This window comes from Trachinotus anak, unplaced genomic scaffold, assembly GCF_046630095.1.
Source record: "Trachinotus anak isolate AG129_WGS33_773 ecotype Australia unplaced genomic scaffold, CSIRO_AGI_Tana_v1 ptg000024l, whole genome shotgun sequence".
Taxonomy (NCBI): Eukaryota; Metazoa; Chordata; class Actinopteri; order Carangiformes; family Carangidae; genus Trachinotus; species Trachinotus anak.
Window position 1 is genome coordinate 16988192 of NW_027273875.1, and position 288358 is coordinate 17276549.

A 288358-nucleotide genomic window follows, 5' to 3' on the forward strand; every position below is an offset into this window, starting at 1 on the left:
GAGCTGTATGGCTTCTCATAAGACCATAAAAAGGACAATTTTAAAAATAGCCGGTGGTTTACAGTCTGAAAAAGCAGCAGCAGCTGTTTATAGGCCCTCTGAAGGTGCTACAGACAGAGTCCTGATTGCGTTGTTGAGTTGTGTGAGGTACTGAAATCCAGTCTGATAGAGTACAGCCGGTGTGGCCAGGCTTTGTCTGTAGTGTGGATGGAGCGGGTTTCTATAGAGAAATATGGCCACCAGCTGAGCCACTTAGATCCTGCCAGGACCAAAACCTCATTACAGATGGAGGTTCTGGTCATTGTGTAACCGCAAGGGATGTGGACAAGATGTTCATGCCTCTTGTGTTTTTGTATCTGCTTGTGTTTGTGTCTTTTTTTTTCTTTGTGTGTGTGTGTGTGTGTGTGTGTGTGTGTGTGTGTGTGTGTGTGTGTGTGTGTGTGTGTGTGTGTGGTGTTTTCACTCTCTTACACTAGCAGAATAGGAGAACTGGGGGAAATGTGCTTGCTGGCCGGGATCCTCACAGTCCAGACTATTATCTGTAAGAAAAAGACAGCAGAGGTCAGTTGTCACATTCAAGACATGAAACCAGAACTTGATGCTGGACAGTGGTAGATTAGGCTGTGTCAGTGTCGCCTACCAAACCTGAGGGTCTACCACAGTCAGAGGATACTTACACTTGTCTGGAGGAGTGAGAGTGATGGTCTGCGCTGTGAACTCTTCATCAAAGTACCGGGTGTCTGTCTCTGATGTCACTTGTGGTCTGAAGAGTGGGGTGAGCTGAGGCAGGGGCAGGAAGGAGAAAAGGTTGGTAAAACACACACACACACACACACACACACACACACACACACACACACACGGCCCAGTACATTCAAGAAGTCTCCAGTCTCTCACCTTATTCACATTGATATGTTGCAATCTCATGCTAAAATAAAATAAAAAATATCCACATTAATCTACACTTAATACCCCATAATGACAAAGTCAAAGGAGAATTTTAGATTTTTTGGTAATTTATTAAACAGGAAAAACTTGACATTGACATAAGTATTCAGACACTTTTTAAGCTCAAGTTCTTCCATTTCTCTTGATTATCTTTGAGATTTTTCTTCTCCTTGATTGGAGTCCACCTGTGGTAAATTCAACTGATATGACACACACCTGTCTATATAAGATCTCACAGCTGACAATGCAGATCACAGCAGAAACTGAGAGGGGGAAGGAACTGCCTGCAGAGCTCAGAGACAGGATTGTGTCGAGACACAAAAAATTTTCTTCCGCATTGAACTGCATTTTCTTCCGCATTCACTCTGAAATGAAGAAGTCTGGAACAACCAGGACTCTTCTAGAGCTGGCCCTGGACTAACTGAGACATCAGGGGAGAAGGGTCTTGATAAGAGAGGAGACCAAGAACCTGATGGTCCCTCTGAGCTGAAGAGATCCTGTGTTGCAATGGAGAACCTTCCAGAAGAACGACCATCACTGCAGCTCTCGGCTGATCTCTTCATACAGCATATATTTTATTGGTTGGACAATTTGTTTTCTAAATTGAGTGTACGTATTTAGGTTAACATTCTGTCCTTAACAGTCCTTTTTACTCGCTTTAATTATGGATTACCTTTTTCTTTTGTTGCATGGATCTGGAAAGACCTCCCCTGGCCAAAAGGTAGCACCGCTGGAAAAGAAGTGGCCCTCCACTTCCTGCCTGCCAGTCTATCTCTTATACAGTGGCAGGCAGGAAGTGGAGGATGCCAACTGGTTGGGCCAGAAGGGGAGTCTGCCTTTTTTTTTTTTTTGGGGGGGCATTTTTTGCCTTTATTGACAGGATAGTAGAGAGTGACAGGAAGGGGGCAGAGAGAGAGGGGGAATGACACACAGGAAAGAGTCGGGCTGGTCGAGAGTCGAACCTGGTAAGAGCATCAGCTCATGTGGTATGCACCCCAACCACTCCGCCATTGGGCTGCCCCAGGGGAGTCTGCCTTTTGAGATCCATTTACACAAGATACTTTGGAATATTACGTTTTTTTTTCTTTTCTTGATAGTTTTTTTTTTTTGTTTTTACACACCCGGTTTCCTAAGCCTTACTACTCTGGTCCCTGACAAGAGCCCTGAATTGAACCCAGTCGAACATCTCCAGATAGACCTGAATGTCGTCCACCAACAGTCTCCATCTAACCTCACAGAGCCTGAGAGGATCTGCAGAGAGGAACGGCAGAAAATTCCCAAGTCCAGATGTGCAAGAAGACTTGAGGCCATAATCACTGTTAAATGTGCTTCAACTGAGTCCTGAGGAAAGGGTCTAAATGCTTGCATTAACATGATATTTCAGTTTTTTCTTTTTAATAACATTTCTAAAATTCAGTTTTGGCTTTGTCATTATGGGGTATTGAGTGATTTGACTGCAACATAATAAAACCTGAAAAAGGTAAAGGAGTCTTAAAACTGTATCCACCAGCTAAACTGAACAGGTCTAGATCACTGTAGGGAACAGTGTACAAGCTCTATTAGTTACTACTGCCAAGTTTATTTTCACGTGTCTGTTTGTCAGCAGGATCATGCAAAAAGCACTGAAGTGATTTGCATCACACTTGTGGGTTGGGGCAGGGGCCAGGGAAGAACCTATTACATTTTGGATCTAGAATCCAAGATGTCCAAGGATCTAGATCCAGAAACACAGCGGCAACAACCTTCTGCTGAGAGTCAGTAAGTTTGAAAAACACACAATCACCAACTGAAGCGTCTCACATGGAGGGCTCCGACACTAAAGAGCACCAAACGGGGGATGAGAGGTGACAGATCCATTTTACCAGTCTGCATGACAGCTAGCAGCTCACTGATTGAATCTGCCTCTGTGTGCTCTAACTGCATGTGATGAAGTTCCTCCATGCAGTTGTGTGTGTCCTCTTGAACAGAAAGGCAAACTCATCTGGTAGTCTGAACGGAGTCAATCGCCCTTTTTTTTTTAACCCGTGTATAAAAAGATCTATGTGCCAATTTTTGATTAAAAAGATTAATGAGTGCATTTCTTTGTTTAGGTATTCATAAAGCCTGAAATATTGCTTACTCACTGAGAATTTGGAGAAAAAATAATTTTTGGTAGACACGTTCAATGTAATTGAGATTAGCACATTTCACAACCCTGAGAGCATCTTTCAAGATGTAGGCATTTGATCTGCATGTGAAAGTATGAAATCATGAAAAGAGTCTGAAATCAAAGATATGAAAGCAGTTAGCCAAGACCCCCCCTTCACCTTACCTGTCTGAGTTTCACCTCAGAATGTCTTACCTTCTTCTGTACCACATCTTGCCAGTTGATGACAATGAAAAATTTGTGACTCATTACTTCTTTGGCATCATTGGGCCCTCCGCCTAACCTGTAAGTACAAACAAGATCATGTAAGAAAATAGTAGGTATTTCCAAAAGGAATACACACACCAAGGGTGAGTCTGCTCAAACACCTCTGTTTGGGATCCTTCTTGAGCAGGCCAGCCAGCAGGGACTTGGCCTCCGGTGACAGGTTCCTGGGGAAGCGGATCTCCTCCATGAGGATGAGCTCAAACAAACGCTCATGGTCCTGATTGTAGAAAGGTAGACGGCCACACATCATCTCATACATGACTACACCCAGACCCCACCAGTCCACTGCCCGGCCATAGTCATTATCTTCTAGGACCTGAGAAAGAAACAAACAGACATTTGCCTAATTAATGGCAACACTGGGACTGGGAAGTCAGACATCACTTAACTGCACACTTCTGATTACATCTGTATTTTTCTTTTCAGTTTTGCATGGCAACTTCCAGAGAGCAAACAAATTTCCCACCAGACATTATGTCCAACACCAGGGCCCGTATGTATACAGCTGAATAAACTGTTGGTCTTAAGCGTGTCAAAATTATAAGAATAAAACAATTTTTCTCTTATTCCCAAGTGCCATTCAGGAACCTTGTTATTTTGGTCCAACACAACAGTGTTTTAATGGGTTACAGGTAATACACAATGAAGCAGCCTGCATGTCCCTTCACTGCCCACACAGAACAAGAGGAGGTACAATAAACAACTGACCAACAGTTAAGTGCTTTAACAAGCAATGCAGCCTGTGTTTTTACATTTAACAAGTCACTGAAAGTGTCAAACGGAGAATAGTTAATTATCAGCGTGTCCAAAGGATAGTCTGTAGAAAAAAAAAAACATGCCTACTCTCAAGAAAGCAAGGAGGAGCAAAGGAAGATGGGGGAGCAGACGACTGTGCTGCTGTAAACTAGCCTGAATTTGAAATCGCAAGAGTTATATTTAGTGCTTCAAAATTGGTGCAAATGTTACACAGCAGAGTTAATATGTTGGGGGTTGTGTCGCTTATCAGAAGTTTGGTCCCTTCTCTCAATCCTTCTTTGGATGTTTATTTTTTATGGCTGTCCCTTTAAGAGAAAACTATGGCTTAGTTTTGGTGAGAGAATATCCGACTACCACTACTGCGGTCTCAGTTCAAGGACCACTCAGAGAGCTGGACCAGCTGGATCCTTCACCTAGATTCTCTCCTTTGGACTACAGATAAGCCTAACTTAAGTGATCTAACTGAATTAAGAAAAAAATCCATGGAGCTGAAAAAAAAAAAGAGACTGAACTGAACTGAATTTTATTTAAATATAATTAATTTAAAGCAAATATAATTGAACAAAACTAATGTGCACTAAAGAGAGTTAAGAGAGCTTTCATGCATTTTTTCTTTTTTTGACCTCTTCACCCTGAAAAGCATCTTTGTTGCTCGGACTGTACATAAAGGATCATTGTCCTGCTGAATGATTAAATGTTGTCCAGTGAGTTTTGATGCTTTTCATTGAATCTGAGCCACAGACTGCTCCTGTATATCTCTACATTCATCCCGAAGTCATCAATAAATACCAGTGTGCTACTTTCACTGAAGCCATACATGCCTGTGCCATAACAGAACCACCATGTTTGACAGATGAGGGGGTGGCTTCAGGTCATGAGCTGTTCCTTTATTTCTTGACACTTCCCTCTTTCCATCATTTTCATTGAGGCTGATTTTGTTTCATCAGTTCATAGAACTTTATTGCACAACTCTTTCTCTTTGTGTGTTTTAGTGAACTGTACCCTGGCCTTTCTGTTCTTGAAGTTTACCAGGGGTTTGAAATTTTGTGGCAAATCCTCTGAGGTTTTGGTCATGAAGTCTTGTCTTCACCACTGAGGGCTATCACTTCTCAATCACCTCTGAGGCATGAGTCAGCTCTTCAGTAGCCACATGTCCAGTTACTTTTACACCCTTGTAATTAGGGCATTATGTGTTGAAGGAGCTACAAACAGGTGACAAATGAAAAACCAACATAAAGTGTCTCAGTAAGGAGTCGGTCCAACACTTGCTGCCAAAACAGCTTCAGTGCTCCTTGCGATTGATTCCCCAAGTCTCTGGCATTGTAATCCTGTTTCTCCACTCATTTTTCAGGTTTTCCTTTAACTTGTCACCTGTTTGTTTATCTCCCACACAGTTCTCTCTGGATTGATGTAAACCTCCTGAAATTACAGCTGAGACTTTGCACTTTACAGTAGTATCCATCATTTTATTTGACATTGTGCTGAAGCACAGGGACTGAAGAACAACAACTTTGAACTGTCCGAATATGTGAGGACCTGACTGCTCTACTTGCAATGAGCAGAAAGTTTTATAAATACCTCTTCAATCTCTTTTCTTTGAGGGACGTACCTGTAGCTCCAGCTTAATGTGCAGTGTGGCTTTGAGATGCTTAATAAATAGACACTGGTCAACACCTCATCTGTTTAGATGCTCCAATAATCTCTCACTCACTCACTCACTCACTCTCTTGTAAATGTTCTATTATATCTTTTCATGGGACAACACTGAAGATATGACACTTTGATACAATGTAAAGTAGTCAGTGTACAGCTTGTATAACAGTGTAAATTTGCTGTCCCCTCAAAATAACTCACACAGCCATTACAATACACATTACATATTATCTAAACCGCTGGCAACAAAAGTGAGTACACCCCAAAGTGAAAATGTCCAAATTGTGCCCAGAGTCTCAATATTTTGTGTGGCCACCATTATTTTCCAGCACTGCCTTAACTCTCGAGCATGGAGTTCACTAGAGCTTCACAGGTTGCCACTGGAACCGTCTTCCACTCCTCCATGACGACATCACAGCGCTGGTGGATGTTAGAGACCCCGCACTCCTCCACCTTCCGTTTGAGGATGCCCCACAGATGCTCAATAGGGTTTAGGTCTGGAGACATGCTTGGCCAGTCCATCACCTTTACCCTCAGTTTCTTTAGTAAGGCAGTGGTCGTCTTGGAGGTGTGTTTGGGGTCGTTATCATGTTGGAATACTGCCCTGTGGCCCAGTTTCCAAAGGGAGGGGGATCATGCTCCGCTTCAGTATGCCACAGTACATGTTGGCATTCATGGTTCCCTCAATGAACTGTAGCTTCCCAGTGCCGGCAGCACCCATGCAGCCCCAAACATGACACCACCATGCTTGACTGTAGGCAAGACACACTTGTCTTTGTACTCCTCACCTGGTTGCCGCCACACACACACACTTGTCACCATTTGAACCAAATAAGTTTATCTTGGTCTCATCAGACCACAGGACATGGTTCCAGTAATCCATGTCCTTAGTCTGCTTGTCTTCAGCAAACTGTTTGCGGGCTTTCTTGTGCATCATCTTTAGAAGAGGCTTCCTTCTAGGACAACAGCCATGCAGACCAATTTGATGCATATGGTCTGAGCACTGACAGGCTGACCCCCCCCCCCGTCCTGTTAAACCGCTGTTTAACAGGACAGGTCTTGGCCATCATGCTGCAGCTCAGTTTCAGGGTGTTGGCAATCTTCTTATGGCCTAGGCCATCTTTATGTAGAGCAACAATTCTTTTTTTCAGATCCTGCCATGCCAGAGTTCTTTGCCATGAGGTGCCATGTTGAACTTCCAGTGACCAGTATGAGAGAGTGTGAGAGCGATAACACCAAATTTAACACACCTGCTCCCCATTCACATCTGAGACCTTGTAACACTAACGAGTCATGACACAGGGGAGGGAAAATGGTTAATTGGGCACAATTTGGACAATTTCACTTTGGGGTGTACTCACTTTTGTTGCCAGCGGTTTAGACATTAACAGCTGTGTGTTATTGTGTGCTATATGTTCCAATTGCCATGGCGCCGCGGATGGCTGCCTCGGTGTGTTGGTGCGCACTCTATTGCCTTATTTTCTTTGTAAATTCAGTTTTCTGCCTTGGTTTCTGGAGCTCTTTCACCAGAGAAGAGCTCATTAACATCAGAGAAACAACTCCAGAGGATTTTTTCCACCTTTCTCGACTCACCTGTGGACTTATTGGACATTTTGGTCAAAGGTGCACTGACCGTTGCTCTCACATTGAAACGCCGGAGGGGAGGAAAACATGCTCTCTGCCGGCGTGGACTTTGTACACCGCTCCCAGGTATATTTCTCTCCAACGTGCGTTCACTGCCCAACAAGCTGGATGAACTTCAGCTACTGGTGCAGAAGAACAGAGACTTTTCTTCATCTTCCGTGCTGTGCTTCACGGAGACGTGGCTGTGTGGATCGATTCCGGACTCTGCGCTGGAGCTGGCCGGCTTCCAACTCTTCAGAGCGGATCGCGACACAGAGCTGTCCGGCAAAGTGAAAGGTGGAGGATCTGTTTTTATGCTAACAGTGGCTGGTGCAACGACGTGACAGTGATCCTGCAGCACTGTTCTCCTGACCTCCTGACCTACCTTTCATCATAAACTGCAGGCCCTTCTACTCCCCCCGTGAGTTCACTTCATTCATCCTGGTCGGTGTTTACATCCCACCACAGGCCACAGCAGATATTGTGTGTGGAGCGGACCAACCCGGACTCCTTAGTTATTGTCCTTGGTGACTTTAACAAAGATAACCTCAGTCACGAACTGCCCAAATACAGACAGTTTGTTAATTGTCCGACCAGAGAGGGGAACACTCTGGACCACTGTTACACCACAATCAGTGGTGCTTATCACGCCGTCCCCCGGGCTGCACTGGGCCACTCTGACCATGTCATGGTCCACCTGATTCCCACATACAGGCAGAAACTAAAACTGTGTAAACCTGTTGTTTACAAGAACCTCCAATTGCATCAATCACCAGCACAAATTCCTTGTATGTGGAAACATACTTGGCAATAAAACTGATTCCGATTCTGATTTTGAGGGGACAGCAAATTTACACTGTTATACAAGCTGTACACTGACTACTTTACATTGTATCAAAGTGTGATATCTTCAGCGTTGTCCCATGAAAAGATATAATAAAATATTTACAAAAATGTGAGGGGTGTACTCACGTTCGTGAGATACTGTATGTGGACACATTAAGTGTGGGGGAAATGGGAGTGCTTGTGTAGAGGTCAGCTGTGTTTAAAATCCAGTCCATCCAGACAGTTTCAGTACCTTACCTCAGGTGCTAGATATTCAGGAGTTCCACAGAAGGTTTTCATGGTAGCGTCTGGAGTAATACCCTCCTTACAGAGGCCAAAATCAGTGATTTTGATGTGGCCGTCTTTGTCCAGCATAAGATTCTCCAGCTGACACAGAAAAAACATAAAATGGAAATCAAATCTGATTATGATGATCATGAATACAACGACAGATTCAGGGCTTAGCATTAGGTCAGGAGAACATAATAGATCCCTTGACTGTGTTGCTCATCATTACTCATTAGTCAAGAATTCACTGACCGGGTGCTGAGATTTGCTGCTTTCAAAACCTTTTTTCAACGGCCGATTTCAAAGCCACTGGTCTTTGGTGTCAGACTAGTCTTAATTTTGCTCTTACAACAGTCTAACGCAAGCATGACAGTTTCACAAAAATAAATATTGACTTATTTTAAGCCCAAAAAGTTGGCCACCTGACTCCATGGTGCTGCAGTGGAGAGAGTGAGCTGCACCAAGTTCCTGGGTGTGCACATCTCTGAAGATCTGACTTGGAGCAAGAACACTGCATCACTGGCCAAAAAAGCCCAACAACGCCTGTACTTCCTCCACAAACTAAAAAGAGGCAGGCAGCTTCATTCACCAGGCTGTCAGAAGGCTAAACCTGGGTTGTATTGCTGTAGAGTTTGATGTATTGATGTAGAGTTGTAATGCTAATAAGTTTAATACTATATACACACAGTATATCATGCTTCAAAACCAGTACCATTCCTTCTTCCTGTCCTAATGTAAATATTTGAGCTAAGCTAGCTGTAATCAGCTACTGTATATGTGGAAGTAAGTTGAGGATGTCACCTTGATGACAACCATCATCACACGAGCCAATTAGAATCCATAGATGACAGCACATGTACATAGGTACTTATCTTAAGTCTTCATTCCAGCCATGGGGTTGTTAAAGATGTGGCTCAAATGACAAATAAATCTGAATCAGACATGGGAGAGGTACAGGCCGGACATACATGTCAATTTCTTTATCTTTCTCCATATCTGTGGTTGAAAGGATGTCACTCATATCTGTACGTACTTTTGCACTCTAAAGCAAGCAGTTATATCTATAACTACTTTCACTCGTACTTGAGTACTTGCTGTTATGAAGTAACAGTACTTTTACTTTAGTACAGTTTTTGACTCACTACCCACAAGGGGCTTCACGAGAACTGATACTTCTGTACCAAAATGTGGTGGTACTTGCTGTTCTACACAACCATAGTTCCCAGGGGTACTGTAGATGTTTGTAGGAACTTGTGATGTGATTCTTCTTGGATTGACAGAGGAAGCATAATAACCTTCCAAGCATTCTAGTCTGAAAGTCTCAAACTCAAAGAGAAGAAGGAGACAGGCATGGTAAACAATAACAACACAGAGTGGCAGCAGCAAGTGTGGGTGCAGCAACAGGTCTACCACAACTTTTGAAAAAAATAAAAAAATATGCCAAGAGTGGTGTATGGAGATATTTTGTTGTTCACATGGATCATCAGGGACAAGTTACAGACACCTGAGAGCTATTATACAAATGGTGCCACAGAGCATTTTAAATGAAAGGAGAAAACACCTCAGGCATATCTAAGCAGCTTAAAGACAGACGTCCAGATCTGTGCACAGAATTCAGGCTGAGAGAATTATATATTAAGCAACATGCCATCAACATGCTCATGCCCTGTAATGTTACTGTTACGCTCAAAGGCTAATGTTCGCGTGTTTAGGCTCACAACAGCTCACAACGTTAGCAGGCTAGAGTCAAGACCGTTAAGTCTGTCAGAATAAAACACTGACTGTTTAAATATTTTAATGGATTGTTGTCAGCTGAAATTCTGCGCACTACAGCGCAGGATCTGCTTCATAAACCAGTGAAAATTAGCCAGTTCACCAAGATGGCACCACGGATGGCTGCCTCGGTGTGTTGATGTGCACTATTTTGCCTTCATGTTACTGTTTTACACCAAACACAAGCACAAATTCATTGTATGTGGAAACATACTTGGCAATAAAACTGATTCTGATTCTGAAATATTATTTGGGAGCAATAGTGTGTTACAATGAGTTCAGACACTTACACGAACACAGAGAAACACACACAGATTCACTGAGCTCTAATCGTTAGCAAAGCTGTGTAGAAAACATTAAGCTGCAGCTTCTCATTTTAGCCAAGAGCTGTTAGGGTCAGTTTCACCGGTTAAAATGACAAACTTCACCGGTGGTACGTCATGTCAGCTGTCGCTAATTCTGTGAGTAACTTGCTGAAAGGCCTAAATTACACTTGGCTGTTGTCTGGCTGTGTGTGCTCTGCAGACCACTGTTAGCACTTGTCACTCTGTAATATCACTGAGTGAAACAAAGTGAGACATCTTACCTCTGGTGGATTGCATCATGTCACTATCAGGCATGGCATTCTCCAAACATAATTTTGACTCATATCGTAGCAATAACTAAGATTATAAATTTGACCTTTTTTTGACCATGACCTTCAATATTTGGATCAAAAAGCTGGGTGTGAGATGAAATAGTCTAAAGCTGGTACAGGCTTTTCACTCTACATTTAAAATAATGTAAATATAAGCATCAGATCGGACTCCGTATCGGCAGATAATAAAGAGCTCAGATTGGGATTAGGGCCTAAAAAACCTGATTGAGAACTCCCTAGTCCTGGTAAAATGTAAAATTGACAATTATCAAACAATCATCTTCACTGAATTCATAATTTACACCCGTATGGTTATTATATTTCATATAGTTTCAGAGCTCATGGATATAATAAGTATTCACCTTCAGATCACGGTAAACAACGTCACGTGAATGCAGGTACTCAAGCGCTGACACAATCTCAGCACCGTAAAAGCGTGCTCGGTCTTCTGTGAACACTCGTTCCCGTGACAGGTGAAAGAAGAGCTGAAAGAGGCAAGAGCAGGTGGAGAAAACTGACACATTACAAGAAATGTGTGTGTGCACTGCAAACTGTTGACACCATGTGACATTAGTATTTCTCCATGTGACTGGGATGCGTGTATGTGGGGTCTCACCTCGCCTCCATTTGCATATTCCATTACAAAACAGAGCCGATCATGGGTTTGGAAAGCATACTTAAGTGTCTACAGGAAGAAAATCAAGACATTAGGAAAAAAAATATCAGAGTGCCCAAAAGCTGGTGAATCTGTGCACACGTTACATTCTCCCAATGTAACTAATGGGTCCCAACATCATATGGGGGGATCAAGAGCTTCACTAGAGGCACATCATCAAGCCTGGTGCCTCCAATCTCACTTAACTGATTTCAGTTGGATAACAAGGCTTTAAAAATTTTAAACACTTTTGCAAACTGGCAACTAAATTCCAGCTGTAAAACTACATTGTTTTTCTTACTGGAGGACTGAACATTTCAGATTTAGAGATACTGAGCTGATTACTGGCTGCTTACATCCAGGTAAAGAAAATAATAGGGCTGCCCTCTAATTTTCAATAATTCGAACCATCCGTCAAGGAACTGCACGTAAAACCTAATGCTATCAGTGAAATCACTTTTCTAGAGACATCATCATATACAGAGCAACACAGGAAAACAGCTTGACAGGTTACAAAGCTTCGCAAAGGTAAAAATGAACTATCTGCAATTAAAATAGAGAAAAGGTCACAGAAAAAGTCAATGGAATATTCGGTTGAATCATACATTTAGCTTTAAATGATCCAAATTTAAAATATGATCAACGGATTTGTATCAGGACTCTGTAGCCAACTCTGTGAGTATAACATCAGCATACTAACATGCTCACAACAACAACATCCTGATGTTTAGCAGGTATAATGATCGCTGGATAAAATGTCAGGATCACTAAAGTTACAATTACAATTCATCCAGAGGGGTGAATGGCTGAACCAAATTTCATGGCAACCTATCAAACAGTTGAGATACGCTCACCAAGCACTTTATTAGGAACACCATACTAATAGTGGCGTAGGGCTTCCCTTTGCTCTCAAACAGCCGTGACAGTATCACACCATTTCTGCAGATTTGTCAGCTGCACATTCATGCTGCCAATCTCCTGTTCTACCACATCCCAAAGGTGTCAATGGTATTGAAATGGTATTAAGGGCCCAAAAAAAAAACTAGAAAAAAGTCTGCTGCCTTAGCAGAAATCCAGATCCATCAGACCAGGCTACGTTTTTCCAGTCTTCAACTGTCCAGGGTTGGTGAGTTTGTGTCCCCTGCAGTTTCTGTTCCTTGGCGACAGGAAGTGGAACCTGATGTGGTCTTCTGCCATTGTAGTCCATCCACCTAAGGGTTGGACGTGCTGTTCATTCTGAGGCTTTTCTGCTCACCACAGTTATAAAGAGTGGTTATCTGAGTGACTGTAGCCTTTCTGTCAACTGCAGGATTTTATGCGTTGTGTTGCTGCCATGTGATTGGCTGACTGGATAATCACACGAATAAGAAGGCATTCCTTATAAAGCACTCTGAGTGCATTTCAGATTGGATCAAAGTGGTGGACCTCCCGAGACTGGCTTCCTTAGAGCTACTGTGGCTAAAGTGGCTAAACCGCACTGTATGCAAACAATGGGCTATTTGTGCTGCATTCAGTGGTGAGCCAGGTGGTGAAATCATCCAAAAGAGATCAGCACTGAGAGCTTTCAGACTGACCTGAGGACCATTTGGCTCATGACAATGAATGTGTGAAGTGAGTGCAAGCAGCCCTACATGAGACAGAGCTGTAACAAACACACTATCAAGTGGATCATTTGTAAGTGTTCTTACCGTGAGGAAGGGATGTCGTGTGTTTTGTAACACTCTGCTCTCTGTAACTGTGTGGGCCACCTCATCCTGCCAACAAACATATTGTTGTCACAAAGACTGATAACATGTGATAAAAAAAGTAAAGCTTTACAGAATCAGCAGCATGCCTTAAGATGGCAACATTAATCTGAGAACAGCAAAGTTTCCAAATGTTTAAGCAGCTTGGGTACAAGAATGTAGATGGTACATACAATGGTCTCTCGTTTTATTCTGTCACTCTGTCCCTGAGGCAATTAATGGTAATTAATGGTAGCCCAACAGCGCTAATGGTAGGTAATTAATTCTAACACCCCTGTGCACCAACAACCTGCAGCTGGCATCTGTGAGGTGGAACTCACAACAGCTCTGGGATGCCCACCTACATCTACAACAGTCGTCATAATCCCAAAATATAATGCTCTTCACAGTAGAATTCTGATTTAAAAGAGGAAGTACTGTAACATGCCAGGACAAACTGACAATGGATACCAAGAAATATGGAGTAACATGCAAAAGACAAAAAATGTAGTGAACTATCATGCTACAAAACAGCAGGTTAAGAATAAATGTTTTTTACGTAAAGACAGTTGGAACTTAATGTATTTATTGTTTAAGTTTTTCCTCAAAAAAAAAAATAAATAAATAAAATAAATGCATGGTTTTTGAAGAGTCTGTTGACTTTGTCCCTGGGCAACAAAGGGTGTGTTGTAGTTACTGTTTACTGTATTTATGCAAGTTGACATTTTTACCATCAAGAAAATTTTGGAAATGGGAGTATGTTTGCCTTCTCTCGTATCATATATGTGTTTTAATTTAAATCTAATGAAATGGGTTACATTTAAATGAAAACACTACAATCTTAATTGAAGCCAACAACAACAACCGAAATGTGTCTGACAGACAGACAGCAGACAGCTGATGTGTAGACTTGTGATACCAGCAACTGGCACTTGTGCACTGGCGCTGCTGGTTTTAGTCGTGCAAACTATCTATATATGAAGGCTAATTAATCTTAATAGTCTTAATGTGCTGTACTTTGTGTACTGTCATTCTTGTGGTTAGTCTGCAGGGCCTTGTGGCTTGTTAGGAAATCTCACTGATGGCCTATTTAGTGCCAACCAAAGAATGCTCTCTAGTCCTAATGATATTTGGATTCTACAGCAGCATAGTGTGACATCTGGAGGAGGAGAGAGTGGTGGTGGGTGATCTGACTAAAAGATAATATTACAATCTTTTTAAGTAGAATCATAGTTCACGATCTGAATCGTGGATACATCCACAGATTTAGGCCCTGTTCAGAACTCGTGTTATCATCCGTCCTGAGTGATCCAAGCACATGTTTTCAGCTCTCTGTTCAGGTGTGAACCCACCCTGGACGCATTCAGGACACATTTGAGATCCAATCACTCAGACCACATTCAGAGGTGGTCTGGGCCACATGTGGCCCCGCTCTTAGCAGTGTGAAAGCAAATGCGTCCTGGCCACACTGAAGGACTGCCTACTCTACTGGCACTCTAACAGAGTCTAATTAGTCCCAACACAGTTTCATGATGAACTGAACTATTTCTTATAGATAGACCCTTATTAGCTGTGTGCAATGCATTGATTTGCTCAACCCCTCGTACCGCTCTCTCTCTCTCTCTCTCTCTCTCTCTCACACACTAACCATACACACACATACACTGACAACAGACACAGTCCCTTGGATTGGCTAAAAACAACAGCACATACCTGTTTATTTGCATATGGTGTGGGGAAGTGATTCATGATCTCAAGTGGTCACTGGAGACGCATGTGGAGACGCATTTTAGAGCCGGGTGTGAACAGACGAACTTAGAGCTGACCAACTGTGAATGGATCACTGAAGATGCATGTTAATACCAGGTCTGAACAGAGCCTTAGTTGAACTCTTGATCACATGACCAGTTGTGCATATGGTTGAATGACCAGTTGTGCTTATGGCAAGCCTGTCACTTCAACTCAAAGGTCAAACCCACAAATCTCACCATCCTGTTTCTGCTCTGATTTTATTCTGAAAGTCCTAAACAAGTTGTTATGATTTGCATCTTCCTGCTGCTTTTAAGATTCTTTCAGATGTTGTTGTTTAATACCTGCAGGTAAATTCTGTTATAGTGACATCCAAAAAAGATGTTCAACAAGGTGAACTGTAAACAATATGATCACATGACAAGAATAACCATTACTATATAATTTACAATCATTAAAGTCAGGCTAAGGATATACTGTAAGTAAGTACAGTAAGTTTCTAAGTGAGTGAGGTCTGATGATGAACAAACTATTTATGTGATGCAGATAAAAATAATGTCAGACTATTTCTGCTGCCAAAGCAGAGAGGAGAGAAAGAAAATAAGTAGTTCATGTCTGATGAGGTCAATCTGACTGAAATGGTCATTCATAATCATGGAAAATATATAACTGTGTGTGGATATTTTTTCTAATCAAAGACATCAGAAAGTTTAATTTTTATTTCCCATCTCAGAGTGTCCTCATGTTATTTTGAAGCAGAAGAGGAACAGAGTAAACATTTCTGGCAGAAACGCTTTGGGAAGTCAGGTGCGATAAGTATAACAACAAACAAAGCTGACACAAGTATTAAGTTGTGCTGGGAGAATGGATCCCATGTAGGTCTTTTATCTGAGAGACTGGGGTTCGAAGCTCCTATCTTGTGGGGGAGTTTTATTCCAATTTAGACTGGGGTAGTGGTGCACTTCACCCTCTTGTGGCCGAAATCAGTATTACAAAAGCAAACGCTGACAAAAAAAAATTCTTTGTTGAAAAATCTTCTAAAAAGAAATTTTCAGTTTTCTTTTTCATCCATATAAACACACCCAAGAAGCAACTGATTTTTTTCCTGTGAGTTATAATCACCCTCCAAAAATAATATTTTTTCACTTGCCTCTCAGGGTTTTTTTTTCACAGATAAAAAAAATTCTAAAAACTTAAAAAAAAACAAACAACATATTTAAAAATTTAATTCATAAAAAAAAATTAAGAAGACATTAAAAAGAAAACTTTAAAAAAAACAACAACAAAAAAAAAACATTTTCAAAAGATTTTAAAAACATTTTCCTCTAAACAAATTACACATACAGTATTCACACAGGATTTTACACCTACACCCGGTCTGCCTTCTCTTCCTGTCAATGATCTCATGGACAATTTCAGTTCTAAAGTTATGAATGTTATTGATGCCATTTCCCCCCATGAAGACCAAAGTTCTTTCTGGCAAGAAAAAAGCACAGTGGATAAACGCCACACTTGTAAAAGCTCAAAAAAGAGATTGCAGACTTGCAGAACGCAGGTGGCGAAAAACTAAACTTCAGGTTCACTATGACATCTACAAACAGTAATAATGCACGCACCCTTTTGACTGTCATTCACAAACTGACAAACACCTCAGGATCAGTCCCTGCTGAACTGCTTCCACCAATTCATGCAATGACTTTCAGCTTTTTTCAGATAATCTGAGGAAAAGACAAACTGTGTGTAACTCCATCTCAGGCAAAATTACTATGTCACCTGTGCCTCCACAAAAGACTACTCTATCTATTATGGCATGCTTCCACCTCCTAGATTATGCAGGCTTGACAGATATTGTTCAAAGCCTTAGGCCTAATACCTGCTGTGGTGACACTCAGCTCACAAGATTTGTGGATCACTGGATCACTGGAGATCACTGGATCTCAATGCTGCATTTGACACAGTTGACCTGAGACACTGCTTGACAGACAAATGGAAAATTGGGTATGACTCTCTGGCACAATGCCAAATTGGTTCAAATCTTATTTACAAGACAGGAACTACTTTGGGTCAATTGGTAATTATGAGTTTGAAGGAATAAAAATCACATGTGGAAGCCCTCAAGGGTTTTCTATTCAACATTTACATTTTCCACCTTGCTACTCTACATAACAGTGTCACCAGGCGACCACAATCTCCTACATTCGCTGAATAACTGCAGTAAACAAATCACTGAATGGATGTGCCAGAATTTTATAAAACTGAACACAGAAAATAACTTTTTTGGCCCCAAAGAAGAAAGATTAAAAGTCAGTGGTCATATTGGATCCATGACACCTGAAAATCAAGCCAGAAATCTTTGTGTAGTTATAGACACAGACCTAAATTTTAACAGCCACATAAAGTAAATTACAAAATTACAAAATCAGCCTACGACCATCTGAAAAACACTGCTAGAATTAAAGGATTTCTGTCTTAACAGGACAGAAAAACTTGTGCATTTATTTTCAGTAGGCCTGACTATTGTAATGGTGTTTTCAAAAGCCTTAGTGAAGAAATACTGCAGCTCATCCAGAAAACTGCTACTAGAGTCCTCACAAACATCAAGATAGTGGAGCACGTCACTCCGGTCACTGCACTGGTTTCCTGTGTGTAAAAGGATGTATTTTTAAATCTTGTCTATAAACAACTTAATGGCCTTTGGCCCAAATGCATCTCCAATCTTCTTGTACAAATTGAAGAATCCAGACCCCTCAGGTCATCTGGGACAGGTTTACTCAGTTTTCCTAGAATCAGAACTAAGCAAGGTGGAGCAGCTTTTAGTTTCTATGCTCCCAATCTGCGGAACAAGCATTCCGATCACCTGGATCCCCTGAAAATGTCAGCTCATTTAAATCAGAACTTAAAACAATACTATTTGCTGCAGCTTGCCAATAAATCACATCATTCTATGTTTTTAATGCCTTTTATCACTGCAGCACTTCTTTTAAAATTACTTATGCAAATAATTTTATTTATTTATTCAAATTCGTTTATATTGTTTTTCATGTTCTATTTTTAATGTATTTATATGCCTCTGTAAGGTACTTTGAATTGCCTTGAGCCTAAATGGGACTATATAAATAAACTTGCCTTGCTCTTTGTCGGATCTCACCAAGTTTGCCTCCCTGACACTAACTATCGGTCATAATGATAATTGTAACTGATGGAGAGAGATGTAGGAGAGGGAGGAAGGACAGCAGCCAACATGCTGCTGTGGCGGCCCATCTATGGCAGAAGCAACAGGTGAGACTGATGGCAAACAGAGATGGACCTGTATATGCAGATGTTTAAGTTAAACAAAACTGTTGAAATTTGTTACCGGACTGTGATAAAAATAGGACTTTTTTTTAACTAACAGATGTTTAATTCAACATCAAACAAAGATGAGGGATTTGATAAACGCATTAATTCAGATTTGATAAAATGCCACAGACCCCATCTCTACAATGTTTATAGGTTAAGGCAACAAGAACCACTTTGTTAAAGAGTGTGGTCATGATAAAAAGTAAAAATACTGTAAATACTATTTTCTAGTCTTAGGCAATATCACCATACTGGAAACCTGGCCACTGGCCTCTAGTGTTGCTGCCTCTGTGGGTATGGAGGTACCTTATGAGAGCAAAGTGCAGAATGAGAGAGTGACTGCTGTAGCTTAAACAAATTGTCCACGTCCACGTACACACACACTTCTATCTTTGTGAGGACACTCATTGACATAATGCATTCCCTAGCCCCTTACCCTAACCTTAACCATCACAACTGAGTGCCTAACCCTAACCTTAACCTAAACCTAATTCTAACCATAACTCTAAAACCAAGTCTTAACCCTCAAAATGTGATTTTAAGGTGTCTCAAAAAGTGAGGACCAGCAAAAATGTCAAATGTCCTCACTCTGTTAGTAAAATGCTTTTTTTGGTCCTTACTATGTAGCAAGTACACACACATATACACACACCTTACTTACCTTGGCTATTATGACCTCTTTCCGCAGTATTTTCATGGCATAATGTACTCCAGTGGACTTCTCTTTGACCAGAATCACCTTCCCAAATGTCCCCTTGCCAAGCAGCTTCAGGTACTCAAAGTCACTCATTGTCTGTAAAGTACACAATGCTGGGGTGTGAGGATTAATCAGGAATGTGGATTTTAACTATGTAAAACTATGTACAAGTAATTTACACAATTCAGAAAATAAATCTCCAGACAGAAATGAGCTTTTCTCACCAGAATACTGTGCATGTTGTGGCTGGTTTGTTGTTATTTTACAAGTAATATAGTAAAGATGTTTTTCTCATCTTTCTAACTTTCCAGAAAAGCTTGTCTGATGCTGAAATGTGCAAAAACAAGTTGTTTGCACATCATACAGTAGCAAGAAAGAGTCAGTGAGCATCTGATCTTGATCCAAGTCATTAATGTGGAAAAAATCACAGTGTCCCTAAGATAATATCATACAAGCTATTACAATCTTTTGTGTCTTTATTGAACAAAACTATTAAACATTCACAGTCCTGGCGGAAAAAGTAAGTGAACCCTTGGATTTAATAACTGATCGAACCTCTGTTGGCTCCAATAACCTGAAACCAGCTGTTCCAGTAGCTGCTGATCAGACCTGCTCAATGTTCAGGAGGAAGTTTGGACCTTTCTACCTCATAGAGCAGCTTCAGCTCAGATCTCAGGATGTCTGGTATGGGGAGGTAGCACCCAGAGGCAGCAAAGCCCCAGATCATGATGTTCCTTCTATCCACTTCACCTTTGGGATGATGTAATTGTTTTGGTATGCAGAGCCCTTTACCACCATATATACAACATGTTCTTCCCAAACTATTTAACCAAAGTGTTATGATTCAAAAACATTTTCTCAGTAGTGCTGTGGAAAGTCATGCTGCTCTTTGGCAAATTTCTGGTACAGTGATGGTTTTTTTGAGAGCAGCAGCTTCCTCCACGGTGCCCTGCCGTGGAGATCATGCTCTATGGTTTATGCATGAGACTCATGAACAGAGATGTGAACCAGCTCCAATAATTCCTTTAAGCCTTTAGCTGTTATTTTGAACTTCTTTGTTACATCACTGATCATCTCTGTTGAGCTTTTAGATTCATCTTAGCTGGATGTCCATCTCTAGGGAGAGCAGCCACAGAACAGCACTGAATAATCTCCATCTATAGACAGTTTGTCTGACTGTGGACTGATGAAGATCTAAACTCTTAGGCTCCATCTACACTACTATCTTTTCATTTTAAAACATATTTCTTTTGCTATGTTATCAACTCCCATCCACACTACTCCAGAGTTTTTGAGCCTTGTTTTGGAAACACTGCTGGCTGCATTTTAGTTTGAAAACTCCAGGTTTGCGTTGTAGTCTGGACAGGCAAAAACTGAGACCTTTGGAAATGATGACGTAGAAACATCCGGTTGCTCCCTGATTGGGTCTTATCAGCCTCGGATCCCAGTAGTGAAAATATGAATTAAAAGTGTTACTAACCTTGTTGTCTTTGCTAGCAGCTGTTGTTCATTGAAATCCTGCATGTTAATGCAATAACTGCCTTCCTTTCCTCATTCGTAGTGTTTTGTGCAACTAATCAGCCTAGTAAACCTGAGAGTAGAGAATCAGCTTCCTGTTTACACCAGCTTGCATCAGTGTCTGTGAATGGTCACATATGTATGCGTTTTCAGGTGTGTAAGTGTTCCTTATCTGGAACACTTACACACTGCAAACTTGCTTATGGCGCTGGAGCTGTGGAATACAGTAACAGGTGAATAAGGAGTAAAGGAGAGGATTGAGAACACAACCTTGGGGACCACCAGAGTTGAGGATGATGGTAGGAGAAGTGTGTTTGCCTAATGTGACAGGCTGGGGTCTACTGGTGACAAAGTCCTTGATAAGAGAAAGGTATTTAGTCCAGTTTGTGTGGGTTGATGGGACTGACAGCTGCCCTGAAGTAAAAAAAAAAGTACCTTAACACAGGTGTTGGGATTTTCAAGGTGAGTGAGAGCAGTGTGAAGTGCTAGTGAAATGGTATCATCTATTGGCCTTGTAGGCAAAGTGGTGTTGGTCAGTATTGGGGGGGCTGCAAGTCTTGATGTTGGATAGCACCAATCTCTTAAAGCATTTCATGATTATTTGCGTGAGGTAATTTGAGGCTTGTGACTGCTTAAGTGTTGGGCAGTGGGATGAAGGTGGCAGTTTATAGACAAACCGTGGTCTGTTGTAGTGACTGCAGCAAGCTGGTCACCATGTGCTTTCAGGACTCATCCAGTAATAAAATGAGGACCAGCTGCCTTCCTACTGGTTAAGGTTTGTGGAAGTGCTAGTTACCATTCGCCTTGTGGAGGGAGTTTGCCTTGTGGAGTTTGCCTTAACAGAAAATAATTGAGCTCTGTGGGGACACGTACAGCACTATAGTCTATAATCCCCAAAAGTTCAGTCCAGGTCTAATAGACACAGAGCTGCTAAGTGTTGGAGAAAGCCAGGCCACTGCGTCTACACGCACTGCCAAACTTCCTCTTATTTGGGTGTACCATTCCTAATAATCAAGCCTCATGAACATGTACTTCCTCATGTACAAATGGTATTTATCAGGTTGAAACAAGCAAAGTTTGTCGGAACACTCCTCTAAACCAACCTCATAGAAAAAGTAAGGGGTTTAGGAGAAACATACAAAATTGGTTTGCCTGACATCTGGCCAACTTTCTAATAGTCTCCCTATAAGACAATACGAAGCAGTCAATGGACCCACTGTTCTGCTTAGCTAGCTACACAGGACAGAAGTGAAAAACTGTCTGTAGGTAAAATGCTTATTTTGTCTTGGAGGCAGACTGCTAATCAATGAAATATTACTACTGTAGAAACTATATAGTAAAAAAAAAATGTAAACAATAAATATTGTGCTCTATGTAGTGCACCTCAAAAATCAATACTGTTCGTTTGTCTTATCACATGCCTTAAAAGGAAAAAGCTAAACATTGCCAACATTTCATTTTCCGGCCTGGAATGAAGTCATTTTAGGGCAAGGCCACTTTGGCCTTTGATAAATACAAATTTAAAGGGGTATAGCCAAAATGTAGGGCACCAAGACCAAAACCAATGGTGCAATAACAATAAGTGATAATAACAATGTATAAAGACAAAACTGTATACAATCAACAATTAGTACACTGAATATTTGATCCTGTCTGATGGATTTTTAAAAATATGAACCATTATACCATTATATACCATTATATATGTTATTTTTAATGTTATTATTTCAATTATAAAATAAAGTCTGTAAACGGACTAAGGGTGATAATAGATACTTCACTTGATTGACTTTGACAGAGTTAATTTGACACTCCACATTCATTTTTTCACATTTAAAAAACCTAATTTTAGTGTAACTATCTGAAATCCTATGCTCAAAAACACATTGAAAAAGAAGAGTGTTTTGCTCTCTGTTGAAAAGTTTGCTGTAAGAAATATTGAGAGATTCATCAAGGAAACTTTGCAAATTTCAGTCCAATAGTATCAAGGAAATGCTACTACTACTACTGAGTCTAATAAAACATTGATGACTCTAAACATTCAAAAACTATAGACTTCAGAAAACTTCATCATTGACAAACCATTAACGAACCTGACAAAGAGGATTACTGTTTTCAAACAGTGTTTTCTTTATCGTGAGTATGTCAGTCAGCCCTAAAAGTATTTGATAAGTCCAGTTTAACCTGCAGAAGTTTCTGAAGACTTGTGTAACATGTTTTTCTGCCATGGAGGAAATAATTCATGACGAGTGAAAACAAGTCAAAAGCATCTTCAGACATCTCTACTGCAGAATAGGATTATGTCAAACTGCCATACAGCACTGTGACATATGATGAACATTATTTTTCTTGACACATTATGTTTTTATGGCGGTTACCGTGAAGGTTTGAATGGCTTCGCTCACTTGTGCAGAAAGGAAAACTCAATACTGCGGCACCTCTAACTGAATGCTACTGAATGCTGTAACATTATATAGATTGGGCACAACTTAATGAGTTAAAGAGGTTTCGAGTTTATGATATTTACTCACAATTTGGCTCCTTCCCTATCCATGTCACACTTTGTGAGCTCCCTTCATGGAATCCCATGGAAAAAGTAGCAACCTGTCAGCTCTCACAGCATGTTATAGCAGCAATATCATAGTAGACTTTAAAACATATGTATTAATACTTGTACTGTACAGTGTTTAGCTGCTTGTGCTTATCACATAATGTTGAGTTAGCGTAGCTAGCATAGCTAGCGGGTTTGCTGTTTATGTTTATATTAACGTTACACATATTTGCGGGAGCAGGAGAAATTTTGCGCTACTGTCAGCTCGATGATGGTGAGACTGTGAAACGTGAGTTTGTTTATTTGCTGCATTGCATGTAGTTTTAAATGAGGAAGTCTGCAACTCTCTTCAAAACAGGGCAAGCAACTGGCCATGTGGGTAGTTAATTTTAGAAGGGGCATTATGGCCACACCCCAGGGCATCCACGGCACTGGCCGTTTGGCCGTGGTATAATTCCTGCCGTGCATTATATTCATTCAGTCATTTGGATCAGATCATACTAGAGCTCTCTATCTTCTACATCCGCAACAACTAATCCTCTCACCACTTTGGTGCGGCACTTGGACATAGCCACCTCCATCTCCTCCAGGCTGCTTTCACTGGGTGAGCCAAACACATCCATTGGCTCCTCCTCCTCTTGTTCTCGCATCTTCAGACTATTTGCCACAGACTGGATTGCCCGCATCCACTCCTCCCTGAGGAGCAAAAATCCCAGAAATTGTAAGGCATTACAAGACTGAGGCGTCAAACAAATACACCAAGTATCAGAGAGGATCTTACATACAGAGGCCACTCAGTGCTGTGTTCTTACCTCTCCTCATTGCTGTCCACATGAAAGGTGCGTTCAATGACAGTGGTCCACTGCAGGCAACGGATGACAAATGTGTTGGGCCGAGGTCTTTCTGTCTTCATTAACTGGCATTCTGTGAAATACAGAATTTAGCAGATGTTTACAGGAAGCTGTATGCAACTCAAAACATCCAACTGACAGTTTTGGAGCATAGAAAATAAGGGTTACCAAGATAAAATCATGTTCTGAGTTATATTTGACTATCTGCAAAACAAACCTGCTACTGAGAAGTTGTTGAGTGGTGGCGAAGTCTGGTCGTTTAGATCAGGCTTCTCCTTGTAGCCAATGAAGGAACCGTCACTCTTCAGGATGAAATACCTGGGCCGCCATGTTTTGATATATTCACCTGGGTCAGAAAGAGAGATGAAATTTGAGAACAAATTTCAAACATTACTGGCATTTTAACATGAACCCATTAGGTCAATCTATTTGATATCAAGAGGTAATAATTCTAGATGTTTACCAAATTAAGCCTAAGAGTTTATATTTATAATGCTTGTACACCAAGCCTTTCTCAGCATGATAATACCTTACCTCTTTTGTGGAGCCAACCCTCTCTGACGACATTAACTTCATTCATGGTGAGAGATGTGTTTCAAAGAGGTTCAGGAACAAGAGGTCGGGGGGAGGGGGGCAGTGGATTTCTCTTTTGGCCTGTTTGAGTCTCAGTCACAGCTTCAAATTTGAACAGTACCTGATGAATGAAATGAGCAGTTCAAATTAAATATAGCCATCTTTAAATATTTTACCCTGTAAAGTGCCTTGAGATAATGTATATTATGATTAGGTGCTATACAAATAAAACTGAAATAAATACTTTCCAAACAGAAGTACAGTAGTTTGGACAGTGAAGAGTGGTTCCAGAGGCTAAATTCAGTTCACTATAATTCCAGCCCAATTTTTAGTTTTGTTGAGTTAAATTTAACATTTAAGAAACTTAAATAAATGATAGGTACACATGCAATATCAGGATACACTTTAATGGCTGCTCTGATTTCAACAAATGGCCCACGAAAAAGACCAGATTTTAAACACAAGCCCAGTCGTACTACTGCAACATTTTCAGCTTTGGTTTGATATTATTTCACACTATGTTTGAGTATATTTTGAATTAATCCAATAACTGCTGTTTAGCTCTATGATTGTTTCAATCATCATATTATAATATGGTTCTGAAATGTCTGTTCTGTGTCATTTTGTGAATGTATACTAAAAATGTGACATCAGTAGATGACAAGTTCTTAACTTTACCCAGGCAAATGAAATCAGATGATTATGTAGCCAGGTTTTTATCAGCCACTGATATTAATTGTGTGATTAAATGTTATAGATCACACCTCCACTTAAAGGTCTGAATTTCAAACACCAAAGCCTTAACAGAGACATTACAAACAGGAATATTATCATGTCAAGCAGGGATATAAAACACATACTGTGAAGTACTAAAACGTTTTAACAATTTCAGAAAGCCAATTTTATATGGGTTATGCTATGGGTCACATTTTGTTTCGGCACACATAAAACGCTTTATAAACCAGAAAAGAAATCAACATTTGTCTAGCATCGGTGCACATTCCTGGTGTCTTCCACCAATAAACACACTTGACGGCAATGCCAAACAATGTGAGCCGTAACTAGAATTTTAGTTATTACCGAAATAAATGGATACAGAATTGAGCAGAAAACACTAAGTAAAATGACCTTTGCAAAAATGTAACTTCATTTCTTCATTTCCTTTCGGGGAAGCATGAGTGATCTGACTATCGAACACTGAGGGCTACTGGAGCGGAGAAATGCAACATTTACAACTAATAACGCCAACGTTAAATTAATACTTGCTAGAAATGTATGGCTCAAGTAAGTTAGAGATAAAGAAAACGTAGAATTGTTGGTTATTGCAGTTCAATATTTGCTCTTACCGTGTTAAGCTAACTTAAGATAGTCTAGCTGTTGTGGTTGGCTGTCGTTCAAAGTTACGTAGCTAACGCTAACGCTAACACTAGCACTTAAACGCTGAGAGAACTTAGCGTTAGCTGTATACTACTAGAGATAAGTTAACTTTCCACGGGCTGTACGGGAGATTTCACAACTGCACATCTAGTTAGCTAATAACGCACCAACATTTGACGATTAATCTATATTTACTGTGCTCGTGAACCATCATATCATCAAATAACGCTTTCTGAATTTCAAATACATGTCATCTAAGTTAGACCTAACTTTGCTAATTAAAGCTTAATATCACGTTAAAGTTGGTATTTTAACGCTAAAAACACTCTTTCGCGCTTTCCATACGAAACTTTTACAGGAGTTTAGCAATTTATTGTAATGCGACTAACGACTGTTTGACTACTATAACTTGGAAATGTTTGTTTATTGTTTGTAAACGCTGTCTTACATTAGCGATCATATGCCTTCTTGTAGGTTACTGATGTAGCCTTGCTGATAGCGGTAGGTGGTCGAACAACTATTCTTATCAGTTGTGATTTACAGCCCCCTCGGCCAATCAAATAATCCGATATATTTTACACTTAATGAAACAACGACAAGTTTTAACACACATTTCACTGACTTTATCCCACGTTGCTCTCGGCTCAGTGCAGTTTTGACAAGCTAGATCCAGAGCAGGCCATCCACCCAGGAAAACACCATGGACTCTCTTCTTCTAGGCATTACAGAGATATTCCCTGCTCTCTGTACACCGCCACCTGCAGGCAAGATGGCGCAAAATCTTAGAAAGCACAATAAAACCTGGAAATATTTCCCTTCATGGAAAACTCATGGAAAACGAGAAAAAGTAAAATATGAATGAAAAATATTGTGTGGGATCTGGAAGAATTACCATGACGGTGATATACAGGGCCACAATATACTCAATATTTGATTAGGGATGTTTGGCTTATGGGTGTGCAGCACCATCAGTGCTAGAAAAATTGGACATAATGCAAGCTAAGGCTCTAAGAATATTTGGTGGATCATTCCACACTACCACAATATCACCTGCTCTAGTAGTTACAGGACAAAATCTGCCTGATCTGAGAAGGATGAAGTTAACCCTCCATTACTGGGTAAAAAATGAAGCAAGTGGAGCAGATGATATAGCAAAATGCTTTCTTGACAAAAACTGGGAATTAACAACTAATAAAGAGAGGAACAATTTTGTTAATTCCATGGGACAAAAGGCAGAGGAGGCAAACATAAGGAACTTTAATGTAATGCCTGTGGTATACTGTCTATCTATTTCACAATGGCTGCTGCCACAGCCTGATTTAGATAGATTTACATATACATTTGTCTTTGGGACATTCAGTGAACACGGTCATAGTGTATGAAAAATACATGTGCGGCTTGTGGCTACAGATCTAAACCAATGGTTCCAGAGAACCTGTCCTGGTAAAGCAGCATTTGGAGTATATATCCTGGATCACCAAATAGGACATCAGTGCTCATTCTAGGCCCTTTCAGGATGCTAAACCAAGGATTATAGTAACTTGCAGTGACTTTGGGGCAACAAATCAAGGAAACTCTCAGGCCAGACCCTGACAATTGTTTTTTACACACTGCAAAAACAGCCATGCTAAAAAGAAGCCAAATATGCCTAAATTTAATCAAAACGTCTTGTATTGAGCGGTCTTCCATTACACCAGTGGTCGGCAACTGGTGGCCCGCGGGCCAAAACTGTCCCCCCAGCAATAATACCAGATTATTTTGATGAATTTGATAATATTAAAAAAATCAGATTATTATATATTTTTAAATTAATTTAATTACATTTTTTAAATCTTAAAATATCGAACTGATAGTCTCACGTCAAGCTTTCGCTAATGTCGAAATAGAGAATTTACCCCCACCTGAAGATGCTTATTACTTTTATCCACGTTGAGAGTATATGACAGACACAACCGTGTCACATCAGGAGCAGCGAACAACGCCTGGTTGTACAGTATATCTCCGTCATAGCAGTTACAGTTACCCACAGAATCACTTCCTCTTTAGCGATTTTCTACAGAATAAAAGCGCAAGAATTTTCGTTTTTTTCCTGCAATTTTATTTTCAAACAAGCTTTTAGCTATTATTATGAAACGTTCTATCAGGAAGTTCTAAAGATTCTGTCGCTTGCTTGATAGACCTCTGAAATAGCGAACATGTGATGTGATATGAAAAAATAACACAAGTTCAATGAATCAGTCGAACCTATATATGCGACTGTGGCCACACAATGAAGTAAATTGAAGTTGCATTGTTATCAATCAGTTTCTTAAAATTAGCCTTTGATTATGTTCTGGCCCGCCATATAATGGGTTAGGAAATAATTGGCCTGAAGCCAAACTGACTTGCCGACCCCTGTATTCCACCATAGACCACGGAACATGAACATGTTGAGTACTGTACTATATTACCATCTTAGTAACCACTTATTGCTGTACTGTAAAGCTTATTTTCAAGTCATATTTTTTTGTGTTCTTGCTAAATTATCCAGAATAACCATTTGACTTAATTTATTATCCATAGAGCATTCAAATACAGTGTACTCCAGATAATATGAACACACATAATGTTATCACACTATAAACAACAGGTCACTACAGATTCAAAAGTAGCTGTTTTTTTTGGAAAAATGTGCTGCTTAAAGCATTAACATACCAAGTTATTTCAGTGTATTTTAGTTAAGTTTAGTAAAGAAGACACAATTATAAATATAGATAAGCATGTTGGGATTGCCTGTTTTGAGCTTGTAAAAATAACGCTTTCTGTTGGGTAAAAACATGAAACTGCCTGAGCATTGGGTGAAAAAAATCTTCATATGTATTCATGATTTATTCTTCAGTACATCAGGAATCTTCACCTTTGGGTTGTGCACTTTGTAGCTCATTGATCAGTGCTGGAAAAGAAAAACAATAATATATAGGTTAAACACAAAATCATTCTTCAAATATTAATAGAGTTGCACAAGCTGGACCTCACCTGTGATAATCTCCTCCTTAACTTTGTGAAGTTCTTTTTTCACTTCCTCAAGAATTTCCTACAAACACACAGATACAGGCAATAACACAAGACCTCGCTATCAAAAAGTTCTTTCTTGACAAATCCTTCATCGTAATTAAAATCACAATAGGGAGCCCAGACAGAAAATTCTGTCTCTCACTACAGTCTGTGGTTTGATGTCAATACTCCTTTGTGCTTGCAGAACGATGCAGAACCTTATGACATAACATTGTTTTTACCATCTATGTTCATCACAAGCAAAAGCCACACCATTTCCAGGGCATACAGGATATTATATGGGGTTTTGAATGAATTTAAAAGTTAATATTCTGTTATGAAAAAGTCACAACACATAATTTTCACTGTTATTAGAGTTGTTCAAATGCAGATAGAGGAACCAACCTGTTTGATTTGTTCCATATCCATATCACTTCCTGCACCCTCTGAGTTCTTTTTCACCACCTTCATCCTGAGACGGAAAAATACATGTTGACCAAAACAGACTCCTTGAGATCAAGGAGGCCTTCTCTTAGAGAGAGCTGGCCAGCAGAGGCAGCATACTTTGTTTTAGACTGATACAAAGAATATTATAAAGTGAAACAGAACAGCAGCAGTCAAACAATAAATGTAATCAGTTTTACAATGGATCATCTGCCATCATCCCAACAGCTGCTTGTGTTTTAGTAAGAGCAACCACTTCCTCAAGTCTTTACAAAGCCATTTGAGCAAAGTTCCTGTGGCGAGTATAATTTAACTGCCTTCAAAATGTCCACTTCTGCTTATTGACTAGAGTTTATAGAAACATATCAATACTCATTAATGCTCTGATACTCAGATTTCACAAGCTAAAACTCATGCTCATGCTGTAAAGACAGAAATATAATTCATTTGCAGGGCATTGTTGTGGCAACAAGTTGCAGTGAAACAGGAGACTGAAGGTCACCTCAGCAGCTCAAAAGTCTGTCACTATAATTACAGGCTCAGAGAGAAACCACTAAATGTCAAGTGCTTTATTTCTTGTAGTGAGTCATTTGCAAGCAGCACGCCACTAATGAAAACAGCAGAGCTCATTTCACTGGTTCATACTGTGGGTAGCATACAAAGCAGAGCACATTGAAGAAGTAGCAACTCAGGACAGCATACGGATACAGTGGCTCCAGAAAGTCGACTGTAGGGACTGGTACCTGGACACTGGGGTAGTAGAGGAGTTTGAAGAGGGAGAAGCAGATGAGCTTGGACTTGGGCTGGTGTCTTTTTGACTGTTGGTTAAAGATTTGGGCCTCAAAAAAAACACATATAGATCTTTCAGAACAGTGCTGATGGAGTTTTAAAAAGTGTCAGTTTAACAGTCACAGTGAAAGCTTGATGGAGCAGTATCTTACCTTGACATAGTGGCAGACTTTTCCTTGGGCTTTTCATTGATTTCTAGTGAAATACGATTATTTGTATTATTATAGGACATGGCCATTAGATAGAATCTTGGTCTCTTTTTACCCTAAAATGTATTTCTTCATACCATGCAATGTTAAGGTGTAAGGAAACATTGTGGTTGATGACAAAGAATAAATAATTAAAGTAGCACATTTTATTTGGTTTCTTTGTGAAATACATTTTCACAGTAGTATGTTGTTTAACAATGAGGATATACTAATAATTTATTTGTTTTTATTACAGTCCTGTAGAGAGGGTGACAGTGCTGTTACTCACCTCTTGGTCCAGAAGATGCTGAGGAGTTGGACTTGTCCTGTAGTCATTATGGACAAACCAAAGTTATCATGCACTCATATTTTAAATCTTACTTGTCATTCGACAAATACTACAGAATAATGAGAGAAAAATCCAGTAAACCATGAGATCAATGACACAACACTTACATTGCGATGTTCTTCCTTTTTAGCAGCTGGACTGTCAGCAGCTTTCCTCCTATGTAATATAGTTGAATTATGGGCATTCAGAAGTTGGTAATATCAAATCATCACAGACATCTGTCTTAATAATATAACTTGCCTCCGAGCAAGGATGGCACTCATTTCTCCCATTAGACCACCTCCTCCACCTCCACCTCCACCAGATGATGCTGCTGGTTTGGGGTCTGGGGCCGCTGCTCCTCCCTCATCCTTGATACACAAAAACACGTCAACTCAGGATTTGGCCCATTGGACAGCTTATTCAGTCTGTCACTTACAAGAACATGGACCCCAAAATCATGCATTACATATATACATACAGAATTTGCATCTACCTTGACTGTTTTACGCAGTTTTGCTCCTGCCAGAGCTGCAGCCAGATTGTTTCCCCCTCCACCTCCAGTTCCTCCTGCAGGGAGTGGGGGCGGTGCAGGTGGGGCCATGCCCCCACTAGGGGGTGGTGGAGGTGCAGGTGGGCAAGGTCCAGAGGGAGGTGGTGGGCCTGGAGGTGGTGGGGGTGCTGGTGGGGCAGGTGGGGCAGGAGGAGCAGGAGGAGCAGGAGGGGTGGAGGCGGCAGCGGAGGCCTGCCTCTCTCTCTCCATATGCTCCTTCTCTTGTTCTTCCTGCCTCTGACGCTCTAGTCTGGCCAGTGATCAACAGATAATTCATAACTTAATGTTCTGGAACAGCTGATGAATCATCAACTTATTTATGTGTCATCAAAGCCAAACACAGGTTCCAATTTCTCAAATGTGAGGATTTTCTGTAAACTAAATTTCATTGCGTTGCATTGCATTGCATTGCATATGTGTAGCATTTTTCACCACATTATGAAAATTGTACCATTACCATTAGTTGAAAGAGACTAAGAAAGCCATTAGTGATTAAACTACATGAGTTGCAGTTTTAATATCTTTTATAATGAACAGTACCTTCTCTGTTGTTCCAGTTCCTGTGCAGAGGGTTCATTCTGAGCTGGGCCTGAGCAAAAACATTATTTCTGTGTATAATTGGCAAGTGCGCTGAACTCAGAGTTATCCTATTGATTAAATCTTATGTGTGCTGCTATATTATAATATAAGAATAATTTTCTGAAAACATATTTGACTTTGGTTTACAGTGACACTATGGATAAATGACATTTTTCACTCACTGGAAATAATAGTAAGCACTTTTTTTTTTTTACTGAACACAACACATGTTGCTGGATAAAGTATGTTTTTTCAAACAACATGTCATTGTCATGGCACATATCACTATTTTACAAAATAGAAATAGAATTCTTGTAGTAGGACTAAGTTCACACAGAAACACTTCAGACTGTCTGAAATAGATCTAATGTGTCCTCCTTCATTGCTGTGTTTACCTGTGCCTGCTGGTGCATTGAGAGCCTCTAACGCATGCATCATGGACTTGGCAAATAGAGCAGCATCCTCTTTACTGCCAAAGTTAAGTCCCCACACCTGTTTGGGATCACGCCACTGGTGAAAGTTTGGTGTGGCCTGATTATACTTCATCCCTTTGATAATGGAACAGTTGATCACCACCTAGCATGAACAGGAATAGTAACTCTACTGAAGATTTACGACTCATAGGTTAGGGCATAGGATATATATTTGAAGGTGAGTGTCTGTTTGGCTGTGTGTGAGCACTTTTCTTGTCTTCTTGTACCTGCTGGTCGGCCTGCAGTTTGCGGCCCACAACTCTGAAGGTGTTGGCCACAGGGTTGTGGTAGATCTGGACACGACTGAATGAGGGACTGTCAGACCCTGCAGGCACCCAGCGCTTACTGCTGTCGTCGTACAGCATGACTGTTGCCCTCACCTGACAAATACTGGACTCACTGTTGAAGGGAGAAATGATGAGAAAAACGTGATAAGATGCAGAGTAGAAGAAAAGACCACATGGTAGCAGGAAGTGGATAGCAACAAAAGAAATGTGTAGTGTTATGTAGTGTAGTAGTAGTGCACAGCTGGTTGTAAAAAGGTAATCCATGAATATGTATTAAGGTTGCATGAGAGGAAAAGGTTTGGTTTTTGATACCAATTAATACTGATATCAACATGTTTTATTGTTAAAAGAAGCCTATCATGTTAAGGCAGAGAAATGTTATGATAAAGTAAATGCATTATGAATAGGCTTCCTCTTTAAAAGAAATTAATTACCACCAAAGAATTTTACAAACATTTTTTTGCTATTTTACTCTGTTAACATCCATGTTTAAATGCAAGACAATTTTTTGTTGTAAATATGAAATTTTCATTATGTGAATTCTCAGTGGCAGACATGGAAATATTGCAGAACTAAGAAAAGCGTTCGTGTACCCAGGATGTGATCTAACATGTGATGGATCCATTTTTATTCTTTTGTTCAATGAAAAGGGTTTTTGTATAAAAATATATTAGCAAGGTATGGAGAAAGGTATTGTATGGTAAACTGAGTGAAAAGTCTTACATGATATGATGTAATTATTTTTGTTGTACCAGACACAGCAAAGCACTGTAGTATTCAGATCCTTTACTTGAGAAAGAGTTGTAACACCATAAGCTAACCATGCTCCATTAACCACTCAAAGTTACACATAATTAAAAATAAAGATTATCTGGAAAGTGTAATTAAAGCATCAACAGTATAATTTGTTGGCAGGAACGTTTTATTCTTTTTTTGAGTTTAACTGTGCACACATGTGCATAATCATGAACACTGCATCATATCTTCATCACATGTTTTGTATGAATATGAATCTGCAAAATAACTGCACTCATATAGAGCTTTTTAGTCTTATTGACCAATGAAAGCGATTTACACCAGGCCACATTTATCCAGTCACTCAGACATTCATACAGCACTTTTTATGCATGCTTTTCAATCACACACACTCACATGATGATACAAGATCGGAAAGGCCTGTATTTGAATTGTATTAGTTTGAAGGTTTTAGGCAAATGTATGAAAACAGAACGAAAACGTCTGCAGCAGTACATCAAATACTTATTTTTTAACTCTATGAGTCACTGTTAAATTGAATTATTTTCAGTCTGCTTGTTGTTGCAAAATCTGCAGCCTGTGGGAAATCTTTACTTCCTGCAAAAAAGGTTTTCATATTTTGACCACTTCCTGTGCTCGATGCAGTGCTGCCTTATATGGACTACAATGTTTCACCTGTCATTGATATGATACTTTACTTGTTTAACTTTTCAAAATCATGTTCCCGCTCAAAATTTTTCTTAGGGTTGTCCACAGGGGAAACAAATCATCCAACACTTATATTTTTATTTTTTGTGTGACAACTATTAGAACAGAACACCTGCGATGAGCTCCAGACGCTTGCAGACAGCAGGAAATGTAGTCAGAGCTACAGATCTTGTCAGGCAAACACAAATGTAAAGTTGATAGGAAAAAGTACCGTTCTGCATGATTTCAGTTATCCATGCATGAGCCATTCAAAATGATTTGGGAGAAAAAAGTTTTAAGTGAATTATCATTGCCTGTGATTAGAAAAATTACTCACCCCATATTTCAGCTGTAAGTTTCACTTGCTTGTTAACAGTGGACTTCTTCTCATCAGCCTAAATCACTTCCTCTTCCCTCAGTATATTCGTTGTCTACTGAGTCAAACCTGCTGTCATTTCTTCCTGCACACCTCCATTGCTCTCTCTCATGACATTGTTTAACACGAACCACTTGCACTTCTGCCTTTGTATTCTCATTTCCTAGACACTTTTTTTCTCTCTTCCTGTTCTTGTCTCCTTCACTCGTTCTTTAAAATTCTCACTTTCAAACCTCCCCTATTTTCCATCTCCCTCTGATTTCTGTCTGCTCTTTCCCTTATAAAGAGCACAATTATGTTTTACTGGGGAGGGGGTTGTTGTTTTTTGTAAACATGTGCTGTCTGGCTATATGTCTATGTCTTTGTGTATTTGTGTTGGGGGATGAAAGATGACAAGATTCACGACACCTGCAGTGGCCATGAGTCCTCTTCGCATATTTATTTAGACAATTTCATATAAAGAGCCTGAAGCGTCACATTCAGTTATCATTGCAACTGCCTGTGCTTGCAAGCAAGAGGAAGAAAGAAGGCAGGGAAAGTAGCTCTAAACCACAGCTGTCACAATGCTATTTTATTTCATGGCTAAAAGCAAACAGTTATTACTATTGTGCATTAAGTACTGTATTTAGTTGTATTATTCAATAACAGCAGTGTAGGGTGATGTTTAACTCTGTAAAAAAAGCAAAAAAAAACAATCGAAGCTAGATCAGCAATAGTATTAGCAGAACCACAGTAAATGTAGAAGTAGCAGTGCTGGCAGTAAAAGTAGCAGGTACAGTAGTAGTATGTTGTAAATGTACATTTTACTGTATCTGGGTCAAGGATAGTGAAGGGAAACTGAAGCCACATCAAAATGTTCTGAGTCATCCCACAAAGATTAAGTTGCCAAACTATTTGAACTAAGAGTTAACTTGTACTGATTCTTATGAATATAGCAAATATGTTCAATCAAAGTGAAATCACAGATGTGGTTAAATGTACTGGAGATGGTGTTTTTGTATAATGTGCTACACCCCAGACTCTGTCACAGCACCACTAAGTAGTACTTCACTTTCACTATGCTGTGGTAGCAGTGAAAGGAGAACTGCTCAAAAACAATGAGTGCATTGTTTTTGCTGCTCAGGGACTGAATAAATATTTGTTCTGGAAAAAAATAGGAACACATTTTTATAAAATATGCAAATTGTTATCTTGCCGTGTATATTTTCTTTTCACTAACTCTATGGGTTTTTTGTCAGTGATAGAATTTACATACACTTGGCCTCTGGGGCCAGTGCATTTCAGAATATTGTTTTCTCCCAATTTAGGAACTGCTAAATGCTGTTTGACCTTCTATGGAAACAAATGAGATATCACAAGACAAATGTGCTTTGTGTGTTTTGAAAATTAACTGTCTCGGTTTTGAGCATCTCTTTGATGCATCTCTTTAGATTCCCCAGACTTCATTCAATTATATCAGCAACATAAAATGAAATTATGTGTAGAACAGATAAGCTCCCTCCTTCATTGGGTTATTCCTTTCCTCCACAAACACAGCTACAAACACAGAATACAAACACAATTTAGTACACAAGTTATCTGCTAATATATTTTTATCTATATTTATCTATGTCATAACCACCTATGAGTCTTTAATAACCACCTAGATGCACCCTAGAAACCACAACCACTTCGATACTCTTTCCAGTTATGCTAAGCTACAGTTTATGCTACTATTACCGTTATATCACTGCTATTACACTCCTTTCACACAGAAGAAAGAAAGGTCAAACTATACTAAACTATTCTTGAATTTAACTATAGCGTGCCATTCTACTTTTTAAAAAAATCACTACTAAGACACAGTTATGGTATGGTACACTTTTTACAAAGCTTTCACTAAATACTCTTGACTGGAAAAAACTGTGTGTGTAATACAAATTTTATTATTATTACACTTGCTTGTCCGTGTATGAATCCACTCCGGGTTCCAAGCCTGTAAATTAGTACAAATCGTAACACTAGTAGTATGAATATAATGCATAACTACATGTCATTTATTCATAGTCATGAACCTCTTTTATTCGTATTTTCTTCAAGTATTACTGCAGTTCTGATGTTCATTTTCTCTGTTTAGGTGGAACATCTGACATTTAGGAGGGGCCTTAATGGGACCCTCATTATGAAGAACAAAATAAAAAAACAGGAGTTGGATGCTGAGACCTGGGCCCATGCCACCTCCGAGGGTGGTGACATTGGGAGCGCCACCCTCATCCTGAGTTGGTGGAAGGTTCAGTCCACTCAGTACCAAGGCAAGACCTTGCACTGGATCCTTGAGAATGATGTGGGCTACACCGTTAACCTGGTTGTCTCCCACTAGAATTAGCAAGAGAGGACATGGACTCAGTGAGGGCCAACTGATAGCCAACAAGGTAAAGTCCTTCAGTCTGATTCATACCATACCAAGTCTGATGAATGGCTGGGCTGTACAGGACCAAGTGGAGGGTCCTGGACTTTGACAGCTGGTATCTCATGGCCAGTGAGTACCTAGAGTGTCACTGATGTAAGAAGAAGGTTTATTATGTTCTTATAGTTGCTTTTACACTACAGCATTAAATTCACACACAAATATCAACATTATCAACCTCTCTCTGTCTCTCTCTCTCTCTTTCTGTCCAGGTGATGAAGAAGCTCACTGGTGCCGTTTCTGACAATGGCCATCTGGGTTACCAGTGTTGATAATAAGTATGGGCAGGTGCCCTGCTCTGAGGGCTCTGTGGGCCTGTCCAGGATGGCGACAGGACTGATGAGGCTACATCTTCAATGCCATCATGCTTGCCATCTCATTGGGGCTTAGCTGGAAGGGAAGCATAGGATGGTCCGCCTGACTGACACAGAAGTGATCTCCAGGGAGGAGTGGAGGCTCCACTGTCAGAGGAGGAGGACACATGGGACAGACAACCTTCCACATCCCAGATCTTCACCTTTGGTGGTGCACAGCAGACATGACACACTGGACATCCTGTTGCTAGATGCTCTTGATGCAGGGTTGTGTGAGGTACTTACTTTCATATATATATATATATATATATATATATATATATATGAAAATGATAAATGAGATATATAAATGATGAAAGTTGATAATAAATGAAATGTTCACTTAAATGCTTAATTCCTGTGAGCTTTACAGAAAATATAACCACTGAGCTTTTCATCTACTTTTACAAAGTGTGTCTGACTGGACTGTGAAACATACTGTATATGAAACCAGGCTGTTGTCCTTCTCTGTTGGTGGCTCCTCTTGTGTAGATGCAGACTGTAGTTAAATCAGCTCATATGAGGGAATGTCACCACCTGCTGGTATAGCTGGTAACTGAACCTCATATTTCTGCCTTTCAGTTCGCTGTGGGACATATGGTATAAAATTATGCAAATAAACTGTTGGGAGGGGGGGGGGGGGGGTCATTTTCTTTTATGTGTGTTTCTTTGTCTGTATGTGTGTGCATGTATGCATATATGCCTGTGCACACAGTATATGGTGCACACTGCAGAATTGCTCCAGAGAGAGTAAAGAATGCGGCAGACTAATTTATTTGACTATAACTGTGCAGACAGACAACTAAATATATTTTACCTGCACCTCTCCACCTCTCTCCAAGACTTTGCTCTGCATTTCCAACTGTGAATAGAGCTGCTGACAAAAAGTTGTAATCATAGAATCTAGCTCTCTAACACAGGGGTGGATTGAAACAATAATTTAGGCCAAAGTGGATGCTTGTTATATTATCAAGATGGCCCAGGAACTGGTGCTCCTGATGGGATCCACCACTAATCTAGACACAGATTATCTATCTTCATCTTTTAACTAATACAACGCAGACACGTGTCCTATCTCCTTAAACCTTTGCTGCAGAAGAGGTATCTTATCACTGGTTAAGGGGCAGTTGGGGCACTAGCTGGGGCTCAGGAAAGGACTTTTCATCTTGCTCCACTCACATGGTCTTTTCAGCCTCTCCTCACAGCTGCCATTTCTCTTTATGCTTTGTTTGTTCATCTGATGTCCTGAAGCTAGAGTCAGTGTGGCAGCCCATAAAAACTGAAAAAGATCATCTTCTTTGCTGTATCTGGTCAATAGCTTTATTGTAGAAAACTGCAATGTGCTATACTTATTGTTTCCTAGGGTGGCCTTGGGGGTTATTTCACAAAACACAACATTTCAAATTACGAAAGGGTGGGACAACATTTCTTGTTTGTAATTGGAAACAACCTGAAGTGAATAGTTTGTTTGCATATGACATCATGTCAGTGCAGATGGAGAGAAGGAAGTGATTTTCTATTTAGGAAACACTATCACTAGTTCTCAAAATGTTTATGGTTTGCATTGTTTGTGGTTGCTCAAATTCATCAAACTGATAAACAGTGTGGTCCCTCTCACTGATATATTATTATATATTATTTGTTAGATGATTAATACTGAAGCATCAGTGCATAAGCAGCATGTTACTGTTGTAGTCGGAGCTAGTCTGTACTACTTAATATATAGTTAGTATATTTCAAATCTGAAGGGGTCGTCAGTTGATTAATGGGAGAGGAAAGAAGAAAAAACAAAGTTGTGATAAATAAATTTGTTTTCAGTTTTGTACTTTTTCTCTAATCGGACTTTTTGGTGAGATATGGGCTCACATGAAAATTTATTGATATGAAATCATGTGGGAAGTTTAGAGGGAAAATCACTGTTTGGTGGAGTTGTTATCAATTCATAGTCATCTGATATGTCACCCTGATTTACACACTGGTGTCTATAAGACATCAGAGGCTAAAAAGGTTGGAAACTACAGGTTTAATATTGAACAATGTCTTGTAGTTTAAGAGATAGTTGACAAATACTTATCTTAAATGTAACTAAATCTGTCAAATAAATGAGGTGGAGTAGAAAGTACAGTATTTCCCTCTGAAACGGAAGTGTGAAGTAGCATAAACTGGAAATATGAAGTACCTCAAAACTGTACTTAAGTACAGTGGACTACTTGAGTAAATGTTACTTTCCATCAGTGGTTCTGAATGAACTCACCTGTTTAGATAAGGGTTATACCCTTTTTAAATAAGAAGCTGAAAAAAACTTCCATTCTTATCTAAGCACACAGAAAGGGCAGTCTTTAAGCAGGTCTATGAATTCCTGTCACAGAACAATCTCCTCGATTCAAACCAGTGGCCACTCCACTGAAATGGTCTTGTTCTCTGAGACAGAAGTCCTAAGGACAGCCAGAGCTGCAGGTCAGTCCTCAGTTCTTATCTTGTTGGATCTCTCAGCAGCCTTCAATACAGTGGACCACCACAGTCTCTGCATGAATCTCAGCTTGTCTCTCTGACCTATCTGCATAAATGAAGGAACACCACCTTCAGTCTCAAAGACTGAATCATGATATTGATATCAAAATTGCCTCTTCATCCCTTACCCCATCTAAGGTTGCAAGAAACCTGGATGTCACTAACACTTGCCTTCAGAGTGACTTCTGGGTCTGCACCCATGTACTTGAACACAATCATACCAACTTCTATCAGAGGAGGGGCGTCGCTATCTATTATCAAGAATCTCTTGAAAACTCATCTCTTCAGAGAGCGCCTCCTTTCCTAAAAACCTTAACATGTCTAACTAGCACTTTTTGACACACATCCTTATGAATCTCCCAGCACTTATTAAATAGATGTATTACTTAATACTTACATGAAGGTTTCTCACTGCACTGTTGCTTTATTATTGTCCTCAACCTCCCCTCCCGTAGACACGTTGCTACTGATGTTGGCTCACATTTCTGATCTCCAACATTACATGTAGAAGCTCTACAGACTCAACATTGTTTACATTCAGCAATCTGAAATGTTATTGTGTTTTCTGAAATGTTGTTAAGTAAGTACCCAGAATTAATCACAGTTCCTCTACCCTACCAGTTAAATCATTAGATTAACATGTAAGACAGATGCATTTCACCCTCAGTTGTCTGCTGAGTCAAAAGTATGTAAATGAGTGAATGCTGGTCTAGACTGGGTGGTGATTTCTTTTAACACAGTGGCATTTTACCATTTACATTGAGGCATAACAATATGTGTACCTGTGTATGCTGCTTTTCTCCATTCTCGATACAATTCAGAAGGGAGTCACAACTAAACCATTAGATAGAAAATAAACACACACACACACACACACACACATACACACACACACACACACACACACACACACACACACACACAAGGAATGACTCTTTTTTCTGACTCTTCATTGGTCAAGAACCTGTTATGTGATATTAAAGGAAATGTGAAATGTGAAAAGATTTTATCTGTCAGTGTAATCATCAGATGTATTTTTCATTCTCTCTTGGTAATTTACCCAAAGGCACATCTCACTCTGCTCAGCGAGGAAACTAAAGTCAGTGACAGATGTCACTTGAAGGGCCATTTATGTCTTTTACCATTTCATTTTCATGCTGCAGCACACTGACTGGTGTTTTGCATACAGTTAGAGAGCAGCTCTGAAGGGCAACAACACACTGTACAGTCAACAGTCTCCTACAGGCTCTTTAGGAAACACTGCATATCAGCCCATATCATCTTACAGTATTAAGAGATTGCAAACTTGAGCAGCACTTTAAAGGCCCAATGGTATTTACCTTCTCTACTATTTAACCATTTGAATTTTCTAGCAACACATTGTTTCCACTGTCATCAACCCACTAACAACCACTGACAGACAACTGTACAAAGTGTGCAGCTGTTTGATTTCAACATGTATAAAAACTGTTAAAGTTCTAATAATAAGTTTTTCAGTGAAACAACAGCAGCACGATTTTGATGTTTAGAAGGTTCTGTTGAAATGTGGGGTATAATTGACCATATAAATGGCTAAATGTAGTTATGAGGCAAGGCTTCAGTGTACTTAAACTGCTGTACAGTTCAAACTACATTATCCTCCTGATGTTCTTGGAGTGACCTCTATTGCTATTTGCATGATGGGGTTTAGTCTCAGGCTAAATTTGTATTTGCTATGCAGAGTCCAGTGAAATAAGATGAAGATGGACGCAATTCATTTTCCTCTTAAGTATACACTGACTGTGCAGACAATTACACAAAGTTGAGCAGTTTACTTTCACAATTTATTGTTTCTCATTAGCCGAATTTCTCAACATAAAAGTATTACATAAATAAGTAATATATTGGTAAACATGCTGGAGATTTGATTGTTTTGGACATTTAAATCATTAATTCAGTCTCTGTAATCACATTTTTCTGTTCAGCATGCACTGGACAAGTGGTAGACAACAACACAATATAATAGAAAGTGCCATCAGGTTTGTGCAATTATGTAAACAAGACAAGTCAATTGTCAGTGGACAAGCGCTTGACATCTTTTCAGAGTGTGTGAATGGCCTTTGTATGAATTTTTAGAATCTCTGTAATCCTACCATACAAATGCAGCTGAAAGAAAGGGAAAAAAAGAAAGCAAAAGGGCTGATTTACCTAGCAGTTAAAGCTGTGGCTCTTCTCTTCTTGCTCCTGTTACTCAGACCATGCCTTTGTCTGGGGCCAAACTTTGCATGTCAAGGGCCACTTGAATGCGAAGCTCCCCGGATTCTCACTACCTGACATGCAAAACCAGTGGGGGACCAGTTAAAATGGCACACACGCACAGTCAACACAGGTGTACTTCAGTCAAAACACTGAGTGCCTCTGACCTCCCTCCAGAGCTGATGACAGATCAAGTAGATCACTAGCAGAAAAGGAAGAACAAGGTTGAGAGAAGGAATTCAAAGGATGCCAAGGTCTTTCCTTGTTAAAAAGAAACATGGGGCATGTGGAGCTTGGCAATGGAAAGAACCAGAACAGCATGAGTGGAAAGAAGATAATACAGTAGGTAAGAATGTCAAGTACCTTTAAATCTGTTTTTATGTGTCAAAATTGAGCAGTAACATACAAGTTGGTTTAGCCCTGTAAAGCTGCATCATTTAGTGACTTTTACTTAATTTACTCAAAGTAAACAAATGTTTTATCCCTTTTTAGTGAGTGAAAATGCTAAGGAGCAGATATCCTTTAGTCCTGACACCCAACAGTCTGCCACTGCACCTCAGCCAGAAGCCACTTTAGGATATGGGACAACAGCAAGAATGAGATTGCCAGTGCCTTTGGCAGGCTCAGGGGGACACGGGACTGATGCCAGGGTGGACTGGTCCACACTGATGCTCCAGGGCTCCTTCTACCATCCCAGTACACTGGCCCTGGTCAGCAGAGCAAAGGTAAGATTCTTATAATATAGTTATCCAAAAACAAGTTCATCCTGACAACAAAGCCTACATAATGAAAGAAATAAAGGACTGAGGTAAGAAATGGCATTAAGGACCGAGGACTGAGAGTAGGCAGAAAAAGACAAAAAGACAAGACATCTTAGGAGAAAATTTTAATAGTTCAAATTGAAAAGGTTGTTGAACACTATGGGGGCTATCACTAACATGAGTCCAGCAAAGATGTATTTCCTCAATTCTGACCTCTGACCTACAGAAGACTAATCTAAGCAAGTTTTATCTGAGAGTTGAGACTTGTTTTTTACTGTCAGACGAAATCTGACACCATCTCCTCCAGTGAAAATGCTGAGGATAAATTGTTGATTGACTTACTTCATGTTCATGTTTAAATGTCTGTTTAAAGAAACAGGACCTGATGAATGCATTTTACCCTCATTTAAAGTGCAGAGGAGTTAACACTAGCATGGAGCCCCTTTTTTCAGCAGTCCTTAGACACTTAAACTGTACCTTCCATGGAAAAATGCCATAGTTGCCCCATATACATTTGCAGTGGTGGCCTGCAGCTAAATCAGTGGGCCAAGACACGAAAAGCTTGGTCACCACAGGTCCTGAACTTTCAAAGGGCACAACCACCTTCTAAAAGTTGGTCTGGCCTGAGAGTTCTTGTGGGGTTAGTAATTTATATGGTTGCTGTGCCAAGTTGTTTAAGGAATTAAAAGTAATTAGGAAGATTTTGAAATTCATTACTGTAGTGAGGCCAGCACCAGTGTGACACATGTATGCCATGAAGACTTAGTTAGCAGCTGTACAGCTGAGTTTTAACTAACTGTAAATGCGTCTGGGTTTAAACAATTAATTATTGTCTGAATATTAATTAAGATCATGGTTTGGCAATGTTTTTTAACTAAAGATAACCAGACTGGATAATTGACTTTATATATTTATCAGACTTCATCTGAGAGTCAAAAATGACTGAAGAGCTCTCCAATAGTGTCACAACTGTACAAGGACGATACATTGTTCTGAAATGTAAGGAGAGATATCACTTCCACTTCCATATTGTTCTAATTGAGGTCTATTTTTAGCTTTAACTGGTCAAGGACTGCTTGCCTTGCTTGTCCTGATGGCACTGTCCACTGGTCAACTGACTGTTCTTGTTGACACAGTCTGAATGAACCCTTTTTCAAAGTCACTTAGATCTTTTCTTCTTGTCATGTGGATACAAATTAATTCATTTTTAGCATGATTGAATATTTATTGCTTAATTGTACAATGCCTTTCACCTGTTAGGAAGCATCTGTATTTGTTATGTTTCTCTTCTCAGTTATTCAAGTGACAAATTAAAATTAAAAGTAAAAAGCAAAATAAGTGTCTTAGTAAGGTGTTGGGCCACCACATTCCACCAAAACATCTCCAACGTCCTTGGTATTGATTCTATAAGTCCCTGGACTCTACTGGAGGGAGGATCTGCATTCTTCCTAAAGATATTCCCTCATTTGGTGTTTTGCTGATGGAGAGCACTGTCTGACATGACCAAAATTTCCCATGGGTGTTTAACTGAGTTGAGATCTGGTGACTGTGAAGACTGTAACATATACTTCACATCTATTTCATGGCCATCAAAACCAAGTTGACATTTGCTTGTGAATAGTTTTAAATCTGTTTTAACACCATATAATTTCTCCAGCCCCATCCCCATACTTCCCCAGGCTCTTCCCCAGGTGATTTTGTGTGCTCAGTGTGCCATAAGATATTCCCTCTACAGCGCATGTTGACCCGCCATCTGAAATGCCACAGCCTGGTGAAGAGACATCCTTGTCGATTCTGTGGAAAAGGATTCAATGATACCTTTGACCTCAAAAGGCATATGCGGACACATACAGGTCTGGAATGAACTTTACACACACACACATACAAACACACACTGTCTGCTGCACCCTGTAGACCAAATAAGAACCACAATAAATAAGAACCAAATCTGCAAATTAACTTAAACTATTCCTGTAAAATAAATATAGTGCATAAAAAGTCTAGTATTATATATACAAGTGCTTCAAATTTGTAGTAATGTATAGTAGCAAAGCTACTTTATACCACAGCTTATGAAATCATGGATGGAATTAAGAACTTAACCAAAAAAATATTGGTAAGATTTGTCACACAACTGCAAGGCCACTAATGGCAATCTGAATGCACTACTGCATCCAAATAAACCATCTTCTGTCTTCCCTGCTGCAGGTATCCGTCCCTACAAATGTGAGCTGTGTGAGAAAGCCTTCACACAGCGTTGCTCTCTGGAGTCCCACATGAGGAAGATTCATGGCATTCACCAGCAATATGCCTACCGCCAGAGACGCTCTAAGATCTTTGTGTGTGAGGATTGTGGTTACACTTCAAGCCGCCCTGATGAATATTTCCTTCATGTGAGACAGTGCCATCCTGGCAGTCCTGCCCTACGCAGGTACTACCGCCGCCAGGCCCATGAGAACAGCAGCTTTGCATCAGCAGACCGTAAACTCAATCCCTATTTGCTGTACTCAAACCCTGCATACTATATGTAGGGCTCTTTTTAATCACTAACTATACTTTATTGAAGTTGTACCATAAGCCATTCATAAATGAAAATGAAGTTTATTCATTTAATTAGGTAAACAACAATGTAATCCAAAGGCAAAGTATATATGCATCCCTGAGCTTCTACCCTTTGTGCTCATTCTTAGTAAGTGTTTCCAGCAATTGTTTTTAATTATTATTAATTCTTAAATCTGTTTGTTATCTGTTTGTGTAACTGTTATGTTTTCTTGTTTTCGTGCCTATTTTTAAAATAAAAATGAAGGATCAAAAAGGATTCTTTAAATTTTTATTGCTTCATAATATTTATTCTCATTCTCAAAAAAGCAGCCTTTAAAAACACAAATTACAACAGTAATAATAATAATAATAATGATAATGATGAAACATTGAAAGAATAGAAAAAAAACATTAAAAATGAACCGTTCCTTTGATGTTGACAAATCGTAATCCATATTTTCAAGTATAGCAGAAAAAACATACTATTAGGGTTCTAACCCCACAGGGATAGTATTATTATTATCTAGGAATTATTACTTATTCACTCCACCCATACATTATCTATACCACTTATCAGTCACGGGAGGCTGGAGCCAATCCCAGCTGACATTGGGCGAGGGTGGACTGACATATTAACTCCAATTAACCTGATGTGCATGTCATTGGACTGCAGGGGGAAGCCAGAGTACCCGGGGGGGGGGGGGGACCCATGGGGAGAACATGCAAACTCCACACAGAAAGGCCACAGGCCCAGGGTTCGAACCTGGAACCTTCTTGCTGAGGCAGCAGTGCACCATCGTGCCACCCATTTTTACATTACTAAAAAAAAACATTATTTTAAATAGATTTTTAAGCTCAAATAGCTCTAAGATATGAACAACTACATAGCATTTATGCAAAAACAAAATTAATGTACTGCTACAACCTTGAATGATTGTAATCAAAGATTATAAGATAACTTTGTTTCCTCCCAAAAATTCATTCTTAAATTAATTATTAAGTAATATAATATAAGGTGATACACTGCAAATATTTTAATATTTTAACTCAATTTGTAGTTTTCTGTCCACTGCTGTGGCAGGATTTCTTTCTGTGTGTGTGTGTGTGTGTGTGAGAGAGAGAGAAAGAGAGAGAGAGAGAGAGAGAGAGAGTGAGAGGTGGTCAGCTCTACAATGAAATAAGATTTCACCCATTTGAAATTCTCCCTGGGGTAGCTTTGCTGTAGTTCAACTTCTTCCAGTGTAAAGTAATTGAGACCAGGACATAGGAAATGAGATCACAGCTCTCTTGTGTTAGCTTCTCTGCATTGGCTTCCTATAAAATCCAGAATAGAATTTAAAATCCTCCTCACCTACAAAGCTGTTAATGGTCAGGCACCATCATATTTTAAACAGTTTATAGTTCCCTAATATCCTAACAGGACAATTTGCTCTCTAAACGCAGGTCTACTTGTGGTTCCTAGAGTTTCTAGGAGTAGAATGGGGGACAGAGCCTTCAGCTATCAGGCTCCTTCAGGTATCAGGTGTTTTGTAAACAACAAGTAACAATCAAATACCAATGCAGAGATAAAGTTCTATTGTTACAAAATGGAGATTGTTTATTACCATTTTGCCTGTGTCCATTTAGTTGGTCAAACAGAATGACCATTTGACCAATAAACTGGTTACACATCTCTCTGACATGCTAAAAGCTCTGATTTTGAAAATAGAGAACCCTTTGTTTCCTATCCATGAGATATTTTGATGGTGGGGAGACACTAATAGACTCTTGGGTCCATGAACTCTGAATGTCCTTACAATGAGCTCTAAGCTTGTGACCGGTGACAGGCCAGCGATGTCCACTATATCTTGGTTGGATCCAATAAATTGAAAGATTTTTGTTACAATTACAGTCGGAGAGCTGAAGATGCAGGTACTATAAATGTTACCAATGGTGTGCTAGTGAAATCTCTCATTGCTTTTGAATAGCTGCAGCCAGATCTGAGTAGAATCTCACATGTTGATTACTGTCCTTCACCAAGGCAGTGTGTGTTACCTTTAATTCATCATTCCACCTGAGGAACTTCATTATTAGCATTCTCGGTGGGGTATTATCACCATTCTTTTGTCTGACTCAGGGTGCCCCATCCAAAGTAATTTAGTTTTCCACCTCCAGTATTTCTGGGATCCATTTTTCCAAAAATGGGCATGGGTCTGGTCCTTGTTCACTGTTCAGCAGGTTTACCTGCCTAAAGTTGTTCATCACTCATGATCTCATCTCCAAATCCACAACTGTATCCTTCAAAGTTTTGTTCATTATCTCCAATGCATGTACCTTAGCCTGCAATGTTACCACTTCATTATCAGCTATAGATATTTGTGGCTCTGTTTGTGATACCTATTCAGTGCAGTCACTATCTATATCTTATTATGGCTGCCATAATTCATCCAGTTTGGAGAGAAACTCAGACTTCATGGCATTAATTGCAACCAGTATGATGCCACTTTTGCAACTCCGGGCATACCTGCAGTCCACATACTTGGGGTTCAGTGCCTTGCTCAAGAATACCTTTATATATCAACAGGAGGAGCCTGGGATTGAACTCCAATACTGTGACTAATGATGCTTTTCCTCCCGAACTACAATTATCAAATAAGTTTAAGTTGATGTATTTCCCCATACAAAAACTGATACTGATAATCTGACCAATTTTTGGACACCAGGGTGGCGGTGGAATTAAGTTGTGAACAATACTTTCAAGTTGATATGATGAACTGGCAAATAATTTCCTACTGGCTTATTATCAGTGTCGAGGACTAACCAAGCTGGAGAAGCTGCTGGCATATCTGTGGCTACATATTCAGAGAAATGAAATTCTCAGCTGCTCTCAGTTCACATTCTGCAAAAGATACATCTTCCAAATGTGTACATCATGGATGTAATGTTCAGGGGGTGTGTGGGCCAAGGCCAGCTTTTTGTGGACAGTAAAAAATGCACAATTAATTAATGGAATGATGTGATGCACCACCAGTGTTTCTTTACTGCTGGATCTGGGTGTTTCCGAGAGAAATTACTTTTGGGGTGTATGGCTAATTTAGTCAGTTTCACTCTCTGACCCCTGAACCCATAACTACAATCTCAGTTTTATGCTGGCAAAAAAGTTTTGTTATATTCAGGTACTAATATCTAAAATACAGTACATCTAAAAAAGAATAGATATGGCCACATAAAGCTGTGTGTCATTAGCACATCCATGGAAAGAGATGCCATGTCCACACCAAGTGGTATTATTCTGCCCTTGCTTTGTACATGTTAGCTTAGCAGATAGCTGACAGTAGATCCTTGAAATAAAGACCCAGGAAACTGGAGTAGAGTGTAGGGTTCTCTCTCACATCCCTCTCATATTAAAACTGTGAAAACATAATATGAAATAAAATATGGCATTACAAACCGCCCATACACATACAGAAGATATGCAAATACATGAATACACAACTCAAATTAAGCATATAGCATCACATAAAAGAAAATGAAAAGCCATTGTCATGAGGCTCACTGGAGTAGTTGGTATTTAAGCTAATTTTAACACTGATACCAATGGAGAAAGGCTATTAGCGATTAGCATCTATTGCTACAATTTATCTATTACACTAAGAAGATTCCAAAAGGAAAATACACAAAGACTAAGTGGAAATTTACGTCAAACATACAGACATATACTATACTTACAAACTGAGATCTTCAAAAGCTACCAAAGGTGAAAAGTGAACAGTAACTCTCTCTGAGCAGAGTCAGCAACAAAAAGAAATAATTACGGTAAGAGAGGAGGGTTAAATGAAAGACATACACAAATGCAGAAACATTTTGCACCACTAGGTGTCTCTAATGCAACACAAACAATGTGGGGACAGAACAGGTATAAAGTAGTGGACCTAAAACTGATCCTTGGGTAAAAAGGCCATTGAACTCAGTCCCCCAGGATCCTTCACCTTTTCACACCTGGGTGTGAAACCCACTGGCCTCCACCTACCACTGGTCACTCTCTTTCTCTCTCTGTCACCCCAGCTGCAGGGGCAGAAACAGCAACAACTCTTGCACTCTTTCTCAATGGCAGCAACGTTTTAGTTTTGAAACTTCTCTTTTTCAATGTTTATTCCTGGTGTCAACACTACTGGAACCCGCTGGACCCATTTTAGTGTCAAAACTCCTGGGTTGTGTTGTCATCTGGATGGGTGGAAGCAGAGACCTTTGGAAACAATGAAGTAGAATCCCACTGTCGCCCACTGTCACTCCCTGATCACAACTACCAGTGGTGAATGTAACATGGATAACAAATTACAAGCAATTACTAACCTTGTTGCCCTTGAAAGTGCACAACAGCTGCTAGACCTGTTGTGCAGTTTAATTCTGCATTTTATTCCTGCAACTGCCTTTGCAGTTACTTGTAGGTAGTATTTTTTACAACTGACACAGTAGATAATATGCTTCCTGTTTACACCAGCACATGCATTCCCATGTGATATATATTTTCAGGTGCGATAGCATGAATGGATAATATTTCTGATATGGTGCTAGAACCATTGGCTTGACAGAGACAGTTTTAAAAGAAAACGTAGTAGTGTGGACCTAGCCTTTTTTTACGTAAAATAGAGTAAAAGGCCTACATTTAGCATACAGAGTCAGCTCATTTTTCCAAGTCCAGGAGCCACAAAGTAAAATTAGTGTTAAGCAGTTAACTCTGTAAGGAGAACAAAGGAGCGGCCAGGGACCTACTCAGAGACATAGAAGCCACACAGCCAAGCTGGCCTATGCCCAGGAGTGAAAGTAAGCTGGTACTGTGTACCACTAAAAGATTCAGTGGCGGTACACAGTACCAGGAAGAGGGGAGAGCGGCTGCCTGCTAAAGCCCAAATTCAGAACCAGTCACATCTGAACTTTAAGCCAGAAAATAGATCTGCTAGCAATATGCAGTCTTGAACATCACTTTGTCTGTTTATAAATTGCTTTTAACTCATTCCGAATTGCTTCGGAACCGTCCGTGCTGTGTTTTGGTCCATGTTGGAGGGAGCCTTGTCCTGACATCTCCCTCTCTTCCTCAGGGCTCTTGCCCTGCTTCTCTCCCCCTGCCCTGGGAGAGAGTCCGGTGGTCTCCTATGACGACGTGCAACACTATGTTTAATGTCATTCCATTCATTGCAAAATGTCCCAAATAGCAGTTGCGTTTCATGTTATTTCGTTCAATTTCAACAACACGGAGAACAGCTTGAACAAGCTGTGTGTGAGCTAACAATCTGGGATTTCACTCTCTGCAGTACGGGACTGCACACGCACGTCTACATCCGAAACCTATGTCTGAAACACAGCGAGGGGATCGGTGCGTTTAATTTATTGTACTGGGACGTTTGATTTTTCAACAAAGTACCGGAAAGAATCTCAAACTACTTTCACCCCTGCCTATGCCCTACCAGGAAGCTGCACAAGCCTGTAGCTCACTGGATTTAAACAAAGTAGAAGGAAAGGACTGAAAGGAAAGGACTCTCTTTCCATGGACTAGATCCTGTTAATTGGGCCTAACCCAGTGGTTAATCTGGCAGACCACGCACTTTCCCGCTGGGCCGACATGCTTTTTGGGCCGATACATCTTTTTTTATTTGTCTGACTGGCCAATAAAACTCGTAGATTGGCAGCCCATTGGGCTCAGGCTGGCTCAGTCACATATTTTAAACACCTTCCCCTTTGGTCTCAGTGCTGGTGTAATCCCCCCCCCCCCCCCCCCCCCACCCCCCCCACCCCCAGTGCTCTGTACCCACGTGTAGTGTATGTCTGACCAAACAAACAGTGAATGAAAGATGGAGAAAAAGTGCAAGGGAGGCACGGAGAAATTGCGTGAGAAAAAGAAACAGGCACTTCAGGCAGATGCTGCCAAATGTACCAAAACTGCTTTCAAAGCACGTCATGAGTCAAGGAACCCATTAATGCATTGATAAAGTCAAAAACACAAGTGGTGTACAAGCTGTTTGCAAAGTTATAGTGATTACACTGCAATAAAAATTGTTCTGCATGCTTTGATATACGGCTATGTCTGTTTTGCTTGTTATGGGTGTAGATAGCTACCAAGATATAGTCCTAGCCTACTGTAAGGAGGTCAGAACAGCTACTTAACACATTGTGCACACTGTCTAAGACAATTAGTAGGCCTTTTATGTCTTGCCAACCCCTGCTGAGCTAAAAGTAATTTTTTTTTATGTGTCTCTGATATTAACGGAACTGAACATTATTTTGTTAACCACCATTCATCAAGGTTAATAGTGAAGGCTAATAGTAATTAGCTGACAGGATTCTTGTTTTGTTAATATTTATCACGTCCATTTTTTCTCTCTCTCTTCTCTTTCTCCCTCAAACACACGGGCACCCACAGGATGGATTCCATAGCTTATTTTAGGATTCATCACTGTGGAGTATACAATTTTGTTGTATTAATAAATGCCAAGTTTGAAAGTATTTAATGCGTCTACTGTCAATGATTCCTAATTACACCTAATTACCTAATTACATGACTTTGGTGGTTTTAAGGAGTAGAAGTTGGTACATATATTAAAGGGAGTGCAAAGATGGTGGTGCGTGTGATTGTATGTGGTGGGCCGGTCAAGACCAAAATGCCAGGGCCAATTTTTTGTCCCAGTCTGGCCCTGGCCTAACCTAGAGCAGAGAATCAGGGATCACAATTCATGGTGACGATCTGATGCAATCAGCTACTTTAAAAAACATCAAAACAAGATTATAATTGTATATTTTTTAAATAAATGACATTTACACATAAAAAAGTGTGTATCTGTGCACTTTACTAATGATGCAATTCTGCTGGCTTGTTGACACCTGGCAGTTTTTTTGTAGCCAAGTGTGAAACTGCTGGGTGAAGAACTTAAAGTCTGAGATTGCTCCCTCTTGGTTTGGAGTTACTTCCAAGGGAGGAAGTTGAACTGTCTTTGTGTCTGGGCAAGTACGATAGAGGGTGCGATTGTCAGCTTTTATTAGACAGAGCTGAGAAGGGGATGGAAGAAAGGATCTTCTGACTAATTTGGGTCATAAAACATTTATTGTTCCCACTTAATTATTCAGAAAGTGTTTGTCTCTCACCTGCAAAAAAGGGATTTGCACCACACTGGTTTACTGTTATAATAATGCAAGTCACTCTTTACACTCTGACTGGACCTGTACATTTGCAGCATCTGTCTTCTTGCTGATGTCACGGAATTAAAGTCTTTTCTTTCAACTATTGAGACCACTAAGTCAAAATTTAAAAGCCTTTTTTATTTTACACTTACTGGAATTGATGTCTTACATTTCTGACAATAATAATAGTTTTACAATAAATAGAGCAAAAGGAGCTGATTTAGTTTGATTGATTAAGATTGAGTACAGCACATCAGTGCAATGTGCACTTTTCACAATGTTTAATCTAAACCAATAATCAGAATCTTTTGATGACGTCACAAAACCAGATTTTTGTTAGTTGATACCGAAAATAATTATTATTCCATGATAATAATAATAATTCAATGATTCTCAATACCATGCCAAAAAACAGAGAACAACAGAGGCTGCTGTACACACAGTGTGCTAACACACACACACACACACACACACACACACACACACACACACTCACCTCTGCATTAGTTTAAATTGACTAACATATTGACAGACCAATGGTGTGAAAATAATTTTTAAAAAGTCAGTGTTATATTCTGACAGGCTGAACACGAATGACTGTAGCCTACTGATGTTGTGAGCACAAGTGTTGCTATGTTAGCCTTTGTGAACGATGTGTGTGGAGCGATGTTACTCCAACAGATGTTTGTTGCAGTTCACAAACAGTTAAAGTGACATTTTATAGGACATGAACATTTTGATGACAAGTCACTAATATAAAGATCTAACCCTGAATTCTGTGTACAGATCTGGATGTCTGTCTTTGAGCTGCATCTTTGAGGTGTTTCCTTCTTTCATTTGAAATGCTCTGCGACAGTCTTTGTGCATAGCTTTTGGTCATCTATAACTTGTTGGTGATGATTCATGTCAAATGAAATTGTCTCCAAACACCAGTCTTGACAAGGCTTTTTTTCACAGTGGACCTGTAGCTGCACCTGCACTTGCAGCCGCCATTCTGTGACCATCCTCCTATATAAAACTAGCCCACAGTGGTTTGTGCAGCAGGTTATTATGACCCACAGTTCAATTGGACTGGGTGACTTTGGACTGACTTTAATATTTATGAAACCACAACATTGGCTATAATGCTATAATGGCTCTACTGTACACCTGTGTGAATATGAATGGATGTTACAGGACAGCTAGTGGCCACACAGTCATGAATGAGCTGGTTATTAAACATGAATGTCAGTCAGCTCATACAAGCGTGACTGTAGTGTTCATCCTGAATTATCACCAATACTAAAACAGGCACAACAAAAACATGCCTACAGTTGTGCAACACAACTACAAACCACCCCTTGGTGTGGATACATGATACAGAAAACTAATTAGATTATTATATATTACAAAATTAGATTTTAACAACTACAGGGCCTTCAGAAAGTATTCAGACCCCCTCACTTTTCCACATTTTTTGTGGTGTAGATTACCATTACAATTTTAAATTACCATTTTTCCCATCAATCCAAACTGAATAACCCACAATGACAAAGTGAAAACAGGTTTTTAGAACTTGTATTAACAATCAAAAGCAGAAATCTCTAAGGCTTGATGGCCACTATAGGATTTTCCAATCTTAACCAATTTTAAAAACAAGGGAACGCACAGACATAATGACAGATTTAACCTATTTTTAATATTCAAATAAGAATGCACGCACTGCTACAAGCAAACATTATTGTTATTTGTACACATGTGGAATGGAGAGTGAAACCTGTGATCATTAGATATGTCCTCATTTTTATACATTCTTAGACCTTTCAATAGAGGTGGGCAATTTGATGATCTTATGGACGATTTTACTTTGGCATATGATCTACCTTTTAAATTAATTTAACCATTAAAAGGTGATATATACAGATATTCAATTTTAAAAGTTCCGTTGCTGCAAACCAGTCCATTTTTAACTGTTAAACAACTAGCCTAGTAACTGGAGTTCGGGACAGCAGCCTTTGCTCTGCTCTGCTACCTCTGCAAGCTTGGTGTAGCGCCACATGTACACTTGAACAGAACAAGAACTTCCGTCGCCAGCTGCAGTACAAGATGGTGGAGTTACAGTCTGTCCATGGGGCGAAAGATCTGCCTGCAGGTAGTGAAACACGAAATCGGGCAAGCCAGGGAAGCCACTGAACCTTCTAAATAAAGTACATATAGTACCTCATAAATAAATAACAGCACTGTCTGAACAAATACTCCATATGACCACACACTGGCGTGCTGTCAGGGCAAGCAAGGCAAGCAGTGCTTGCCCAGTTAAAGCTAAAAATAGACCTCAATAAGAACAATACTGAAGTTGAAGTGATATCTCTATTTACATATGATCTCAGAACAGCTTTCTGTCCCATAAATGATTCATCATGTAATTTACTTTAATTTAGAGTATTGTCCCTTCATGCTAGCTTGCCTTCCAGCTATTGTACCTACTTTTTCTGTGATTTTTATAGGTGTGACCATGTCCTGTTGCCTAAGGCTGAAGTTTGGCAAGCAGAGAGGACAGCAGCTTAATTTGGAGGTTTGTGCATGCGCATGGGATCTTTGACTGGTGATTAGCTACAGCCAGTGTGCTAGGCAAGCTGTCGTTGGCTGAGCTTCTACTCTACTGAGGTCAGTTAGAATAATGCACACATCATGTGCATGTGCGTCTGTGGAAAGTAAACCTGCGCATCAAATATAAACTGCAGCAGCAGCAAGAAAATGAACAAATTACACAAATTTATCATCTTTGTGCAAGATTTGCAGTATGTTTGAGAAGTTTGAGAAAGAATATTGTTACAGGAGTAGAGCAGATCCTCTCAGGGATAGATCAATACATAGGTTGTGTGTGTAGCGAGAGAGACACAGAGAGAGAGCTCTGATGCTGGTGACCTGAGCAGAGAGTTTGCTAGTTAGTTAACAGTTAGTATTATATTGCTGTGAACATAGCAGTGCAATGTATGTGCACTTTAAGCTGTTTGTCAGTAAATAAATGCTATGACTGCTGGAGTAGTTTGCTCTGCTTGGTGCTGCTATCTATAAAGGCACCACACGCCACTGCTAAGAAAGTACCATGGATGCATTGAAAACCACTAAGAATCATGAATTAGACAAGATGCAGATTGTGATTCAGAAAGTGGACTGTGATTCAGTCCAAAAAGATTGTCATTTGATATTTTTGCCAGACCTCCACCCCTACCTTCCACTGCCATGGCAATGCTGTTCTATTAATATTATTGTGCTTGTACAAAGTTACTATTAATTGCTGAGTAGGAAAACATCATATATAGTGACACTTTCTGACAAACTAACGTTAAGATCGTGTACACCAATTATCATTTCGGCAGATAATTGGTTCAGACTTGCCTTTAATCTGTAACGCCCTGCTGTTGTTCTGAGGGGCATTCAGATCCAAAATCTATCCTATCATCCAGTGTGGGTCCAGCATTACTTACAGAAGTCCTCAGACCCTTAAGTTTCACAATGCAAATTGTGGTGTGGCGCATCCTGTTTGCTTTAATTATCTATTTGTTTTTATTTTATATGAGAAGTATCTAGACCATGATGGAGTCCACCTATGGCAAATTGAACAGACTGGACATAGTTTAGAAAGTTGGCTGTCTGGTCAAATTGAGTAACTGGACAAGAACGGCCCTGGTCCGGGAGCTGAATGAGAACCCTCTAAAAGAGCTTCAGAAATCTTGTGCAGAGATGGCAACACCTGCCAGAAGGACAGCCACCTCAGCAGCGCTCCATCAGTTCTTTATGCTGGAGTGGTTAGATGCTAAATGGACTGCACTTAATATACTGTAGCACTTTTCCAGTTTACTACTTAAAACACCTTACACTACAAGCCACATTCACAAATTCATTCACACATTCAAGCAGTGCTTCTTCTATTCTTCTATCAGTATTTTACCCATTTTGGACATGCGGACCAACATTCTGATGAGTGGATAACCCACTCCACCTCCTGAACCACAGCTGACCACAGATGTAAGCAAATTTGAGTAAAAGGCATTTGACAGCACACTTGGAGTTTCACAAATGGGGTGGCTGTGGCTCAATACAGCAGGTCGTCCACTGATCAGAGTATTGTAAAGTGCTTTGAGTGATCAATAAGACTAGGAAAGCACTATATAAGTGCAGAGCATTTACCATTACCTAGCTAATACATCACTGCAAGATCAATTAGAGAAGAGTGAATACCGTCAAATACAGGAAACTGGGGAAAACCTGCTCCAAAGAGCACATGACCTGAGACAAAGGTAACAGTTAAGATCCAGTCAAGATCACAATAAAGTTTACAAAAAGGGAAGGTATTTGAATACTTTCTGAAACCATTGTAGTTTAAAATGCCTGACGGTAGTATACTCATGGAGTGAACGCTACTTTAGGTTTGTTTCAGTGTTTACACAACATTGACAAATTGCACATTATTTGAAAGTTGTAAGTCCCCTGATTCTATCTTTACCATGTTTGTGCCTAAGTAACTTTGGTTCAGTTACTCTCCTACTCATTCTGACTTTTGGGGTGTAGAATTTGATGTGATACCCTTCAAACGAGACGAGAGTTATGACTGTAATCAAAAGGGTTTAAAAACAGTAAACATCTAACTTTAGGTACATCATTCTGAAAACAGGTTAAAGTAAGATGAGTCTTTTTCTCTCTTGTAATCTTAACTTAGTGCATCTCTATTGTAACTTTCAGTCTGGTAAGCAGGCAAGGTAGGTCAGAAAATGCCCTCATCATTTCTTTCTTATTAGCTCCCAGCAGTCTGTATTGCCTTTCTCATCATATCAGTTGGAAAACTTTGAAATTTTGAAATGATCCTGCAGTAATGACATGCTCAGAAGTTCTCATTAGAAGCATTTTTATCCTGCTTTTCCTTCTTTCAAGGAGGAGTTTAGGAGGCTGAGGAGTGGGGCAGGGAGGGAGCATAGAGCAGGGGCTCAGTCCTTTGTGCTGTTGTTGTGGGAGAAGTCAGCATGTGCCACCTCAACATGCACTCATGAGAGCTCAGTATAACAGTGTCTCTCCCAGGCTTGGACCTCCCCCCCTTCTGCACACACCAGCAGGTATAACTCACTCATCACCCGTGGCAGGTGAACCTAGAGGGCACAACAAAAAAGACCATAAGAATATTTCTTTGGATTAGTTTGAAATTAAATCACATTATATACCAGGTTCATTTTGGCATTTGATTTGATACATTAATGGTAACCGTAGACCTGAAATAATAATAATGCTGGTAATGATGGAGAATCCCATGATCTAAACAAAATTTCAGATAATTTCCTACCATAATGACTAAAATTTCACATTTTAATTCTTAGACATTTTTTACATAAATGTGGTCAAATTAAAAGATACTACTATAAAAAAATCTGTTTCACCTTCAATAAAAGCGCAACACCTCAACTCAGGTGTTTTCGTCACTGTGGCTGATTAGACCTCTGCTCAGTTAGTAGTAGGGGTGAGTTTTTCTAGGAACTCCCTGGTCCAAAGATTTTATTAAAAGCAGAGTTAGTGATTCTAATCCAATACACTTTTTGTCTAATTCAGTGACTATCTCCTCACAGTCTGCCAGCTGTATATTGTACGTGTGTGCTGAAAAAACATGTTCCTACACAGCCCTGGATCTGTAAATGGCAACACACGAAGTGGTTCAGACTGAGAACACAGCGCTAACACAACCAATCCGGACAAGGTAAAGAAGAAGAGAGGAGGGGAGATGGACACCTGTGTGCAGTGGGAACGGGAAGTGGTAAATCTCACAGATGCTAACAGATAGTGCCAATTTAAGGATTACCAGGGGAAGGAGAATGCGCCTTCCATAGCTGACAGACTGTGTTGAATTTTGGGACTGCAGCCGAGAGACTGGTGACAACAATAACGTGAGAGAATGGAAGGAATATCTACAGGCAGCAGCATGACAGCAGTGTATATTCCACACCATAACTGCATTGTCAAGAAGTAGAGATGGCAGAGGAACAGCCAAGGAGGCAACAGTTAGAAGAACAAACATTTAAAAATAAGTGCTATGATCAGGCCAAGACGAAGAGCTCTAACATTGTTGAGGCTTGGTCGGACTGTGAGAGAAAGAAATTCATGCCCTGGACTTATCGACTAGGATCAGCCTGCACCCTGAATGATAGGCACACAGAGAGGGCTGATGGAGAGACTGATGTGGCCAGTAAAGAGTTTCAAAATTTTATGGATGCCATAATGTCTCACTATTTTACTTCATTTATTTCATTAATTTCACTCACTAGTTTTTACAATTTCTTATGACAATTATTTTCCACAATGTAAGTAATTCAGTTCATGTAAGCCAACATTCATACACACTCCTCTTTATGGAAAGCAACAATAACAGCCAACACTACTAAGTACCTAGAGACAGAACTTTAGACATAGAACATAAACCCTGAATTTAAAAACAACTCACTGGCATTGTTTGAGAAACCTTAAAGTGCTCTTTATGCAGAACATCTGCAGCTCCTCTGAGAACAACTTTTACTTAACTTAGTATTAATACTTCTTCTGCCACTGATGATGAAGTAATCTCTCACATGCAACCACAAAACATGTCAGTGTCAGAATTGCATTCAAAACCCTAAATCTGTTGAATCTTAAATGGGTGATTATAGTTCTGGATTTTGTCTGTACCCTGTGGAAGAGCAGCAGGTGACGGTGGAGAGGAATCACCAGTGGGTAATGGCAGGCTGGGGGCGCTCTCCTCCTCTGTAAAACATGCAAGTTAGACCAGTGAACAGAGCAGCTATGTAGAAACATAAACAGAGCTTGGTTAGTTGTAAACATTTCATATAGACACTCTCTTGTTTGCCCATTATCAAGCCTGGTCTTAGTTCAAATGCAAAGCTTCTGCAAATTAATTAGACAATCACACAGGTTACATGCTGTTTAAAAAAAAGTTTGTTTTCCATGTCAGGCGCAGAAAGAGAATATAAAAGTGGATTAAAGATAGGCTTACATCCCCTGGTACGTCCACACAGTGGGCAGGCAGAGCAAGAGTGGCTGGGCAGATACTTAGCTCTGTGACTGGAGGAGAAAGAGGAACATCAGAGGCCATAATGTGTAGCAACGCTGTTGCAGGCATTTAGTCTTGGGATGTACTGCTGCTTGTCAAAATTGTAGCAAGACAAAGAAACAGAACAGAACAAAAACACTAGATTTTTGTGGTGATGACAGTGTGAGTGTGAAATGAAGGAGAAAAGGAGTGATGGAGAAGGTAGTGAATTTAGTGAAAGGAGCCACTGACTTATTAACACACATGGAGTAAGGTACAGTACATGCTTTTTGTCCATATGCAGGAGTCATGGTCATTATTCGTAACACCTTCATCTGTCAGTCAAAGAACAGAAGGCCCTCATCCCTGTATCTTTAAAAAGTGCATGACACTGTATTGATTTATGGAAATGGGCATCCAAGTTCCTGCATACCAAGGCTATTCTTAGAGTGGGTATTTATCACTATGTTCTGACTGAGGCCTCCAGTATAAGCAGATGCTGCTGGGACTGTGCAGCAATGTGTTTATTCAGAGTGGCTCATATTGTCTGGAACTCATTCCACCTAACATTTATGTTGTTCTTAAGAGACTCGGGACTGTGAAGAAGTACTTGGGTTGTGTGGATGTCTGTGTGATTAGGTAATGTTACTGAAATACCTGGCATTTGGGAACAGCCTTAGAGATTTTTCAACCAACTGGACTAAATTTAAAGTCACCACTCTTCCTCTATGTGGCCATGGCTTTTAATGTTGTCCTGTGAATTTTATTGGTTTTCTGTTGCATGGATATTTGCTGGTTGTAAAAACAAACCTGTGTTTAGCAACACAATGATATTAAAATAAACCTTATTCATGTAATTCCATGGCTGTTGCTCTCTTCACGTTGTCAAAATGATATTGGTTCCTATGTATGACGCCATGTTATAGCTGCATACTATATAAGGTGAAAGAGAGATGAACAGCCCATGCTGTATAGAGGGGTGATTATAATGATGATGAAGATAATTCTATGATAAGGAAGCAGGTGTGTTAATTGCTTGCCTGTTTCTTTGGGCGCTCTCCAGTCCTGCATCTCCCCCTTCAATCTCTCCATTTCTTTCTCCAGCTCACAATATCTCCTCTCTGCTTCTTCTAACCTGCTAGTGGAGAAAGAACAAAAGACTGTGAGTTCATATCATATCTTCTTACAATTATTATATTTCACCAAGCAAGTCTAGTGAAGCTGGGATTATGTATTGTCATTGCAATAAATGCTTGTCTTTATTTGAGGGGTAAATCCATTCCATATAATTCCATACTTGTAATTACTCCAGTTGATAAAGGTTTTAAACACAGATCCAGTCAATGTGATTTTTTTTGTCTTTTGTCCAGTGTTTTTAAACTATACTATATATATTAAAATGAATTAAAAGATAGATTGGCTAAAGATGGAATTTGTGTAAATTGATACCGCTGCAAGTCTTCACTGAGTCCTGATATTTCATCAGTCTCCTCCTCCTCAGTGGTGGTGTGGGTGGATGAAGCACAGCCTTGCTCCAGAGTCAATGGGACCTCCAACAATGCAGGCAGATCCTCTGGTAGAGTATCTGTGAGATGCAACAGCTGGCTCTGAATTTGAGCCACAAAAAAAGAACAGATTAGGTCCTGCATAACGGGTAAAACAAGCTGAGCAATATTTGTAATCATTACATGAGAAAAAAACATAGCTGTAACTGTCTTTTAAATGCTGCACATGAGGTTATGGGGTAACTGATGCAACCTGACAAATGGACAAGTTCTGACATGTGTGCAGTGTTTAGGATGATGTCTCACCAGTTTCTCCGGTGTGTACAAACTCTCAAACTCCCTGAGCCTTGTATGGTCAATCTGCATCATTATGTCTTGACTGCGGTCGACAGCACCAGTCTGACTATAAAAGAGAGACCAATTAAACAATACCCAGGAACACTCCATATAGAGGCCAGTAAGAGTTCTTCAACGCACATAAAACATTAATCATATATTCATTTCACCTGGTAGCGGTGTAAGAATATCCAACAAAAGCCAAGTGTACTCCTATTGGTGCTCTGTCCATTAGATCAGACAGTGTCTCCTGCAGAACACAACAGATGCCAGTTTTCATGCCAGCAACCACCAGCTGGTGTTATCTTGTTATCCATGCATTTTACTTGGAGCCATACTAGGAGCCAGGTTGATGGCACAAAATTTATAGGGCTGATTTTTTCCATGATTGATACTCCTTTTAAGATATGTTACTGAAGACAACAAAAAAGACATTTTCCTGATAAGTGCATGACATGGAGAGTAACATTCTCTATTGACAATACCATTTCACTGAGACAGTCATCCAGAATGTCAAAGTTGGAGGTGTCAGTTGGATTAGATACTTCAGGTAAGAAGGGGGCAGAGAGTTTATGCAGGGAACTCCAATCTAGTCCACAGAAGAACGGATGGCTCCTGAAGTCACTCGTGCCTTTCCTCCCCAGACGAATTTCCTTCTCACAGATGAGTCCAGTGATGAAGGAACGAGCCTTGTCTGAAATCTCAGGGCCAGTAGGAGGGAACTCAAAATACTCCTTGTGGTTAAAAAAATTGACACAAGAATTAAATATGGATAGATAGATAGATAGATAGATAGATAGATAGATAGATAGATAGATAGATAGATAGATAGATAGATAGATAGATAGATGTAGGTAGCTAAACGTGTGTTTATGTACCTGAAAGTGGATGATCTTAGCATATGTTTCAGAGATGCATTTTCAGTGTGTTTATGTACCTGAAAGTGGATGATCTTAGCATATGTTTCAGAGATGGACTCTGCATAGAAGGGTGTGGTCCCCAGCAGCATTTCATAGGCACAGATACCCAAAGCCCACCAGTCACACTCAGGACCATAACCTCCACCTCCCTCTACTGCTCTTAAAATCTCTGGAGACAAATAGTCAGGGGTCCCGACTGCTAGGGACGAGTGAACCTGCAATGAAATCAATAGGATGATGGATTTCCAAAAACAAAAACGTATCTAATGGTCAAAACCTGTGTGCTAGCATCACATGGGGGATCATAACATTATAAATGAAAGATTGAGAACATGGGTTGGTATCTCTGGGACTGCCCTCTATTGTTTCTCCTCATACCTTTCTATAGAAGAGTTTATTGTGTCTGTTGATGGCTTTACTTCCTCTCAAGCACTGTCTAGGAGTGGGTGCCACAGGGCTCTGTTCTAGGACCAATTTCATTTTCTGTTAATTTACTCCCATTAGGCTGTCTCTTAAAACTAATTTTAACAGTATGGCTTTAAGTGTAACTTATTTTATCTGTCATTTCTATGTTTTTATATTTTCTTTATCATTACTTTTAACTGTTTTATGTATTATTTTATTTTTTGACATTTGTCATTTTTTTTTGATTGAACTGATTGAAGTCGGTTCTCACCATCCCATCCTCTAGGAGCCTCAGACAAGAACCAAAGTCCCCTAGTCTGATGTGTCCATCAGCAGTCAGCAGGATGTTGTCAGGTTTGATGTCTCTGTGTAAAGAACAGGGTAGAGGGGTCTCTGTTATTAAAGGTTAGATTTCATTAATCAAAAACAACACATTACAGGATGTCTGCAGTGTTTTTATCCACTTCATGTTACAGTTCCAGGAGAGAGTTTATACAAATGTTTGGCTTGATGTACATTTGGCTTATATGAGTGCCATTCTTTAACCCTTGTGCACCCCTTTAAACAATTACACTGAGGTCCTTAGAGAAGAAAAATGTCAGAGTCAAATATTGGCCAAAAAAATTATTATTATTATATATTATTACTTTCCACTTTCACTGAATTATTTTTATTTTTTAGACATGCGCACATCCTAGTAGCCTACTTTACTCACATACAGAAATGTACTGCACCTATGAGCTATAATTTATTATATTCTATTGGGTTTGAAGACCCGTGCATGCAGAGTGTGTGTGAGTGGATGAAAGTATGTATATGGGTGTGTGAGAGAACATACCACTATGACATCCATACCAACACACCCACACCATTTTAGTTGCATGCATTTATTCCACTGGCCTACAGTAGTCCATGATAGAGCAGCAATGCCCCTAGTGAACACCAGGAAAATATCATGAATTTGCTCCATACATTGTAATGAATTGCTGTAAATATACTGTGGTTGTATATATTTCATAGTAATTGTAAAATACTATTGAATCTTCATTCCGCACATGTAAATTAAGAGTTATTGTGGTCGGCTAACCAATAACAGTATATAACTGTAATTTGTCAGATTAAAACAGTATTTTTCACGCTTTGGAAATACATGCTTTCATTGCTTTGGAATTCCAGTCACTTTCCATCATCGTTGTACTGATTATTGGAGACTAATGTTTCTACTTTTGTGATAACATTTTTTAAATAATTGGAAATTCTCATAAAAACTCATTTTTGAGCAACAGGATGTGTTGGGCTATTTCTGAGCTTGACTTTGGAGAGCACAGCTTTGGTGGAGAGCAGTCCACATAGACTTCAACCAAGAATGTAACATTATCTTTATCATGCCAAAATGGCATTGTTTTTTCTGCATGATAATTTACTGTTGACATGTCAGATTCAGTTTCATTATGTCTGTTTCATCAGGCTAGATTGCTAAAATTGGCAAAGAAAGCTCCTTCGTTCAAGCTCCAGCCGTTTTATTAAACAGTTCTGTAAATACAGTACAGTATCCTTAAATACTCAACTGAAGCCAGCCAACAGCCAGTAAAGTTAACTTTATTAAAGTTACTCGCATATCGCAGGGTGAAGAAGTAGCTAACTTGCGTTTACTTGTGCTACTATAGAGCCGACTGGACAACCGCAAAGTGGAAGGATGGGAAGATTTTCATCAGCAAGTGGGGGCCTGGAATTACCAAGTGTCTCTCTCAGCAGATGGAGACATGAGGTAAGTCAGTGTGTTATTCCCATGAGCAACATTATAACCACATCAAACAATTGTGTCAGTTCATTTAAACTGAATGATATTGTCATATTAGCCTAGCATTGCTGCATTTGGCTAACATACAGTACTTTGCTGTTCCTTTTCCTTGTATCACACTTAACCTGAAAATACATCTTTGTTGTCAACTACAGACATTAAACTAGAGCAAATTGATATTGTGTGACATGTGTGCAAAGACTTGCACTGATATCTTAACATAATCAGGCACATGTGGACCCACAGTTGTACACCCAATGCGTCTTTTAAGTGTCTTTATCCTGCATGTCATGTCTTAATCCTGCATGGCACTCATCATTGGTGATTGAGGATAACAGCCAAACTCTGCAGTCATGCAGTTCACATTTACTTGTGCACAAGACTTGTTTCCAAGTTAGACTGTGATACAGTTCTCTTCCTCTGTTCTTGTACTGAGGATATGTAATAAACTACAGATACATGTTATTAAATGTGTATTATCTTTTTTACCTATTTTTTAAAAAAAAAAAGAAAAAAGGGATTTATAGGAATTAAATGTAAGAGATTGTATTAACCTTTGTAAGTAAACAGTAACATGCTGGCACATACTGTGAAATTACAGGAAAGGCCAGTTATCCTTCTGTGATATACTGTAAAACAATATACAGTAATGTACTGTTAATAAATTATACATTTATTATTATTATTATAAATTATAGTACATGCACTGTAAAATGCTGCCGTCTGCGCTGCCAGTAATTTACTGTTATTTTACAGTGAAATTCTTTGCAGTGTAGGTCAAATATGACTTAATATGGCTGAAAAAAGTCAAAACTTTTGGAGCCAATACCCCTGAATAAAAACCTAATAAGATAGAATGTGTTTCCACTGTAATGGCAGTGGAACTATTTTTTTTGAGTCTATTATAGAAATCTTAAAAACGAACACCCTTGGCAAAATGTATGCCATATGCATTAACACAGCCAAAATGACCAAAAGATTAAAATGAAAACAGCAAAAATGTCCTTATGGATGCAAAAGGGTTAAGAGGAGAGTTCTCCTACCTTACCTGTGTACATAACCCAGTCTGTGGACAGAGTCAATGGCCATGACCATCTCGGCCAGGTAGAACTGAGCCATGTCCTCAGGGATCCGGTCTCCAAATTTACTGAGCAGAGTCAGCAGGTCCCCCCCAACATAGTAATCCATCACCAGGTACTGAGAGAGGGTGGATGAGTGAGAAAATGGCACTGGGATTTAAGTTAGATATAGTATGCGCTATAAACTCATAGGACATACAAAGAGCATTTGTTCATCGATACAATATATTTACTGACCCATAACTGATTGGTGACTGGTGTTTCTTACATACCAGATAGTTGTCATCCTGGAAGGCATAGTGCAATTCTGTAATCCAGCATCTGTCACCCCTCAGTAAAACCTCCCTCTCCTCCTGGTAACAGGCCGACTGAACAAGACAAAAATACCAAGACAGCTGGATAAAAGCTGTAGTGGAAAGACATCCATCTTAAATCAAAGTGAATGTGCCTCCATCTGACTTTCCTTCCTTTTTTCTTCCCTCTCAATCCAGCATGTACAGTAAGAGAGCTGTCCTGTGTTTGTCCTGTGAATGTGAGAACAGATTTGTTTGTATGTACCTCTCCTCGCCGTAGCATGTCCCACTTATTCATAATCTTTAGAGCATACACTTGTTGCGTGCGTCGCATCCTCGCCACAGCAACCTGCAGTGGCAAGACAGAATAACCACAAACACTGCATTGAAATGAACATGCACAAAATGGATGCTTGCATCCATTCACGTCTCACAGTTAGTGATAGTGAGTCATCACTAAGTGTAAATGTGTAAATGCAAATATGTCAAATTCATCTGGAAACAATTCTAATCAATACTTAGTTAGACCATGCTGATTCTAAATATTTTACCAAGTTTAATTCCAGACCTGCTCACCTCACTGAATGTGCCTCTGCCAATCACCTTCAAGATATGAAAGTCTTCCCTTTTGATGCGAGTCTTCTTCACCTGCCTTACCAGGGGCTCAGCTGTGAATGGAGGAGAGAAGAGAGAGATTGATTGAGATTGCCAAGAATATTATGTGTGTGCTATAATGTAGTCTTATCCTGAATATTAGTGAGGAAATGGGAATGGAGGTTTGGTGGTGTCATTTTCAGAGCCAAGAAAATGCAAAATGGCAATGCAGCAATAAATATTGATTTTAAGATGGAATGATTTGAACCTCATAAGCAACTGAACACCCGAGTGTTTAAACTGACATCCTTAAAGTGAAAATTACCACCAAACTTATAGTATTGAAATATTCACCTTAAAATTCGGTCTGGATTTGTGTGAGTTGAGTTTCCATCTTTCACATTTCCACTTGATAATGTATGGTAAATTTTACATAAATATGAAATGCCTCACCGCTGTTCCCTTTTCACATGTGGTCATTTTATGCTGGGTCTTAAATAACAGGCCTCCTTTAAACCATTAACATGTTTGCTGCTCTCTGTGTCCTTGCAGTTGGACAGAAGATTCCATTTGCCATAAAGGGAGTTCCTCTTCAGAACAGCAACCATCTGAATTGGAGTCACTCTTTGCAGCTAAAAATAGCAGCTATCACTTATGAATCCAGGCAAGTTTTCCAGTCCTTTATTTTTATTTTCATTCCCCTCCACCTCACACACTGGGAGGAATGCAAGTGAGGCAAACGCAGAGTGTAAACGGTTTTTGATGAGGAACAATAGCAACTTCATTAACACACTTACTGTAGCCTCAGAACTAAAAGTTTCCTGAAGCAGCTGGACAACTGTGAAAAGGATCCTCAATCCTATCCACTACCCTGGGTTAGTAGACTGGCTCAGTCATGTGACCTGTGCTGCATCACTGCCTTGTGATTTTGTGATGCTGCATTTTACATAGAAACAGACTGATGAACAGCATTCATTTTTATATCATACAGATCACTGACCTTTGTACTGTCACAGTACCTGGCCTTATAACACTATTAGTCTCATTTGAAGCTGGTTAAATTGCAATTTTCTGCCAACATGATGAAATAATAACTCCAGTGCTCTTTTACACAGCTTCACTGAGGATTGTCCAAGAAAGTCTTAGTATCTTAACACAAGGAAGAACAGAGCAAAACAGTCCTCAAGTGTCATAAAAATCTTCTTTTCTTGTGACATGTTGCTGTGTATTTGAATTAGTAAATATATAGTATCTCACAACATCTTTATTATTAATTATTAATTCAGGTTAAAAACATTTTTTAAAAAAAGGTGTGATTGACTATGAAGTGAACAAATAAATGTATGATGTCTGATCTGAGGTATATCATGTATGTTCACTAACTGAACATTTTGATCTTTATGTCGACCCAGTTCATGCATCAACATTTAAAGGCCAAGAAGAAGCTTTTGATTTGGAGTAGAGGTGTTTAATTCTTATGTGAACAAATTTCATTGATCATTGACAAATTCTCAAAGTGAACTGACTTTACTGAATTATCAGTGTCAATGACCAAATCAGTCATCAACACTGATAATAGCCCATGTGTAATTCAAAGTTTGTTTCTTCTTCATTAAAAGCATGAAATGACTGTGAAAGCTACAGAAACAATCATAGTCTAATCAGAATCAGAATCAGAATCAGAATCAGTTTTATTGCCAAGTATGTTTTCACATACAAGGAATTTTTTTGGGTGATTGGTGCAATTGAGGATCAGGGGGATCAGCAACAGTGGGGCTCTCTAGCCTTGTTGATAAGGCTAATAGCAGATGGGAAGAAGCTATTTTTGTGGCGAGAGGTTTTGGTCCTGAAGGACCGCAGCCTCCTGCCAGAGGGGAGTGTCACAAAAAGTTTGTGTCCAGGGTGGGAGGAGTCAGCTACAATCTTCCTTGCACGCCTCAAAGTCCTTGAGGCGTACAGGTCCTGGAGGGATGGAAGATTGCAGCCAATCACCTTCTCTGCAGAGTGGATGATACGCTGCACTCTGTTATTGTCCCTCTCCGTGGCAGCAGTGTACCAGATGGTGATGGAGGAGGTGAGGATGGACTCAATGATGGAGGTGTAGAAGTTCACCATCATAGTCCTTGGCAGGTTGAACATCTTCAACTGCCTCAGGAAATACATCCTCTGCTGAGCTTTTTTGATGAGGGAGCTGATGTTCAGCTCCCATTTGAGATCCTCTGTGATGGTGGTACCCAAGAAGCGGAAATGCTCCACGGTAGCCACGGGGGAGTCACACAGGGTGATGGGGGTGGGTGGGGCTGGGCTCTTCCTGAAGTCCACTATCATTTCCACTGTCTTCAGAGCGTTTAGCTCTAGGTTGTTCTGCCTGCACCAGGTCACCAGACAGTCAGTCTCCCACCTGTAGGCAGACTCATCGCCATCAGAGATGAGTCCAATGAGAGTGGTGTCGTCTGCAAACTTCAGGAGCTTGACAGACTGATGGCTGGAGGTGCAGGTGTTGGTGTAATAACTCAGATGTAAATGATGGCCTGCTGTGCTATTAATCTTATAAAGCTTTTTGTATTGAACTGAACATGGCAGAGTAAGAGCTGAATGTCCAGCTATATAAATGGTGATGTGTTCACCTACTTCCATACATACTGACCTGCATTTGGGTGGTAATGATAGCTAATGGAAAAATGAACCCCACATAGTCAGTGAATCTTTCACCTGAACTGAACAAAGCGATGGTGTGATTTCCACCTCTACTTTGTAGTCTTGAAAGTCAATTAACTGACTTAAAAATACAATTGAAGTCATGATGAAAGCTAATCAGACCATTCTATGCCATTCATCCATTTCTGGGCTGCATTTGCAGCAGACTATGCAAGGTGTCCTAGACATTCTTCTGCCTAAACAAATCCACAGGTCTTTAGAGACATTCAGCTAGATCATACATCTAATTCCCCCAGTGTGTCCTGGGTTCAGTTAAAATATCATGCACAACAGCACAAAAATATGTAGCTAAATGTATGGTTACTCAGATTCTCTTGAGACTGTAAGTCAGATTTTCGACTTCATGATTGTTAGTCAAAGAAAATATATCCATTGGACACCTTGATGAGTTACACTTTTGGGCAAAGTTTGAAATTCTGAGCCTGCTCATTCTCAGGTAAAAATCCAAACATTCGTAGTAAATCATTCTGTTTGTTTCTGCGCAGGAAATGGACATTGCTGTTCATCCTGTTCCCTGTGCTTCCTACAGCTGTATCCTCCCAGAAAAAAGGAAGGACTGTGGAACAGATGGTGCATGCAATGTGTGTACTTAAAGTGGCTTCACAAAGTATTTAGACCCCTTCACTGTGTATACTTTCAAATTTACATTTGATAACCAATAATAACAAAATAAATATTTAAAAAAAAAATGTTTTTCAAATGTATCAAAAAAAAAAAAAAAAATTAAATCTCTCATTTACAAAGGTAATCAGAACCTTGATTCAATACTTTGTAAAAGCCCCTTTGGCAGCAGTTACAGCTTGGATTCTTGGATGGTAAGTGAACAGGTGTCCACAGATGTTCTTTGGGGTTTCAGTCTGAGCTTTGGTGGGGCCACTCAAGGACAGTCAGAGGTGTCACTGGTGTGTTCTTGGCCTTTAGTTTCAGGCCATTGTTGTGCTGAATGGTGAACTGTGGGCCCAGCCTGAGGTCATGTGCACTCAGTTTTTGGCTAGTGTCCCTGTCCCATGCTTTACTGTAGGGATAGTGTTAGCCAGGTGATTAGTGTCTGGTTTTCTGCCCTAAGGGTTCAGTATTTGTCTCATCAGATCAGAGAATCTTTTTGCTGCTGCTCCCAGAGTCCTTTAAATGCTGTCTGTCAAACTCCAAGTAGGATGTTAAGTAAAAGCGGCTTCTGTCCAGCCTCTCTACTGTGCTGCTGATTGTCCTTCTGTTATTCTAGCTCTGCAGAGGAGTTCTGAAGCTCTGTTAAAGTGACTGTTTGGTTCTTCAGCTCCTCTCTGACTAAAGGCCTTTCTTTCCCAGTTACTAATTTTGGGTGGACAACCTACTCTAGGAAGAGTCCTGGTGAGATCACTATGCTCCTGAGAACACTCAGTGTTTTAATGCTGTAAGACAGTGAGACTTGGTTCATCATGGGACACACAACAGTGAGAAACATATGAATAGCTGAGGATGTCCTGTGATCGTATCACATGTTGATGTCTAAAGGCCATTCATAGATCTCATCACACAAGACATTGTCTTCAGTCGGTTTTGTATCAGGCTGAAAAGATGCCTACTCAGATTGCTGTTTTGCATTTGTAATTCTCACATTTTTCAAATTCATGCACACTGTACAAATGATACTGTCTCAATCCACCTTATTTACACAATTTAAGGTTAATTCTTAAGTTAGTTCCTTCTGTGTAAATAGTTTAATTGATAGGTTATTTATGCTTAGATTCCTTGGTGTTTAATGTTGGTAGTTTTGTTGAATGTTCCCCTTTCAATTTGTTTAGGACCCTGTTGTGTGTCATTTGGGAGGTCAGGTCTGTTTAATTATGTTATGTTAGGTTGAAATGTTTCTTTCCCTTTTGGCTCAGTTGACCTCTCTTCAGTCTGGGCCCTAATTTTTGTATCAAATTTTTCTAGTTTTTATTTTAGGGTCCATTGACCTTTGGTATTTGGTCTCAGTTTTTTAACTTGATTGAAGCAATTCTCCTTTTTTACACCTTTGTCATTTTTTAACCTTTTCTGCAAGGTCCCTGACAAAGGCCTTTGTGTAGGGTTTTCTTTAGGTACTGAAGGGGCAGTGTACCTTGGTATTTTCAAGAAAGGCGCGCAAAGTGGAGAAGCCCTCACATGGTCACATTAGCATTAGCTATCTTTTGCTGCAATAAAGTGCATTATGCTGGTAGTTCAGCACCAATGAATGAAGTCCTTAATCATGTTAATCAAGTTGTTTACCAATATCCATCTCTTTTTCCTGCCAAATATAACAAGTTCTGATATTTTCAATATTCAGTTATCCCATGTCATCACATAATGAATTGGAACTTCTGCATATGCGCTTTTATTTTTGAAAAAAATAGCCTCATGTTTCCCACAAATATTAGTACAGATTGCCTCTGGACTTGTGACATATAACCAGTCTAATGATGCTGCGAAGTTGCAGTAACCTTTCAGAGAGCATAAGAGCACATTTTCATTTTATTTAATTAGATGAGACAAAATAATGAGAACTAATAACTGGAAAATCTAATTAGCAGCCAGGTCATTGATCACCCAACCCCTAACAATAATGATATTAATAATATATTATTGCTATCATTATTATTACTATTAAAACATTATTTGACCTAATTAACTGTCACTTCAATGCCAGTGAAGGCATTTGCGTGCATACTGGTTTCATACGGACTCTGACAAATTTTCAATTCTGTTAGCACTTTGCTGTTAGTAATGATATTTTTGAGGCCATAACATGGAAAAGAAGAAAAATAGTGATGGAGTCATTGCTGGTGCCAGTAAATGTTGTCTGGCATTGTACCAATCACAGTACTCTCATGGTAGGAAAGCCTCTTAGGGAGCGATCAGCTCATAAGCAAACTTGACACAGAAAAGGGTGGAGGGAAAACTACATGAAAACTGAGCAGTGAGATGGAGAATATGGTGAGAAAACAATTGTTACCAGAAATCTATAACCTCCTCAAGTTTTTTGTGTTCTGTGTTCAGCAAAATATGGGTGACATTCCCTCAGTTCAGGAGATTTTTACTGGGAGTCAAATTATCCCCAGAGGTCTTCTCCTCTCCAGAACAAAAAGTCCAGGTGATTATAACCAGTAAAAACACTGAATGAAGCAGTTTCATTTTTCAGAGAGTCAGTGTTTCACCAGTTCTGTACAGAACACACAGGAAGTCATGGAGGGGCTGCAAGCTGAGACTGCTAACCTTTGTTTTGATTGTTTCTTTGATAACTTAAGATTCAGACATCCAATGACTACAATCCTTCGAAAATACACTGTTGAAAATGACCAAGGTGTAAAAAGTGTATTCTGTGTCAAATTAATAAACCGCCACACATTAGTAGGTTATAGCCATATTTGTTACTCTACAAGTGCAATTAAGTTTTAAAATTATTTTTCATTTATGTCAGACATTGGAGCATTTTGTAATTATACAAATACAAAATCTTTTTTCTGTAATTCCGTATTCACATAGATCCACGGTTACATCTTTATGTTTAGTTCATTACACTTATTTATTTTTAAGTTGTGGTCATCAGTAATGCATCACAAAATAAAGTTTATCAATGTGTATATGGCCTGAATATTATGATTCAAATTAAGGCTGCCAAACAATTAATTTTCTCTTGATCATGATTAATCGCTGAATTTCAATGGTTAATTGTGATTAAAATTGTATTATTTTGCATTTCAGAACTGTTTTCTCTTGCTGGACAACACATAACTGTCAGTTTGCCTGAACTAGAAGCTAATGTTAGCATGTCTGATGTGTAATTATGAAGAGGTCTGATAATTCTGCTGACAAGCTCTGGGTAAGTTATATTTTTATTTTCCAACTCATTCGATCTTCAGCCGTCCCCCTTTTGCTCCCATAGACATGACTTGCCATGAAGTACCTTGCCCCCGCATATAAAATCTTTGTAGGAGATGTCTGTGTCAGCTTGACAACAAGTGGGGGTACGCAAGGGTCAAAATAGTAGCATCCAAAGATTCCAGAATGTAGCACTCTAGAATCTTTGGTAACAGCACCAGTGATGGTGTAAAATAAAGAATCTTTGGTGGCACACGATTAAGACAATTAAAAACAGATAATGTGTTATGCTCAGCCCTTAATCTCACCACAATTAACGCATTAATGCTGAAAGACCTAATTAAAATACTTGTCTGGAAATCTGCTGTCTCTGATATACTGTTAAGAAACTTACTGTGATATAATAATGAAGTAATGAGGAAATATTCAGCAACAATTCCATAGAGAAAATTCTTCTATAATGGCTCACCTGTACCACTGTGACTGGTTTAAGCTGCATCAAGTATGGGAACTCTTAAGCAAAGTGTAGGCACAAACACTACGATGGTAGGTGTGTCTGTGTTAAGGAGGAGGAGTAAGAAGACATGTAACTTTAAAGCATAATTTACTCGTGACTTTTATGCCTCTGTGAGCCTTTGGCAGAAGCAGTTAAACTCAGTTCAGCTAAACCTAGAAAACTGCTTCATCACAGATCATTTTGACACCGGATCCACAGTCCTGGACACATGGGCTGGTTAAATTTGGAAGGTCTCATTACTGGGGACACATGTTCACTGCCCCCAGAGCCAAGAATATATTGGACCACATTTATGTGTGTGTGTGTGTGTGTGTGTGTGTGTGTGTGTGTGTGTGTGTGTGTGTGGGTGGGTGTGTGCACGTGTGTGTGTAATTGTTCATAATTGATTAAAAAAAATGTTAGGACAGTAGGAAGACACCCTCTGAAATAACCATGACATTTAAGAAGTGATGTATTCTCCTCTAATTTGTGTGTATTATTATCCACAAGTGTGTCTATAGCATATATCCTTCATGAGTCATGCAAACTTTGTGACACAACACCAGTTTAAAAGCCTCTGAGAGGTTCACCAGGAGTAGCAGAGAGTCAGCAGTGTTGACTTTTGTGACCTTGTAGTGGTATCCTGTTGCTTTTGAGCACATGTATTCTGGGTCACAACAGAGAGGTTACTAAGGCAGGTCTGTGTGGTTGCTCAGTTTGACCTCTCAAATGCTCTTCACTTCCTGTACCCAAACCTGTGAGGCTCATGTTAGAGCCGTAGTGCAGAGTGCTTTCATAGCACTGTAAATCACTGAAAAATGTCGACCTTGTGTGTGTCTTTAAATGGAATCTGGTGTGGGTTTAGATGAGTGGTTCCCGATACCAATCATTAGTAATCAAGAAGCCCAATAACATAAACATAAAACTACTGCTACATAAAGTCTATGGACACCTGCTTTAGTGTCTAGGCATTTTTATTCTTTTGTGCACCCAATTTATATCAATGACGGCAGGCTAAATAAAAAAAACATTTCTTTATAATGCATTACAGCTCAACGGCACCACACACTACATCCTCCAAAATGATCACACAGTTGAATCAACACCTTTCTAAAACTATTTAAATAAAAATGTAACATTATAACCTTCATGAAGGACAATTAATTGCAGAACTGTATTAGCCTGCATTAGTTTTAGCTAGATGTTCCTGGTATAACTACCTATTGTAATTATCAGTTATATGTACACACTGCAAAGTGCTGACTGGGAATTATTGGTTGTCAGTGCTGTTCTCACCCGGAAACTAACGTATATGCCTACATATAAACCTGGCAGCCTAAAAATGTTCTGTAATTAAATAGCTTTATCATATATCATCATTATCACCGTATAACATGTTTTAACATCCTCTCCTTCCCCCTTTAAAAATGTTAATGTGGTAGCATTTACTCATTTACTTGCTTTGTACTTTGAGTACATTTGCAGGGAAGAGGAGGAGCAATTACCCTACACTGAGCCTTGCCTCCATTACACCAAATAAACCACTTTCATTATATGTTTCATTATTAATAAAGGAGGTAGAGGGATAGCGGACATAAGACACACCAAAGCAGAGAGAGCAGGAGAGAGGAAGGGAGAGAGAGAAGTCATTGCTAACTGCCACAAAGCAGATTTGAATAACATGTAAACAACAGAAACACCAGCAACAGGAAATGAGACAATATGCTAACTGCAGCACAAGCAATAAAAGCCCTGTTAAGAAATAAAGGGTTTCTGTACACTGAAACGCTAGAGAGCTTTTATATAAATCATGTATTACAGTAACTTTAAACAGGCAAACAGGAGCGACTGAAAACAAGGTGTACTAAATTACCACCATGACCAATTCTACATATCAAACAGAGGCAGTTAAAAGCTGGCTCTAGTATTTCTGAAGTTGAAGTAAATAAAGGCTGTGAGCTGTGTGAGAGACACAATCAGACAGATATTCTGCCTCTTCTAACTTTCTCTCTGAGTGATTGTAAATGCAGCTAAAATCACCACTCAGTCTGTGTCTGGTGAATTTGTCAGACAACATTGTTTTAAAATCAGAATTTGACCATCGTAGGCCCAACCATATACTAGGTTTTGACCTAGTCTTGCTGATTAATACACAATTCACAAAGCCAATAAATGTGTAAAAAGAGTGAAAAGTTATATCACAGTTTCTCAAAGCTAACATGTTCTTTTATTTGTATTTTTGATCAACGGTCAGTTTGTCTTATTCGCCCACTATGGACACGCATAATCTTGCGGTGGTTGTACTGACCGCTCTACTGTTGTCTTTTTCTCTGTTTACGTCCCTGTCCGGAGACCCGGCATGCAGCCATGGCTCCATTGTTTACACCAGGGAACAGCTGATGGCACTCCGTAACACAGCGGTGTTACCCGAGGAGAGACCCGACATTCCCTGCGACCTGAGGAGGAGGAAGAGACGGGGAAGTCGACGTGCCAGGAGGAGACGTTACAAACCAGTTCTCCATCATCATGGGGAATGTAAGATCGCTCCCCAGTAAGATGGACGAGCTAACCGCGGCTAGTCTGCAACGGCTACAACAGCTCTAGCAACGGCTAGTCTGCTACGGAGACTCAGGTCTTTTGGGGTGCAAGGGGCACTCCTGAAGACCTTTTAAGACTCTGTGGTGGCATCAGCCATCTTTTATGGTGTGGTCTGCTGGGGCAGCAGCATCTCCACTGCTGACAGGAAGAGACTCAACAGGCTGATCAGGAAGGCCAGCTCTTTCCTGGGATGCCCCTTGGACTCAGTGGAGGTAGTGGGCGACAGGAGAATGGTGGCAAAGCTATCATCCCTGTTGGAGAACACCTCCCACCCCATGCAGGACACTCTGACAGCACTGAGCAGCTCCTTCAGTGACAGGCTGCTACACCCAAGGTGTGTGAAGGAGAGATATCGCAAGTCTTTCCTTCCAGCTGCTGTCAGACTTTACAACTTTACAACCAACACTGTGCTCAGTAACCACACACACACCAGAAACGGACAACTCCAACTGTAACAACCTCATGCATTTGCTACTGTTGGTGTACATATGTAATTTTTTGTATCTATTTGTATATCTAGTACATTATTATATTGTTATTATTTATCATTCTAAATATCTGTTATTGCAGTTTCTGCAGCTTTCCTGTTCTCTGCACTGCCACTTTGCTGCTGTAACACTGTGAATTTCCCCACTGTGGGACTAATTAAGGCGATCTTATCTTATCTTATCTTATCTTATCTTATCTTATCTTATCTTATCTTATCTTATCTTATCTTATCAGACAGTCTTTTCCTTGTCGTGGTGAGCACCAAACCTCCTAAATAAAAAAGTCACTCCTTGGGTGAGCTAGAAGGGGTTGGAGTGTTGTACTTTATGTAAATGTTTTGGACATTTGAGAACTGGTTCAGAGTCTCAACCTCATGCCTCCCTGACCTCAAGTAGTCCATATGCATAAAGGTCAATTTCATCATTGCTGGCTGGCATTGTGGACACATTGACACATTGTGTGCCTCTGCGGGAGTACAACACTGCCCTCATCTCTCATCTAGCAGCTATCGGAGTTTGAACTTCAGACAACTAGCAGCTGCAAAAAGCGCATCTTTGCTATCCAGAACATCAGCAGAATGATGTCATCATAAGATAGCCTACCTAGGAACTGGACCCCAGATGCCAGAGAGTCTCTAAGGGACTGTTTTGAGTGCACAGATTGGAATGTACTGTTGGTGTCACAGGAAAATCATAAAAGCAAGGACACTGATCTTGACAGAATGGTTGACTGCACCACAGATTACATTAAGATCTGTATGGACACTGTTATACCAACAAGAACTGTATGCTGCTTTCCAAACGACAAACCCTGCATTACCAGTAGCATCAAGACCCTCCACAACCAGAAAAAGGTGGCCTTCAGTGTTGGAGACAGGGAGAAGCATAGATGTGTGCAACATGAGCTGATGAGGAGATAAAAGCAGGCGAAGGAGCATTACAAAAGGAAAGTCGCGAGGAAGCTGCAGCACAGTAACACTAGAGAGGTGTGGAAGGGGATGAGGACCATAACTGGCTAAAAAGAGAGGACCAGACAGGCAACTTAAGGTGATTTGGATAGGGCCAGTGTGTTCAACTGGTTCTACAACAGGTTTGCCCACTGCTTCAGCTGCGTCTTCTCTTACGACATCTCCTTCACACAGCTGCAGCTGCAACTTCCTCACTGGGATTAAGTCTCCTGCCCCTTACAGTGGATGAGGTGAGGGCGGAGCTCAAGAGGCTATGTCCTGGAAAGGCAGTGGTGTGTGCCCGAGGCTGCTCAAGGAATGTGCAGCTCAGCTGGCTAAACCTCTCCAGAAGACCTACAACCTAAGTCTGCAAACAGGTCCCGGTCCTGTTGAAAACATCATGTCTTGTTTTGGTACCTAAAGTAGGAGATAAATGACTATAGACTGGTGGCCCTCACATCACACAACATGACCCTGGAGCAGCTGCTTCTCCACCTTCTGAGGCCACATGTTGAACACGCACTAGACTCCCTACAGTTTGCTTACAAGGAACATAGTGGAGTGGATGACGCTGTCCTGTACATGCTCCATCTGGCCCAGGTAGTTATGTGAGGATTATGTTCTTTGATTTTTCAAGTGCATTTAACACCATCTGATCCCCCATTCTCAAGGACAAGATAGAAAGGATGGGAGTGGATCCCTCCTTCAGGCCCTGGATTGTGGATTACCTCACAAGACGACCACAGTACGTCAGGCTGGTTACTGTGTCTCAGGGACAGTGGGCCTCACAGGCGACTGTTCTGCCTCTGTTCATGTTCATCCTGTGCACAGCAAACTTTAAATACAACCCTTGCCACACCCAGAAATACTCGGATGACACAGATACTGTGTGGGCAGGAAGGAGAGTACAGGGATCTGACATCGTCCTTCAGTGAATGGAGTGACAAGAACTGCTTCCTTATGAACACCTCCAAGACCAAGGAGGTGGTCATGGACTTTTGCAGGTCCAGGCCCACCCTTTAGCCAGTCAATGTTTGAGGGAAGGACATTGAGGTGGTGAACACTTATAAATACCTAGGTGTGCACCTGGACAGGAATGTCTGGACACCATCAACAGGAAGGGGCAGAGCCAGCTCTTTTTCCTCAGGAGGCTCAGGTAATTTGACATTTGCAATGAAATGCTGCACATGTTTTATCAGTCAGTGGTGGCGAGTGTCCTGTTTTATGCTGTTGGAGCAGCAGCATGTCACATAAAAACACAAAGAGACTGGATAAGCTGGTTGGCAGGAGTCTGGACTCACTGAAGACTTTTGGAGAGACACATGCACTGTAACATGCAGGCAATCTTGGACAATTCCAACCACCCTCTCCACAGCATCCTTGCTGGACAGAGAAGCAACCACAGCAGCAGCCATTGCCTCGCTGCACTGCAGGACTGAGCAGTTCAGGAAATCCTTTGTTCCCACTGCTATCAGACTATTTAACAACTCAGACAAAGGCAGCGAATAATGTCACCGACTCAATCTTAACTTAACTAAATAAATGAATGAACTAGTGGACAATTGTCAATTTCCCTATATGAATAAATACACTATTTCTTATCTTATGGAGGCCAAAAAACAAATCACATTCTGGTAATGCAATGCTGATAGGATTAGTAGCGGGAATATTATTACTGTTTTAGAAATTGTAATCCCTTACACTACTCGTTACTGGGGAAAGTAATATTACAGTAATTCGTCACTGAGTAACACGTTACCACACTGCAGGAGCCACGCTTTGTGATGTCATGTTAAGGGTAGGCACAAGCTTATGACAGACTATCTCATTTGGGTTCAGCCTTCATGGCCTACAATGTCTGTATAGACTGAAAAGCAAAACTGAGACTGGCCTATGACTACAGAGCAGTCTAAAATATCTTTGTAAAACTGGCCCCATTTTTTGAACAACTAAACAAAATGGTTGCTAAGTCACACATCTTGGCATTAGTGACTTGAGTTAAATAATAATTTAACTTTTACTACCCAGGAATAGAGCTCTTGAACAGCACAAACAAACTAGTTGTTTAGTCACACATTGTGTTATGTGTGGTGAGACGAAACAATGTTGTTGCCAGGCAACATGTCCTGTCAGTCGCAGGATGAGTAATTTAGGTCAGCATATTGAGAGAGAGAGAGAGAGAGAGAGAGAGAGAGAGAGAGAGAAATAAGAGTAAAACACTCACCCCACTGCAGGAAACCAGAGACATACTTTTCCCTTGCAAAGGGTGAGGAGTAGAACTCCTGGTAAACGCCCACCAGCAGGTCCAACAGGGTCTGGAGCCCAACAGGTCCTGTGGTCTTGGGGCCCTCGGCCAGGTCAGGTGCACCAAGGCCAGGGGCAGTTGACATGACGCCCAATGGGTGAGGTGTGTGTTTGCTTTAGAGTTGCAGTGAAATCCTGGTGTCCATGGGGTGTTGAATTTACATTGAGACAAGCTGGATCTTCTTTTTCCTCTTGGTTTACAGTACTCTGGTTGGTCTCTTGGGAATCACATTTACAGTAACAGCCCACCCTCACTCTCTTTTTTTGGCTGTGCCCCACACAGACATGCACAGTCACTTTTTGGATCTCTTTCTGGATCACCACCTAACCCCACCCCCTGCCCCTCCTGACCTGCCTTTTCTTTATACCTGCTCTGTACAAAAGTGTGTTTTCTATTCTAACATCCCCTTTTGACAGGTAATGTTCCCTCTTCTTCCTCTCACTTCTAGTTTACAGTCACTTTTTTTTCTCTTCTTGTTGTCTTTATAAGCCTCTTTCCTCCACTCTCTGTCCGTCTTCCTCTGTCTCTCCCCTTGTTTTTCTCTCCCTGTGGCTTCCCATGGCTGTGCAGCATCTGTCAAACCTGCAGTTCCTCCAGCTCTGACTCAAGACCTTTTTTGGTGTTTGACTCTCTCTGTCCGTCTCTCCCCACTCCCTCTTCTCAAAGTACTACAAATATTCTACTACAACAGTGAGTCCTAAAAGAGAAGCATGTACATGCTCTGAAATAATTCAATCTACAACTAATTCTTTTTTTTTATTACCTGTCCTTGTTTGCTTTTCTTTTCCTTTTCCCTGTGACAAAGCAAACAGGATCCACTGACCTGAATCAGTACTTGCTGTTGCTAATGTGCAAATCTTTTGTCAACCATTCCAAGTACTTTTTTAGATTCCTTGATTATTTTTTATCCCTGCTGTGTCATCCTTCTCTCCCCTCTGTCACCCCCCTCAGTCCTCCGCATGTCATGTCCCCCTCACTCCCTCTTTTCAAGGATGCAGCAGAGATTGTTTCCTCTTGACCAGCTGACTGGTTTTGAAAATCCAAACTCTTTGTTTGTCTGTTCATCCGCTTATTCTCTGTGTCTCGTTCCTCCTCTGTTCCAGTGTCAGAAGCTCTCTGTGTGTCTACTCTCTTCCCCTGGTTCTCTTTCTCCTCCTCAACTTCTGTTTTGACTTTTCCTGTGAACTGCCTCCTTCCTCTTCTCTCTTTATAAATACAGCACAGCTGCCACACAGAACCGCCTTAAACTTAATCTCTCCCTTTCATAGCTGTTTAAACTGCACTTCCTGTGTCAAACTGAAGTGCCACACCTCCACATGATTGTGATTATGTTTTTCTTTAAGTGGAGCATAGAGAATACAGCAAGCATGAGTGCATGTTTTGTGTTTTATCACATGAGAGTGATAACATTATCTGCAATGACCAAAGAAAAAAATGTATCACATGGAGTCATCCCTTCCTGACTTTACAGTTCAAAATGAATTGATTGAAGTGACCACATGTACATCTTACATCTTTACTTGTGGATAAACCATCAAGAGGACCACGTGATACATCAAGTTTGCTGGTGAGGTGGACAACAGCTGAGACAGTCTTCAGAGGCTGGTCATGTCCATGACATTACCCTGTCCCCTGGATCTTTGTTCTGAAGTAAATGCACACATGTACCCAGAGGTTATTTTAAAATTCAAAAGGAACAATGTAGTTTGTCTGTTTGTTGGTCATTTTGATGATTTTGATTTATTTTAAAACATTACAACTACATTGTATATAGTTTGTTTTGTTTTGTTTTGTTTTGTTTTGTTTTGTTTTGTTTTGTTTTGTTTTGTTTTGTTTTGTTTTGTTTTGTTTTGTTTTGTTTTGTTTTGTTTTGTTTTTTTTATGAAGTGGATGTGCAGATGAGGTAAGAAATCTGGCTTATGTATAAATAATGACAGAGAAAAATGTATCGAGATGAATGAAATGTATCGAGAATTAGAAAACCAGTCAAAAGAAATGGCAAAAAACACAATATATGCAGTATACAAATAAATCCACCAAACAGAAATACAATATAAAAAAACACAGTTAGACTTACCTGATTCCTATCTGGCTGCTTATTAATGCCTCTTTTAATTGTCTTTTAAACACAGGAGGTTTGGATGAGGTTTCAACCAAGTGGAAGTTCGTGTTCCAAAGTGGTGCACTTTTATATTTAATTAAATACTGCCCCCTGTTGGTGTGATAGAACAAGAGATGCAGATGCCATCCAATGTTGTAGTATAGGTTCTGGCCCATACAATATTGGCACATACAATAAACATACTGTGATCACAGCATTGTAAGATGTCACATCAAAAAATCTCCAGATAGGATCCAGATTCTTGCAAGAACCTAAAAGGGATATCTCTGGATTCTTTTTTTTTTTTTTTTTTTGCCCTATAGAAAGAGTTTGGCTTCATCTTTATAATATAGCACTCCCTGCGAATATAATGACATTTGTTTGACATTTGAGAAGAATGCAGAAGTCATTGCTCCATCTTCCCTAAAATGTCCAGATTTTTGCTCAGTTTTATGATCATACCCTGTAATAGTAATAGAACAGGTACTCAGTAACTAAAATAATAACTTCACATCTTGTTCCTCTTGCTCTGGAGTAATTTCACTGTACTTTGTTGTGAGTTATAATCTAAAGAGTTAGTCAAATGTCATAATAGCATATTATATCTAAAGATTTATAATATAAATATATTATTAATATTGAGAACAACGTTAACTTCATATTTTTAAGGAGGGACACATAATCAAAGTAATGACATTTAAAGATGACTAGATAATGGTTCATTTATGAAACCAGTTCTTGGTCAGACTACACAGTGTAGATGGTGAATACACTCCTTGTTGCTGCCTATTCATGTATTCTATGTAGAAGTTGATGGTTATGGTGCAGACAAAAGAACTGCCCCACATCATGCTATTTAGACTTGAAATTGAGTCCTGTGGCTGCAGCAGCAACAAGGGAACACCTCAGGTGCTGTATAATTTGACAAACTGATAAAGTGTATAGGTACACAAAAATAACTGTCATCTTGAGTTCCCAGTCACTGCTGAACTGTCTGCTTTACATTAGCCTCTCTCTCATGGAAACTAAAATCTATAAAACTAATCTCAGAATATCACAGAAAGACACGAGCTAACTTGCTAAACCTGTTGAGTGGAAACATACTGCCCACAATATTCTTTGATTATCATGCAGTTAGCCTGCCATGACATTAGCAACAATGCTGAATGATGAATTGTTTGAGTTGTTTAAGGGAAAGCCTCTGGCATTAATCATGATGTAAAATAATCTCCAGAATGTGATGAATGTGTACAGGCTGGACAGCTCATCTGCTAATTTGTATATACACGGCCCCGTGACGCTGCACGCTCACATGTTACATCAAGGCTTTGTTTGTAATTAAAGGAGACACTAAGCCTGTCAGCTTGTAAAGCAGGTTTGCACGTCAGTCTGAATGTGCAGCACCGTGTGCGTCACTGAACCAGACATTGAAGTGAAGTAGAAATGAAGCGGGAGGGCTGAATGTGAAAACTAACGAGACTGACAGCACAGAGTGTCCAACTTTCAACAGGAAGAGTCCAGTTTCTCAGCCATTTTTTAAAAAGAAGACATTTGGAATTCCTTGTTTTGATCCTTGCCGTCTTTGGTCCCTGTAAAGATGAGCTGTATTCCTGCCTCACACAGGTAAACTACATGACAAAAAAACTTGAAATACTTTAAACATAAGTTTTGTACAATGTAACTACCTTCCATAGCTGTGAGAAATTAAGTGTGTCATAATATATTCTCAGAGTACCATGATAGAAATGAGGGCAGTTTCTACAAGATAACCAGATAACTGATTCAAGAGGTTTGTCTGACCTGAATTTGAAGTTTGAGACTATGAAGCAGAATTTCTATAACATACTGATAGCCAGTGATAAATATCATGTCAGTTCATGTCAGGTTCAGTTAAATTTGGTGATTGGAGACTAGCAAACACAAACATTGAAATTACCCATGTATTCTTTCCCCATAGATTTTTTATTCAGATGTCAGTGTATATATACAATATAAACATATGCTGTACACTCATTAATATGTACCTATACCTAATTGTAAGTCATAAAATGTAATGGCTGGTCTTTTTGTTATCATTTAACAAGTAACTAATCATCTGGGCAATCAGTTTTACTGGAAGAAGAGAAGTATTCTCTTAATGCTTTGATACTTATGATCTTACCTCGAGCTGTCTTTTTCTTATCTCTCACCCTTCCCCCATCTCTGGAATTGAGGGGTCATTTGTTCAAGCCTGTTATGTCATTAAGTGCTTATGCCTGCAGATTAACAGAGCAGGAGAAACTCTTACGTTGCTGGCTCCCCTCTCAACCCTGAACTTGTTTTTTGCATTGGAACAAATATCAGTGAAACATATAGTAACACATACCTCCATCCAGTGGTGACAGCGCAGGGGAGATAAATGAGAAATTGCTAAGGTAAACCTGTTTGATAGCTTAAAAGGTTTTAAACTGTGTAGATAATACCTTCTGACCTGAGCTGGGACTGTAGATTTTTTATTCAAATAGTTTATGAGGGAGCTACAGGGTGGTTAATGATGCAGAGTAGATTTTCTTGTTTCCCTTTGTATGGGTAATTGTCAATCCACTTCAGTACAACAAAATCTTTTGACTTAGATACATTTTATGACTTACAATTAGGTATAGGTACATATTAATGAGTGTACAGCATGTGTTTATATTGTATATATACACTGACATCTGAATAAAAAATCTACCAGCAGCCCTCACATCAAACTGTAGAGCTCAAATTCTGCCCCAGTGACCCCAGTACAAAACTGTCAATTCTGTGAGCAAAGACAAAATACTGTGACAAACCCAGGGTTTGCTGAAGTCATTCCTGTAGTCATTATTTATGGCAACGGGTGTAAAATCTGTTTGGAAAATCTGCAATGTTTGGACCACATTAGGCCTGTTTGTTTAGCTTTTATATTCTAAATTTTGTCTATATTTTTAATTTAATTAAAATAATCTGTATTTCATTTGTTTTATTGAATGGAGGTGTTCACACTGTACTGTAAATTAATTTAACTAACCAGTCTGGGTTTACATGAAGATATTTATTTTTCGTGCAGTATGTAAACCTGTGTTAATCCCTACATGTGGTCAGAACAGTAGATCTCATGTAACCCTGACCACATCTCTCAGCTCCATATAATTTGTATTTTGAGGTCAATTTAAAGTTATTGGTTTGCATTATGTGGATCAGCAGATTAATTTCTTTTGTAGCTTTAGGTCATTGCTGAAACCTTGAATTTAATTCATTGTAAACTCTGTCCTGGTGAAATTCAATTCAGGCCAGTGATGAGGTTGGATAATATAAATGCCTCAGACCAAATTGACCCAAATTGAACCAACACATGTTGCGTTTCTGCTTGCAGTATGAGCACCATTCTCAGTCAAGTTGAATCTCAGATGGAGGAGAGTTCAGTTCAGAGAAGGGGAAGCAGAACCTACCAGGTACAACTGTCATCTTTGCTCTGTGCATTTTACATGATGCAGTGCGCTGACCTTCCTTATCCTTATTTTGCCTTTTTTTAAATACCATCACTCTAGATGACTGATTTGTTTTAATGATTGTATCTCTGTCCAATAATTTTCCACTTGTTTTATTTTTGCTTTTTAAAACTATATTTTATTTTGAGTGAAAAAAAGAAAGAATGTAACCTATTGATATCCTTCCTGGTCCAGATCTTTCCAGAGGCCAACATGAATGAAGAGTCAGATTCCAGCTCCTATCCTGAAGACTTTCTCTACAGGAGGGAGCGTCTCCCCTCTATTGTTGTGGAGCCCACAGAGCACAGTGAGCTGCAGAGCAGAGAGCTGCGCTGGCCGCCACGTTGCCTCATGAGCAACAACTTGGAAGAAGAGGAGGAGGACAGCAGTGCAGATCACACAGAGGGATCTGTGGATAGAGAGCAGCAGGAGGACATGAGGACGGACGAAGGGTGAGGGTGAAGAGTTACCGGAAATACACACATACTCCAGAGACATTTTTAACCATGACTTTATTAATTGTTACCACTTTATTGAACTGTTTTTCACTATTAGGGAACTTTAAGATGTCAGTGCAATAAAAACTAGAGCTTTGTAGTGAAATTAACAATGAGATTTAAAATTAAATTTTAAATTAAATTAGATTTAAAAATGTAATTTCATTTCATGAGGGTTTGCAGATTTTATATATTCTCTCCAATTTCATTGTCTCAGCTCAGTTGCCAGGAAGTTTTCTATTGGACCGTCCCAGAGTCAATTGTCCCTCTCCCGGCTGACCCCACCTGCCTCTCCAACCCCACCAGAGGCGGCCCCACCCTGTCTGAAGAGCTGAACGAGTACAACCAATATGGACTGATACTACTGCAGTTCACCTGAACTGCATGTGTAACTATTCAAATGTGTAACCAGTGCATGAATGAACACTAATCCCAGTAAAAGAGAACCAAACTGGGAAGGTTGAGTAAAGTGAAGATGAAATAAGGTCAGTTTCAAAAAATTAATATGAAGCTTAAAATAATCAGTGTTTAACTGCTGCACTTTGCTGCTCCTGCATCTGACTGTGGAGTGAGGGTAATCAGAGAAGAACCTCCAGGATTCTCAGGGTGAATTTATCCCTGTGTGACACTGCTCTCATCCCACAGCAAATAAACATGTGATTAATGAAAACCAAGGCCAGTTTACTAAACATTAGTGTCATAGCCTGGTTAAGGCCCAACATGTCTGGTATGGCTGTGACTATAAAAAAGAGAAGTCGTGATATATTTGATATCATTTGCAAAGGGCTGACCAATGTGTTTATGTCTTGATAGACCAAATAATTCAGTATTTTATGTCAAGGAATAAAATCCTCTGTAACGAAATTTAGACCATTTCAAGACACTCTTCAAAAATGTCTTATGTATTAAAATTCATTTAAGGAAGTCACAATATTAACCAATGTCATAGTGATTACTTGAATAACAGACTCAATGTAAACATTTACAATGATTAGGTGATATCCATTTTTGCAGAAAAACTGTGGATATATCAACAATTATATAATAGAAGATAATAACTGGCTATACTATGTACTAGCTACTAGTGTGAGAAGCATAAAGAGAAGAAAACTATGTAGAACATTTGTATTATGCTTTTGTCTAATTCTTATCAACTATGGCGATATAGACCGAGCTCTAGACATATACTCACCAGCCACTTTATTAGATACACCTGTTCAACTGCTTGTTAATGCATATACTAATCAGCCATCACAATCACAAGGCAGCATGGTCAAGTTGACCTACTTTATCAGAATGGAGAAGAAAGGTGATTTAAGTGACTTTGAATGGGGCATGGTTGTTGGTGCCAGGCAAGCTGGCCTGAGTATTTTAGAAACTGCTGATCTACTGGGATTTTCCTGTACAACCATCTCTACGGTTTACAGAGAATGGTCCAAAAAAGAGAAAATATCCAGTGAGTGGCAGTTCTCTGGAAGAAAATGCCTTGTTGATGCCAGAGGCCAGAGGAGAACAACACGAAAACATAGATCAATCCTACCTTGTATCAGCGGTTCAGGTTGGTGGTGGTGGTGTAATGGTGTGGGGTATATTTTCTTGGCACACTTTGGGCCCCTTAGTACCAACTGAGCATTGTTTAAACACCACAGACTACCTGAGTATTGTTGTTGACCGTGTCCATCCCTTTATGACCACAGTGTACCCATCTTCTGATGGCTGCTTAGCAGGAAAATGCACCATGTCACAAAGCTCAAGTCATCTCAAACTGGTTTCTTGATCATGACTCAAATGGCTTCCACAGTCACCAGATCTTAATCCAATAGAGCACCTTAAGGATGTGCTGGAACAGGAGATTCGCATCATGGATGTGCAGCTGACAAATCTGCAGCAACTGTGTGATGCTATCATGTCAATATGGACCAAAATCTTGGAGGAATGTATCCAGCACCTTGTTGAATCTATGTCACGAAGAATTAAGGCAGTTCTGAAGGCAAAAGGGGGCCCAACCCACTAATAGCAAGGTGTACCTGATAAAGTGGCTGGAGAGTATATATGCACCTTTCCTCGTCTGGATGGCTATGGTACTACAATAAAGTTGTGTTTATTTCAATGTGGATGCAAAGAATATGAATGCCTCTACAGTGAGAAGACTCACAGAAAGGATTGTAAAATACAAAACACAAATAGATTCCATCAATTTTCAAGCTGAAGTGTATCACGGTCTCCTCCTTGCTTGCTATTACAGCAGTGGAAAGACAACTAAACCCTGAGTGTACAGTGTTCATTAATAACACTAACAAACATACATCCTTACCCTATAGTTCACATGCAAATGCCCACACACCAAAGAGTACCACAATACTATTATGGGAAATCAAGACATAAAGTCACATCCAACTAGTTATTTTAAACTGCTTCTGAATTGAATCTGTGATTATTTAAAGATTTGTTTAAACAGCTTCAGATGAGCAACACTGCAATAATGCACCAGAAGTATCTTTTTACTCAAATGACTTTTGCAGTGACAGGTCTCGCTGCCAATTTAGCCAGCATGTGACCTAGAGAGGCCATGTGTTTACAGCACCTAGCCTTTAGAGGGAACCAGAGCCCCACAACACCAGTATGACATGTACCCCTGTAGTGAGGAACAGGGATGTGTTGAGTCCCCAATACCCATTAACCACAGGTTACTAAATCCACACTTTCCCAATAAGTTCAGTAAAATGTTTGTTATTTAGTGACTTGGTCTATGTGGCTAGCCAAGATATCAGTCCAAAAAATATAGAACCGTGAAGTTAAACTGTTTCTCATTCTGCTGAAAACCCTCTGAAAAAAATGTGTTTGAGCTGGAATAATACTTTGAGAACCATTTCTTTCATGTACACTTTATCTAAGTTTTCTCTTTAATTTTTGATCATTTGTGTCTATAAATGAGTCTAGACCTCTCATCAACATCAAATGTTGAACAAGTGCAGTTGTTATCATGTTAAAAACATCCATCAGAAAAAACAGAGACTAAAAATTCATTCAATGTCAGAGCAGTAAAGTGATCCAGAGGCACATTTTTTTTATTAAGGGCTAGGTTTAGGTTATGAACACAGTCAGCCTTTTTCAACTTTGCTGACATTATATTCTTTACTTTTCCCACTACATGTCAATATCTCCAGAGTCAGCAGAAATCCCAAACACTCCCTATACATGGAGACAGAGAGGCTGTGTGTTACTGAAATGCCAAATCTTCAGAGATAAAGATTCACATTATCTGACATCTGACTATATGAAGCAATAATACTGCAGCTAGTGTTGCTGACCTCAAGCCTGAAATGTGCCTATATTTCATGAGTGCTGGGCAGCTGTTATTTGTGATATATATTACCTTCTCTCGCTCTGTCTCACATTCATCTGAGCTTAATTTAAAGCTCGGGGGGAGGGATCTCTGGGGAGAAGCTGTCAGAGGTTGGTTGACATTGCCCAGGGATTGGTGAAACTATGCTAACATTGAGCCAAACTCAGTTTGTGTGTCTTTTTTGTCTCTTTCATTCTTTGTCTATTCTGATGGTTGTGTCGTTCCCTCAGGCTGTTTTTATATTAATGCTAGACTAAACAACAGACTCAACTGCTTCAGTCTATACAAAGCAACATGCTGGTAAAGACCAAGATTAGATCTTTTTTCAAACTCAGGCTTCATATGTTCTCAGTCAGAGGGAATAGAAACTTATCAGCAAAATCCAAAAATGAGAGGAAGCAGCAGCTTAACTGCAGAAGGTAATACACCTTTTACACCAAAACCAGCACTGGCTGAGCAACTGCCATGCTCTAAAGCTCAAAGGAAGAAGACAGTGATAGTGAAGTTATGCATATTCTTTGACACTTTGGGCTGATATAATTCAAAGTTTTCTAGAGCATCTTTACATTTGTGACTTGATCTATGGCTAAATATCATGAAATTGCATATTAAGAGATACGTTTTGTTAGGTAGTTGTGGGTCCTCCTCTTAAAATACCTCAGAAGACAGTCACAGTTTGTTAGTTTTCGGTACAAAATAACTTGACATGGTTTAGGGAAAGATTGTTTAGGTTAAATTACATACTTCCTTAGGGTTAGAGGACCTTCATCATCATCGTTACAATAATAGACCATCATGGTGAAAAGAAACAGTTGTCTCCTGTGTCAAATTACTGAGTATTGTGTTCTGCTGACCCATCCATCCACCCTGACTTCATCCCAGTAAGGACTTTGTCGCTCTTTATACTACATAACCTGACTTCCTCCTTTGCCTCCATCATAAATACTGCAGCTGCTGGAGGTCAGAATAAAACATAACTATGGGTCATAAAAAGTTGCTGCACAGACAACCTATTGGGTAATTTTTGGAGTAGTTTAGAGCTGACCAGAAATGCAGGCAGCATGCAGTGTGAGTCTATATGTATATTTGTACTTGTGCATATTTGAGTTGATCTTCTTGTGCAAATGAAACAAATGTGACTCTGGGGGGCGAAAGAAAATACAAAATGAGCAGCGCTTTAAATTGCTTTCTTGCTGCTTTGTCTGCAGAGACAGCAGATTACTAAAAGTTGGTTCCAGATATTTGAAATGTGTATGAACTGGGATGAAATAAGGGAAAATCAAAAAAGGATGGAGGAGAAAAAATTAGGTCAATCACACTATATCTTAAACAGTGCCAAAAATAAAAGCCCCTCTGTCTCCTCTCTCACCATCACCCTCTCTCTCTGGCTAATCAAAGCCAGATGTATGCTCACGAGGCCTTCATTCAACGTCCTCCTCTTTTCCCCCTCCCTCTCTCCGTCTCTCACCGTCTCTCTGTTTCTCTTTCTCAGTGTGGGTTTCCTGCTCAGGCTCAGTGCCTCTCTGTTCCTCCTCCTCAAGCCCCCCACCCCCACCACCACCACACACACACACCACCACCACCCCCACTGACTCTCTGGCAAAGCAGGAAATACTCCAGGTTCCTGGCCCTGAAGGGAGCATGTTTCTTCTAACCACTAACAGATGGAAGGATGAAGGATGGAAGGGAAGGCTATGAGAGTGAAAGAATGGCAGCTGGGAAAATGCTGGTAATGCTAAGATAGATTAGATGATGAAGAGCTTCAAATGTTGCAGAAGTGAGAGGTTTTTTTGTTTCCCTTTGGAGCACTGATGGTTTATATGAGCCATTTCTACTCTTTTTCTCCCCCTTCTCACCATTCCTTTTTTTCACTGTAATGAACTCAGGCAGCTGGAACTGAATCCTATAATGTGATAAAAAGCCCAGCCCATAGAAATCCCCTTGTACACTCCTTCTTTGGTGTGCACACACTCACTCTCTTGGAGGAGCTTTTTTTTTTTTTTTGGTAAGGTTATGCTGTATATATGTGTCTCAAACAGGGTGATGCAATATATAACCTCAATTACTTTTACAGACAGGAAAAGATTTGTGATGTATATACCATCTGTTCGTTGAACTACTATACTGATAGCTTTATAATTAACAGTGGTTGCTATTTGTAATAGTAATGGTATTACTAGTAATAGCACCAGATAAGATAAAAGATTTAAAAAATACTTTATTAATCCCTACGGAAATTCAAATTCATGTATTTAATTAAAATTTGAGTCTGTGTCATGATCCAGGACTGGGGTATTATACACCAAATGGCAGTGGGGACAAAGAGTTTCCTGAACCTCACCAGCAGCACAGTGAGAAGAGACATTAGCTGCATTTCACTGCAAACGTCAAAGGACTTGAGCTTCCTGAGGAAAAAGAGCTTGCTCTGTCCCTTCCTGCAGATGGCATCTGTGTCCAGTTTACTGTCCAGGTGCACACCTAGGTATTTGTGCGCACCACCTCGATGTCCATCCCTCAGACACTGACTGGCTGAAGGGTGGGCCTAAGACCTGCGAAAGTGAATGACCATCTCCTTGTTCTTGAAGGTGTGTATAAGGAGGCAGTTCTTGTTGCTCCATTCACTGAAGGCCATCATCACATCCTGCTGGTATTATTACAATAGTTATAGTTGTGACATAGTGTTAAGTAGTAATTGTGGTTGTGAGTAATGATAATAATACTAGTAGTAGCTGCAGCAGTAGTAGAAGAAGTAGTGGTGGTAGTTGTAGTTGTAAAAATAGTGGCATTACCAAATATAGTGTAAATAGTTGCAGCAGCACAGTTTTTAGTTGCAGCACTAATGATAGTTTTATCAGTAGTTGTAATAGTTGAGTCTCGTGAGTCATGAAAGCCTGATGACCAGGGACTCTGTGCTGTTGGTGAGTGTGTGTGTGTGTGTGTGTGTGGGTGTGTGTGTGTGTGTGTGTGTTTTCTCAACACAGTGGCCATTTGGTAACACCTGGCTGGTAAAATCTGGCATGAAACTCCACTGGTAAAACTACTGCTTGATGTGTGGCAATGTTTTTCTAGAATGTTAAAGAAACAGAAGTATTTTTATTTTGTATTTATTTATTTATTTATTTTATTTTTGGTATTTTAACACTTAAATTTCATACACTGCATTTTGTCAAACTAATTTCATACAAAAAGAACATAATAATGAGTTGGCTGATGCATGTTTAATGATAAAAGCCTACAGTCAAATACTCAAAGTGACATTGTAAAGTTAAATACATTCTTTGGGCAGGCAAATTATTATTAGTCTGCAAGTGCCCTGCTATTGATATAAAAACAGTACAAACTAACTTGCTACTGAACATTTCATACAGCATCAAGAGTAATTAGTTGCTCTCAAGGGGAGACATTTTATCTCACTAAAACATTCTAAAGTTGTTTACATCTTGCTGCTGTGGTATGTTGGTCAAATTCATTTTTGTTGAAAGTCAGTTCTTTCCCCACTGAGATTTATGATCTCAACCAGATATTCAGGCACTTTGTACTATAGTAACTATCCACTCCTTCACAACTACTCATCTTATCTACTGTTGTCACATTTCCCCAGCCTGACATTTACTTCTACCCATAATATATCTAATAGCTGTAATAACTATAAGTTTCCAATGTGGACATGAGTAACTGCTGGTTGAAGAATGAATAGAGAGAAACCAGTATAGGCAAATAGGAGACAAAGGATTCTTCTTTTAAATGAAAGCCAACAATCTTTTTAAACATGCATTATACTTCTTACTGATCTGCAAAGCATTAAAATATTAATCTAACTATTAACAATGTTCTTAGTGATAGAGTACAAGTACAAAGAAAACTGTCCTTAAGTTTCACTTAAGAGAACTTTCTCATACTTTTTTTTAGGTACTAAAAAAATGTATGAGTGGTCCAGACCTGTAATGATATTCTTCTCCACGGGGAGAAAAATGCTTCTTAGACTTACAATAACTTTTGAATTTAAAAATCAGGTTTGATATTAAAATCAACTGAATTGAAAATAAATACATCACTAAAATAAACTTTTAAACACTGTTTTCACAGTCGCCATGGCAATTTACTTAAGTTTTTTTTTCCTTTTTATTGTTTAATAATTTTATATTACTACATATTAATTTCCAACAGGTTATTCAGCATCCTACCATTCTCTTGATTTCAGTCACAGTATGGCTCTGCCCTGAGCACATGTTGTTAGCAGCTGTAAAAATAATTGCTTTGGGTCCCACAATATGAATGACACTACTACATTTGTTATTTTTTCAGCTGCTAATTCCTGACAGCACAGTTCTAAACTCTGCAGCGTGAATTTTTTCTTTTTACTCTTGGGTAACATTTTTGTGAATGAAATATATCTATAGCTTCAGCAATTTGGAGATGTAGGATACGCTAATGATTCAGTGTTAGAAACACACAGTTACTCATTAACAGGTGGCACTTGTCAGGTTGAACAAGGGTGAATTTGTTCAGTTAAAGTCTGGTGAATTTGACTTGTAACACTCATACGAAAAATTCACATAAAGAAAATAAGACATATTTAGGATAAGAATACAAAAATGGTAAAAAGAGGACAAATGTCCTTTAAAATAGTGGCTATACTGAGTACTAATCTGTGCCAGGCCAAAAACTAAAATAATGTAATGCAGTTCACTGTGTCCTCAAAGACAATGTTAGCATGGACTATGATGTACTCTTTCAGTGGCCACTGTAGGCAAAACAGTACCCAGAGTGCCCTCAGTCATCTGTACAAGACTTTTAGTAAACTATAATACTTCCAATACAATTTTACATCTCACAAAAAGGCTGATATGGTAATTGCCATTTCCTTCATTGCTTGTTTTTAAGGCTGATCTAAAATCATCCAATCAGTTCACTCAGTAAAGATCATAGTTGATTTTTACTTACTACTCAACATTCCATTTTATATTCACAGTTTGTGGTCTATTACTTACGTAGTCCAAAGCTCTACAGCTCATTTTCCTTCAGATTGGCCAGTATTCCACTTAAACAGTGGTCATTACTTTCAGTGAACCAGTGCGGAAGCGCAGGATCTTCTTCTTAAGGGCATGTGAGGCCTTGATCTTGACAAAGGCCTTAGGCTGCATAGGTGCTCCAGGTGGGGCAGGAGGTGAAGGGAGGGAAAGTTGAGGCGGTAGTTGTTGGGGCCAAACCAGACCACCACTTTCATCTGAGTCACTAGACAAAGAGCTGGAATCTGGAGAGTCAGCCTCGCTCATACTGGACTCAGACTCACCCTGACCTGGATGTGAGTAGTCCTCACTAGGCTTACACAGTGCCACCTCATCCCTCTCTAAGTGGTACTCCAAATGCTGATGATGGTGGAGGTGGGAGTGGTGCTGGTGGTTGTAGTTGCGGTGTGGGTAGGCATTTGATGTATGTGTAGAACGAATCTTGCGTGTGCGCTTTGTACAATGGTCCCTATGGTTTGAAGCTGATGAGCCTTGCATGGGTGCCTGCATGGGTGGCTGGTCAGCTTCATCTTGGCTGAGCTCAAGTGTGGACTGCCAGCGCCGGTAGCTACCACTTCCTTGCTGTTGTTTCTTGCTCCTGAATTGACTACTGCGGCTTCCCCTTCCACCGCTTCCACTTCCTCCACCGTCCCTCTCTACTGTATTGCACTTGCGCTCTGGAACCCTTTGAAGGCTGTTCTCTGACTGAGATCTGCATGCTTTTTTCCCTGGCTTCCTGCTGGCACCACTTCTGTCTTCATTCAAACGACACTTTTTTGGGCCCCCTCTGCATTTGGGGGGTTGGATCTGAGATGCTGTTGGCTGCTGCTCTTCACGATGAATGCCTTTGTCTGGAGAAAACATGTTTCGGTTGGGTTTGGGCACCCCAGAGCCCTTGTGGGGGTTGGAATGATGATGGGCATAAGCCCTGGTGGTGGCTCGACAGGGCTGGGCTGGAATATACTCTGCACTGACCAGCTGCTCATCAGGAGAAGGTGGCTGGTGAGGCTTTGACAGAGCTGCAGGGGAATGGTAGTTGTGGAGATGCTGTGGTGAATCAGGCTCACTATTGCTGGAGTCTTGATGGGCTTGCAGCCCACTGCAAGATGGATAGTCTGGTGAGGTTGAGTGGGACGTCTTAACCATGGAGGCTTGCCTTGGCTTGTAATAAATCCCTGGTTGATGCTTTACACTTTGCTGGAGGTGACATGGGGGTGAGACATCTTCATTAAACTGTATCCCTAGATAATGTTCTTGATCCAGTTTACGGCAAGCCTGTCGAGCATTTCCCTCTGAATATTGGGATGGACTTGAGATCACTTGAATAGACACCTGATTTGGTAAATGTTGATCCTCCTTGTGGCATAAACTACTCTGCCTCAACACACTGACAGCTCGGACATCTTGTGCAAGGCTGGTGCGGGGCTTTGAATGGCGTGTAGGTAAAGCTCGCCGTTGGATCAATCCAAATATATAAGTCTCTACCTTTTGAACTTGTTGATAGTATTCCTGGCTGGGATCAACAACCCTCATCTCCCCAAATGTATCATTAACCATGGTCTGTCTTTTTGGGTCTGACAACCATGATTCTCTTGTCTCTGTCTCCCCCGTCCCCTCAGGCACTGAAAGGGAACGCGGGACCACAGGGTGGTGATTTGATTCAGCAGATCCATTTTCCTTGGTTAACAGGACCTCTCCTGACAAACAGAGTGAAGACAATGAAAATGATAAGGATTATTTTTGCTGTTGTCAGTAGACATATTCTTCTGATAAACAAAACATATTCTCTGGGTCTACAAATCCTGACCATTGCAAATAGAAGGCAAAAACTGTGCATTAACATGACTCAGTACATGAAAAAACTAAACTAAACTAAACTAAACTAAACTAAACTAAACTAACACACACACATATATATATATATATATATATATATATATATATATATATATATTTAAATTTAGTGGGGGGAGAGTTTTCTGTCTGCCAAAACATATATATATATATTTATATATAATTTAGTGGGGGAGAGTTTTCTGTCTGCCAAAACAGCTGGTAACTGTTAGATGAGTACTCAGGAGTCACTAGTACATCAGTGCTCATGGGTTGAACCACACACATCTTGAAACTCAGCCTTCATTTAACTCTCAGCTACATACCTGTACAGCTTTGTGACTGTATCTTGCACATTTGTGATGCTGTGATGGTGACAAAACCTGTCCCCGCTACAGTAGGTGTCTCTTGTACCATTTTGCCATGATGACAAGGTGGACACAATACCAGCAATGTTATAACAACCAGTAATAATGTAGTAATAACAACTAAGTACCTATCACAAAATGAACTCTCTCAGCTGTTTTATTTGTTTAATCACAATTATAGACTCAAAGCTGTTTTATAGTCATTAGCAATCTGAAATTGTATGTCTGTGATAAAAAAAAAATACACAACACTAAAATCTTTGCAGGATCATAAAGGAGGAGGAGATAAATGACAAAACAGTACATTTGAAGAATCACCGCATATCCATTTGGTGATTACCATTTAGTTACTATATGTTCCAAACATAATAGAGTGCCACAGGAATGGCGTATTTTTGAGAATGAAACATTGTAAATGTTAGCGTCACCACTTTCATTACTTTTATGACGTGTTAGGCTAAAAGCAAACTACTCCATGATAACATGACTTCAACGTCAGCACCACTAAACTTTCAACTTCTAGTTTGATTGATCTCTAATGTTTTCTACAAAAGCCTTTCCTCTTATAAAGTTAGAAATAGCTTGTAAGAGTGCGAAGTATACACACAACACTGAGATTACTCAGTGGTGCAACAGACTGAACGGTTTGTCATTTTAAATCCAAGTGTGCTCATTTGTGTCTCAGCTACTATATAAACATGAGGTTTGGGCTTAGGTATGTTGGACGATGCTTAGCCATTGAGGATGTGTAATAGATTTGTTTTATTGATGTTTTGTTTGCCAAACCCTAAACTGCATACTTAATGACCTATGATAGGGAGAAAGAATGACTCTGAGTCACAGTGCACTAAATGCATGTGTAGTGTGTGTTAACTAGAGCACACAATAACCATCCCTCCTTTCATGCAGCATGGAGCTCATTAACCTTGTTAAATGAAGTGAGTATTAGCAAAACTAATAATTGGTGATTAATTTGTAATTAATCTGTATTTTGAACACAGACAAAACTGACAAAGTTAGATAAAAAAAAAGATATAGAAAGATATGACTATATAATAGTTATAAAATACTGAAATCACTGGCTGTTATGTTATAAAACAGGCAGACCATCCTCGAATTGCATGTGCTTTGCAGTGATATTTTCTGTTCAGACTTCATGATTTTACCTGAACTGAGTAGTCTGTCCTTTAGATCAATAGGAGATTCTGTTGCTTTGACCTCAGTGTTCACCTTCAGCCCCGCCACCTGCTGTTCTAAAGATGATTTTATACCAAAGGAAGCAGACTGGAGAGTGTTCTGAAATACACAGAGAGAGACAGAGCAGAAGTGAAGAGTTTGTACTCTCTCAAAAGCATTGTCAAAACACCCAACTGAACATGCACACAAAAGAGACACATGTTTCTGTTCTGAGGTCTGTATTCATTCCAGTGCTCCATGCTTCAACGCTTCTCCACACACTCTGTCCAGTGATATTACATAGTCCACTCTCAAGTGCAATTTTCACTTCCATAAAAACAAGAAAAGCTGGTCCTTGTTCACAATTAAATTTTTGTATCATATTCTATGTAGATTTTACTTCCTTTTGAGATAACAATTGCACTAACTCTAATTTCTCAGTTGTTATAGAGTAGCATGCTAAATGTTGATTTTGACAGACATATCATCATTTAACAGAGAACCCCATACAGTAACATGCACTAAAGGACAGCAAAATGTGAGAAGAGTTTCTGCAACTTTAGTCCATATGCATAAGTTTGGATAGGATACCCATATACCCACACCCCAAATTGCAAAGGTACAATTATTTGAATACACTTAAAAAACACATTTACATATCAGCTCCTTGTTGATCTCCCAGGATGAGAGGTAGAGACACAGAGAGCAACAACCTTCACATTCACAGACAGTTATGACCACAAGCACTTATTATCAAAACATTGGAACAATAACAACCCTCCTCACACACAAACACACACACAGACACTGAGTCAGAACCACCCAAATGTAAACTGGAGGATGGGAACAAATTCTCAGACACTGGAGGGAAAAAGGAGCTAAATTTACATTACTTTTGTGAAATAATAACAGGACAGCTCTCATTCATAATATATTTTCTCTGCATTCTCTTCAAAACAAGTTCATTATCCATTAAATAAAAAATTTAAAGCCCTCATATGTTTAACCAAACCCACATTTCATATTTGAGATGCTTCAACAAATTACAAAACCTGCTTACTGCAGAAAATCCACACATCCCTGTATAGATTATTTATTCAATGTTTTATAGCACTACTTTAAGACAAAGACACTGTTATAAAGCAAGAGATTAAAAAAGATCAAATAAAGGTTATATACACAGTGGGTAAACATCTGCAGTAATTATGTTTTCCATGTAGAGGCCATCTTATAAAACTGTTACATAAATCACAGCAATGAAGGTGGCAAAACATTGAGACTGTAAGAAGTGTCCTTTTTGTTCCTCAGATGACACAATACAAGGACAAAAGCTGTATGTCATGAAATATGAGAAGAATAAAAAATCAAATTATTCCAAAAAGCACATGCCACAAAATCCTTATAGTCTGAGCTAAAACCACTACCCTTTTGGTACCATTGGGTGTGTTGTACTGTAAATCTTTCAGTGAGGGAGCTGAGGCTGAGTAGAAAATGACATTTTTTGAAGTTTTCCTTTTGACAAAATTTTTAGATTCAGTTAAAGTAAAACCAATAAATCCAAATATATATTTTCTCATGTGCAGCATCCACTTCCCAGTTTGTTCCACATGATGGGTTTTGTGAGGTTTGTAGCTGTTCCCAACTGAGCAGAGAGGTGTCACATCCTCCGTGGTTTACCCACTGGGTGCCTTGTAGACATAGATCATAGCCCATATTCACAAAGCATTTTAAGGCTAAAAGTAGCTCCTAACTTGACGATTTAGAAGAAACTGTTTTTTGACTCTTTTTTTGACTAAGACTAATACACAAAGGCACTTAGTGCTAAAAGTAGCACCTAAGTCTGGGAGAAGTTAGAGGTAGTTGAGAGGACTCCTCACTCACCAAGACCAATTTACAAAGAATTGTAAAAAGGGCTGTGGTCACCTCATGATGCTGCACTGCATCGCTTGGCAACAGGAAAAATGCAACTTTACAATGGTGACAACTTGGAGATCTTCCAGCTGTCTGTAATCCAATCTATTCACAAAAACAATCAATGTGCTCTGTAAACTCCACATCACAGGGCAATTCATATGATTCCCTTTAGATGTTCACCAACTACAGAGAAATAAAGCCAGGCAATTGCAGGTCTACCCAGTGTGATCAGCGCCATAGATGGAACGCATGTAAAAATGATTGCATCATCGCAAGACAAGGTCATATTTGAAAAAAGAAAAAAAAATTACACTATCAGCACACACATTGTATTCAGTGCTACAGTGGATATCACACCCACAGTCAGGACCACAGCTACATTACAACAGGTACAACAGTTGGCTAAAGGCTCTCAGTAAGGTTTAACTGAGTTTTAATTTTTTTATTCATTTTTTTGTTTCCACACTTCTTCTATTTAAGTATGATGGCCACTGTGAACTTGGGTTTTCTTGAATGCAGCAGAAAGTTTTGTAGCCTTCCCCAGATCTGTGCCTCCACACAATTGTGTCTGAATTCTGCAGGCATAAAATTATATATTTTTTGTTTTTGCATAAGGTTTAGGTAGTTAACTGTAATAGACACAATTAGTCAGGTCATCATATTAATAGCAAAAGGAGCTATTTGTAAGTTTCTATTCTACATAGCTAGCATTAGCATCAACAGCTCACTGGTAAGCTGCTTACTTGCCAGTCTTGGCAAGAGCTTCAGCCATTGTTGCGTTTACAAAACAAGATGTTATAATACGTCCTCTGAGCAGCTATTCAGGGCAGCCTGGACCCAACAGTGACTCAGTATTGGAAAGTAATGAGACTGTCCAACCAGCAAGGTGCAAATTGGTTAGCATGCTAACTTCAATTCAAGAAAAGAAGTGATAGAAATAAAAGCAAAACAAGAGGGTGTATTTCCACAGCTGGAGACAGCTGTTGGTGAGTACAGGAATAAAGTTTTATGATGAACTTGCAAGGTTTCTTCTAAACTAGTAATAGCAGTTGATGCTAATGTAGAAAATGTAGCAATAGCAAAACTTGCAAATAGCTCCTAAGGGGACTCAAATGTTATAGGTGGTCAAAAGGGAAAAATTAAGGTAGAGGTGACAGTAAAAGTAAACTGTGTGGGAGCAACAACTCTCTCATCATTTGATCTAGGAATGTAGAATGGTTTAAAAGTAAGTTTGAAAAGAAGAGAAACAATGGTGAGTGGCTGGAGAAAATGATTGGCCATGCAGCATTGAACAGCCACAAGAAAACTTAAAAAGACCCTTAAAATTATGACTTTTTTGAGGGGAAATGTAGAGCTTTATGTCATCAGGAAAGCAACGTTAGGGATGCTGACTCTTTAAAAAAACAGACCAGACAGAGTAGTGGAAATTAAATAGGTACTACAGCTGAAAACGTCAAACGCTGCTCTTGAACACAGCTCGATAAATTTGTTCAGCAAATCAGTGCACAGTATTCAGGTCAAATGATGCAACATGGCTGTGACTCTGCTCAGTCTGAACAGGACTATCGGTGTAACTTTTGCTGAAAGTCATCTTTAAAGATGGATAGTTTTGACAAAACTGAATAGTCTGTGATGTCGTCTCCTTCACAACATAAAAATGAGAAGAGAGCCAAAACTTATTCACACAATGTAACAAAAAAAGCATGTTTTAGCTGTCATCGAAAAATCCTCTCTATTGCCTGTAAACACAACTCACAAACAGTTTGTCAGGTGAAGATAAACCAAGTGCTTAAATACACATTGGGAAGCAAAACAGGCCTGTTGTCTTACATGGATGTCATGATTGATTAGAACCATTAAGTTAAAGGAATCTAATAAATCTAATGAAGCTGTCTTTTTTTCATTTGAGGAATAGTAGCTGGAAACAGAAGAATTTCAACTACATACTGTCCTTTCTCCTGGAACATTCACAGTGTGTGTGTGTGTGTGTGTGTGTGTATGCAAAATTAAGCTGGGCTTATGTCAGACATGCACTGGATAAAAGGGCTTGTGTGTGGGTTCAAGCATCAACTTACGCGAGACCACTGGGTCAATGGTTACTTGTTTCCCTCACATGAGTGAACTTTCATGCACACACGCTCGTGTCTTTGCATATACTGACATGCAGTTATCCATGAATGCACACACTTGTGTATGCACACATGTACACACTCTCAGTTGTATTGATGCCTTGAGCTGTAAAATCTAGACTTGGACCGTCAGTGGTTCTGCAGGGGTCAAACTTGAAAGCATTACAGACAATTAACACTTTGTATGGTCTAGTTGACTTCAGCTTTAACAAAGTCATACTTGGCAAGAAAGTAAGTTTGTGTGTAGTTTGCAGTGTTTTCTGTCATCTCTTCAGTAAGTGTTTTTTTCTTAATTATAGGGTTAGTCTGACAAGTTGACAAGAATAATATTCATTCTGAGTTAATGCACTTGAAATAATATGTAGCTTTGGGCAGAAATGAACAGCATGCTTAAAGTATGTAATTACATTGACATTTCTGACTAATGACGCCTGAACAGTGGGAGCATTCCACAAACACAAGTTCTCTATTTTCACAGGAATGCATCTAACAACAATGTCCCTTTTTTGGCAATAGATTTGATTTGATAGTTTTTTTCTGCATGGTATAATGTGATTATGCACAGTTGCCTAGTGATTTCATTATTATTTTATTATGTAAACCAACCTAATAAAGATAAATAAGAATAGATACAGGCCATTATTAATAAGGAACTTAAGAGTCAGCACTCTTCAGTCAGGCAACATATAAATGACTTTTTAATGTATATTTTCACTAGGGCTGTCAATCGATTAAAATATTTAATCACGATTAATCGCATGAGTGATCATAGTTAATCATGATTAATCGCGTATTTTTAATCTGTTCTAAATGTACCTTAAACTGATTTTTTAAAATTGTAATACTCTTTTCAACATGAGAATAGACAAATGCTTGCTTTATGCAAAAAAAAAATCATGTTTATTTATTGCTACAATGAGAAACACTCTCAGTTCAAGTAACTAACATGTGCAAACTGCATTGTAAAACAAGATGCTGAAATAAACTAAAACAAAAGCCCAACAAAAAAATTACAGATGGGCATACCAATTTACTGTAACTGTAACATTATAGTAATGTGGTATTTGAGACTAGAGGTACTCCGGTGGTACGTAAATTCACCGCAACAATAAATACAAATTACATTTGTCTTGTCAAGAGAGCCATCTGGCAAGACTTTGAAGCTGAACTTGCCATTCAAAATATCTTTTTTTATCCATTACTGCTCACGATGGCATCATGGATGTATTATAAGAACTGGATGACGGATCTAAAAATGGCGCCCATTCAATTCAATACAAGTTGCTCGCCTGGCGCATACGCCGAAAAAGTTTCTGGCTTCCGGGTTACTTTCGCGTTATGCGGCCCATAGCATGGATGTATCCCCCTGCGGCCCAAAAAACAATTACATTCCTGAAAAAAAGTGTAAGAAGTGACGAATAAATGCGACAAAAAAATCACAAAATCAATGAACGCACGTACACAGTGGTGACGTCACTCAGAGAAAAAATACTTTTCTGGGCTTTGAAAAACTTTTACAAAGACTAAAACCCCATGGCTTAAAAATGTAGAAGAGAACGATTGATATTTGGCTGTGTGCACAGCTGGAGGTGTCCTGTTAAAAGTTTTACAGGCCTCTCTTTTACGATTGCCGTCTATGGGAAAAATGCTTTTTGGGCCGCAGGGGGATTTTTCGCACGAGTTGCCACTGGAAAAAAATGGCTGCAAGGCTGAGCGGCGGTGCCGTATCCAGGTCTTATAATACATCCATGGACGGCATCGACCTCGGTGCATTGCTTCCTGATTTCCCGAGCTACGGAGTGGCCCGAGGTTCAAATGTCACAAGCGTTAATCACGTTAAAAAAAATTACTCCCGTTAAAGGCATGTTACGTTAACGCGTTAATAACGCGTTAACTTTGACAGCCTTAATTTTCACACAATTGGTCTCAGGTCTCACCTTGGGAGTCCATTTACAGTAAACTGCTGCCTGCACAGTGACTATGTAGGTGTGCATATGTGTGTGTATATGCACGCAACCAGGGGTGAAAGTAAGCCGATGCGGTCCGGTACTGCGTAACATTAAAAGATTCAGTGGCGGTACACAGTACCAGGAAGAGGGGAGAGCGGCTGCCTGCTAAAGCCCAAATTCAGAACCAGTCACGGCCGAACTTTAGGCCAGAAAATAGATCTTCTAGCAATATGCGGTCTTGAACATCACTTTGTCTGTTTATAAATTGCTTTTAACTTGTTCCGAATTGCTTCGGAACCGTCCGTGCTGTGTTTTGGTCCATGTTGGAGGGAGCCTTGTCCTGACATCTCCCTCTCTTCCTCAGGGATCTTGCCCTGCTTCTCTCCCCCCTGCCCTGGGAGAGAGTCCGGTGGTCTCCTATGAGCCCAGCCTTCCAGACATGCAACACTACGTTTAATGTCATTCCATTCATTGCAAAATGTCCCAAATAAAATCAACAGCAGTATAAGCAGTTGTGTTTCATGTTATTTCGTTCAATTTCAACAACACGGAGAACAGCTTCAACAAGCTGTGTGTGAGCTAACGATCGGAGACGCATGCGCGTCTACTTCCGAAACACAGCGGTTGCTGAGGGGATCGGCGCGTTTGATTTATTGTCCTGGGATGTTTGATTTTCCCACAAAGTACCGGCAAGAATTTAAAACTACTTTCACCCCTGCACGCAACGCACAGATGCGTGTGTGTGTATGTGCACATGTGTGTGTATGTGCACGCAATGCACAGATGCATGTGTGTCAGTAATCCAGGAGGATTAGTTCAGGTAAATTCTTTTAAGCGTTAATTGAACATTCACAAACTAAATAGTATTTACTATTTGCTAGTATTTTCTACAATAAAAATGTATGATCCACAGACATGTGTATTAAAAAATGTAAAATAATAAATAAAGATCAATCTAGAGCCATAAATTAAACTGTTTTATTTTAGTGTGCAAATGCAAATAAACAGCCCTTTCCTTTGGAACTAGAGTTTGTGAACTGTTTGTGAATGCACTGTATTACTCCAGATGAGCTGTTTGAGTCAAATAGAGGTAAGTGTAGGTGTACTTATATGGTTGTAATACAGTACTTCAATGAGTAAAGAAATGTAGTTCCAAAAGAAAAGGCTGTTTGACAGCAAGATAAAGTGGTGTAAATATCCCAAATATTGCATATACTTAAACTGATATTTGCTTTTCTTCTGTGGGTATGTTTAAAACATGTTTTTGTGAATGACCCCATCCACAGCAGCACATCACTCAGCTCCTGTGCCAGTGCTCCTGGCTGCTTCTTTGAACTGAGAGCTCATCAGAATCTACAACTGTAATTCAGATACCTTACACAACCCCATATCATATAACCCCAATTATCACTTTACGAGCTTCCAGTCTTTATTTCAGTCTTTCTTTCCTGAACAATAATTAAAACCACTGCACCAGATTCTCATGTTCTCTATCTGCCTCCTAATCACACATACAAAGAAAAAGAAAGGTACACACTGTGTTGCATTTGATAACATAACATAAACTGCCAACATAAAATAATATTGTTTGATGGTGAGTTGTTTGATGGTTTATGTCTGGAAGAATGCACAGTTGTTAAGAGACCAAGAATTACTATATTTTATTACATGAAATTCTTTTTATTAAACTCTGTTGCTGAAACCAAATATAATCATAGAAGAGGTTAGATAACTTGTGAAACTGTAGCAATCATCACTTTATTGTGTTACATTGTCTTACATATTTCGCTGTGCATTGAGTACATGTATTATTGTGGGCTACAGTTTCTCTAGCTTCTTCAATCAGCAGTCAATATGACAAAGACAGAAAACACAGCCAGCATCCCTCTCTCAGGGTTCACATCAGTCTCTTAATTCAACTTCTCTTAAGCCAGTTACATTAGAATTACACATAATGCAAAAACAATTATTGGAGTTACACATAAAGGTTAGCAAATAATTAAATAATAAAACAATGCTAATAGTTGTCATCCAAAACACCATATAGTGTTTTTGCTTATGTATCGCATGTCCCCATTCACTTTTGTGTGAATTTAGAGTAACAATGTTCAGTAATGTCTACAGAATATTGATTTGGACACTGAAAATGTCACATTTTGAGACACTGCTGTGACTCAGTGTTTTCCCCCGTGTTCTCCTGTGTCTATCAACCATGAAATTTGCAATCATGGGTCCAGCTCAGGTTTCATACTGAGGTTAAAGAAGCATTTGGCAGCTGTTGTTGTCCCTTATACAGTCATAAGCATTTGAACTGGAACTAAGGCATTACAGTCCAAGGACTTTTAAAGGAAGGTGATCAGGCTGTGGAGGCCAGCTTGAAGCTCAGGACCAACACTGCCTTTTCTGTGATTGGTTTTTATTTTATATATTGATTACCACAGGAAATCCCCTTCAGTGTCTTGGAGAGGTCATTGTTGTGTAGAGCCACACAGCTTTACTGTGATCATTCCCCTTGGATTAAGAACATGGATTGGATTGCACTGTGACAGATATCTGTGTTTTTCCATTCTAGTCAATACGATTACTGGATTTACGTCTGATGCTTTCTGGTGATCCATGCCATGAAGTAGGTTTACTTGAAGATGTTTACATAGTTAACACTATCCATCAGTTTCAGGATAAACGGTGCTCTATGAAGAATGTGTCTGAATAATAATATTGACAGTCCCTGGCAATGGTGTGCGCTCACCCATTTGCAAAGAAAGTAACAGCTTCAGTTTGAATTTGGATGTGTTTTCCTAAGTTTCTGAGTGGAACATCGCTATACATTTCTTGTAGTACCACCCATTAACCACAGCAAGGTTTTGTAGCTTTGAGAAGTAAAATGACAGTATTCAGTTTAGTGACAAGTTGGCCACACAGCTTCAAAGGTCCCCACTAGAGACTTGCATTATGTTGGATGACAGCACAAACACATACACACACGTATGTGTAAACACATACACCACCATGCCAAAAGTGCACATGCACTGGAAAGCCACAGTATTCAACTGTTGGCCACTGGAGCAGTTGGACAATTCAGCAGCAGCTGCCAAGTAGGGAGAGTATTTCTGCTTACTTTCCTCATGTGCTTTGACAGCTGCTCTGCTGTTTAAAGAAGCAACTCCACATTTTCCTCCTGAGCCTGAGACATGAACCTCCATTATCACTTCATCATCACTGTAATTTCACTAATGACCAACATGTAATTCAATTGAATTTCTTTAAGATTTCAGATTTATACCTGATGCTGTTATTCAGGTGAACTCACTGCAATGATCTTGGGCTCTTATAAATTGTTAGTGAAGATTTCTCACTTTTTAGTGAATGATGAGTGAATGATTTAAAATGATCTGCAGATTGATGGGAAGTGATTGTCAGCTGCAGCCTTCGTTTTTATGGGTGCATTTGTATAGGTCTGCATATACAGAAGTGCGTACAGTATATTGGAGAATACTGCATCGATATGCTACGTATGTATGAGTACATATGCATGTATCTTTATCTATGTATGCATTTATAAACATGAACATATGTTATTGATAATAGTTATAGATACACATACAGAGAGACATGACAAAAAACACTGTGTGGGTATGATAGGACTGGGATATAGTAAAGAATAAGAGTATTCAAATCCCTTCACTTTTTCAATACTTTGTTGTAGATTTAATTTTGAATGGAAAGAACATACGGGAGGCTTGTGCTGCTTTTCCAGCTGCTGTAGGCTGTCACATAGTTGTCAGCAGCTCCTGCTGTGGAATACATAGACCTACTCCCTCACATATACACAAACATGCATTCTTTCTCTGCCTGGTTCTGTTTCTCTTCTGATTTTCTCTTTGTTCCTCCACTTTTTTCATCTCATCCGCACAGTCAAATGCAAATACATACACAGGCAGGCATTAAAGGGAACTGCTACTGAAGGAACAAAGTCAGAATATATTAACAGGAAGCATATGCCATATAGCATATATGACAAAATGATTCAGCAAACAGTGTGTGCCCTAATATGTGCTGTTTAGCCTTGGGTTATCATACCATTGTCTTATGGTAATGGAGACTTCATGGATGTCACAGAACAACAAAAGGGGCTTGGGAATCTTACTGTGTTGTCATAGAACATTGTTAAACTCTCTGTGTTTAAAATGGTGATGGTTATGTTTATGCTTAGTTGTGTTTGTTCAAATTAAGAGTAACTGTCTTGCTGTCATAGCACTTCACAAAGTGAAGGGATGTGTACCTCCTGATTTGACAGGTAGGAAACAGTCCTTGCTACTGTGCCCAGAGATAGTCATCATTTTTGACAAAGCCACAGCTGTGAAGTGCTAACATTTGCATGCTAAAGGCTCCTGATCACAATATTACGCTGCTTAGTAAGTAATACTGACATTGTACCCCATGTTAGCATGCAAACATTAGGCAACTGGCACTAGACACAAAGTGCAACTGAGGTTGTACTTGGTTTTGCAGGTATTTCATCAAATCAAATTACTGGACAAAATGTTGTTCTGCCTCTATGGTGCAGCTAGAAGAAAGAGCTGGGAGGATCATCTGCTCTACTTGCCCATTTGGGCGTGGCCCTACTGAAGGCATAAGGGACTGGCCTTCTAGCAGTCTCAGATCCTCTCCTGGCCTGCTGCATCCTCCTCAGCCTCCTTCCTTTGATTGGTTTGCTGCACCTTCCAACATGCATCAAACCATACACATTTTTACTCACCTACAATTTGTAACATGACTAATATTTCTCTTACTTTACATAGCACACCATTTAGTTAGTACTTTGGTCATTTTGAGTTAAATAAATTACTTTTTGACTGATATATCTGTGTGTAGCCTCCCTTGTTGCCAGCCCTGAGCCCGGTGGTAACACTTTCCTACCCCTTTTCTGTGTATGCAACTGGGTTCACTAGTTCAGAAACCCCATCAAAATTTGGATATTTCACTGAAAAACTAAAAACCACAACTAACTAATCATACAGTTACTGGACCACCAAAACCAGTAGCTACATTTAATATGTGTACAACATTTTATGGACTTTTGTTTTTAAGACAACAGTTTTCAAGATATATTTCTGAAAACCAAAACCAACAACTTCATGGTGGCACTAAACGAAATGTCTCTGGATCACAAAAGTCAGTAATCTTCACCATCTTATATAGTACATTTAATATGTACCAAATTTCATGACCAAGATATGTTACTGAAAACAAAAGCTGACATTCTCAGGGTAACCTCACAGTAAACAGGAAAATTTTGTCAGGTTCATTACCTGGGCATCACTATAACATTTTATAACAATCTTGCTGAGTTGAACAATACTTGCCCAAGCATTTCAATTTGGACCAAAATTATTGTATCATGGACAGACAGATGAACTGGTAGCAGGGTGGACATTGCCATCCCTAGAGCCCAGTGACCAATAAGTGGCAGGTCAGATCATAAAGTGGAAACTGCACAGTGATAGTGAGGAACTGCTTAAATGGATCAAAAAGTTTGGGACAGAGACATTCCTATTCACATGCTGTTTAAATAAACTGCTTATAGTAATAAGATAATCTTCATAATGTTCATTTTGGGTGTTTTCTTGCATTTTCATTGAAGTCTACTAACTACTAACTCTTCTAATTTATTTGCAGTGTTAGGGATGCTACTTTGAAAGTACAGCTTTGCAAGCTTCTAATTATTTCGCACTAGTAATAGCTATGTAATGAAAATTATAAAATTGACATATAATATGAAATTATAACAAATTATAATACAAAAGAGTCACATGCCAGTTTATTACTTGTTCACAGGTCATACATAAACCACAAAAATAAAATACTCCACTATTCATTAGAAAGTGCTGAATGTCAGCTTTGGTTTGGTAACAATGGTTTGGCAACAACAACTTCTTAACGTAGTACACAAAGATGTGTGGAGGTGAGTGCCTCTCAATTGCATTGTCTGCAGTTGCCCTCACGGTGGTCGGGGCTGGCCAGAGGGGCATTTAATCACATCAGAAAATCAATGGTAAAATAAAAAACGTTCCCCTCTGTCAATGACCCAAAGTTGTTTGCAGTTTCAGTTGTTAACTACACAAAAATGGAAAAATAAAAAGTAATTCAACTACTTAAATCACTATGTACATATAAACTAAAACTCAAACTAGTGCTAAATGTAGTTAAACTATCACAGTTAGTCCACTACTTCTTGCCTGTTTGTACAAGGTTTTTGGACTGTGTGGTGTTACCAACTGAAAACAACCCTCCCTGCCTGCTTGCACTGTGTGTGTTGCGTTTGTGTGTGTGCACTTGAAGTGTGCACTTGTATGCAAGCTCATAGCAAACAATTTTTATTAAATTAGCTGTCCCTGCCCCTGCCTGGTGAGAGGCCAAATAGATGCAGCTTCAGGCTCAGCAGCCCCATACCCCTACCAATGAGCCAACCCAACTCCCAACTGAAGAAGGATTTGAGCAGCACTGTGTTGAATCTCAGTTGACATGGTTAAGGGGGGCTTGGGAATTTCTGGGGGCAGCACGGAGGTGCAGTGGTTAGCACTGTTGTGTGAACTTACAAATATATCTTTCACATTTCATTGTTGCATCTGAGCATTTACTGTACATTACATCATTTGAAGTTCTCCTTTCCTAAAGACAGTAAGGTTTTTTTTTTTTAAATATCAAAACATTTCGCCATGTCTGCATGGCTTCTTCCCATAGTCCAAAGACATGCACAGTACGTTAATTGGAAATTTTAAATTTCCCATAGGTCTGAAAATGAGCGCGAATGGTTATTTGTCTCTATATGTCAGCCCTGTGATAGAATGGCAACCTGTCCAGGATGTACCCTGCCCTCCCCAAATGTCAGCTGGTGTTATTTGGTGTCTCAGTCTAAGTTTTAAAGAACTAATGAAAGTGTTTCATTTAATTTGCATGTTTCAACATATGAGCAAAGTTGATTGTTTTAATGGCTTTTGTGCCTTAACTGTTTTAAGAACTGCTTTACAAGTGGGGACAGTGTTGTAACATACTTCCACTATATTAGGTACCTTGAATTCTTATGTCCCAGCTGGCATTGGGCAACCCTGTGACCCTGTACAAATAAGCCGTATAGATAATGGATGGGAATTTCTTTTTTTATTATTATTATGAAAAAAAGAAAAACTACTAAATCCTTTTCAATAATAAGAATTCAAACACAGTGATGAATTTTCTACATAATGATCATTATATAAAACAAAAACAGCCTGTATACCATATGGAAAGTTTGAAGCATAAAGTGACTCAGTCTGAACTGAAGTGACAGCAAATGTTAAAATAATATTTCTCCATGGCTTTAATACAGACTTAAATATGACCATTTGGTGATGCACATGCAGTTAATTTAAGTCAGCAACATGTTATTGTTTGGTTCTGAAATTGGGAAAATTTTTGAATTACATTTAAATTTTGAAAGATGGCCTCTAGCACATTTCTTATAGACGGTATCAGTCTTGCATCAAATTGTAAATTCCATGCAGAATGCAGAATATTGCATGCATGTCTGCATAGTGTTATATTTTCAGGGTTGGTGCTTACCATAGCTGTATGTGCTCACTGCTGATACTGCTCAATGCTACACACCTGTACAAACCTGTATACTCGACTCAGCTCAGCTGCTGCTGATACCAGCTCTATGCCCATACTCATTGCTCTCCACACTTCCTGTATGTTGGGTATCTCTAAGCAGAACACAAGAAAGATATCCAGAGGTGTGATGCATTCCTTTTGGAGGGAGCAGATATAAAACCAGATTAATGAGCAACTGCTATTGAGAGCTTTGGTTGAAGTCACACAGGCTCCTCGAGCAGCAGGGGGCTGCTGCCTTGCTGTGACCATTGATTAACCTCCAGAACTCTTTTACAACCTACACGGAAATACATACAGAAGAATATCAAGATGGGATCTAAAAGAAAAGAACTTCTTGCCAACTTTCCCAATAAAAAAAAATTGTCACTAGAATGCAACTTTGGATTTCCTTTGTTACTCGTGTACCATTCTCTCATTCTTATTTCCAAACCTCTGCTGTTGTATCATCACTTTCTCCACCACACCAAACACCACCACACTAAATCAGCTGTTCCACTGACATGCAATTAGCAGACCTTCTTTTCTGCTAACTGGGTGTATTCAATTCAAACAATTGGCTTCTCTATCCAAATGTGATTCTACAGTTTCCACCATTTTACCAGCTGCTTTCAGTAACAGTCACCTGTTGCATATTTTCCCTATCAAACTCCGGTATAACTTTCATCTGTTCCTTCAATGTAGCATCATTGTATGTGTAGTTAGTGTTTGTTGTGTTGTTGTCAGGTCAGTCTGTGTCAGAGCCTACCTGAGGTGACCATTTTTTCAACCCCCCACCCCAGGACTGTTTAGTGTGCCACCAATACATGTATACACACATGCATGTGTTTATGTATCAAAATGGTGGACAATTATTTCAGCGTTTTGCACATGTACTGAGCACAGCTTCCAAAACCACGATGAACACAGCATTTTTGTTGCCAGGTTCCTTATGAATGAAGGAGTGAGCCTCCTGCAGCTCTTTAAAAAAGAACAACTGTCTCTTTGACAGCTAACTGTTAGCATACTGACAGGTCCTGTCAGAAAAAAACCACCAGGGTCATAGCCTATGATGCTTGCATATGACTCATAGGCTTGCAACAGCCTTGACAACGACACGCATACAGACCTATCAGTGTTGAATTCAGACACATTGTCACACATGCATTGTTTATGCTGCTATCCGGGGTTAGGTAATCAGTGGGACTGAAGATGATAAACATCTATGCAAGCACTGAAAACAGGTACAATATTATAATAATTATTTTAATTATGGCAAGAACACCCATCTTGAAACCTGGACAATCCCAGACAAACCAGGGCGTCTGGGCACTGTAAGCCTACCATCTGTGGCCTCAGTGGAAATCTAGATCCAACAGACCAGGCTACATTTTTTCAGTCTTCATCTGTCCAGTGTTGTTGAGTCTATGTCCACTGCAGCCTCAAGTTTCTGTTCTTGGTGACAAAAGAGTAACCTGACGTTGTAGTCCATCCAACTCAAGGTTGAACAATGAACATGTTGTTCATTCTAAAGCTTTTCTGCTCACTGCAGTTGAAAAGTGTCTGAGTGACCGTAGCCTCTCTGTCAGCTCCAACTAGTCTGTCCATTCTCCTCTGACCCCTCTCATCAACAAGGGATTTTGTTTCTGGCTCCATGCTGAGTAAAAACTTTAGAGACTGTTGTGAGTGAAAATCCATGAGATCAGCAGTTGCAGAAACACTCTAAGCAGCCACCTGACACCAACAATCATGTCACAGCCAAAGACAATGAGGCCACATTTTTCCCAATTCCCAAGCACTGACCTGCTGAAGGTCAATGAGGTGACTAAGCAGACTGAAATCAAGTGGGTAGATCCATGAAACAGCTCAGTCAGAGGAGATTATACAATATGGTTCTTTTTGGAAATGAAATACAATAGGATTGATAAATCCTTCTTATTCAGCGACCACAGTTAGAAAAAAATGGTGAACAGGAGGGGAGGAGGAGGTTTTGAAAATATAACCATCAATCAGATTCACTGGCGACTAAAACAAAGGAGAGACTTGCAGGGGAAGAAAATGGTGAAGAGACTAAAAAAGTAGGACTTGAAACATACATGTAAATCCTTCAATATGTCTAAAGCAGCAACTGGCCGTAAAGATCAAAAAATTAATAAATAAAGTCATGAGAATTGAGAATATCAAGCTGGCCTTGGAGAGCCTTGGAAACCACAGAGAAGTCTCAGAGGGTGTAGCCTGATGGCCAGTCTGATCCTGTTCCAGACTGCCTGACTAGCTATTTACTACTTTTATTACTTGAAGTGTTTGAGTTTAGGCAGTTTCATGTTTTTTAAAAGTTTGTGCAGTGACTTCAGCCACTAGTCAACAATAAATAGATCCAGCACATATTTCCATGTAACAAGAGTGCACTCTTTCCCATTTGGACAGAGCCAGGGTAGCTGCTTCGTCCTGCGTCCAATCTTAAAAGATAATCACCTCCTGGTATTAGTTAAAGACATGTCATTTAAAGCAATATTTTTATAGGGTTCATAGGTATAGCCTCAACATCACAGTTGGTAGCCAACATTATGGAATGTTTGCATTAGTATTTACATTATACAGTTGGTGTATACAGAAAAGATAATAACCTTTGTCTAGTGACAGGTGAAATTTGCCAGGTTTTGCACATAAAATACTTCAGTTCAACAACTGTTGAGTATCTGAAAATGTTCACTGTAGCCTTGTGTAAACAGTTCTTACCCTCTACAGATGATCATCTTAAAAAATAAGTAAATACTGTAAAACCGAAGAAACAAAGGATAAGTTTGATTTTCTGTATTTATTTGTCACCAATGTCCATTGAACTTCATTTAAACTGAAAAAAGTATGAAGCCAGACTTTAAGTAGGCTAAAATAGCTGATTGCCATGACTTAATCCAAGTTTAAGTCTTGACAAATCTAAACTTGTGTAATTTACAAAATGCAAAATGATTCCCTTAAGTATGCGTGCTGTCCTTCAGTATTAACAAAATCATATATGCAGCTCATGAGATTTATCTGTACAGCTGTTTCAATTAATTCTTGTGGTCGCTTCAAAGTTGGTTTTCTGGCTGCTCATGAAATTTTATATTAAAAAACACTAACGAGACCCACCTAATTCAGATTTCTGAGGCCTCAAAGTTGCTTCAGATGAAGTCTGGAATACATTTTTACACTAAACAAGAACTGTGGATTTTGTCTCTCATCAGTCTAATTGGAAGTGCATTAGGAGGGGAGTTATTAGTTATTAGTTAGTTATTAGTTAGTTTACAGTTAGGATGAAGGTAATGTCATAGCTACATAGCCTGTTCCAAATATTGCCAACCTGTCTAAGAGCGGTAAGACGACATCCATGTCTGCCCTCAACCCATCCATTCTTTCAGCACTGTCCAATCAGGGAAAACCACACCAATGGTAATCCATGTTTCATTTTCAATTGTTCTTCTTTATTGAGCATAAACTTTGTAGTTGGTAAATTTTCCAAATTCTGTAGAGAGATAGAAAGTCATAAAATGAACTGTTTTGCACTGATGATCACACTATTTGATTTTATCTGGAGTCAGCCTCTGTTTTGTTGTTTATATGCCCTGGAACTCTTTAATGACTACTGGCCGGTCACAGAGCTGGGCCATCACAAAATCTCAGTAAACTTAATACCTGATCCTGAAAATATTTTTGTTAAGAGTCAGATAAAGTCCATCTGTACATTGCTCACTGTGACAGTTGGTGGAGAGGAGTCAGTTTGTCTTTGTATCTGCTGGATCCTTTTTCAGGGAAACATTAGTCTCACCACTGTGGCACAGGGCTGATGGACTTACAGGCTCACCAACCCTGGAGTAAAGTGGGAGGTACCCTGAATAATATCAGTTCCATTTTATGTTTACAATTGTTTCAAATTCCAACAATTTACTAAATTTTCTCTGAGCACAAACAACTGTGTTCTTTGGTTGGGTAAATAATACACCCACATCTCATTTTATTTTTGTAATTAAATATGACCTGGATACCAACGAAAGATGGTATCCAAGCTTGTAGGTCTGGAATACTTCAATATCTCAAACTGCAGATTGTCTTAGTGCTACAGTGTGTATTATACTGATATTATGTTGAAATTTTGGCAACAGCATGTCAATAAATACTAAAAATTTGGAAGCTTTCTGAAAATCCAAACTTCTGTTTTCTAAGGCTTGTCTTTCATAATCTTAAGCGTCACCTGCTATGGGCATTAAGCATATGGAAAACAGGCCCTACAGGTATTGTGACAACCATAAAATAGGTTACCTTATGCTGTTTTCTACCAAACAGAGAGAAAAACTGTTTACTTGAAAATACTTGAGTTTACTGTTTACTTGAGTGATATTGATATTTGAATTGATTTCAAATGTCCCAGATAGTTGATGCAATCTACAGTGAGGCAGTCCTCATGAAAAAATACAGGGACCTCAGTCCAAGAAGAAACTCAAAGCCAGGAAAATGTTTCAGTTCCATGACACAGTCAACCCCTTTGCAAATATAAAGTAAAGATCCTGTCTGCTCCCGCTCCCCTGACTGCACACTTCTCTTCCAACAGCACACTAATAGGCCAGGTTATATCTGACAACACAAACCTGATAAAACAAAACCTTATCGAGCAACATCACATCACGGGGTTCTTCATATGCAAAGTTTTGGAAACAGATACATTACACCAGGAAACAGGCAGGATATTGATTTCACCAATTTCAACATCAAAGAACCAAACAAACAGAACTTACAGTTTGGAGCCCGAGGCCATATTCATCGGACGCGTTGAGGTTTGGTGTGTCCAGTGCGCAACTTGCTGACCGTAGAGCTCCCCAAGGCGGACGCCCATGAACAGGAGCGTCCCCGAGGCAGAGGGCGCTCAGCACCCGGCATTCTTGTCTCTGTTTGAGCAGTTCCAGCTCACACAAAGCGGCCAGACTAGCCTCCAGCCGCTCCTTATTTCGACTGCGCTCCGCTTTCATTGGCAGAGAAAAGGCTGGGAACATGACTCTAAATGAGCCTGGTTGTTCTTGTAAAGACATATAGCCACCCGTTTTCTTTTCCACTTTCCCAACAAAGGAGGCTAAATAAATCCACTCAAGGCTCGAGTCACTGTTCTTATTCTCTGGTAACATACAGTGAAACGGCATCAGCTGTAAGCTTCTGCTGAATTCACCCCAGTCGGACTCGAAGCCACCACCCACCCCCACACTAGCCTGGGCTGTGTTATAGCTTCATGCAGCCTTTCTTTGGCTCTGCCGGACACCAACAGTCGACTTATGTTTCATGCTATTCTAATGCTTAACTCAATAAGATCAACTAAACAATCAAAATTATCCGCACATAAAAGTGATAGAATATTGGTGTGTTTGTGGTGATCAACAGTGAGAGTAGAGCATTCTTTCATTCATTCCAATCATTTAAGTATCAATAATGTAATTTTGAATGTTGTAAACAGTGTATTTATGGCCACTGCCACTATAGACTCATTAAGAGGCGCAGTGAGGATGTGTAATGGGATATTCATGCTACAGAACATAGATATTGTAGATATTCCATAAGTACATACTTTACACACATTTATACAGCAACCTAAATGCTCCACTTACCTGTGGCAGGTGAGCCCAACAAATGCGCATGGACAGGAAATCATTGTTTACTGTTCACACTTTTCTCCTAAGGTTCGGGAAAGCAAGCAGGCTGTGTAGATTTAAAGCTAAGTACGCCACCCAGTGGTTATGATTATGAACAGTTCAAAGGTGCCATATTTACCTGCTACAGTGCACTAATTTTAGAAACAGCCTAACCAATAAAAATAATTCAGTTTCAAATGAAAGTTCTTCTTGAATTTTCACATATGCAAATATAAATTAAATTAAACATTTTAACAAAAGGTGAATGACATTTATTTGAATTTTTTTTCTTGGTCTTCTTGAAAACATACATTTGCAAAATGTATTCAAAATACTTTGTGGCATGTTTGGAGTAACTGTCATTTCCTTAGATTGTTTTTATAACCAAGCATAATCCCTCTAAAGCATATCATGTTGTGTGTTTACAAAACTAAAATAAACTGAAATTATAGAGAAAATTTCTTTGTCAGTTTATTTCATAAGTCTGGTTTTTGGTGCCAGATGGAGTAGTATCCCATAACTGTCACTCTCTCAGTGTATGACCAGTACATTTTACATATTTTTTGCACTTGCAAACATTTACTCTGTCAATGATGTCAGGTGTTCTATTTTTTCAGTTCATTTATAACTACAGTTCTGAGCCACAGAGCCCCAGCTCCTATGATTGGTGCTAGAAGGTCCAGTTTACTGATAACTTAATTTTTAGAGGTTCATCTAAATGAATCAAACCTGTAGTTTGTTGGATTGTTGAGTTTTTCCATGTTTTTTCTCAGATTGACTCAACCCGAAGCTCACCTGAGATGCACAATAACACACATTTTGCCTCTTGCACTGAATGTTTACATATTTGTGCCCAGATCTACATTTTATGTACTGATGTTGTTGTTCTTGTTGCGTCAAGTTGAATTTTTCTGGTTATTAACACACTGACTAACACACATATTTCATAGTTGTCTTTTGTGGATTGTTGTTCATCTGTCCTCAGTGAATACATTTTAAAATGGTTTGATGTTTGTGGTTTGAATGCTTTTTTATTACACAATACTTTTTGTGACCTCTTTGAATTGATTGAAAAATTGACCTATTTGGACCCTTTGCTTGAAATTTAGCTCAGGGGTTTCCCATGTCCCTTGATCATCTTTGAGATGTTTTATTAGTGTATTCCTGGGCACTACCATTGTACAGTGTATATTCAGTACTCTACTATCATCAGATGGTGAAATTTCATTTTATGTACAGGAATGTACTACATACACATTTGTAACTTTATACTATCAAATCCTAAGCCACACTCTGACTGTGCTGTGCATATTTGCGGCACGTTTGTGTATTTGGTTGCATTGTGAATATTTGCAGCACATGTGTAGTCAAATTGATGAAGATGTTTTCTGAAGATCTTTCTGTGTTTACATTTTTCTTCTTAAGTTGCAGTAAGTTTTTGCTCCCAAGGCCACCGTTGTAAGCCATTTTACAGTGTTGACAGTGATGATGGCTGACTGTCAACACAGTTTTATGTGGGACTTCAGTTCTCAGAAAAGCAGTAATGCAACCTGACCTTACTGCCTGTAGGCTTATGAGAAGCCAGTGATGTTCACATACTCAGTTTGATTGACAGCTGACAGATTATTTCAAAATGTAGGTATTGACTCATTTATTTCATAATGCACTGGCATTTTTATTCAAATTTGAGTAACAGTATTCTATATAAAACAGCAAGCCTATACAACCTGTCGATTCCTCTCCTGTTAGTGTGTTTTGTACAAAGTATTGGTATTGGCTATACCATCCTGGGTTTTACTTGGTATCAGGTCAACAAGGAAAACAGTGGTATCACACATCACTACTAACAACATGTGTGTGAGTTAGTGCAAAGAAATGTGCAATTAATTTGTGCACAAATATGCAGAAGCATGTCTACTTTTTTCCACCTCACAAAAAGCTTTACTTCAATTTGTAACTATTACAGTTAGCTGTAAGCACACTAATGGAGAACTAATTTATTAGTGCTGTTATCTCAGTACTCCAGCCACTGATATATTTATGAATACAGTGGCATTTTCCTAATTTCTGGTTTTAAATGCTTTCTTTTCTCTTACACCATACAAATAATAATAAATACCTGCCTTTTCATTTTTAAAAACTATTCACCATATTTCAGACATAGAGTAATCATTTAATGCAATTACACATATCAGCTCACTTAAATTTCTTGTTACGGGAATGATTGCACTATGTGCAAGACCTTACAAGGGTGTAGTGCTTGCTGGTTTATTTTTTGTCAAATGTGTCATTTTAGAGGATTATTCATGTTAAACAGTAATGAAACTCTGAAATCTGGCTGAAAGATCCTGCATATATACAGTGCGTTACACCACTGTCCCCAATCATTTCAGTCAGGCTGTGAATATACAGCCTTTCCACTGGCAGTAACTAAATGATTACATTTCTGCACATGCTGACACAAAATAAGTCACTCTACTGGATCATGGAAACATTTTTTGGAACACTGGATAAATGTAGCTTGTTTACAGCTTTTCTAAGCCACTAAAACAATCAACATGCAAACATACAAAGTGAATGAAACCCTTTCACTAGTCCTTAAAGACATAGACTAAGACACCAAATGTTTTGATCCATCCATCCATCCATTGTCTATGCCACTTATCTGCTGGAGTACCTGGAGGGAACCCACACAGACACTGGGAAATGTTTTGATATTTTCAAAAAAAAAAAACAAAAAACCTTACTGTCTTCAGAAAAGAGAACTGCAAATGATGTAATGTACATTAAAAAATGCTCAGATACAACAATGAAATTATTTGTAAATTCACACAATATAACTGCTGTAACTGAGGAAAGCCAAATGATAAACATGGAACTGTGGAGAGTAGACAGAGAAAAAAATATGCATATACTATAAGTACATGTATATAATCCAGCTCCATAGTCAACACTGGGTGAAACCTGGGCTTCCATGTATGGTTTTGTGTAGTTACAGTAGTGCTATGATATGCAGCTGTGATACAAGATGAAGAATATTTGTTTCTCTTTGTTTCAACTGATCCTGTCCTGAGAGCATGTTTCAATTTTACATACTACCACTGACTGTTTGTAAAGTTTAAAGTGATTTGATTGAAAACAGTAATGCAAGGCAGGACAGTATCAAGGTGAGTGAGAGGTCTATAATTCTTAATGACCAATGAACAAACTTTTGTGAGTTGTCAGACACTGAAAAATGAGACAACAATGAGAAAAAGTCTTTAGTAATGAAATATCTGTGGACACAATGGCAGATTGTACAAACAGAATGATGAACTGTTTTTACAACTGCATTAATGGTGAGAATGTTTCTGATGTGTGAATTGCATCAAAGCAAGAAAAACTGTAAATGTAAAACATAAAAGAAAACATTCTGTGAACAGTGTGGTGTTTTGTTACACTATCCTTCCTCAGAGGCAGAAATGGAGATGTAAACCTCAATAAAGAGAGAAAAAAATTCCTTGAAAAGTAAATGAAGCTCATATTAGAAGGGTTTTCATTTGTTCTCAAATGACTGAAAGGCTTCAGTGTAGGTAAAATAGTCAGACAGTTTGTGGTCTGCAGTGCCTATCATGGACTGCTCATGGGGACAACTGACACTGAATGTGTATGATGGGACACCAGTAGTGAGAATTGTGAGCTGTAGAATCACTGATGTTAGATACATAACCTGTTATATATCTGTTTTGTAAAGGCCAGATTAATTGCTTTTCTGGCCAGTTTAGGGGAGCAGAGCAAGCTGAAAACATATTTGACATACTACCTTGTGAAGGACTTAGAACAATGTGCTTTCGAGCAGTTGCCAATTTAAACATCAAACAGAAACAGAGCAACATTAAAATGAAAGTGTCTTTGTGTCCACCTGATGAATGCAAGACCAATATACTGTATCCTCAGAGTTAGCGCAATCAACTTTGAATGTGTTAACTTAAGTTAACTCACAAGTGTTTTTTCACTTGTGAGTAACTTAAGCCATCATCAGTGACACTCAAATACTAGGATTCAAGGATACTAGGATGGCAAAGCCTCTATTTTAATCAAGTAAGTGGAACTACAAAAAATGCAGGTGTAAGTGGCTATGCCCAGATATTTTAATAAAAATCAGTAAAAGAATCTGTTTTGGAGTATTAATAATTTAATACCATTAACTTTTATTCAGTGTTGTTCACTCATCTATATTTACCAGATTTGGTTTTCCCTCTGATAATGTGATGATTGTTACTGTATATTATCCATTATGTTTTTGGCTATTTAGCTGATTTGACTGAGACATAGTATACTGGGCAGTAACTGAATATGAAATACAAAAATATAGACCAGATAAGCAGATAAGACATATTTCAATTATCGTTGGCCAACCCAGAAATAATGATTATAGTGATCAGCAGCTGTTAAAAAGGTTTCCACATTAAAGGGGACCAACTTGGGTTCACAGTCCCAGTACTTGTAAGAAGAATGACTCCTGTCCCATCCTGTGTTGTGTTTTTAGAGGACTCCATTGCCTCCATTGTTCTCTCAAAGTGCCAAGAAAACATTCCTCACACTATCTATCAGAGTAAGTCATAAAATTGCAATGACATTAATGGTTACAGTATATGTGAACAAAACCTTTCTTTATTTAGCAACACATTAAGAAACTTGTGGTTGTGCCACCATAAACTAAGCAATCCTGTTTTCTTTCCATACATTCTCTGTATACAGAATATTTTATGCTATAGAAAACATAAACTTACAGCATAGAATCACATATGAAATGTCATTACTCTCAGAGATTCCAGGCCTGATATACCAGATATGCCTGCATGGTAAAAATAGCTCCAACTCCAATATACCTATTTGAAAAAGACAGAAGAAGTTGTGTGCTTTGGTTTGGTGTGATCTTTGTGTGTCACAAACAAAATGAAAAACCTTTGTGATGCAGCAATGTGAGGAACAGGAAGCTGGAGCAGGTGGATGAACAAGAGAGAAGCTACTGACATCTCCTGCCACTGATTATGTCTCACTGCAGGATGAACTGTGATGTGCACTTTCACCTACTGCAGGTTGATGAGGTCACTTGAGTCAGGGGATGCTTTTTTTTAGAAGCTGTCTGACTAAACTTCAACCACTGCCTTTAAAAGGCCACATTCTTACCAAAGGTTCACAAAAGGTCAGTTGAATATTGCACCTCATCCACATTTCTTGAGATTAGTGATCAGTGATAGTGGTTTCTTTTTTTTCTGACTCAGACTTGTAGTCCCTGGGGCCAAAGCTTTTATGGGGGTTAAGAAGGGACCCTCTTAGCTGTATGAAAAGGCAGGAGCTGTGGGCTATAAAATCAAAACAATGATGCTATGCTAAAATGTTTAAATATGTTAAAATGCTAAGAAGAGCTGAGGGAAACTGCAGCATCATGTGATAATCCTCAGTGGATCTGTCACCACAGTTACAGATATCTAAACAACAGATAAAAAACAAAAAGCATCTGTGTTGTGCATAAAACAAGAGAAAATTGACATGATGTGTACTGACCTGAGATCTGGTGCCTCAGATTGCAACACTGTTTACATCATTCTCATCAAACCACTCAACACTGTTTGCATTTTATTCGAGTGGATGCTGTCAATGTGAAGTAGACATTCCTGTTTTTCAAGTTCTTTTATTATTGATGGTTTGATTTATGGCTCTTTATAAAGGTTATTGTCAGCATTATACAGGGTTTTGTTTGGTACAATCCTATGGAAGTTTTTTTGTGATGCTGTACAATATCTGTGTTTGACTTGCTGTCTCACCTCATCAAGCAGCAGCACTGACGATTTGATTATCTCTTTCCACTTCTTACCATTGTCATGGTAACGCAGTCACACATATGTGAGTGAAATATAGCCCGCACAGACTTCAGCCAAGTAGCCACATTTCCCTGGAGCTCCTGCATAGCCTACTATTTTCTAACTGTCATCTCTCTGTTTCAACAACTTAGTTCCCCACTCCAGGGAATGTCTCCAGAGCACTTTTGGGGTAGTTTCATTGGCAAAATGGCTCAGAATCTAACAGACAAAGACAAAAGTTTCACTCCTGCCAAGATGGTGACAGCACATGTGATACACCTGAATTAGCCACAGCAGTGGAGGTAATGATAGCCAGTAACACAAGCTTGATTGACGATCAACTGTGATGTAAGTTAAACAGTATCAACCCAAGCATGGAAAAGGATATTGGCAGTGGAGAACACCACAGCTTAGGGAGAAACGCACACTGCTGCCTTAACTAAGTCAGTAAATGATCTGATACTGCAGTTCCAGGATTATTATGAAAATCAAGGCTGCCAAAAAATCTGAGGATCCTGGGAATATGCAAAAAAGCAGAGGGTGGTGTAGTGAACCTTATGGAGAAGTAGATCCCTCAGATTCAAGATAACAAAGTTATTAAGAGTTTTTCCTCTAGGGATGCAAAATATTTTTCTCTCAGTACTTTGTTTAAGAGACACTCGAATGGAGATGGGAATTTGTGGCTGTTAAGAGGAAATTATGAAAGAGCCATGGGAGTCACCCAATGCATTCCCTCCCTACATTTATAAACACACAGGCACCACCCACAGGTGAGATGGCTCAACACAGCATTCAGAGAGAGAGAACGGTGTCCCATTCTCTAATGCACTGTAAATTCAAATAGCTATCCTGACTAACAATAATTTGTTAACTTTACTCAGTTATTAACAATATCTACTTCTTACAAGCTTTCATGAAGTAACAGTTCATTGTAGGCTGAAGAAAACAAATTACTTATTGTTTGTGAGTAAAGTTGACTTAGAATAAGCAAGTAACAAGAAAGGAAGCAAGACGATACAACACCAGTGAGAGGCAGCAAAGCACTAACCTGTACCTAGACTGCCAGAAAGGGGAAGAAGAAGAAGAACGCCCTAAGCATTGGTGCGAGTAGGGGTGGTGGCCAATCTTGTGTGTGCTCAGGTGGAGTGGCACCAAATTCAGAGGAGGACGTTGAGGAACCAGAAGACATTGGTCGAATTTTTACCATTTTGTGGCGTCTCATTTTTTGTTTCTTTGTGAAGAACAATAAGGTAAGTTATCAAACAAACAACAATTTTGTGTGAATTCCTGTTTGTGACTACTGCCAATGATAGCCAGCACAGGCACTGCACAATATTTTACTGGCAGAACTTGTTCAGGCATTTCTTGGCGGAAAAGACATTGAGTTCTCACCACCATCTGTGGATCACATGAAAACCTATTTCAACTGTTCCAAAACGAAAGTGAATTGATATTGAAGTTCGCTTTTTGTTTTCCCAGAGTTGATACATTGAACGCATCTTGGTTGCTGGTCAGTAATTAAGAACTTGGTTATTCCAATTTACAAGTGAAGGGTAACATTAAACGTGTTTGCTGCATAGACTGTATATAAAAAGGTTTGCTGAGGGGCTCGTTGTAATGCACGGCTTGCAGCAACATTCGCTGGACAAGAGACATATTTGACCGTACTGTTTGTTTTCTCGTTTTCAAACAGCGTTTGTAAAGCTAAAAATTATTTCCCAGGAATAATATGTTGAAGGGTGGTAAGAGGCTCATCACTATAGCTAGTGGTGAAGTTGCTTTATTTACGTGATGGATGTCTACAAAGTCTATTTATTTTCCTCACACAGCCAGAGTGAAGAAAAAGTAGCCAAAGTCATAACCGTAACGGTGTTTACATTAAGTTGGGCCTTTGCTACTTGTGAGTTACTGAGTGCCACTATAGCATACCAACATATTGTCATACTTAAATTTACATTGATTCGAGGTGCTATTGGCTGCATGAAACGTTAATTTGACTACATGTGTGGAAAAAATTCACCCTATTCATCTAGAGGAGGCTTTCTTTGTGTCCCAATTTTTTTCAGTGTCAGGGACATTGGTAGTCTTACCTAGCCTCTTTTATCTGTGTAAATAACCCAGTAAGTATGGCAACAGCATGACAAAGGCCAAATAGCATGGGTTTCCTTTAGCATGTTGTAACTTCTTTTGATTTGAAGGTGACCTGATTCAAATTTAATGGACTGACAAAATGGATGGTGTTTTAGAAAACCTAATACATATTGTCAGAGCTCTGAGTGAGCTCTTTAGCACTGTATGATTTTATAACACAGTGGTGCTTTGGTCATATTTGGGGTCAAAGGTATTTTGAAATCACATTTCCTAATATAACTTCTTAATTAATTGAGAAATCATTTCAATTTACTTAAATAGATATTCAAATTTATACTTGTGGAAATGCAAATACATATCAAACAAAACGTATTTTCCTGTAATGTCTGTAAAGCATGCACATATTGAGCAATATGCCTCAAATCTACAAACGTCGACACTATAAGTAGAACTTCCTTTTAACTAAAGAATTCTTTGTCTTTTTCAGAAGAACTGCTTGCAGCAGCTGAAGTTACAGTTCATCACTGAACCACTGCTTTATCAACGTTGGCCTCAAGACACTGAAGGTGAGATGCGAGTAGCCTATATTTTAGGGTATATTTCAGGAATGAGTTATAACCAGTAATATTTTTTGACGCTGCTAACTATACTACACTTCTATTAGAATTAATTTGGGAGACTATCCCAATTTAAAATCTCCACTTAAAATTATTTCTTACAGATGCAGTGGATCTTGTATTTTTTCTGCGGACAAAAGAGGACAGTTGTTGAAACACTATTGCCTAAAACATGGAGGCTTCACTCGCCAACAACCAATACCATATTGTGTTGAGTTCGTCACCTGAACTCGCGTGTTGGTTTGATGAAGGAAACAGGAGACTCATTCAAAGTTCAAATCCCAGCTAACAGCAAAATAGCATTCAGAAAAGGAGATCGTTACAGAGCTCTGGGCCAAACTATCTTTCCCTAACAACACCATGCAGTTACTGTTACACAAAGAAAGCAAAGAATGTAGGTTGAACTCTTCTTCATTGGCTGTTGCGCGACTGGCCTTCGCCCAGGCGCCTCCTTCGCTGTTATCTGACTCCATTTGACCTCCTTCACTCGTGCCTGGGAACAGCTGATTTTTCCTGTATGAAACAGAGAAAAGAAGACAGAGACAGACACAACACTCCCACCTCCTCAGGGCTATCTCACATCTATCAGTTAACCGTGCCCTTGCACACTTCTGTCCTCGTCTTTTACCTATGCCGTCTATCCGTGGCATGTCCGCCCCACATCTGGAGAACAACCTCTTCACACATCCTTGGCTTCACTATCTGTAACACCCTGCTCCCTGTTGAGACTTCAGCAACTCCCCGACATATAGTTATCAAAAGCAAGCATCCTACCCCAACATGTTTCTAATAACCTTGCAATACTCACACACACAATGCTATTATATAAAAATATTCTTCAGTTGCTTGTGCACTTTCAAGTCTTTTAATGCACTTAAAGTTCATTTATCTGTGTGGCACTCTCAATCAGACATTGGGCAAGCAAGTAAACCAAAGTTGAGTTTCACTGCCAGTTACTGAATACATAGAGCCCTGCACTGAAGCTGAGTTTTTCACACACACTTGTGCAGCCATTTAAAACTTAAACAAAGAGTTATGTGTCCATATGAAGGCTGTCATTTTCAGAGCAATGTATATTCAACATTTAATGCACACAAAAGTAAAGTACACAGTGCCAGTGGTACAACACAATTTAAAACTGGAATAATATCAAGCATTGAATGTCCAGATCAGCTGTCTGAAGTGGAGGAAGAGGTTTCTTTGCAGGATGACATCGAGTGTGAATTTGAGGAGTCTGAAGATGACAGACGGGGCTTAGAAATTCAGCTGGAGCGCAACCTGGCCTCACTGTTTTTGAAAATGCAAACGATACTGCACATAACTGAAAGTGCTGCACAAGAAATAATTCAGCAGATTAACCAGATCCATTTACTTTGGCAGCCATTACTACAAAGTGCAATCCATAAGATTATCAGTGAGCATTGTGCGGATGTGGATAACTCCATAGTGAGTGACACTGTAGAGTAGTTTCACAAAGTAATGTCCTGCTAAAATTCACCAATGCAGAGGGATCCCAGCTGGCAGGAGAGCATCTTATATACTTCAAGAATTTCCAGTTGTTATGCCAGTTGAGTTTCTTCTAGACATCCTGTTGTATATGTCCCCATTCTGAAAATGCTGCAGGCCTTGTTAAGCAATAAGGACATTTTGGACAAGGTAATGCGTGCAGATGTAATTTCATCAGACAGATACCACTTGTTCTGAGATTACTTTAATTTTAAAGAAAATGTTCTTTTGAATGTAGAAGAATTTAGGATTGCTCTTGGACTATATATAGATGAGTTTGAAGTGGCTAATCCACTGGGGACATCCAAGAAAAAACTCAAACTGTGTGCCATATATTGGGTACTAGCAAATCTTGACTCCAAATATCAGTCAGCTCTTCACTCTATTCAGTTTTCACTTTTGTGTAAAGTTAACACTGTGAAAGAACATGGCTATGCAGATGTTCTTCATCCTCTCATACAGGATCTTGCAACTCTTGGAGAGCATTTAGTGTATGTTGAACAACTAGCAGACTGTGTTAAAGGCACTGTATTGTATGTCGTGGCAGACAACTTGGGGGCTCACTCTTTGGCAGGACTTCAGGAGAATTTTGCAGCAGATTACTTTTGTCGGTTTTGCATGTGTAAGCGAGATGAGATACAGGATAAGGAGATCCGATCAGGTCTGCACCAGCCAAGAACCAGACAGAACCATGATAGACATGTGCAAGAGGTTACACATGACACTTCTATGGCCAGACATCATGGTGTTAAACGGGGGTGTCCTCTGAATGAAAACCTCACACACTTTCATGTCATGAATGGTTTTCCACCTGACATTCTGCATGATTTTCTGGAGGGTGTGATACCAGCAGAATTGTCACCATGTCTTCAGGACTTGATCACAAAGAAGTATGTTACTTTGGACTCTTTGAATATAAGGCTATTAGGCAGTTTCCTTTCCACTTTTTCTGACAAAACTAACCAACCACAGATAATTCAAAAGACCTTCATCTCTAAAGGGACCACTGGGGGAAATGGCCATGAAAACTGGTCTCTCCTGAGGCTCCTTCCATTGATGATAGGCCATGATATCCCTGAGGCAGACCAAGCATGGGAGATCCTGATGCTTCTGAAAGATATACTTGAGTTTGTCTTGTCATCACACTTCACAAAACATAATTTTATTGGACAATGCGTTTTGAGGGGAAACACAGCTTTTTCAAAAAGGTTGTGCATGACACTCGTAATTTCAAGAATGTAGCACAAACCTTGGCTGTAAGAAACCACAAGATGATGGCCTTCCATTTAGATTCCTCAACATTCTTCAAACCTGCTTTGCAAACTGATAAAGTGAAGTCAGTTATGGTCACATCTTTCCCTGAAAATGTGCTGGTTGCATCTTCTGCATGTGTTCATGGTGTTAAATACAGTGCAGATATGATCATATCAGTTGGCAGCTGTTCAGGTCTCCCAGAGTACAGGCAAATAACACACATTGTTGTCATCAACACAGAAGTCCTGTTAGTCTGCAAGCTTTTGAGCTCTTGGTACATGGAACATTTACATGCTTATGAGTTGTGCTTCAGTGGGGGAGGATCTCTCAGTCACCCAGCTGTCCGAAGTGAATGATGGTTTCCCCTTATCCTCCTACCAAGTGAAAGACAATGTGTATGTGACACTGAAGCTACTAAAGTGATTTTTTTCACCTTTTCTAGGACCATGGAAAGCTATAAAGTAAGACTTGTCGTAAATGAACAGGACATACGGAAAGTGTCACTAGATAGAAAACCAGAATCGGTTGAAGAACTGAAGATAAAAATCAAAGAAAAATGCAACCTGCAGTATGACGTCAATGTTATGTATGAAGACCCAGAGTTCAATAATGCCCTCTGCAACCTTGATGACATAGAGGACTTGCCAGCTACAAGAGCTACTGTGAAGCTCATTCCATTGCTAGTGACTGCCTCCACCACCAGCTTGTCTGATGCCCCCATTGCCTCTGATGATACAGAGATTCTGTCCACACACAGCTAATTGTCATCAACAAGACAAGAGCAATGAGCAAAAATGAGTTTTTTGACATTCCAAATTTCTCAGTTGATATGGAGTTCAGATTGAGATAGGCTAATCTTGCATATCTACGAGATCAAACATACCTGAATGTAGCATTGAAGCATAGTGTTTTGGAAAAGCTGGCTGAAACGAGTTACTAGTTTGATGCCTGTCCAGATGAAGAGTGGATCCATTCTGTGGCATTAGCGCTCATTAGCAAACATCCCTGCCTAAGGGAACCAGGCTCACCAGATGGCTGTTCTGGCTGGATGAATAGCTTGAAATTCAAGATGGGGAATTATCACACTAAACTTAGAAGAGCAGGATGCATAGAGGTTGGTATAAATGGGGGCAAACAAGGTGCCCCGGAACTGGCATCAAAAGGCCTCAAAAGACCAAAAAGGTATGAGGTAAATTCCTTACCAGACCTTCCTGAGGGGCAGAATAAAGATAGCCTAGAGGATCAGAGAAAGCGCCTGGTTGAAGAAATGAAAAAACAGAACCCTGGTGGAACTGTCATTGCATGGAAGATGGACCAGACCTTCTCACTGCGGAGATGGGATTGTAGAGGCCAGACCTCCAGCAAAAACAGACAAATAGAGCGGCGGCCAGCTCTTTTTACAGAGAGACAAGAAAGCACAAATTTTCATATGCTTTTTTGTTTTCCATTATGATTAACTGCGCATTTAGTTTTTGGCTTGGACTGGTCACCAGTGTAGTGTTGACCATGCCCAGACCTGTCAATTAAAAAAATGTATATAAAAATATGTAAAATCATATTTCAAATTGTGCTGTTATGTACAGCTGTTAGCAGCACAATTTGCTAAATATTCACTTATTATGAATCAATTCATTGTCTATACGCATAGTGAGGATATGTGGTGGAAATTTGTTTTTGAAATTTGTGTTTTTTATGTTTTGTATTTGAAAGTGTTTGCAGAGTTCAACAGGATAGCCACCGCAAACCGAAGAACAACTTTTTTGATGCCCTAGACCGCTACACACCACACTTGGTCACAATCTTCAAGTCCAAGAAAGGAAGTGTTTGAGAGACATTGGCTGAGCTTGTGCAACAAATTGATTCAGCGGTGAGTCTAGCATAGTTTTCTTATATCTTCAATTATTATGGTGAGTTGACAATGAATGTTTTTATTTCAGCAGTAGTGACTGGGGGAAGATAATAGGGCATAGGCTGAAGAGGGGGGTGAGAGTGAATTCTACTGGCTGATGGAATGAAGACAGAATATTTGGCCTTGAAGAACTGTGTCTTCCTGATGGAAGTGAGGAGAGACTTGCATCGGCAAGGGCTGTCTCTTAACGATGTTGCAGGCCCTCTTTCAGTCAGTTGGGGTAGATGTGGATTTGAGTTGGACATGTAGTGCCTTCTTTTTATTCAGTATCTTCAAGTATTGAAGGAAGGCATCAACTGGAATAATTTTATTTTGCTGTTGTAAAGTAGCAAAAGGGTTAATCCATTGTTTTATTTATTTGTTTTTGGATTGGGTTGACCTAAGAATTGACCTAAGAAATATACACTATGTAACATTTCTTATTACATACATCCTACAATCCCCATAGGACTTATATGTCTACCTATATTGTTTTCAGTATTTTAAAGTAGTATTGGAATTTATAGACTACCACAAAAGTTGTAGTTCATTGCTGTTACATGAACTAAAGCTATTGATTGTATCGTAATCACGTCTCCAATCAATAACTGTTCACTGCACTGTCAAACAGCATAATGACATCATCTGATTTCTAATGTGTTTATACTGTAAATTAATGTTTCATAATATTGAACTTAATATCTTCACTAAATGCTTCTAGAAACCAGATGTGACTGCAATGCGCACCCTTGTATTCTGAGGACTCCCTGTTCTACTTGGTGATGACCCCAGTAACTTCTACAACAGCTGCTTTGTAAGCTCTCATAGTTGCATGTTAAAGAAACACATAGAGTTGATGGGAAATTTTCTTTGTATTTGTATTTATCTTACTGAGTGGCAGATAAAAAGATGAATGCTGATTATAGTCCTGTAAGTACAGAGATAGGCATGGGCTACATACTAACTGTCATTTCAGCGTATGCCAGGAGGGTGAAGCTACCAGCCCAGCTCCTGTAAAGTAATCTCCAAAACTAAGTTATTTAAGTACTAGACCTTGCATATTTATGATTAGTCAGGATAAAAAAACATAAACAAGATCTGTGTTTTAAATGTAGATGTATTTGAGGCGCCTGGTAGTACACCTGGTAGAAATGTATCACAAATCAAGGCTGAGTCCTAAACAGAGAAGCCAAGGTTTGATTTGGAGGGAGCCCTTTGCTGCATGTCATTGCTTCTCTCTCTCCTCTGCTTTTCTTGTCTGTCCACTGTCACTATCAAACAAAGCAGAAATGCCCCCAATCTGCAAAAAAAAATTTTAGATATGAGATGATGAAAGGTATATTTTCCTGGCTTTACATGAGCTAGACAAGAAGCATCACCCATGTTATGAAGCAGCCATACCAATGCATGGTTGAAAACTTAACTGTTTGCAGTCGAAAAATGTTTTAGGCCTGCTAATGCGTGTCAGGTAAAAACTTAATGGGCAAGGCTGGAAGGTAGGGTAGGCTTTACAGATGACACAGCACAGTGGCATTTGATCTTGCCTATCAACATTTCCCTGTTGTAATGTTGTTTTTGTTTGGTTTTATATAGGCTTCTGACAGTGATGAGGCCTGAGCACAAGTATCTGTTGGAGTGCTGACTGTCATCGATGAAGATATGTCTCTCTCTCCAAATCATCTCCACCTTGACACCCTGTCTACTGCCATCATTATCGAGGGAGGTATTGTAAAGGATGATCTCCAGAACCTACCTCAAGCACTTTGCCTCCTGTTTGGGCTGTTATATGCTTTACACTTGGACTACCCTAAACCCATGAAAAACACTCTAAACTTAATTCAAAGAGTGTTGCTTGGCTTGGGACAGAACAAACTCCCACCAAAACTGCAAACACTTAAAAAAATCTCCTTTTGAGCTAGAATTTCAATGAGCATATAAGAGTGGTGACATTTGGCATAGATCTCAGATGCATTTGCTTTTTATTATGTCAACTAAATTGATTTCAAATTGTCAGCCTATGGGTTCATCAGCAAGTTCTGTGTAGAGGCTGATGGTGTATGCTCATTTATACATGTGTGAAATTCATTACCAGTGTCACTGCTCTTTCATATTGTTACACGTACTGAATGATGCCATTTTTTCACTTATCGGCCCATTGGTTCTATAGCAAGTTGGGTCTCTAAACTGCTTGTTATTGTCACTGCAGAATGAAAGATGTAGTTTAAGAATTTTAGAGTTCTGATTTTATTAACATTTATAAAGCCAAGTAAATACAGCTAAGAAATTCTAAGTTGTACGGAATGTCACAATAGTTAGCCCAACTTACATAAATGTGTTAGCTGGAATACACACACAGCATAGTACACTTGAAATGATCTAGTTGTTTGAAATAGTAATTCTGAGTAGTCTATACTAAGTCAAGAGTACATCTGAAGTAAATTATCAAGTATTCTTTACAGTTTCTTTTTTATTATCTAAACTCATGTGCAAGTATACTAAACTACATAAGCATTTGTTAGTAAAACATCCAATTTCTATTGCACTTTACTTAGTTTTTTTAAGGCAATCAGTTTGCATGCTTTTTCTAAGTAAGGTTAACTAATTAGAATTTACAGTGTGACACTTGGAAAGGTCAAAGTTATATAAACTCAGTGTATGCATGCATGTACATGTACTGTATATATCAGAATCAGAATCAGAATCAGAATCAGAATCAGAATCAGTTTTATTGCCAAGTATGTTTTCACATACAAGGAATTTTTTCTGGTGATTGGTGCAATTGATCCAATCACCAGAAAAAATTCCTTGTATGTGATCCAGTCCTTGAGTCCTTTTATATTATGCACTTTTCTTGAGCTTTTCCCTGTGCTAGTGATGTGGGACGGACACTCCACTCATGGACTAGATTCTAAGTTTTGAGTCTTATCAGTTGTTCAAAAATCTTCAAAGTCTTCAAAAATCACAGCGAGGCAGAGTTCAGTGCAGCAGATATTTATTGTCGACAACAAAGCCCGAGAACAACAGAAGTTGATCTGAAAATCTAGTACATGACCTCTTCTTTTATAGTCCAAAAATTGTCCACACCCCCTATCATATTTCACTATCATTTCCCTATTCTTCCCCAGAGACTGGATTACTACCTCACTGTCCCGTCATACCAAAACTGGCCCCTCGCCCATCTGTTCCTGGGCACAAAGCTTTCTGTGCCTAGGCAATGTCTATTTTCTTCTAGTTAAAAAACATTTCTCAGTATAATACCTGGCTCATTATTTCTCAACACTCTTTTAACATAACTCTTATATAATTATGCTCATAAGGCTTATCTATTTTCATTTAGTTAAGTCCATGCTCACTAGACACCATTATATTCAAATTCTCTTCTATTACATTTTTAAAAAAAAACATGTTCTCATCCAGGAATATACCATTATGTTCTAACTTGTTCATACTGCATTTAAAAAAATAATATATTTACTTAAGTTTAACACACGTGCACATCTTAATCAGTGTTTCACACAGATTGTATATATTGTGACATTATTCTTCATACTTCAGTCATTACTTTGATGAGCATAATAATCATCATTGCAGACATAGTACATTTTAACAAATAGACGTAGTAAATTAGCCCTTAATATTACACCACACTAGCCCTCCAGAGTTGACCTTCGTCTCCTTCAAAATCATCATCATCATATCACACTTGTATTTTTAAAATCTCCCAGTAACCTTTGTAGCACATGGGTCTTGATGAGTGATTCTCACGACTGTGAAGGGAGAGATTTGGGGTGATTTTTATGCCAAACCAATGTTATGGAGCTTTATAGGTTGCTAGTATCAATGTCATCAGAAGCACACATCATTAAAAGCATCAGGTGCTACAGTCTCTAACGGTGCAAACAGCAGCATTTATCATGCAGTCAAATTGTTTTCTTGCATGAAAGTTTTCAAAAGTTCATTTCTGAGTTACACACCTTTTATGTGAAAGGCTGTGTTTCCTTGGTGAACTAAACATGTTCTCTTGTCATTTCAATTAGAAATGCAAAAATACAGTTAAAAAGCAGAGAAACTAATTCTAATGACTTTGATGCATAATGAAACACTGACAGTGCACAGACAGACACGAAAGTCAAAATTTTCTATAGTTGCTATAGTCAAAAATGTGTATGCTGGAGCAAGTTACAAAAAAGGCCATTTCTTTTTTCTCTGAAAATCTTGTTCTTAATTTGTATTGCAGTTAATGGGGCAGTTGGATGGTACTCTCATCACTCAGAGGCTCACTGTTCAAATTCTGTAAGTCTCTGTGCTTTGGTAGACATATTGCTTGAAAGAAGTCAAATTTCTCTACCTGATGGTCCAGAAATTGTGTTTGTGAAGTGAAAGGTGAGGCCATGAGGACCCATAATCAGATTTTTTTTTTTTGGTCACCCACTCTAGCTTTGAACATTTCGCACAATACACACCCATTATAAACTGAAAAATTGTCTGAAAAAGCATAAAACTTCAACTGTCACAAATCAAAAACAGTTGAAGATATCAAAACAGTGAAAGTATGCTGCCCATCTCACATGACCACTTAACCACTGATGGTGCAGTCATTATTTACACAGAAATAAGCAGAGGTGTGCACTTAAGTGACATGACTTGGACTCATGAATCTGATTCATGAGTCTGATGACTTTAGATTTCACTCGATAAAATCTTAACAGACTTGCAACTTGACTAAGACTTCAACACTAGTGACTCATGACTTCAGTGAGTGTCTTTAAAACTCTCCGCACTAATAAACCACAAAATAAAACTCAACCCAAAACAGCCAATAAAAAAAAAAAAAAAGACTGGATCAAAACCTTGTATATGGCTGAACTGCATATGGTCAATGTAATTGAGTTGTAAATAGCTGACATCATTGCATCATATGAGCATTCAGCCTATTGTCAGTCAGGTTCAGCCCTTTAATCAGAATCAGAATCAGAATCAGAATCAGTTTTATTGCCAAGTATGTTTTCACATACAAGGAATTTTTTCGGGTGATTGGTGCAATTGATCAGCAACAGTGGGGCTCTCTAGCCTTGTTGATAAGGCTAATAGCAGATGGGAAGAAGCTATTTTTGTGGTGAGAGGTTTTGGTCCTGAAGGGCCGCAGCCTCCTGCCAGAGGGGAGTGTCACAAAGAGTTTGTGTCCAGGGTGGGAGGAGTCAGCTACAATCTTCCCTGCACGCCTCAGAGTCCTTGAGGTGTACAGGTCCTGGAGGGACGGAAGATTGCAGCCAATCACCTTCTCAGCAGAGTGGATGATACGCTGCAGTTTGTTATTGTCCCTCTCCGTGGCAGCAGCGTACCAGATGGTGATGGAGGAGGTGAGGATGGACTCAATGATGGAGGTGTAGAAGTTCACCATCATAGTCCTTGGCAGGTTGAACTTCTTCAATTGCCTCAGGAAATACATCCTCTGCTGAGCTTTTTTGATGAGGGAGCTGATGTTTAGCTCCCATTTGAGATCCTGTGTGATGGTGGTTCCCAAGAAGCGAAAATGCTCCACGGTAGCCACGGGGGAGTCACACAGGGAGATGGGGGTGGGTGGGGCTGGGCTCTTCCTGAAGTCCACTATCATTTCCACTGTCTTCAGAGCGTTTAGCTCTAGGTTGTTCTGCCTGCACCAGGTCACCAGACGGTCAGTCTCCCACCTGTAGGCAGACTCATCGCCATCAGAGATGAGTCCAATGAGAGTGGTGTCGTCTGCAAACTTCAGAAGCTTGACAGACTGATGGCTGGAGGTGCAGGTGTTGGTGTACAGGGAGAAGAGCAGAGGAGAAAGAACGCAGCCTTGTGGGGATCCAGTGCTGATGGTCTGGGAGTCCGACACATGCTTTCCTAGCTTCACTGCCTCCTGTCAGACAGGAAGTCGGTGATCCACCTGCAGGTGGAGTCAGGCACGCTCAGCTGGGAGAGCTTGTCCTGCAGCAGAGCCGGGATGATGGTGTTGAAGGCAGAGCTGAAGTCCACAAACAGGATCCTGGCATAGGTCCCTGAGGGGTCCAGGTGCTGGAGGATGAAGTGGAGAGCCATGTTGACGGCGTCATCTACAGACCTGTTGGCTCTGTAGGCGAACTGCAGGGGGTCCAGGAGTGGGTCAGTGATGGATTTGAGATGGGACAGGACAAGGCGCTCAAATGATTTCATGACCACAGAGGTCAGGGCAATGGGTCTATAGTCATTTAGACCTGTGGGCCTTGGTTTTTTGGGGACAGGGATGATGGTGGAGGATTTGAAGCAGGCTGGCACGTGGCAGGTCTCCAGTGAGGTGTTGAAGATGTCCGTGAACACTGGAGACAGCTGATCAGCACAGTGCTTCAGGGATGATGGAGAGACAGAGTCAGGACTGGCTGCTTTGCGGGGTTTCTGCTTCTTAAAAAGCCTGTTGACATCTCTCTCCAGGATAGAGAGAGATGTTCCTTTGGTAGGGGAGGGGGGGGGGGTTCTGATGTGGCTCTGATGTGGAGGTTAGTGTCAGGCTTGTCCCACTGTCTTTCAAAGCGGCAGTAGAGACACAGTAGTACTTTATCTGTACTGTATGTATTTTAATAATGGTTCAGCCAGAAACAAACAACAACAACATAAAGAGCAATGAATTTATATAATTAGAAGAGAATTTTTCTTGTTAAGCAGCTGACAAAAAGCACAACAGCTCTCCAAATGTACCACTAACAAAACTCTGGAACAACCACTCAAAACATAGCTGCAATATGTGAGCATCTGCACCTGTCAGTACATCAGTGTGGGGATGTTTATTAAACACACTTAAACCTTTTACATTAATATTGCCTCTTTAAATACACTGAGTGTGATGGTTTGTCCTTTTTAATTTTGATGTGATTTATACAGGGTCATGTCTTCTCTTATACAAAGGTGCCAGTTAAACTAATATATTATATCAATAAAAGCTGATGAACCTGCATAATAGTTGTGAATTGGAATCGCCAGCAATTGGATCAATTAGTGTAGATATTTTTTATTATATATTCTATGTATATATATTCTGACCAAGATTATAAATAAAATAAAATAAAATATCTCCTGCTATTCATATCATTTTCTGATTATAGTTATGGGTTGTGGTCAATCATTAGTAAGTACAAGTTTAATTTATTTATATAGTATAGTATTGTATAGTATAGTATAGTGTTGCTGCATTTTTAATGCAAATGTTGAGCAATGAAATCAAGTGGATTTAGTAAGAAATGCAGGCAACAGGGTGTCCGCAGGGTTTTAAAAAGTATTAAAAGGTAGTAAATAAAATTTGCAAAAATTAAGGCCATTAAAAGGTATTAAAATGTATTAAATGCCATTTTATGAGGTATTAAATTTTAGATTTTTTTTTAAAGTTTATATGCTAAAGTTTGCGTAAGATTAATTAAATGTTGGATAAGGCTCATTCATTCTAGTTAGGCGATATCTATGATACTAACGTTACATTCTGTGGTCGTTGGATGTCAAACATTTTGTGTGCTGAACTGGATTCTGGCTGGCTTTTCAAACTCCTCAGGTTTATTTGCTTAGGCCTATCTTAACCCTTTGACACCTGAGCCTCAAAATGGCCGCCCAGAGTCCTTTGTTTATTTTGACCATAAAAAGGTCAGAAAATGTCCTGTGAGTAAGTGCTTTTGTCCATGTCTCCAGAATACTTGGAACTTTCAATATCTGGCAGTTATTTTCAATTTACTGCATGGTCTAACACTGCAATAAGAGTTTAAATGAAGGGACAACACAAAGCGGGACACAGGCGCACATCACATTCCTGACACTTCCAGGGAGTGCTCCTTTTACGGAGCTTGCAGCACCGTCTCCCCATGCTGGCTCTGTCAGACTTTGTGTGGCCCATATTGAGAGGGGGTTGGACACCTGGGGTGCATTTGGGGTTGAACCTCGGTGGCCGAGGGTCTTCCACCTTTGATGACGCGGTGAGTGGCTACGGTCCCTAACACCATCACCGGAGCCTCCAGCATCCCCACGGCTTCTCCCTCTACGGCCCTGAATATGACCTCTGATAGATAGATAGATAGATAGAACTTTATTCATCCCCGTGACTAAAAAAGTCACCACGCAATACAAGCGTCGATTTACACATACAATAACGTAAAGAAAGTAAAAACTAGATAGAGAAAAGTTAGAGAGAGCTTCATTCATTCAGAAATTCAACTTGGTAATTCAACTCGTCTAACGTTACCTTTCTTCGCCGGAGGTTGCTCCTTCGGTTGCTCCTTCATCCTCAAACCCATCTGTGACCGTCCACGGAGGTTTTGTTGCGCGGGAAGGCCGTTTTGCTGACATTTTCCATCAGTAATGTGCTGTATTTCTCCACTCTGCTGTCTCTGTATTCGGGGCACTTTCCCGGTTTCATGGTAGGAGCGGGAGTGAAATTACCATAATGACATCTATATGCCTATAAAGCGCAAGGTCTTAGCTTTCAGAAACCATTGGAATTTTTCCGATCGCTCAAACCGTTACAGTGTTATGGTAATCCGAAGTGTGCCTGCGCAAATGTGTCGCCGACGACACATTCGGTTTTAAAGGGTTAAACACTCGGACAACCAAACATATCGTCGTCATGGGCAAATGCAAATTCTCAGACAACTGGCTAGAGGACCCGGCATTTAAAGACCGGTAGGGAATAACCAGCAGACTTACTGTTCGGTTTGTAAAAAAAACATCAATATCAGCTGGATGGGGGTTAACGCTCTCCACATATGCTAAGCACTAGCCATAAATCTGGAATACGCGGAGAGCAGTTATCAATCTCTACTTTCTGTGCTGCTGCTACCGTTACATCACCGCAAACCAGTGCCACCATCCAAACCAACGTTTGTAACGTTACGCTACATCAACGGCAGATCCCCAGGTGACTACAAGCGCCCCACCAACACTGTGTGCAGAGGTTCTGTGGTGTCTAGACACTGGTATTAAACAGGTTCAAGTCCATTCACTGGTTGTAATGGCATAACCAGTTCATGTAGTGAATGCCAGTTTGTTGGAACTTTTACCCCTTTATTGAACATTTTATATAATCGATTATTTTTTTATTCAAGAAGTTAAAAAAATGCAAGATGTGTTCAAAATCACTGAGTCTCCAAATCTATTCTGTTGACCCATGTTCCCTATTTAAATTCTGTTGTATTGGCCCAGAGTGTGTAGTTTTATAAATCTCAAAATCAGTGTAAAAGTTAGAAAAGTTGCCAATTAAAACAGTTGCAATGTTGTGTTGGTTTTAAAAAATATTGAGCAGGTATTAAAAAATGTATTAAAAGGTATTCAATTTAACTTCAGGATTTCTGTATATACCCTGTATAAGCTAACTGATACACCACTTTGTTTATGTGTGAGGTTTATCACATGGCTGAGAGTAACAGTAATAAACAACAAAAGATTTGTCTAATGAGAAAATGTTGTTTATCCATTCCCTCTAAAACAACATATAGATGTATTCTTCAGTATGACCATCTGTCTGTACCATTGTTTTATGATGTGACAACACTATGGTTAATGTTTGTGGTTCATTTTAAAATTTCTACTTTGTTAAGGTTAGGTGACCTTCATTGCCATGATTTAATCCTGAGCTCCTAACCTGAGCCTCAAAATGTCCGCCTGGATTTTTTTGCTTATTTTGACTATAAAAAGGTCAGGAAATGTCCTGTGAGTAAGTGCTTTTGTCCATTTTTCCAGAATACTTGGAACTTTCAATATCTGGCAGTTTCAATCAAAAATTTGCTGTATTTCTCCACTCTGCTGTCTCTGTATTCGCTGGTAACGAAAGGGCACTTTCCTGGTCTTTCGGTAGAGGCAGGAGTGAAATTACTGTAATGACACCTATATGCCTATAAAGCGCAAGGTCTTAGCTTTCAGAAACCGTTGGAATTTTTCCGATTGCTCAAACCATGACAGAGTTATGGTAATCCAAAGTGTGCCTGCGCAAATGTGTCATCGACGACACACTCGTTTTTAAAGGGTTAAAAGAGAAACCTTGATCGTCATTTGGAGACAGGAAACAAATAACAGTCTCCAATGTCTCCTATGGCCGCTAGAGAGCAATTTGGGTAATTTGCTGAAACAACTGATGCTGTTGTTCCTTCTGGGAGAACATTCTCAGATATGTTTAAGTTTTTAGCGTAAGTCTGTAAAACTGTAAGTCAGGAAAACTAAGTGAAATAACTGGTGACCTGGTGGACTATGAGGATGATCATGAGTGATTGTTCAAATATTGCAAATATTTAATTAGATTTTAATAACGTCTATTTGGAAATCTTTAGGAGGGTCATGCTGCAAGAACTGATGTTGACATGACCCATAGTCAGAATGATCACAGCTATGAGAGAGCCAGGTTCAAAGTACCAGAAATTTTTTGTCATATGTTTGTTGTAATGTTAACCAAAATGTAGCGGAGGCCACTCCAGAAGTTCCTTTCAATGAACCCCTGAACAAACCCCCGTGGCTGCTTCCTCTAATGAAGCTCTGTGGATACCCTGCAAGAGATGCACGCACACACACACACACACACACATACACACACACACACACTCATAATTAACTTGAAAATGAAGATGTCCTTACAGGAAAAACACTGGATACAAAATGTAACGGTGATTATCAAGCTTAAGCTTTGAATTGAACCTATGTCTCTAGGGGAGGTTGGGTTGATTTTAGCATTACCTGCACTGGCCAGGGATTCCAATTTTGAGTATGTGGATAATTATTTTTATTATCCATTATTATTAATAGCATACTGCATCATAGTGTGGTACGCTGGCTGCTCAGCTACAGACTGGAAAAGCCCTTCAGAAGGTTATAAAGACAGCAGAGAAAATCACCGGCTGTCCCCTGCCTTCTCTTGAGGACATCTCCAGCTTGCAATGTCTAAATAAGGCCAGAAGCATAATAATGGACAGTACACACCCAGGACATGATCTATTTGCTCTCCTGCCTTCTGGGAGGTGGTACAGGACCTTAAAAAGCAGAACAAGCAGACTGAAAAACTGCTTCTTTCCTTGGACCATCAGATCTGTGAATGCAAATAAAAATGCCAGTCTTAACTATCACTTTTAACTCTACTTTTATACACAGCTTTCAGTGCTGAAACTCATTTATTATTTATTGGTATTCATTGGTTTTATTGATATGTGTGTTTATGGATTTTTATTGGTATTGGTACTGGTATTGGCTTTTGTGTTGTGTGACTGCCTGTTTTGATCGCACTGTTTCAGTTGAAGCACTTTTAATTTCATTGCAATGCTCGTGCAATGAGAATAAAGGCATTCCATTCTATTCTATTCACCCCCCACTCCCGTATTAATTACAGCTGCAATTGATTACTGTTTTTCTGTGAAGTGCGTAGGATAGAGATTTTTCTGATCTGATGAATATTGCTAACACCAACATATACACTCACCAGCAAGCACTTTATCAGAACATCTGTACACCTGCTTATTTATGCAATTATCCAATCACCCAATCATGGCAGCAATGCAATGCATGAACCTATGTAGATGCAGGTCAGGAGCTTCAGTTAATGTTCACATCAAACATCAGAATAGGATAAAATATAATCTCAGTGACTCTGACTGTGGCATGATTGTTGGTGTCAGATTAGCTGGTTTGAGTGTTTCTGACACTGTCTCCTCGATTTTCTCACACAACAGTAAATGTTGCCAAAAAAACAATGGGCAGCAGCTCTGTGGATGGAGATTGGTGATCAGAGGAGAATGACTATACTGGGTGTAGCTTACAGAAAGATTACAGCAACTCTGATAACCACTCTTTACAACAGTGGTGAGCAGAAAAGCATCAGAATGAACAACCCATCCAACCCTGAGGTGGATGGACTACAACAGCAGAAAACCACGTCAGGTTCCACTTTATGTCACCAAGAACAGAAACCTGAGACTGCTGTGGACACAAACTCACCAACACTGGACAGTTTAAGACTGGAAAAATGTAGCCCGGTCCGATGGATCTGGATTCCTGCTGAGGCAGCAGATGGAAGGGTCAGAGTTTGAATCCATGATCCATGCCCTCTGTCAACAGTCCACCTTAATGATGGTGTGGGGAATATTTTTCTGGCACACTTGGCTCCCAGTCAGTCATGGTTTAAATAACAATGCTCATGTCACATATTAATGTCACAAAGCAAGTTGTCTCTTTTTCCCGAACAGAGAGTTCGGGGAACTTCAGTGACCTCCCCTCCCCCTCCAGACCATAATCCAGTAGTATAGCAGTAGTAGCAGTATAGTAAAACCTTTTGGATGTGGTAGAACAGGAGATTGGCAGCATGAATGTGGAGCTGACAAATCTGCAGAAATGATGTGATGCAGTCATGTCAACATGGAGTAGAGTCTCAAAGAAATGTCCAACATCTTGTGGATGCCACAATTAACTAAGACTGTTTGAGAAGAAAGGGAGGAACTACCCAGTATTAGTATGGTGTGGTAAAGTACTTGCCGGTGTAGGACTATTTGGGAGTCAGTGTGATGTCAGAAAAAAGGAGAGCAAGGCCCCATCAAATGGTTTATGGCTTTTTTTTAGCCCATATTTGCCATTAGAAGTATGCCAATTTAGCTTTGATCATTTTCTGTTGGCAGTGTACTATGGATGTACAGACAACTATCACTAAATTACTTTGATACTGAAGAAAAACTAAAAATATACTGATTTTCAGGCATGTTCTAAAGCAGTGCTTGACCAGTTAAAGCAAAAAATAGACATAATTTAGAAAGACACTGAAGTGGAAGTGATATCTCTCCTTACATCTGATCTCACAACACTGTTCTGTCACATAAAGGATCTGATGTTGCCTGTTTGCATCCATTGTGCTGTTTCCTCTATACTGCACTTTTGATATGTTTAGTGTCAGTTCAAAGGAATAATCCTAATACTTCTTCAGCAAGAAAGGAGAGCAGCCAGATGTAGAAGAGAGACTTTCAGCACAGGAAAGACAGGTAACACAAAATCATAAGAGAGGACAGGCCCTGAATAAAAAAGAGATTTGCTACTACTACTGTCATGAAAAAAATCAGACCCATATTTTTGTCATTGTTGTAAACAGCTAAATAGCACACAGATGGTGGTTTTTGTGGTCATGCTTATAGTTGGTTGCTCAGCGCTGCTTGCCATCTGTAAAAGAAATCATGGGAAAAGGATGCCATAGAAAGTTCCTGTAAGTTGCGGTAAGTTCCCATACATGTCTGTGCATGCACATAATGTGTGCAGTATCATAGCTGATTTCAGAATGGTGTAAGGTGAGTCAAGGACATCCTTTTCCTATGGTTTCTAAGCAGATTTATGGTAATTTATTTGCAAGAACTTTGGAGATAACAATTTCCTTGAAAAGTGTAAGTTACATTGATTGATATCACATGTGTTATATCTGTATGTCATGGTTTGAAGGTGAAGTTATGACTCTGAGAAGGAGTATGATTTTTGACTCACATTCACCTCAAGCAGTATTCCTGTTCTTCAACCCTCCAATGCCCCCTACGGGTGGCTTTTCTTGTGGCATTGTCCTGTGGGACATCCATGTCTATTACAGACCATATTCTATAATTTCCTAATTAAAATGCCAGTTAAATTACAGAGGAACATTGTGAATATATCACTCCCCACCTCCCCGTGTAATTTTAATCCTCCTCCGTGGGTCTATAGTGTATATTACTGAATTTTTATTTTTGACCTTATTGAATGTACAATTGCAGTCATTTTCATGTTCCATAAGATCTGTTATATTAAAGGGAACATTTTGTGCTCATTTCCACCTCTATGTTTTTGTCCTGGGATTTCCACAAGTGTAGCCTTGCGTGACGGAAAAAAAGTTTTCAGCCTCTCATCTGAGCCACTGACTGAAACAGGGAAGATTAATTCAAGCCATAAGAGGCCTCCTCAAAAGCCATTCTTCTGATTTGCTGAACATCCAAAAGCCTGCCAAGCGGCAGCACTGGGTGCCAGTGTAATAGGTCACCTTTAAGTTCGACCTTATTTAGTTGTATATTTAAAAGTGTGTTTGATGGTATAAATTTTGGCAATCCTAGAACATTGACAATGAAGGATCAAAAGCCAGATATTTTAGTTTGTGCTTTCCATGTGTTTTATGTACTTTATGTACTATGAATTATCAACTTCAATGACACTGAACACTCATTCACCAAACTGTACTGTTAAAGTCATCACAAGGTGTATGGTAAATCTGAAAACCCAGGCAGTACTTCTGTATTTCATAGGAAATGCTCTCAGTACACTTTAATCACAGTAGGTTTATTTAAGATTCCATAAACAAAACTACAATCACAAATTAGAAAAGCACATTAAACACATTTCAATGACAGTAATAGCAGATATGAGTAAAACTAATGTGCATAAGCTGTACTTCACTATACAAAAGAAGAACCATAAAAGGACATAAAACATCAATTTCTTTACTGCTTACTTAACTTGACTTTTAAAATCTCACTGTCAAATCTGCAGTACACACCAAAGATTTTGTAAGGCTAATATTTCTGAAGTGGTAACAGCAGCACACATCTGTTACAGGAGTCACATTCTGCTCCTGGTTGCACTTCTGGTTTGACAGTGCCAGCTGTTGTCCAGTGAAGATCCTTTAAATGTCAAATTGGGAAATACTTTCATTTGTGAAAGTGGTGACTAGAGTAAGACTAGAGTAACACCAAGGACAAAGAATATTAAACTTCTACAGAACTGGTCTGTCTTTCCATCAGAGGCACCTGAACTGTAAGTGGTTTTCTAGCATCATCATCACCATCCATTTGAGAACTAAGGATGTTGTCCATGCAGCCTCCTTTCTTCACAGCCAGATGAATGGAAACAAATACTGTGCTCCATACATGAGGTCCTCCTTCTGTTGGCAGTGGTCCTTCAGTTTTCAGCGCAGATACCTTTCAAATCACAGTAAAAGACTTTAGTTCAGACATGATGGATCAGTTAATCACATACATAAACCAGCTGTCAGGATAGCTGCATGAATGTCTCCTTCAGTTGAGGACTATTGTGTTTGCACTTACAGCATCAAATGAATGAACTGCTACATGTTATGTACTAATGTTATTTTCTACATTGTGTATTGTACAGAACTTCTAACTGTATTGTGATGATGGGAGTGAATGAACAGAACTTCTACATAGAGACTTTAACGTTTGTCTTTTGTGCACAACACATGAACACACCACAATTAACACTTGACTTCATGGCGATATAATCTGTAGGATACTTCAGATTATGAGCATATCTGATTGTCCAGTAATAATCATCATCATACCTGAAGCACTGTGCTGATCAGCTGTCTCCAGTGTTCACGGACATCTTCAACACCTCACTGGAGACCTGCCACGTGCCAGCCTGCTTCAAATCCTCCACCATCATCCCTGTCCCCAAAAAACCAAGGCCCACAGGTCTAAATGACTACAGACCCATTGCCCTGACCTCTGTGGTCATGAAATCATTTGAGCGCCTTGTCCTGTCCCATCTCAAATCCATCACTGACCCACTCCTGGACCCCCTGCAGTTCGCCTACAGAGCCAACAGGTCTGTAGACGACGCCGTCAACATGGCTCTCCACTTCATCCTCCAGCACCTGGACTCCTCAGGGACCTATGCCAGGATCCTGTTTGTGGACTTCAGCTCTGCCTTCAACACCATCATCCCGGCTCTGCTGCAGGACAAGCTCTCCCAGCTGAGCGTGCCTGACTCCACCTGCAGGTGGATCACCGACTTCCTGTCTGACAGGAGGCAGCACGTGAAGCTAGGAAAGCACGTGTCTGACTCCCAGACCATCAGCACTGGATCCCCGCAAGGCTGCGTTCTTTCTCCTCTGCTCTTCTCCCTGTACACCAATGCCTGCACCTCCAGCCATCAGTCTGTCAAGCTCCTGAAGTTTGCAGACGACACCACTCTCATTGGACTCATCTCTGATGGCGATGAGTCTGCCTACAGGTGGGAGACTGAGCGTCTGGTGACCTGGTGCAGGCAGAACAACCTAGAGCTAAACGCTCTGAAGACAGTGGAAATGATAGTGGACTTCAGGAAGAGCCCAGCCCCACCCACCCCCATCTCCCTGTGTGACTCCCCCGTGGCTACCGTGGAGCATTTTCGCTTCTTGGGAACCACCATCACACAGGATCTCAAATGGGAGCTAAACATCAGCTCCCTCATCAAAAAAGCTCAGCAGAGGATGTATTTCCTGAGGCAATTGAAGAAGTTCAACCTGCCAAGGACTATGATGGTGAACTTCTACACCTCCATCATTGAGTCCATCCTCACCTCCTCCATCACCATCTGGTACGCTGCTGCCACGGAGAGGGACAATAACAGACTGCAGCGTATCATCCACTCTGCTGAGAAGGTGATTGGCTGCAATCTTCCGTCCCTCCAGGACCTGTACGCCTCAAGGACTCTGAGGCGTGCAGGGAAGATTGTAGCTGACTCCTCCCACCCTGGACACAAACTCTTTGAGACACTCCCCTCTGGCAGGAGGCTGCGGTCCTTCAGGACCAAAACCTCTCGCCACAAAAATAGCTTCTTCCCATCTGCTATTAGCCTCATCAACAAGGCTAGAGAGCCCCACTGTTGCTGATCAATTGCACCAATCACCAGAAAAAATTCCTTGTATGTGAAAACATACTTGGCAATAAAACTGATTCTGATTCTGATTCTGATTCTGATAAGAATATCTGGGTTGAATAAAAAGGACAGATCCAGTAAATGCTATTGTTACTATCTGCCGCTTGTGAACTGAGGACCTGATCAGAAATGTAGTGTTGTCTTCTGTTGTTCCAGTCAGCATCATTTACAGTCTACATGTTAACTACATTTAAATTACATTAAGGTTAAATTAACCTGAACTTTCACAACATCCAAACTGACATTTTAAGAACTTGCATTAATGGAGCTCAATATGAGCCCAACACACTAATGCAGTACACCTCGACTGGATCCCATGTTCCAGAAACAAAATAATAACGTTGGTACCTTAACATTAGTTATATGCACATTGTAGTTGGGCTTTTAACATTATATTCAAACATGTATTAACACCTCTAGAGTAAACACAGGTCACCATCCCGGCAGAGCTCTGTCCTGTTAGCATAGAAAACGCTTGGTAATCAGCTAGCGCTAGCTAGCCAGCTGGGTTAGCAAGGTATATTTGTAATTTATCTACACTACGATATCAATTGGAAACTGGGATGCTAATTTTGGCTAGCGACACTACACCCAAAAACAAGTTCACGGCTAATTCAACATCATTGGTTCTGTGAGAAGGGACTGCTCTTGATTGACAAGTGACATGTGTCAATCATACGTTAGCCACGCCCCAATGCATACCCTACTTTATCGTTTACTGGGGTCATAAACCAAGTGAGAAGTAGGGTCATTTTCTCATAGACTTCCATACAATCAGACTTCTTTTTGCAACCAGTGATGTCGCCCACTGATGGTCATTGGATAGAATGCAGGTTTAAGGCACTTCCGCATTGGCTTCATTTTCCAGAGCCAGCGTCGACGTCCATTTTTATCATGGATGTATTTTTCATGGATGTATACATCCATGGTATTTTTATATACGGGCTCTCGCAGTAAAGGCAGGGATGGCCACTTCCGGGTCACGGTCATTTCCGGCTCACTGAACTTGCTTCAGATCAAAATTGGATGAAACGGGAAACGCTCGTTATCCATTTTTTCCATTATTCATTTGAGCATAAAATCGAAAACTGAAAAAACAAGTCGTTATCCGTTTTTTCATTTTAGTATGGGAAACGAATACAGAGAAAAAGAGTTGTTTTTTCGTTTTCTTATTTTTGGTTTTATTTTGAAAAACGAATGAACGAATGATACACAGATTCACAGTAGCTCTGGATTGCGGCTAAGACCTGGTTGCATTTATTAGCTCAAAATGATTTCTAGCTCCTGGCACTGTATGAAAGGAAATACATAAATTGGGCTCAATAATCAAATGACACACTGAAAATAAATCACTTCACAGTTTGATATGAAATAAGGAACTGTCAACATAGTTTAAAAATAAATGACAAAAAGACAGAGCGAGCAATAGATAAAATAAATTTGACTTTAAAAGTTAGTCCTACAGCCTGTGCTATTTCAATGGAACAGGTGCAGCAGTGATGCACAGAATGCTAGCCAGTATTTCAGACAATATTTACATAGGAAATCCAACTGCTCACATCTCAAAATTGTTAACATCTCAGTTACAAGATAGTTTGATAAGAAAGACTGTCATTTTACTTAAAATATTTTAAGATGACATAGGAACACTTCCAGTACAATGGCAGAACAGGTGCAGCCAAAGTTTTAAACCCCAATGAAATCAAGTTCTTAACCTTCTTAATCAGAATCAGAATCAGATGTCCACCTGATTATAGGATAATCAGGTGGACATATATATATAATTATATATATATATTATATATTATATATATAATCCTATATAATTATAGGATATTCATGTTAATGTCCACCATGTGGTGGGACTTATTAATAGACCTGCTCCTTCACATGTAAAAAGAAGATACTGACAATATGACATTTTGTTCAACCATGAAACAAGGTGTAATAACTTTAATTGCCAAACCTGGCAAGGACATTACTGAATAATGACTACAAAATTTTAATACTTTTTAATGACAATAGATTTAAAAAGAACCTAAATAAAATTATAAGTGACTCTCAATCGGGCTTCATGAAGGGCAGATCCATTCACAACAATATTCACTTAGTCCTTAGAAAACGTTTCTCACAATAAAGAAAAATACCCTCTGGTTATTACCATTCTCATCCTTAGGAAATTTTATATACAAAAATCAAAATATAGCAAAGTGAAACCTAAGTTCTGTGTGTTTCATAATTAGTTTCTTTCTTACATAAAAGCCCTGACATGAAAATGAAGAAGGCAGTGACACTTTCTAGTATAATAGAAGATTATGATTTACAAAAAAGGCCCTAGCCCTTTAAGTTATTATGCTGTTTCTTATTTATTTTTTTATATGAACCTGCTGTGTATATTGTGAAGATGTCAAAGCCAAATTGTTTTATATACAGCATTTGCTGCGCAGATCCCTAAGATTATGTAGACAACCACTAATACTGTTTACCTTGCATTGTAGAAAAAGAAAACACTGAAGCAAGATGGCATTCCGCATGGACCATATCCCATAACGGTAAGGACTGAACAGTGCAACTGTGATAGCCAGTGGATTATCTAGGCTACAGCCTTACATATTGTGCAAAGTGGTTTTGTAATGATAAGAAAACTGAAAAACCTGTTATTGATACGAGAGCTGAATCTAGTCCAGCCTTAATTTCCCGAATGTTGTAGGTTCTTGTATTTTTTAAACAATATATGTAACACACACGTAACAAATACTACTATAGTCAAAATGACCCATGTTCTGTGTGGGAGATTAACTTGGAGCCATTTTTTGTCAGAATTAAAAAACAAAAAACAAGAACATCAAAGTAGAAGAAACGGTCCAATTTTGATGTTTGCAACTTTCCTTTTTTCGTTTATCATTTTTTAATTGAGTAATGGAAAAGGTAGCTGTTGTTGATTCAGAGTTCGACTCAGAAATTCGTCAGTTTCGTCGTTTAAATATTTACCTTCCGTGCCAACTGACTGCATTTATTCGTTCCCCAATTCGACAATGAAAAATTAAAAAAGGGAATTTGCAAACACCGACATTGGACTATTTCTTCTACTTTGATGTACTTCTTTTTTGTTTTTTTAATTCTGACAACAAAAACAGAACAGTTCTGTTTTTCCATTTTTCTGTTTTTAAACAGAAATACCATGTTTTCTTTTTCGTTTTTTCATTTCTGGTTTAAAATGGCAAATCGAATTGCTTTACGCACATGGACCATGGTGGGTATGGAACATCTTGGTTTTCATTTTGGTGCCCATGTTAACAGATTAGAGCGGACAGATGTCCTGCATGAGAAGCATGAGTCACTTATTGTGGCTGTGTCGCAAAATCTAGAAGTTTGTCATGTCACCTGTTTTTCACATGTGATGCACATGTACGCATCTAGCAACAAAAGTAGACAGAGAAAAGACAGTCATTTTGGAATCATACCAGCAATAATACGCAAAACACTTTTGACTGTAGTCTCTATGTCTAGGCTGAATCTGAACATATCTTATGGCAAAAATAGACAGCAAAAAGACCCATACTCAGTCATTTTGACATCATACCAGCAATATCACACAAAATTGACACCTTCTACTATAGTTTTGGTTTTTACTTCATCTTAATGGGTAGAGCAGACACATGGCCTACAGGAGATACGAGTGATGCCAGAGACACACTGCATGCGTGTGCATTGCAGGTGCCATTGCTGACCTGCGGAAAAAAGTGTGTGTTCATACCTGCTGCATGTCTGCTACGTCGCTGCTACTGCCAGCTCTATCTGTTTACATAGAGTTTGCAGGATAGTTGAATCTTTGATATCTCTTCCCTTTTAATTTCTGATCAATTTTTGACAAAAAATTTCTTTAAAACACAACTGTCTCCACATGCACCTGCTAAAATGGTTAAAAACTATATTCATATTTTGTTAAGATCCAGCCTACCCATAGACACTACAGTGGAAGGTATCAGTTTTATGTAATATTGTGTCAATATGACCGTCAACAGGTCTTTTCTCTGTCTATTTTTGCTGCGAAATGCGCACCTTACGCTTGAAAAATAGGCAAGACGCTGAACTTCTAGCTTCCGTGACACAGCCTTGATGTGAGAGATGTGCGTTGCACAAGCATCTCAAGCAGCCAGTGTGTCTTCTCTCATCCATTAACATGGACGCTGAAATGAAAACCAAGATGTTCTGCAGCTGCAATGCACAGGTGAGGCATCCAGTGTGTCTCCAGCGTAAGATGCACGTCTCTTGCGTTGCAGAATCTAGAAGTTTGGTGTCTCACCTACATGTGACACGCATGTCTTGCAGCAAAAATAGACAGCAAAAAGACCTGTTCCCACCTGTTTTGAGATCATACCAGCAATATCTAACAAACTTGACACCTTCCACTATAGCCTCTACATCTAGGCTGAATCTGAACATGACATAGACATGAAAAAATATAAAAGATATTTTTTTACCTTTTTAGCAGCTGAATGTGGAGAGAGTGGTGTTTTAGAGGCATTTTCTGTCAAAAAATAAATCAGAAATAAATTAAAAATGAAAGAGAAATCCAATATTCAAGTATCCTGCTAGCTTTATGTAGACAAATAGAGCTGCAGCAACAACTACACAGCCAGTGTGAACATGCATGTTTTTCAACAGCAGATCAACATTGGCAGCTGCAATGGGTTTCAAATTTTTATGGAATGATATCAGGATTAAGTAATTAATTAAATAAATAGCTCTCTGGGTGTGGTAACATGTGGCCACTGTGTCATTGACAATGAATGCTGAATTGTATAAATGAAGTGATTTTGTGTCTTTTACACTTGTTGGAGGGGCAAGAACCCAAAATAGGGTCAAAAGTATTGTAGCCGTGTATCACAAAATCTCAATCCATGAAATCCCTGAAACCTTTCTACCACAGAAATAGGCTAGCAGGAGTCTGCAGAATGCTCGAATTTGCTGTAACCAAGTGAAAAAAATGCATGTTTTATGTCTTTTTCAAAGTATATTTCATATACTTTAGTTTACTTTTTAGTATACTTTGTGTTGTGCTTAAATGAACCCACTTAAGTTGTACTTAATATATTGAAACCTGCACTAAAGCCATGTTTAAATACATTAAATGTATACTTTTACTGTATTTTTGGGTACTTTCACCTATCAAATAGTGTATAGTGTTCAACCAATTATTTATTTGAACAAAAAGTAAAGTGATAAAGTGTTATTTTACAACTAACAATGTGAAATCACAAAATCACAGCAATCTCAATTATTGTTAAAATAAAATAAAAAATAAATAAAACTATAATAAAAATTTGAAAAAAACAAAAAACAACAAAACAAAAACAGGACTGGCATCATCTTACGAAGGATGACGTATGGGCTTTGCCATTTTACTAGGAGTTATTTGGTGGAGGAGGGGAGTAACAGCAGGAATTTCTGGCCTGGCAGAAAATCACGGTGTCAAGCCAGGTCTTCTGGCTTTTCTGAGCCTCATGCAAATTGACCTCTGCTTCCTCCTGATATCTTGTCAGTTGGTCCCTCATCTCCAGCACATACTGCACCACCCCACCCCCATCAGCGTGAACTGATGTGAATGTATTTTTTCTGGCGACTGAGGTGTCTAGCCCATGGGAGTGTGTGTGCCAAATGCAATACAAGCGACCTACAGCTAGCAGGTACTACAGGGCGTCTGTGTTCAGCTATATACAATACATTGTTATCCATAATGAATATTTCTTTCCCCACACATTTTTCATCTGCACCCTTTACCACTTCAGCAAACAAAGGTTTCAAAGTTACATCCGCCCTCTGAAGCACAGAAATATTTTCAAGTACATCCCACATTTTAGCAGACAGCAAACTCTCTTTTCCAGGTTCTGTTGGCCTTAGCTGCTTCTCAAAGCGCTGTTGGTGACAGGATTTTCTTGGCCCTTTAGTGACACCTTCACACAGACTACTGTCAAGATCTGGGAGTGGTTGGACACCAGCTTCTGCTTGGGCTCGCATGATTACAGGACAGGAAACTTCAACATTGACCTCTCCTTTCTCCCCAGAGTCATTTCCTTCAGGTTGTTCTGCTTCAAGCAGCAATTTCCAACAGTATAGGTAAGCCCAATCCAAGAACAGCATCAACAGGCAAATGATCTACCACCCCAACAGTCAACAGGTAAGGTTGCTCATTAATGGTAACGGTTAAGTCTGCCTTGGGATGAAATTTCATTTCATTTCACAATCAATGTTCATTTTAAGGACAGTAATATTCTTTCTTTTGTGGTGTTGTTTCTCTGAGGCACAGAAGTAGCTAGAGTTTCTTTCCCCTCGTTCCATCAGTTTTGCTCTTGATCGTATACAGGCTCCCTGAGCCTTTTCAGCCTCATCTGAGGTGACTTCCATCAAATTCTAGCTAATGTAAAACAAGTGACCAGTGGCATTGAGCATAGTCTAAACCAGTTAAACGTTGCCATTTATTATGGTAAAATTAGTTTATCCCTATTTAATGCAAAAGTCTTATGTGCTGCGTTATATGTGACATATTTGAATCACTGTGGGTAGTGACTGTGAATCATTAGGGCCTGAGCACCAAACGGTGTGAGGTCCCAATTGAAACTGTAGTGTTTATTATTATTCCTGAATGAAAATCTCATTTTTGAGGGCCTTACCGTGCTCAAAGACCGAAATTTTGCACATGCGTCAGGTCTGGTGAAAATTTTTATTATTCTGGCACAAGGGAGCAGCAGAATGGCTCAACAGCGCCACCTAGAAAATTAGAAAAATTGAGACCCCATTTTGTGTTTTACTATGTTGTTTTTCCTAAACAACGATGATGTGATGATGATGAAGAAAACTGCTGACACCGTCTTACTTGTATATAGAGGTTTATTACAAAGAAGTCCAGCATCAAATAATAATGTTTTGAGTTGTTTAAACCTGACACCCATATTTAGTCATACTCAAAGCACCACCTAATGACAACATGAAACAAAATGTTTTACTCTCCCAACAACCTCCTCCTAAGAGATTGATCAGACTCTCCTCAAATATTCTGTAAAAGTTTTTAATTTAATGGCATGGCTTTGATGGTGCGGCAAATTTGCAACAGGAAGTTAATGTAACTCTGTTATACTTTGTCCAATCTGCCACAAACTTCGTCATAGACTCCTTCTCCCTTTGATGATGTTTCATTGCAAAAATGGTGAGCTTTGGTGAGCTGTGTGTTGAAGGTAAGCAGACATCGCTGAGGTAGTAAAAAACATCACAATCCTCTACACTGAAGTCACATAAACACCACACCTTTTGAACATGGTCAAACACGCTTTTGGCCATGTGAGAGCAATATCTCCATAATACCTTGTGAGGGAATTTCTTCACCTGAACTCAAGGACAAACTGATCAGGTTTTGGGAGCTAAAGCTCAAGGTCAGGGTGACTTCACAATGGTCTTGCGAACACAATATCTCAAGAGCTCATCAAGAGAATTCTTTCAAACTTGGCACAAATATATACTTGGACTCAAGGAAAAGGTGGTCAAAGGTCAAGGTCAGTGTAACCTCACAAAACACTTTTTAGCTATTACTCAAGACTTCACACAGCAATTATGATAAAATTTCACACAAATGGTTATTATTTTATATGACTCTGGATAAACAGGGATGTAATTTGAAACTACTCTGAGACGCGAAAGCATACAACCATGCAGCGGTAATTCTAGTTTAATGAGCTAAGTAAACAAGTTCAGTGAAGGCATAAAGACAAGGGCCAATAAAACCCTTTACTGTACATTTGTTTACCAAACATTTGTTTCTGAAAGCTCCTTATACACAGCTTCACTCTCACTTACCTACTCTAGGCTCACCTGGCAGAGTGCGTACCATTAAGGCTTAGTCCTAACTGCTGTGCCCTGGGTTCAAATCTGACCCGTAGCCCTTTGCTGCATGTCATCCCCTCTCTCTCCCCAACTTTCCAGTCTTTCTCTTATTGCAACTATTATAAATGCATAAAAACCTGAAAAAAACATTTAAAAAAAGAATGGTTTGTTTTTAGTACACACTGTTACATCAAAACAGTTCTCCCCCATATTCTATGAGTTTTCATAGTAGCATAACCTACTCTCAGTGAGAACTGCTCAGAATCAAAACTTGTTTGTTCTCAATAAGCTTCCTCCATAATTCTTTTAGTTTTCAGTGTTCCATGACTTTCTCTCATGCAACACTGCTCAGAATCATGCAGCGCTGTTACATTCTCAAGTCAAAACTGTTTTCTCTCACAATCTTTGCATTATCAGAGTAGCTTGACTGTCTCTCAGTAAGAACTGCTTAGGATCAACTTTAGCAAGTACTGTTACATTCTCACAGTAAAACAACTTTCCCTTATGTTCCATAAGTTTTACAATTGTCATGACTTTCTCTCATAGAGACGTGCTTTGAATAAAGAACTGTTTGTTCTCGGTAAGCTTCCCTCATATTATTTCAGATTTATTGTACCATGATGTACTCTTAGTCAGAACTGCTCATAATCAAGAATTATTTGTTTTTAATATACACTGTTACATTCTCACTTCACAACAGACAGTTCACTTCACTCACAAACTTTGGGTTTTCAGAGTGGGATGACCTACTCTCAGTGAGAATTGCTAATATCCATATAAGCATGACATATTCATTGAAAGCTGCTCAGAATCATGATTTTTTTTTTTAGCAAGTGCTGTTACATTCTCACAGTATCTTTGCCTAATGTAATCTATGACTTTTCAGAATAGCTTAACCTGTTCAATTGAGAGCTGCTCAGAATCAAGATTTTTTGTTCTCAGTAAATTTCATCATATCCATTGAGTTTTCAGAGTAGGGTGACTTTCTGTCAGTGACAACTGCTCAGAATCAAAATTTATTGGTTCTTTGAAAGCTTCCCTTATATTTTGTGAATTCTAAGAATAGTATGAATTTTTACGAGAAAGAAATTTTCAGAATCAAGGATTGTTTGTTTTTAATATACATACTTACGTTATAACATCAAATATGTTTTCCCTCAGGATATTGAATTAAAATGATCTTTCTGAGAAAAAGTGTCTCCACAGACACACTTGTGATGTCCTGACAGAGTACTTAAATGAAGATGCGCAAAACAGTGTTTTCCCTCATGTATTTGATGTTTCCAACACGTTTCAGCACTATATTTATGTTCTAACTCTAGCGCATGGATGACAGCGACAGAGTACTTAAATGAAGATGCGCAAAACAGTGTTTTCCCTCATGTATTGGATGTTTCCAGCGCGTTTCAGCACTATATTTATGTTTTAACTCTAGCGCATGGATGACAGCGACTCAACATGACAGAATGTAATGCTTTCGGTGAGAAAAGCTCAGAAAGAACATTTATGTGTTTCTGGTCAGAATGTCACACATTCTTACACAGACACGTTTTCCTTTACATTGTTCGCCTTTTTAGGTTTTCTACACAAGAAATGTGTTTCTGAACGCATTTGACTGGAAATGACACTTTAACCGTGGAATCACTTTGAAATGATCTGTCTGAGCAAAAGTGTCTCCACAGACACACTTGTGATGTCCTGACAGAGTACTTAAATGAAGATGCGCAAAACAGTGTTTTCCCTCATGTATTTGATGTTTCCAACACGTTTCAGCACTATATTTATGTTCTAACTCTAGCGCATGGATGACAGCGACAGAGTACTTAAATGAAGATGCGCAAAACAGTGTTTTCCCTCATGTATTTGATGTTTCCAGCGCGTTTCAGCACTATATTTATGTTTTAACTCTAGCGCATGGATGACAGCGACTCAACATGACAGAATGTAATGCTTTCGGTGAGAAAAGCTAAGAAAGAACATTTATGTGTTTCTGGTCAGAATGTCACACATTCTTACACAGACACGTTTTCCTTTACATTGTTCGCCTTTTTAGGTTTTCTACACAAGAAATGTGTTTCTGAGCGCTTTTGACTGGAAATGACACTTTAACCGTGGAATCACTTTGAAATGATCTTTCTGAGCAAAAGTGTCTCCACAGACACACTTGTGATGTCCTGACAGAGTACTTAAATGAAGATGCGCAAAACAGTGTTTTCCCTCATGTATTGGATGTTTCCAGCGCGTTTCAGCACTATATTTATGTTTTAACTCTAGCGCATGGATGACAGCGACTCAACATGACAGAATGTAATGCTTTCGGTGAGAAAAGCTCAGAAAGAACATTTATGTGTTTCTGGTCAGAATGTCACACATTCTTACACAGACACGTTTTCCTTTACATTGTTCGCCTTTTTAGGTTTTCTACACAAGAAATGTGTTTCTGAGCGCTTTTGACTGGAAATGACACTTTAACCGTGGAATCACTTTGAAATGATCTTTCTGAGCAAAAGTGTCTCCACAGACACACTTGTGATGTCCCGACAGAGTACTTAAATGAAGATGCGCAAAACAGTGTTTTCCCTCATGTATTGGATGTTTCCAGCGCGTTTCAGCACTGTATTTATGTTCTAACTCTAGCGCATGGATGACAGCGACTCAACATGACAGAATGTAATGCTTTCGGTGAGAAAAGCTCAGAAAGAACATTTATGTGTTTCTGGTCAGAATGTCACACATTCTTACACAGACACGTTTTCCTTTACATTGTTCGCCTTTTTAGGTTTTCTACACAAGAAATGTGTTTCTGAGCGCTTTTGACTGGAAATGACACTTTAACCGTGGAATCACTTTGAAATGATCTTTCTGAGCAAAAGTGTCTCCACAGATACACTTGTGATGTCCTGACAGAGTACTTAAATGAAGATGCGCAAAACAGTGTTTTCCCTCATGTATTGGATGTTTCCAGCGCGTTTCAGCACTATATTTATGTTTTAACTCTAGCGCATGGATGACAGCGACTCAACATGACAGAATGTAATGCTTTCGGTGAGAAAAGCTCAGAAAGAACATTTATGTGTTTCTGGTCAGAATGTCACACATTCTTACACAGACACGTTTTCCTTTACATTGTTCGCCTTTTTAGGTTTTCTACACAAGAAATGTGTTTCTGAGCGCTTTTGATTGGAAATGACACTTTAACCGTGGAATCACTTTGAAATGATCTTTCTGAGCAAAAGTGTCTCCACAGACACACTTGTGATGTCCCGACAGAGTACTTAAATGAAGATGCGCAAAACAGTGTTTTCCCTCATGTATTTGATGTTTCCAACACGTTTCAGCACTATATTTATGTTCTAACTCTAGCGCATGGATGACAGCGACAGAGTACTTAAATGAAGATGCGCAAAACAGTGTTTTCCCTCATGTATTGGATGTTTCCAGCGCGTTTCAGCACTATATTTATGTTCTAACTCTAGCGCATGGATGACAGCGACTCAACATGACAGAATGTAATGCTTTCGGTGAGAAAAGCTCAGAAAGAACATTTATGTGTTTCTGGTCAGAATGTCACACATTCTTACACAGACACGTTTTCCTTTACATTGTTCGCCTTTTTAGGTTTTCTACACAAGAAATGTGTTTCTGAGCGCTTTTGACTGGAAATGACACTTTAACCGTGGAATCACTTTGAAATGATCTTTCTGAGCAAAAGTGTCTCCACAGACACACTTGTGATGTCCCGACAGAGTACTTAAATGAAGATGCGCAAAACAGTGTTTTCCCTCATGTATTTGATGTTTCCAACACGTTTCAGCACTATATTTATGTTCTAAATCTAGCGCATGGATGACAGCGACAGAGTACTTAAATGAAGATGCGCAAAACAGTGTTTTCCCTCATGTATTTGATGTTTCCAGCGCGTTTCAGCACTATATTTATGTTCTAACTCTAGCGCATGGATGACAGCGACTCAACATGACAGAATGTAATGCTTTCGGTGAGAAAAGCTCAGAAAGAACATTTATGTGTTTCTGGTCAGAATGTCACACATTCTTACACAGACACGTTTTCCTTTACATTGTTCGCCTTTTTAGGTTTTCTACACAAGAAATGTGTTTCTGAGCGCTTTTGACTGGAAATGACACTTTAACCGTGGAATCACTTTGAAATGATCTTTCTGAGCAAAAGTGTCTCCACAGACACACTTGTGATGTCCCGACAGAGTACTTAAATGAAGATGCGCAAAACAGTGTTTTCCCTCATGTATTTGATGTTTCCAACACGTTTCAGCACTATATTTATGTTCTAAATCTAGCGCATGGATGACAGCGACAGAGTACTTAAATGAAGATGCGCAAAACAGTGTTTTCCCTCATGTATTTGATGTTTCCAGCGCGTTTCAGCACTATATTTATGTTCTAACTCTAGCGCATGGATGACAGCGACTCAACATGACAGAATGTAATGCTTTCGGTGAGAAAAGCCCAGAAAGAACATTTATGTGTTTCTGGTCAGAATGTCACACATTCTTACACAGACACGTTTTCCTTTACATTGTTCGCCTTTTTAGGTTTTCTACACAAGAAATGTGTTTCTGAGCGCTTTTGACTGGAAATGACACTTTAACCGTGGAATCACTTTGAAATGATCTTTCTGAGCAAAAGTGTCTCCACAGACACACTTGTGATGTCCCGACAGAGTACTTAAATGAAGATGCGCAAAACAGTGTTTTCCCTCATGTATTTGATGTTTCCAGCGCGTTTCAGCACTATATTTATGTTCTAACTCTAGCGCATGGATGACAGCGACTCAACATGACAGAATGTAATGCTTTCGGTGAGAAAAGCTCAGAAAGAACATTTATGTGTTTCTGGTCAGAATGTCACACATTCTTACACAGACACGTTTTCCTTTACATTGTTCGCCTTTTTAGGTTTTCTACACAAGAAATGTGTTTCTGAGCGCTTTTGACTGGAAATGACACTTTAACCGTGGAATCACTTTGAAATGATCTTTCTGAGCAAAAGTGTCTCCACAGACACACTTGTGATGTCCCGACAGAGTACTTAAATGAAGATGCGCAAAACAGTGTTTTCCCTCATGTATTGGATGTTTCCAGCGCGTTTCAGCACTATATTTATGTTTTAACTCTAGCGCATGGATGACAGCGACTCAACATGACAGAATGTAATGCTTTCGGTGAGAAAAGCTCAGAAAGAACATTTATGTGTTTCTGGTCAGAATGTCACACATTCTTACACAGACACGTTTTCCTTTACATTGTTCGCCTTTTTGGGTTTTCTACACAAGAAATGTGTTTCTGAGCGCTTTTGACTGGAAATGACACTTTAACCGTGGAATCACTTTGAAATGATCTTTCTGAGCAAAAGTGTCTCCACAGACACACTTGTGATGTCCCGACAGAGTACTTAAATGAAGATGCGCAAAACAGTGTTTTCCCTCATGTATTTGATGTTTCCAGCACGTTTCAGCACTATATTTATGTTTTAACTCTAGCGCATGGATGACAGCGACTCAACATGACAGAATGTAATGCTTTCGGTGAGAAAAGCTCACAAAGAACATTTATGTGTTTCTGGTCAGAATGTCACACATTCTTACACAGACACGTTTTCCTTTACATTGTTCGCCTTTTTAGGTTTTCTACACAAGAAATGTGTTTCTGAGCGCTTTTGACTGGAAATGACACTTTAACCGTGGAATCACTTTGAAATGATCTTTCTGAGCAAAAGTGTCTCCACAGACACACTTGTGATGTCCCGACAGAGTACTTAAATGAAGATGCGCAAAACAGTGTTTTCCCTCATGTATTTGATGTTTCCAGCGCGTTTCAGCACTATATTTATGTTTTAACTCTAGCGCATGGATGACAGCGACTCAACATGACAGAATGTAATGCTTTCGGTGAGAAAAGCTCAGAAAGAACATTTATGTGTTTCTGGTCAGAATGTCACACATTCTTACACAGACACGTTTTCCTTTACATTGTTCGCCTTTTTAGGTTTTCTACACAAGAAATGTGTTTCTGAGCGCTTTTGACTGGAAATGACACTTTAACCGTGGAATCACTTTGAAATGATCTTTCTGAGCAAAAGTGTCTCCACAGACACACTTGTGATGTCCCGACAGAGTACTTAAATGAAGATGCGCAAAACAGTGTTTTCCCTCATGTATTTGATGTTTCCAGCGCGTTTCAGCACTATATTTATGTTTTAACTCTAGCGCATGGATGACAGCGACTCAACATGACAGAATGTAATGCTTTCGGTGAGAAAAGCCCAGAAAGAACATTTATGTGTTTCTGGTCAGAATGTCACACATTCTTACACAGACACGTTTTCCTTTACATTGTTCGCCTTTTTAGGTTTTCTACACAAGAAATGTGTTTCTGAGCGCTTTTGACTGGAAATGACACTTTAACCGTGGAATCACTTTGAAATGATCTTTCTGAGCAAAAGTGTCTCCACAGACACACTTGTGATGTCCCGACAGAGTACTTAAATGAAGATGCGCAAAACAGTGTTTTCCCTCATGTATTTGATGTTTCCAGCGCGTTTCAGCACTATATTTATGTTTTAACTCTAGCGCATGGATGACAGCGACTCAACATGACAGAATGTAATGCTTTCGGTGAGAAAAGCTCAGAAAGAACATTTATGTGTTTCTGGTCAGAATGTCACACATTCTTACACAGACACGTTTTCCTTTACATTGTTCGCCTTTTTAGGTTTTCTACACAAGAAATGTGTTTCTGAGCGCTTTTGACTGGAAATGACACTTTAACCGTGGAATCACTTTGAAATGATCTTTCTGAGCAAAAGTGTCTCCACAGACACACTTGTGAGGTCCTGACAGAGTACTTAAATGAAGATGCGCAAAACAGTGTTTTCCCTCATGTATTTGATGTTTCCAACACGTTTCAGCACTATATTTATGTTCTAACTCTCGCGCATGGATGACAGCGACAGAGTACTTAAATGAAGATGCGCAAAACAGTGTTTTCCCTCATGTATTGGATGTTTCCAGCGCGTTTCAGCACTATATTTATGTTTTAACTCTAGCGCATGGATGACAGCGACTCAACATGACAGAATGTAATGCTTTCGGTGAGAAAAGCTCAGAAAGAACATTTATGTGTTTCTGGTCAGAATGTCACACATTCTTACACAGACACGTTTTCCTTTACATTGTTCGCCTTTTTAGGTTTTCTACACAAGAAATGTGTTTCTGAGCGCTTTTGACTGGAAATGACACTTTAACCGTGGAATCACTTTGAAATGATCTTTCTGAGCAAAAGTGTCTCCACAGACACACTTGTGATGTCCTGACAGAGTACTTAAATGAAGATGCGCAAAACAGTGTTTTCCCTCATGTATTTGATGTTTCCAACACGTTTCAGCACTATATTTATGTTCTAACTCTAGCGCATGGATGACAGCGACAGAGTACTTAAATGAAGATGCGCAAAACAGTGTTTTCCCTCATGTATTTGATGTTTCCAGCGCGTTTCAGCACTATATTTATGTTCTAACTCTAGCGCATGGATGACAGCGACTCAACATGACAGAATGTAATGCTTTCGGTGAGAAAAGCTCAGAAAGAACATTTATGTGTTTCTGGTCAGAATGTCACACATTCTTACACAGACACGTTTTCCTTTACATTGTTCGCCTTTTTAGGTTTTCTACACAAGAAATGTGTTTCTGAGCGCTTTTGACTGGAAATGACACTTTAACCGTGGAATCACTTTGAAATGATCTTTCTGAGCAAAAGTGTCTCCACAGACACACTTGTGATGTCCCGACAGAGTACTTAAATGAAGATGCGCAAAACAGTGTTTTCCCTCATGTATTGGATGTTTCCAGCGCGTTTCAGCACTATATTTATGTTTTAACTCTAGCGCATGGATGACAGCGACTCAACATGACAGAATGTAATGCTTTCGGTGAGAAAAGCTCAGAAAGTACATTTATGTGTTTCTTGTCAGAATGTCACACATTCTTACACAGACACGTTTTCCTTTACATTGTTCGCCTTTTTAGGTTTTCTACACAAGAAATGTGTTTCTGAGCGCTTTTGACTGGAAATGACACTTTAAACCGTGGAATCACTTTGAAATGATCTTTCTGAGCAAAAGTGTCTCCACAGACACACTTGTGATGTCCTGACAGAGTACTTAAATGAAGATGCGCAAAACAGTGTTTTCCCTCATGTATTGGATGTTTCCAGCGCGTTTCAGCACTATATTTATGTTCTAACTCTAGCGCATGGATGACAGCGACTCAACATGACAGAATGTAATGCTTTCGGTGAGAAAAGCTCAGAAAGAACATTTATGTGTTTCTGGTCAGAATGTCACACATTCTTACACAGACACGTTTTCCTTTACATTGTTCGCCTTTTTAGGTTTTCTACACAAGAAATGTGTTTCTGAGCGCTTTTGACTGGAAATGACACTTTAAACCGTGGAATCACTTTGAAATGATCTTTCTGAGCAAAAGTGTCTCCACAGACACACTTGTGATGTCCCGACAGAGTACTTAAATGAAGATGCGCAAAACAGTGTTTTCCCTCATGTATTTGATGTTTCCAACACGTTTCAGCACTATATTTATGTTCTAACTCTAGCGCATGGATGACAGCGACAGAGTACTTAAATGAAGATGCGCAAAACAGTGTTTTCCCTCATGTATTGGATGTTTCCAGCGCGTTTCAGCACTATATTTATGTTTTAACTCTAGCGCATGGATGACAGCGACTCAACATGACAGAATGTAATGCTTTCGGTGAGAAAAGCTCAGAAAGAACATTTATGTGTTTCTGGTCAGAATGTCACACATTCTTACACAGACACGTTTTCCTTTACATTGTTCGCCTTTTTAGGTTTTCTACACAAGAAATGTGTTCCTGAGCGCTTTTGACTGGAAATGACACTTTAAACCGTGGAATCACTTTGAAATGATCTTTCTGAGCAAAAGTGTCTCCACAGACACACTTGTGATGTCCCGACAGAGTACTTAAATGAAGATGCGCAAAACAGTGTTTTCCCTCATGTATTTGATGTTTCCAGCGCGTTTCAGCACTATATTTATGTTTTAACTCTAGCGCATGGATGACAGCGACTCAACATGACAGAATGTAATGCTTTCGGTGAGAAAAGCTCAGAAAGAACATTTATGTGTTTCTGGTCAGAATGTCACACATTCTTACACAGACACGTTTTCCTTTACATTGTTCGCCTTTTTAGGTTTTCTACACAAGAAATGTGTTTCTGAGCGCTTTTGACTGGAAATGACACTTTAAACCGTGGAATCACTTTGAAATGATCTTTCTGAGCAAAAGTGTCTCCACAGACACACTTGTGATGTCCCGACAGAGTACTTAAATGAAGATGCGCAAAACAGTGTTTTCCCTCATGTATTTGATGTTTCCAGCACGTTTCAGCACTATATTTATGTTTTAACTCTAGCGCATGGATGACAGCGACTCAACATGACAGAATGTAATGCTTTCGGTGAGAAAAGCTCAGAAAGAACATTTATGTGTTTCTGGTCAGAATGTCACACATTCTTACACAGACACGTTTTCCTTTACATTGTTCGCCTTTTTAGGTTTTCTACACAAGAAATGTGTTTCTGAGCGCTTTTGACTGGAAATGACACTTTAAACCGTGGAATCACTTTGAAATGATCTTTCTGAGCAAAAGTGTCTCCACAGACACACTTGTGATGTCCCGACAGAGTACTTAAATGAAGATGCGCAAAACAGTGTTTTCCCTCATGTATTTGATGTTTCCAGCGCGTTTCAGCACTATATTTATGTTTTAACTCTAGCGCATGGATGACAGCGACTCAACATGACAGAATGTAATGCTTTCGGTGAGAAAAGCTCAGAAAGAACATTTATGTGTTTCTGGTCAGAATGTCACACATTCTTACACAGACACGTTTTCCTTTACATTGTTCGCCTTTTTAGGTTTTCTACACAAGAAATGTGTTTCTGAGCGCTTTTGACTGGAAATGACACTTTAACCGTGGAATCACTTTGAAATGATCTTTCTGAGCAAAAGTGTCTCCACAGACACACTTGTGATGTCCTGACAGAGTACTTAAATGAAGATGCGCAAAACAGTGTTTTCCCTCATGTATTTGATGTTTCCAACACGTTTCAGCACTATATTTATGTTCTAACTCTAGCGCATGGATGACAGCGACAGAGTACTTAAATGAAGATGCGCAAAACAGTGTTTTCCCTCATGTATTTGATGTTTCCAGCGCGTTTCAGCACTATATTTATGTTCTAACTCTAGCGCATGGATGACAGCGACTCAACATGACAGAATGTAATGCTTTCGGTGAGAAAAGCTCAGAAAGAACATTTATGTGTTTCTGGTCAGAATGTCACACATTCTTACACAGACACGTTTTCCTTTACATTGTTCGCCTTTTTAGGTTTTCTACACAAGAAATGTGTTTCTGAGCGCTTTTGACTGGAAATGACACTTTAAACCGTGGAATCACTTTGAAATGATCTTTCTGAGCAAAAGTGTCTCCACAGACACACTTGTGATGTCCTGACAGAGTACTTAAATGAAGATGCGCAAAACAGTGTTTTCCCTCATGTATTTGATGTTTCCAGCGCGTTTCAGCACTATATTTATGTTTTAACTCTAGCGCATGGATGACAGCGACTCAACATGACAGAATGTAATGCTTTCGGTGAGAAAAGCTCAGAAAGAACATTTATGTGTTTCTGGTCAGAATGTCACACATTCTTACACAGACACGTTTTCCTTCACATTGTTCGCCTTTTTAGGTTTTCTACACAAGAAATGTGTTTCTGAGCACTTTTGACTGGAAATGACACTTTAAACCGTGGAATCACTTTGAAATGATCTTTCTGAGCAAAAGTGTCTCCACAGACACACTTGTGATGTCCCGACAGAGTACTTAAATGAAGATGCGCAAAACAGTGTTTTCCCTCATGTATTTGATGTTTCCAGCGCGTTTCAGCACTATATTTATGTTCTAACTCTAGCGCATGGATGACAGCGACTCAACATGACAGAATGTAATGCTTTCGGTGAGAAAAGCTCAGAAAGAACATTTATGTGTTTCTGGTCAGAATGTCACACATTCTTACACAGACACGTTTTCCTTTACATTGTTCGCCTTTTTAGGTTTTCTACACAAGAAATGTGTTTCTGAGCGCTTTTGACTGGAAATGACACTTTAAACCGTGGGATCACTTTGAAATGATCTTTCTGAGCAAAAGTGTCTCCACAGACACACTTGTGATGTCCCGACAGAGTACTTAAATGAAGATGCGCAAAACAGTGTTTTCCCTCATGTATTTGATGTTTCCAGCGCGTTTCAGCACTATATTTATGTTCTAACTCTAGCGCATGGATGACAGCGACTCAACATGACAGAATGTAATGCTTTCGGTGAGAAAAGCTCAGAAAGAACATTTATGTGTTTCTGGTCAGAATGTCACACATTCTTACACAGACACGTTTTCCTTTACATTGTTCGCCTTTTTAGGTTTTCTACACAAGAAATGTGTTTCTGAGCGCTTTTGACTGGAAATGACACTTTAAACCGTGGAATCACTTTGAAATGATCTTTCTGAGCAAAAGTGTCTCCACAGACACACTTGTGATGTCCCGACAGAGTACTTAAATGAAGATGCGCAAAACAGTGTTTTCCCTCATGTATTTGATGTTTCCAGCGCGTTTCAGCAATATATATTTATGTTTTAACTCTAGCGCATGGATGACAGCGACTCAACATGACAGAATGTAATGCTTTCGGTGAGAAAAGCTCAGAAAGAACATTTATGTGTTTCTGGTCAGAATGTCACACATTCTTACACAGACACGTTTTCCTTTACATTGTTCGCCTTTTTAGGTTTTCTACACAAGAAATGTGTTTCTGAGCGCTTTTGACTGGAAATGACACTTTAACCGTGGAATCACTTTGAAATGATCTTTCTGAGCAAAAGTGTCTCCACAGACACACTTGTGATGTCCTGACAGAGTACTTAAATGAAGATGCGCAAAACAGTGTTTTCCCTCATGTATTTGATGTTTCCAGCGCGTTTCAGCACTATATTTATGTTCTAACTCTAGCGCATGGATGACAGCGACTCAACATGACAGAATGTAATGCTTTCGGTGAGAAAAGCCCAGAAAGAACATTTATGTGTTTCTGGTCAGAATGTCACACATTCTTACACAGACACGTTTTCCTTTACATTGTTCGCCTTTTTAGGTTTTCTACACAAGAAATGTGTTTCTGAGCGCTTTTGACTGGAAATGACACTTTAACCGTGGAATCACTTTGAAATGATCTTTCTGAGCAAAAGTGTCTCCACAGACACACTTGTGATGTCCTGACAGAGTACTTAAATGAAGATGCGCAAAACAGTGTTTTCCCTCATGTATTTGATGTTTCCAGCGCGTTTCAGCACTATATTTATGTTTTAACTCTAGCGCATGGATGACAGCGACTCAACATGACAGAATGTAATGCTTTCGGTGAGAAAAGCTCAGAAAGAACATTTATGTGTTTCTGGTCAGAATGTCACACATTCTTACACAGACACGTTTTCCTTTACATTGTTCGCCTTTTTAGGTTTTCTACACAAGAAATGTGTTTCTGAGCACTTTTGACTGGAAATGACACTTTAAACCGTGGAATCACTTTGAAATGATCTTTCTGAGCAAAAGTGTCTCCACAGACACACTTGTGATGTCCCGACAGAGTACTTAAATGAAGATGCGCAAAACAGTGTTTTCCCTCATGTATTTGATGTTTCCAGCGCGTTTCAGCACTATATTTATGTTCTAACTCTAGCGCATGGATGACAGCGACTCAACATGACAGAATGTAATGCTTTCGGTGAGAAAAGCTCAGAAAGAACATTTATGTGTTTCTGGTCAGAATGTCACACATTCTTACACAGACACGTTTTCCTTTACATTGTTCGCCTTTTTAGGTTTTCTACACAAGAAATGTGTTTCTGAGCGCTTTTGACTGGAAATGACACTTTAAACCGTGGGATCACTTTGAAATGATCTTTCTGAGCAAAAGTGTCTCCACAGACACACTTGTGATGTCCCGACAGAGTACTTAAATGAAGATGCGCAAAACAGTGTTTTCCCTCATGTATTTGATGTTTCCAGCGCGTTTCAGCACTATATTTATGTTCTAACTCTAGCGCATGGATGACAGCGACTCAACATGACAGAATGTAATGCTTTCGGTGAGAAAAGCTCAGAAAGAACATTTATGTGTTTCTGGTCAGAATGTCACACATTCTTACACAGACACGTTTTCCTTTACATTGTTCGCCTTTTTAGGTTTTCTACACAAGAAATGTGTTTCTGAGCGCTTTTGACTGGAAATGACACTTTAAACCGTGGAATCACTTTGAAATGATCTTTCTGAGCAAAAGTGTCTCCACAGACACACTTGTGATGTCCTGACAGAGTACTTAAATGAAGATGCGCAAAACAGTGTTTTCCCTCATGTATTTGATGTTTCCAGCGCGTTTCAGCACTATATTTATGTTTTAACTCTAGCGCATGGATGACAGCGACTCAACATGACAGAATGTAATGCTTTCGGTGAGAAAAGCTCAGAAAGAACATTTATGTGTTTCTGGTCAGAATGTCACACATTCTTACACAGACACGTTTTCCTTTACATTGTTCGCCTTTTTAGGTTTTCTACACAAGAAATGTGTTTCTGAGCGCTTTTGACTGGAAATGACACTTTAACCGTGGAATCACTTTGAAATGATCTTTCTGAGCAAAAGTGTCTCCACAGACACACTTGTGATGTCCTGACAGAGTACTTAAATGAAGATGCGCAAAACAGTGTTTTCCCTCATGTATTTGATGTTTCCAGCGCGTTTCAGCACTATATTTATGTTTTAACTCTAGCGCATGGATGACAGCGACTCAACATGACAGAATGTAATGCTTTCGGTGAGAAAAGCTAAGAAAGAACATTTATGTGTTTCTGGTCAGAATGTCACACATTCTTACACAGACACGTTTTCCTTTACATTGTTCGCCTTTTTAGGTTTTCTACACAAGAAATGTGTTTCTGAGCGCTTTTGACTGGAAATGACACTTTAACCGTGGAATCACTTTGAAATGATCTTTCTGAGCAAAAGTGTCTCCACAGACACACTTGTGATGTCCTGACAGAGTACTTAAATGAAGATGCGCAAAACAGTGTTTTCCCTCATGTATTTGATGTTTCCAGCGCGTTTCAGCACTATATTTATGTTTTAACTCTAGCACATGGATGACAGCGACTCAACATGACAGAATGTAATGCTTTCGGTGAGAAAAGCTCAGAAAGAACATTTATGTGTTTCTGGTCAGAATGTCACACATTCTTACACAGACACGTTTTCCTTTACATTGTTCGCCTTTTTAGGTTTTCTACACAAGAAATGTGTTTCTGAGCGCTTTTGACTGGAAATGACACTTTAACCGTGGAATCACTTTGAAATGATCTTTCTGAGCAAAAGTGTCTCCACAGACACACTTGTGATGTCCCGACAGAGTACTTAAATGAAGATGCGCAAAACAGTGTTTTCCCTCATGTATTTGATGTTTCCAACACGTTTCAGCACTATATTTATGTTCTAACTCTAGCGCATGGATGACAGCGACAGAGTACTTAAATGAAGATGCGCAAAACAGTGTTTTCCCTCATTTATTTGATGTTTCCAGCATGTTTCAGCACTATATTTATGTTCTAACTCTAGCGCATGGATGACAGCGACTCAACATGACAGAATGTAATGCTTTCGGTGAGAAAAGCTCAGAAAGAACATTTATGTGTTTCTGGTCAGAATGTCACACATTCTTACACAGACACGTTTTCCTTTACATTGTTCGCCTTTTTAGGTTTTCTACACAAGAAATGTGTTTCTGAGCGCTTTTGACTGGAAATGACACTTTAACCGTGGAATCACTTTGAAATGATCTTTCTGAGCAAAAGTGTCTCCACAGACACACTTGTGATGTCCCGACAGAGTACTTAAATGAAGATGCGCAAAACAGTGTTTTCCCTCATGTATTTGATGTTTCCAGCGCGTTTCAGCACTATATTTATGTTCTAACTCTAGCGCATGGATGACAGCGACAGAGTACTTAAATGAAGATGCGCAAAACAGTGTTTTCCCTCATTTATTTGATGTTTCCAGCATGTTTCAGCACTATATTTATGTTCTAACTCTAGCGCATGGATGACAGCGACTCAACATGACAGAATGTAATGCTTTCGGTGAGAAAAGCTCAGAAAGAACATTTATGTGTTTCTGGTCAGAATGTCACACATTCTTACACAGACACGTTTTCCTTTACATTGTTCGCCTTTTTAGGTTTTCTACACAAGAAATGTGTTTCTGAGCGCTTTTGACTGGAAATGACACTTTAACCGTGGAATCACTTTGAAATGATCTTTCTGAGCAAAATTGTCTCCACAGACACACTTGTGATGTCCCGACAGAGTACTTAAATGAAGATGCGCAAAACAGTGTTTTCCCTCATGTATTTGATGTTTCCAGCGCGTTTCAGCACTATATTTATGTTCTAACTCTAGCGCATGGATGACAGCGACTCAACATGACAGAATGTAATGCTTTCGGTGAGAAAAGCTCAGAAAGAACATTTATGTGTTTCTGGTCAGAATGTCACACATTCTTACACAGACACGTTTTCCTTTACATTGTTCGCCTTTTTAGGTTTTCTACACAAGAAATGTGTTTCTGAGCGCTTTTGACTGGAAATGACACTTTAACCGTGGAATCACTTTGAAATGATCTTTCTGAGCAAAAGTGTCTCCACAGACACAATTGTGATGTCTCGACAGAGTACTTAAATGAAGATGCGCAAAACAGTGTTTTCCCTCATGTATTTGATGTTTCCAACACGTTTCAGCACTATATTTATGTTCTAACTCTAGCGCATGGATGACAGCGACAGAGTACTTAAATGAAGATGCGCAAAACAGTGTTTTCCCTCATTTATTTGATGTTTCCAGCGCATTTCAGCACTATATTTATGTTCTAACTCTAGCGCATGGATGACAGCGACTCAACATGACAGAATGTAATGCTTTCGGTGAGAAAAGCTCAGAAAGAACATTTATGTGTTTCTGGTCAGAATGTCACACATTCTTACACAGACACGTTTTCCTTTACATTGTTCGCCTTTTTAGGTTTTCTACACAAGAAATGTGTTTCTGAGCGCTTTTGACTGGAAATGACACTTTAACCGTGGAATCACTTTGAAATGATCTTTCTGAGCAAAAGTGTCTCCACAGACACACTTGTGATGTCCTGACAGAGTACTTAAATGAAGATGCGCAAAACAGTGTTTTCCCTCATGTATTTGATGTTTCCAGCGCGTTTCAGCACTATATTTATGTTCTAACTCTAGCGCATGGATGACAGCGACTCAACATGACAGAATGTAATGCTTTCGGTGAGAAAAGCTCAGAAAGAACATTTATGTGTTTCTGGTCAGAATGTCACACATTCTTACACAGACACGTTTTCCTTTACATTGTTCGCCTTTTTAGGTTTTCTACACAAGAAATGTGTTTCTGAGCGCTTTTGACTGGAAATGACACTTTAACCGTGGAATCACTTTGAAATGATCTTTCTGAGCAAAAGTGTCTCCACAGACACACTTGTGATGTCCCGACAGAGTACTTAAATGAAGATGCGCAAAACAGTGTTTTCCCTCATGTATTGGATGTTTCCAGCGCGTTTCAGCACTATATTTATGTTTTAACTCTAGCGCATGGATGACAGCGACTCAACATGACAGAATGTAATGCTTTCGGTGAGAAAAGCTCAGAAAGAACATTTATGTGTTTCTGGTCAGAATGTCACACATTCTTACACAGACACGTTTTCCTTTACATTGTTCGCCTTTTTAGGTTTTCTACACAAGAAATGTGTTTCTGAGCGCTTTTGACTGGAAATGACACTTTAAACCGTGGAATCACTTTGAAATGATCTTTCTGAGCAAAAGTGTCTCCACAGACACACTTGTGATGTCCTGACAGAGTACTTAAATGAAGATGCGCAAAACAGTGTTTTCCCTCATTTATTTGATGTTTCCAGCATGTTTCAGCACTATATTTATGTTCTAACTCTAGCGCATGGATGACAGCGACTCAACATGACAGAATGTAATGCTTTCGGTGAGAAAAGCTCAGAAAAAACATTTATGTGTTTCTGGTCAGAATGTCACACATTCTTACACAGACACGTTTTCCTTTACATTGTTCGCCTTTTTAGGTTTTCTACACAAGAAATGTGTTTCTGAGCGCTTTTGACTGGAAATGACACTTTAACCGTGGAATCACTTTGAAATGATCTTTCTGAGCAAAATTGTCTCCACAGACACACTTGTGATGTCCCGACAGAGTACTTAAATGAAGATGCGCAAAACAGTGTTTTCCCTCATGTATTTGATGTTTCCAGCGCGTTTCAGCACTATATTTATGTTCTAACTCTAGCGCATGGATGACAGCGACAGAGTACTTAAATGAAGATGCGCAAAACAGTGTTTTCCCTCATTTATTTGATGTTTCCAGCATGTTTCAGCACTATATTTATGTTCTAACTCTAGCGCATGGATGACAGCGACTCAACATGACAGAATGTAATGCTTTCGGTGAGAAAAGCTCAGAAAGAACATTTATGTGTTTCTGGTCAGAATGTCACACATTCTTACACAGACACGTTTTCCTTTACATTGTTCGCCTTTTTAGGTTTTCTACACAAGAAATGTGTTTCTGAGCGCTTTTGACTGGAAATGACACTTTAACCGTGGAATCACTTTGAAATTATCTTTCTGAGCAAAAGTGTCTCCACAGACACACTTGTGATGTCCTGACAGAGTACTTAAATGAAGATGCGCAAAACAGTGTTTTCCCTCATGTATTTGATGTTTCCAGCGCGTTTCAGCACTATATTTATGTTTTAACTCTAGCGCATGGATGACAGCGACTCAACATGACAGAATGTAATGCTTTCGGTGAGAAAAGCTCAGAAAGAACATTTATGTGTTTCTGGTCAGAATGTCACACATTCTTACACAGACACGTTTTCCTTTACATTGTTCGCCTTTTTAGGTTTTCTACACAAGAAATGTGTTTCTGAGCGCTTTTGACTGGAAATGACACTTTAACCGTGGAATCACTTTGAAATGATCTTTCTGAGCAAAAGTGTCTCCACAGACACACTTGTGATGTCCCGACAGAGTACTTAAATGAAGATGCGCAAAACAGTGTTTTCCCTCATGTATTTGATGTTTCCAGCGCGTTTCAGCACTATATTTATGTTCTAACTCTAGCGCATGGATGACAGCGACTCAACATGACAGAATGTAATGCTTTCGGTGAGAAAAGCTCAGAAAGAACATTTATGTGTTTCTGGTCAGAATGTCACACATTCTTACACAGACACGTTTTCCTTTACATTGTTCGCCTTTTTAGGTTTTCTACACAAGAAATGTGTTTCTGAGCGCTTTTGACTGGAAATGACACTTTAACCGTGGAATCACTTTGAAATGATCTTTCTGAGCAAAAGTGTCTCCACAGACACAATTGTGATGTCTCGACAGAGTACTTAAATGAAGATGCGCAAAACAGTGTTTTCCCTCATGTATTTGATGTTTCCAACACGTTTCAGCACTATATTTATGTTCTAACTCTAGCGCATGGATGACAGCGACAGAGTACTTAAATGAAGATGCGCAAAACAGTGTTTTCCCTCATTTATTTGATGTTTCCAGCGCATTTCAGCACTATATTTATGTTCTAACTCTAGCGCATGGATGACAGCGACTCAACATGACAGAATGTAATGCTTTCGGTGAGAAAAGCTCAGAAAGAACATTTATGTGTTTCTGGTCAGAATGTCACACATTCTTACACAGACACGTTTTCCTTTACATTGTTCGCCTTTTTAGGTTTTCTACACAAGAAATGTGTTTCTGAGCGCTTTTGACTGGAAATGACACTTTAACCGTGGAATCACTTTGAAATGATCTTTCTGAGCAAAAGTGTCTCCACAGACACACTTGTGATGTCCTGACAGAGTACTTAAATGAAGATGCGCAAAACAGTGTTTTCCCTCATGTATTTGATGTTTCCAGCGCGTTTCAGCACTATATTTATGTTCTAACTCTAGCGCATGGATGACAGCGACTCAACATGACAGAATGTAATGCTTTCGGTGAGAAAAGCTCAGAAAGAACATTTATGTGTTTCTGGTCAGAATGTCACACATTCTTACACAGACACGTTTTCCTTTACATTGTTCGCCTTTTTAGGTTTTCTACACAAGAAATGTGTTTCTGAGCGCTTTTGACTGGAAATGACACTTTAACCGTGGAATCACTTTGAAATGATCTTTCTGAGCAAAAGTGTCTCCACAGACACACTTGTGATGTCCCGACAGAGTACTTAAATGAAGATGCGCAAAACAGTGTTTTCCCTCATGTATTTGATGTTTCCAGCGCGTTTCAGCACTATATTTATGTTCTAACTCTAGCGCATGGATGACAGCGACTCAACATGACAGAATGTAATGCTTTCGGTGAGAAAAGCTCAGAAAGAACATTTATGTGTTTCTGGTCAGAATGTCACACATTCTTACACAGACACGTTTTCCTTTACATTGTTCGCCTTTTTAGGTTTTCTACACAAGAAATGTGTTTCTGAGCGCTTTTGACTGGAAATGACACTTTAACCGTGGAATCACTTTGAAATGATCTTTCTGAGCAAAAGTGTCTCCACAGACACAATTGTGATGTCTCGACAGAGTACTTAAATGAAGATGCGCAAAACAGTGTTTTCCCTCATGTATTTGATGTTTCCAACACGTTTCAGCACTATATTTATGTTCTAACTCTAGCGCATGGATGACAGCGACAGAGTACTTAAATGAAGATGCGCAAAACAGTGTTTTCCCTCATTTATTTGATGTTTCCAGCGCATTTCAGCACTATATTTATGTTCTAACTCTAGCGCATGGATGACAGCGACTCAACATGACAGAATGTAATGCTTTCGGTGAGAAAAGCTCAGAAAGAACATTTATGTGTTTCTGGTCAGAATGTCACACATTCTTACACAGACACGTTTTCCTTTACATTGTTCGCCTTTTTAGGTTTTCTACACAAGAAATGTGTTTCTGAGCGCTTTTGACTGGAAATGACACTTTAACCGTGGAATCACTTTGAAATGATCTTTCTGAGCAAAAGTGTCTCCACAGACACACTTGTGATGTCCTGACAGAGTACTTAAATGAAGATGCGCAAAACAGTGTTTTCCCTCATGTATTTGATGTTTCCAACACGTTTCAGCACTATATTTATGTTCTAACTCTAGCGCATGGATGACAGCGACAGAGTACTTAAATGAAGATGCGCAAAACAGTGTTTTCCCTCATTTATTTGATGTTTCCAGCGCATTTCAGCACTATATTTATGTTCTAACTCTAGCGCATGGATGACAGCGACTCAACATGACAGAATGTAATGCTTTCGGTGAGAAAAGCTCAGAAAGAACATTTATGTGTTTCTGGTCAGAATGTCACACATTCTTACACAGACACGTTTTCCTTTACATTGTTCGCCTTTTTAGGTTTTCTACACAAGAAATGTGTTTCTGAGCGCTTTTGACTGGAAATGACACTTTAACCGTGGAATCACTTTGAAATGATCTTTCTGAGCAAAAGTGTCTCCACAGACACACTTGTGATGTCCTGACAGAGTACTTAAATGAAGATGCGCAAAACAGTGTTTTCCCTCATGTATTTGATGTTTCCAGCGCGTTTCAGCACTATATTTATGTTCTAACTCTAGCGCATGGATGACAGCGACTCAACATGACAGAATGTAATGCTTTCGGTGAGAAAAGCTCAGAAAGAACATTTATGTGTTTCTGGTCAGAATGTCACACATTCTTACACAGACACGTTTTCCTTTACATTGTTCGCCTTTTTAGGTTTTCTACACAAGAAATGTGTTTCTGAGCGCTTTTGACTGGAAATGACACTTTAACCGTGGAATCACTTTGAAATGATCTTTCTGAGCAAAAGTGTCTCCACAGACACACTTGTGATGTCCCGACAGAGTACTTAAATGAAGATGCGCAAAACAGTGTTTTCCCTCATGTATTGGATGTTTCCAGCGCGTTTCAGCACTATATTTATGTTTTAACTCTAGCGCATGGATGACAGCGACTCAACATGACAGAATGTAATGCTTTCGGTGAGAAAAGCTCAGAAAGAACATTTATGTGTTTCTGGTCAGAATGTCACACATTCTTACACAGACACGTTTTCCTTTACATTGTTCGCCTTTTTAGGTTTTCTACACAAGAAATGTGTTTCTGAGCGCTTTTGACTGGAAATGACACTTTAAACCGTGGAATCACTTTGAAATGATCTTTCTGAGCAAAAGTGTCTCCACAGACACACTTGTGATGTCCTGACAGAGTACTTAAATGAAGATGCGCAAAACAGTGTTTTCCCTCATTTATTTGATGTTTCCAGCATGTTTCAGCACTATATTTATGTTCTAACTCTAGCGCATGGATGACAGCGACTCAACATGACAGAATGTAATGCTTTCGGTGAGAAAAGCTCAGAAAGAACATTTATGTGTTTCTGGTCAGAATGTCACACATTCTTACACAGACACGTTTTCCTTTACATTGTTCGCCTTTTTAGGTTTTCTACACAAGAAATGTGTTTCTGAGCGCTTTTGACTGGAAATGACACTTTAACCGTGGAATCACTTTGAAATGATCTTTCTGAGCAAAAGTGTCTCCACAGACACAATTGTGATGTCTCGACAGAGTACTTAAATGAAGATGCGCAAAACAGTGTTTTCCCTCATGTATTTGATGTTTCCAACACGTTTCAGCACTATATTTATGTTCTAACTCTAGCGCATGGATGACAGCGACAGAGTACTTAAATGAAGATGCGCAAAACAGTGTTTTCCCTCATTTATTTGATGTTTCCAGCGCATTTCAGCACTATATTTATGTTCTAACTCTAGCGCATGGATGACAGCGACTCAACATGACAGAATGTAATGCTTTCGGTGAGAAAAGCTCAGAAAGAACATTTATGTGTTTCTGGTCAGAATGTCACACATTCTTACACAGACACGTTTTCCTTTACATTGTTCGCCTTTTTAGGTTTTCTACACAAGAAATGTGTTTCTGAGCGCTTTTGACTGGAAATGACACTTTAACCGTGGAATCACTTTGAAATGATCTTTCTGAGCAAAAGTGTCTCCACAGACACACTTGTGATGTCCTGACAGAGTACTTAAATGAAGATGCGCAAAACAGTGTTTTCCCTCATGTATTTGATGTTTCCAGCGCGTTTCAGCACTATATTTATGTTCTAACTCTAGCGCATGGATGACAGCGACTCAACATGACAGAATGTAATGCTTTCGGTGAGAAAAGCTCAGAAAGAACATTTATGTGTTTCTGGTCAGAATGTCACACATTCTTACACAGACACGTTTTCCTTTACATTGTTCGCCTTTTTAGGTTTTCTACACAAGAAATGTGTTTCTGAGCGCTTTTGACTGGAAATGACACTTTAACCGTGGAATCACTTTGAAATGATCTTTCTGAGCAAAAGTGTCTCCACAGACACACTTGTGATGTCCCGACAGAGTACTTAAATGAAGATGCGCAAAACAGTGTTTTCCCTCATGTATTGGATGTTTCCAGCGCGTTTCAGCACTATATTTATGTTTTAACTCTAGCGCATGGATGACAGCGACTCAACATGACAGAATGTAATGCTTTCGGTGAGAAAAGCTCAGAAAGAACATTTATGTGTTTCTGGTCAGAATGTCACACATTCTTACACAGACACGTTTTCCTTTACATTGTTCGCCTTTTTAGGTTTTCTACACAAGAAATGTGTTTCTGAGCGCTTTTGACTGGAAATGACACTTTAACCGTGGAATCACTTTGAAATGATCTTTCTGAGCAAAAGTGTCTCCACAGACACACTTGTGATGTCCCGACAGAGTACTTAAATGAAGATGCGCAAAACAGTGTTTTCCCTCATGTATTTGATGTTTCCAGCGCGTTTCAGCACTATATTTATGTTCTAACTCTAGCGCATGGATGACAGCGACTCAACATGACAGAATGTAATGCTTTCGGTGAGAAAAGCTCAGAAAGAACATTTATGTGTTTCTGGTCAGAATGTCACACATTCTTACACAGACACGTTTTCCTTTACATTGTTCGCCTTTTTAGGTTTTCTACACAAGAAATGTGTTTCTGAGCGCTTTTGACTGGAAATGACACTTTAACCGTGGAATCACTTTGAAATGATCTTTCTGAGCAAAAGTGTCTCCACAGACACAATTGTGATGTCTCGACAGAGTACTTAAATGAAGATGCGCAAAACAGTGTTTTCCCTCATGTATTTGATGTTTCCAACACGTTTCAGCACTATATTTATGTTCTAACTCTAGCGCATGGATGACAGCGACAGAGTACTTAAATGAAGATGCGCAAAACAGTGTTTTCCCTCATTTATTTGATGTTTCCAGCGCATTTCAGCACTATATTTATGTTCTAACTCTAGCGCATGGATGACAGCGACTCAACATGACAGAATGTAATGCTTTCGGTGAGAAAAGCTCAGAAAGAACATTTATGTGTTTCTGGTCAGAATGTCACACATTCTTACACAGACACGTTTTCCTTTACATTGTTCGCCTTTTTAGGTTTTCTACACAAGAAATGTGTTTCTGAGCGCTTTTGACTGGAAATGACACTTTAACCGTGGAATCACTTTGAAATGATCTTTCTGAGCAAAAGTGTCTCCACAGACACACTTGTGATGTCCTGACAGAGTACTTAAATGAAGATGCGCAAAACAGTGTTTTCCCTCATGTATTTGATGTTTCCAACACGTTTCAGCACTATATTTATGTTCTAACTCTAGCGCATGGATGACAGCGACAGAGTACTTAAATGAAGATGCGCAAAACAGTGTTTTCCCTCATTTATTTGATGTTTCCAGCGCATTTCAGCACTATATTTATGTTCTAACTCTAGCGCATGGATGACAGCGACTCAACATGACAGAATGTAATGCTTTCGGTGAGAAAAGCTCAGAAAGAACATTTATGTGTTTCTGGTCAGAATGTCACACATTCTTACACAGACACGTTTTCCTTTACATTGTTCGCCTTTTTAGGTTTTCTACACAAGAAATGTGTTTCTGAGCGCTTTTGACTGGAAATGACACTTTAACCGTGGAATCACTTTGAAATGATCTTTCTGAGCAAAAGTGTCTCCACAGACACACTTGTGATGTCCTGACAGAGTACTTAAATGAAGATGCGCAAAACAGTGTTTTCCCTCATGTATTTGATGTTTCCAGCGCGTTTCAGCACTATATTTATGTTCTAACTCTAGCGCATGGATGACAGCGACTCAACATGACAGAATGTAATGCTTTCGGTGAGAAAAGCTCAGAAAGAACATTTATGTGTTTCTGGTCAGAATGTCACACATTCTTACACAGACACGTTTTCCTTTACATTGTTCGCCTTTTTAGGTTTTCTACACAAGAAATGTGTTTCTGAGCGCTTTTGACTGGAAATGACACTTTAACCGTGGAATCACTTTGAAATGATCTTTCTGAGCAAAAGTGTCTCCACAGACACACTTGTGATGTCCCGACAGAGTACTTAAATGAAGATGCGCAAAACAGTGTTTTCCCTCATGTATTGGATGTTTCCAGCGCGTTTCAGCACTATATTTATGTTTTAACTCTAGCGCATGGATGACAGCGACTCAACATGACAGAATGTAATGCTTTCGGTGAGAAAAGCTCAGAAAGAACATTTATGTGTTTCTGGTCAGAATGTCACACATTCTTACACAGACACGTTTTCCTTTACATTGTTCGCCTTTTTAGGTTTTCTACACAAGAAATGTGTTTCTGAGCGCTTTTGACTGGAAATGACACTTTAAACCGTGGAATCACTTTGAAATGATCTTTCTGAGCAAAAGTGTCTCCACAGACACACTTGTGATGTCCTGACAGAGTACTTAAATGAAGATGCGCAAAACAGTGTTTTCCCTCATTTATTTGATGTTTCCAGCATGTTTCAGCACTATATTTATGTTCTAACTCTAGCGCATGGATGACAGCGACTCAACATGACAGAATGTAATGCTTTCGGTGAGAAAAGCTCAGAAAGAACATTTATGTGTTTCTGGTCAGAATGTCACACATTCTTACACAGACACGTTTTCCTTTACATTGTTCGCCTTTTTAGGTTTTCTACACAAGAAATGTGTTTCTGAGCGCTTTTGACTGGAAATGACACTTTAACCGTGGAATCACTTTGAAATGATCTTTCTGAGCAAAAGTGTCTCCACAGACACACTTGTGATGTCCCGACAGAGTACTTAAATGAAGATGCGCAAAACAGTGTTTTCCCTCATGTATTGGATGTTTCCAGCGCGTTTCAGCACTATATTTATGTTTTAACTCTAGCGCATGGATGACAGCGACTCAACATGACAGAATGTAATGCTTTCGGTGAGAAAAGCTCAGAAAGAACATTTATGTGTTTCTGGTCAGAATGTCACACATTCTTACACAGACACGTTTTCCTTTACATTGTTCGCCTTTTTAGGTTTTCTACACAAGAAATGTGTTTCTGAGCGCTTTTGACTGGAAATGACACTTTAAACCGTGGAATCACTTTGAAATGATCTTTCTGAGCAAAAGTGTCTCCACAGACACACTTGTGATGTCCTGACAGAGTACTTAAATGAAGATGCGCAAAACAGTGTTTTCCCTCATTTATTTGATGTTTCCAGCATGTTTCAGCACTATATTTATGTTCTAACTCTAGCGCATGGATGACAGCGACTCAACATGACAGAATGTAATGCTTTCGGTGAGAAAAGCTCAGAAAGAACATTTATGTGTTTCTGGTCAGAATGTCACACATTCTTACACAGACACGTTTTCCTTTACATTGTTCGCCTTTTTAGGTTTTCTACACAAGAAATGTGTTTCTGAGCGCTTTTGACTGGAAATGACACTTTAACCGTGGAATCACTTTGAAATGATCTTTCTGAGCAATAGTGTCTCCACAGACACACTTGTGATGTCCCGACAGAGTACTTAAATGAAGATGCGCAAAACAGTGTTTTCCCTCATGTATTTGATGTTTCCAGCGCGTTTCAGCACTATATTTATGTTCTAACTCTAGCGCATGGATGACAGCGACAGAGTACTTAAATGAAGATGCGCAAAACAGTGTTTTCCCTCATTTATTTGATGTTTCCAGCATGTTTCAGCACTATATTTATGTTCTAACTCTAGCGCATGGATGACAGCGACTCAACATGACAGAATGTAATGCTTTCGGTGAGAAAAGCTCAGAAAGAACATTTATGTGTTTCTGGTCAGAATGTCACACATTCTTACACAGACACGTTTTCCTTTACATTGTTCGCCTTTTTAGGTTTTCTACACAAGAAATGTGTTTCTGAGCGCTTTTGACTGGAAATGACACTTTAACCGTGGAATCACTTTGAAATTATCTTTCTGAGCAAAAGTGTCTCCACAGACACACTTGTGATGTCCTGACAGAGTACTTAAATGAAGATGCGCAAAACAGTGTTTTCCCTCATGTATTTGATGTTTCCAGCGCGTTTCAGCACTATATTTATGTTTTAACTCTAGCGCATGGATGACAGCGACTCAACATGACAGAATGTAATGCTTTCGGTGAGAAAAGCTCAGAAAGAACATTTATGTGTTTCTGGTCAGAATGTCACACATTCTTACACAGACACGTTTTCCTTTACATTGTTCGCCTTTTTAGGTTTTCTACACAAGAAATGTGTTTCTGAGCGCTTTTGACTGGAAATGACACTTTAACCGTGGAATCACTTTGAAATGATCTTTCTGAGCAAAAGTGTCTCCACAGACACAATTGTGATGTCTCGACAGAGTACTTAAATGAAGATGCGCAAAACAGTGTTTTCCCTCATGTATTTGATGTTTCCAACACGTTTCAGCACTATATTTATGTTCTAACTCTAGCGCATGGATGACAGCGACAGAGTACTTAAATGAAGATGCGCAAAACAGTGTTTTCCCTCATTTATTTGATGTTTCCAGCGCATTTCAGCACTATATTTATGTTCTAACTCTAGCGCATGGATGACAGCGACTCAACATGACAGAATGTAATGCTTTCGGTGAGAAAAGCTCAGAAAGAACATTTATGTGTTTCTGGTCAGAATGTCACACATTCTTACACAGACACGTTTTCCTTTACATTGTTCGCCTTTTTAGGTTTTCTACACAAGAAATGTGTTTCTGAGCGCTTTTGACTGGAAATGACACTTTAACCGTGGAATCACTTTGAAATGATCTTTCTGAGCAAAAGTGTCTCCACAGACACACTTGTGATGTCCTGACAGAGTACTTAAATGAAGATGCGCAAAACAGTGTTTTCCCTCATGTATTTGATGTTTCCAGCGCGTTTCAGCACTATATTTATGTTCTAACTCTAGCGCATGGATGACAGCGACTCAACATGACAGAATGTAATGCTTTCGGTGAGAAAAGCTCAGAAAGAACATTTATGTGTTTCTGGTCAGAATGTCACACATTCTTACACAGACACGTTTTCCTTTACATTGTTCGCCTTTTTAGGTTTTCTACACAAGAAATGTGTTTCTGAGCGCTTTTGACTGGAAATGACACTTTAACCGTGGAATCACTTTGAAATGATCTTTCTGAGCAAAAGTGTCTCCACAGACACACTTGTGATGTCCCGACAGAGTACTTAAATGAAGATGCGCAAAACAGTGTTTTCCCTCATGTATTGGATGTTTCCAGCGCGTTTCAGCACTATATTTATGTTTTAACTCTAGCGCATGGATGACAGCGACTCAACATGACAGAATGTAATGCTTTCGGTGAGAAAAGCTCAGAAAGAACATTTATGTGTTTCTGGTCAGAATGTCACACATTCTTACACAGACACGTTTTCCTTTACATTGTTCGCCTTTTTAGGTTTTCTACACAAGAAATGTGTTTCTGAGCGCTTTTGACTGGAAATGACACTTTAAACCGTGGAATCACTTTGAAATGATCTTTCTGAGCAAAAGTGTCTCCACAGACACACTTGTGATGTCCTGACAGAGTACTTAAATGAAGATGCGCAAAACAGTGTTTTCCCTCATTTATTTGATGTTTCCAGCGCATTTCAGCACTATATTTATGTTCTAACTCTAGCGCATGGATGACAGCGACTCAACATGACAGAATGTAATGCTTTCGGTGAGAAAAGCTCAGAAAGAACATTTATGTGTTTCTGGTCAGAATGTCACACATTCTTACACAGACACGTTTTCCTTTACATTGTTCGCCTTTTTAGGTTTTCTACACAAGAAATGTGTTTCTGAGCGCTTTTGACTGGAAATGACACTTTAACCGTGGAATCACTTTGAAATGATCTTTCTGAGCAAAAGTGTCTCCACAGACACACTTGTGATGTCCTGACAGAGTACTTAAATGAAGATGCGCAAAACAGTGTTTTCCCTCATGTATTTGATGTTTCCAGCGCGTTTCAGCACTATATTTATGTTCTAACTCTAGCGCATGGATGACAGCGACTCAACATGACAGAATGTAATGCTTTCGGTGAGAAAAGCTCAGAAAGAACATTTATGTGTTTCTGGTCAGAATGTCACACATTCTTACACAGACACGTTTTCCTTTACATTGTTCGCCTTTTTAGGTTTTCTACACAAGAAATGTGTTTCTGAGCGCTTTTGACTGGAAATGACACTTTAACCGTGGAATCACTTTGAAATGATCTTTCTGAGCAAAAGTGTCTCCACAGACACACTTGTGATGTCCCGACAGAGTACTTAAATGAAGATGCGCAAAACAGTGTTTTCCCTCATGTATTGGATGTTTCCAGCGCGTTTCAGCACTATATTTATGTTTTAACTCTAGCGCATGGATGACAGCGACTCAACATGACAGAATGTAATGCTTTCGGTGAGAAAAGCTCAGAAAGAACATTTATGTGTTTCTGGTCAGAATGTCACACATTCTTACACAGACACGTTTTCCTTTACATTGTTCGCCTTTTTAGGTTTTCTACACAAGAAATGTGTTTCTGAGCGCTTTTGACTGGAAATGACACTTTAAACCGTGGAATCACTTTGAAATGATCTTTCTGAGCAAAAGTGTCTCCACAGACACACTTGTGATGTCCTGACAGAGTACTTAAATGAAGATGCGCAAAACAGTGTTTTCCCTCATTTATTTGATGTTTCCAGCATGTTTCAGCACTATATTTATGTTCTAACTCTAGCGCATGGATGACAGCGACTCAACATGACAGAATGTAATGCTTTCGGTGAGAAAAGCTCAGAAAGAACATTTATGTGTTTCTGGTCAGAATGTCACACATTCTTACACAGACACGTTTTCCTTTACATTGTTCGCCTTTTTAGGTTTTCTACACAAGAAATGTGTTTCTGAGCGCTTTTGACTGGAAATGACACTTTAACCGTGGAATCACTTTGAAATTATCTTTCTGAGCAAAAGTGTCTCCACAGACACACTTGTGATGTCCTGACAGAGTACTTAAATGAAGATGCGCAAAACAGTGTTTTCCCTCATGTATTTGATGTTTCCAGCGCGTTTCAGCACTATATTTATGTTTTAACTCTAGCGCATGGATGACAGCGACTCAACATGACAGAATGTAATGCTTTCGGTGAGAAAAGCTCAGAAAGAACATTTATGTGTTTCTGGTCAGAATGTCACACATTCTTACACAGACACGTTTTCCTTTACATTGTTCGCCTTTTTAGGTTTTCTACACAAGAAATGTGTTTCTGAGCGCTTTTGACTGGAAATGACACTTTAACCGTGGAATCACTTTGAAATGATCTTTCTGAGCAAAAGTGTCTCCACAGACACACTTGTGATGTCCCGACAGAGTACTTAAATGAAGATGCGCAAAACAGTGTTTTCCCTCATGTATTTGATGTTTCCAGCGCGTTTCAGCACTATATTTATGTTCTAACTCTAGCGCATGGATGACAGCGACTCAACATGACAGAATGTAATGCTTTCGGTGAGAAAAGCTCAGAAAGAACATTTATGTGTTTCTGGTCAGAATGTCACACATTCTTACACAGACACGTTTTCCTTTACATTGTTCGCCTTTTTAGGTTTTCTACACAAGAAATGTGTTTCTGAGCGCTTTTGACTGGAAATGACACTTTAACCGTGGAATCACTTTGAAATGATCTTTCTGAGCAAAAGTGTCTCCACAGACACAATTGTGATGTCTCGACAGAGTACTTAAATGAAGATGCGCAAAACAGTGTTTTCCCTCATGTATTTGATGTTTCCAACACGTTTCAGCACTATATTTATGTTCTAACTCTAGCGCATGGATGACAGCGACAGAGTACTTAAATGAAGATGCGCAAAACAGTGTTTTCCCTCATTTATTTGATGTTTCCAGCGCATTTCAGCACTATATTTATGTTCTAACTCTAGCGCATGGATGACAGCGACTCAACATGACAGAATGTAATGCTTTCGGTGAGAAAAGCTCAGAAAGAACATTTATGTGTTTCTGGTCAGAATGTCACACATTCTTACACAGACACGTTTTCCTTTACATTGTTCGCCTTTTTAGGTTTTCTACACAAGAAATGTGTTTCTGAGCGCTTTTGACTGGAAATGACACTTTAACCGTGGAATCACTTTGAAATGATCTTTCTGAGCAATAGTGTCTCCACAGACACACTTGTGATGTCCCGACAGAGTACTTAAATGAAGATGCGCAAAACAGTGTTTTCCCTCATGTATTTGATGTTTCCAGCGCGTTTCAGCACTATATTTATGTTCTAACTCTAGCGCATGGATGACAGCGACAGAGTACTTAAATGAAGATGCGCAAAACAGTGTTTTCCCTCATTTATTTGATGTTTCCAGCATGTTTCAGCACTATATTTATGTTCTAACTCTAGCGCATGGATGACAGCGACTCAACATGACAGAATGTAATGCTTTCGGTGAGAAAAGCTCAGAAAGAACATTTATGTGTTTCTGGTCAGAATGTCACACATTCTTACACAGACACGTTTTCCTTTACATTGTTCGCCTTTTTAGGTTTTCTACACAAGAAATGTGTTTCTGAGCGCTTTTGACTGGAAATGACACTTTAACCGTGGAATCACTTTGAAATTATCTTTCTGAGCAAAAGTGTCTCCACAGACACACTTGTGATGTCCTGACAGAGTACTTAAATGAAGATGCGCAAAACAGTGTTTTCCCTCATGTATTTGATGTTTCCAGCGCGTTTCAGCACTATATTTATGTTTTAACTCTAGCGCATGGATGACAGCGACTCAACATGACAGAATGTAATGCTTTCGGTGAGAAAAGCTCAGAAAGAACATTTATGTGTTTCTGGTCAGAATGTCACACATTCTTACACAGACACGTTTTCCTTTACATTGTTCGCCTTTTTAGGTTTTCTACACAAGAAATGTGTTTCTGAGCGCTTTTGACTGGAAATGACACTTTAACCGTGGAATCACTTTGAAATGATCTTTCTGAGCAAAAGTGTCTCCACAGACACACTTGTGATGTCCCGACAGAGTACTTAAATGAAGATGCGCAAAACAGTGTTTTCCCTCATGTATTTGATGTTTCCAGCGCGTTTCAGCACTATATTTATGTTCTAACTCTAGCGCATGGATGACAGCGACTCAACATGACAGAATGTAATGCTTTCGGTGAGAAAAGCTCAGAAAGAACATTTATGTGTTTCTGGTCAGAATGTCACACATTCTTACACAGACACGTTTTCCTTTACATTGTTCGCCTTTTTAGGTTTTCTACACAAGAAATGTGTTTCTGAGCGCTTTTGACTGGAAATGACACTTTAACCGTGGAATCACTTTGAAATGATCTTTCTGAGCAAAAGTGTCTCCACAGACACAATTGTGATGTCTCGACAGAGTACTTAAATGAAGATGCGCAAAACAGTGTTTTCCCTCATGTATTTGATGTTTCCAACACGTTTCAGCACTATATTTATGTTCTAACTCTAGCGCATGGATGACAGCGACAGAGTACTTAAATGAAGATGCGCAAAACAGTGTTTTCCCTCATTTATTTGATGTTTCCAGCGCATTTCAGCACTATATTTATGTTCTAACTCTAGCGCATGGATGACAGCGACTCAACATGACAGAATGTAATGCTTTCGGTGAGAAAAGCTCAGAAAGAACATTTATGTGTTTCTGGTCAGAATGTCACACATTCTTACACAGACACGTTTTCCTTTACATTGTTCGCCTTTTTAGGTTTTCTACACAAGAAATGTGTTTCTGAGCGCTTTTGACTGGAAATGACACTTTAACCGTGGAATCACTTTGAAATGATCTTTCTGAGCAAAAGTGTCTCCACAGACACACTTGTGATGTCCCGACAGAGTACTTAAATGAAGATGCGCAAAACAGTGTTTTCCCTCATGTATTGGATGTTTCCAGCGCGTTTCAGCACTATATTTATGTTTTAACTCTAGCGCATGGATGACAGCGACTCAACATGACAGAATGTAATGCTTTCGGTGAGAAAAGCTCAGAAAGAACATTTATGTGTTTCTGGTCAGAATGTCACACATTCTTACACAGACACGTTTTCCTTTACATTGTTCGCCTTTTTAGGTTTTCTACACAAGAAATGTGTTTCTGAGCGCTTTTGACTGGAAATGACACTTTAACCGTGGAATCACTTTGAAATGATCTTTCTGAGCAAAAGTGTCTCCACAGACACACTTGTGATGTCCCGACAGAGTACTTAAATGAAGATGCGCAAAACAGTGTTTTCCCTCATGTATTGGATGTTTCCAGCGCGTTTCAGCACTATATTTATGTTTTAACTCTAGCGCATGGATGACAGCGACTCAACATGACAGAATGTAATGCTTTCGGTGAGAAAAGCTCAGAAAGAACATTTATGTGTTTCTGGTCAGAATGTCACACATTCTTACACAGACACGTTTTCCTTTACATTGTTCGCCTTTTTAGGTTTTCTACACAAGAAATGTGTTTCTGAGCGCTTTTGACTGGAAATGACACTTTAAACCGTGGAATCACTTTGAAATGATCTTTCTGAGCAAAAGTGTCTCCACAGACACACTTGTGATGTCCTGACAGAGTACTTAAATGAAGATGCGCAAAACAGTGTTTTCCCTCATTTATTTGATGTTTCCAGCATGTTTCAGCACTATATTTATGTTCTAACTCTAGCGCATGGATGACAGCGACTCAACATGACAGAATGTAATGCTTTCGGTGAGAAAAGCTCAGAAAGAACATTTATGTGTTTCTGGTCAGAATGTCACACATTCTTACACAGACACGTTTTCCTTTACATTGTTCGCCTTTTTAGGTTTTCTACACAAGAAATGTGTTTCTGAGCGCTTTTGACTGGAAATGACACTTTAACCGTGGAATCACTTTGAAATGATCTTTCTGAGCAATAGTGTCTCCACAGACACACTTGTGATGTCCCGACAGAGTACTTAAATGAAGATGCGCAAAACAGTGTTTTCCCTCATGTATTTGATGTTTCCAGCGCGTTTCAGCACTATATTTATGTTCTAACTCTAGCGCATGGATGACAGCGACAGAGTACTTAAATGAAGATGCGCAAAACAGTGTTTTCCCTCATTTATTTGATGTTTCCAGCATGTTTCAGCACTATATTTATGTTCTAACTCTAGCGCATGGATGACAGCGACTCAACATGACAGAATGTAATGCTTTCGGTGAGAAAAGCTCAGAAAGAACATTTATGTGTTTCTGGTCAGAATGTCACACATTCTTACACAGACACGTTTTCCTTTACATTGTTCGCCTTTTTAGGTTTTCTACACAAGAAATGTGTTTCTGAGCGCTTTTGACTGGAAATGACACTTTAACCGTGGAATCACTTTGAAATTATCTTTCTGAGCAAAAGTGTCTCCACAGACACACTTGTGATGTCCTGACAGAGTACTTAAATGAAGATGCGCAAAACAGTGTTTTCCCTCATGTATTTGATGTTTCCAGCGCGTTTCAGCACTATATTTATGTTTTAACTCTAGCGCATGGATGACAGCGACTCAACATGACAGAATGTAATGCTTTCGGTGAGAAAAGCTCAGAAAGAACATTTATGTGTTTCTGGTCAGAATGTCACACATTCTTACACAGACACGTTTTCCTTTACATTGTTCGCCTTTTTAGGTTTTCTACACAAGAAATGTGTTTCTGAGCGCTTTTGACTGGAAATGACACTTTAACCGTGGAATCACTTTGAAATGATCTTTCTGAGCAAAAGTGTCTCCACAGACACACTTGTGATGTCCCGACAGAGTACTTAAATGAAGATGCGCAAAACAGTGTTTTCCCTCATGTATTTGATGTTTCCAGCGCGTTTCAGCACTATATTTATGTTCTAACTCTAGCGCATGGATGACAGCGACTCAACATGACAGAATGTAATGCTTTCGGTGAGAAAAGCTCAGAAAGAACATTTATGTGTTTCTGGTCAGAATGTCACACATTCTTACACAGACACGTTTTCCTTTACATTGTTCGCCTTTTTAGGTTTTCTACACAAGAAATGTGTTTCTGAGCGCTTTTGACTGGAAATGACACTTTAACCGTGGAATCACTTTGAAATGATCTTTCTGAGCAAAAGTGTCTCCACAGACACAATTGTGATGTCTCGACAGAGTACTTAAATGAAGATGCGCAAAACAGTGTTTTCCCTCATGTATTTGATGTTTCCAACACGTTTCAGCACTATATTTATGTTCTAACTCTAGCGCATGGATGACAGCGACAGAGTACTTAAATGAAGATGCGCAAAACAGTGTTTTCCCTCATTTATTTGATGTTTCCAGCGCATTTCAGCACTATATTTATGTTCTAACTCTAGCGCATGGATGACAGCGACTCAACATGACAGAATGTAATGCTTTCGGTGAGAAAAGCTCAGAAAGAACATTTATGTGTTTCTGGTCAGAATGTCACACATTCTTACACAGACACGTTTTCCTTTACATTGTTCGCCTTTTTAGGTTTTCTACACAAGAAATGTGTTTCTGAGCGCTTTTGACTGGAAATGACACTTTAACCGTGGAATCACTTTGAAATGATCTTTCTGAGCAAAAGTGTCTCCACAGACACACTTGTGATGTCCTGACAGAGTACTTAAATGAAGATGCGCAAAACAGTGTTTTCCCTCATGTATTTGATGTTTCCAGCGCGTTTCAGCACTATATTTATGTTCTAACTCTAGCGCATGGATGACAGCGACTCAACATGACAGAATGTAATGCTTTCGGTGAGAAAAGCTCAGAAAGAACATTTATGTGTTTCTGGTCAGAATGTCACACATTCTTACACAGACACGTTTTCCTTTACATTGTTCGCCTTTTTAGGTTTTCTACACAAGAAATGTGTTTCTGAGCGCTTTTGACTGGAAATGACACTTTAACCGTGGAATCACTTTGAAATGATCTTTCTGAGCAAAAGTGTCTCCACAGACACACTTGTGATGTCCCGACAGAGTACTTAAATGAAGATGCGCAAAACAGTGTTTTCCCTCATGTATTGGATGTTTCCAGCGCGTTTCAGCACTATATTTATGTTTTAACTCTAGCGCATGGATGACAGCGACTCAACATGACAGAATGTAATGCTTTCGGTGAGAAAAGCTCAGAAAGAACATTTATGTGTTTCTGGTCAGAATGTCACACATTCTTACACAGACACGTTTTCCTTTACATTGTTCGCCTTTTTAGGTTTTCTACACAAGAAATGTGTTTCTGAGCGCTTTTGACTGGAAATGACACTTTAAACCGTGGAATCACTTTGAAATGATCTTTCTGAGCAAAAGTGTCTCCACAGACACACTTGTGATGTCCTGACAGAGTACTTAAATGAAGATGCGCAAAACAGTGTTTTCCCTCATTTATTTGATGTTTCCAGCATGTTTCAGCACTATATTTATGTTCTAACTCTAGCGCATGGATGACAGCGACTCAACATGACAGAATGTAATGCTTTCGGTGAGAAAAGCTCAGAAAGAACATTTATGTGTTTCTGGTCAGAATGTCACACATTCTTACACAGACACGTTTTCCTTTACATTGTTCGCCTTTTTAGGTTTTCTACACAAGAAATGTGTTTCTGAGCGCTTTTGACTGGAAATGACACTTTAACCGTGGAATCACTTTGAAATGATCTTTCTGAGCAAAAGTGTCTCCACAGACACACTTGTGATGTCCCGACAGAGTACTTAAATGAAGATGCGCAAAACAGTGTTTTCCCTCATGTATTGGATGTTTCCAGCGCGTTTCAGCACTATATTTATGTTTTAACTCTAGCGCATGGATGACAGCGACTCAACATGACAGAATGTAATGCTTTCGGTGAGAAAAGCTCAGAAAGAACATTTATGTGTTTCTGGTCAGAATGTCACACATTCTTACACAGACACGTTTTCCTTTACATTGTTCGCCTTTTTAGGTTTTCTACACAAGAAATGTGTTTCTGAGCGCTTTTGACTGGAAATGACACTTTAAACCGTGGAATCACTTTGAAATGATCTTTCTGAGCAAAAGTGTCTCCACAGACACACTTGTGATGTCCTGACAGAGTACTTAAATGAAGATGCGCAAAACAGTGTTTTCCCTCATTTATTTGATGTTTCCAGCATGTTTCAGCACTATATTTATGTTCTAACTCTAGCGCATGGATGACAGCGACTCAACATGACAGAATGTAATGCTTTCGGTGAGAAAAGCTCAGAAAGAACATTTATGTGTTTCTGGTCAGAATGTCACACATTCTTACACAGACACGTTTTCCTTTACATTGTTCGCCTTTTTAGGTTTTCTACACAAGAAATGTGTTTCTGAGCGCTTTTGACTGGAAATGACACTTTAACCGTGGAATCACTTTGAAATGATCTTTCTGAGCAATAGTGTCTCCACAGACACACTTGTGATGTCCCGACAGAGTACTTAAATGAAGATGCGCAAAACAGTGTTTTCCCTCATGTATTTGATGTTTCCAGCGCGTTTCAGCACTATATTTATGTTCTAACTCTAGCGCATGGATGACAGCGACAGAGTACTTAAATGAAGATGCGCAAAACAGTGTTTTCCCTCATTTATTTGATGTTTCCAGCATGTTTCAGCACTATATTTATGTTCTAACTCTAGCGCATGGATGACAGCGACTCAACATGACAGAATGTAATGCTTTCGGTGAGAAAAGCTCAGAAAGAACATTTATGTGTTTCTGGTCAGAATGTCACACATTCTTACACAGACACGTTTTCCTTTACATTGTTCGCCTTTTTAGGTTTTCTACACAAGAAATGTGTTTCTGAGCGCTTTTGACTGGAAATGACACTTTAACCGTGGAATCACTTTGAAATTATCTTTCTGAGCAAAAGTGTCTCCACAGACACACTTGTGATGTCCTGACAGAGTACTTAAATGAAGATGCGCAAAACAGTGTTTTCCCTCATGTATTTGATGTTTCCAGCGCGTTTCAGCACTATATTTATGTTTTAACTCTAGCGCATGGATGACAGCGACTCAACATGACAGAATGTAATGCTTTCGGTGAGAAAAGCTCAGAAAGAACATTTATGTGTTTCTGGTCAGAATGTCACACATTCTTACACAGACACGTTTTCCTTTACATTGTTCGCCTTTTTAGGTTTTCTACACAAGAAATGTGTTTCTGAGCGCTTTTGACTGGAAATGACACTTTAACCGTGGAATCACTTTGAAATGATCTTTCTGAGCAAAAGTGTCTCCACAGACACACTTGTGATGTCCCGACAGAGTACTTAAATGAAGATGCGCAAAACAGTGTTTTCCCTCATGTATTTGATGTTTCCAGCGCGTTTCAGCACTATATTTATGTTCTAACTCTAGCGCATGGATGACAGCGACTCAACATGACAGAATGTAATGCTTTCGGTGAGAAAAGCTCAGAAAGAACATTTATGTGTTTCTGGTCAGAATGTCACACATTCTTACACAGACACGTTTTCCTTTACATTGTTCGCCTTTTTAGGTTTTCTACACAAGAAATGTGTTTCTGAGCGCTTTTGACTGGAAATGACACTTTAACCGTGGAATCACTTTGAAATGATCTTTCTGAGCAAAAGTGTCTCCACAGACACAATTGTGATGTCTCGACAGAGTACTTAAATGAAGATGCGCAAAACAGTGTTTTCCCTCATGTATTTGATGTTTCCAACACGTTTCAGCACTATATTTATGTTCTAACTCTAGCGCATGGATGACAGCGACAGAGTACTTAAATGAAGATGCGCAAAACAGTGTTTTCCCTCATTTATTTGATGTTTCCAGCGCATTTCAGCACTATATTTATGTTCTAACTCTAGCGCATGGATGACAGCGACTCAACATGACAGAATGTAATGCTTTCGGTGAGAAAAGCTCAGAAAGAACATTTATGTGTTTCTGGTCAGAATGTCACACATTCTTACACAGACACGTTTTCCTTTACATTGTTCGCCTTTTTAGGTTTTCTACACAAGAAATGTATTTCTGAGCGCTTTTGACTGGAAATGACACTTTAACCGTGGAATCACTTTGAAATGATCTTTCTGAGCAAAAGTGTCTCCACAGACACACTTGTGATGTCCTGACAGAGTACTTAAATGAAGATGCGCAAAACAGTGTTTTCCCTCATGTATTTGATGTTTCCAGCGCGTTTCAGCACTATATTTATGTTCTAACTCTAGCGCATGGATGACAGCGACTCAACATGACAGAATGTAATGCTTTCGGTGAGAAAAGCTCAGAAAGAACATTTATGTGTTTCTGGTCAGAATGTCACACATTCTTACACAGACACGTTTTCCTTTACATTGTTCGCCTTTTTAGGTTTTCTACACAAGAAATGTGTTTCTGAGCGCTTTTGACTGGAAATGACACTTTAACCGTGGAATCACTTTGAAATGATCTTTCTGAGCAAAAGTGTCTCCACAGACACACTTGTGATGTCCCGACAGAGTACTTAAATGAAGATGCGCAAAACAGTGTTTTCCCTCATGTATTTGATGTTTCCAGCGCATTTCAGCACTATATTTATGTTCTAACTCTAGCGCATGGATGACAGCGACTCAACATGACAGAATGTAATGCTTTCGGTGAGAAAAGCTCAGAAAGAACATTTATGTGTTTCTGGTCAGAATGTCACACATTCTTACACAGACACGTTTTCCTTTACATTGTTCGCCTTTTTAGGTTTTCTACACAAGAAATGTGTTTCTGAGCGCTTTTGACTGGAAATGACACTTTAACCGTGGAATCACTTTGAAATGATCTTTCTGAGCAAAAGTGTCTCCACAGACACACTTGTGATGTCCCGACAGAGTACTTAAATGAAGATGCGCAAAACAGTGTTTTCCCTCATGTATTTGATGTTTCCAGCGCGTTTCAGCACTATATTTATGTTCTAACTCTAGCGCATGGATGACAGCGACTCAACATGACAGAATGTAATGCTTTCGGTGAGAAAAGCTCAGAAAGAACATTTATGTGTTTCTGGTCAGAATGTCACACATTCTTACACAGACACGTTTTCCTTTACATTGTTCGCCTTTTTAGGTTTTCTACACAAGAAATGTGTTTCTGAGCGCTTTTGACTGGAAATGACACTTTAACCGTGGAATCACTTTGAAATGATCTTTCTGAGCAAAAGTGTCTCCACAGACACAATTGTGATGTCTCGACAGAGTACTTAAATGAAGATGCGCAAAACAGTGTTTTCCCTCATGTATTTGATGTTTCCAACACGTTTCAGCACTATATTTATGTTCTAACTCTAGCGCATGGATGACAGCGACAGAGTACTTAAATGAAGATGCACAAAACAGTGTTTTCCCTCATTTATTTGATGTTTCCAGCGCATTTCAGCACTATATTTATGTTCTAACTCTAGCGCATGGATGACAGCGACTCAACATGACAGAATGTAATGCTTTCGGTGAGAAAAGCTCAGAAAGAACATTTATGTGTTTCTGGTCAGAATGTCACACATTCTTACACAGACACGTTTTCCTTTACATTGTTCGCCTTTTTAGGTTTTCTACACAAGAAATGTGTTTCTGAGCGCTTTTGACTGGAAATGACACTTTAACCGTGGAATCACTTTGAAATGATCTTTCTGAGCAAAAGTGTCTCCACAGACACACTTGTGATGTCCTGACAGAGTACTTAAATGAAGATGCGCAAAACAGTGTTTTCCCTCATGTATTTGATGTTTCCAGCGCGTTTCAGCACTATATTTATGTTCTAACTCTAGCGCATGGATGACAGCGACTCAACATGACAGAATGTAATGCTTTCGGTGAGAAAAGCTCAGAAAGAACATTTATGTGTTTCTGGTCAGAATGTCACACATTCTTACACAGACACGTTTTCCTTTACATTGTTCGCCTTTTTAGGTTTTCTACACAAGAAATGTGTTTCTGAGCGCTTTTGACTGGAAATGACACTTTAACCGTGGAATCACTTTGAAATGATCTTTCTGAGCAAAAGTGTCTCCACAGACACACTTGTGATGTCCCGACAGAGTACTTAAATGAAGATGCGCAAAACAGTGTTTTCCCTCATGTATTGGATGTTTCCAGCGCGTTTCAGCACTATATTTATGTTTTAACTCTAGCGCATGGATGACAGCGACTCAACATGACAGAATGTAATGCTTTCGGTGAGAAAAGCTCAGAAAGAACATTTATGTGTTTCTGGTCAGAATGTCACACATTCTTACACAGACACGTTTTCCTTTACATTGTTCGCCTTTTTAGGTTTTCTACACAAGAAATGTGTTTCTGAGCGCTTTTGACTGGAAATGACACTTTAAACCGTGGAATCACTTTGAAATGATCTTTCTGAGCAAAAGTGTCTCCACAGACACACTTGTGATGTCCTGACAGAGTACTTAAATGAAGATGCGCAAAACAGTGTTTTCCCTCATTTATTTGATGTTTCCAACACGTTTCAGCACTATATTTATGTTCTAACTCTAGCGCATGGATGACAGCGACAGAGTACTTAAATGAAGATGCGCAAAACAGTGTTTTCCCTCATGTATTTGATGTTTCCAGCGCGTTTCAGCACTATATTTATGTTCTAACTCTAGCGCATGGATGACAGCGACTCAACATGACAGAATGTAATGCTTTCGGTGAGAAAAGCTCAGAAAGAACATTTATGTGTTTCTGGTCAGAATGTCACACATTCTTACACAGACACGTTTTCCTTTACATTGTTCGCCTTTTTAGGTTTTCTACACAAGAAATGTGTTTCTGAGCGCTTTTGACTGGAAATGACACTTTAACCGTGGAATCACTTTGAAATGATCTTTCTGAGCAAAAGTGTCTCCACAGACACACTTGTGATGTCCCGACAGAGTACTTAAATGAAGATGCGCAAAACAGTGTTTTCCCTCATGTATTGGATGTTTCCAGCGCGTTTCAGCACTATATTTATGTTTTAACTCTAGCGCATGGATGACAGCGACTCAACATGACAGAATGTAATGCTTTCGGTGAGAAAAGCTCAGAAAGAACATTTATGTGTTTCTGGTCAGAATGTCACACATTCTTACACAGACACGTTTTCCTTTACATTGTTCGCCTTTTTAGGTTTTCTACACAAGAAATGTGTTTCTGAGCGCTTTTGACTGGAAATGACACTTTAAACCGTGGAATCACTTTGAAATGATCTTTCTGAGCAAAAGTGTCTCCACAGACACACTTGTGATGTCCTGACAGAGTACTTAAATGAAGATGCGCAAAACAGTGTTTTCCCTCATTTATTTGATGTTTCCAGCATGTTTCAGCACTATATTTATGTTCTAACTCTAGCGCATGGATGACAGCGACTCAACATGACAGAATGTAATGCTTTCGGTGAGAAAAGCTCAGAAAGAACATTTATGTGTTTCTGGTCAGAATGTCACACATTCTTACACAGACACGTTTTCCTTTACATTGTTCGCCTTTTTAGGTTTTCTACACAAGAAATGTATTTCTGAGCGCTTTTGACTGGAAATGACACTTTAACCGTGGAATCACTTTGAAATGATCTTTCTGAGCAAAAGTGTCTCCACAGACACACTTGTGATGTCCTGACAGAGTACTTAAATGAAGATGCGCAAAACAGTGTTTTCCCTCATGTATTTGATGTTTCCAGCGCGTTTCAGCACTATATTTATGTTCTAACTCTAGCGCATGGATGACAGCGACTCAACATGACAGAATGTAATGCTTTCGGTGAGAAAAGCTCAGAAAGAACATTTATGTGTTTCTGGTCAGAATGTCACACATTCTTACACAGACACGTTTTCCTTTACATTGTTCGCCTTTTTAGGTTTTCTACACAAGAAATGTGTTTCTGAGCGCTTTTGACTGGAAATGACACTTTAACCGTGGAATCACTTTGAAATGATCTTTCTGAGCAAAAGTGTCTCCACAGACACACTTGTGATGTCCCGACAGAGTACTTAAATGAAGATGCGCAAAACAGTGTTTTCCCTCATGTATTTGATGTTTCCAGCGCATTTCAGCACTATATTTATGTTCTAACTCTAGCGCATGGATGACAGCGACTCAACATGACAGAATGTAATGCTTTCGGTGAGAAAAGCTCAGAAAGAACATTTATGTGTTTCTGGTCAGAATGTCACACATTCTTACACAGACACGTTTTCCTTTACATTGTTCGCCTTTTTAGGTTTTCTACACAAGAAATGTGTTTCTGAGCGCTTTTGACTGGAAATGACACTTTAACCGTGGAATCACTTTGAAATGATCTTTCTGAGCAAAAGTGTCTCCACAGACACAATTGTGATGTCTCGACAGAGTACTTAAATGAAGATGCGCAAAACAGTGTTTTCCCTCATGTATTTGATGTTTCCAACACGTTTCAGCACTATATTTATGTTCTAACTCTAGCGCATGGATGACAGCGACAGAGTACTTAAATGAAGATGCGCAAAACAGTGTTTTCCCTCATTTATTTGATGTTTCCAGCGCATTTCAGCACTATATTTATGTTCTAACTCTAGCGCATGGATGACAGCGACTCAACATGACAGAATGTAATGCTTTCGGTGAGAAAAGCTCAGAAAGAACATTTATGTGTTTCTGGTCAGAATGTCACACATTCTTACACAGACACGTTTTCCTTTACATTGTTCGCCTTTTTAGGTTTTCTACACAAGAAATGTGTTTCTGAGCGCTTTTGACTGGAAATGACACTTTAACCGTGGAATCACTTTGAAATGATCTTTCTGAGCAAAAGTGTCTCCACAGACACACTTGTGATGTCCTGACAGAGTACTTAAATGAAGATGCGCAAAACAGTGTTTTCCCTCATGTATTTGATGTTTCCAGCGCGTTTCAGCACTATATTTATGTTCTAACTCTAGCGCATGGATGACAGCGACTCAACATGACAGAATGTAATGCTTTCGGTGAGAAAAGCTCAGAAAGAACATTTATGTGTTTCTGGTCAGAATGTCACACATTCTTACACAGACACGTTTTCCTTTACATTGTTCGCCTTTTTAGGTTTTCTACACAAGAAATGTGTTTCTGAGCGCTTTTGACTGGAAATGACACTTTAACCGTGGAATCACTTTGAAATGATCTTTCTGAGCAAAAGTGTCTCCACAGACACACTTGTGATGTCCCGACAGAGTACTTAAATGAAGATGCGCAAAACAGTGTTTTCCCTCATGTATTGGATGTTTCCAGCGCGTTTCAGCACTATATTTATGTTTTAACTCTAGCGCATGGATGACAGCGACTCAACATGACAGAATGTAATGCTTTCGGTGAGAAAAGCTCAGAAAGAACATTTATGTGTTTCTGGTCAGAATGTCACACATTCTTACACAGACACGTTTTCCTTTACATTGTTCGCCTTTTTAGGTTTTCTACACAAGAAATGTGTTTCTGAGCGCTTTTGACTGGAAATGACACTTTAAACCGTGGAATCACTTTGAAATGATCTTTCTGAGCAAAAGTGTCTCCACAGACACACTTGTGATGTCCTGACAGAGTACTTAAATGAAGATGCGCAAAACAGTGTTTTCCCTCATTTATTTGATGTTTCCAGCATGTTTCAGCACTATATTTATGTTCTAACTCTAGCGCATGGATGACAGCGACTCAACATGACAGAATGTAATGCTTTCGGTGAGAAAAGCTCAGAAAGAACATTTATGTGTTTCTGGTCAGAATGTCACACATTCTTACACAGACACGTTTTCCTTTACATTGTTCGCCTTTTTAGGTTTTCTACACAAGAAATGTGTTTCTGAGCGCTTTTGACTGGAAATGACACTTTAACCGTGGAATCACTTTGAAATGATCTTTCTGAGCAAAAGTGTCTCCACAGACACACTTGTGATGTCCCGACAGAGTACTTAAATGAAGATGCGCAAAACAGTGTTTTCCCTCATGTATTGGATGTTTCCAGCGCGTTTCAGCACTATATTTATGTTTTAACTCTAGCGCATGGATGACAGCGACTCAACATGACAGAATGTAATGCTTTCGGTGAGAAAAGCTCAGAAAGAACATTTATGTGTTTCTGGTCAGAATGTCACACATTCTTACACAGACACGTTTTCCTTTACATTGTTCGCCTTTTTAGGTTTTCTACACAAGAAATGTGTTTCTGAGCGCTTTTGACTGGAAATGACACTTTAAACCGTGGAATCACTTTGAAATGATCTTTCTGAGCAAAAGTGTCTCCACAGACACACTTGTGATGTCCTGACAGAGTACTTAAATGAAGATGCGCAAAACAGTGTTTTCCCTCATTTATTTGATGTTTCCAGCATGTTTCAGCACTATATTTATGTTCTAACTCTAGCGCATGGATGACAGCGACTCAACATGACAGAATGTAATGCTTTCGGTGAGAAAAGCTCAGAAAGAACATTTATGTGTTTCTGGTCAGAATGTCACACATTCTTACACAGACACGTTTTCCTTTACATTGTTCGCCTTTTTAGGTTTTCTACACAAGAAATGTGTTTCTGAGCGCTTTTGACTGGAAATGACACTTTAACCGTGGAATCACTTTGAAATGATCTTTCTGAGCAATAGTGTCTCCACAGACACACTTGTGATGTCCCGACAGAGTACTTAAATGAAGATGCGCAAAACAGTGTTTTCCCTCATGTATTTGATGTTTCCAGCGCGTTTCAGCACTATATTTATGTTCTAACTCTAGCGCATGGATGACAGCGACAGAGTACTTAAATGAAGATGCGCAAAACAGTGTTTTCCCTCATTTATTTGATGTTTCCAGCATGTTTCAGCACTATATTTATGTTCTAACTCTAGCGCATGGATGACAGCGACTCAACATGACAGAATGTAATGCTTTCGGTGAGAAAAGCTCAGAAAGAACATTTATGTGTTTCTGGTCAGAATGTCACACATTCTTACACAGACACGTTTTCCTTTACATTGTTCGCCTTTTTAGGTTTTCTACACAAGAAATGTGTTTCTGAGCGCTTTTGACTGGAAATGACACTTTAACCGTGGAATCACTTTGAAATGATCTTTCTGAGCAAAAGTGTCTCCACAGACACACTTGTGATGTCCCGACAGAGTACTTAAATGAAGATGCGCAAAACAGTGTTTTCCCTCATGTATTTGATGTTTCCAACACGTTTCAGCACTATATTTATGTTCTAACTCTAGCGCATGGATGACAGCGACAGAGTACTTAAATGAAGATGCGCAAAACAGTGTTTTCCCTCATGTATTTGATGTTTCCAGCGCGTTTCAGCACTATATTTATGTTCTAACTCTAGCGCATGGATGACAGCGACTCAACATGACAGAATGTAATGCTTTCGGTGAGAAAAGCTCAGAAAGAACATTTATGTGTTTCTGGTCAGAATGTCACACATTCTTACACAGACACGTTTTCCTTTACATTGTTCGCCTTTTTAGGTTTTCTACACAAGAAATGTGTTTCTGAGCGCTTTTGACTGGAAATGACACTTTAACCGTGGAATCACTTTGAAATGATCTTTCTGAGCAAAAGTGTCTCCACAGACACACTTGTGATGTCCCGACAGAGTACTTAAATGAAGATGCGCAAAACAGTGTTTTCCCTCATGTATTGGATGTTTCCAGCGCGTTTCAGCACTATATTTATGTTTTAACTCTAGCGCATGGATGACAGCGACTCAACATGACAGAATGTAATGCTTTCGGTGAGAAAAGCTCAGAAAGAACATTTATGTGTTTCTGGTCAGAATGTCACACATTCTTACACAGACACGTTTTCCTTTACATTGTTCGCCTTTTTAGGTTTTCTACACAAGAAATGTGTTTCTGAGCGCTTTTGACTGGAAATGACACTTTAAACCGTGGAATCACTTTGAAATGATCTTTCTGAGCAAAAGTGTCTCCACAGACACACTTGTGATGTCCTGACAGAGTACTTAAATGAAGATGCGCAAAACAGTGTTTTCCCTCATTTATTTGATGTTTCCAGCATGTTTCAGCACTATATTTATGTTCTAACTCTAGCGCATGGATGACAGCGACTCAACATGACAGAATGTAATGCTTTCGGTGAGAAAAGCTCAGAAAGAACATTTATGTGTTTCTGGTCAGAATGTCACACATTCTTACACAGACACGTTTTCCTTTACATTCTTCGCCTTTTTAGGTTTTCTACACAAGAAATGTGTTTCTGAGCGCTTTTGACTGGAAATGACACTTTAACCGTGGAATCACTTTGAAATGATCTTTCTGAGCAAAAGTGTCTCCACAGACACACTTGTGATGTCCTGACAGAGTACTTAAATGAAGATGCGCAAAACAGTGTTTTCCCTCATGTATTTGATGTTTCCAGCGCGTTTCAGCACTATATTTATGTTTTAACTCTAGCGCATGGATGACAGCGACTCAACATGACAGAATGTAATGCTTTCGGTGAGAAAAGCTCAGAAAGAACATTTATGTGTTTCTGGTCAGAATGTCACACATTCTTACACAGACACGTTTTCCTTTACATTGTTCGCCTTTTTAGGTTTTCTACACAAGAAATGTGTTTCTGAGCGCTTTTGACTGGAAATGACACTTTAACCGTGGAATCACTTTGAAATGATCTTTCTGAGCAAAAGTGTCTCCACAGACACACTTGTGATGTCCCGACAGAGTACTTAAATGAAGATGCGCAAAACAGTGTTTTCCCTCATGTATTGGATGTTTCCAGCGCGTTTCAGCACTATATTTATGTTTTAACTCTAGCGCATGGATGACAGCGACTCAACATGACAGAATGTAATGCTTTCGGTGAGAAAAGCTCAGAAAGAACATTTATGTGTTTCTGGTCAGAATGTCACACATTCTTACACAGACACGTTTTCCTTTACATTGTTCGCCTTTTTAGGTTTTCTACACAAGAAATGTGTTTCTGAGCGCTTTTGACTGGAAATGACACTTTAAACCGTGGAATCACTTTGAAATGATCTTTCTGAGCAAAAGTGTCTCCACAGACACACTTGTGATGTCCTGACAGAGTACTTAAATGAAGATGCGCAAAACAGTGTTTTCCCTCATTTATTTGATGTTTCCAGCATGTTTCAGCACTATATTTATGTTCTAACTCTAGCGCATGGATGACAGCGACTCAACATGACAGAATGTAATGCTTTCGGTGAGAAAAGCTCAGAAAGAACATTTATGTGTTTCTGGTCAGAATGTCACACATTCTTACACAGACACGTTTTCCTTTACATTGTTCGCCTTTTTAGGTTTTCTACACAAGAAATGTGTTTCTGAGCGCTTTTGACTGGAAATGACACTTTAACCGTGGAATCACTTTGAAATGATCTTTCTGAGCAAAAGTGTCTCCACAGACACACTTGTGATGTCCTGACAGAGTACTTAAATGAAGATGCGCAAAACAGTGTTTTCCCTCATGTATTTGATGTTTCCAGCGCGTTTCAGCACTATATTTATGTTTTAACTCTAGCGCATGGATGACAGCGACTCAACATGACAGAATGTAATGCTTTCGGTGAGAAAAGCTCAGAAAGAACATTTATGTGTTTCTGGTCAGAATGTCACACATTCTTACACAGACACGTTTTCCTTTACATTGTTCGCCTTTTTAGGTTTTCTACACAAGAAATGTGTTTCTGAGCGCTTTTGACTGGAAATGACACTTTAACCGTGGAATCACTTTGAAATGATCTTTCTGAGCAAAAGTGTCTCCACAGACACACTTGTGATGTCCCGACAGAGTACTTAAATGAAGATGCGCAAAACAGTGTTTTCCCTCATGTATTGGATGTTTCCAGCGCATTTCAGCACTATATTTATGTTTTAACTCTATCGCATGGATGACAGCGACAGAGTACTTAAATGAAGATGCGCAAAACAGTGTTTTCCCTCATTTATTTGATGTTTCCAGCATGTTTCAGCACTATATTTATGTTCTAACTCTAGCGCATGGATGACAGCGACTCAACATGACAGAATGTAATGCTTTCGGTGAGAAAAGCTCAGAAAGAACATTTATGTGTTTCTGGTCAGAATGTCACACATTCTTACACAGACACGTTTTCCTTTACATTGTTCGCCTTTTTAGGTTTTCTACACAAGAAATGTGTTTCTGAGCGCTTTTGACTGGAAATGACACTTTAACCGTGGAATCACTTTGAAATGATCTTTCTGAGCAATAGTGTCTCCACAGACACACTTGTGATGTCCCGACAGAGTACTTAAATGAAGATGCGCAAAACAGTGTTTTCCCTCATGTATTTGATGTTTCCAGCGCGTTTCAGCACTATATTTATGTTCTAACTCTAGCGCATGGATGACAGCGACAGAGTACTTAAATGAAGATGCGCAAAACAGTGTTTTCCCTCATGTATTTGATGTTTCCAGCATGTTTCAGCACTATATTTATGTTCTAACTCTAGCGCATGGATGACAGCGACTCAACATGACAGAATGTAATGCTTTCGGTGAGAAAAGCTCAGAAAGAACATTTATGTGTTTCTGGTCAGAATGTCACACATTCTTACACAGACACGTTTTCCTTTACATTGTTCGCCTTTTTAGGTTTTCTACACAAGAAATGTGTTTCTGAGCGCTTTTGACTGGAAATGACACTTTAACCGTGGAATCACTTTGAAATGATCTTTCTGAGCAAAAGTGTCTCCACAGACACACTTGTGATGTCCTGACAGAGTACTTAAATGAAGATGCGCAAAACAGTGTTTTCCCTCATGTATTTGATGTTTCCAGCGCGTTTCAGCACTATATTTATGTTTTAACTCTAGCGCATGGATGACAGCGACTCAACATGACAGAATGTAATGCTTTCGGTGAGAAAAGCTCAGAAAGAACATTTATGTGTTTCTGGTCAGAATGTCACACATTCTTACACAGACACGTTTTCCTTTACATTGTTCGCCTTTTTAGGTTTTCTACACAAGAAATGTGTTTCTGAGCGCTTTTGACTGGAAATGACACTTTAACCGTGGAATCACTTTGAAATGATCTTTCTGAGCAAAAGTGTCTCCACAGACACACTTGTGATGTCCTGACAGAGTACTTAAATGAAGATGCGCAAAACAGTGTTTTCCCTCATGTATTTGATGTTTCCAGCGCGTTTCAGCACTATATTTATGTTCTAACTCAAGCGCATGGATGACAGCGACTCAACATGACAGAATGTAATGCTTTCGGTGAGAAAAGCTCAGAAAGAACATTTATGTGTTTCTGGTCAGAATGTCACACATTCTTACACAGACACGTTTTCCTTTACATTGTTCGCCTTTTTAGGTTTTCTACACAAGAAATGTGTTTCTGAGCGCTTTTGACTGGAAATGACACTTTAACCGTGGAATCACTTTGAAATGATCTTTCTGAGCAAAAGTGTCTCCACAGACACACTTGTGATGTCCTGACAGAGTACTTAAATGAAGATGCGCAAAACAGTGTTTTCCCTCATGTATTTGATGTTTCCAACACGTTTCAGCACTATATTTATGTTCTAACTCTATCGCATGGATGACAGCGACAGAGTACTTAAATGAAGATGCGCAAAACAGTGTTTTCCCTCATGTATTGGATGTTTCCAGCGCGTTTCAGCACTATATTTATGTTTTAACTCTAGCGCATGGATGACAGCGACTCAACATGACAGAATGTAATGCTTTCGGTGAGAAAAGCTCAGAAAGAACATTTATGTGTTTCTGGTCAGAATGTCACACATTCTTACACAGACACGTTTTCCTTTACATTGTTCGCCTTTTTAGGTTTTCTACACAAGAAATGTGTTTCTGAGCGCTTTTGACTGGAAATGACACTTTAACCGTGGAATCACTTTGAAATTATCTTTCTGAGCAAAAGTGTCTCCACAGACACACTTGTGAGGTCCTGACAGAGTACTTAAATGAAGATGCACAAAACAGTGTTTTCCCTCATGTATTTGATGTTTCCAACACGTTTTAGCACTATATTTATGTTCTAACTCTAGCGCATGGATGACAGCGACAGAGTACTTAAATGAAGATGCGCAAAACAGTGTTTTCCCTCATGTATTTGATGTTTCCAGCGCGTTTCAGCACTATATTTATGTTTTAACTCTAGCGCATGGATGACAGCGACTCAACATGACAGAATGTAATGCTTTCGGTGAGAAAAGCTCAGAAAGAACATTTATGTGTTTCTGGTCAGAATGTCACACATTCTTACACAGACACGTTTTCCTTTACATTGTTCGCCTTTTTAGGTTTTCTACACAAGAAATGTGTTTCTGAGCGCTTTTGACTGGAAATGACACTTTAACCGTGGAATCACTTTGAAATGATCTTTCTGAGCAAAAGTGTCTCCACAGACACACTTGTGATGTCCCGACAGAGTACTTAAATGAAGATGCGCAGAACAGTGTTTTCCCTCATGTATTGGATGTTTCCAGCGCGTTTCAGCACTATATTTATGTTTTAACTCTAGCGCATGGATGACAGCGACTCAACATGACAGAATGTAATGCTTTCGGTGAGAAAAGCTCAGAAAGAACATTTATGTGTTTCTGGTCAGAATGTCACACATTCTTACACAGACACGTTTTCCTTTACATTCTTCGCCTTTTTAGGTTTTCTACACAAGAAATGTGTTTCTGAGCGCTTTTGACTGGAAATGACACTTTAACCGTGGAATCACTTTGAAATGATCTTTCTGAGCAAAAGTGTCTCCACAGACACACTTGTGATGTCCTGACAGAGTACTTAAATGAAGATGCGCAAAACAGTGTTTTCCCTCATGTATTTGATGTTTCCAGCATGTTTCAGCGCTATATTTATGTTCTAACTCTAGCGCATGGATGACAGCGACTCAACATGACAGAATGTAATGCTTTCGGTGAGAAAAGCTCAGAAAGAACATTTATGTGTTTCTGGTCAGAATGTCACACATTCTTACACAGACACGTTTTCCTTTACATTCTTCGCCTTTTTAGGTTTTCTACACAAGAAATGTGTTTCTGAGCGCTTTTGACTGGAAATGACACTTTAACCGTGGAATCACTTTGAAATGATCTTTCTGAGCAAAAGTGTCTCCACAGACACACTTGTGATGTCCTGACAGAGTACTTAAATGAAGATGCGCAAAACAGTGTTTTCCCTCATGTATTTGATGTTTCCAACACGTTTCAGCACTATATTTATGTTCTAACTCTAGCGCATGGATGACAGCGACAGAGTACTTAAATGAAGATGCGCAAAACAGTGTTTTCCCTCATGTATTTGATGTTTCCAACACGTTTCAGCACTATATTTATGTTCTAACTCTACCGCATGGATGACAGCGACTCAACATGACAGAATGTAATGCTTTCGGTGAGAAAAGCTCAGAAAGAACATTTATGTGTTTCTGGTCAGAATGTCACACATTCTTACACAGACACGTTTTCCTTTACATTGTTCGCCTTTTTAGGTTTTCTACACAAGAAATGTGTTTCTGAGCGCTTTTGACTGGAAATGACACTTTAAACCGTGGAATCACTTTGAAATGATCTTTCTGAGCAAAAGTGTCTCCACAGACACACTTGTGAGGTCCTGACAGAGTACTTAAATGAAGATGCGCAAAACAGTGTTTTCCCTCATGTATTTGATGTTTCCAGCGCGTTTCAGCACTATATTTATGTTTTAACTCTAGCGCATGGATGACAGCGACTCAACATGACAGAATGTAATGCTTTCGGTGAGAAAAGCTCAGAAAGAACATTTATGTGTTTCTGGTCAGAATGTCACACATTCTTACACAGACACGTTTTCCTTTACATTGTTCGCCTTTTTAGGTTTTCTACACAAGAAATGTGTTTCTGAGCGCTTTTGTCTGGAAATGACACTTTAACCGTGGAATCACTTTGAAATGATCTTTCTGAGCAAAAGTGTCTCCACAGACACACTTGTGATGTCCCGACAGAGTACTTAAATGAAGATGCGCAAAACAGTGTTTTCCCTCATGTATTTGATGTTTCCAGCGCGTTTCAGCACTATATTTATGTTTTAACTCTAGCGCATGGATGACAGCGACTCAACATGACAGAATGTAATGCTTTCGGTGAGAAAAGCTCAGAAAGAACATTTATGTGTTTCTGGTCAGAATGTCACACATTCTTACACAGACACGTTTTCCTTTACATTGTTCGCCTTTTTAGGTTTTCTACACAAGAAATGTGTTTCTGAGCGCTTTTGACTGGAAATGACACTTTAACCGTGGAATCACTTTGAAATGATCTTTCTGAGCAAAAGTGTCTCCACAGACACACTTGTGAGGTCCTGACAGAGTACTTAAATGAAGATGCACAAAACAGTGTTTTCCCTCATGTATTTGATGTTTCCAACACGTTTCAGCACTATATTTATGTTCTAACTCTAGCGCATGGATGACAGCGACAGAGTACTTAAATGAAGATGCGCAAAACAGTGTTTTCCCTCATGTATTGGATGTTTCCAGCGCGTTTCAGCACTATATTTATGTTTTAACTCTAGCGCATGGATGACAGCGACTCAACATGACAGAATGTAATGCTTTCGGTGAGAAAAGCTCAGAAAGAACATTTATGTGTTTCTGGTCAGAATGTCACACATTCTTACACAGACACGTTTTCCTTTACATTCTTCGCCTTTTTAGGTTTTCTACACAAGAAATGTGTTTCTGAGCGCTTTTGACTGGAAATGACACTTTAACCGTGGAATCACTTTGAAATGATCTTTCTGAGCAAAAGTGTCTCCACAGACACACTTGTGATGTCCCGACAGAGTACTTAAATGAAGATGCGCAAAACAGTGTTTTCCCTCATGTATTGGATGTTTCCAGCGCGTTTCAGCACTATATTTATGTTTTAACTCTAGCGCATGGATGACAGCGACTCAACATGACAGAATGTAATGCTTTCGGTGAGAAAAGCTCAGAAAGAACATTTATGTGTTTCTGGTCAGAATGTCACACATTCTTACACAGACACGTTTTCCTTTACATTGTTCGCCTTTTTAGGTTTTCTACACAAGAAATGTGTTTCTGAGCGCTTTTGACTGGAAATGACACTTTAACCGTGGAATCACTTTGAAATGATCTTTCTGAGCAAAAGTGTCTCCACAGACACACTTGTGATGTCCTGACAGAGTACTTAAATGAAGATGCGCAAAACAGTGTTTTCCCTCATGTATTTGATGTTTCCAGCGCGTTTCAGCACTATATTTATGTTCTAACTCTAGCGCATGGATGACAGCGACTCAACATGACAGAATGTAATGCTTTCGGTGAGAAAAGCTCAGAAAGAACATTTATGTGTTTCTGGTCAGAATGTCACACATTCTTACACAGACACGTTTTCCTTTACATTGTTCGCCTTTTTAGGTTTTCTACACAAGAAATGTGTTTCTGAGCGCTTTTGACTGGAAATGACACTTTAACCGTGGAATCACTTTGAAATGATCTTTCTGAGCAAAAGTGTCTCCACAGACACACTTGTGATGTCCTGACAGAGTACTTAAATGAAGATGCGCAAAACAGTGTTTTCCCTCATGTATTTGATGTTTCCAACACGTTTCAGCACTATATTTATGTTCTAACTCTAGCGCATGGATGACAGCGACAGAGTACTTAAATGAAGATGCGCAAAACAGTGTTTTCCCTCATGTATTTGATGTTTCCATCACGTTTCAGCACTATATTTATGTTCTAACTCTACCGCATGGATGACAGCGACTCAACATGACAGAATGTAATGCTTTCGGTGAGAAAAGCTCAGAAAGAACATTTATGTGTTTCTGGTCAGAATGTCACACATTCTTACACAGACACGTTTTCCTTTACATTGTTCGCCTTTTTAGGTTTTCTACACAAGAAATGTGTTTCTGAGCGCTTTTGACTGGAAATGACACTTTAAACCGTGGAATCACTTTGAAATGATCTTTCTGAGCAAAAGTGTCTCCACAGACACACTTGTGATGTCCCGACAGAGTACTTAAATGAAGATGCGCAAAACAGTGTTTTCCCTCATGTATTTGATGTTTCCAGCGCGTTTCAGCACTATATTTATGTTTTAACTCTAGCGCATGGATAACAGCGACTCAACATGACAGAATGTAATGCTTTCGGTGCGAAAAGCTCAGAAAGAACATTTATGTGTTTCTGGTCAGAATGTCACACATTCTTACACAGACACGTTTTCCTTTACATTGTTCGCCTTTTTAGGTTTTCTACACAAGAAATGTGTTTCTGAGCGCTTTTGACTGGAAATGACACTTTAACCGTGGAATCACTTTGAAATGATCTTTCTGAGCAAAAGTGTCTCCACAGACACACTTGTGATGTCCCGACAGAGTACTTAAATGAAGATGCGCAAAACAGTGTTTTCCCTCATGTATTTGATGTTTCCAGCGCGTTTCAGCACTATATTTATGTTCTAACTCTAGCGCATGGATGACAGCGACTCAACATGACAGAATGTAATGCTTTCGGTGAGAAAAGCTCAGAAAGAACATTTATGTGTTTCTGGTCAGAATGTCACACATTCTTACACAGACACGTTTTCCTTTACATTGTTCGCCTTTTTAGGTTTTCTACACAAGAAATGTGTTTCTGAGCGCTTTTGACTGGAAATGACACTTTAACCGTGGAATCACTTTGAAATGATCTTTCTGAGCAAAAGTGTCTCCACAGACACACTTGTTAGGTCCTGACAGAGTACTTAAATGAAGATGCACAAAACAGTGTTTTCCCTCATGTATTTGATGTTTCCAACACGTTTCAGCACTATATTTATGTTCTAACTCTAGCGCATGGATGACAGCGACAGAGTACTTAAATGAAGATGCGCAAAACAGTGTTTTCCCTCATGTATTGGATGTTTCCAGCGCGTTTCAGCACTATATTTATGTTCTAACTCTAGCGCATGGATGACAGCGACTCAACATGACAGAATGTAATGCTTTCGGTGAGAAAAGCTCAGAAAGAACATTTATGTGTTTCTGGTCAGAATGTCACACATTCTTACACAGACACGTTTTCCTTTACATTGTTCGCCTTTTTAGGTTTTCTACACAAGAAATGTGTTTCTGAGCGCTTTTGACTGGAAATGACACTTTAACCGTGGAATCACTTTGAAATGATCTTTCTGAGCAAAAGTGTCTCCACAGACACACTTGTGAGGTCCTGACAGAGTACTTAAATGAAGATGCACAAAACAGTGTTTTCCCTCATGTATTTGATGTTTCCAACACGTTTCAGCACTATATTTATGTTCTAACTCTAGCGCATGGATGACAGCGACAGAGTACTTAAATGAAGATGCGCAAAACAGTGTTTTCCCTCATGTATTGGATGTTTCCAGCGCGTTTCAGCACTATATTTATGTTTTAACTCTAGCGCATGGATGACAGCGACTCAACATGACAGAATGTAATGCTTTCGGTGAGAAAAGCTCAGAAAGAACATTTATGTGTTTCTGGTCAGAATGTCACACATTCTTACACAGACACGTTTTCCTTTACATTGTTCGCCTTTTTAGGTTTTCTACACAAGAAATGTGTTTCTGAGCGCTTTTGACTGGAAATGACACTTTAAACCGTGGAATCACTTTGAAATGATCTTTCTGAGCAAAAGTGTCTCCACAGACACACTTGTGATGTCCCGACAGAGTACTTAAATGAAGATGCGCAAAACAGTGTTTTCCCTCATGTATTGGATGTTTCCAGCGCGTTTCAGCACTATATTTATGTTTTAACTCTAGCGCATGGATGACAGCGACTCAACATGACAGAATGTAATGCTTTCGGTGAGAAAAGCTCAGAAAGAACATTTATGTGTTTCTGGTCAGAATGTCACACATTCTTACACAGACACGTTTTCCTTTACATTGTTCGCCTTTTTAGGTTTTCTACACAAGAAATGTGTTTCTGAGCGCTTTTGACTGGAAATGACACTTTAACCGTGGAATCACTTTGAAATGATCTTTCTGAGCAAAAGTGTCTCCACAGACACACTTGTGATGTTCCGACAGAGTACTTAAATGAAGATGCGCAAAACAGTGTTTTCCCTCATGTATTGGATGTTTCCAGCGCGTTTCAGCACTATATTTATGTTTTAACTCTAGCGCATGGATGACAGCGACTCAACATGACAGAATGTAATGCTTTCGGTGAGAAAAGCTCAGAAAGAACATTTATGTGTTTCTGGTCAGAATGTCACACATTCTTACACAGACACGTTTTCCTTTACATTGTTCGCCTTTTTAGGTTTTCTACACAAGAAATGTGTTTCTGAGCGCTTTTGTCTGGAAATGACACTTTAACCGTGGAATCTCTTTGAAATGATCTTTCTGAGCAAAAGTGTCTCCACAGACACACTTGTGATGTCCCGACAGAGTACTTAAATGAAGATGCGCAAAACAGTGTTTTCCCTCATGTATTTGATGTTTCCAGTGCGTTTCAGCACTATATTTATGTTCTAACTCTAGCGCATGGATGACAGCGACTCAACATGACAGAATGTAATGCTTTCGGTGAGAAAAGCTCAGAAAGAACATTTATGTGTTTCTGGTCAGAATGTCACACATTCTTACACAGACACGTTTTCCTTTACATTGTTCGCCTTTTTAGGTTTTCTACACAAGAAATGTGTTTCTGAGCGCTTTTGACTGGAAATGACACTTTAACCGTGGAATCACTTTGAAATGATCTTTCTGAGCAAAAGTGTCTCCACAGACACACTTGTGATGTTCCGACAGAGTACTTAAATGAAGATGCGCAAAACAGTGTTTTCCCTCATGTATTTGATGTTTCCAGCGCGTTTCAGCACTATATTTATGTTTTAACTCTAGCGCATGGATGACAGCGACTCAACATGACAGAATGTAATGCTTTCGGTGAGAAAAGCTCAGAAAGAACATTTATGTGTTTCTGGTCAGAATGTCACACATTCTTACACAGACACGTTTTCCTTTACATTGTTCGCCTTTTTAGGTTTTCTACACAAGAAATGTGTTTCTGAGCGCTTTTGACTGGAAATGACACTTTAACCGTGGAATCACTTTGAAATGATCTTTCTGAGCAAAAGTGTCTCCACAGACACACTTGTGATGTCCCGACAGAGTACTTAAATGAAGATGCGCAAAACAGTGTTTTCCCTCATGTATTGGATGTTTCCAGCGCGTTTCAGCACTATATTTATGTTTTAACTCTAGCGCATGGATGACAGCGACTCAACATGACAGAATGTAATGCTTTCGGTGAGAAAAGCTCAGAAAGAACATTTATGTGTTTCTGGTCAGAATGTCACACATTCTTACACAGACACGTTTTCCTTTACATTGTTCGCCTTTTTAGGTTTTCTACACAAGAAATGTGTTTCTGAGCGCTTTTGACTGGAAATGACACTTTAACCGTGGAATCACTTTGAAATGATCTTTCTGAGCAAAAGTGTCTCCACAGACACACTTGTGAGGTCCTGACAGAGTACTTAAATGAAGATGCACAAAACAGTGTTTTCCCTCATGTATTGGATGTTTCCAGCGCGTTTCAGCACTATATTTATGTTCTAACTCTAGCGCATGGATGACAGCGACAGAGTACTTAAATGAAGATGCGCAAAACAGTGTTTTCCCTCATGTATTGGATGTTTCCAGCGCGTTTCAGCACTATATTTATGTTTTAACTCTAGCGCATGGATGACAGCGACTCAACATGACAGAATGTAATGCTTTCGGTGAGAAAAGCTCAGAAAGAACATTTATGTGTTTCTGGTCAGAATGTCACACATTCTTACACAGACACGTTTTCCTTTACATTGTTCGCCTTTTTAGGTTTTCTACACAAGAAATGTGTTTCTGAGCGCTTTTGACTGGAAATGACACTTTAAACCGTGGAATCACTTTGAAATGATCTTTCTGAGCAAAAGTGTCTCCACAGACACACTTGTGATGTCCCGACAGAGTACTTAAATGAAGATGCGCAAAACAGTGTTTTCCCTCATGTATTGGATGTTTCCAGCGCGTTTCAGCACTATATTTATGTTTTAACTCTAGCGCATGGATGACAGCGACTCAACATGACAGAATGTAATGCTTTCGGTGAGAAAAGCTCAGAAAGAACATTTATGTGTTTCTGGTCAGAATGTCACACATTCTTACACAGACACGTTTTCCTTTACATTGTTCGCCTTTTTAGGTTTTCTACACAAGAAATGTGTTTCTGAGCGCTTTTGACTGGAAATGACACTTTAACCGTGGAATCACTTTGAAATGATCTTTCTGAGCAAAAGTGTCTCCACAGACACACTTGTGAGGTCCTGACAGAGTACTTAAATGAAGATGCACAAAACAGTGTTTTCCCTCATGTATTGGATGTTTCCAGCGCGTTTCAGCACTATATTTATGTTCTAACTCTAGCGCATGGATGACAGCGACTCAACATGACAGAATGTAATGCTTTCGGTGAGAAAAGCTCAGAAAGAACATTTATGTGTTTCTGGTCAGAATGTCACACATTCTTACACAGACACGTTTTCCTTTACATTGTTCGCCTTTTTAGGTTTTCTACACAAGAAATGTGTTTCTGAGCGCTTTTGACTGGAAATGACACTTTAACCGTGGAATCACTTTGAAATGATCTTTCTGAGCAAAAGTGTCTCCACAGACACACTTGTGATGTTCCGACAGAGTACTTAAATGAAGATGCGCAAAACAGTGTTTTCCCTCATGTATTGGATGTTTCCAGCGCGTTTCAGCACTATATTTATGTTTTAACTCTAGCGCATGGATGACAGCGACTCAACATGACAGAATGTAATGCTTTCGGTGAGAAAAGCTCAGAAAGAACATTTATGTGTTTCTGGTCAGAATGTCACACATTCTTACACAGACACGTTTTCCTTTACATTGTTCGCCTTTTTAGGTTTTCTACACAAGAAATGTGTTTCTGAGCGCTTTTGTCTGGAAATGACACTTTAACCGTGGAATCTCTTTGAAATGATCTTTCTGAGCAAAAGTGTCTCCACAGACACACTTGTGATGTCCCGACAGAGTACTTAAATGAAGATGCGCAAAACAGTGTTTTCCCTCATGTATTTGATGTTTCCAGTGCGTTTCAGCACTATATTTATGTTCTAACTCTAGCGCATGGATGACAGCGACTCAACATGACAGAATGTAATGCTTTCGGTGAGAAAAGCTCAGAAAGAACATTTATGTGTTTCTGGTCAGAATGTCACACATTCTTACACAGACACGTTTTCCTTTACATTGTTCGCCTTTTTAGGTTTTCTACACAAGAAATGTGTTTCTGAGCGCTTTTGACTGGAAATGACACTTTAACCGTGGAATCACTTTGAAATGATCTTTCTGAGCAAAAGTGTCTCCACAGACACACTTGTGATGTTCCGACAGAGTACTTAAATGAAGATGCGCAAAACAGTGTTTTCCCTCATGTATTTGATGTTTCCAGCGCGTTTCAGCACTATATTTATGTTTTAACTCTAGCGCATGGATGACAGCGACTCAACATGACAGAATGTAATGCTTTCGGTGAGAAAAGCTCAGAAAGAACATTTATGTGTTTCTGGTCAGAATGTCACACATTCTTACACAGACACGTTTTCCTTTACATTGTTCGCCTTTTTAGGTTTTCTACACAAGAAATGTGTTTCTGAGCGCTTTTGACTGGAAATGACACTTTAACCGTGGAATCACTTTGAAATGATCTTTCTGAGCAAAAGTGTCTCCACAGACACACTTGTGATGTCCCGACAGAGTACTTAAATGAAGATGCGCAAAACAGTGTTTTCCCTCATGTATTGGATGTTTCCAGCGCGTTTCAGCACTATATTTATGTTTTAACTCTAGCGCATGGATGACAGCGACTCAACATGACAGAATGTAATGCTTTCGGTGAGAAAAGCTCAGAAAGAACATTTATGTGTTTCTGGTCAGAATGTCACACATTCTTACACAGACACGTTTTCCTTTACATTGTTCGCCTTTTTAGGTTTTCTACACAAGAAATGTGTTTCTGAGCGCTTTTGACTGGAAATGACACTTTAACCGTGGAATCACTTTGAAATGATCTTTCTGAGCAAAAGTGTCTCCACAGACACACTTGTGAGGTCCTGACAGAGTACTTAAATGAAGATGCACAAAACAGTGTTTTCCCTCATGTATTGGATGTTTCCAGCGCGTTTCAGCACTATATTTATGTTCTAACTCTAGCGCATGGATGACAGCGACAGAGTACTTAAATGAAGATGCGCAAAACAGTGTTTTCCCTCATGTATTGGATGTTTCCAGCGCGTTTCAGCACTATATTTATGTTTTAACTCTAGCGCATGGATGACAGCGACTCAACATGACAGAATGTAATGCTTTCGGTGAGAAAAGCTCAGAAAGAACATTTATGTGTTTCTGGTCAGAATGTCACACATTCTTACACAGACACGTTTTCCTTTACATTCTTCGCCTTTTTAGGTTTTCTACACAAGAAATGTGTTTCTGAGCGCTTTTGACTGGAAATGACACTTTAAACCGTGGAATCACTTTGAAATGATCTTTCTGAGCAAAAGTGTCTCCACAGACACACTTGTGATGTCCCGACAGAGTACTTAAATGAAGATGCGCAAAACAGTGTTTTCCCTCATGTATTGGATGTTTCCAGCGCGTTTCAGCACTATATTTATGTTTTAACTCTAGCGCATGGATGACAGCGACTCAACATGACAGAATGTAATGCTTTCGGTGAGAAAAGCTCAGAAAGAACATTTATGTGTTTCTGGTCAGAATGTCACACATTCTTACACAGACACGTTTTCCTTTACATTGTTCGCCTTTTTAGGTTTTCTACACAAGAAATGTGTTTCTGAGCGCTTTTGACTGGAAATGACACTTTAACCGTGGAATCACTTTGAAATGATCTTTCTGAGCAAAAGTGTCTCCACAGACACACTTGTGATGTCCCGACAGAGTACTTAAATGAAGATGCGCAAAACAGTGTTTTCCCTCATGTATTGGATGTTTCCAGCGCGTTTCAGCACTATATTTATGTTTTAACTCTAGCGCATGGATGACAGCGACTCAACATGACAGAATGTAATGCTTTCGGTGAGAAAAGCTCAGAAAGAACATTTATGTGTTTCTGGTCAGAATGTCACACATTCTTACACAGACACGTTTTCCTTTACATTGTTCGCCTTTTTAGGTTTTCTACACAAGAAATGTGTTTCTGAGCGCTTTTGACTGGAAATGACACTTTAACCGTGGAATCACTTTGAAATGATCTTTCTGAGCAAAAGTGTCTCCACAGACACACTTGTGATGTCCTGACAGAGTACTTAAATGAAGATGCGCAAAACAGTGTTTTCCCTCATGTATTTGATGTTTCCAGCGCGTTTCAGCACTATATTTATGTTCTAACTCTAGCGCATGGATGACAGCGACTCAACATGACAGAATGTAATGCTTTCGGTGAGAAAAGCTCAGAAAGAACATTTATGTGTTTCTGGTCAGAATGTCACACATTCTTACACAGACACGTTTTCCTTTACATTGTTCGCCTTTTTAGGTTTTCTACACAAGAAATGTGTTTCTGAGCGCTTTTGACTGGAAATGACACTTTAACCGTGGAATCACTTTGAAATGATCTTTCTGAGCAAAAGTGTCTCCACAGACACACTTGTGATGTCCTGACAGAGTACTTAAATGAAGATGCGCAAAACAGTGTTTTCCCTCATGTATTTGATGTTTCCAACACGTTTCAGCACTATATTTATGTTCTAACTCTAGCGCATGGATGACAGCGACAGAGTACTTAAATGAAGATGCGCAAAACAGTGTTTTCCCTCATGTATTTGATGTTTCCAACACGTTTCAGCACTATATTTATGTTCTAACTCTACCGCATGGATGACAGCGACTCAACATGACAGAATGTAATGCTTTCGGTGAGAAAAGCTCAGAAAGAACATTTATGTGTTTCTGGTCAGAATGTCACACATTCTTACACAGACACGTTTTCCTTTACATTGTTCGCCTTTTTAGGTTTTCTACACAAGAAATGTGTTTCTGAGCGCTTTTGACTGGAAATGACACTTTAAACCGTGGAATCACTTTGAAATGATCTTTCTGAGCAAAAGTTACTCCACAGATACACTTGTGATGTCCTGACAGAGTACTTAAATGAAGATGCACAAAACAGTGTTTTCCCTCATGTATTTGATGTTTCCAACACGTTTCAGCACTATATTTATGTTCTAACTCTAGCGCATGGATGACAGCGACAGAGTACTTAAATGAAGATGCGCAAAACAGTGTTTTCCCTCATGTATTGGATGTTTCCAGCGCGTTTCAGCACTATATTTATGTTCTAACTCTAGCGCATGGATGACAGCGACTCAACATGACAGAATGTAATGCTTTCGGTGAGAAAAGCTCAGAAAGAACATTTATGTGTTTCTGGTCAGAATGTCACACATTCTTACACAGACACGTTTTCCTTTACATTGTTCGCCTTTTTAGGTTTTCTACACAAGAAATGTGTTTCTGAGCGCTTTTGACTGGAAATGACACTTTAAACCGTGGAATCACTTTGAAATGATCTTTCTGAGCAAAAGTTACTCCACAGATACACTTGTGATGTCCTGACAGAGTACTTAAATGAAGATGCACAAAACAGTGTTTTCCCTCATGTATTTGATGTTTCCAACACGTTTCAGCACTATATTTATGTTCTAACTCTAGCGCATGGATGACAGCGACAGAGTACTTAAATGAAGATGCGCAAAACAGTGTTTTCCCTCATGTATTGGATGTTTCCAGCGCGTTTCAGCACTATATTTATGTTCTAACTCTAGCGCATGGATGACAGCGACTCAACATGACAGAATGTAATGCTTTCGGTGAGAAAAGCTCAGAAAGAACATTTATGTGTTTCTGGTCAGAATGTCACACATTCTTACACAGACACGTTTTCCTTTACATTGTTCGCCTTTTTAGGTTTTCTACACAAGAAATGTGTTTCTGAGCGCTTTTGACTGGAAATGACACTTTAACCGTGGAATCACTTTGAAATGATCTTTCTGAGCAAAAGTGTCTCCACAGACACACTTGTGAGGTCCTGACAGAGTACTTAAATGAAGATGCACAAAACAGTGTTTTCCCTCATGTATTTGATGTTTCCAACACGTTTCAGCACTATATTTATGTTCTAACTCTAGCGCATGGATGACAGCGACAGAGTACTTAAATGAAGATGCGCAAAACAGTGTTTTCCCTCATGTATTTGATGTTTCCAGTGCGTTTCAGCACTATATTTATGTTCTAACTCTAGCGCATGGATGACAGCGACTCAACATGACAGAATGTAATGCTTTCGGTGAGAAAAGCTCAGAAAGAACATTTATGTGTTTCTGGTCAGAATGTCACACATTCTTACACAGACACGTTTTCCTTTACATTGTTCGCCTTTTTAGGTTTTCTACACAAGAAATGTGTTTCTGAGCGCTTTTGACTGGAAATGACACTTTAACCGTGGAATCACTTTGAAATGATCTTTCTGAGCAAAAGTGTCTCCACAGACACACTTGTGATGTCCCGACAGAGTACTTAAATGAAGATGCGCAAAACAGTGTTTTCCCTCATGTATTGGATGTTTCCAGCGCGTTTCAGCACTATATTTATGTTTTAACTCTAGCGCATGGATGACAGCGACTCAACATGACAGAATGTAATGCTTTCGGTGAGAAAAGCTCAGAAAGAACATTTATGTGTTTCTGGTCAGAATGTCACACATTCTTACACAGACACGTTTTCCTTTACATTGTTCGCCTTTTTAGGTTTTCTACACAAGAAATGTGTTTCTGAGCGCTTTTGACTGGAAATGACACTTTAACCGTGGAATCACTTTGAAATGATCTTTCTGAGCAAAAGTGTCTCCACAGACACACTTGTGAGGTCCTGACAGAGTACTTAAATGAAGATGCACAAAACAGTGTTTTCCCTCATGTATTGGATGTTTCCAGCGCGTTTCAGCACTATATTTATGTTCTAACTCTAGCGCATGGATGACAGCGACAGAGTACTTAAATGAAGATGCGCAAAACAGTGTTTTCCCTCATGTATTGGATGTTTCCAGCGCGTTTCAGCACTATATTTATGTTTTAACTCTAGCGCATGGATGACAGCGACTCAACATGACAGAATGTAATGCTTTCGGTGAGAAAAGCTCAGAAAGAACATTTATGTGTTTCTGGTCAGAATGTCACACATTCTTACACAGACACGTTTTCCTTTACATTCTTCGCCTTTTTAGGTTTTCTACACAAGAAATGTGTTTCTGAGCGCTTTTGACTGGAAATGACACTTTAAACCGTGGAATCACTTTGAAATGATCTTTCTGAGCAAAAGTGTCTCCACAGACACACTTGTGATGTCCCGACAGAGTACTTAAATGAAGATGCGCAAAACAGTGTTTTCCCTCATGTATTGGATGTTTCCAGCGCGTTTCAGCACTATATTTATGTTTTAACTCTAGCGCATGGATGACAGCGACTCAACATGACAGAATGTAATGCTTTCGGTGAGAAAAGCTCAGAAAGAACATTTATGTGTTTCTGGTCAGAATGTCACACATTCTTACACAGACACGTTTTCCTTTACATTGTTCGCCTTTTTAGGTTTTCTACACAAGAAATGTGTTTCTGAGCGCTTTTGACTGGAAATGACACTTTAACCGTGGAATCACTTTGAAATGATCTTTCTGAGCAAAAGTGTCTCCACAGACACACTTGTGATGTCCCGACAGAGTACTTAAATGAAGATGCGCAAAACAGTGTTTTCCCTCATGTATTGGATGTTTCCAGCGCGTTTCAGCACTATATTTATGTTTTAACTCTAGCGCATGGATGACAGCGACTCAACATGACAGAATGTAATGCTTTCGGTGAGAAAAGCTCAGAAAGAACATTTATGTGTTTCTGGTCAGAATGTCACACATTCTTACACAGACACGTTTTCCTTTACATTGTTCGCCTTTTTAGGTTTTCTACACAAGAAATGTGTTTCTGAGCGCTTTTGACTGGAAATGACACTTTAACCGTGGAATCACTTTGAAATGATCTTTCTGAGCAAAAGTGTCTCCACAGACACACTTGTGATGTCCTGACAGAGTACTTAAATGAAGATGCGCAAAACAGTGTTTTCCCTCATGTATTTGATGTTTCCAGCGCGTTTCAGCACTATATTTATGTTCTAACTCTAGCGCATGGATGACAGCGACTCAACATGACAGAATGTAATGCTTTCGGTGAGAAAAGCTCAGAAAGAACATTTATGTGTTTCTGGTCAGAATGTCACACATTCTTACACAGACACGTTTTCCTTTACATTGTTCGCCTTTTTAGGTTTTCTACACAAGAAATGTGTTTCTGAGCGCTTTTGACTGGAAATGACACTTTAACCGTGGAATCACTTTGAAATGATCTTTCTGAGCAAAAGTGTCTCCACAGACACACTTGTGATGTCCTGACAGAGTACTTAAATGAAGATGCGCAAAACAGTGTTTTCCCTCATGTATTTGATGTTTCCAACACGTTTCAGCACTATATTTATGTTCTAACTCTAGCGCATGGATGACAGCGACAGAGTACTTAAATGAAGATGCGCAAAACAGTGTTTTCCCTCATGTATTTGATGTTTCCAACACGTTTCAGCACTATATTTATGTTCTAACTCTACCGCATGGATGACAGCGACTCAACATGACAGAATGTAATGCTTTCGGTGAGAAAAGCTCAGAAAGAACATTTATGTGTTTCTGGTCAGAATGTCACACATTCTTACACAGACACGTTTTCCTTTACATTGTTCGCCTTTTTAGGTTTTCTACACAAGAAATGTGTTTCTGAGCGCTTTTGACTGGAAATGACACTTTAAACCGTGGAATCACTTTGAAATGATCTTTCTGAGCAAAAGTTACTCCACAGATACACTTGTGATGTCCTGACAGAGTACTTAAATGAAGATGCACAAAACAGTGTTTTCCCTCATGTATTTGATGTTTCCAACACGTTTCAGCACTATATTTATGTTCTAACTCTAGCGCATGGATGACAGCGACAGAGTACTTAAATGAAGATGCGCAAAACAGTGTTTTCCCTCATGTATTGGATGTTTCCAGCGCGTTTCAGCACTATATTTATGTTCTAACTCTAGCGCATGGATGACAGCGACTCAACATGACAGAATGTAATGCTTTCGGTGAGAAAAGCTCAGAAAGAACATTTATGTGTTTCTGGTCAGAATGTCACACATTCTTACACAGACACGTTTTCCTTTACATTGTTCGCCTTTTTAGGTTTTCTACACAAGAAATGTGTTTCTGAGCGCTTTTGACTGGAAATGACACTTTAACCGTGGAATCACTTTGAAATGATCTTTCTGAGCAAAAGTGTCTCCACAGACACACTTGTGAGGTCCTGACAGAGTACTTAAATGAAGATGCACAAAACAGTGTTTTCCCTCATGTATTTGATGTTTCCAACACGTTTCAGCACTATATTTATGTTCTAACTCTAGCGCATGGATGACAGCGACAGAGTACTTAAATGAAGATGCGCAAAACAGTGTTTTCCCTCATGTATTGGATGTTTCCAGCGCGTTTCAGCACTATATTTATGTTCTAACTCTAGCGCATGGATGACAGCGACTCAACATGACAGAATGTAATGCTTTCGGTGAGAAAAGCTCAGAAAGAACATTTATGTGTTTCTGGTCAGAATGTCACACATTCTTACACAGACACGTTTTCCTTTACATTTGTTCGCCTTTTTAGGTTTTCTACACAAGAAATGTGTTTCTGAGCGCTTTTGACTGGAAATGACACTTTAACCGTGGAATCACTTTGAAATGATCTTTCTGAGCAAAAGTGTCTCCACAGACACACTTGTGAGGTCCTGACAGAGTACTTAAATGAAGATGCACAAAACAGTGTTTTCCCTCATGTATTTGATGTTTCCAACACGTTTCAGCACTATATTTATGTTCTAACTCTAGCGCATGGATGACTGCGACAGAGTACTTAAATGAAGATGCGCAAAACAGTGTTTTCCCTCATGTATTGGATGTTTCCAGCGCGTTTCAGCACTATATTTATGTTTTAACTCTAGCGCATGGATGACAGCGACTCAACATGACAGAATGTAATGCTTTCGGTGAGAAAAGCTCAGAAAGAACATTTATGTGTTTCTGGTCAGAATGTCACACATTCTTACACAGACACGTTTTCCTTTACATTGTTCGCCTTTTTAGGTTTTCTACACAAGAAATGTGTTTCTGAGCGCTTTTGACTGGAAATGACACTTTAAACCGTGGAATCACTTTGAAATGATCTTTCTGAGCAAAAGTGTCTCCACAGACACACTTGTGAGGTCCTGACAGAGTACTTAAATGAAGATGCGCAAAACAGTGTTTTCCCTCATGTATTTGATGTTTCCAGCGCGTTTCAGCACTATATTTATGTTTTAACTCTAGCGCATGGATGACAGCGACTCAACATGACAGAATGTAATGCTTTCGGTGAGAAAAGCTCAGAAAGAACATTTATGTGTTTCTGGTCAGAATGTCACACATTCTTACACAGACACGTTTTCCTTTACATTGTTCGCCTTTTTAGGTTTTCTACACAAGAAATGTGTTTCTGAGCGCTTTTGACTGGAAATGACACTTTAACCGTGGAATCACTTTGAAATGATCTTTCTGAGCAAAAGTGTCTCCACAGACACACTTGTGATGTCCCGACAGAGTACTTAAATGAAGATGCGCAAAACAGTGTTTTCCCTCATGTATTTGATGTTTCCAGCGCGTTTCAGCACTATATTTATGTTTTAACTCTAGCGCATGGATGACAGCGACTCAACATGACAGAATGTAATGCTTTCGGTGAGAAAAGCTCAGAAAGAACATTTATGTGTTTCTGGTCAGAATGTCACACATTCTTACACAGACACGTTTTCCTTTACATTGTTCGCCTTTTTAGGTTTTCTACACAAGAAATGTGTTTCTGAGCGCTTTTGACTGGAAATGACACTTTAAACCGTGGAATCACTTTGAAATGATCTTTCTGAGCAAAAGTTACTCCACAGATACACTTGTGATGTCCTGACAGAGTACTTAAATGAAGATGCACAAAACAGTGTTTTCCCTCATGTATTTGATGTTTCCAACACGTTTCAGCACTATATTTATGTTCTAACTCTAGCGCATGGATGACAGCGACAGAGTACTTAAATGAAGATGCGCAAAACAGTGTTTTCCCTCATGTATTGGATGTTTCCAGCGCGTTTCAGCACTATATTTATGTTTTAACTCTAGCGCATGGATGACAGCGACTCAACATGACAGAATGTAATGCTTTCGGTGAGAAAAGCTCAGAAAGAACATTTATGTGTTTCTGGTCAGAATGTCACACATTCTTACACAGACACGTTTTCCTTTACATTGTTCGCCTTTTTAGGTTTTCTACACAAGAAATGTGTTTCTGAGCGCTTTTGTCTGGAAATGACACTTTAACCGTGGAATCTCTTTGAAATGATCTTTCTGAGCAAAAGTGTCTCCACAGACACACTTGTGATGTCCCGACAGAGTACTTAAATGAAGATGCGCAAAACAGTGTTTTCCCTCATGTATTTGATGTTTCCAGCGCGTTTCAGCACTATATTTATGTTCTAACTCTAGCGCATGGATGACAGCGACTCAACATGACAGAATGTAATGCTTTCGGTGAGAAAAGCTCAGAAAGAACATTTATGTGTTTCTGGTCAGAATGTCACACATTCTTACACAGACACGTTTTCCTTTACATTGTTCGCCTTTTTAGGTTTTCTACACAAGAAATGTGTTTCTGAGCGCTTTTGACTGGAAATGACACTTTAACCGTGGAATCACTTTGAAATGATCTTTCTGAGCAAAAGTGTCTCCACAGACACACTTGTGATGTTCCGACAGAGTACTTAAATGAAGATGCGCAAAACAGTGTTTTCCCTCATGTATTTGATGTTTCCAGCGCGTTTCAGCACTATATTTATGTTCTAACTCTAGCGCATGGATGACAGCGACTCAACATGACAGAATGTAATGCTTTCGGTGAGAAAAGCTCAGAAAGAACATTTATGTGTTTCTGGTCAGAATGTCACACATTCTTACACAGACACGTTTTCCTTTACATTGTTCGCCTTTTTAGGTTTTCTACACAAGAAATGTGTTTCTGAGCGCTTTTGACTGGAAATGACACTTTAACCGTGGAATCACTTTGAAATGATCTTTCTGAGCAAAAGTGTCTCCACAGACACACTTGTGATGTTCCGACAGAGTACTTAAATGAAGATGCGCAAAACAGTGTTTTCCCTCATGTATTTGATGTTTCCAGCGCGTTTCAGCACTATATTTATGTTTTAACTCTAGCGCATGGATGACAGCGACTCAACATGACAGAATGTAATGCTTTCGGTGAGAAAAGCTCAGAAAGAACATTTATGTGTTTCTGGTCAGAATGTCACACATTCTTACACAGACACGTTTTCCTTTACATTGTTCGCCTTTTTAGGTTTTCTACACAAGAAATGTGTTTCTGAGCGCTTTTGACTGGAAATGACACTTTAACCGTGGAATCACTTTGAAATGATCTTTCTGAGCAAAAGTGTCTCCACAGACACACTTGTGATGTCCCGACAGAGTACTTAAATGAAGATGCGCAAAACAGTGTTTTCCCTCATGTATTTGATGTTTCCAACACGTTTCAGCACTATATTTATGTTCTAACTCTAGCGCATGGATGACAGCGACAGAGTACTTAAATGAAGATGCGCAAAACAGTGTTTTCCCTCATGTATTGGATGTTTCCAGCGCGTTTCAGCACTATATTTATGTTCTAACTCTAGCGCATGGATGACAGCGACTCAACATGACAGAATGTAATGCTTTCGGTGAGAAAAGCTCAGAAAGAACATTTATGTGTTTCTGGTCAGAATGTCACACATTCTTACACAGACACGTTTTCCTTTACATTTGTTCGCCTTTTTAGGTTTTCTACACAAGAAATGTGTTTCTGAGCGCTTTTGACTGGAAATGACACTTTAACCGTGGAATCACTTTGAAATGATCTTTCTGAGCAAAAGTGTCTCCACAGACACACTTGTGAGGTCCTGACAGAGTACTTAAATGAAGATGCACAAAACAGTGTTTTCCCTCATGTATTTGATGTTTCCAACACGTTTCAGCACTATATTTATGTTCTAACTCTAGCGCATGGATGACTGCGACAGAGTACTTAAATGAAGATGCGCAAAACAGTGTTTTCCCTCATGTATTGGATGTTTCCAGCGCGTTTCAGCACTATATTTATGTTTTAACTCTAGCGCATGGATGACAGCGACTCAACATGACAGAATGTAATGCTTTCGGTGAGAAAAGCTCAGAAAGAACATTTATGTGTTTCTGGTCAGAATGTCACACATTCTTACACAGACACGTTTTCCTTTACATTGTTCGCCTTTTTAGGTTTTCTACACAAGAAATGTGTTTCTGAGCGCTTTTGACTGGAAATGACACTTTAAACCGTGGAATCACTTTGAAATGATCTTTCTGAGCAAAAGTGTCTCCACAGACACACTTGTGAGGTCCTGACAGAGTACTTAAATGAAGATGCGCAAAACAGTGTTTTCCCTCATGTATTTGATGTTTCCAGCGCGTTTCAGCACTATATTTATGTTTTAACTCTAGCGCATGGATGACAGCGACTCAACATGACAGAATGTAATGCTTTCGGTGAGAAAAGCTCAGAAAGAACATTTATGTGTTTCTGGTCAGAATGTCACACATTCTTACACAGACACGTTTTCCTTTACATTGTTCGCCTTTTTAGGTTTTCTACACAAGAAATGTGTTTCTGAGCGCTTTTGACTGGAAATGACACTTTAACCGTGGAATCACTTTGAAATGATCTTTCTGAGCAAAAGTGTCTCCACAGACACACTTGTGATGTCCCGACAGAGTACTTAAATGAAGATGCGCAAAACAGTGTTTTCCCTCATGTATTTGATGTTTCCAGCGCGTTTCAGCACTATATTTATGTTTTAACTCTAGCGCATGGATGACAGCGACTCAACATGACAGAATGTAATGCTTTCGGTGAGAAAAGCTCAGAAAGAACATTTATGTGTTTCTGGTCAGAATGTCACACATTCTTACACAGACACGTTTTCCTTTACATTGTTCGCCTTTTTAGGTTTTCTACACAAGAAATGTGTTTCTGAGCGCTTTTGACTGGAAATGACACTTTAAACCGTGGAATCACTTTGAAATGATCTTTCTGAGCAAAAGTTACTCCACAGATACACTTGTGATGTCCTGACAGAGTACTTAAATGAAGATGCACAAAACAGTGTTTTCCCTCATGTATTTGATGTTTCCAACACGTTTCAGCACTATATTTATGTTCTAACTCTAGCGCATGGATGACAGCGACAGAGTACTTAAATGAAGATGCGCAAAACAGTGTTTTCCCTCATGTATTGGATGTTTCCAGCGCGTTTCAGCACTATATTTATGTTTTAACTCTAGCGCATGGATGACAGCGACTCAACATGACAGAATGTAATGCTTTCGGTGAGAAAAGCTCAGAAAGAACATTTATGTGTTTCTGGTCAGAATGTCACACATTCTTACACAGACACGTTTTCCTTTACATTGTTCGCCTTTTTAGGTTTTCTACACAAGAAATGTGTTTCTGAGCGCTTTTGTCTGGAAATGACACTTTAACCGTGGAATCTCTTTGAAATGATCTTTCTGAGCAAAAGTGTCTCCACAGACACACTTGTGATGTCCCGACAGAGTACTTAAATGAAGATGCGCAAAACAGTGTTTTCCCTCATGTATTTGATGTTTCCAGCGCGTTTCAGCACTATATTTATGTTCTAACTCTAGCGCATGGATGACAGCGACTCAACATGACAGAATGTAATGCTTTCGGTGAGAAAAGCTCAGAAAGAACATTTATGTGTTTCTGGTCAGAATGTCACACATTCTTACACAGACACGTTTTCCTTTACATTGTTCGCCTTTTTAGGTTTTCTACACAAGAAATGTGTTTCTGAGCGCTTTTGACTGGAAATGACACTTTAACCGTGGAATCACTTTGAAATGATCTTTCTGAGCAAAAGTGTCTCCACAGACACACTTGTGATGTTCCGACAGAGTACTTAAATGAAGATGCGCAAAACAGTGTTTTCCCTCATGTATTTGATGTTTCCAGCGCGTTTCAGCACTATATTTATGTTCTAACTCTAGCGCATGGATGACAGCGACTCAACATGACAGAATGTAATGCTTTCGGTGAGAAAAGCTCAGAAAGAACATTTATGTGTTTCTGGTCAGAATGTCACACATTCTTACACAGACACGTTTTCCTTTACATTGTTCGCCTTTTTAGGTTTTCTACACAAGAAATGTGTTTCTGAGCGCTTTTGACTGGAAATGACACTTTAACCGTGGAATCACTTTGAAATGATCTTTCTGAGCAAAAGTGTCTCCACAGACACACTTGTGATGTTCCGACAGAGTACTTAAATGAAGATGCGCAAAACAGTGTTTTCCCTCATGTATTTGATGTTTCCAGCGCGTTTCAGCACTATATTTATGTTTTAACTCTAGCGCATGGATGACAGCGACTCAACATGACAGAATGTAATGCTTTCGGTGAGAAAAGCTCAGAAAGAACATTTATGTGTTTCTGGTCAGAATGTCACACATTCTTACACAGACACGTTTTCCTTTACATTGTTCGCCTTTTTAGGTTTTCTACACAAGAAATGTGTTTCTGAGCGCTTTTGACTGGAAATGACACTTTAACCGTGGAATCACTTTGAAATGATCTTTCTGAGCAAAAGTGTCTCCACAGACACACTTGTGATGTCCCGACAGAGTACTTAAATGAAGATGCGCAAAACAGTGTTTTCCCTCATGTATTTGATGTTTCCAGCGCGTTTCAGCACTATATTTATGTTTTAACTCTAGCGCATGGATGACAGCGACTCAACATGACAGAATGTAATGCTTTCGGTGAGAAAAGCTCAGAAAGAACATTTATGTGTTTCTGGTCAGAATGTCACACATTCTTACACAGACACGTTTTCCTTTACATTGTTCGCCTTTTTAGGTTTTCTACACAAGAAATGTGTTTCTGAGCGCTTTTGACTGGAAATGACACTTTAACCGTGGAATCACTTTGAAATGATCTTTCTGAGCAAAAGTGTCTCCACAGACACACTTGTGAGGTCCTGACAGAGTACTTAAATGAAGATGCACAAAACAGTGTTTTCCCTCATGTATTTGATGTTTCCAACACGTTTCAGCACTATATTTATGTTCTAACTCTAGCGCATGGATGACAGCGACAGAGTACTTAAATGAAGATGCGCAAAACAGTGTTTTCCCTCATGTATTGGATGTTTCCAGCGCGTTTCAGCACTATATTTATGTTTTACCTCTAGCGCATGGATGACAGCGACTCAACATGACAGAATGTAATGCTTTCGGTGAGAAAAGCTCAGAAAGAACATTTATGTGTTTCTGGTCAGAATGTCACACATTCTTACACAGACACGTTTTCCTTTACATTGTTCGCCTTTTTAGGTTTTCTACACAAGAAATGTGTTTCTGAGCGCTTTTGACTGGAAATGACACTTTAACCGTGGAATCACTTTGAAATGATCTTTCTGAGCAAAAGTGTCTCCACAGACACACTTGTGATGTCCCGACAGAGTACTTAAATGAAGATGCGCAAAACAGTGTTTTCCCTCATGTATTTGATGTTTCCAGCGCGTTTCAGCACTATATTTATGTTTTAACTCTAGCGCATGGATGACAGCGACTCAACATGACAGAATGTAATGCTTTCGGTGAGAAAAGCTCAGAAAGAACATTTATGTGTTTCTGGTCAGAATGTCACACATTCTTACACAGACACGTTTTCCTTTACATTGTTCGCCTTTTTAGGTTTTCTACACAAGAAATGTGTTTCTGAGCGCTTTTGACTGGAAATGACACTTTAACCGTGGAATCACTTTGAAATGATCTTTCTGAGCAAAAGTGTCTCCACAGACACACTTGTGAGGTCCTGACAGAGTACTTAAATGAAGATGCACAAAACAGTGTTTTCCCTCATGTATTTGATGTTTCCAACACGTTTCAGCACTATATTTATGTTCTAACTCTAGCGCATGGATGACAGCGACAGAGTACTTAAATGAAGATGCGCAAAACAGTGTTTTCCCTCATGTATTGGATGTTTCCAGCGCGTTTCAGCACTATATTTATGTTTTACCTCTAGCGCATGGATGACAGCGACTCAACATGACAGAATGTAATGCTTTCGGTGAGAAAAGCTCAGAAAGAACATTTATGTGTTTCTGGTCAGAATGTCACACATTCTTACACAGACACGTTTTCCTTTACATTGTTCGCCTTTTTAGGTTTTCTACACAAGAAATGTGTTTCTGAGCGCTTTTGACTGGAAATGACACTTTAAACCGTGGAATCATTTTGAAATGATCTTTCTGAGCAAAAGTGTCTCCACAGACACACTTGTGAGGTTCTGACAGAGTACTTAAATGAAGATGCGCAAAACAGTGTTTTCCCTCATGTATTTGATGTTTCCAGCGCGTTTCAGCACTATATTTATGTTCTAACTCTAGCGCATGGATGACAGCGACAGAGTACTTAAATGAAGATGCGCAAAACAGTGTTTTCCCTCATGTATTGGATGTTTCCAGCGCGTTTCAGCACTATATTTATGTTTTAACTCTAGCGCATGGATGACAGCGACTCAACATGACAGAATGTAATGCTTTCGGTGAGAAAAGCTCAGAAAGAACATTTATGTGTTTCTGGTCAGAATGTCACACATTCTTACACAGACACGTTTTCCTTTACATTCTTCGCCTTTTTAGGTTTTCTACACAAGAAATGTGTTTCTGAGCGCTTTTGTCTGGAAATGACACTTTAACCGTGGAATCTCTTTGAAATGATCTTTCTGAGCAAAAGTGTCTCCACAGACACACTTGTGAGGTTCTGACAGAGTACTTAAATGAAGATGCGCAAAACAGTGTTTTCCCTCATGTATTTGATGTTTCCAGCGCGTTTCAGCACTATATTTATGTTCTAACTCTAGCGCATGGATGACAGCGACAGAGTACTTAAATGAAGATGCGCAAAACAGTGTTTTCCCTCATGTATTGGATGTTTCCAGCGCGTTTCAGCACTATATTTATGTTTTAACTCTAGCGCATGGATGACAGCGACTCAACATGACAGAATGTAATGCTTTCGGTGAGAAAAGCTCAGAAAGAACATTTATGTGTTTCTGGTCAGAATGTCACACATTCTTACACAGACACGTTTTCCTTTACATTGTTCGCCTTTTTAGGTTTTCTACACAAGAAATGTGTTTCTGAGCGCTTTTGACTGGAAATGACACTTTAACCGTGGAATCACTTTGAAATGATCTTTCTGAGCAAAAGTGTCTCCACAGACACACTTGTGAGGTCCTGACAGAGTACTTAAATGAAGATGCACAAAACAGTGTTTTCCCTCATGTATTTGATGTTTCCAACACGTTTCAGCACTATATTTATGTTCTAACTCTAGCGCATGGATGACAGCGACAGAGTACTTAAATGAAGATGCGCAAAACAGTGTTTTCCCTCATGTATTGGATGTTTCCAGCGCGTTTCAGCACTATATTTATGTTTTACCTCTAGCGCATGGATGACAGCGACTCAACATGACAGAATGTAATGCTTTCGGTGAGAAAAGCTCAGAAAGAACATTTATGTGTTTCTGGTCAGAATGTCACACATTCTTACACAGACACGTTTTCCTTTACATTGTTCGCCTTTTTAGGTTTTCTACACAAGAAATGTGTTTCTGAGCGCTTTTGACTGGAAATGACACTTTAAACCGTGGAATCATTTTGAAATGATCTTTCTGAGCAAAAGTGTCTCCACAGACACACTTGTGAGGTTCTGACAGAGTACTTAAATGAAGATGCGCAAAACAGTGTTTTCCCTCATGTATTTGATGTTTCCAGCGCGTTTCAGCACTATATTTATGTTCTAACTCTAGCGCATGGATGACAGCGACAGAGTACTTAAATGAAGATGCGCAAAACAGTGTTTTCCCTCATGTATTGGATGTTTCCAGCGCGTTTCAGCACTATATTTATGTTTTAACTCTAGCGCATGGATGACAGCGACTCAACATGACAGAATGTAATGCTTTCGGTGAGAAAAGCTCAGAAAGAACATTTATGTGTTTCTGGTCAGAATGTCACACATTCTTACACAGACACGTTTTCCTTTACATTGTTCGCCTTTTTAGGTTTTCTACACAAGAAATGTGTTTCTGAGCGCTTTTGTCTGGAAATGACACTTTAACCGTGGAATCTCTTTGAAATGATCTTTCTGAGCAAAAGTGTCTCCACAGACACACTTGTGAGGTTCTGACAGAGTACTTAAATGAAGATGCGCAAAACAGTGTTTTCCCTCATGTATTTGATGTTTCCAGCGCGTTTCAGCACTATATTTATGTTCTAACTCTAGCGCATGGATGACAGCGACAGAGTACTTAAATGAAGATGCGCAAAACAGTGTTTTCCCTCATGTATTGGATGTTTCCAGCGCGTTTCAGCACTATATTTATGTTTTAACTCTAGCGCATGGATGACAGCGACTCAACATGACAGAATGTAATGCTTTCGGTGAGAAAAGCTCAGAAAGAACATTTATGTGTTTCTGGTCAGAATGTCACACATTCTTACACAGACACGTTTTCCTTTACATTGTTCGCCTTTTTAGGTTTTCTACACAAGAAATGTGTTTCTGAGCGCTTTTGACTGGAAATGACACTTTAAACCGTGGAATCACTTTGAAATGATCTTTCTGAGCAAAAGTGTCTCCACAGACACACTTGTGAGGTCCTGACAGAGTACTTAAATGAAGATGCGCAAAACAGTGTTTTCCCTCATGTATTTGATGTTTCCAGCGCGTTTCAGCACTATATTTATGTTTTAACTCTAGCGCATGGATGACAGCGACTCAACATGACAGAATGTAATGCTTTCGGTGAGAAAAGCTCAGAAAGAACATTTATGTGTTTCTGGTCAGAATGTCACACATTCTTACACAGACACGTTTTCCTTTACATTGTTCGCCTTTTTAGGTTTTCTACACAAGAAATGTGTTTCTGAGCGCTTTTGACTGGAAATGACACTTTAACCGTGGAATCACTTTGAAATGATCTTTCTGAGCAAAAGTGTCTCCACAGACACACTTGTGATGTCCCGACAGAGTACTTAAATGAAGATGCGCAAAACAGTGTTTTCCCTCATGTATTTGATGTTTCCAGCGCGTTTCAGCACTATATTTATGTTTTAACTCTAGCGCATGGATGACAGCGACTCAACATGACAGAATGTAATGCTTTCGGTGAGAAAAGCTCAGAAAGAACATTTATGTGTTTCTGGTCAGAATGTCACACATTCTTACACAGACACGTTTTCCTTTACATTGTTCGCCTTTTTAGGTTTTCTACACAAGAAATGTGTTTCTGAGCGCTTTTGTCTGGAAATGACACTTTAACCGTGGAATCTCTTTGAAATGATCTTTCTGAGCAAAAGTGTCTCCACAGACACACTTGTGATGTCCCGACAGAGTACTTAAATGAAGATGCGCAAAACAGTGTTTTCCCTCATGTATTTGATGTTTCCAGCGCGTTTCAGCACTATATTTATGTTCTAACTCTAGCGCATGGATGACAGCGACTCAACATGACAGAATGTAATGCTTTCGGTGAGAAAAGCTCAGAAAGAACATTTATGTGTTTCTGGTCAGAATGTCACACATTCTTACACAGACACGTTTTCCTTTACATTGTTCGCCTTTTTAGGTTTTCTACACAAGAAATGTGTTTCTGAGCGCTTTTGTCTGGAAATGACACTTTAACCGTGGAATCTCTTTGAAATGATCTTTCTGAGCAAAAGTGTCTCCACAGACACACTTGTGATGTCCCGACAGAGTACTTAAATGAAGATGCGCAAAACAGTGTTTTCCCTCATGTATTTGATGTTTCCAGCGCGTTTCAGCACTATATTTATGTTCTAACTCTAGCGCATGGATGACAGCGACTCAACATGACAGAATGTAATGCTTTCGGTGAGAAAAGCTCAGAAAGAACATTTATGTGTTTCTGGTCAGAATGTCACACATTCTTACACAGACACGTTTTCCTTTACATTGTTCGCCTTTTTAGGTTTTCTACACAAGAAATGTGTTTCTGAGCGCTTTTGACTGGAAATGACACTTTAACCGTGGAATCACTTTGAAATGATCTTTCTGAGCAAAAGTGTCTCCACAGACACACTTGTGATGTTCCGACAGAGTACTTAAATGAAGATGCGCAAAACAGTGTTTTCCCTCATGTATTTGATGTTTCCAGCGCGTTTCAGCACTATATTTATGTTTTAACTCTAGCGCATGGATGACAGCGACTCAACATGACAGAATGTAATGCTTTCGGTGAGAAAAGCTCAGAAAGAACATTTATGTGTTTCTGGTCAGAATGTCACACATTCTTACACAGACACGTTTTCCTTTACATTGTTCGCCTTTTTAGGTTTTCTACACAAGAAATGTGTTTCTGAGCGCTTTTGACTGGAAATGACACTTTAACCGTGGAATCACTTTGAAATGATCTTTCTGAGCAAAAGTGTCTCCACAGACACACTTGTGATGTCCCGACAGAGTACTTAAATGAAGATGCGCAAAACAGTGTTTTCCCTCATGTATTGGATGTTTCCAGCGCGTTTCAGCACTATATTTATGTTTTAACTCTAGCGCATGGATGACAGCGACTCAACATGACAGAATGTAATGCTTTCGGTGAGAAAAGCTCAGAAAGAACATTTATGTGTTTCTGGTCAGAATGTCACACATTCTTACACAGACACGTTTTCCTTTACATTGTTCGCCTTTTTAGGTTTTCTACACAAGAAATGTGTTTCTGAGCGCTTTTGACTGGAAATGACACTTTAACCGTGGAATCACTTTGAAATGATCTTTCTGAGCAAAAGTGTCTCCACAGACACACTTGTGATGTCCCGACAGAGTACTTAAATGAAGATGCGCAAAACAGTGTTTTCCCTCATGTATTTGATGTTTCCAGCGCGTTTCAGCACTATATTTATGTTCTAACTCTAGCGCATGGATGACAGCGACTCAACATGACAGAATGTAATGCTTTCGGTGAGAAAAGCTCAGAAAGAACATTTATGTGTTTCTGGTCAGAATGTCACACATTCTTACACAGACACGTTTTCCTTTACATTGTTCGCCTTTTTAGGTTTTCTACACAAGAAATGTGTTTCTGAGCGCTTTTGTCTGGAAATGACACTTTAACCGTGGAATCTCTTTGAAATGATCTTTCTGAGCAAAAGTGTCTCCACAGACACACTTGTGATGTCCCGACAGAGTACTTAAATGAAGATGCGCAAAACAGTGTTTTCCCTCATGTATTTGATGTTTCCAGCGCGTTTCAGCACTATATTTATGTTCTAACTCTAGCGCATGGATGACAGCGACTCAACATGACAGAATGTAATGCTTTCGGTGAGAAAAGCTCAGAAAGAACATTTATGTGTTTCTGGTCAGAATGTCACACATTCTTACACAGACACGTTTTCCTTTACATTGTTCGCCTTTTTAGGTTTTCTACACAAGAAATGTGTTTCTGAGCGCTTTTGACTGGAAATGACACTTTAACCGTGGAATCACTTTGAAATGATCTTTCTGAGCAAAAGTGTCTCCACAGACACACTTGTGATGTTCCGACAGAGTACTTAAATGAAGATGCGCAAAACAGTGTTTTCCCTCATGTATTTGATGTTTCCAGCGCGTTTCAGCACTATATTTATGTTTTAACTCTAGCGCATGGATGACAGCGACTCAACATGACAGAATGTAATGCTTTCGGTGAGAAAAGCTCAGAAAGAACATTTATGTGTTTCTGGTCAGAATGTCACACATTCTTACACAGACACGTTTTCCTTTACATTGTTCGCCTTTTTAGGTTTTCTACACAAGAAATGTGTTTCTGAGCGCTTTTGACTGGAAATGACACTTTAACCGTGGAATCACTTTGAAATGATCTTTCTGAGCAAAAGTGTCTCCACAGACACACTTGTGATGTCCCGACAGAGTACTTAAATGAAGATGCGCAAAACAGTGTTTTCCCTCATGTATTGGATGTTTCCAGCGCGTTTCAGCACTATATTTATGTTTTAACTCTAGCGCATGGATGACAGCGACTCAACATGACAGAATGTAATGCTTTCGGTGAGAAAAGCTCAGAAAGAACATTTATGTGTTTCTGGTCAGAATGTCACACATTCTTACACAGACACGTTTTCCTTTACATTCTTCGCCTTTTTAGGTTTTCTACACAAGAAATGTGTTTCTGAGCGCTTTTGACTGGAAATGACACTTTAACCGTGGAATCACTTTGAAATGATCTTTCTGAGCAAAAGTGTCTCCACAGACACACTTGTGAGGTCCTGACAGAGTACTTAAATGAAGATGCACAAAACAGTGTTTTCCCTCATGTATTGGATGTTTCCAGCGCGTTTCAGCACTATATTTATGTTCTAACTCTAGCGCATGGATGACAGCGACAGAGTACTTAAATGAAGATGCGCAAAACAGTGTTTTCCCTCATGTATTGGATGTTTCCAGCGCGTTTCAGCACTATATTTATGTTTTAACTCTAGCGCATGGATGACAGCGACTCAACATGACAGAATGTAATGCTTTCGGTGAGAAAAGCTCAGAAAGAACATTTATGTGTTTCTGGTCAGAATGTCACACATTCTTACACAGACACGTTTTCCTTTACATTGTTCGCCTTTTTAGGTTTTCTACACAAGAAATGTGTTTCTGAGCGCTTTTGACTGGAAATGACACTTTAACCGTGGAATCACTTTGAAATGATCTTTCTGAGCAAAAGTGTCTCCACAGACACACTTGTGATGTCCCGACAGAGTACTTAAATGAAGATGCGCAAAACAGTGTTTTCCCTCATGTATTTGATGTTTCCAGCGCGTTTCAGCACTATATTTATGTTTTAACTCTAGCGCATGGATGACAGCGACTCAACATGACAGAATGTAATGCTTTCGGTGAGAAAAGCTCAGAAAGAACATTTATGTGTTTCTGGTCAGAATGTCACACATTCTTACACAGACACGTTTTCCTTTACATTGTTCGCCTTTTTAGGTTTTCTACACAAGAAATGTGTTTCTGAGCGCTTTTGACTGGAAATGACACTTTAAACCGTGGAATCACTTTGAAATGATCTTTCTGAGCAAAAGTTACTCCACAGATACACTTGTGATGTCCTGACAGAGTACTTAAATGAAGATGCACAAAACAGTGTTTTCCCTCATGTATTTGATGTTTCCAACACGTTTCAGCACTATATTTATGTTCTAACTCTAGCGCATGGATGACAGCGACAGAGTACTTAAATGAAGATGCGCAAAACAGTGTTTTCCCTCATGTATTGGATGTTTCCAGCGCGTTTCAGCACTATATTTATGTTTTAACTCTAGCGCATGGATGACAGCGACTCAACATGACAGAATGTAATGCTTTCGGTGAGAAAAGCTCAGAAAGAACATTTATGTGTTTCTGGTCAGAATGTCACACATTCTTACACAGACATGTTTTCCTTTACATTGTTCGCCTTTTTAGGTTTTCTACACAAGAAATGTGTTTCTGAGCGCTTTTGACTGGAAATGACACTTTAAACCGTGGAATCACTTTGAAATGATCTTTCTGAGCAAAAGTGTCTCCACAGACACACTTGTGAGGTCCTGACAGAGTACTTAAATGAAGATGCGCAAAACAGTGTTTTCCCTCATGTATTTGATGTTTCCAGCGCGTTTCAGCACTATATTTATGTTTTAACTCTAGCGCATGGATGACAGCGACTCAACATGACAGAATGTAATGCTTTCGGTGAGAAAAGCTCAGAAAGAACATTTATGTGTTTCTGGTCAGAATGTCACACATTCTTACACAGACACGTTTTCCTTTACATTGTTCGCCTTTTTAGGTTTTCTACACAAGAAATGTGTTTCTGAGCGCTTTTGACTGGAAATGACACTTTAAACAGTGGAATCACTTTGAAATGATCTTTCTGAGCAAAAGTTACTCCACAGATACACTTGTGATGTCCTGACAGAGTACTTAAATGAAGATGCACAAAACAGTGTTTTCCCTCATGTATTTGATGTTTCCAACACGTTTCAGCACTATATTTATGTTCTAACTCTAGCGCATGGATGACAGCGACAGAGTACTTAAATGAAGATGCGCAAAACAGTGTTTTCCCTCATGTATTTGATGTTTCTAGCGCGTTTCAGCACTATATTTATGTTCTAACTCTAGCGCATGGATGACAGCGACTCAACATGACAGAATGTAATGCTTTCGGTGAGAAAAGCTCAGAAAGAACATTTATGTGTTTCTGGTCAGAATGTCACACATTCTTACACAGACACCTTTTCCTTTACATTGTTCGCCTTTTTAGGTTTTCTACACAAGAAATGTGTTTCTGAGCGCTTTTGACTGGAAATGACACTTTAACCGTGGAATCACTTTGAAATGATCTTTCTGAGCAAAAGTGTCTCCACAGACACACTTGTGATGTCCTGACAGAGTACTTAAATGAAGATGCGCAAAACAGTGTTTTCCCTCATGTATTGGATGTTTCCAGCGCGTTTCAGCACTATATTTATGTTTTAACTCTAGCGCATGGATGACAGCGACTCAACATGACAGAATGTAATGCTTTCGGTGAGAAAAGCTCAGAAAGAACATTTATGTGTTTCTGGTCAGAATGTCACACATTCTTACACAGACACGTTTTCCTTTACATTGTTCGCCTTTTTAGGTTTTCTACACAAGAAATGTGTTTCTGAGCGCTTTTGACTGGAAATGACACTTTAACCGAGGAATCACTTTGAAATGATCTTTCTGAGCAAAAGTGTCTCCACAGACACACTTGTGAGGTCCTGACAGAGTACTTAAATGAAGATGCGCAAAACAGTGTTTTCCCTCATGTATTGGATGTTTCCAGCGCGTTTCAGCACTATATTTATGTTTTAACTCTAGCGCATGGATGACAGCGACTCAACATGACAGAATGTAATGCTTTCGGTGAGAAAAGCTCAGAAAGAACATTTATGTGTTTCTGGTCAGAATGTCACACATTCTTACACAGACACGTTTTCCTTTACATTGTTCGCCTTTTTAGGTTTTCTACACAAGAAATGTGTTTCTGAGCGCTTTTGACTGGAAATGACACTTTAACCGAGGAATCACTTTGAAATGATCTTTCTGAGCAAAAGTGTCTCCACAGACACACTTGTGATGTCCCGACAGAGTACTTAATTGAAGATGCGCAAAACAGTGTTTTCCCTCATGTATTTGATGTTTCCAGCGCGTTTCAGCACTATATTTATGTTTTAACTCTAGCGCATGGATGACAGCGACTCAACATGACAGAATGTAATGCTTTCGGTGAGAAAAGCTCAGAAAGAACATTTATGTGTTTCTGGTCAGAATGTCACACATTCTTACACAGACACGTTTTCCTTTACATTGTTCGCCTTTTTAGGTTTTCTACACAAGAAATGTGTTTCTGAGCGCTTTTGACTGGAAATGACACTTTAACCGTGGAATCACTTTGAAATGATCTTTCTGAGCAAAAGTGTCTCCACAGACACACTTGTGAGGTCCTGACAGAGTACTTAAATGAAGATGCACAAAACAGTGTTTTCCCTCATGTATTTGATGTTTCCAACACGTTTCAGCACTATATTTATGTTCTAACTCTAGCGCATGGATGACAGCGACAGAGTACTTAAATGAAGATGCGCAAAACAGTGTTTTCCCTCATGTATTGGATGTTTCCAGCGCGTTTCAGCACTATATTTATGTTTTACCTCTAGCGCATGGATGACAGCGACTCAACATGACAGAATGTAATGCTTTCGGTGAGAAAAGCTCAGAAAGAACATTTATGTGTTTCTGGTCAGAATGTCACACATTCTTACACAGACACGTTTTCCTTTACATTGTTCGCCTTTTTAGGTTTTCTACACAAGAAATGTGTTTCTGAGCGCTTTTGACTGGAAATGACACTTTAAACCGTGGAATCATTTTGAAATGATCTTTCTGAGCAAAAGTGTCTCCACAGACACACTTGTGAGGTTCTGACAGAGTACTTAAATGAAGATGCGCAAAACAGTGTTTTCCCTCATGTATTTGATGTTTCCAGCGCGTTTCAGCACTATATTTATGTTCTAACTCTAGCGCATGGATGACAGCGACTCAACATGACAGAATGTAATGCTTTCGGTGAGAAAAGCTCAGAAAGAACATTTATGTGTTTCTGGTCAGAATGTCACACATTCTTACACAGACACGTTTTCCTTTACATTGTTCGCCTTTTTAGGTTTTCTACACAAGAAATGTGTTTCTGAGCGCTTTTGACTGGAAATGACACTTTAAACCGTGGAATCACTTTGAAATGATCTTTCTGAGCAAAAGTTACTCCACAGATACACTTGTGATGTCCTGACAGAGTACTTAAATGAAGATGCACAAAACAGTGTTTTCCCTCATGTATTTGATGTTTCCAACACGTTTCAGCACTATATTTATGTTCTAACTCTAGCGCATGGATGACAGCGACAGAGTACTTAAATGAAGATGCGCAAAACAGTGTTTTCCCTCATGTATTTGATGTTTCTAGCGCGTTTCAGCACTATATTTATGTTCTAACTCTAGCGCATGGATGACAGCGACTCAACATGACAGAATGTAATGCTTTCGGTGAGAAAAGCTCAGAAAGAACATTTATGTGTTTCTGGTCAGAATGTCACACATTCTTACACAGACACGTTTTCCTTTACATTGTTCGCCTTTTTAGGTTTTCTACACAAGAAATGTGTTTCTGAGCGCTTTTGACTGGAAATGACACTTTAACCGTGGAATCACTTTGAAATGATCTTTCTGAGCAAAAGTGTCTCCACAGACACACTTGTGATGTCCTGACAGAGTACTTAAATGAAGATGCGCAAAACAGTGTTTTCCCTCATGTATTGGATGTTTCCAGCGCGTTTCAGCACTATATTTATGTTTTAACTCTAGCGCATGGATGACAGCGACTCAACATGACAGAATGTAATGCTTTCGGTGAGAAAAGCTCAGAAAGAACATTTATGTGTTTCTGGTCAGAATGTCACACATTCTTACACAGACACGTTTTCCTTTACATTGTTCGCCTTTTTAGGTTTTCTACACAAGAAATGTGTTTCTGAGCGCTTTTGACTGGAAATGACACTTTAACCGAGGAATCACTTTGAAATGATCTTTCTGAGCAAAAGTGTCTCCACAGACACACTTGTGATGTCCCGACAGAGTACTTAATTGAAGATGCGCAAAACAGTGTTTTCCCTCATGTATTTGATGTTTCCAGCGCGTTTCAGCACTATATTTATGTTTTAACTCTAGCGCATGGATGACAGCGACTCAACATGACAGAATGTAATGCTTTCGGTGAGAAAAGCTCAGAAAGAACATTTATGTGTTTCTGGTCAGAATGTCACACATTCTTACACAGACACGTTTTCCTTTACATTGTTCGCCTTTTTAGGTTTTCTACACAAGAAATGTGTTTCTGAGCGCTTTTGACTGGAAATGACACTTTAAACCGTGGAATCATTTTGAAATGATCTTTCTGAGCAAAAGTGTCTCCACAGACACACTTGTGAGGTTCTGACAGAGTACTTAAATGAAGATGCGCAAAACAGTGTTTTCCCTCATGTATTTGATGTTTCCAGCGCGTTTCAGCACTATATTTATGTTCTAACTCTAGCGCATGGATGACAGCGACAGAGTACTTAAATGAAGATGCGCAAAACAGTGTTTTCCCTCATGTATTGGATGTTTCCAGCGCGTTTCAGCACTATATTTATGTTTTAACTCTAGCGCATGGATGACAGCGACTCAACATGACAGAATGTAATGCTTTCGGTGAGAAAAGCTCAGAAAGAACATTTATGTGTTTCTGGTCAGAATGTCACACATTCTTACACAGACACGTTTTCCTTTACATTGTTCGCCTTTTTAGGTTTTCTACACAAGAAATGTGTTTCTGAGCGCTTTTGACTGGAAATGACACTTTAACCGAGGAATCACTTTGAAATGATCTTTCTGAGCAAAAGTGTCTCCACAGACACACTTGTGATGTCCCGACAGAGTACTTAATTGAAGATGCGCAAAACAGTGTTTTCCCTCATGTATTTGATGTTTCCAGCGCGTTTCAGCACTATATTTATGTTTTAACTCTAGCGCATGGATGACAGCGACTCAACATGACAGAATGTAATGCTTTCGGTGAGAAAAGCTCAGAAAGAACATTTATGTGTTTCTGGTCAGAATGTCACACATTCTTACACAGACACGTTTTCCTTTACATTGTTCGCCTTTTTAGGTTTTCTACACAAGAAATGTGTTTCTGAGCGCTTTTGACTGGAAATGACACTTTAACCGTGGAATCACTTTGAAATGATCTTTCTGAGCAAAAGTGTCTCCACAGACACACTTGTGAGGTCCTGACAGAGTACTTAAATGAAGATGCACAAAACAGTGTTTTCCCTCATGTATTTGATGTTTCCAACACGTTTCAGCACTATATTTATGTTCTAACTCTAGCGCATGGATGACAGCGACAGAGTACTTAAATGAAGATGCGCAAAACAGTGTTTTCCCTCATGTATTGGATGTTTCCAGCGCGTTTCAGCACTATATTTATGTTTTACCTCTAGCGCATGGATGACAGCGACTCAACATGACAGAATGTAATGCTTTCGGTGAGAAAAGCTCAGAAAGAACATTTATGTGTTTCTGGTCAGAATGTCACACATTCTTACACAGACACGTTTTCCTTTACATTGTTCGCCTTTTTAGGTTTTCTACACAAGAAATGTGTTTCTGAGCGCTTTTGACTGGAAATGACACTTTAAACCGTGGAATCACTTTGAAATGATCTTTCTGAGCAAAAGTTACTCCACAGATACACTTGTGATGTCCTGACAGAGTACTTAAATGAAGATGCACAAAACAGTGTTTTCCCTCATGTATTTGATGTTTCCAACACGTTTCAGCACTATATTTATGTTCTAACTCTAGCGCATGGATGACAGCGACAGAGTACTTAAATGAAGATGCGCAAAACAGTGTTTTCCCTCATGTATTGGATGTTTCCAGCGCGTTTCAGCACTATATTTATGTTTTAACTCTAGCGCATGGATGACAGCGACTCAACATGACAGAATGTAATGCTTTCGGTGAGAAAAGCTCAGAAAGAACATTTATGTGTTTCTGGTCAGAATGTCACACATTCTTACACAGACATGTTTTCCTTTACATTGTTCGCCTTTTTAGGTTTTCTACACAAGAAATGTGTTTCTGAGCGCTTTTGACTGGAAATGACACTTTAAACCGTGGAATCACTTTGAAATGATCTTTCTGAGCAAAAGTGTCTCCACAGACACACTTGTGAGGTCCTGACAGAGTACTTAAATGAAGATGCGCAAAACAGTGTTTTCCCTCATGTATTTGATGTTTCCAGCGCGTTTCAGCACTATATTTATGTTTTAACTCTAGCGCATGGATGACAGCGACTCAACATGACAGAATGTAATGCTTTCGGTGAGAAAAGCTCAGAAAGAACATTTATGTGTTTCTGGTCAGAATGTCACACATTCTTACACAGACACGTTTTCCTTTACATTGTTCGCCTTTTTAGGTTTTCTACACAAGAAATGTGTTTCTGAGCGCTTTTGACTGGAAATGACACTTTAAACAGTGGAATCACTTTGAAATGATCTTTCTGAGCAAAAGTTACTCCACAGATACACTTGTGATGTCCTGACAGAGTACTTAAATGAAGATGCACAAAACAGTGTTTTCCCTCATGTATTTGATGTTTCCAACACGTTTCAGCACTATATTTATGTTCTAACTCTAGCGCATGGATGACAGCGACAGAGTACTTAAATGAAGATGCGCAAAACAGTGTTTTCCCTCATGTATTTGATGTTTCTAGCGCGTTTCAGCACTATATTTATGTTCTAACTCTAGCGCATGGATGACAGCGACTCAACATGACAGAATGTAATGCTTTCGGTGAGAAAAGCTCAGAAAGAACATTTATGTGTTTCTGGTCAGAATGTCACACATTCTTACACAGACACCTTTTCCTTTACATTGTTCGCCTTTTTAGGTTTTCTACACAAGAAATGTGTTTCTGAGCGCTTTTGACTGGAAATGACACTTTAACCGTGGAATCACTTTGAAATGATCTTTCTGAGCAAAAGTGTCTCCACAGACACACTTGTGATGTCCTGACAGAGTACTTAAATGAAGATGCGCAAAACAGTGTTTTCCCTCATGTATTGGATGTTTCCAGCGCGTTTCAGCACTATATTTATGTTTTAACTCTAGCGCATGGATGACAGCGACTCAACATGACAGAATGTAATGCTTTCGGTGAGAAAAGCTCAGAAAGAACATTTATGTGTTTCTGGTCAGAATGTCACACATTCTTACACAGACACGTTTTCCTTTACATTGTTCGCCTTTTTAGGTTTTCTACACAAGAAATGTGTTTCTGAGCGCTTTTGACTGGAAATGACACTTTAACCGAGGAATCACTTTGAAATGATCTTTCTGAGCAAAAGTGTCTCCACAGACACACTTGTGAGGTCCTGACAGAGTACTTAAATGAAGATGCGCAAAACAGTGTTTTCCCTCATGTATTGGATGTTTCCAGCGCGTTTCAGCACTATATTTATGTTTTAACTCTAGCGCATGGATGACAGCGACTCAACATGACAGAATGTAATGCTTTCGGTGAGAAAAGCTCAGAAAGAACATTTATGTGTTTCTGGTCAGAATGTCACACATTCTTACACAGACACGTTTTCCTTTACATTGTTCGCCTTTTTAGGTTTTCTACACAAGAAATGTGTTTCTGAGCGCTTTTGACTGGAAATGACACTTTAACCGAGGAATCACTTTGAAATGATCTTTCTGAGCAAAAGTGTCTCCACAGACACACTTGTGATGTCCCGACAGAGTACTTAATTGAAGATGCGCAAAACAGTGTTTTCCCTCATGTATTTGATGTTTCCAGCGCGTTTCAGCACTATATTTATGTTTTAACTCTAGCGCATGGATGACAGCGACTCAACATGACAGAATGTAATGCTTTCGGTGAGAAAAGCTCAGAAAGAACATTTATGTGTTTCTGGTCAGAATGTCACACATTCTTACACAGACACGTTTTCCTTTACATTGTTCGCCTTTTTAGGTTTTCTACACAAGAAATGTGTTTCTGAGCGCTTTTGACTGGAAATGACACTTTAACCGTGGAATCACTTTGAAATGATCTTTCTGAGCAAAAGTGTCTCCACAGACACACTTGTGAGGTCCTGACAGAGTACTTAAATGAAGATGCACAAAACAGTGTTTTCCCTCATGTATTTGATGTTTCCAACACGTTTCAGCACTATATTTATGTTCTAACTCTAGCGCATGGATGACAGCGACAGAGTACTTAAATGAAGATGCGCAAAACAGTGTTTTCCCTCATGTATTGGATGTTTCCAGCGCGTTTCAGCACTATATTTATGTTTTACCTCTAGCGCATGGATGACAGCGACTCAACATGACAGAATGTAATGCTTTCGGTGAGAAAAGCTCAGAAAGAACATTTATGTGTTTCTGGTCAGAATGTCACACATTCTTACACAGACACGTTTTCCTTTACATTGTTCGCCTTTTTAGGTTTTCTACACAAGAAATGTGTTTCTGAGCGCTTTTGACTGGAAATGACACTTTAAACCGTGGAATCATTTTGAAATGATCTTTCTGAGCAAAAGTGTCTCCACAGACACACTTGTGAGGTTCTGACAGAGTACTTAAATGAAGATGCGCAAAACAGTGTTTTCCCTCATGTATTTGATGTTTCCAGCGCGTTTCAGCACTATATTTATGTTCTAACTCTAGCGCATGGATGACAGCGACTCAACATGACAGAATGTAATGCTTTCGGTGAGAAAAGCTCAGAAAGAACATTTATGTGTTTCTGGTCAGAATGTCACACATTCTTACACAGACACGTTTTCCTTTACATTGTTCGCCTTTTTAGGTTTTCTACACAAGAAATGTGTTTCTGAGCGCTTTTGACTGGAAATGACACTTTAAACCGTGGAATCACTTTGAAATGATCTTTCTGAGCAAAAGTTACTCCACAGATACACTTGTGATGTCCTGACAGAGTACTTAAATGAAGATGCACAAAACAGTGTTTTCCCTCATGTATTTGATGTTTCCAACACGTTTCAGCACTATATTTATGTTCTAACTCTAGCGCATGGATGACAGCGACAGAGTACTTAAATGAAGATGCGCAAAACAGTGTTTTCCCTCATGTATTTGATGTTTCTAGCGCGTTTCAGCACTATATTTATGTTCTAACTCTAGCGCATGGATGACAGCGACTCAACATGACAGAATGTAATGCTTTCGGTGAGAAAAGCTCAGAAAGAACATTTATGTGTTTCTGGTCAGAATGTCACACATTCTTACACAGACACGTTTTCCTTTACATTGTTCGCCTTTTTAGGTTTTCTACACAAGAAATGTGTTTCTGAGCGCTTTTGACTGGAAATGACACTTTAACCGTGGAATCACTTTGAAATGATCTTTCTGAGCAAAAGTGTCTCCACAGACACACTTGTGATGTCCTGACAGAGTACTTAAATGAAGATGCGCAAAACAGTGTTTTCCCTCATGTATTGGATGTTTCCAGCGCGTTTCAGCACTATATTTATGTTTTAACTCTAGCGCATGGATGACAGCGACTCAACATGACAGAATGTAATGCTTTCGGTGAGAAAAGCTCAGAAAGAACATTTATGTGTTTCTGGTCAGAATGTCACACATTCTTACACAGACACGTTTTCCTTTACATTGTTCGCCTTTTTAGGTTTTCTACACAAGAAATGTGTTTCTGAGCGCTTTTGACTGGAAATGACACTTTAACCGAGGAATCACTTTGAAATGATCTTTCTGAGCAAAAGTGTCTCCACAGACACACTTGTGATGTCCCGACAGAGTACTTAATTGAAGATGCGCAAAACAGTGTTTTCCCTCATGTATTTGATGTTTCCAGCGCGTTTCAGCACTATATTTATGTTTTAACTCTAGCGCATGGATGACAGCGACTCAACATGACAGAATGTAATGCTTTCGGTGAGAAAAGCTCAGAAAGAACATTTATGTGTTTCTGGTCAGAATGTCACACATTCTTACACAGACACGTTTTCCTTTACATTGTTCGCCTTTTTAGGTTTTCTACACAAGAAATGTGTTTCTGAGCGCTTTTGACTGGAAATGACACTTTAAACCGTGGAATCATTTTGAAATGATCTTTCTGAGCAAAAGTGTCTCCACAGACACACTTGTGAGGTTCTGACAGAGTACTTAAATGAAGATGCGCAAAACAGTGTTTTCCCTCATGTATTTGATGTTTCCAGCGCGTTTCAGCACTATATTTATGTTCTAACTCTAGCGCATGGATGACAGCGACAGAGTACTTAAATGAAGATGCGCAAAACAGTGTTTTCCCTCATGTATTGGATGTTTCCAGCGCGTTTCAGCACTATATTTATGTTTTAACTCTAGCGCATGGATGACAGCGACTCAACATGACAGAATGTAATGCTTTCGGTGAGAAAAGCTCAGAAAGAACATTTATGTGTTTCTGGTCAGAATGTCACACATTCTTACACAGACACGTTTTCCTTTACATTGTTCGCCTTTTTAGGTTTTCTACACAAGAAATGTGTTTCTGAGCGCTTTTGACTGGAAATGACACTTTAACCGAGGAATCACTTTGAAATGATCTTTCTGAGCAAAAGTGTCTCCACAGACACACTTGTGATGTCCCGACAGAGTACTTAATTGAAGATGCGCAAAACAGTGTTTTCCCTCATGTATTTGATGTTTCCAGCGCGTTTCAGCACTATATTTATGTTTTAACTCTAGCGCATGGATGACAGCGACTCAACATGACAGAATGTAATGCTTTCGGTGAGAAAAGCTCAGAAAGAACATTTATGTGTTTCTGGTCAGAATGTCACACATTCTTACACAGACACGTTTTCCTTTACATTGTTCGCCTTTTTAGGTTTTCTACACAAGAAATGTGTTTCTGAGCGCTTTTGACTGGAAATGACACTTTAACCGTGGAATCACTTTGAAATGATCTTTCTGAGCAAAAGTGTCTCCACAGACACACTTGTGAGGTCCTGACAGAGTACTTAAATGAAGATGCACAAAACAGTGTTTTCCCTCATGTATTTGATGTTTCCAACACGTTTCAGCACTATATTTATGTTCTAACTCTAGCGCATGGATGACAGCGACAGAGTACTTAAATGAAGATGCGCAAAACAGTGTTTTCCCTCATGTATTGGATGTTTCCAGCGCGTTTCAGCACTATATTTATGTTTTACCTCTAGCGCATGGATGACAGCGACTCAACATGACAGAATGTAATGCTTTCGGTGAGAAAAGCTCAGAAAGAACATTTATGTGTTTCTGGTCAGAATGTCACACATTCTTACACAGACACGTTTTCCTTTACATTGTTCGCCTTTTTAGGTTTTCTACACAAGAAATGTGTTTCTGAGCGCTTTTGACTGGAAATGACACTTTAAACCGTGGAATCATTTTGAAATGATCTTTCTGAGCAAAAGTGTCTCCACAGACACACTTGTGAGGTTCTGACAGAGTACTTAAATGAAGATGCGCAAAACAGTGTTTTCCCTCATGTATTTGATGTTTCCAGCACGTTTCAGCACTATATTTATGTTCTAACTCTAGCGCATGGATGACAGCGACAGAGTACTTAAATGAAGATGCGCAAAACAGTGTTTTCCCTCATGTATTGGATGTTTCCAGCGCGTTTCAGCACTATATTTATGTTCTAACTCTAGCGCATGGATGACAGCGACTCAACATGACAGAATGTAATGCTTTCGGTGAGAAAAGCTCAGAAAGAACATTTATGTGTTTCTGGTCAGAATGTCACACATTCTTACACAGACACGTTTTCCTTTACATTGTTCGCCTTTTTAGGTTTTCTACACAAGAAATGTGTTTCTGAGCGCTTTTGACTGGAAATGACACTTTAAACCGTGGAATCACTTTGAAATGATCTTTCTGAGCAAAAGTTACTCCACAGATACACTTGTGATGTCCTGACAGAGTACTTAAATGAAGATGCACAAAACAGTGTTTTCCCTCATGTATTTGATGTTTCCAACACGTTTCAGCACTATATTTATGTTCTAACTCTAGCGCATGGATGACAGCGACAGAGTACTTAAATGAAGATGCGCAAAACAGTGTTTTCCCTCATGTATTTGATGTTTCTAGCGCGTTTCAGCACTATATTTATGTTCTAACTCTAGCGCATGGATGACAGCGACTCAACATGACAGAATGTAATGCTTTCGGTGAGAAAAGCTCAGAAAGAACATTTATGTGTTTCTGGTCAGAATGTCACACATTCTTACACAGACACGTTTTCCTTTACATTGTTCGCCTTTTTAGGTTTTCTACACAAGAAATGTGTTTCTGAGCGCTTTTGACTGGAAATGACACTTTAACCGTGGAATCACTTTGAAATGATCTTTCTGAGCAAAAGTGTCTCCACAGACACACTTGTGATGTCCTGACAGAGTACTTAAATGAAGATGCGCAAAACAGTGTTTTCCCTCATGTATTGGATGTTTCCAGCGCGTTTCAGCACTATATTTATGTTTTAACTCTAGCGCATGGATGACAGCGACTCAACATGACAGAATGTAATGCTTTCGGTGAGAAAAGCTCAGAAAGAACATTTATGTGTTTCTGGTCAGAATGTCACACATTCTTACACAGACACGTTTTCCTTTACATTGTTCGCCTTTTTAGGTTTTCTACACAAGAAATGTGTTTCTGAGCGCTTTTGACTGGAAATGACACTTTAACCGAGGAATAACTTTGAAATGATCTTTCTGAGCAAAAGTGTCTCCACAGACACACTTGTGATGTCCCGACAGAGTACTTAATTGAAGATGCGCAAAACAGTGTTTTCCCTCATGTATTTGATGTTTCCAGCGCGTTTCAGCACTATATTTATGTTCTAACTCTAGCGCATGGATGACAGCGACTCAACATGACAGAATGTAATGCTTTCGGTGAGAAAAGCTCAGAAAGAACATTTATGTGTTTCTTGTCAGAATGTCACACATTCTTACACAGACACGTTTTCCTTTACATTGTTCGCCTTTTTAGGTTTTCTACACAAGAAATGTGTTTCTGAGCGCTTTTGACTGGAAATGACACTTTAACCGTGGAATCACTTTGAAATGATCTTTCTGAGCAAAAGTGTCTCCACAGACACACTTGTGAGGTCCTGACAGAGTACTTAAATGAAGATGCACAAAACAGTGTTTTCCCTCATGTATTTGATGTTTCCAACACGTTTCAGCACTATATTTATGTTCTAACTCTAGCGCATGGATGACAGCGACAGAGTACTTAAATGAAGATGCGCAAAACAGTGTTTTCCCTCATGTATTGGATGTTTCCAGCGCGTTTCAGCACTATATTTATGTTTTACCTCTAGCGCATGGATGACAGCGACTCAACATGACAGAATGTAATGCTTTCGGTGAGAAAAGCTCAGAAAGAACATTTATGTGTTTCTGGTCAGAATGTCACACATTCTTACACAGACACGTTTTCCTTTACATTGTTCGCCTTTTTAGGTTTTCTACACAAGAAATGTGTTTCTGAGCGCTTTTGACTGGAAATGACACTTTAAACCGTGGAATCACTTTGAAATGATCTTTCTGAGCAAAAGTTACTCCACAGATACACTTGTGATGTCCTGACAGAGTACTTAAATGAAGATGCACAAAACAGTGTTTTCCCTCATGTATTTGATGTTTCCAACACGTTTCAGCACTATATTTATGTTCTAACTCTAGCGCATGGATGACAGCGACAGAGTACTTAAATGAAGATGCGCAAAACAGTGTTTTCCCTCATGTATTTGATGTTTCTAGCGCGTTTCAGCACTATATTTATGTTCTAACTCTAGCGCATGGATGACAGCGACTCAACATGACAGAATGTAATGCTTTCGGTGAGAAAAGCTCAGAAAGAACATTTATGTGTTTCTGGTCAGAATGTCACACATTCTTACACAGACACGTTTTCCTTTACATTGTTCGCCTTTTTAGGTTTTCTACACAAGAAATGTGTTTCTGAGCGCTTTTGACTGGAAATGACACTTTAACCGTGGAATCACTTTGAAATGATCTTTCTGAGCAAAAGTGTCTCCACAGACACACTTGTGATGTCCTGACAGAGTACTTAAATGAAGATGCGCAAAACAGTGTTTTCCCTCATGTATTGGATGTTTCCAGCGCGTTTCAGCACTATATTTATGTTTTAACTCTAGCGCATGGATGACAGCGACTCAACATGACAGAATGTAATGCTTTCGGTGAGAAAAGCTCAGAAAGAACATTTATGTGTTTCTGGTCAGAATGTCACACATTCTTACACAGACACGTTTTCCTTTACATTGTTCGCCTTTTTAGGTTTTCTACACAAGAAATGTGTTTCTGAGCGCTTTTGACTGGAAATGACACTTTAACCGAGGAATAACTTTGAAATGATCTTTCTGAGCAAAAGTGTCTCCACAGACACACTTGTGATGTCCCGACAGAGTACTTAATTGAAGATGCGCAAAACAGTGTTTTCCCTCATGTATTTGATGTTTCCAGCGCGTTTCAGCACTATATTTATGTTCTAACTCTAGCGCATGGATGACAGCGACTCAACATGACAGAATGTAATGCTTTCGGTGAGAAAAGCTCAGAAAGAACATTTATGTGTTTCTTGTCAGAATGTCACACATTCTTACACAGACACGTTTTCCTTTACATTGTTCGCCTTTTTAGGTTTTCTACACAAGAAATGTGTTTCTGAGCGCTTTTGACTGGAAATGACACTTTAACCGTGGAATCACTTTGAAATGATCTTTCTGAGCAAAAGTGTCTCCACAGACACACTTGTGAGGTCCTGACAGAGTACTTAAATGAAGATGCACAAAACAGTGTTTTCCCTCATGTATTTGATGTTTCCAACACGTTTCAGCACTATATTTATGTTCTAACTCTAGCGCATGGATGACAGCGACAGAGTACTTAAATGAAGATGCGCAAAACAGTGTTTTCCCTCATGTATTTGATGTTTCCAGCGCGTTTCAGCACTATATTTATGTTTTAACTCTAGCGCATGGATGACAGCGACTCAACATGACAGAATGTAATGCTTTCGGTGAGAAAAGCTCAGAAAGAACATTTATGTGTTTCTGGTCAGAATGTCACACATTCTTACACAGACACGTTTTCCTTTACATTGTTCGCCTTTTTAGGTTTTCTACACAAGAAATGTGTTTCTGAGCGCTTTTGACTGGAAATGACACTTTAACCGTGGAATCACTTTGAAATGATCTTTCTGAGCAAAAGTGTCTCCACAGACACACTTGTGATGTCCCGACAGAGTACTTAAATGAAGATGCGCAAAACAGTGTTTTCCCTCATGTATTTGATGTTTCCAGCGCGTTTCAGCACTATATTTATGTTTTAACTCTAGCGCATGGATGACAGCGACTCAACATGACAGAATGTAATGCTTTCGGTGAGAAAAGCTCAGAAAGAACATTTATGTGTTTCTGGTCAGAATGTCACACATTCTTACACAGACACGTTTTCCTTTACATTGTTCGCCTTTTTAGGTTTTCTACACAAGAAATGTGTTTCTGAGCGCTTTTGACTGGAAATGACACTTTAAACCGTGGAATCACTTTGAAATGATCTTTCTGAGCAAAAGTTACTCCATAGATACACTTGTGATGTCCTGACAGAGTACTTAAATGAAGATGCACAAAACAGTGTTTTCCCTCATGTATTGGATGTTTCCAACACGTTTCAGCACTATATTTATGTTCTAACTCTAGCGCATGGATGACAGCGACAGAGTACTTAAATGAAGATGCGCAAAACAGTGTTTTCCCTCATGTATTGGATGTTTCCAGCGCGTTTCAGCACTATATTTATGTTTTAACTCTAGCGCATGGATGACAGCGACTCAACATGACAGAATGTAATGCTTTCGGTGAGAAAAGCTCAGAAAGAACATTTATGTGTTTCTGGTCAGAATGTCACACATTCTTACACAGACACGTTTTCCTTTACATTGTTCGCCTTTTTAGGTTTTCTACACAAGAAATGTGTTTCTGAGCGCTTTTGTCTGGAAATGACACTTTAACCGTGGAATCTCTTTGAAATGATCTTTCTGAGCAAAAGTGTCTCCACAGACACACTTGTGATGTCCCGACAGAGTACTTAAATGAAGATGCGCAAAACAGTGTTTTCCCTCATGTATTTGATGTTTCCAGCGCGTTTCAGCACTATATTTATGTTCTAACTCTAGCGCATGGATGACAGCGACTCAACATGACAGAATGTAATGCTTTCGGTGAGAAAAGCTCAGAAAGAACATTTATGTGTTTCTGGTCAGAATGTCACACATTCTTACACAGACACGTTTTCCTTTACATTGTTCGCCTTTTTAGGTTTTCTACACAAGAAATGTGTTTCTGAGCGCTTTTGACTGGAAATGACACTTTAACCGTGGAATCACTTTGAAATGATCTTTCTGAGCAAAAGTGTCTCCACAGACACACTTGTGATGTTCCGACAGAGTACTTAAATGAAGATGCGCAAAACAGTGTTTTCCCTCATGTATTGGATGTTTCCAGCGCGTTTCAGCACTATATTTATGTTTTAACTCTAGCGCATGGATGACAGCGACTCAACATGACAGAATGTAATGCTTTCGGTGAGAAAAGCTCAGAAAGAACATTTATGTGTTTCTGGTCAGAATGTCACACATTCTTACACAGACACGTTTTCCTTTACATTGTTCGCCTTTTTAGGTTTTCTACACAAGAAATGTGTTTCTGAGCGCTTTTGACTGGAAATGACACTTTAACCGTGGAATCTCTTTGAAATGATCTTTCTGAGCAAAAGTGTCTCCACAGACACACTTGTGATGTCCCGACAGAGTACTTAAATGAAGATGCGCAAAACAGTGTTTTCCCTCATGTATTTGATGTTTCCAGCGCGTTTCAGCACTATATTTATGTTCTAACTCTAGCGCATGGATGACAGCGACTCAACATGACAGAATGTAATGCTTTCGGTGAGAAAAGCTCAGAAAGAACATTTATGTGTTTCTGGTCAGAATGTCACACATTCTTACACAGACACGTTTTCCTTTACATTGTTCGCCTTTTTAGGTTTTCTACACAAGAAATGTGTTTCTGAGCGCTTTTGACTGGAAATGACACTTTAACCGTGGAATCACTTTGAAATGATCTTTCTGAGCAAAAGTGTCTCCACAGACACACTTGTGATGTTCCGACAGAGTACTTAAATGAAGATGCGCAAAACAGTGTTTTCCCTCATGTATTTGATGTTTCCAGCGCGTTTCAGCACTATATTTATGTTTTAACTCTAGCGCATGGATGACAGCGACTCAACATGACAGAATGTAATGCTTTCGGTGAGAAAAGCTCAGAAAGAACATTTATGTGTTTCTGGTCAGAATGTCACACATTCTTACACAGACACGTTTTCCTTTACATTGTTCGCCTTTTTAGGTTTTCTACACAAGAAATGTGTTTCTGAGCGCTTTTGACTGGAAATGACACTTTAACCGTGGAATCACTTTGAAATGATCTTTCTGAGCAAAAGTGTCTCCACAGACACACTTGTGAGGTCCTGACAGAGTACTTAAATGAAGATGCGCAAAACAGTGTTTTCCCTCATGTATTGGATGTTTCCAGCGCGTTTCAGCACTATATTTATGTTCTAACTCTAGCGCATGGATGACAGCGACAGAGTACTTAAATGAAGATGCGCAAAACAGTGTTTTCCCTCATGTATTTGATGTTTCCAGCGCGTTTCAGCACTATATTTATGTTTTAACTCTAGCGCATGGATGACAGCGACTCAACATGACAGAATGTAATGCTTTCGGTGAGAAAAGCTCAGAAAGAACATTTATGTGTTTCTGGTCAGAATGTCACACATTCTTACACAGACACGTTTTCCTTTACATTGTTCGCCTTTTTAGGTTTTCTACACAAGAAATGTGTTTCTGAGCGCTTTTGACTGGAAATGACACTTTAACCGTGGAATCACTTTGAAATGATCTTTCTGAGCAAAAGTGTCTCCACAGACACACTTGTGATGTCCCGACAGAGTACTTAAATGAAGATGCGCAAAACAGTGTTTTCCCTCATGTATTGGATGTTTCCAGCGCGTTTCAGCACTATATTTATGTTTTAACTCTAGCGCATGGATGACAGCGACTCAACATGACAGAATGTAATGCTTTCGGTGAGAAAAGCTCAGAAAGAACATTTATGTGTTTCTGGTCAGAATGTCACACATTCTTACACATACACGTTTTCCTTTACATTGTTCGCCTTTTTAGGTTTTCTACACAAGAAATGTGTTTCTGAGCGCTTTTGACTGGAAATGACACTTTAACCGTGGAATCACTTTGAAATGATCTTTCTGAGCAAAAGTGTCTCCACAGACACACTTGTGAGGTCCTGACAGAGTACTTAAATGAAGATGCACAAAACAGTGTTTTCCCTCATGTATTTGATGTTTCCAACACGTTTCAGCACTATATTTATGTTCTAACTCTAGCGCATGGATGACAGCGACAGAGTACTTAAATGAAGATGCGCAAAACAGTGTTTTCCCTCATGTATTGGATGTTTCCAGCGCGTTTCAGCACTATATTTATGTTTTAACTCTAGCGCATGGATGACAGCGACTCAACATGACAGAATGTAATGCTTTCGGTGAGAAAAGCTCAGAAAGAACATTTATGTGTTTCTGGTCAGAATGTCACACATTCTTACACATACACGTTTTCCTTTACATTGTTCGCCTTTTTAGGTTTTCTACACAAGAAATGTGTTTCTGAGCGCGTTTGACTGGAAATGACACTTTAACCGTGGAATCACTTTGAAATGATCTTTCTGAGCAAAAGTGTCTCCACAGACACACTTGTGAGGTCCTGACAGAGTACTTAAATGAAGATGCACAAAACAGTGTTTTCCCTCATGTATTTGATGTTTCCAACACGTTTCAGCACTATATTTATGTTCTAACTCTAGCGCATGGATGACAGCGACAGAGTACTTAAATGAAGATGCGCAAAACAGTGTTTTCCCTCATGTATTTGATGTTTCCAGCGCGTTTCAGCACTATATTTATGTTTTAACTCTAGCGCATGGATGACAGCGACTCAACATGACAGAATGTAATGCTTTCGGTGAGAAAAGCTCAGAAAGAACATTTATGTGTTTCTGGTCAGAATGTCACACATTCTTACACAGACACGTTTTCCTTTACATTGTTCGCCTTTTTAGGTTTTCTACACAAGAAATGTGTTTCTGAGCGCTTTTGACTGGAAATGACACTTTAAACAGTGGAATCACTTTGAAATGATCTTTCTGAGCAAAAGTTACTCCACAGATACACTTGTGATGTCCTGACAGAGTACTTAAATGAAGATGCACAAAACAGTGTTTTCCCTCATGTATTTGATGTTTCCAACACGTTTCAGCACTATATTTATGTTCTAACTCTAGCGCATGGATGACAGCGACAGAGTACTTAAATGAAGATGCGCAAAACAGTGTTTTCCCTCATGTATTTGATGTTTCTAGCGCGTTTCAGCACTATATTTATGTTCTAACTCTAGCGCATGGATGACAGCGACTCAACATGACAGAATGTAATGCTTTCGGTGAGAAAAGCTCAGAAAGAACATTTATGTGTTTCTGGTCAGAATGTCACACATTCTTACACAGACACGTTTTCCTTTACATTGTTCGCCTTTTTAGGTTTTCTACACAAGAAATGTGTTTCTGAGCGCTTTTGACTGGAAATGACACTTTAAACCGTGGAATCACTTTGAAATGATCTTTCTGAGCAAAAGTTTCTCCACAGACACACTTGTGATGTCCTGACAGAGTACTTAAATGAAGATGCGCAAAACAGTGTTTTCCCTCATGTATTTGATGTTTCCAGCGCGTTTCAGCACTATATTTATGTTCTAACTCTAGCGCATGGATGACAGCGACTCAACATGACAGAATGTAATGCTTTCGGTGAGAAAAGCTCAGAAAGAACATTTATGTGTTTCTGGTCAGAATGTCACACATTCTTACACAGACACGTTTTCCTTTACATTGTTCGCCTTTTTAGGTTTTCTACACAAGAAATGTGTTTCTGAGCGCTTTTGACTGGAAATGACACTTTAACCGAGGAATAACTTTGAAATGATCTTTCTGAGCAAAAGTGTCTCCACAGACACACTTGTGATGTCCCGACAGAGTACTTAATTGAAGATGCGCAAAACAGTGTTTTCCCTCATGTATTTGATGTTTCCAGCGCGTTTCAGCACTATATTTATGTTTTAACTCTAGCGCATGGATGACAGCGACTCAACATGACAGAATGTAATGCTTTCGGTGAGAAAAGCTCAGAAAGAACATTTATGTGTTTCTGGTCAGAATGTCACACATTCTTACACAGACACGTTTTCCTTTACATTGTTCGCCTTTTTAGGTTTTCTACACAAGAAATGTGTTTCTGAGCGCTTTTGACTGGAAATGACACTTTAACCGTGGAATCACTTTGAAATGATCTTTCTGAGCAAAAGTGTCTCCACAGACACACTTGTGAGGTCCTGACAGAGTACATAAATGAAGATGCACAAAACAGTGTTTTCCCTCATGTATTTGATGTTTCCAACACGTTTCAGCACTATATTTATGTTCTAACTCTAGCGCATGGATGACAGCGACAGAGTACTTAAATGAAGATGCGCAAAACAGTGTTTTCCCTCATGTATTGGATGTTTCCAGCGCGTTTCAGCACTATATTTATGTTTTACCTCTAGCGCATGGATGACAGCGACTCAACATGACAGAATGTAATGCTTTCGGTGAGAAAAGCTCAGAAAGAACATTTATGTGTTTCTGGTCAGAATGTCACACATTCTTACACAGACACGTTTTCCTTTACATTGTTCGCCTTTTTAGGTTTTCTACACAAGAAATGTGTTTCTGAGCGCTTTTGACTGGAAATGACACTTTAAACCGTGGAATCATTTTGAAATGATCTTTCTGAGCAAAAGTGTCTCCACAGACACACTTGTGAGGTTCTGACAGAGTACTTAAATGAAGATGCGCAAAACAGTGTTTTCCCTCATGTATTTGATGTTTCCAGCGCGTTTCAGCACTATATTTATGTTCTAACTCTAGCGCATGGATGACAGCGACAGAGTACTTAAATGAAGATGCGCAAAACAGTGTTTTCCCTCATGTATTGGATGTTTCCAGCGTGTTTCAGCACTATATTTATGTTTTAACTCTAGCGCATGGATGACAGCGACTCAACATGACAGAATGTAATGCTTTCGGTGAGAAAAGCTCAGAAAGAACATTTATGTGTTTCTGGTCAGAATGTCACACATTCTTACACAGACACGTTTTCCTTTACATTGTTCGCCTTTTTAGGTTTTCTACACAAGAAATGTGTTTCTGAGCGCTTTTGACTGGAAATGACACTTTAACCGTGGAATCACTTTGAAATGATCTTTCTGAGCAAAAGTGTCTCCACAGACACACTTGTGATGTCCCGACAGAGTACTTAAATGAAGATGCGCAAAACAGTGTTTTCCCTCATGTATTGGATGTTTCCAGCGCGTTTCAGCACTATATTTATGTTTTAACTCTAGCGCATGGATGACAGCGACTCAACATGACAGAATGTAATGCTTTCGGTGAGAAAAGCTCAGAAAGAACATTTATGTGTTTCTGGTCAGAATGTCACACATTCTTACACAGACACGTTTTCCTTTACATTGTTCGCCTTTTTAGGTTTTCTACACAAGAAATGTGTTTCTGAGCGCTTTTGACTGGAAATGACACTTTAACCGTGGAATCACTTTGAAATGATCTTTCTGAGCAAAAGTGTCTCCACAGACACACTTGTGATGTCCCGACAGAGTACTTAAATGAAGATGCGCAAAACAGTGTTTTCCCTCATGTATTTGATGTTTCCAGCGCGTTTCAGCACTATATTTATGTTTTAACTCTAGCGCATGGATGACAGCGACTCAACATGACAGAATGTAATGCTTTCGGTGAGAAAAGCTCAGAAAGAACATTTATGTGTTTCTGGTCAGAATGTCACACATTCTTACACAGACACGTTTTCCTTTACATTGTTCGCCTTTTTAGGTTTTCTACACAAGAAATGTGTTTCTGAGCGCTTTTGACTGGAAATGACACTTTAACCGTGGAATCACTTTGAAATGATCTTTCTGAACAAAAGTTACTCCACAGATACACTTGTGATGTCCCGACAGAGTACTTAAATGAAGATGCACAAAACAGTGTTTTCCCTCATGTATTTGATGTTTCCAACACGTTTCAGCACTATATTTATGTTCTAACTCTAGCGCATGGATGACAGCGACAGAGTACTTAAATGAAGATGCGCAAAACAGTGTTTTCCCTCATGTATTGGATGTTTCCAGCGCGTTTCAGCACTATATTTATGTTCTAACTCTAGCGCATGGATGACAGCGACTCAACATGACAGAATGTAATGCTTTCGGTGAGAAAAGCTCAGAAAGAACATTTATGTGTTTCTGGTCAGAATGTCACACATTCTTACACAGACACGTTTTCCTTTACATTGTTCGCCTTTTTAGGTTTTCTACACAAGAAATGTGTTTCTGAGCGCTTTTGTCTGGAAATGACACTTTAACCGTGGAATCTCTTTGAAATGATCTTTCTGAGCAAAAGTGTCTCCACAGACACACTTGTGATGTCCCGACAGAGTACTTAAATGAAGATGCGCAAAACAGTGTTTTCCCTCATGTATTTGATGTTTCCAGCGCGTTTCAGCACTATATTTATGTTTTAACTCTAGCGCATGGATGACAGCGACTCAACATGACAGAATGTAATGCTTTCGGTGAGAAAAGCTCAGAAAGAACATTTATGTGTTTCTGGTCAGAATGTCACACATTCTTACACAGACACGTTTTCCTTTACATTGTTCGCCTTTTTAGGTTTTCTACACAAGAAATGTGTTTCTGAGCGCTTTTGACTGGAAATGACACTTTAACCGTGGAATCACTTTGAAATGATCTTTCTGAGCAAAAGTGTCTCCACAGACACACTTGTGATGTCCCGACAGAGTACTTAAATGAAGATGCGCAAAACAGTGTTTTCCCTCATGTATTGGATGTTTCCAGCGCGTTTCAGCACTATATTTATGTTTTAACTCTAGCGCATGGATGACAGCGACTCAACATGACAGAATGTAATGCTTTCGGTGAGAAAAGCTCAGAAAGAACATTTATGTGTTTCTGGTCAGAATGTCACACATTCTTACACATACACGTTTTCCTTTACATTGTTCGCCTTTTTAGGTTTTCTACACAAGAAATGTGTTTCTGAGCGCTTTTGACTGGAAATGACACTTTAACCGTGGAATCACTTTGAAATGATCTTTCTGAGCAAAAGTGTCTCCACAGACACACTTGTGAGGTCCTGACAGAGTACTTAAATGAAGATGCACAAAACAGTGTTTTCCCTCATGTATTTGATGTTTCCAACACGTTTCAGCACTATATTTATGTTCTAACTCTAGCGCATGGATGACAGCGACAGAGTACTTAAATGAAGATGCGCAAAACAGTGTTTTCCCTCATGTATTGGATGTTTCCAGCGCGTTTCAGCACTATATTTATGTTTTAACTCTAGCGCATGGATGACAGCGACTCAACATGACAGAATGTAATGCTTTCGGTGAGAAAAGCTCAGAAAGAACATTTATGTGTTTCTGGTCAGAATGTCACACATTCTTACACATACACGTTTTCCTTTACATTGTTCGCCTTTTTAGGTTTTCTACACAAGAAATGTGTTTCTGAGCGCTTTTGACTGGAAATGACACTTTAACCGTGGAATCACTTTGAAATGATCTTTCTGAGCAAAAGTGTCTCCACAGACACACTTGTGAGGTCCTGACAGAGTACTTAAATGAAGATGCACAAAACAGTGTTTTCCCTCATGTATTTAATGTTTCCAACACGTTTCAGCACTATATTTATGTTCTAACTCTAGCGCATGGATGACAGCGACAGAGTACTTAAATGAAGATGCGCAAAACAGTGTTTTCCCTCATGTATTTGATGTTTCCAGCGCGTTTCAGCACTATATTTATGTTTTAACTCTAGCGCATGGATGACAGCGACTCAACATGACAGAATGTAATGCTTTCGGTGAGAAAAGCTCAGAAAGAACATTTATGTGTTTCTGGTCAGAATGTCACACATTCTTACACAGACACGTTTTCCTTTACATTGTTCGCCTTTTTAGGTTTTCTACACAAGAAATGTGTTTCTGAGCGCTTTTGACTGGAAATGACACTTTAAACAGTGGAATCACTTTGAAATGATCTTTCTGAGCAAAAGTTACTCCACAGATACACTTGTGATGTCCTGACAGAGTACTTAAATGAAGATGCACAAAACAGTGTTTTCCCTCATGTATTTGATGTTTCCAACACGTTTCAGCACTATATTTATGTTCTAACTCTAGCGCATGGATGACAGCGACAGAGTACTTAAATGAAGATGCGCAAAACAGTGTTTTCCCTCATGTATTTGATGTTTCTAGCGCGTTTCAGCACTATATTTATGTTCTAACTCTAGCGCATGGATGACAGCGACTCAACATGACAGAATGTAATGCTTTCGGTGAGAAAAGCTCAGAAAGAACATTTATGTGTTTCTGGTCAGAATGTCACACATTCTTACACAGACACGTTTTCCTTTACATTGTTCGCCTTTTTAGGTTTTCTACACAAGAAATGTGTTTCTGAGCGCTTTTGACTGGAAATGACACTTTAAACCGTGGAATCACTTTGAAATGATCTTTCTGAGCAAAAGTTTCTCCACAGACACACTTGTGATGTCCTGACAGAGTACTTAAATGAAGATGCGCAAAACAGTGTTTTCCCTCATGTATTTGATGTTTCCAGCGCGTTTCAGCACTATATTTATGTTCTAACTCTAGCGCATGGATGACAGCGACTCAACATGACAGAATGTAATGCTTTCGGTGAGAAAAGCTCAGAAAGAACATTTATGTGTTTCTGGTCAGAATGTCACACATTCTTACACAGACACGTTTTCCTTTACATTGTTCGCCTTTTTAGGTTTTCTACACAAGAAATGTGTTTCTGAGCGCTTTTGTCTGGAAATGACACTTTAACCGTGGAATCTCTTTGAAATGATCTTTCTGAGCAAAAGTGTCTCCACAGACACACTTGTGATGTCCCGACAGAGTACTTAAATGAAGATGCGCAAAACAGTGTTTTCCCTCATGTATTTGATGTTTCCAGCGCGTTTCAGCACTATATTTATGTTCTAACTCTAGCGCATGGATGACAGCGACTCAACATGACAGAATGTAATGCTTTCGGTGAGAAAAGCTCAGAAAGAACATTTATGTGTTTCTGGTCAGAATGTCACACATTCTTACACAGACACGTTTTCCTTTACATTGTTCGCCTTTTTAGGTTTTCTACACAAGAAATGTGTTTCTGAGCGCTTTTGACTGGAAATGACACTTTAACCGTGGAATCACTTTGAAATGATCTTTCTGAGCAAAAGTGTCTCCACAGACACACTTGTGATGTCCCGACAGAGTACTTAAATGAAGATGCGCAAAACAGTGTTTTCCCTCATGTATTGGATGTTTCCAGCGCGTTTCAGCACTATATTTATGTTTTAACTCTAGCGCATGGATGACAGCGACTCAACATGACAGAATGTAATGCTTTCGGTGAGAAAAGCTCAGAAAGAACATTTATGTGTTTCTGGTCAGAATGTCACACATTCTTACACAGACACGTTTTCCTTTACATTGTTCGCCTTTTTAGGTTTTCTACACAAGAAATGTGTTTCTGAGCGCTTTTGACTGGAAATGACACTTTAAACAGTGGAATCACTTTGAAATGATCTTTCTGAGCAAAAGTTACTCCACAGATACACTTGTGATGTCCTGACAGAGTACTTAAATGAAGATGCACAAAACAGTGTTTTCCCTCATGTATTTGATGTTTCCAACACGTTTCAGCACTATATTTATGTTCTAACTCTAGCGCATGGATAACAGCGACAGAGTACTTAAATGAAGATGCGCAAAACAGTGTTTTCCCTCATGTATTTGATGTTTCTAGCGCGTTTCAGAACTATATTTATGTTCTAACTCTAGCGCATGGATGACAGCGACTCAACATGACAGAATGTAATGCTTTCGGTGAGAAAAGCTCAGAAAGAACATTTATGTGTTTCTGGTCAGAATGTCACACATTCTTACACAGACACGTTTTCCTTTACATTGTTCGCCTTTTTAGGTTTTCTACACAAGAAATGTGTTTCTGAGCGCTTTTGACTGGAAATGACACTTTAACCGTGGAATCACTTTGAAATGATCTTTCTGAGCAAAAGTGTCTCCACAGACACACTTGTGATGTCCCGACAGAGTACTTAAATGAAGATGCGCAAAACAGTGTTTTCCCTCATGTATTTGATGTTTCCAGCGCGTTTCAGCACTATATTTATGTTTTAACTCTAGCGCATGGATGACAGCGACTCAACATGACAGAATGTAATGCTTTCGGTGAGAAAAGCTCAGAAAGAACATTTATGTGTTTCTGGTCAGAATGTCACACATTCTTACACAGACACGTTTTCCTTTACATTGTTCGCCTTTTTAGGTTTTCTACACAAGAAATGTGTTTCTGAGCGCTTTTGACTGGAAATGACACTTTAACCGTGGAATCACTTTGAAATGATCTTTCTGAGCAAAAGTTACTCCACAGATACACTTGTGATGTCCTGACAGAGTACTTAAATGAAGATGCACAAAACAGTGTTTTCCCTCATGTATTTGATGTTTCCAACACGTTTCAGCACTATATTTATGTTCTAACTCTAGCGCATGGATGACAGCGACAGAGTACTTAAATGAAGATGCGCAAAACAGTGTTTTCCCTCATGTATTGGATGTTTCCAGCGCGTTTCAGCACTATATTTATGTTCTAACTCTAGCGCATGGATGACAGCGACTCAACATGACAGAATGTAATGCTTTCGGTGAGAAAAGCTCAGAAAGAACATTTATGTGTTTCTGGTCAGAATGTCACACATTCTTACACAGACACGTTTTCCTTTACATTGTTCGCCTTTTTAGGTTTTCTACACAAGAAATGTGTTTCTGAGCGCTTTTGACTGGAAATGACACTTTAAACAGTGGAATCACTTTGAAATGATCTTTCTGAGCAAAAGTTACTCCACAGATACACTTGTGATGTCCTGACAGAGTACTTAAATGAAGATGCACAAAACAGTGTTTTCCCTCATGTATTTGATGTTTCCAACACGTTTCAGCACTATATTTATGTTCTAACTCTAGCGCATGGATAACAGCGACAGAGTACTTAAATGAAGATGCGCAAAACAGTGTTTTCCCTCATGTATTTGATGTTTCTAGCGCGTTTCAGAACTATATTTATGTTCTAACTCTAGCGCATGGATGACAGCGACTCAACATGACAGAATGTAATGCTTTCGGTGAGAAAAGCTCAGAAAGAACATTTATGTGTTTCTGGTCAGAATGTCACACATTCTTACACAGACACGTTTTCCTTTACATTGTTCGCCTTTTTAGGTTTTCTACACAAGAAATGTGTTTCTGAGCGCTTTTGACTGGAAATGACACTTTAACCGTGGAATCACTTTGAAATGATCTTTCTGAGCAAAAGTGTCTCCACAGACACACTTGTGATGTCCTGACAGAGTACTTAAATGAAGATGCGCAAAACAGTGTTTTCCCTCATGTATTTGAAGTTTCCAGCGCGTTTCAGCACTATATTTATGTTTTAACTCTAGCGCATGGATGACAGCGACCCAACATGACAGAATGTAATGCTTTCGGTGAGAAAAGCTCAGAAAGAACATTTATGTGTTTCTGGTCAGAATGTCACACATTCTTACACAGACACGTTTTCCTTTACATTGTTCGCCTTTTTAGGTTTTCTACACAAGAAATGTGTTTCTGAGCGCTTTTGACTGGAAATGACACTTTAAACAGTGGAATCACTTTGAAATGATCTTTCTGAGCAAAAGTTACTCCACAGATACACTTGTGATGTCCTGACAGAGTACTTAAATGAAGATGCACAAAACAGTGTTTTCCCTCATGTATTTGATGTTTCCAACACGTTTCAGCACTATATTTATGTTCTAACTCTAGCGCATGGATGACAGCGACAGAGTACTTAAATGAAGATGCGCAAAACAGTGTTTTCCCTCATGTATTTGATGTTTCTAGCGCGTTTCAGAACTATATTTATGTTCTAACTCTAGCGCATGGATGACAGCGACTCAACATGACAGAATGTAATGCTTTCGGTGAGAAAAGCTCAGAAAGAACATTTATGTGTTTCTGGTCAGAATGTCACACATTCTTACACAGACACGTTTTCCTTTACATTGTTCGCCTTTTTAGGTTTTCTACACAAGAAATGTGTTTCTGAGCGCTTTTGACTGGAAATGACACTTTAAACCGTGGAATCACTTTGAAATGATCTTTCTGAGCAAAAGTTTCTCCACAGACACACTTGTGATGTCCTGACAGAGTACTTAAATGAAGATGCGCAAAACAGTGTTTTCCCTCATGTATTTGATGTTTCCAGCGCGTTTCAGCACTATATTTATGTTCTAACTCTAGCGCATGGATGACAGCGACTCAACATGACAGAATGTAATGCTTTCGGTGAGAAAAGCTCAGAAAGAACATTTATGTGTTTCTGGTCAGAATGTCACACATTCTTACACAGACACGTTTTCCTTTACATTGTTCGCCTTTTTAGGTTTTCTACACAAGAAATGTGTTTCTGAGCGCTTTTGACTGGAAATGACACTTTAAACAGTGGAATCACTTTGAAATGATCTTTCTGAGCAAAAGTTACTCCACAGATACACTTGTGATGTCCTGACAGAGTACTTAAATGAAGATGCACAAAACAGTGTTTTCCCTCATGTATTTGATGTTTCCAACACGTTTCAGCACTATATTTATGTTCTAACTCTAGCGCATGGATGACAGCGACAGAGTACTTAAATGAAGATGCGCAAAACAGTGTTTTCCCTCATGTATTTGATGTTTCTAGCGCGTTTCAGAACTATATTTATGTTCTAACTCTAGCGCATGGATGACAGCGACTCAACATGACAGAATGTAATGCTTTCGGTGAGAAAAGCTCAGAAAGAACATTTATGTGTTTCTGGTCAGAATGTCACACATTCTTACACAGACACGTTTTCCTTTACATTGTTCGCCTTTTTAGGTTTTCTACACAAGAAATGTGTTTCTGAGCGCTTTTGACTGGAAATGACACTTTAAACCGTGGAATCACTTTGAAATGATCTTTCTGAGCAAAAGTGTCTCCACAGACACACTTGTGATGTCCTGACAGAGTACTTAAATGAAGATGCGCAAAACAGTGTTTTCCCTTATGTATTTGATGTTTCCAACACGTTTCAGCACTATATTTATGTTTTAACTCTAGCGCATGGATGACAGCGACTCAACATGACAGAATGTAATGCTTTCGGTGAGAAAAGCTCAGAAAGAACATTTATGTGTTTCTGGTCAGAATGTCACACATTCTTACACAGACACGTTTTCCTTTACATTGTTCGCCTTTTTAGGTTTTCTACACAAGAAATGTGTTTCTGAGCGCTTTTGACTGGAAATGACACTTTAAACCGTGGAATCACTTTGAAATGATCTTTCTGAGCAAAAGTGTCTCCACAGACACATTTGTGATTGCCTGACAGAGTACTTAAATGAAGATGCGCAAAACAGTGTTTTCCCTCATGTATTTGATGTTTCCAGCGCGTTTCAGCACTATATTTATGTTTTAACTCTAGCGCATGGATGACAGCGACTCAACATGACAGAATGTAATGCTTTCGGTGAGAAAAGCTCAGAAAGAACATTTATGTGTTTCTGGTCAGAATGTCACACATTCTTACACAGACACGTTTTCCTTTACATTGTTCGCCTTTTTAGGTTTTCTACACAAGAAATGTGTTTCTGAGCGCTTTTGACTGGAAATGACACTTTAACCGTGGAATCACTTTGAAATGATCTTTCTGAGCAAAAGTGTCTCCACAGACACACTTGTGATGTCCTGACAGAGTACTTAAATGAAGATGCGCAAAACAGTGTTTTCCCTCATGTATTGGATGTTTCCAGCGTGTTTCAGCACTATATTTATGTTTTAACTCTAGCGCATGGATGACAGCGACTCAACATGACAGAATGTAATGCTTTCGGTGAGAAAAGCTCAGAAAGAACATTTATGTGTTTCTGGTCAGAATGTCACACATTCTTACACAGACACGTTTTCCTTTACATTGTTCGCCTTTTTAGGTTTTCTACACAAGAAATGTGTTTCTGAGCGCTTTTGACTGGAAATGACACTTTAACCGTGGAATCACTTTGAAATGATCTTTCTGAGCAAAAGTGTCTCCACAGACACACTTGTGATGTCCTGACAGAGTACTTAAATGAAGATGCGCAAAACAGTGTTTTCCCTCATGTATTGGATGTTTCCAGCGCGTTTCAACACTATATTTATGTTTTAACTCTAGCGCATGGATGACAGCGACTCAACATGACAGAATGTAATGCTTTCAGTGAGAAAAGCTCAGAAAGAACATTTATGTGTTTCTGGTCAGAATGTCACACATTCTTACACAGACACGTTTTCCTTTACATTGTTCGCCTTTTTAGGTTTTCTACACAAGAAATGTGTTTCTGAGCGCTTTTGACTGGAATTGACACTTTAAACCGTGGAATCACTTTGAAATGATCTTTCTGAGCAAAAGTGTCTCCACAGACACACTTGTGATGTCCCGACAGAGTACTTAAATGAAGATGCGCAAAACAGTGTTTTCCCTCATGTATTTGATGTTTCCAGCGCGTTTCAGCACTATATTTATGTTTTAACTCTAGCGCATGGATGACAGCGACTCAACATGACAGAATGTAATGCTTTCGGTGAGAAAAGCTCAGAAAGAACATTTATGTGTTTCTGGTCAGAATGTCACACATTCTTACACAGACACGTTTTCCTTTACATTGTTCGCCTTTTTAGGTTTTCTACACAAGAAATGTGTTTCTGAGCGCTTTTGACTGGAAATGACACTTTAAACCGTGGAATCACTTTGAAATGATCTTTCTGAGCAAAAGTGTCTCCACAGACACACTTGTGATGTCCTGACAGAGTACTTAAATGAAGATGCGCAAAACAGTGTTTTCCCTCATGTATTTGATGTTTCCAGCGCGTTTCAGCACTATATTTATGTTCTAACTCTAGCGCATGGATGACAGCGACTCAACATGACAGAATGTAATGCTTTCGGTGAGAAAAGCTCAGAAAGAACATTTATGTGTTTCTGGTCAGAATGTCACACATTCTTACACAGACACGTTTTCCTTTACATTGTTCGCCTTTTTAGGTTTTCTACACAAGAAATGTGTTTCTGAGCGCTTTTGACTGGAAATGACACTTTAACCGTGGAATCACTTTGAAATGATCTTTCTGAGCAAAAGTGTCTCCACAGACACACTTGTGATGTCCCGACAGAGTACTTAAATGAAGATGCGCAAAACAGTGTTTTCCCTCATGTATTTGATGTTTCCAGCGCGTTTCAGCACTATATTTATGTTTTAACTCTAGCGCATGGATGACAGCGACTCAACATGACAGAATGTAATGCTTTCGGTGAGAAAAGCTCAGAAAGAACATTTATGTGTTTCTGGTCAGAATGTCACACATTCTTACACAGACACGTTTTCCTTTACATTGTTCGCCTTTTTAGGTTTTCTACACAAGAAATGTGTTTCTGAGCGCTTTTGACTGGAAATGACACTTTAAACCGTGGAATCACTTTGAAATGATCTTTCTGAGCAAAAGTGTCTCCACAGACACACTTGTGATGTCCCGACAGAGTACTTAAATGAAGATGAGCAAAACAGTGTTTTCCCTCATGTATTTGATGTTTCCAGCGCGTTTCAGCACTATATTTATGTTTTAACTCTAGCGCATGGATGACAGCGACTCAACATGACAGAATGTAATGCTTTCGGTGAGAAAAGCTCAGAAAGAACATTTATGTGTTTCTGGTCAGAATGTCACACATTCTTACACAGACACGTTTTCCTTTACATTGTTCGCCTTTTTAGGTTTTCTACACAAGAAATGTGTTTCTGAGCGCTTTTGACTGGAAATGACACTTTAACCGTGGAATCACTTTGAAATGATCTTTCTGAGCAAAAGTGTCTCCACAGACACACTTGTGATGTCCTGACAGAGTACTTAAATGAAGATGCGCAAAACAGTGTTTTCCCTCATGTATTGGATGTTTCCAGCGCGTTTCAACACTATATTTATGTTTTAACTCTAGCGCATGGATGACAGCGACTCAACATGACAGAATGTAATGCTTTCAGTGAGAAAAGCTCAGAAAGAACATTTATGTGTTTCTGGTCAGAATGTCACACATTCTTACACAGACACGTTTTCCTTTACATTGTTCGCCTTTTTAGGTTTTCTACACAAGAAATGTGTTTCTGAGCGCTTTTGACTGGAAATGACACTTTAACCGTGGAATCACTTTGAAATGATCTTTCTGAGCAAAAGTGTCTCCACAGACACACTTGTGATGTCCTGACAGAGTACTTAAATGAAGATGCGCAAAACAGTGTTTTCCCTCATGTATTGGATGTTTCCAGCGTGTTTCAGCACTATATTTATGTTTTAACTCTAGCGCATGGATGACAGCGACTCAACATGACAGAATGTAATGCTTTCGGTGAGAAAAGCTCAGAAAGAACATTTATGTGTTTCTGGTCAGAATGTCACACATTCTTACACAGACACGTTTTCCTTTACATTGTTCGCCTTTTTAGGTTTTCTACACAAGAAATGTGTTTCTGAGCGCTTTTGACTGGAAATGACACTTTAAACCGTGGAATCACTTTGAAATGATCTTTCTGAGCAAAAGTGTCTCCACAGACACACTTGTGATGTTCCGACAGAGTACTTAAATGAAGATGCGCAAAACAGTGTTTTCCCTCATGTATTGGATGTTTCCAGCGCGTTTCAGCACTATATTTATGTTTTAACTCTAGCGCATGGATGACAGCGACTCAACATGACAGAATGTAATGCTTTCGGTGAGAAAAGCTCAGAAAGAACATTTATGTGTTTCTGGTCAGAATGTCACACATTCTTACACAGACACGTTTTCCTTTACATTGTTCGCCTTTTTAGGTTTTCTACACAAGAAATGTGTTTCTGAGCGCTTTTGACTGGAAATGACACTTTAAACCGTGGAATCACTTTGAAATGATCTTTCTGAGCAAAAGTGTCTCCACAGACACACTTGTGATGTCCTGACAGAGTACTTAAATGAAGATGCGCAAAACAGTGTTTTCCCTCATGTATTGGATGTTTCCAGCGCGTTTCAACACTATATTTATGTTTTAACTCTAGCGCATGGATGACAGCGACTCAACATGACAGAATGTAATGCTTTCAGTGAGAAAAGCTCAGAAAGAACATTTATGTGTTTCTGGTCAGAATGTCACACATTCTTACACAGACACGTTTTCCTTTACATTGTTCGCCTTTTTAGGTTTTCTACACAAGAAATGTGTTTCTGAGCGCTTTTGACTGGAAATGACACTTTAAACCGTGGAATCACTTTGAAATGATCTTTCTGAGCAAAAGTGTCTCCACAGACACACTTGTGATGTCCCGACAGAGTACTTAAATGAAGATGCGCAAAACAGTGTTTTCCCTCATGTATTTGATGTTTCCAGCGCGTTTCAGCACTATATTTATGTTTTAACTCTAGCGCATGGATGACAGCGACTCAACATGACAGAATGTAATGCTTTCGGTGAGAAAAGCTCAGAAAGAACATTTATGTGTTTCTGGTCAGAATGTCACACATTCTTACACAGACACGTTTTCCTTTACATTGTTCGCCTTTTTAGGTTTTCTACACAAGAAATGTGTTTCTGAGCGCTTTTGACTGGAAATGACACTTTAACCGTGGAATCACTTTGAAATGATCTTTCTGAGCAAAAGTGTCTCCACAGACACACTTGTGATGTCCTGACAGAGTACTTAAATGAAGATGCGCAAAACAGTGTTTTCCCTCATGTATTTGATGTTTCCAGCGCGTTTCAGCACTATATTTATGTTCTAACTCTAGCGCATGGATGACAGCGACTCAACATGACAGAATGTAATGCTTTCGGTGAGAAAAGCTCAGAAAGAACATTTATGTGTTTCTGGTCAGAATGTCACACATTCTTACACAGACACGTTTTCCTTTACATTGTTCGCCTTTTTAGGTTTTCTACACAAGAAATGTGTTTCTGAGCGCTTTTGACTGGAAATGACACTTTAAACCGTGGAATCACTTTGAAATGATCTTTCTGAGCAAAAGTGTCTCCACAGACACACTTGTGATGTCCCGACAGAGTACTTAAATGAAGATGCGCAAAACAGTGTTTTCCCTCATGTATTTGATGTTTCCAGCGCGTTTCAGCACTATATTTATGTTCTAACTCTAGCGCATGGATGACAGCGACTCAACATGACAGAATGTAATGCTTTCGGTGAGAAAAGCTCAGAAAGAACATTTATGTGTTTCTGGTCAGAATGTCACACATTCTTACACAGACACGTTTTCCTTTACATTGTTCGCCTTTTTAGGTTTTCTACACAAGAAATGTGTTTCTGAGCGCTTTTGACTGGAAATGACACTTTAACCGTGGAATCACTTTGAAATGATCTTTCTGAGCAAAAGTGTCTCCACAGACACACTTGTGATGTCCTGACAGAGTACTTAAATGAAGATGCGCAAAACAGTGTTTTCCCTCATGTATTTGATGTTTCCAGCGCGTTTCAGCACTATATTTATGTTCTAACTCTAGCGCATGGATGACAGCGACTCAACATGACAGAATGTAATGCTTTCGGTGAGAAAAGCTCAGAAAGAACATTTATGTGTTTCTGGTCAGAATGTCACACATTCTTACACAGACACGTTTTCCTTTACATTGTTCGCCTTTTTAGGTTTTCTACACAAGAAATGTGTTTCTGAGCGCTTTTGACTGGAAATGACACTTTAAACCGTGGAATCACTTTGAAATGATCTTTCTGAGCAAAAGTGTCTCCACAGACACACTTGTGATGTCCCGACAGAGTACTTAAATGAAGATGCGCAAAACAGTGTTTTCCCTCATGTATTTGATGTTTCCAGCGCGTTTCAGCACTATATTTATGTTCTAACTCTAGCGCATGGATGACAGCGACTCAACATGACAGAATGTAATGCTTTCGGTGAGAAAAGCTCAGAAAGAACATTTATGTGTTTCTGGTCAGAATGTCACACATTCTTACACAGACACGTTTTCCTTTACATTGTTCGCCTTTTTAGGTTTTCTACACAAGAAATGTGTTTCTGAGCGCTTTTGACTGGAAATGACACTTTAACCGTGGAATCACTTTGAAATGATCTTTCTGAGCAAAAGTGTCTCCACAGACACACTTGTGATGTCCTGACAGAGTACTTAAATGAAGATGCGCAAAACAGTGTTTTCCCTCATGTATTGGATGTTTCCAGCGCGTTTCAACACTATATTTATGTTTTAACTCTAGCGCATGGATGACAGCGACTCAACATGACAGAATGTAATGCTTTCGGTGAGAAAAGCTCAGAAAGAACATTTATGTGTTTCTGGTCAGAATGTCACACATTCTTACACAGACACGTTTTCCTTTACATTGTTCGCCTTTTTAGGTTTTCTACACAAGAAATGTGTTTCTGAGCGCTTTTGACTGGAAATGACACTTTAAACCGTGGAATCACTTTGAAATGATCTTTCTGAGCAAAAGTGTCTCCACAGACACACTTGTGATGTCCCGACAGAGTACTTAAATGAAGATGCGCAAAACAGTGTTTTCCCTCATGTATTGGATGTTTCCAGCGCGTTTCAACACTATATTTATGTTTTAACTCTAGCGCATGGATGACAGCGACTCAACATGACAGAATGTAATGCTTTCAGTGAGAAAAGCTCAGAAAGAACATTTATGTGTTTCTGGTCAGAATGTCACACATTCTTACACAGACACGTTTTCCTTTACATTGTTCGCCTTTTTAGGTTTTCTACACAAGAAATGTGTTTCTGAGCGCTTTTGACTGGAAATGACACTTTAAACCGTGGAATCACTTTGAAATGATCTTTCTGAGCAAAAGTGTCTCCACAGACACACTTGTGATGTCCCGACAGAGTACTTAAATGAAGATGCGCAAAACAGTGTTTTCCCTCATGTATTTGATGTTTCCAGCGCGTTTCAGCACTATATTTATGTTTTAACTCTAGCGCATGGATGACAGCGACTCAACATGACAGAATGTAATGCTTTCGGTGAGAAAAGCTCAGAAAGAACATTTATGTGTTTCTGGTCAGAATGTCACACATTCTTACACAGACACGTTTTCCTTTACATTGTTCGCCTTTTTAGGTTTTCTACACAAGAAATGTGTTTCTGAGCGCTTTTGACTGGAAATGACACTTTAAACCGTGGAATCACTTTGAAATGATCTTTCTGAGCAAAAGTGTCTCCACAGACACACTTGTGATGTCCTGACAGAGTACTTAAATGAAGATGCGCAAAACAGTGTTTTCCCTCATGTATTGGATGTTTCCAGCGCGTTTCAACACTATATTTATGTTTTAACTCTAGCGCATGGATGACAGCGACTCAACATGACAGAATGTAATGCTTTCAGTGAGAAAAGCTCAGAAAGAACATTTATGTGTTTCTGGTCAGAATGTCACACATTCTTACACAGACACGTTTTCCTTTACATTGTTCGCCTTTTTAGGTTTTCTACACAAGAAATGTGTTTCTGAGCGCTTTTGACTGGAAATGACACTTTAAACCGTGGAATCACTTTGAAATGATCTTTCTGAGCAAAAGTGTCTCCACAGACACACTTGTGATGTCCCGACAGAGTACTTAAATGAAGATGCGCAAAACAGTGTTTTCCCTCATGTATTTGATGTTTCCAGCGCGTTTCAGCACTATATTTATGTTTTAACTCTAGCGCATGGATGACAGCGACTCAACATGACAGAATGTAATGCTTTCGGTGAGAAAAGCTCAGAAAGAACATTTATGTGTTTCTGGTCAGAATGTCACACATTCTTACACAGACACGTTTTCCTTTACATTGTTCGCCTTTTTAGGTTTTCTACACAAGAAATGTGTTTCTGAGCGCTTTTGACTGGAAATGACACTTTAAACCGTGGAATCACTTTGAAATGATCTTTCTGAGCAAAAGTGTCTCCACAGACACACTTGTGATGTCCTGACAGAGTACTTAAATGAAGATGCGCAAAACAGTGTTTTCCCTCATGTATTTGATGTTTCCAGCGCGTTTCAGCACTATATTTATGTTCTAACTCTAGCGCATGGATGACAGCGACTCAACATGACAGAATGTAATGCTTTCGGTGAGAAAAGCTCAGAAAGAACATTTATGTGTTTCTGGTCAGAATGTCACACATTCTTACACAGACACGTTTTCCTTTACATTGTTCGCCTTTTTAGGTTTTCTACACAAGAAATGTGTTTCTGAGCGCTTTTGACTGGAAATGACACTTTAACCGTGGAATCACTTTGAAATGATCTTTCTGAGCAAAAGTGTCTCCACAGACACACTTGTGATGTCCTGACAGAGTACTTAAATGAAGATGCGCAAAACAGTGTTTTCCCTCATGTATTTGATGTTTCCAGCGCGTTTCAGCACTATATTTATGTTCTAACTCTAGCGCATGGATGACAGCGACTCAACATGACAGAATGTAATGCTTTCGGTGAGAAAAGCTCAGAAAGAACATTTATGTGTTTCTGGTCAGAATGTCACACATTCTTACACAGACACGTTTTCCTTTACATTGTTCGCCTTTTTAGGTTTTCTACACAAGAAATGTGTTTCTGAGCGCTTTTGACTGGAAATGACACTTTAAACCGTGGAATCACTTTGAAATGATCTTTCTGAGCAAAAGTGTCTCCACAGACACACTTGTGATGTCCCGACAGAGTACTTAAATGAAGATGCGCAAAACAGTGTTTTCCCTCATGTATTTGATGTTTCCAGCGCGTTTCAGCACTATATTTATGTTCTAACTCTAGCGCATGGATGACAGCGACTCAACATGACAGAATGTAATGCTTTCGGTGAGAAAAGCTCAGAAAGAACATTTATGTGTTTCTGGTCAGAATGTCACACATTCTTACACAGACACGTTTTCCTTTACATTGTTCGCCTTTTTAGGTTTTCTACACAAGAAATGTGTTTCTGAGCGCTTTTGACTGGAAATGACACTTTAACCGTGGAATCACTTTGAAATGATCTTTCTGAGCAAAAGTGTCTCCACAGACACACTTGTGATGTCCTGACAGAGTACTTAAATGAAGATGCGCAAAACAGTGTTTTCCCTCATGTATTTGATGTTTCCAGCGCGTTTCAGCACTATATTTATGTTCTAACTCTAGCGCATGGATGACAGCGACTCAACATGACAGAATGTAATGCTTTCGGTGAGAAAAGCTCAGAAAGAACATTTATGTGTTTCTGGTCAGAATGTCACACATTCTTACACAGACACGTTTTCCTTTACATTGTTCGCCTTTTTAGGTTTTCTACACAAGAAATGTGTTTCTGAGCGCTTTTGACTGGAAATGACACTTTAAACCGTGGAATCACTTTGAAATGATCTTTCTGAGCAAAAGTGTCTCCACAGACACACTTGTGATGTCCCGACAGAGTACTTAAATGAAGATGCGCAAAACAGTGTTTTCCCTCATGTATTTGATGTTTCCAGCGCGTTTCAGCACTATATTTATGTTCTAACTCTAGCGCATGGATGACAGCGACTCAACATGACAGAATGTAATGCTTTCGGTGAGAAAAGCTCAGAAAGAACATTTATGTGTTTCTGGTCAGAATGTCACACATTCTTACACAGACACGTTTTCCTTTACATTGTTCGCCTTTTTAGGTTTTCTACACAAGAAATGTGTTTCTGAGCGCTTTTGACTGGAAATGACACTTTAACCGTGGAATCACTTTGAAATGATCTTTCTGAGCAAAAGTGTCTCCACAGACACACTTGTGATGTCCTGACAGAGTACTTAAATGAAGATGCGCAAAACAGTGTTTTCCCTCATGTATTGGATGTTTCCAGCGCGTTTCAACACTATATTTATGTTTTAACCCTAGCGCATGGATGACAGCGACTCAACATGACAGAATGTAATGCTTTCAGTGAGAAAAGCTCAGAAAGAACATTTATGTGTTTCTGGTCAGAATGTCACACATTCTTACACAGACACGTTTTCCTTTACATTGTTCGCCTTTTTAGGTTTTCTACACAAGAAATGTGTTTCTGAGCGCTTTTGACTGGAAATGACACTTTAAACCGTGGAATCACTTTGAAATGATCTTTCTGAGCAAAAGTGTCTCCACAGACACACTTGTGATGTCCCGACAGAGTACTTAAATGAAGATGCGCAAAACAGTGTTTTCCCTCATGTATTGGATGTTTCCAGCGCGTTTCAACACTATATTTATGTTTTAACTCTAGCGCATGGATGACAGCGACTCAACATGACAGAATGTAATGCTTTCAGTGAGAAAAGCTCAGAAAGAACATTTATGTGTTTCTGGTCAGAATGTCACACATTCTTACACAGACACGTTTTCCTTTACATTGTTCGCCTTTTTAGGTTTTCTACACAAGAAATGTGTTTCTGAGCGCTTTTGACTGGAAATGACACTTTAAACCGTGGAATCACTTTGAAATGATCTTTCTGAGCAAAAGTGTCTCCACAGACACACTTGTGATGTCCCGACAGAGTACTTAAATGAAGATGCGCAAAACAGTGTTTTCCCTCATGTATTTGATGTTTCCAGCGCGTTTCAGCACTATATTTATGTTTTAACTCTAGCGCATGGATGACAGCGACTCAACATGACAGAATGTAATGCTTTCGGTGAGAAAAGCTCAGAAAGAACATTTATGTGTTTCTGGTCAGAATGTCACACATTCTTACACAGACACGTTTTCCTTTACATTGTTCGCCTTTTTAGGTTTTCTACACAAGAAATGTGTTTCTGAGCGCTTTTGACTGGAAATGACACTTTAAACCGTGGAATCACTTTGAAATGATCTTTCTGAGCAAAAGTGTCTCCACAGACACACTTGTGATGTCCTGACAGAGTACTTAAATGAAGATGCGCAAAACAGTGTTTTCCCTCATGTATTGGATGTTTCCAGCGCGTTTCAACACTATATTTATGTTTTAACTCTAGCGCATGGATGACAGCGACTCAACATGACAGAATGTAATGCTTTCAGTGAGAAAAGCTCAGAAAGAACATTTATGTGTTTCTGGTCAGAATGTCACACATTCTTACACAGACACGTTTTCCTTTACATTGTTCGCCTTTTTAGGTTTTCTACACAAGAAATGTGTTTCTGAGCGCTTTTGACTGGAAATGACACTTTAAACCGTGGAATCACTTTGAAATGATCTTTCTGAGCAAAAGTGTCTCCACAGACACACTTGTGATGTCCCGACAGAGTACTTAAATGAAGATGCGCAAAACAGTGTTTTCCCTCATGTATTTGATGTTTCCAGCGCGTTTCAGCACTATATTTATGTTTTAACTCTAGCGCATGGATGACAGCGACTCAACATGACAGAATGTAATGCTTTCGGTGAGAAAAGCTCAGAAAGAACATTTATGTGTTTCTGGTCAGAATGTCACACATTCTTACACAGACACGTTTTCCTTTACATTGTTCGCCTTTTTAGGTTTTCTACACAAGAAATGTGTTTCTGAGCGCTTTTGACTGGAAATGACACTTTAAACCGTGGAATCACTTTGAAATGATCTTTCTGAGCAAAAGTGTCTCCACAGACACACTTGTGATGTCCTGACAGAGTACTTAAATGAAGATGCGCAAAACAGTGTTTTCCCTCATGTATTGGATGTTTCCAGCGCGTTTCAGCACTATATTTATGTTCTAACTCTAGCGCATGGATGACAGCGACTCAACATGACAGAATGTAATGCTTTCGGTGAGAAAAGCTCAGAAAGAACATTTATGTGTTTCTGGTCAGAATGTCACACATTCTTACACAGACACGTTTTCCTTTACATTGTTCGCCTTTTTAGGTTTTCTACACAAGAAATGTGTTTCTGAGCGCTTTTGACTGGAAATGACACTTTAACCGTGGAATCACTTTGAAATGATCTTTCTGAGCAAAAGTGTCTCCACAGACACACTTGTGATGTCCTGACAGAGTACTTAAATGAAGATGCGCAAAACAGTGTTTTCCCTCATGTATTTGATGTTTCCAGCGCGTTTCAGCACTATATTTATGTTTTAACTCTAGCGCATGGATGACAGCGACTCAACATGACAGAATGTAATGCTTTCGGTGAGAAAAGCTCAGAAAGAACATTTATGTGTTTCTGGTCAGAATGTCACACATTCTTACACAGACACGTTTTCCTTTACATTGTTCGCCTTTTTAGGTTTTCTACACAAGAAATGTGTTTCTGAGCGCTTTTGACTGGAAATGACACTTTAAACCGTGGAATCACTTTGAAATGATCTTTCTGAGCAAAAGTGTCTCCACAGACACACTTGTGATGTCCTGACAGAGTACTTAAATGAAGATGCGCAAAACAGTGTTTTCCCTCATGTATTTGATGTTTCCAGCGCGTTTCAGCACTATATTTATGTTCTAACTCTAGCGCATGGATGACAGCGACTCAACATGACAGAATGTAATGCTTTCGGTGAGAAAAGCTCAGAAAGAACATTTATGTGTTTCTGGTCAGAATGTCACACATTCTTACACAGACACGTTTTCCTTTACATTGTTCGCCTTTTTAGGTTTTCTACACAAGAAATGTGTTTCTGAGCGCTTTTGACTGGAAATGACACTTTAACCGTGGAATCACTTTGAAATGATCTTTCTGAGCAAAAGTGTCTCCACAGACACACTTGTGATGTCCTGACAGAGTACTTAAATGAAGATGCGCAAAACAGTGTTTTCCCTCATGTATTTGATGTTTCCAGCGCGTTTCAGCACTATATTTATGTTCTAACTCTAGCGCATGGATGACAGCGACTCAACATGACAGAATGTAATGCTTTCGGTGAGAAAAGCTCAGAAAGAACATTTATGTGTTTCTGGTCAGAATGTCACACATTCTTACACAGACACGTTTTCCTTTACATTGTTCGCCTTTTTAGGTTTTCTACACAAGAAATGTGTTTCTGAGCGCTTTTGACTGGAAATGACACTTTAAACCGTGGAATCACTTTGAAATGATCTTTCTGAGCAAAAGTGTCTCCACAGACACACTTGTGATGTCCCGACAGAGTACTTAAATGAAGATGCGCAAAACAGTGTTTTCCCTCATGTATTTGATGTTTCCAGCGCGTTTCAGCACTATATTTATGTTCTAACTCTAGCGCATGGATGACAGCGACTCAACATGACAGAATGTAATGCTTTCGGTGAGAAAAGCTCAGAAAGAACATTTATGTGTTTCTGGTCAGAATGTCACACATTCTTACACAGACACGTTTTCCTTTACATTGTTCGCCTTTTTAGGTTTTCTACACAAGAAATGTGTTTCTGAGCGCTTTTGACTGGAAATGACACTTTAACCGTGGAATCACTTTGAAATGATCTTTCTGAGCAAAAGTGTCTCCACAGACACACTTGTGATGTCCCGACAGAGTACTTAAATGAAGATGCGCAAAACAGTGTTTTCCCTCATGTATTGGATGTTTCCAGCGCGTTTCAGCACTATATTTATGTTTTAACTCTAGCGCATGGATGACAGCGACTCAACATGACAGAATGTAATGCTTTCGGTGAGAAAAGCTCAGAAAGAACATTTATGTGTTTCTGGTCAGAATGTCACACATTCTTACACAGACACGTTTTCCTTTACATTGTTCGCCTTTTTAGGTTTTCTACACAAGAAATGTGTTTCTGAGCGCTTTTGACTGGAAATGACACTTTAACCGTGGAATCACTTTGAAATGATCTTTCTGAGCAAAAGTGTCTCCACAGACACACTTGTGATGTCCCGACAGAGTACTTAAATGAAGATGCGCAAAACAGTGTTTTCCCTCATGTATTTGATGTTTCCAGCGCGTTTCAGCACTATATTTATGTTTTAACTCTAGCGCATGGATGACAGCGACTCAACATGACAGAATGTAATGCTTTCGGTGAGAAAAGCTCAGAAAGAACATTTATGTGTTTCTGGTCAGAATGTCACACATTCTTACACAGACACGTTTTCCTTTACATTGTTCGCCTTTTTAGGTTTTCTACACAAGAAATGTGTTTCTGAGCGCTTTTGACTGGAAATGACACTTTAAACCGTGGAATCACTTTGAAATGATCTTTCTGAGCAAAAGTGTCTCCACAGACACACTTGTGATGTCCTGACAGAGTACTTAAATGAAGATGCGCAAAACAGTGTTTTCCCTCATGTATTTGATGTTTCCAGCGCGTTTCAGCACTATATTTATGTTCTAACTCTAGCGCATGGATGACAGCGACTCAACATGACAGAATGTAATGCTTTCGGTGAGAAAAGCTCAGAAAGAACATTTATGTGTTTCTGGTCAGAATGTCACACATTCTTACACAGACACGTTTTCCTTTACATTGTTCGCCTTTTTAGGTTTTCTACACAAGAAATGTGTTTCTGAGCGCTTTTGACTGGAAATGACACTTTAACCGTGGAATCACTTTGAAATGATCTTTCTGAGCAAAAGTGTCTCCACAGACACACTTGTGATGTCCTGACAGAGTACTTAAATGAAGATGCGCAAAACAGTGTTTTCCCTCATGTATTGGATGTTTCCAGCGCGTTTCAGAACTATATTTATGTTCTAACTCTAGCGCATGGATGACAGCGACTCAACATGACAGAATGTAATGCTTTCGGTGAGAAAAGCTCAGAAAGAACATTTATGTGTTTCTGGTCAGAATGTCACACATTCTTACACAGACACGTTTTCCTTTACATTGTTCGCCTTTTTAGGTTTTCTACACAAGAAATGTGTTTCTGAGCGCTTTTGACTGGAAATGACACTTTAAACCGTGGAATCACTTTGAAATGATCTTTCTGAGCAAAAGTGTCTCCACAGACACACTTGTGATGTCCCGACAGAGTACTTAAATGAAGATGCGCAAAACAGTGTTTTCCCTCATGTATTTGATGTTTCCAGCGCGTTTCAGCACTATATTTATGTTTTAACTCTAGCGCATGGATGACAGCGACTCAACATGACAGAATGTAATGCTTTCGGTGAGAAAAGCTCAGAAAGAACATTTATGTGTTTCTGGTCAGAATGTCACACATTCTTACACAGACACGTTTTCCTTTACATTGTTCGCCTTTTTAGGTTTTCTACACAAGAAATGTGTTTCTGAGCGCTTTTGACTGGAAATGACACTTTAAACCGTGGAATCACTTTGAAATGATCTTTCTGAGCAAAAGTTACTCCACAGATACACTTGTGATGTCCTGACAGAGTACTTAAATGAAGATGCGCAAAACAGTGTTTTCCCTCATGTATTTGATGTTTCCAGCGCGTTTCAGCACTATATTTATGTTCTAACTCTAGCGCATGGATGACAGCGACTCAACATGACAGAATGTAATGCTTTCGGTGAGAAAAGCTCAGAAAGAACATTTATGTGTTTCTGGTCAGAATGTCACACATTCTTACACAGACACGTTTTCCTTTACATTGTTCGCCTTTTTAGGTTTTCTACACAAGAAATGTGTTTCTGAGCGCTTTTGACTGGAAATGACACTTTAAACCGTGGAATCACTTTGAAATGATCTTTCTGAGCAAAAGTTACTCCATAGATACACTTGTGATGTCCTGACAGAGTACTTAAATGAAGATGCACAAAACAGTGTTTTCCCTCATGTATTGGATGTTTCCAACACGTTTCAGCACTATATTTATGTTCTAACTCTAGCGCATGGATGACAGCGACAGAGTACTTAAATGAAGATGCGCAAAACAGTGTTTTCCCTCATGTATTGGATGTTTCCAGCGCGTTTCAGCACTATATTTATGTTTTAACTCTAGCGCATGGATGACAGCGACTCAACATGACAGAATGTAATGCTTTCGGTGAGAAAAGCTCAGAAAGAACATTTATGTGTTTCTGGTCAGAATGTCACACATTCTTACACAGACACGTTTTCCTTTACATTGTTCGCCTTTTTAGGTTTTCTACACAAGAAATGTGTTTCTGAGCGCTTTTGTCTGGAAATGACACTTTAACCGTGGAATCACTTTGAAATGATCTTTCTGAGCAAAAGTGTCTCCACAGACACACTTGTGATGTCCCGACAGAGTACTTAAATGAAGATGCGCAAAACAGTGTTTTCCCTCATGTATTTGATGTTTCCAGCGCGTTTCAGCACTATATTTATGTTCTAACTCTAGCGCATGGATGACAGCGACTCAACATGACAGAATGTAATGCTTTCGGTGAGAAAAGCTCAGAAAGAACATTTATGTGTTTCTGGTCAGAATGTCACACATTCTTACACAGACACGTTTTCCTTTACATTGTTCGCCTTTTTAGGTTTTCTACACAAGAAATGTGTTTCTGAGCGCTTTTGACTGGAAATGACACTTTAACCGTGGAATCACTTTGAAATGATCTTTCTGAGCAAAAGTGTCTCCACAGACACACTTGTGATGTTCCGACAGAGTACTTAAATGAAGATGCGCAAAACAGTGTTTTCCCTCATGTATTGGATGTTTCCAGCGCGTTTCAGCACTATATTTATGTTTTAACTCTAGCGCATGGATGACAGCGACTCAACATGACAGAATGTAATGCTTTCGGTGAGAAAAGCTCAGAAAGAACATTTATGTGTTTCTGGTCAGAATGTCACACATTCTTACACAGACACGTTTTCCTTTACATTGTTCGCCTTTTTAGGTTTTCTACACAAGAAATGTGTTTCTGAGCGCTTTTGACTGGAAATGACACTTTAACCGTGGAATCTCTTTGAAATGATCTTTCTGAGCAAAAGTGTCTCCACAGACACACTTGTGATGTCCCGACAGAGTACTTAAATGAAGATGCGCAAAACAGTGTTTTCCCTCATGTATTTGATGTTTCCAGCGCGTTTCAGCACTATATTTATGTTCTAACTCTAGCGCATGGATGACAGCGACTCAACATGACAGAATGTAATGCTTTCGGTGAGAAAAGCTCAGAAAGAACATTTATGTGTTTCTGGTCAGAATGTCACACATTCTTACACAGACACGTTTTCCTTTACATTGTTCGCCTTTTTAGGTTTTCTACACAAGAAATGTGTTTCTGAGCGCTTTTGACTGGAAATGACACTTTAACCGTGGAATCACTTTGAAATGATCTTTCTGAGCAAAAGTGTCTCCACAGACACACTTGTGATGTTCCGACAGAGTACTTAAATGAAGATGCGCAAAACAGTGTTTTCCCTCATGTATTTGATGTTTCCAGCGCGTTTCAGCACTATATTTATGTTTTAACTCTAGCGCATGGATGACAGCGACTCAACATGACAGAATGTAATGCTTTCGGTGAGAAAAGCTCAGAAAGAACATTTATGTGTTTCTGGTCAGAATGTCACACATTCTTACACAGACACGTTTTCCTTTACATTGTTCGCCTTTTTAGGTTTTCTACACAAGAAATGTGTTTCTGAGCGCTTTTGACTGGAAATGACACTTTAACCGTGGAATCACTTTGAAATGATCTTTCTGAGCAAAAGTGTCTCCACAGACACACTTGTGAGGTCCTGACAGAGTACTTAAATGAAGATGCGCAAAACAGTGTTTTCCCTCATGTATTGGATGTTTCCAGCGCGTTTCAGCACTATATTTATGTTCTAACTCTAGCGCATGGATGACAGCGACAGAGTACTTAAATGAAGATGCGCAAAACAGTGTTTTCCCTCATGTATTTGATGTTTCCAGCGCGTTTCAGCACTATATTTATGTTTTAACTCTAGCGCATGGATGACAGCGACTCAACATGACAGAATGTAATGCTTTCGGTGAGAAAAGCTCAGAAAGAACATTTATGTGTTTCTGGTCAGAATGTCACACATTCTTACACAGACACGTTTTCCTTTACATTGTTCGCCTTTTTAGGTTTTCTACACAAGAAATGTGTTTCTGAGCGCTTTTGACTGGAAATGACACTTTAACCGTGGAATCACTTTGAAATGATCTTTCTGAGCAAAAGTGTCTCCACAGACACACTTGTGAGGTCCTGACAGAGTACATAAATGAAGATGCACAAAACAGTGTTTTCCCTCATGTATTTGATGTTTCCAACACGTTTCAGCACTATATTTATGTTCTAACTCTAGCGCATGGATGACAGCGACAGAGTACTTAAATGAAGATGCGCAAAACAGTGTTTTCCCTCATGTATTGGATGTTTCCAGCGCGTTTCAGCACTATATTTATGTTTTACCTCTAGCGCATGGATGACAGCGACTCAACATGACAGAATGTAATGCTTTCGGTGAGAAAAGCTCAGAAAGAACATTTATGTGTTTCTGGTCAGAATGTCACACATTCTTACACAGACACGTTTTCCTTTACATTGTTCGCCTTTTTAGGTTTTCTACACAAGAAATGTGTTTCTGAGCGCTTTTGACTGGAAATGACACTTTAAACCGTGGAATCATTTTGAAATGATCTTTCTGAGCAAAAGTGTCTCCACAGACACACTTGTGAGGTTCTGACAGAGTACTTAAATGAAGATGCGCAAAACAGTGTTTTCCCTCATGTATTTGATGTTTCCAGCGCGTTTCAGCACTATATTTATGTTCTAACTCTAGCGCATGGATGACAGCGACAGAGTACTTAAATGAAGATGCGCAAAACAGTGTTTTCCCTCATGTATTGGATGTTTCCAGCGTGTTTCAGCACTATATTTATGTTTTAACTCTAGCGCATGGATGACAGCGACTCAACATGACAGAATGTAATGCTTTCGGTGAGAAAAGCTCAGAAAGAACATTTATGTGTTTCTGGTCAGAATGTCACACATTCTTACACAGACACGTTTTCCTTTACATTGTTCGCCTTTTTAGGTTTTCTACACAAGAAATGTGTTTCTGAGCGCTTTTGACTGGAAATGACACTTTAACCGTGGAATCACTTTGAAATGATCTTTCTGAGCAAAAGTGTCTCCACAGACACACTTGTGATGTCCCGACAGAGTACTTAAATGAAGATGCGCAAAACAGTGTTTTCCCTCATGTATTGGATGTTTCCAGCGCGTTTCAGCACTATATTTATGTTTTAACTCTAGCGCATGGATGACAGCGACTCAACATGACAGAATGTAATGCTTTCGGTGAGAAAAGCTCAGAAAGAACATTTATGTGTTTCTGGTCAGAATGTCACACATTCTTACACAGACACGTTTTCCTTTACATTGTTCGCCTTTTTAGGTTTTCTACACAAGAAATGTGTTTCTGAGCGCTTTTGACTGGAAATGACACTTTAACCGTGGAATCACTTTGAAATGATCTTTCTGAGCAAAAGTGTCTCCACAGACACACTTGTGATGTCCCGACAGAGTACTTAAATGAAGATGCGCAAAACAGTGTTTTCCCTCATGTATTTGATGTTTCCAGCGCGTTTCAGCACTATATTTATGTTTTAACTCTAGCGCATGGATGACAGCGACTCAACATGACAGAATGTAATGCTTTCGGTGAGAAAAGCTCAGAAAGAACATTTATGTGTTTCTGGTCAGAATGTCACACATTCTTACACAGACACGTTTTCCTTTACATTGTTCGCCTTTTTAGGTTTTCTACACAAGAAATGTGTTTCTGAGCGCTTTTGACTGGAAATGACACTTTAACCGTGGAATCACTTTGAAATGATCTTTCTGAACAAAAGTTACTCCACAGATACACTTGTGATGTCCTGACAGAGTACTTAAATGAAGATGCACAAAACAGTGTTTTCCCTCATGTATTTGATGTTTCCAACACGTTTCAGCACTATATTTATGTTCTAACTCTAGCGCATGGATGACAGCGACAGAGTACTTAAATGAAGATGCGCAAAACAGTGTTTTCCCTCATGTATTGGATGTTTCCAGCGCGTTTCAGCACTATATTTATGTTCTAACTCTAGCGCATGGATGACAGCGACTCAACATGACAGAATGTAATGCTTTCGGTGAGAAAAGCTCAGAAAGAACATTTATGTGTTTCTGGTCAGAATGTCACACATTCTTACACAGACACGTTTTCCTTTACATTGTTCGCCTTTTTAGGTTTTCTACACAAGAAATGTGTTTCTGAGCGCTTTTGTCTGGAAATGACACTTTAACCGTGGAATCTCTTTGAAATGATCTTTCTGAGCAAAAGTGTCTCCACAGACACACTTGTGATGTCCCGACAGAGTACTTAAATGAAGATGCGCAAAACAGTGTTTTCCCTCATGTATTTGATGTTTCCAGCGCGTTTCAGCACTATATTTATGTTTTAACTCTAGCGCATGGATGACAGCGACTCAACATGACAGAATGTAATGCTTTCGGTGAGAAAAGCTCAGAAAGAACATTTATGTGTTTCTGGTCAGAATGTCACACATTCTTACACAGACACGTTTTCCTTTACATTGTTCGCCTTTTTAGGTTTTCTACACAAGAAATGTGTTTCTGAGCGCTTTTGACTGGAAATGACACTTTAACCGTGGAATCACTTTGAAATGATCTTTCTGAGCAAAAGTGTCTCCACAGACACACTTGTGATGTCCCGACAGAGTACTTAAATGAAGATGCGCAAAACAGTGTTTTCCCTCATGTATTGGATGTTTCCAGCGCGTTTCAGCACTATATTTATGTTTTAACTCTAGCGCATGGATGACAGCGACTCAACATGACAGAATGTAATGCTTTCGGTGAGAAAAGCTCAGAAAGAACATTTATGTGTTTCTGGTCAGAATGTCACACATTCTTACACATACACGTTTTCCTTTACATTGTTCGCCTTTTTAGGTTTTCTACACAAGAAATGTGTTTCTGAGCGCTTTTGACTGGAAATGACACTTTAACCGTGGAATCACTTTGAAATGATCTTTCTGAGCAAAAGTGTCTCCACAGACACACTTGTGAGGTCCTGACAGAGTACTTAAATGAAGATGCACAAAACAGTGTTTTCCCTCATGTATTTGATGTTTCCAACACGTTTCAGCACTATATTTATGTTCTAACTCTAGCGCATGGATGACAGCGACAGAGTACTTAAATGAAGATGCGCAAAACAGTGTTTTCCCTCATGTATTTGATGTTTCCAGCGCGTTTCAGCACTATATTTATGTTTTAACTCTAGCGCATGGATGACAGCGACTCAACATGACAGAATGTAATGCTTTCGGTGAGAAAAGCTCAGAAAGAACATTTATGTGTTTCTGGTCAGAATGTCACACATTCTTACACATACACGTTTTCCTTTACATTGTTCGCCTTTTTAGGTTTTCTACACAAGAAATGTGTTTCTGAGCGCTTTTGACTGGAAATGACACTTTAACCGTGGAATCACTTTGAAATGATCTTTCTGAGCAAAAGTGTCTCCACAGACACACTTGTGAGGTCCTGACAGAGTACTTAAATGAAGATGCACAAAACAGTGTTTTCCCTCATGTATTTAATGTTTCCAACACGTTTCAGCACTATATTTATGTTCTAACTCTAGCGCATGGATGACAGCGACAGAGTACTTAAATGAAGATGCGCAAAACAGTGTTTTCCCTCATGTATTTGATGTTTCCAGCGCGTTTCAGCACTATATTTATGTTTTAACTCTAGCGCATGGATGACAGCGACTCAACATGACAGAATGTAATGCTTTCGGTGAGAAAAGCTCAGAAAGAACATTTATGTGTTTCTGGTCAGAATGTCACACATTCTTACACAGACACGTTTTCCTTTACATTGTTCGCCTTTTTAGGTTTTCTACACAAGAAATGTGTTTCTGAGCGCTTTTGACTGGAAATGACACTTTAAACAGTGGAATCACTTTGAAATGATCTTTCTGAGCAAAAGTTACTCCACAGATACACTTGTGATGTCCTGACAGA

General features: G+C 39.3%; 6 protein-coding genes and 1 long non-coding RNA gene across 15 annotated transcripts; 3 read left to right on the forward strand and 4 right to left on the reverse strand.

Moving 5' to 3' along the window:
• Positions 1-415: 415 nt before the first annotated feature.
• LOC139608045 (RAC-beta serine/threonine-protein kinase-like) lies at positions 416-26686 on the reverse strand. 3 transcript variants are annotated; one of them, XM_071461497.1, is made up of 14 exons: positions 26562-26686; positions 24535-24694; positions 24218-24346; positions 23962-24073; positions 23695-23845; positions 19045-19176; positions 13260-13325; positions 11533-11601; positions 11279-11401; positions 8477-8605; positions 3463-3677; positions 3290-3377; positions 678-780; positions 416-539 (listed from the first exon to the last, which is right to left on the reverse strand). In XM_071461497.1, exons 2-14 carry the CDS (start codon positions 24578-24580, stop codon positions 460-462), a joined length of 1443 nt encoding a protein of 480 aa, XP_071317598.1. In that variant the 5' UTR covers positions 24581-24694; positions 26562-26686; the 3' UTR covers positions 416-459. The 3 variants fall into 3 exon arrangements, with proteins under 3 accessions (XP_071317598.1, XP_071317599.1, XP_071317600.1); XM_071461498.1 differs by having other exon boundaries at positions 26573-26667; XM_071461499.1 differs by lacking the exon at positions 26562-26686 and adding an exon at positions 26399-26503.
• A 1993-nt stretch (positions 26687-28679) lies between these two features.
• On the reverse strand, positions 28680-34568 carry LOC139608046 (vasodilator-stimulated phosphoprotein-like). Of its 2 annotated transcripts, none has more exons than XM_071461500.1 (13): positions 34405-34568; positions 32565-32736; positions 32260-32440; positions 31826-31874; positions 31229-31535; positions 30994-31103; positions 30861-30909; positions 30694-30730; positions 30369-30411; positions 30171-30266; positions 29389-29455; positions 28966-29023; positions 28680-28882 (listed from the first exon to the last, which is right to left on the reverse strand). In XM_071461500.1, exons 1-13 carry the CDS (start codon positions 34407-34409, stop codon positions 28833-28835), a joined length of 1224 nt encoding a protein of 407 aa, XP_071317601.1. In that variant the 5' UTR covers positions 34410-34568; the 3' UTR covers positions 28680-28832. The 2 variants fall into 2 exon arrangements, with proteins under 2 accessions (XP_071317601.1, XP_071317602.1); XM_071461501.1 differs by having other exon boundaries at positions 28686-28882; positions 30171-30245; positions 34405-34545.
• A 7559-nt stretch (positions 34569-42127) lies between these two features.
• Positions 42128-45564, forward strand: LOC139607946 (putative transcription factor ovo-like protein 3). The gene is made up of 4 exons (XM_071461314.1): positions 42128-42334; positions 42481-42713; positions 44407-44602; positions 44958-45564. The coding sequence occupies exons 1-4, from the start codon at positions 42235-42237 to the stop codon at positions 45278-45280; spliced, it is 852 nt and encodes a 283-aa protein (XP_071317415.1). The 5' UTR covers positions 42128-42234; the 3' UTR covers positions 45281-45564.
• Positions 45565-52559: 6995 nt separating this feature from the next.
• LOC139607775 (myotonin-protein kinase) lies at positions 52560-80966 on the reverse strand. 5 transcript variants are annotated; one of them, XM_071460966.1, is made up of 15 exons: positions 79714-80966; positions 66406-66497; positions 66095-66178; positions 65809-65904; positions 65506-65654; positions 62928-63021; positions 62269-62466; positions 61817-62065; positions 61502-61581; positions 61302-61398; positions 60940-61097; positions 60531-60625; positions 59455-59522; positions 59130-59204; positions 52560-57568 (listed from the first exon to the last, which is right to left on the reverse strand). In XM_071460966.1, the coding sequence occupies exons 1-15, from the start codon at positions 79877-79879 to the stop codon at positions 57467-57469; spliced, it is 1803 nt and encodes a 600-aa protein (XP_071317067.1). In that variant the 5' UTR covers positions 79880-80966; the 3' UTR covers positions 52560-57466. The 5 variants fall into 5 exon arrangements, with proteins under 5 accessions (XP_071317067.1, XP_071317066.1, XP_071317071.1 ...); XM_071460965.1 differs by having other exon boundaries at positions 60531-60628; positions 79714-80965; XM_071460970.1 differs by lacking the exon at positions 79714-80966 and adding an exon at positions 75765-76340 and having other exon boundaries at positions 60531-60628.
• A 1935-nt stretch (positions 80967-82901) lies between these two features.
• LOC139608067 (protein LBH) lies at positions 82902-88090 on the forward strand. 2 transcript variants are annotated; one of them, XM_071461522.1, is made up of 4 exons: positions 82902-83518; positions 85272-85350; positions 85582-85838; positions 86106-88090. In XM_071461522.1, the coding sequence occupies exons 1-4, from the start codon at positions 83493-83495 to the stop codon at positions 86260-86262; spliced, it is 519 nt and encodes a 172-aa protein (XP_071317623.1). In that variant the 5' UTR covers positions 82902-83492; the 3' UTR covers positions 86263-88090. The 2 variants fall into 2 exon arrangements, with proteins under 2 accessions (XP_071317623.1, XP_071317624.1); XM_071461523.1 differs by having other exon boundaries at positions 82909-83518; positions 86101-88090.
• Positions 88091-92432: 4342 nt separating this feature from the next.
• Positions 92433-117130, reverse strand: LOC139607891 (dapper homolog 3-like). The gene is made up of 3 exons (XM_071461206.1): positions 116009-117130; positions 97606-97735; positions 92433-95935 (listed from the first exon to the last, which is right to left on the reverse strand). Exons 1-3 carry the CDS (start codon positions 116405-116407, stop codon positions 94272-94274), a joined length of 2193 nt encoding a protein of 730 aa, XP_071317307.1. The 5' UTR covers positions 116408-117130; the 3' UTR covers positions 92433-94271.
• Positions 117131-123436: 6306 nt separating this feature from the next.
• Positions 123437-132413, forward strand: LOC139608107 (uncharacterized). The gene is made up of 5 exons (XR_011684953.1): positions 123437-123986; positions 125315-125393; positions 129915-130071; positions 130814-130906; positions 131686-132413. It is a non-coding gene; the product is annotated as an uncharacterized lncRNA (long non-coding RNA).
• Positions 132414-288358: the final 155945 nt, after the last annotated feature.

Coding starts and splice junctions, on each gene's coding strand:
- LOC139608045 (XM_071461497.1), bottom strand. CDS start 24,580: ATGAATGAAGTTAATGTCGTCAGAGAGGGTTGGCTCCACAAAAGAG. Junction 8,606..11,278: donor TTGTTTACCGTGATCTGAAG/GTGAATACTTAT, acceptor TTTCTGTGTCAG/CTGGAGAATCTTATGCTGGA. Junction 3,678..8,476: donor CTGAATATCTAGCACCTGAG/GTAAGGTACTGA, acceptor TTTCTTTCTCAG/GTCCTAGAAGATAATGACTA.
- LOC139608046 (XM_071461500.1), bottom strand. Junction 30,910..30,993: donor AGTGCCATCCTTGCTCGGAG/GCAAGTTATATT, acceptor TATATTACATAG/GAGGAAAGCTGCTGACAGTC. Junction 28,883..28,965: donor TAAGGAGGAGATTATCACAG/GTGAGGTCCAGC, acceptor TTTCTTTTCCAG/CACTGATCAATGAGCTACAA.
- LOC139607946 (XM_071461314.1), top strand. CDS start 42,235: ATGCCAAGGTCTTTCCTTGTTAAAAAGAAACATGGGGCATGTGGAGCT. Junction 42,335..42,480: donor GAAAGAAGATAATACAGTAG/GTAAGAATGTCA, acceptor ATCCCTTTTTAG/TGAGTGAAAATGCTAAGGAG. Junction 44,603..44,957: donor GCATATGCGGACACATACAG/GTCTGGAATGAA, acceptor TCCCTGCTGCAG/GTATCCGTCCCTACAAATGT.
- LOC139607775 (XM_071460965.1), bottom strand. CDS start 79,879: ATGTCAACTGCCCCTGGCCTTGGTGCACCTGACCTGGCCGAGGGCCCC. Junction 65,905..66,094: donor ACATGCTACGGCGAGGAGAG/GTACATACAAAC, acceptor TGTCTTGTTCAG/TCGGCCTGTTACCAGGAGGA. Junction 59,205..59,454: donor GTGTGGACGTACCAGGGGAT/GTAAGCCTATCT, acceptor CATGTTTTACAG/AGGAGGAGAGCGCCCCCAGC.
- LOC139608067 (XM_071461522.1), top strand. CDS start 83,493: ATGAGCTGTATTCCTGCCTCACACAG. Junction 85,351..85,581: donor GGGGAAGCAGAACCTACCAG/GTACAACTGTCA, acceptor TTCCTGGTCCAG/ATCTTTCCAGAGGCCAACAT. Junction 85,839..86,105: donor GACATGAGGACGGACGAAGG/GTGAGGGTGAAG, acceptor GTCTCAGCTCAG/TTGCCAGGAAGTTTTCTATT.
- LOC139607891 (XM_071461206.1), bottom strand. CDS start 116,407: ATGCCGTTTCACTGTATGTTACCAGAGAATAAGAACAGTGACTCGAGC. Junction 97,736..116,008: donor ATGGCCTCGGGCTCCAAACT/GTAAGTTCTGTT, acceptor TGTGTATTTCAG/AACACTCTCCAGTCTGCTTC. Junction 95,936..97,605: donor GGACAGACTACTCAGTTCAG/GTAAAATCATGA, acceptor TCTGTTTGTCAG/GAGAGGTCCTGTTAACCAAG.